Source organism: Mobula birostris, chromosome 5 (assembly GCF_030028105.1).
Source record: "Mobula birostris isolate sMobBir1 chromosome 5, sMobBir1.hap1, whole genome shotgun sequence".
Taxonomy (NCBI): domain Eukaryota; kingdom Metazoa; phylum Chordata; class Chondrichthyes; order Myliobatiformes; family Myliobatidae; genus Mobula; species Mobula birostris.
In genome coordinates this window covers 196434681-196723038 of record NC_092374.1, presented here as the reverse complement: position 1 = coordinate 196723038, position 288358 = coordinate 196434681, and the positions used below count along the sequence as shown (strand labels likewise).

Here is a 288358-nt window from a genome sequence, read left to right as displayed (position 1 = left end):
GGATATCTTTCCTCAGATTAGGGGACCAAAACTGCACACAGTACTCCAGGTGTGTTCTCACCAAGGCCTTGTACAACTGCAGTAGTATCTCCCTGCTCCTGTACTCGAATCCTCTTGCTATAAATGCCAGCATACCATTCGCCTTTTTCACCGCCTGCTGTACCTGCATGCCCACTTTCAATGACTGGTGAATAATGACACCCAGGTCTCGTTGCACCTCCCCTTTTCCTAATCGGCCACCATTCAGATAATAATCTGTTTTCCTATTTTTGCCACCAAAGTGGATAACTTCACATTTATCCACATTAAATTGCATCTGCCATGAATTTGTCCACTCACCCAACCTATCCAAGTCACCCTGCATCCTCTTAGCATCCTCCTCACAGCTAACACTGCCGCCCAGCTTCGTGCCATCCGCAAACTTGGAGATGCTGCATTTAATTCCCTCATCCAAGTCATTAAACAACAGCGCCTCTTTCACCGCAGCTGGTTGAAGAAGTTTGGTATGGGTCTCGAAATCCTAAGAACTTTCTATAGGGGCACAATTGAGAGCATTCTGCCTGGCTGCATCACTGCCAAGTATGGGAACTGCACTTCCCTCAATCGTAGGATTCTGCAGAGAGTGGTGTGGACAGCCCAGCACATCTGTGTATGTGAACTTCCCACTATCAGGACATTTACAAAGGCAGGTGTGTTAAAAGGGCCAGGAGGATCACTGGGGACCCAATTCACCGCAACCACAAACTGTTCCAGCTGCTACCATCTGGGAAACGGTACCACATCACAGAAGCCAAGACCAACAGGCTCCCAGCCAGCTTCTTCCACTAGGCCATCAGACTGCTTAATTCACGCTGACACAACTGTATTTCTATGTTAAATTGTCAAAATATTTATTATAGTTTACTACAAATTACACATTGCACATTGAACTGGAAACGTAACGTAAAGACTTTTACTCCTCACGTTTATGAAGGATGTAAGTAATAAAGTCAATTCAATTCAATTCAGAGAACGGAGAAAGTGGGTGATGGGAAGAAAAAAATTGGAAGAAAGGTGTGGACAGGGACATGTCAACCTCAACGTCCGGCTGCTCGAACCACTATTTATACAGAAACCACTATTTATCACTGTCACATGTACAGTGAAAGGATTTTGTTTGCCTGCCATCCAAACCAATCATTCCATGTGTTGGTGTCGTCCTTACACTGAGAATGTATGATGGAATGTGTTGAGAGAGCTTTCCTCTGTGTCCCTCCCTGGGACTGTGCGTGGAGAAACCATTGTGCTGTGTCCTTAGCCAAGGTGAATGTAGAAACCTTTCCTCTGTGTATGTACTCTGTGAGGGTGTGGAGAAAACTTTGCTCTGTGTACTGAGTCTGGGAGTGTGTGGAGAGACCTTTGTTCTGTGTAGCTACCCTCGGGGTGTATGGAGAGAGCTTTCCTCTGTGTACGTACCCTGGGAGTGTGTGGGGAAAGCTTTGCACTGTGTACTTGGCCTGGGGGTGTGCGATGGAGCAGTTCAAAGGAAGATGTTTTCTGTGTGGACCCTGTGCTGGGACTGTGTGTAACCAGTGACACAACATTTTGCTGGTTTCAAATGGCAGAGTTTCCGTGTTTGGAAGTTATTCTGCCGGCAGGGTGTGGCAGTAATCTGGGGAATTTGCCAAAACAATTTCTGATTCGGGACAGATTTCATTTCGTAACTGATATGTTTCTACTCACCTGAGATATGAAAGGATCCAGAGCTGGGGAGAGGGTTGGGTTGGTTGGACAGTAAGTCAGTCATAGTCCTCTTTGAATGATGGATTGTAGTAGAGGGGTTGAGCTTCATGCAATGCATCTGCCTCACCTAAACATTTCTGCGCAGTGCATCCAGAGCTGGATTTGAGTTTCTCCTTTCCTTCCATTGTTGAAGGAGAAAAAAAGGGAAGTGCAGAAGGTGGAAGAGGCCATGAGGAACTTTGAGAAGATGATTTGACCTGTTGAGTGCAGCAGGGACTGTGCCGGGGATTTTACCCACTCTCATGTGACTGCGTATACCTGAAGGATGGTGTGGCCCATCATCACATGGGACATGGCCTGAGGGTGTAAACTCATCTCTGGTCTGGGACGCGTTGGTGATGAAATTAAATGAAGTGTCTGCTCTCTCCCTCCCCCTCTGTTTGTCTTCTTTCTGTCTTTTTCTCTCCCTTTCTCTCCCCCTCTCCCCCAGCCCCCTTCTTTCTCGCTACTACCCCTTCTCCTCTCTCTCCCCCTCACTCTCCCCTTTTTCATTCTTTCTCCCCCTCTCCCTCTTTATCTCTCATTACTTCTTCATTGCTTTACTCTCTGATTTCCTCTTCCTGATTTCTCACTTCAAATTGTCAGCTTCGCTTCCTTGTTTTACCTCTAGTTCCCTTTCCCTCCTTTTACTTTCTGTCTTGTTTATTTGCCCAAGTTGTAAGTCAATTTACCCCACCTTTGCCCTCCCTCTCCTGATTCTTGATTTCCAATTCCCTTTCTATCTCCTCATTTACTGCGGCTATGCAGCCCTGCAGACACACCTGGTGTCTACTTCCCAACCAGCTCACCATAAACTGTCGGCAAACATGGGCCCTCCTGTTCGCTGCCTCACTCTCACTTCAAGATGGTGTCGAGGTTTTAAGTTTCTGGACTTCACCTGAATGATCTGCTGTAGAGGTTCATTGTGGCAAAGTAGTCAACCTATACTCGCTTGGGAGAAGTGGGAGAAGGGAAGAAACAGTTTTCAGTCACTAATGGGCGTGGGGAGGACGTCCAGTGGTTGCCATGTGGGGTGGGGGAGGAGCAGCTGATGAGCTGCCAATCTTTGTTCTAGTTGCTGGGGGTGGGGCTCGAGCCTGGTCCTGGAGCCCGTGGTGCAGTGTTTCTATCCACTGTGGTACTAAATCATCAGTCCTTTTATAGAAGGGTGGAATTGGATTTTAGCCCCCCTCCCTCTTCCTGAGCTTGTCCAGATGATATCCTGTGGCCTAACGCTGCAAATGTCCCTCAGCCACAATTTGTTCCTCTGGGAGTTTGGAGAAAAGCTTTTGTTGGCTGTCTCGCCTGCGCAGTAACAAGCCGCACTCCACTTCCAGCGTCGGCGCTTTCCCTGTGACCAAGCCCAGGCTTTGGGATCTGCATCGCTGATGAACATAAGACCGATGTTAACGTTCGTAGAAAGAGAGTGGACTTTATTCCTCACCAAGGTCTCTCCCTCACTTGTTCTTTTCCTCTTTCTGGCAAGATCATTGCCAAATAGCCCTCACTGTACCCTGGCTGCCTATACACCTCTCTCAAGGTGGAGGGTGGTGTGGATTTAAAAGATTTTTCTGCATGCCACAGGACAGTGAGAAGAGAAAAACTGAATATTTATTGATGGACTCCATGACGTCAATCTGTGATCTTCTCTTTAAGAACGGAGCAAGGCAAAAGAAAGGAAATTACAGGTCATTTGGCCTAACCTTAGTGGTGAGGAAAGTGTTGGCGTCCATTATTAACGATAAGGTTCCGGGGTACTTGGACACTAACAGTAAAATAAGCCACAATCAGCATGGTTTCTGTGAAGCAAAATCTTGCCTGACATATCTGTCAGAGTTCTTGGAGGAAGTAATAAGCAGGGTGGACAAAGGAGAGGAAGTGGATATCATTTACTTGGATTTTCAGAAGGCCACGATTCTGATAAGGTGACATACTTGAGGTTGCTTAACAAGGTAAAATCCTATGGCATCACAGGAAAGGTACTGGCATGGATAGGCGAATGGCGGACAGGCAGGACGCAGTGAGTGGGAATAAAAGGAGCCTTTACTGGTTGGCTGTCAGAGACTTGTGGTGTTCCTCAAGGGGTCAGTATTGTGACCACCAATTTTCACACAGTTTGTCAATGACATGGATAATGGAATTGATGGCTTTTGGCAAAGTTTGCAGATTATACAAGGATAGGTGGAGGGATAGGTAGTGCTGAGGAAGCAACGTGATTGCAGCAGGTCTTAGACAGATTGGAAGGATGGGCAGAACGTGGCAGATGGAATACTGTGTTGGGGAATGTATACGAATGCATTTTTTCTAAACATAGAAACATAGAAACATGGAAAACATACAGCACGATCCAGGCCCTTCGGCCCACAATGCTGTGCCGAAATTATATAGGGTTACCCACAGCCCTCTATTTTTCTAAGCTCCGTATATCTATCCAGGAGTCTCTTAAAAGACCCTATTGTATCCGCTTCCACCACCGTCACCGGCGGCCCATTCCACGCACTCACCACTCCCCGCATGAAAATACGTACCCCTGATATCTCTTCTATACCTACTTCAAAGCACCTTAAAACTGTTGCTAATCCAGGCAACATCCTTGTAAATCTCCTCTGCACAGTTTCTATGATTTCCACATCCTTTCTGTAGTGAGGCGACCAGAACCCAGCACAGTACTCCAAGTGGGGTCTGACCAGGGTCCTATATAGCTGCAACATTACCTCTCGGCTCTTAAACTCAATCCCACAGTTGATGAAGGCCAATGCACCGTATGCCTTCTTAACCACAGAGTCAACCTGCGCAGCAGCTTTGAGTGTCCTATGGACTCAGTCCCCACGATCCCTCTGATCCTCTACTAAGCCAATAGTCTTACCATTTATGCTATATTCTGCAATCACATTTGACCTACCAAAATGAACCGCCTCACACGTATCTGGGTTGAACTCCATCTGCCACTTCTCAGCCCAGTTTTGCATCTTATCGATGTCCCCTCTCCTGCAGAGTTACATCTGCCAGAAATGCATACAGCTGGGCGATATGGAAGACCGTGTAAGGAATCTGGAGCAGCAGCCGGATGACCTTCGACTCATAAGGGAGAATGAGGCAGTCATAGATGAGAGCTACAGGGAGGTAGTCACACCTAGGCTGCCGGAAGCAGGTCATTGGGTGACAGTCAGAGGGGGGAAAGCGAAGGTGAGTAGAGCACCCCTGTAGCCATTCCCCTGAATAATAAGTTTACCATCCTGGATACAGTTGGTGGGGACGACAGAGCAGGGGAGAGCCTCGGTGGCAGGGCCTCAAGCACTGATTCTGACCCTGTGATACAGAAGGGTGGGACGGAGAAGAGGAGAGCTGTTGTCATTGGGTACTCTATAGTCAGGGGAGCAGACAGGAGATTATGTGGATGTGAGGAGGACACCCACATGGTTTGTTGCCTCCCAGGAGCCAGGGTCCAGGATGTCTCTGACCGGGTGCATGATATCCTTGTACGAGAGGGAAAGCAACCAGAAGTTGTGATACATGTTGGCACCAACGACATAGGCAGGAAGAGGGATGAGGTCCTGAAGTGTGAGTTTCGGGAACTAGGCAGAAGGCTGAAGAACAGGACCTCAAGGGTGGCGTTCTCAGAGTTGCTGCCGGTGCTACGTGACAATGATGTTAAGCATTGGAGGAGATGGCGGTTGAATGCGTGGCTGAGGAATTGGTGCCGAGGGGAGGGTCTTAGATTTTTTGATCATTGGGATTTCTTCTGGGGAAGGTGGGACCTGGACAGATTGGATGTGTTGCACCTAAACTCAAGGGGGAGCAATATCCTTGCAGATAGGTTTGCTAGCATGGTTCGGGAGGGTTTAAACTCATTTGCAAGGGTGATGGACTCGGAGAGATAGAGCAGTGAAAGAAGTGCACGGAGTAAAGCCAGATCTAACCTATAGAGAGGCTTTGAGGAAAGAGAAGCAGAATAAAGGGTGTAAAGGTAGCAAGGTAGAAGGGCTAAAGTGCATGTACCTCAATGCAAGAAGCATCAGGAACAAAGGTGATGAACTGAGAGCTTGGATACATACATGGAATTATGATGTAGTGGCCATTACAGAGACTTGGCTAGCACCAGGGCAGGAATGGATTCTCAATATTCCTGGATTTCAGTGCATTAAAAGGGATAGAGAGGGTGGAGGAAGGGGAGGAAGGGTGGCATTATTGGTGAGGGATACTATTACAGCTACAGAAAGCGTGCATAATGTAGCAGGATCCTCTGTTGAGACAGTATGGATGGAAGTCAGGAACAGGAAGGGAGTAGTTACTCTATTGGGAGTATTCTATAGCCCCCCTGGTAGCAACAGAGATACCGAAGAGCAGATTGGGAGGCAGATTTTGGAAAGGTACAACAATAACAGGGTTGTCATCATGGGTGACTTTAACTTCCCTGATATTGATTGGCGTCTGATTAGTTCCAATGGTTTAGACGGGGCAGAGTTTGTTAAGTGTGTCCAGGACGGATTCCTATCCGAGTATGTTGACAGGCCGACGAGGGGGAACGCCATACTAAATCAAGTATTAGGTAACGAACCGGGTCAGTTTCAGATCTCTCAGTGGGTGAGCAACTGGGGAACAGTGACCACCGTTCCCTGGCCTTTAACATTATGAATGGTAGGGTGAAGGAACTATGGGTGACAAGAGAGGTGGAAAATCTAGTCAGGTGATAGAAGGTAGCATACATGAGGTTGAGGAAGCAAGGATCATATAGGCCTATTGAGGAATATAGGGTAGCAAGAAAGGAGCTTAAGAAGGGGCTGAGGAGAGCAATGGGGGCATGAGAAGGCCTTGGCGAGTAGGGTAAAGAAAAACCCCAAGGCATTCTTCAACTACGAGAAGAAAAAAAGGATGACAGGAGTGAAGGTAGGAATGATTAGAGATAAAGGTGGGAAGATGTGCTTGGAGGTTGTGGAAGTGGGCGAGGTCCTCAATGAATACTTCTCTTTGGTATTCACCAATCAGAGGGAACTTGATGATGATGAGGACAATATGAGTGAGGCTGATGTTCTGGAGCATGTTGATATTAAGGGAGAAGAGGTATTGGAGTTGTTAAAATACATTAGGACAGATAAATCCACGGGGCCTGATGGAATATTCCCCAGGCTGCTCAATGAGGCGAGGAAAGAGGTTGCTGAGCCTCTGGCTAGGATCTTTATGTCCTCGTTGTCCACGGGAATGATACCGGAGAATTGGAGGGAGGTGAATGTTGTCCCATTGTTCAAAAAAGGTGGTAGGGATAGTCTGGGTAATTATAGACCAGTGAGCCTTACTTCTGTGGTGGGAAAGCTGTTGGAAAAGATTCTTAAAGATAGGGTCTATGGGCATTTAGAGAAACGTGGTCTGATCAGGGACAGTCAGCATGGCTTTGTGAAGAGCAGATCGTGTCTAACAAGCTTGATAGAGTTCTTCGAGGAGATGACCAGACATATGGATGAGGGTAGTGCAGTGGATGTCATCTACATGGATTTTAGTAAGGCAATTGACAAGGTTTCGCACGGTAGGCTTATTCAGAAAGTCAGAAGGCATGGGATCCAGGGAAATTTGGCCAGGTGGATTCAGAATTGGCTTGCCTGCAGAAGGCAGAGGGTGGTGGTGGAGGGAGTACATTCGGATTGGAGGGTTGGGTCTAGTGGTGTCCCACAAGGATCAGTTCCGAACCTCTACTTTTCGTGATTTTTATTAACGACCTGGATGTGGGGGTAGAAGGGTGGGTTGGCAAGTTTGAAGACGACACAAAACTTGGTGGTGTTGTAGATAGTGTAGAGGATTGTCGAAGATTGCAGAGAGACATTGATAGAATGTAGAGGTGGGCTGAGAAGTGGCAGATGGAGTTCAACCCAAAGAAATGTGAGGTGGTACACTTTGGAAGGACAAACTCCAAGTCAGAGTACAAAGTAAATGGCAGGATACTTGGTAGTGTGGAGGAGCAGAGGGATCTCGGGGTACATGTCCACAGATCCCTGAAAGTTGCCTCACAGATAGATAGTGTAGTTAAGAAATCTTATGGGGTGTTAGCCTTCATAAGTCGAGGGATAGAGTTTAAAGTCGCGAGGTAATGATGCAGCTCTATAAAACTCTGGTTAGGCCACACTTGGAGTACTGTATCCATTTCTAGTCGCCTCACTATAGGAAGGATATGGAAGCATTGGGAAGGGTACAGAGGAGATTTACCAGGATGCAGACTGGTTTCGAAAGTATGCATTATGATCAGAGATTAAGGGAGCTAGGGCTTTGCTCTTTGGAGAGAAGGAGGATGAGAGGAGACATGATAGAAGTATATAAGATATTAAGTGGGATAGATAGAGTGGACAGCCAGCACCTCTTCCCCGGGGCACCACTGCTCAATACAAGAGTGCATGGCTTTAAGGTGAGGGGAGGGAAGTTCAAGGGGACATTAGAGGAAGGTTTTTTACTGAGAGAGTGGTTGGTGCGTGGAATGCACTGCCTGAGTCAGTGGTGGAGGCAGATACACTAGTGAAATTTAAGAGACTACTAGACAGGTATATGGAGGACTTTAAGGTGTGGCGTTTTATAGGAGGCAGGGTTTAAGGGTCGGCACAACATGGTGGACCGGAGGGCCTGTTCTATGTTCTATATAACCTCTGACATCCCTCTACACTAATCACAACACCCTCAACCTTTGCGTCATCAGCAAGTTTACCAACCCATTTGATCACTGACTCATCCAGGTCATTTATCAAAATCACGAATAGAAGGGGTCCCAGACCAGATCGCTGAGGCACACAACTTGTCACCGACCTCCATGCAGAATATGACCCGTCTACAACCACTCTTTCCGTTCTGTGGGCAAGCCAATTCTGGATCCACAAAGCAAGTTCCCCTTGGATCCCATGCCTCCGTACTTCCTCAATAACACTTGCATGGGGTACCTTATCAAATGCCTTGCTGAAATCCATGTACTCTGCATCTACTCCTCTACATTGATTAACATGTTTAGTCACATCCTCAAAAAATTTAATCAGGCTCGTAAGGCACGACTCGACTTTGACAAAGTCATGCTAACTATTGCTCATCATATTATGCCTCTCCAAATGTTCATAAATCCTGTCTCTCTGGATCTTCTCCATTAGCTTACCAACCACTAAAGTAAGACTCACTGGTCTATAATTTCCTGGTATATATCTACTCCCTTTCTTGAGTAAGGGAAAACATCCACAACCCTCCAATCCTCTGGAACATCGCCTGTCCCCATTGCTGATGCAAAGATCATTTCCAAAGGCTCAGCAATCTCCACCCTCGCCTCCCACAGTAGCCTTGGGTACATCTCGTCCGGTCCTGGTGACTTAAGCTCCAGCACATCCTCTTTCTTAATACCTAAATGCTCAAGCTTTTCAGTCCACTATAAGTCATCCCTACAATCGCTAAGATCCTTTTCCTAAGTGAATACTGAAGCAAAGTATTCATTCAGTACCTCTGCTATCTCCTCCAGTTCCATACACACTTTTCCACTGTCGTACTTGATTGGTCCTATAGTCTCACGTCTTATCCTGTTGCTCTTCACATTCTTGTAGACTGCCTTGGGGTTCCCTTAATCCTGCTCACCAAGGTCTTTTCATTCCCCTTCCTGCTCTCCTAATTTTATTCTTAAGCTCCTTCCTGCTGGCTTTGTAATCTTCGAGATTTCTATCATTACCTAGGGTTTCGAACCTTTCGTAAGCTTTTCTTTTCTTCTTGATTCGATTTTCAACAGCCTTTGTGCACCAAGGTTCCTGTACCCTACAATCCTTTCCCTGTCTTATTGGAACGTACCTATGCAGAACTGAACATTTGCCATATTTCTACCGTACATTTCCCTCAGAAATTTGTTCCCAATTTATATTTCCAAGTTCCTGCCTGATGGCCTCATGTTTCCTCTGTTACGAACTGTAACGTTTTAGAAATAAACCAGCAGCAAGAAATTTCACACTGAGTCGGGTTTTAATGTTAAAACCATTATCTTTACTAGTGTCTATTTATAATATCGTAATTTAACCAAGATAAACAAATGTTAACAGTGTTATGTGCATATGTGTGTATGCATAGCTCCCAAACTATGTTGAGCTAGGGAAAACAAAGCTTAGAGTCTTGAGATGGTAAAGTAGGAAAGTTCAGTTCATCCACGGAATGAATGATGGGAGAGAGATATTTGTAATCCAGGGTGAAACGTAGAGAAAATGTGGCGACGTCGAATTCCACAGGTAAACGAAAGTATCCTCATCAAAGATCTTGTCCGTCCTATCGTTCCAGATCCACATACGAGCTATCACCGAAAGTGACCTGTCACAGGGACATTGTCTTCAAGTGATTACCACACAACATACCCAGGCAAGGGTTAACACATAAATCTCCACAGGATATCGTGAAAAATTCGCTCCTTTGGATTATGCGAAGTGACAGACACACATTCTGGAGCCAAACTTGCCCCGGAAGTTCGTAATTCCAAATCTTACGAAGTCTGCGAGAAAAACTGATCTCTCTCACTTTCTCTCTCTTTCCTTCTTTCGACTCCCAGTCGCTCTCGCTGTCTCTGCTGCTGCTGCGACTGCCAAAAGTCTCTCTCTCCCTGTGGTTAAGCTCACATTCAGTAGCGGCAGCCCGTGACTATCGTCATAGTCCCGATTCACTTCGGCGCTCTTAAAGAAACAGTCCCAGTGAAAGAAGCTTGTGGATTCGTAACACTTTCCCCAAAAAGGAAAATTTTGATCTGAAAGAGCAAAATTTTAACTGCAAACTACACAATGTGACACAGTACATGCATGCTACTCATAAAACATATTGCAGAAGCGTTTACAAATACCAGCTTCTACTCCAGTATTAAAAATACATTGCAAGCTTAACATCTGGAAAGACAATCGGCAATTACATTATCTTTGCCTTTAATGTGAGTTATCACAAGATCATATTCTTGCCAGATCAGACTCTAGTTTAACAATCTTCTGTTTTTGTCTTTCATCTTTCTCAAAACACCGATGGATTATGGTCTGTATAAACCACAAGTGGTTTCTGAGCTGGGCAAATATAAACATCAAAATGCTGCTAAGCTAAAATAAGTGACAATAACTTTCTCTGTGGTGGAATAATTTCTTTGATGCTCATTGAATCTTGTTGAAAAGTAAGCTACAGGATGTTCAACTCCATCACAATCATCTTTTCGTGACAACACTGCCCCTGCAGTTCATTACTGGCATCCACAGCTATGGAGAATGGCTTTGTAAAATCAAGTGCTCTGAGCACAGGTCGATGACATAAAATGGTTTTTAACTGATCAAATGCCTCCTGACAAGGGTCTGCCCAAACAAACTTATCACCCTTCTTCAGGAGGTTAATCAAATGAAGAGCAATATCAGCAAAGTTCTTACAAAATTTTGGATAATATCCTCCACCCAACCCCAGAGACCCTCTAAGAGCCTCTTTACCAGTTGGAATGGGAACTTCAGAAATTGCCTGACCTTTTGCTTGAACAGGAGCCAACTGGCCTAGACCTACAACATAATCAGTGACATGGCCAAATTCACTCATAGCTAAGTTAACTGTAAGGTTGGCCCTCGAAAGCTTTTCAAACAACTCTTCCACTGCAGAGATATGTGCCTCCCATGTGTCATTCCCTGTGACTAAATCATCAATATAGGCAGCAGCGACGGCTTATCGGCTGAGTTGTGCTCGGCTCTGTTGGACTGGATGGGCCCAGACCTGCTGGATGTGTACAATGCTGTGCAGCTACCTGGCAGCATGTTGGAATCCGTAAGGAAAGGCATCATTACCGTCACCTACAAGCAGAAGGGGAAGGGGATGACATCCAGAATTGGAGAAACATTTCGCTCTTGAACTTGGACTATAAGATCCTGTCCCATAACATCGCCAACAGAGTCAAGTCTGGGTGATCCACGCAGACCAAACCTGCGCTGTACCTGGCTGGAAGATCTTTGACAGATTAGTGCTGCCGAGGGACACTATCACCTTTGTCCAGAACAGGGGGGTTGACGCCTACCTGGTCAGCATGGACCAGGAGAACTCCTTTGACAGGACATCACACACATACTTTATGGACGGACTCTCCAGAATGGAATTAGGGGAGAGAGTCAGGCATTGGATCCAACTGCTCTACACGGATATCAGTAGCGCAGTCGGTTCAATGGGTGGGAGTCAGCTAGCTTTCCCATCAAGTCTGGAGTCAGGCAAAGGTCGCTCACTCTCCCCTGTCTTGTTTGTGTGCTTCAGAGAACACTTTGCAGAATCCATCAGGAAGGAAAAGAGCACAAGAGGACTGACACTGTCGGGTAGTGAGAGACCCAAGTGAACACCTCCCTGTGCATGAACCGTCTTCTGCTCTGATCTGAGGTCAGTTTGCAGATCGATCAGCATCTGCGACCAGTTTGAGTTGGTATCGGGGCCTCGGTTAACTGCACGAAGAACGCGGCCCTGCTCTTCGGTAACTGACTCAACAGATCCAGTGTCCTCTTCACCATCAGGTCCGAATACGTGAAGGTGCTGGTGATCTGGTTCGCGGGGTCGAAGCCTGCAACAAAAATTGGCTGAAGCGGACCGGGAAGGTAAAACATCAGTTGAGACTGTGGGGTTGGCTCTCTATGTCGATAACTGAAAACAATCTGGTCATCAGGTGTGAGGTGCTCTCGGGGCTGCTGTACCTGGCGCAGGTGTGGCCCACGTCCCGCTCCTTCAGCTTGGGAATCACCCGAACCGTCTTTAGGTTCATCTGGGGATACAAGATGGAGCGGATCAGATGGACCACAGTGCACAAGTTCATGGACAACGGGAGCGAAAATGTCCCAATGTCGTCCTCACTTTGGTAATCACCTTTGTGCATGGCTGCATCAGGCTGTGAGTGGAACCTAAATATGTGCTCACCTAGTACCTGTACCACTACTTATCGATGTCCTGTCTGTCACTGGTGTTCCGAAAAATGGGTCTGGCGCCATTGCCGCACAGCGCCCCTGTCAGCTGGACAGTGCAGCATACCTGCCCTCCGTTGAAAAATTAGTCCACAACAAAACCTTTGACCACAAGGCCTTTAGGCGGTGTTCAGCCCGGAACTTTCTACAGACACTGCAGGAGGAGAACGCAATGGACACGGTGGGGTGGTTTCCCGAGCAGACTGTTCAAACCTTCTGACAGAACGCCTCATCGCAGACCTCGATAGCAGGCGTAACCAAAAGGCACCAAGACGCTGAGAGTATCAGATCATTTCTGCCTGCCCAGAGCGTTATCATCACAACCCGCTGCCCGCGGGACGGATGTAGTGGGAAAAAGACTGTCACCCATCTCTTTACACACTGTGGGTTTGCGAAAAGGGTCTGGCGGAATATGAAAGGGTCTGTGTCGCTGTTTGACAGAGGACTCTCTGATCTGCGGCTGTTCCCGGGGACGCACACGGAGACGAACATCAAGTGTTGCTGTCAGATCATCAACTCGGCGAAAGACGCTCTTTGGTCATCCGGAAACTTGTTGGTATCCCAGAATATCGATATTTCCGTGGAAGAATTCTGACAACTGGCACATTCCAGGCCACAGAAGTACGTGCCGAGGGTCGCACTGAAGCTCGGTGCAGCCATCGCGAGGGCTCGGTGGGGAAGGACCACGTTGTCGGGTTCTTCTCCTACTGGAGAGGGAGGGGTCGGCTGGGGGTGGAAGCCCCTCAATGATTGTAGTATTTAATATAAAACACAAAGTGTCACATGAATGACAGCAGTTCCAGAACAGTATGGGCAGCATTGACCATGTCTGTACGGAATGGAAAGGATTGGAGTGGTTTGACCTTGTAAATGATTTTTATTACGAATAAATCATCTTCTGTTCATGAAAAAATAAGCGGGAGACCGGGCCCCACAACACTCAGCCCCCACCCGTCGTGGAAGGAAGGAGCCGCTGCTGTGCAAGCCGCCTGATGATCAGTATGGGACTGGGCGGTAATTGGGGAAGCCTGCTCTATGGACCTGAAAGGGTTCACAGGACAAGCGGAGGAAAACGATTTCCACGCGTGGGCTCAGGCTCGAACAAAACCAGACCTTTTATTGGAGCCCGGCCGTATATAGGTGAAGTCAGTAAACGTCTTCACGTGAAGGGCAGTAGAAATCAGGACTTCGCCGAAACACTGAATATTTTCTACCCTGTGATGTATAATGTCCGGTCCTGTGCTTTCTCCTGCAGTCACATCTCGGTCATCGCCACCGGCACCTGTCTCCTCGCAACACAATATTCTGTCCCCATCTCCAGTTTCATGGTATTAACTTATTCAATAGTTACTGTAAGTTACAATTAACCACTGTTTTACATCCTAGTCTGACTCTCCTTGGTCCTTGAGCAAAAAAGTAACAGGAGGGAATCAGCGGGTCAGGCAGGATCTCCGGAGGGAAATCGACAGTCAACGTTTCTGGTCGAGATCCTTCATCTGAAACATTGACTGTCAGTCTCGCTTTTCAGGAATTGTCCCTTTCAATCCTGTCTTGCAATGAACCAGCCTCTTCTGTCTGTTTCTTTTATACTCCGACCTGTTTACCGTGTTTCTGATCCCACCCTGATGAAGAAATGGCTGCCATTCCTTCCCGTTGAACACTTGCAGCAATAGCATGTTCGTTCAACACACACAAAATGCTGGAGGAACTCAGCAGGCCAGGGAGCATCTGTAGAGACGAGTACAGTCGACATTTCGGGCCGAATCGCTACAGCAGGACCGTTCATCACTGAGAATGGCGCGTGTAGTGGACAGTCTCGGTACTGCAGGGGCTCAGCAGCTCCCCGAAAGCGACACCATTCGGAATCAGGAAGTACCGGGCGTTAACATGGCTTCGAAACGACAGGACGAGAGTTTAACCGAGGAGGCAATTTGTCCCATCTGCCTGGATTTCTTCACTGAACCTGTCACTCTGGATTGTGGACACAACTACTGTCGCTCCTGTATCACACAGTGTTGGGAAAGACAGAAGAGAAACTCCTGCCCGGAATGTAGGGAGGAGATTGCAGACCGCACCCTGAAGGTCAATCGGGCCTTGGCAAATCTGACTGAGAAAGCTCGAAAACTAAACCTGAATCCGAAAGAGAAGGAAAGTAAACTTTACTGCGAGGAACATGAGGAAGAGCTGAAGCTGTTTTGTGAGACGGACAAGACACTGATCTGCCTGATCTGTGCGACTGCGCGGGAACACAAGTCCCACAACTTCATGCCGGTTAAAGAAGCCGTTCAGGTCTACAAGGTAAAAACAAATCACTTTCGCTCGTCTGTTTCTGTTGTACCATGTATTGTGTCCAATCTATTCACTCTTTAATTCCCAGGATCGGGTTAGATCTTCCTTCGACTCTCACAAAAAACAAAGCAGACTTTGAGGAAATGGAGCAGCAACAAAAGGAGAAGATTTCCGGAGTTCGGGTGAGGCTTCTGAGTTGAATTTCTGATATTGTTGTGTAGATTTGTTCCCTTTAGTGTAGATTAGCTGAGTACTGCAGATGCGGTGACCTGGGCTCAATCTGACATCTCGTGCTGTCTGCGTGGAGTTTGCATGTTCTCTCTGTGATCACGACATTTTCACAAACATCTCAGAGATATGTTCTTTGAATGGTCAATTGGTACCAGTAATTAACTCTGTTAACCACTTCAAAGGTTGAACCTGTGATCCTCAGCAACATTCTGCGCGTTGCTGACAAAACTTATATATATATTACTTCTGAATTACTCTCACTGCAAACTGTAGTCTGAAATTTACTTTTAAGCACCGTACTTTCAAACATTTGAATTAATTTGCAATTTTTCTATCTTCTGAAGCACTCTGTGTCAAACATGCAGTTCTGGCATGTTTAAGTGGACAAAGGTTTATAGTCACGGCCAAAAGGGAGGGAGGAGGGGAGCATTCCAAGCCAGGCTGAAACACAGAGTCATAGAGGCTTAGAGACATTGAGAAGTACAATACAGGAACAGGCCATTTGGCCCATCTACTCCATAATGAGTCCATTTAAATTGTCTACTCCCATTGACCTGTACCTGGACCATAGCCCTACGTATCCCTACTATCTATCCAAACTCTCTTAAACATTGAGTCAAGCTCGCATGAAACACTTGTGCTGGCAGCTCATTCCACACTCTTGAGGAGAAGCCAAGGCTCAATTGCCTTTATTCAGGGGTCTGTGGGAGGAGCCACAGGGCCAATCAGCAGAGGAGTGTGTCCAGACAGGTAACCCAGTTACAACATAACTATATGGTTTACCACACCCAGTCAACATGTGGAAAGTTAAAATCACCTCCTACAACAGCCTTACATTCCTTGCAACAAATTTGTTCCTCTAAATCCCTCAAACTATTGGGTTGTTTTTAATATGTCCCCATTAGCATGGTCATATCTTTCTCATATCTCAGTTCCACCCATATCACCTCAATGGTCAAGTTCCCCAGTCTATCCTGATGGAGCACTGGTGTGATGTGTTCGCTGACTAGTAACACCACCCCTCCTTTAATCCCTCCCGCTCTGTCATGTCTAAAACAACGGAACTCGGGAATACCGAACTGCCAGTCCTGTCCCTCCTGCAACCGTCTCACAAAGTCATAATTCCTGGTGTTGATCTATGCCCTGAGCTCATCCACCTTTTCTACGATACTTCTTGCATCGAAATATACACAGCTCAAGACACTCATCACACAGTTCAATATTTTGATTTCTGACTTTGTCTGAGATCTTACCAGACATCTGCCTCCACAAACTTCCTACTAACTGTTCTGGCACTCTGGTTCCAATCTCCCTGCAACTTTAGTTTAAACCCCACCTTGCAGCATTAAAAGACCTTCCCGCTAGGATATTAGTCCCTCTCCAGTTCAAGTGCAAAGCACCCCTTCTGTACAGGTCTCACCTTCCCTGGAAGACAACCCATTGTCTAAAAATCTTATTCCCTCCCTCTTACACCAACACCTTAGCCATGTGTTAAACTGTATAATCTTATATTTCTGGCCTCACTAGCATGTGGCATGGGGTAGCAATCCTGAGATCACCACCCTGGAGGTCCTGCCTTTTAACTGAGTGCCTAACTCCCTGAACTCCCTTTGCAGAATCTTGACATTCAACCTACCCATGTCATTGGTACTGACATTAAAAACTTCTGGCTGTTCACCCTCTGACAAGAATGCTGGAGACTCCAGCTCAGATGTCCCAGGCCCTGGCACCCAGGTGGGAACTTACTATTTGGGAATCTCGTTCTCACCCACAGACCCTCCTGTTGGTTCCCCTAACTAACGAATCCCCTATCACCACAGTGTGCTTCTTGTCCTTGCTTCTCTCTGAGTCACAGAGCCGGACTCAGTCCGAGAGACCCAACTACTACTCTGCTAGGTCAACAGCCCCCCACTCCCGGCAGCATCCAAAGTGAAATACCTGTTGTTGATGGGGATGGCCACAGGGATACTCTGCACGGCTCCTTAAAACCTTTCCCCTTCCTGACTGTTAGCCATTTGCCTGTGTCCTGCACCTCGGGTGTAATTACCTCTCTATATGTCCTATCTATCACCTCTTCAGCCTCCCAAACGATCACAATTAGCAAACAGGCAACAGCCTATCCTGATACCTTTCAACTCATGTTGGGGACTTCAGTCAAGCTTGTTTGAAGAAGACTCTGCCTAATTATCATCAACATATCACTTACAGCCTCAGGGGTCTCAACACTCTTGCCCACTGTCACATTATGATTAGGAAAGCTTACCATTCCATGTCTAGACCGCATTTCGGGAAATCTGATCACTTGGCCATCCTCCTCCGACCTGCATCCAGGCAGAGGGTGAAGAGCAAGACTCCAGAGATGAGGACAACACTGAGGTAGTTGTGGGAGGCTGAGAAGCGGCTGCAGGTTTGCTAAAGTCGGTAGACTGGGCCGTGTTCAAAGAATCAACAGACAGTCTGAATGAATAAATCACGGCTATCACAGATTTTATAAAAACAGCTGTATATGAGTTGTCCCCACAAAGTAATTCAAAATTTTCCCTAACCAGAAACCTGGATGAACCGGATCAGTAACATTCTGGTCTGGTGAGTTACAAGCTTCAGTGGCTGAGATGGGAGAGACTGCACACACAACAACTGTTGCCCGGGTGCTTCACCAGTCGCAGCTTTATGGGAGAGTGGCAAAGTGAAAGCCACTGTGGGGGGAAAAACTCACATGAAATCTCCCCTTGAGTTTGCCAGAAGGCATGTGGGAGGCTCTGAAGTCAGCTGGAAGAAGGCTCTACGGTCAGATGAAATGAGAATTGAGCTCTTTGGCCATCAGACTGAGGTGTAAACCAAACACCGCCCATCATGAAAAACACACCATCACTACTGTGAAACATGGTGTTGGCTGCATCATGCTGTGGGGATGTTTCACTGCAGCAGGCCCTGGAAGGCTTGTGAAGGTAGAGGGTAAAATGAATGTAGCAAAATGCAAAGAAATCCAGGGGGAAATCCTGATGCAGTCTGCAAGAAAACTGCAACTTGGGAGAAGGTTTGTTTTCCAGTGAGAGAATGGCCAAAGCATAAGCCAATGCTACACAGGAATGGCTTAAAAACAACAAAGTTAATGTCCAGGATTGGCCAAGTCAGAGTCCAGACCTCAATCCAACTGAGAATTCACGGCTGGACTTGAAAAGGGCTGTTCATTCACGATCTTCATGCAATCTGACAGAGCTTGAGTAGTTTTGTAAAGAAGAATGGGGAAAAATTGCAGTGTCCAGATGTGCAAGGCTGATAGAGACCTATCCACACAGACTCGAGGCTGTAATTGCTGCCAAAGGTACATCTACTAAATACTAACTTGAAGGGGGTGAATACTTAGGGAATCAATGATTTTGTGTTCTATATTTATAATTAATTTAGATCACTTTGTACAGATCTGTTTTCACTTTGACACAAACTATTCCCACTGAACTGGACTTATGATCTAAGACTCTTCTTCTCATGTGTTCTGTATTTATTGTTTGTTTGTTTATTTATTATTATGGATTTTTTTCTTACTTCTTGTAATTTAGATCACTTTGTACAGATCTGTTTTCACATTGACACAAAAGAGTCTTTTTTCTGTTGCATAGTGTCAAAAACGCCCAGTTAAATCCACTGTGATTTAATGTTGAAAAACAATAAAACATGAAAACTTCCAAGGGGGATGAATACCTTTTATCGACACTGTACATCAGGAAGCTCTTCACAGCCTCCAGCTTGGACCCTCAAAACTAATCAATAAAATTCATGTCCTAGGTCTCAATGCCTCCTTGTGCAACTGGATCCTAAATTTTCAGACCCCAGATTGGTAAAAAACATCTCCACCATTTCCCTCAGCGCAGAAACACCAGAACGTTATGTGTCAGCCCCCTGCTCTACTCACATTATGAATGGGAGATGAAGTGCAACTCCAATGCCATAGTTAAGTTTGCTGATAACATCACAGTCATTGGCCAAATGAAGGGTGCTGACAAATCAGGATATTGCAGGGACATAGAAAGTATGGCTGAGTGGTGTCATAACAACAACCTCTCACTCAATGTCAGCAAGACCAAGGAGAAGATTATTGATTTCAGCAGGAAGAAACCAGAAGTACATAAGCCAGTCCTCATTGGCATATCAGAGGAGGAGAGGGTCAGCAACATTAAATTCCTTGGTGTTATAATTTTTCAGAGGATCTGTTCTGGGTCCAGCACATAAGTGTCATTACAAAGAAAGCACAGCAGCACCCCTACTTTCTTAGAAGTTTGTGACATCTAGAATTCTGACAAATTTCTATAGATGTGTAGTAGAGACTATATTGACAGGTTGCATCGTGGCCTGGATTGTAAATACCAATGTTCTTGTGCAGTAAAACCTGCCGGAAAAGTAGTGAATATGACTCAGTCTATCACGGGTAAATTCCCCCCCACCATTGAGCACATCAACTTGAAGCTTCGTTCCTTCATCATGGACCCAACCCATCCAGGCCATGCTCTCTTCTCACAGCTGCCATCAGGAACGAGGTACAGGAATTTCGGAACCAGCACCACCAGGTTCAGGAACAATTACGACTGAACTATCTGGCTCCTGAACTAGTGGGGATAACTTCACCCCATCACTGAACTGTTCCCACTGAACTGGACTTATGATCAAAGACTCTTCATCTCATGTTCTCTGTATTTATTGTTTGTTTGTTTGTCTATTTATTTATTATTATGGATTTTTTCTCTTACTTCTTGTACTTGGACATTTGTTGCTTTTTCTTTGCACATTGATATTTTCCGCCCCATTCGATACAGACCTTCATTGATTCAATTGTGTTTCTTGTATTTAGTGTGACTACCTGCAAGAATAGGAATCTCAGGGTTGCACATGGTGACACATCTGTACTTTGATAATAATTTTGCATTGAACTTTGAGCTTAAGATGGGGTATGTGACTCAGGTCGGAGTTAATGGGCATGTGAGGGAGAAATGGGTTTAGGACAACATTAGGAAATAAGATTAATGGGATTGTTCTGAGAACCAATATAAATTTGATGATTTGAATGCACACCTTCCATGTCAGAAGAAAATATATCAAATGAATATAGTAAATTAATCTTCACTTTTCACTTGACAGAAACAGTCACATGTCCTTCAGTCCCACGTCACATCACAGTTTGCTGAACTGCACCAGATTCTCACCGAGAAAGAGCAGCGCATACTCAGAGATCTCAGGGAAGAAGAGGAGAGGATTCTAAATCTAATGGAGAAAAATCTTCGAGAGATTCAAAAGAATTTAAATTCTGTTCAGGAGGAGATCTCAATGTTACAGGAACAGATGGATCAAAAAGAGAATATGATAGTTCTCAGGGTGAGAGATTATATTTCTTTTTGCTTTTGTAAAAGTAGACAAAATTGGGATCAGTATATTTGAAGTAACTGTGACACTTACAGTTGGTTGTAAACTGATTTAAGACAGATGGATGTTTCGGAAGTTCAGGACTGTCGTCCCAAAACTGGACTTCCGGAATATCAGTACAGGTACATCACAGGACAGTCTGCAATCTTCTTGTGAATAAGTTACTCTGAACATAACACTGAACTGGTGCTTGGTTCCTCAATTCCCATATCAAACATCCCTGAAACTCACATTAACATCCAGTTCTAGTCACGTGTTGTGAGTGTGTCTGGTGCCGTGGGTGTGAGGGTCTCTCTGTCAATCAGTGACAGTAAAGGATCAATTCCAGAATGTGACCCACACATCAGATTTATCATCAATAGGTAAATGCACTTTCCATTAGATTAGAGAATTAAGGGAATCCGACACTGTTTCTTTACATTTTCAGAAATACTCCTGGTCATTTACCAGGTGGTTCTGTGTTGTTCATACATGCGTGTGATTGTAGGAATGTGAATTTTCAACATCTTGTAATGATTTGGATGAAATTCAGGATGAGGACTGTAAGTCTTAGTCTGTTCAGATTTGTGCTTTATTTATTTCAGGAGGAAACTCGTCGGAAGAGGAGGTAGGATCTGCTCTTTGCTGAATCTCTGTATGGATTTGTAAACTAGTTCACCATTGCAGTTTATAACCGACAATTTTATATTTGCAGAATTAGTGACAACATCGAGCAATTATCAGTGACAGACGGTGTCATTCTGGTTGAAAGATTTGATCACCTCTCTTTATTGAACTCAGCGTTGAGAGAAACACTTGATGACATTAATCGAGGTAAAACTTACACTGATTCATTTGTCTTTGTTTATGAGACACAATTCATTATGATTGGAAGCAAAGATTGTCTATAACAATGGGCTGAAGGGGAACTGTAGTTTTATTCCAGCTTCAATCCTACCTGCTGGGAAACATCAGTGTCACAGGGTCAGCTGGAGATGTCTGACCCTTGAACACACCGACACAGGGGCACAATACAACCAATACATGGGACTGTTCAATGTCCTACGGTTTCAGGGTCCCATTCAGACTATACAGGACACGAGTGTGAATCCTGCCACATAATCTGGGGAATTAATATTCATTTAATGATATTACAGGGAATAAAGGGCAGGCACTGTAGTGTAGTGGTTAGTGCAAAGTTATTCCAGCTCTGGGTGTCAGATTTCAAGTTCAATTCCAGCGCCGTATGTAAGGATTTGTATGTTCTCCCCTTGACCGCATGGGTTTCCTCCAGGTGCTACAGTTTCCTTCCACAGTCCAAAGATGTAGCAGTTGGTAAGTTAGTTGGGCGTTGAAAATTGCCCTGTGATTAGACTAGTGTCAAATAGGTGGGTTGCTGGTCAGTGTGGCTCGCTGGGCTGGAAGGGCCTGTTCTGTACTGTATCTCTAAATAAGATAAAATAAAGCTTGTATCAGTGTGGTGTCCAGTATTGTCAGAAAGATACACACGAGACCCTCGTGAGCCGCTGACCCTGTCTGACCTGTCTGTGACTGCAGACTCAGGTCTGCCCCCTGCTAGACTCACGAGTCTCACTGTTGTTATCAAACCACCACATTGAATCATTATCAGTCTGAGCCCCGACACACCAACCAGTATTGACCACGGTCAAGATTTCACCAGCACCTCCTCTTTTGTAATGTGATACGTTCCAAAATGTAATTTCCTGAACTTATTATCCTGAATTCCTTGGATTTTGTGACCTTCTCCCTGGGAAATACAGATGAGAAATATTCATTTAAAACCACTTCCCTCCACAGTGGCTCCAAATTGTTCCTGAAGGAAACTGATTCTTTCCTGAGTTACTCTTACATTTAATATACATGTAGAACCCCTTAAAATTGTCCTTTACCTCAATGCCAGGGTGATCACGTGTTCACTTTCTGCCCTTAAATTTCCCTCGTCCGTACACTCCTCTGTCTCTGAAAATCCTCAGGTCAGAGAGCTGTGACCAGGCATTTCTCAGAGTTCAATCCTCCCTTGTTCAGTCTTTGTGACTGGAGCCTCCACCATGTATTTTCTCAGTTCCCTCAGTAACCTAGTCACACTGTGTCTGTACTGACCACAAGACCAAAATTAAACTAATTCCACCTGCCTGCCCACATTCCACATCCCTCCATTCCCTGCCTGTTCATCTGTCTGTTGAATCACCTCTTAAACATTGCTGTTGTATCCATTTCCTCAATACTCCTATTTATTTAACCTGGTGTTCAACAGACATGTTTCATGTCTCCAAATATCCCATTGTGAAGCACTTTGAGTTACATCGTTTGTACGAAAAGTGCTCTGTAAATTAATTCTTCTTATTATCATTGTACTTCTATTTTTCTCTCAGCTCAAGCTGGTAAAGCCTGAGGAATGGGCACAGCCAAGCACACTAATTTCTCACTTGCTAGGAACTTTCAGACTATTCTAGTGGTGTTTAGTATTGTGGTCTTCCTAAGATTTACAGAAATATTGCTGTGTAGGCCTAATTTTTTAGTGCTATGATGTGGTGACTTTGAGATGATACCAGTGGTAGACATTACTATTGGGACAATGTATTTATTATTATTATTATCATTAGTAATACTCCAAACCAAAAACAAGCAGTTGGAGGAGCTCAGCAGGTCAAGAAGAATCTGCAGAGACAAAGAGATGGTCAAAGTTTCAGGTGGAGACCCTGCATCAGAGCCCTGCCTCTCTGGTCTCTTGTGAGACCAAGTGAGACCTCACCAAGGTTTCAATAGCTGCAACAGGACTTGCCAACTTCCACGTTCAATGCCCTGACTGGTGAAGACAAGCTTGTCCTATACCTTCCTGACCACACTCTGCACTTGTGTTGCCACTTGAGAGAACTGTGCTCTTGGACCTTGATATCCCTCTGTCATCAACGTTCCTAGGGTCCTCCATCTGCTCTATAATTTTCCCTCTCATTTACCCTTCCAAAAGGCATCATCGCTCAGTGCTCCAGGTTAAACTCCATCAGCCATTTCTCCATCCAGATCTCCAACTGATCCTTGTATCCTTCAACAACCATCTTCACCATCCACAACTCCACCAAATTTGTGCCAATTCAAGTGTACAGGCCACATATATCATTCAGCAACAGAGTTACCAGCACTGAACTCTGTGAAATATCGCTGGTCAGACCTCCAGACAGAATAACAGTCCTCCACCATAGCCCTCTGTCTTCTGTGGCCAAGCCAATTATGAATCCAATCCACATTCCTCTTTTGTAATGTGAATACGTTCCAGGACATATCAACTCATTTGCCTTAATTCCCCATCTCCCATCCCCATCCCCATGTAAAATACATAAACAGACTCTCCCATCTCCTGTGACTCCAGATATCAACGACCACATTGATCCTGAATGGACTGAAACTCTGGATCAGGACTGAGAGTGGAATGTGGGTGATGGGGTGGTGGAGGTGGGTTTGTGGCAAAGGGGACAAAGATCTTCTGTTTCCATCTGCATTAACAGTTCATCCACACGCTTCTCACCACTGGCCCATCTGGTTCTGGTTCATTCTGCCATTCTTCTCTTTCCTAATGGTTCCCATTATCACCTCCTTCACTGATAAGATTCCTTCACACTCTCTCCTTGCTCCTTCTCCCTCTCATTTTAACCTCTGTATCTATCTCCACCACTGTCTCCCAACTCCGGCCGACACCCCATCCCTCCCCTACCTGGACAACCTGCCTGTCATCCCTCCTCAGTCCATAGTCACCTCAGACTCCTGTCTCATCACTCCCCTTCTCCTCTGTCGACCAGCCATCTCCCCTCTCCACTCTCAGTCCTGATGTAGGGGTTTGACCCGAAATGTCGACAGTCCCTTTTCTCCCACAGATGCTGCTCGACCCACTGAGTTCCTCCAGCAGATACTGTGAGGCCTGATAATTCAATATATTTAAGGTGGAGTTAGAGAAACTTTTGAAAGATTGAGAGATTGAGGTTTTGGAGATCCGGTACAGAAGATGAATTGATGCTGGTATCGATCTGTCACTGTCGCATTGACTGAATGGCCTGTTCCTGCGCTGTACTGTTCTATGTTCTCTGTTCAGAAGAATGAGAGGAGATTTCAGGGAAACACAAAATTCTTCCTGGGCTCAACTGTCAGGTGCAGGGAGGATGTGTCCCCTGTCTGAGGGGTCGAGGGTCAGGGGTCACTGTTTCAGAGGATGGTGTACCTTGGGAATTCTCTGCATCACAGGGCTGTAGGGTCTCAATCATTCATTTCATTTAAAGTCACGGAGTCATCGTCTTACAGCATAGAAACAGGACCTTCGGCTCATCATCTCAGTGTCGACCTACTTACACATCTATACGCATCCCATTAGTCGATATTAGGTCAGTCTCCTTCTGTGCCTTGTCTATTGAAGTGTCTGTCTTAGTGTCTATGAAACACAGTGATTGTATCTGATTCCAACACCTCCTCTGGCAGCAAGTTCCAACATCAACCACTCACTGTTCAAATAAACTCACCTTTAAACTCCTTCCTCCCACCTCAGACATGTGATCTCTTGTATTTGATCCCCCTCCTGTGGGAAGGAGATTTCAACCATCTGCTCGATCTATGCCCCTCACAGCCTCATATATTTCTGACAGATCACCCCTCAGCACATTAACCAGCATTTGGCCCATATCTTTTGAAACCTTCCCTGTCATCATTTCCCTGTCCCAGACCTCAGCTCCTCTGCTGTGCCAGTTCCACAGGGCCCTCAATTCCCCCGTGTTACAGAAGATGATCGACCTCATTCTCTACCACATTACAGAAGCAAATGTGCTGCAGGTCCAAAAATGCATAAAGGTAGATAAATCCCCATGTCCTGATCAAGGGTATCCCAGGACATTGTGGGGAGCTCAGGAAGAAATTGTTGGCCCCCACTTGGAGGTGTGTGTTCTGATCCGCATCTGACCGTGTAAGCTTCCATGGTTTAGACATTCCGACTCTCCGGAATATGGAGAGCTGGTGCAGCCCCTTTAAAAATTCAGACCCACTCTGCTAATTGGCACCAGGATTTTAATATTTAATGAGCACCTGAACTGAGGTTCTGTGCTCAGTCTGTGCAAACAGCATTATCAGTAATGGTCTTTGAACTGGGGTTTTAAATTTTCAGTTTCTAAGTCAAAATATATGGTTTTTATTTGGAAACATGGGTTGGAGAATATTCTCCTGGCTCTGTATGGATGTACGCTGTCTAGGGTTCCCGTGTTTTAATACTTGGGGTTATTGTTGGATGTGACCCTGACTTGGAGAACACATATAAAGTTTTCGAAGGATAAATGTAAGCAGATCATGAACCTTTTGCAATGTATGGCTGGGTATGACTGGGGAGCCTCTAGGGGTGTGCTTTTGACAATTTATCATGCTTTAATACCCTGTAGTGTCTGGGCAATAGTTATAGAAACATAGAAAACCTACAGCACAATACAGGCCCTTTGGCCACAATGCCGTGCCGAACATGTACTTACATTAGAAATCACCTGGGGTTACCCACAGCCCTCTATTTTTCTAAGCTCCATGTACCTATCCAGGAGTCTCTTAAAAGATCCTATCGTATCGCCCTCAACCACCGTCACCAACAGCCCATTCCGCGCACTCACCACTCTCTGCTTAAAAAAACTTACTCCTGATACCTCCTCTGTAACTGCTTCTAAGCATCTTAAAACTGTGCCCTCTAATGTTACTCATTTCAGCCCTGGGAAAAAGCCTCTGACTATCCACATTATCAATGCCTCTCATCATCTTATACACCTCTGTCAGGTCACCTCTCATCCTCTGTCACTCCAAGGAGAAAAAGTTGAGTTCACTCAACCTATTTTCATAAGCCATGCTCCCCAATCCAGGCAACATCCTTGTAAACCTGCCCTGCACCCTTTCTATCGTTTTCACATCCTTCCTGTAGTGAGGCGACCAGAACTGAGCACAGTACTCCAAGTGGGGTCTGACCAGGGTCCTATAAACTTTATACTTTACTTTATACTTTATTGTTGCCAAACAATTGATACTAGAACATACAATCATCACAGCAATATTTGATTCTGCGCTTCCCACTCCCTGGATTACAAATCGATAGTAAATATTAAAAACTTAAATTATAAATCAGAAATAGAAAATATAAAAATGGAAAGTAAGGTAGTGCAAAAAAACTGAGATGCAGGTCCGGGTATTTGGAGGGTACGGCCCAGATCCGGGTCAGGATCTGTTCAGCAGTCTTATCACAGTTGGAAAGAAATTGTTCCCAAATCTGGCTGTACGAGTCTTCAAGCTCCTGAGCCTTCTCCTGGAGGGAAGAGGAACGAAAAGTGTGTTAGCTGGGTAGGTCGTGTCTTTGATTATCCTGGCAGCACTGCTCCGACAGCGTGTGGTGTAAAGTGAGTCCAGGGACGGAAGATTGGTTTCTGTGATGTGCTGCGCCGTGTTCATGATCTTCTGCAGCTTCTTCCGGTCTTGGACAGGACAACTTCCATACCAGGTTGTGATGCACCCTAGAAGAATACTTTCTACAGTGCATGTATAAAAATTAGTGAGGGTTTTAGGGGACAGGCCAAATTTCTTTAGTTTTCTCAGGAAATAAAGACGTTGGTCGGCCTTCTTGGCAGTGGACTCTGATTGGTTGGACCAAGTCAGGTCATTTCTGATATTGACCCCGAGGAACTTAAAGCTTTTGACCTGTTCCACTTGCACACCACCGATGTAAATTGGGTTGTGCTTTCCACTACTCTTTCTGAAGTCAACAACCAATTCCTTCGTCTTGCCGATGTTGAGGGATAGGTTATTGTCTTCACACCATGCCACCTGGTTCTTAATTTCCTCTCTGTAGCTGCAACATTAACTCTCGGCTCCTAAACTAAATCCCACGAATGATGAAGGCCAATGCACCATATGCCTCCTTGACCACAGAGTCAACCTGCGTAGCAGCTTTGAATATCATATGGACTTGGACCCCAAGATCCCGCTGATCCTCCACACTGCCACGAGTCTTACCATTAATAATATATTCTGCCATCATATTTCACCTACCAAAATGAACCACCTCACACTTATCTGGGTTGAACTCTTATCTGCCATTCTCAGCTCTGTTTTGCATCCTATCGATGTCCCACTGTAACCTCTGACAGCCCTCCACACTATCCATAACACCCCAACCTTTGTGTCATCAACAAATTTACTAACCCATCCCTCCAATACCTCATCCAGGTCATTTATAAAAATCATGAAGAGTAAGGGTCCCAGAACAGATCCCTGAGGCACACCACTGGTCACCGAACTCCATGCAGAATTTGACTCATCTACAACCACTCTTTGCCTTCTGTGGGCAAGCCAGTTCTGGATCCACAAAGCAATGTCCCCTTGGATCCCATGCCTCCTTACTTTCTCAATAAGCCTTGCAGGGGGTACCTTATCAAATGCCTCGCTGAAATCCATATACACTACATCTACTGCTCTACCTTCATCAATGGGTTCAGTCACATTCTCAAAAATAATCAGTCAGGCTCACAAAGCACGACCTGCCTTTGACAAAGCCATGCTGACTATTCCTAAGCATATTATGCCTCTCCAATGTTCTTAAATCCTGCCTCTCAGGATCCTTTCCATCAACTTAACAAGCACTGAAGTAAGACTTACTGGTCTATAATTTCTTGGGCTATCTCTACTCCCTTTCTTGAATAAGGGAACAACATTTCCAACCCTCCAATCCTTCGGAACCTCTCCCATCCCCACTGATGATGCAAAAATCATCACCAGAGGCTCAGTAATCTCCTCCCTTGCCTCCCACCATAGCCTGGGGTACATCTCATCTGGACCCGGTGACTTATCCAACTTGATGCTTTCCAAAAGCTCCAGTACATCCTCTTTCTCAATATCTATATGCTCAAGGTCTTCAGTCTGCTGTAGGTCATCCCTACAATCACCAGGATTCTTTTCTGTAGTGAATACTGAAGCAATGCATTCATTAAGTGCCTCTGCTATCTCCTCCGGTTCCATACATTCCTTTCCACAGTCACACTTGATTGGTCCTATTCTCTCATGTCTTATCCTCTTGCTCTTCACATACTGGTAGAAGGCCTTGGAGTTTTCCTTAATCCTGTCCGCCAAGGCCTTCTCATGGCCACTTCTGACTCTCCTAATTTCATCCTTAAGCTCCTTCCTGCTAGATTTATAATCTTCTAGATCTCTATCATTACCTTGTTTTTTGAAACTTTCATAACCTCTTCTTTTCTTCTTGACTAGATTTACAACAGCCTTTGTACACCCAGGTTCTGTATCCTACCATCCTTTCCCTGTCTCATTGGAACATACCTACTCAGAACCCCACACAAATATCCCCTGAACATTTGCCACATTTCTGCCATACATTTCCCTGAGAACATCTGTTCCCAATTTATGCTTCCACTTTCCTGCCTGCTGGTCTCATATTTCCCCTTACTCCAATTAAACACTTTCCTAACTTGTCTGTTCCTATCCTATCCCTCTCCAATGCCATGGTAAAGGAGATAGAATTGAGTTCACTATTTCCAAAATGCTCTCCCACTGAGAGATCTGACACCTGACCAGGTTAATTTCCCAATACCAGATCAAGTACGGCCTCTCCTCTTGTAGGCTTATCTACATATTGTATCAAGAAACCTTCCTGAACACACCCCACAAACTCCACCCCATTTTAACCCCTTGCTCTAAGGAGATGCCAATCAATATTTGGGAAATTAAAATCTCCCACCATGACAACCCTGTTGATTCCCTTTACGATTTATATAATTTATATAAATTTACAACCCTATGTGATTTATAGGGAGGCAGCTCGTGCAGTTTTATGTTGGTGGGATGTCCTACAGGTCAAGGCACTTAGAATCTGTAGTGGAGCATTCCAGACCACACCAATAGATGCACTTGGGGTTGAACTAGGAGAGATGCCTCTTGACCAGCAGAGCAAAAATTTCAGCCTTGCCTAGTGGATTTTCGTAGTGAGGTGTGGGACGTCCCATTTGATGAATTTGGTTTTAATGGATTGCTGGGAATATACTAAGAGAGATGGTAAATGTTTTCGGTGGACAATTAGGGAATATGTTCGGGAGTATGGTCTTGTCTATTTGTGGATTAGCCCAACAGTGGCCTGGCCAGGAGTACAAATTTGGAAACTTCCAGACGTGGAAACAGATTTGTCATTACTGGGGGATGGACAGGGTCTTGTGGGTGGTGAAAGGGTACCTGGTCATTTACGGCAGCAGTATTTTTCCCTTTTGCCTATTTTCACAGATGGTTCTAAAGACCCAGTTAGTAATGGGTGGGCTCTGGAATAAATATACCCTGGTTTAATGTTGAGACAGGGAAAAGTCTGACAGGTGGATTACCTGTCAATACAGCAAAAGGTATGGCCATTATCATTAGTTTGCAATGGGTAGAACAAGTTAAACCAAAAAGAGTTGTGATCTGCTCAGATGCTGCCCCGGAAATGCAGAGTTTGGAAAGGAAGTGTTCAAGGAGACCTGATCTGTTGATGGTGTTTACAACTTCACTCTGGCAGCCTCTGCGACGACACTAGTGCCAAGCTGTATCATCGCTTGCCCTTCCTTTGGACTACATCAGTGACGTGGAGAGGGGGAACCCGCTGCATGGGCAACAGACAGTTCTTCAGATCTTCCCACCCAGGCTTGCACCCTGGAGAGCACACGGTCCACCAGAGACGCAAACCCATAATCCCCTAGGATTTAAAAATGCAAACAACAGGAATCCCCTAGGATTGACGTGCCCCAGCCACTGCAGCTAACACTGGGTGATCATGGCTCCAATACTCCTGCAGTTGGTCTTTACAAGTATTTCAGTGTGAGGCACCCGCTCACGCCAGGTAATTCCCAGGATGCGCTGGAGGCAGCTTATGTGGAAGCGCTCCAAGGACTTGATGTGACGGCTGTAGGTTACCCAGGCTTCACAGCTATAAAGCAGGGTGGTGACACAGACCGCTTGGTATACGGCAACCTTTGTGGAGGGACGAAGGCTCCTGTTCTGAAAGACTCTCTGCTGAAGTCTCCCAAAGGCAGCTGATGCCTGTTTAATGCGGCTCTGGATGTCATTGTCAATGCCACTATCCTCAGAGAGAATGCTCCCCAGATATTTGAAAGATGGCACTGCTGACAGCTTTTCATCACCAACAGTGAAGACAGGTCGAGTGGGTGGGACACTGGTACTCCATTGCCAAACCACTTCTGTCTTGGTGGCATTGACAGTCAGTCCCATCCTGCTGTACGCTCTCACCGCCACAGCAAGGACAGTCTGAAGATCCTCCGGAGTATGGGCCACAAGAGCACAGTCGTCTGCATACTGCAGCTCCAGGACTCACTCTCTACGGAGTTTGGTGGTTGCGTGGAGCCTCCTGATGTCAAAGAGGTTGCTATCTAATCTACTGACAGGGTGTGTGTGAAGCGTCTAGTGCAGTATTGCAGTAGTGCTTGTAGTTAGTGCATGCTGCATGCTGTAGGTCGCATAGTGCGATAGGATCTACATTCATTTGGAAAGGCAAGGACTAAACAGGGTCAGCCAGCCTGGCTTTCTGAATGGATGAAGAAAATAGATGATGGAAATGCAGTAGACACTGTCTACGTGGACTTTAGCGAGATATTTGACAAGGTACTTCATGGGAGAATATTCCAGAGAGTTGGATGACATGGGATACAGTACGATCTGGCCAATTGGATATAGAATTGCCTGGGATGTGGCCTGTGCCCAGTGGTGTTCTGCAGGGATGGGTGCTGGGTCCACTGTTTTTCATAATTCATACAAATGATTTGGAAGTGGGAGTAGGTGACTTCTTTCATAGATTTGCGGAGGACTCTAAAATTGTTGGACGTTGAGGACTGGAGGGCTTGGGTTATAAGGAGAGGCTGGATAGGCTGGGAATTTTACCTGGAGTTTCGGAGGCTGCTAGAGGAAGTGTAGAGGTGGGTGCTGTTAAATACTTTGAAAGACATTTGAACTGGTCTGTGGGTAGGAAAGTGTTAAAGGAATAATGAGCAAATGGGACTAGCTCACTGAAACAAGTTGGTCAGCACGAGTGAATTCGGCCGAAAAGCCTGCCTTACCTCCTCTTTAAATGCCTCCAGTATTCACTCACCCCATCCTCATCTGACTCCAGTGTTGCTCCACCCCTTCCTCACACCAGTTTCCACTGGCTGTCTCCCGTCTTTCTTTCCCTTCTTGTGTATAGAAGAGCAGATTATTATTTAAATGGTGAAAGATTGCAGCATGCTGTTGTGCAGAGGGACTTGGGAGTGCTTGTTCATGAATCACAAAAAGTTGGCTTGCAGATATAACAGGTTATTAAGAAGGGAAACAGAATGTTGGCCTTCATTGCTAGAGGGATTGAATTCAAGAGCAGGGAGGTCATGCTGCAACTATACAGGGTATTGGTGAGGCTGCACCTGGAGTACTGTGTGCAGCTCTGGTCTCCATACTTGAGGAAGGATATACTGGCTTTGGAGGCAGTGCAGAGGAGGTTCACCAGGTTGATTCCAGAGATGAAGGGGTTAACCTATGAGGAGAGATTGGGTCGCCTGGGACTGTACTCTCTGGAATTCAGAAGAATGAGAGGGGATCTAATAGAAACATACAAAATTTTGAAAGGGATAGATACGATAGAAGTAGGAAAGTTGTTTCCATTGGTAGGTGAGACTAGAACTAGGGGACATTGCCTCAAGATTCAGGGGAGAAGATTTAGGACGGAGATGAGGAAAACTGTTTTTCCCAGAGAGTGGTAAATCTGTGGAATTCTCTACCCAGGGAAGCAGTTGAGGCTTCTCCACTAAATATATTTAAGATACATTTAGATAGATTTTTACATAGTAGGGGAATTGAAGGTTATGGGGAAAAGGCAGGTAGTTTATGGACATATCAGCCATGATCTTATTGAATGGCGGGACAGGCTCGATGGGCCGAATGTTTCTTGCTTCCATTACTTATGTGAAACATGCACAGTCCATCTCCCTTCACACCTGCTGCTTAAACCACTGAGTTTCTTCAGATTTTGTGTGTTTTGAGCGAGAAAACTCCGCTCTCCATCCCAGCGTAAAAAACTCGGGAACGTTTTAGTTGTCCATCCGCTGTAAACCCATGGGAAAGGTTCCTGTCGGCCACTGGACTGCGCCTGAGGCCCAGCGGCCTCTCCCCCGGTCTCGGGGCCGCGCTGCCCGAGACTCCCCCCGATCCCCGGAGACTCTCTAATTCTCTGCTTCTCCCCCCAGTCTCTGTCACCCTGGATGTGGAAACGGCGCATCCGCTGCTCGAGGTGTCTGAGGATCGGAAGAGTGTGAGACGGACCGGGACCCGGAGGAATCTCCCTGACACCGGGAAGAGGTTCACAGACCGGGCTTGTGTGCTGGGATCGGAGGGATTCACATCGGGGAGACATTACTGGGAGGTGGAGGTGACGGGGAGTCGGCGTTGGGGTCTGGGAGTCACCGCAGAGTCTGTGGAGAGGAAGAGATGGGTCACACGGAGTCCGGAGACCGGATTCTGGATCATCGGGCGGAATGGTGACGAGATGAAGGTTTACACCTCCCCTGTGTCCCGTCTCCCTGCCGGTCCCATCCCCGGGAGGGTGGGAGTTTATCTCAGTTACGAGTCCGGGACAGTTTCATTTTACAACGCGGAGACAAAGTCCCATCTCCACACCTTCACTGGGAATAAATTCACGGAGAAACTTTATCCTTTATTCGCGACTGGGAATGAAAACGAGTGGCTGAGAATCTGCTCCGGTTCCGCTCCGGATCTGTAAACGGATCGGGTCCGGGACCGGCATCAGGAGTAAGTCAGTGTAAATATAAATGTGCGGAGAGTGAAATAAACACGATGTGAGAATTATCGATCCATTAATTTTAACTCGTTCACCGCAACCGTCAACGGAAGAGAAACACTGCGGATTCAGCAGCAGCCGCGGGCGGCGGGTCCTGAGCTCCCCGGCTCCCCGGCTCCCCCGGGTGCTAAAGTCCACCGGGACTGACAGGGTAACTGGGACAAGTGGTGGTGGTACTGACTGGAAGAGGGAGGTCAGCATGAATCTTGGAAAGACGGGACATGTAGCGGTGGTACAAAACGCCGGACTGTCAGGGTCCAGGACATCTCGAATCGAGTCGTCAGCATTCTCAAGTGAGAGGGTGAGCAGCCAGAAGCCGTGGTCCATGTCGGTACCAATGACATGGGTCGGGCGAGAGACAGCTTCTGCTCAGGGAGTTCTGTACTGAGTTAAAGGGCTGGACCTTCAGGGTTGTAATCTCAGAATTGCTCCCTGTGCCATGTGCTAGTGAGAACTGGGAAGATTATACAGTTTAACACGTCGCTGAGGATTTGGTGTAGGGAGGAGGGTATAAATTTTTGGATCATTGGTCTCTCTTCCAGGGGAGGTGGGACCTGTACCACAGAGACTGTCTGCACCTGAACTGGAAGGGGATTCATATGCTTGTGGGAAAGTTTGTTAATGCTGCATGGTGAGGTTTAAACTGGAGTTTCAGGGGGATGGGAACCAGAGTGCCAGAACAGTTAGTGGAGAAGTTGGTGAGACAGAGGTTAGTAAGACCTCAGAGCAAGTCAGGAATCAAAATGTTGAGCATGGTGTAACTAGTATCTGAGCTGTGTAAATATCAATAAAAGAAGTACCGTAGGAAAGGGGGATGAGCTCAGGACATGGATGAACACCTGGAATGATGATATTGTGGTGCTCTGGGAGGGGTGTGGTCGACTGCTGCTGTGAAATAAGAAAGGTCTGACCACATTAATGGGATTATATTACAGACCAGTCAATCATCCTGGGGATTTAGAGGAACAAATTTGTAAAGAGATCACAGACCGTAGCAACAAACATAAGATTGTTAAAGCAAATGATTTTAACTTTCTACATATTGACTGGGAATCCCACATATTGACTGGGTACCAGAGGATTGGAGGATAGCCAATGTTGTTCCACTCTTTAAAAAAGGCTCTAAACAGAAACCTGGAAATTATTGACGTCAGTTGTGGGAAAATTATTGGAAGGTATTCTAAGGGACCGGATATATAAATGTGGACAGACATGGACTGATTAAGGATGGTCAGCATAACTTTGTACATGGTTGATCATGTCTAACCAATCTTGTAGAGTTTTTCAATGAAGTTACCAGGAAAGGGGATGAAGGCAAGGCAGTGGATGTTGGCGACATGGACTTTAGCAAGGCATCTGACAAGGTCCTGCATGAGAAGTTCAGTTGCTTGGCATTAGACACTGGCTTTGTGGAAGAAGCCAGAGAGTGGTAGTAGTGGTGGCCTCTCTGACCTGTGGTGTGCTGCAGTGACTGGTGCTGGGTCCCTTGATGTTCATCGTCTATATCACTGATCTGGATGGTAATATAGTCACTGGGTCAAGAAATTTGTAGATGTTGCCAGGTCTGCCGGCATGTGGTCCATGCGAGCCTGATTTGAGCATTTGAGAGAAATTTGGATTGGTACATGGACGGTAGGTGTATGGTGGGCTCTGGTCCTTCTGCAGCTTGATTGGAGTTGGCAGTTTAAATGCATTTTTGCATGGGCTAGGTGGGCTGAAGGGCCTGTTTCTGTGCTGTACTTCTCTGTGACTCTGTCTATGGAGGAAGTAGATAGTTGACGTTTTGTCTCCAAGCCCTTCATCCGGACTGAAAGGAAGAGCGGAGACAGTCAGCAGAGAAAGGTGGGAGGAAGGGTGGAGTGAGAGCTGGCAGCTGATCCAGAGAGGGAGGGTTGGAGTGTGGAAATGTGTCAGAAATTGGGAGGTCAGAGGTGGGAGAGACAAAGATGATGAATTCTGGTAGGAGAGGGAAGTGGAGCCTGGAATAAAGGGAGGGAGGTGATCAGGATTGTGTGATTGATGGGCAAATGGAGAGGGTGGGGGAGGAGGGTAAAGATATAGGGTGATGGGGACAGGTGGATCAGGAGGAGAGAGAAAACTAAAAAAGAAAAGGGACAGAGGTGAAGCAACTACTGGAAGTCTGAGAATTCCATGTTCATGTCACTGGGGGTCCATGAGCCAGTACTCATCAGAGGATCCGATGTGGAGAGGGTCAGTAACTTTAAATTCTGGGCTGTCACTATCTCAGAGGACCTGTTCTGGACCCATCATATAAATATTATTACAAAGACTGCACGATAGCACCTTTACTTCTTCAGGAATCTGCGGAGGTTTGGCATCTCATTGAAAATCTTGGCAAACTTCTACAGATGTGAGGTTTGATGTGTGCTGACTGGCTGCATTATGGCCTGCTATGAGAACACCAAGTCTGCGAGAGGAAAGTCCTACAAAAGGTAGTGGATTTGGCCCAGAACATCACGAGTAAAACCCTCCCAACCATTGAGCACATCTACATGAAACGTTGCCGTAGAAAAGCAGCATCCACCATCAAAGCTCCTCACCACCCAGGCAATGCTCTTTTCTTGCTGCTGCCATCTGGTAGAAGGTACACATGCCTCAGGATTCACACCACCAGGTTCAAGAACAGTTACTACCCCTCAACTATCAGGCTCTTGAACAAAAGGGGATAACTACACTCATTTAAGGACTCTGTTATATTGTTATTTCATGCTCGTTATTTATTGCTATTTATTTATATTTGCACAGTTTGTTTACTGTTTATAGTTCCGGATGTTTACAGTTACTGTTCTATATGTTTGCTAAGAATACCCACAGAAAAGGAATCGCAGGGTGTATGTGGTGACATGTACGTACTCTGATAATAAATTTTAATTTGAATTTTGAACATTGAACCAGTTTGCAGGCTGCCCTGGTGGAGCATGAGGAGCTGTTCCTCTAATTTACAAGACAAATCGAGCCGGGATCCCAATCGGTTTCCACACGGAATCAGTTATTCTATCTGGAATCATTTTATCCCCAGGAAATGCAGGGAAAATAACAACTGGTCAGTCAGGATCCACAGAGAGAGAAATGGAGTTTCTATTCCATGTCGATGACATCTTCTGGAATTCATTCAAACGCTGCCTGACCCTCTGTGGCTTTCATGTATTTCCTGTTTATTTTTAGTTTATTGACCCTCTGATTGAAACAAACAAACAAGTAAAAAATGATCTTTCGTTACAGGAGAGGTACTGGCATTCATAGAGGAATGGGAGTCAGGGGGCAGTAAGTGGGAATGAAGGCGGCTTTTTCTGTTTGGTTGCCAGTGACTAGCGGCATTCCCCAGGGACCGCTACTTTTCACATTGTTTGTCAATGATTTACATAAAAACACATATAAACATAGAAAACCTACAGCACAACATAGGCCCTTCGGTCCACAAAGTTGTGCGGAATATGTCCTTACCTTAGAAATTACTAGGGTTACCTATAGTCCTCTATTTTTCTAAGCTCCATGTACCTATCCAAAAGTCTCTTAAAAGACCCTATCATATCCGCCTCCACCACTGTTGCTGGCAGCCCATTCCATGCACTCACCACTCTCTGAGTAAAAAGCTTACCCCTGACGTCTCCTCTGCACCTACTCCCCAGCACCTTAAACCTGTGTCCTCTTGTGGCAGCCATTTCAGCCCTGGGAAAAAGCCTCTGACTATCCACATGATCAATACCTCTCATCATCTTGTACACCTCTGTCAGGTCACCTCTCATCCTCCGTCGCCCCAAGGAGAAAAGGCTGAGTTCACTCAACCTGTTTTCATAAGGCATGTTCCGCAATCCAGGCAGCATCCTTGTAAATCGCCTCTGCACCCTTTCTATGGCTTCCACGTCCTTCCTGTAGTGAGGCGACCAGAACTGAGCACAGTACTCCAAGTGGGGTCTGACCAGGTTCCTGTGTAGCTGCAACATTACCTCTCGGCTCCTAAATTCAATTGCATGATTGATGAAGGCCAATACACCATATGCTTTCTTAACCACAGAGACAATCTGCGCCGCTGCTTTGAGCGTCCTCTGGACTCAGACCCCAAGATCCCTGTGATCCCCACACTGCCAAGAGTCTTACCATTAATACTATATTTAGATAATAGAGTTGATGACTTTTTGGCAAAATTTGCAGATGACACAAAGATACGTGGAGCAGTAGTGCTGAGGAAGCAATGCAATTGCAGCAGGACTTAGACAAATTGGAAGAATGGGCAAAAATGTGGCAGATGGAATACAGTGTTGAGAAATGCACGATAATGCATTTCGTAAAAGGAAAACTAGTGTGGACTACAATCTAAGTGAAGAGATGGTTCAAATATCAGATGTGCAGAGAGTTAAGAGTCACGTGCAACACTCCCAGAAGGTTAGTTCTGTGGCTGAGTATATGGTAAAGAAGGCAAATGCAATATTGGCATTTATTTCTAAGAAAATAGAATATAAAAGTAAAGAAGTAATGCTGAGCCTTTAAAAGACACTAATCAAGCCACACTTAGAGTATTGTCAACAATTTTGGGCCCCATAACTCAGAAAGGACGGGTTGTCATTGGAGAGAGTCCAGAGGAGGTTCACAAGGATGATTCTGGGAATGAAGGGGTTAACATATGAGGAGCGTTTAGCAGCTTTGGGTCTGTTCTCATTGGAATTTAGAAAAGTGCAGGAGGATCTCATTGAAACCTACCGAATATTGAAAGGTCTAGATAGGGTGAATGTAGAGAGGATGTTTCCTCTGGTGGGGGTATCCAGAACTAGAGGGACAAGCTTTGAGAACAAAGATGAGGAGGATTTCTTTTTTAGCCAGAGAGCGGTGAATCTAGAATCTTCTGCCGCAGGTGACGTGGAGGCCAAATCTGTGGGTAAATTTAAGGTGGAGGTTGATAGTTTCCTGATCTGTCAAGGTATCAAAGGATATGGCAAGAAGGCAGGTGTATGGGGTTGAGTGGGGTCCAGAATCAGCCATGACAGAATGGCAGAGCAGTCTCGATGGGCTGAGTGGCCTATTTCTACTCCTCTGTCTTATGGTCTATCTGACACAAGAGGTTCTGCGGATGCTGAAAATCCCGACTAACACAAGCAAAGTGCCGAAGGAACTCAGCGGGTCAGGCAGCATTAAAGGAGGGGAACAAACAGTTGATGTTTCGCGCCGAGAACCTCTATCGGGACAAGAAAGAAAGTAGCAGAAGTCAGAATTAGATGAGGGAGGGTAAGGAGCACAAAAGGCTTGTGATCTGTTAGGGCAAATGAGTGGGTGGGGAAGGGAGCATTAAGGAAGAAGCTGGGAGGTGATTGGTGGCAAAGGTAAAGAGGGGAAGAGAATCTGATGTTGAGGAGATGGACACCAGAATAAAGGGAAGGATGGGGGAAGAATGGATTTTCATTTGGTCAGGTTGTAACTACCCAGAGGGCGTGTTACGTATTTCTCCTCCGACCTGAGTGTGTCCTCGTCGTAGCAGTAGAGGAAGCCATGGACTGACATATCGGAATGGGAATGGGAAGTGGATATTAAATGGATGGCCACTGGAATCCCAGCTTTTGTGGCGGATGGAGAAAAGGTGCCCGATGATATGGTCTCCCATTCTATGCCGGATCTTACCGATGGATAAGGGAGTCGCAAAGAGAGCGATCCCAGTGGAAAGCTCAGGGAAAGATTCCTACAGAAAGTTGGAAAATTAGTCAGCTCCATCATGAGTACTAGCCTCCGTAGTATCCAAGACATCTTCAAGCAGCGGTGCCTCAGAAATGTGGCATCCATTATTAAAAATAACCATCAGCCAGGACACACCCTCTTCTCAGTTTTACAAGCCTGAATACCCACACTCAGCGATTCACGAACAGCTTCTTCCCCTCCGCCATACTTCCTGCGATTCATTGATTTATTTTTTTCTATATTTATCATGTATTGCACTGTACTGCTGCCGCTAATTTCCCGACCTGTTCCTGTGAAGTTAAACTTGATTCTGTTCCAGGTGAGTTGCAGTATTTGGTGTTTCGGTTTTTCCTGCAGTACCGGTTACCAGCAGCAGGTGGGGGATCTTCGCCATGAACTTGACCTTTGGGCCGCTCGCTATCCCCATCGTCTGGTTGAAAGTGGTACTGCCATGAACTGAACTTCCAAATATTTTTCTATTGGATTGGCCAAGTCCTGAATTAAGAGCATTAACAACGGATGACCGAGGTGGAGGGTCACCATTTCCTCTCTCACCCCTCGTCCATGTGATCCTCAAACTCACTGCTTTCCACGCATTCACTCACTCACTCTCGAGTCCTGTGAACCTCACTGGCAGCCAAAATACCCCCACCAAGGAGTGAGGTGTCAAAGGTCTTCACACACTGTGGATTTCTCTATACTCATCCTTCACTTAGTGTTATACCGTTAGACCATAAGATATAGGAGCAGAAGCAAGCCATTCAGCCCATCGACTCTGCTCCACCATTCAATTATGGGCTAATCCAATTCTTCCAGTCATCCCCACTCCCCTGCCTTTACCCCATACCCTTTGATGCTTTGGCTAATCAAGAACCTATCCATCTCTGCCTTAAATACACCCAATGACTTGGCCTCCACAGTTACTCGTGGCAACAAATTTCACAGATTTACCACCTTCTGACTAAAGTAATTTCGCCATATCTCAGTTCTAAAAGGACTTCGTTCAGTCCCGAATTCACACCCTCTTGGCTTAGAATCCTCTACCATGGGAAATGACTTTGCCATAGTTAATCTGTTCAGGCCTTTTAACATTCGGAATATTTCTATGAGATCCCCCCTCATTCTCCCGAACTTCAGGGAATCCAGCCCAAGAGCTACCAGACGTTCCTCATACGGTAACCCTTTCGTTCCTGGAATCATTCTCGTGAATCTTCTCTGAACCCTCTCCAATGTCAGTATATACTTTCTAAAACAAAGAGCCCAAAACTGCACACAATACGACAAAAGTGATCTCACAAGTGTCTCACCGTGCATCAACATCACATCTCTGCTGTTATAATCTATACCACTAGAAATGAATGCCAACATTGCATTCACCTTTTTCACAACCAACTTAACCGGGAGGCTAACCTTTTGGGTACCTTGCACAAGGACTCCCAAGTCCCTTTGCATCTGTGCATTTTGAATTCTCTCCCCATCTAAATAATAGTCTTCCCATTTATTTCTTCCACCAATGTGCATGACCATACACTTTCCAACATTGTATTTCATATGCCACTTCTTTGCCCATTACCCTAAACTATCTAAATCTCTCTGCAGGCTCTCTGTTTCCTCAACACTACTCGCTCCTCCACCTATCATTGTATCATCTGCAAATTTAGCCACAAATCCATTAATACCGTAGTCGAAATCATTGACATACATCGTAAAAAGCAGCAGTCCCAACACCGACCCCTGTGGAACTCCACTGGTAACCGGCCTCCAGCCAGAATAGGATCTCTTTATTCCCACTCTGTTTTCTAGCGACCAGCCAATGCTCCATCCACGCTAGTAACTTCCCTGTAATTCCATGGGCTCGTATCCTGCTAAGCAGCCTCATGTGCGGCACCTTGTCAAAGGCCTTCTGAAAATCCAAGTACACCTTGTGCCCCTGTATCTCCTTTGTCTAACCTGTTTAATTTCCTCAAAGAATTGCAGTGAGTTTGTCAGGCAGGATCTTCCTTTCAGGAAACCATGCTGGCTTTGGCCTATCTTGTCAAGTGCCTCCAGGTACTCCATAATTTCATCCCTAATGATCGATTCCACCAACTTCCCAACCACTTATGTCAGGCTAACAGGTCTATAGTTTCCTTTCTGCTGCCTCTCACCTTGCTTAAATAGTTGAGTAACATTTGCAAATTTCCAGTCATCCGGTGCAGTGCCAGAATCTATAGATTCATGAAAGATCATCATTAATGCCTCCATAATCTCTCCTGCTACTTCCTTCAGAACCCCGGGGTACATTCCATCAGGTCCAGGAGATTTATCCACCCTCAGACCATTAAGCTTCCTGAGCACCTTTTCTGCCATAATTTTCACTGCACAAACTTCACCTCCCCGACACTCTTGAATGTCCGGTATAGTGCAGACGTTTTCCACTGTGAAGACTGGTGCAAAATACACATTCAGTTCTTCTGTCGTCTCTGCATATCTCATTACAATATCTCCACCATCATTTTGTATTGGTCCTATATCTACCCTCGACTCTCTTTTACTCTCGATATACTTAAAAAAGCTTTTAGTATCTTCTTTGATATTAGTCGCCAGCTTCCTCTCATGTTACACCTTTTTCTTCCTAATGACCTTCCTAGTTTCCTTCTGCAAGTTTTTAGAAGCTCCCCAATCCTCTACCTTCACACTAGCTCTGGCTTCCTCGTATGCCCTCTCTTTTGCTTTTACTTTGGCTCTGACTTCACTTGTCAGCCACGGTAGTGTCCTTCTTCCCTTTGAACATTTCTTATTATTTGGAATATATCTGTCTTTCACCTCCCTCATTTTTTGTAGAAATTCCAGCCATTTCTCATCTTCTGTCCTTCCTGCTAGCGTCCATTCGCAGTCAAGCTTGGCCAGTTCCCCACTCGTGCCCTTGTAATTTCCTTTACTCCACCGAAATACCAACACATTAGAATTTAGTTTCTCCTTCTCAAATTTCACACTGAACTCAATCATATTGTGATCACTGTTCCCTAAGGGTTCCTTAACCTTAAGCTCTCTTATCACCTCCGGATAATTGCACAACGCCGAACCCAGCACAGCCGATCCCCTCGTGGGCTCAACAACAAACTGTTCTAAAAAGCCATCCCTTAGCCATTCTACAAATTCTCTCTCTTGAGGTCCAGTACTGGCCTGGTTTTCCAATCCACTTTCATGTCAAAATCCCCAAACATTATCATGACATTGCCCTTCTGACATGCCTTTTCTATCTCCTGCTGTAATTTGTAATCCAGATCCTGGCTGCTGTTTGGAGGCCTGTATACAATTGCCATTAGGGTCCCTTCACCCTTGCCATTTCTTAAATCAACCCATAGAGAATACACCTGCCAATCCTATGTCATCTCTGTCCAATGATTTAATATTATTTCTTACACACGGAGCCACATCACCCCCTCTGCCTACTAACCTATCTTTCCGATACACCGTATATCCTTGGACGTTCAGCTCCCAATGGCAGCCATCCTTTAGCCAACTTTCAGAGATGGCCACAACGTCATATTTGCCAATCTGTAGCTGAATTTCGAAATCATCCATTTATTCCTTGTGCTGCGTTCATTCAAATACAACACTTCCAGTACAGTATGTGTTGCTTTCTGTTTTACCTGCACCACACCTCTATTGGCCTGTAACTCATGCCACTGGCTGTGACTAAAATTGGATTCCTTTGGGTTCACGTGTAACCCATCCCTTTTGTACAGGTCATACCCCCCCCAGAAGAGGCCTCAATGATCCAGGAATCTGAAGCCCTGCCCACTGCATCAGACTCTCAGCCACACATTAATATGCCTGATCATGCTATTCTTGAACTCACTAGCACGTGGCACAGGCAGCAATCCTGAGATGACTATCTGAGAGGTCCTGTTTTTCAGCTTCCTACCTAACTACCTGAATTCTCTCTTCAGGACTTCATCCCTTATTCTACCTATGTCATTGGTACCAACGTGTACAAAGAGGTCTGGTCGTTCACCCTCTCCCTTCAGAATACTCTGCACCTGATCCGAGGCATCCTGTACCCTGGCACCTGGGAGGCAACACACCATGCGGGTATCTCTATCAGGCTGACAGAAACTCCTGTCTGTTCCCCTCACTATGGAATCCCCTATGACAACCGCATTCCTCATCTTCCTCTTTCCCTTCTTGTTCCAGTGCCTCATTCGGTCCATCCATCACTCACCCTCACTCACATGATCATGACGGATACATGTCACCTGAGCAAGGATTGGGTGACACACTTGGGTGGGAAGGAGAGCCCAATGCAGGGGTTACAGGAAGCTACTACGTAGTGAACAGAGTGCAGCAAAAGGAACAGTGGGCAAGTGTTGGAGGCATGAGGTCCGAGAAAGTGTGCACAGATGGTAAGGGACAGGGGAAATCCTGGAGGATAGGACGAGATTGATTTTTATTTAATTTATTTATTAATGCAGAATAGGCCCTTCCGTCTCTTCGCGCCACGCTGCCTAGCTATCCCCCAATTTAATTCTGGTCGAACCATGGAACAATTTACAGTGACCTATTAACTCGCCAACTAGTTTGTCTTTGGACTGAGGGAGGAAACCTGAGGTTCTATCAGGGAGAAGTCAGGAGATGGGGGGAAAATGGATCAGCCATGATGAAATGCCGAAGCAGACTCAATAGTCAAATGGCCTAATTCTGCTCCCATATCTTTATGGTCTTGTGGTCACTCGGAGGAAACCGACACAGTCGTGGGGAGGACCTACAAACTCATTACAGGCAGCAGCAGGAATTGAGCCTGGGTTGCTGACAGTGTAAAGTGTTGTGCTAACCACTGTGCCACCATGCCACCCGGACCAAGGTTGAGGGAGGTTCAGGTGAGTCTGGGTGTAAGTGAAGACAAGACTGAGATAAAGGTAAATGACTGAACTCGCATTGTGTGTGTGTGTGTGTGTGTGTGTGTCAGAGGCAGAGAGAGAATGTCTGAGACTACTCGGCTTTCCAGGTAGATGCAGATTCAGCACTGGTCCATTTTTCCATAATTATTTTAAAACTGATTGAAAGATGCTCAATGGGGCAAAATACTTCCCCACTGACATGTTAACCACTTTCCCAGTCACACTTACGATAAGGTGTCAAGTGTGCTCCAGTCAAGCTATCTACATATATCTTGACAAAACATTCAGGAACACATTTTACATATCATGCCCTGCCAAGTCCCTCAGCACGATGACTATCCCAGTCAATATTAAGGACGTTGAAATCGCCTCCTGTTGAAATTTTAATATTCCAATATGTATTCAATATTCCCATTCCAACAGGGATGTGAACCAGTATGATAGAGTTGAGGATGTGCCAGCAGGTTTACAAGTGGATGATGGGTGTAACATTAGTGTAAGGAAGGACAAGCGAATGATTGGGTACAAATGCAGACAGAGCAAAGAGTTAAATTGTACCACAGAGGCAAAATTCAAAGTGGCAAAGAAAGCAGGACTGATGATGCTGTATTAAAATGCATGTAGCACTCGGAATATGGTGGACAAACTAGTGGCGTAACTAGAGACTGGTCGGTGTGACATTCTGGGCGTCACTGTCCTGCTGTGGCTGAAGGAAGGCCATACTCGGGAGCTTAACATCACAGCGTATTCTTTCTTTTGAAAGGAGAGGCAGGAAGGCACAGGCAGTGGTGTGGCTCTATTGGTAAGAGATGGAATTACATCTTCAGAAAGAGGTGACATAGGGTCAGAGAACATTGAATCTTTGTGGGTGGTGTTAAGAAACTACAAGAGTAAAAAAAAAAATTGTGTGAATCATACATAGGCCTCCAAATAGTAGCCAAGACGTGGGGTTAAGGTTGCAAAGGGAGCTGGAAAAGGAATGTAATAAGGGAAATTGTCATTACCAATTGTAATGGGGGAATTCAATATGCAAGGAGATTGGGAAAATTAAATTGTTGTCAGATCTCAATAGAGGGAATTTGTTGAAAGCCAATGAGATGGCTTTTTAGAGCAGCTTGTGCTTGAGCCTACTTGGGGAAAGGCTATCTTAGATCAGGTGTTGTGTAATAACCCAGATCTTATGAGGGAGCTCAACATCAGGGAACCCTCAAGAGGCAGTGATCACAATATGATTGAATTCATACTGCAGTTTGGGAGGGAGAACCACAACTCACATGTATCACTATCACAATGGAATAAAGTGAATTACAGAGGCATGAGAGAGGAGCTTGCCCAGGTGGATTGGAGGAGGATAATGTTGGGGATGACAGTAGAGCAGGGGTAGCTGAAGTTTCTGGAAATAGTTCACAAGGCACAGGATTGAATCTTTTAAAATTCAACAAGAGGCAACTAGATAAGCCATAATGGAAAAGATGAAATATGTTAGACAAGCCAATAACATAAAGTAGCATACCAAAAGTTTCTTCAGTTAAAAAGAGTAAAAGGGAGGTGAGAATTGATATTGGACCACTGCAAAATGATGCTGGTGAGGGACTAATGGGGGACAAAGAAATGACAGATGAACTCAATGAGTACTTTACATTAGTCTTCACTGTGGAAGACACTACCAGGGTGCCAGAGCCCCGTGAGTGCCAGGGAGTCAGAATGAGAGCCATTGCTATTACAACGGAGAAAGTGCAAGGCAAACTCAAAGGTCTTAAGGTGGGGAAGTTACCTGGGCCAGATGGACTACATCTGAGGTTGCTGTTGGTCTGATCAGAGGGGATGACTAGACGGCCTACAGTGATGAGGTCCAGCACCTGGCCACGTGGTGTGCCGACAACAGTCTGGCCCTTAACACCCAGAAGACCAAGGAGATCATTGTGGACTTCAGGCATAGCAGGAGTCACGTTCACGTCCCCATCTACATCAACGGATCTGTAGTGGAGCATATTACAAGCTTCAAATTCCTTGGGCTCTACATTTCCGAGGATCTCACCTGGTCCCTGAACTCCTCCATCCTGATCAAAAAGGCGCAACAGGGAATGCAGGAGGAAGAAGCAGAATGTGGGATTGTAGCAGAGAGGGTCTAAGCAAGGCTGCAATGTCATTGAGGCGTAGCGAAGAGTCCGAAGGAGGATCAAGTTTCGGAAAGTTAGAGGCAAGGTTGGGAAACGTGAGGAGGAGGCAGTGGGTAATGTTTCTGTACCACAGCCTAGCTGTGTGTGTCTTTGTGAGTGTGGTGTGGTGAGCAGCCATTCTTTTGAGTGTGCCAGTGTTTAGAGTGGCTTTGGCTCATCAGGCATGGGTGAGGTTAAGTATTTGGTAAGTTTCTGTCCTGTCAGATCGTATTAAGGAAATGGAGCTGCAGCTAGATGACCCTTGACATATGAGAGAATGAGGAGGTGATAGATAGGAGGTACAGATAGGCAGTCAGCCCTACAAGAGCAGGGAGGTGAAGAGGACTGCATTATTGAGAGGAGATTTCATAGTTAGAGGAACAGTGATGAGATTCTGTGAGCGTGATAGAGACACCCAGATGATTTATTACTTCTCAGGTGCTAGGATCAGGGATGTCTCAGATCGGGTCCATGGCATTCTCAAAGGTGAGGGTGAGCAGTCAGAAGTCCTGGTAAATATTGGTAACAATGACCGGAGTAGATAACCTGAGGAGGTCCTCAGGAGGGATTTTAGGGAGGTAGGTAGAAAGCTGAAAACAGGTCCTCCAGGTTGTGATTTATGAATTGCTGCCTGTGCCATGTGTCAGTGGGGGTAAGAATAAGATGATATGACAGGCAGGTAATCTAATTTGGTAGTTGAGTGATGGTGTTGAGGATGAGGTTGCTAATTTACAACAGAGGTTATCTGTAGTGAGACTCCAAGCAAGAAGTGGCAGATGATAAGGCAAAATTGTTGTCAACAGCATGAGTTGCAATGTGAAAGGCAGACAAAATCAAAGAATGAATACAGTACAGGAGGTGTTAGATAGATAGATAGATAGACATACTTTATTGATCCCAAGGGAAATTGGGTTTCGTTACAGCTGCACCAACCAAGAATAGAGCATAAATATAGCAATACAAAAACCACAAACAATCAAACAATATGCAAACTATGCCAGATGGAAATAAGTCCAGGACCAGCCAATTGGCTCAGGGTGTCTGACCCTCCACAGGAGGAGCTGCAAAGTTCAATGGCCAAAGGCAAGAATAACCTCCCATAACACAGAGTGTTGTATCTCGGTGGAATATGGCCGGAGTCCAACAGCAAAAAGTTCAATATCGGGGCTACAAACATGTTCCTCAATTGTAATGACGAGGATTGCACCATCCGTTGTTAACCACAACAGCAAGCCCCCAACTCCTTTACGCTTACTGCTCTCAGTGCACGTCCGGTCAGCCCGAACGGTCTGGAAGCCCTCCATAGAAAAGTTTTGGTCGGGTATGTCCTCGTGCAGCCACGTTTCAGTAAAGTACATAACACTGCTCTCCCGAAATGTTCTCTGACTCCTGGCTAGCGCTTATATTTAGTTATATTTGAATGTGCAGTATATGCAATCAGGCAGATGAATGTGTAGCACAGTTATAGTTTGGCACATATGATGATGCAGGCATCACTGAACCTTCGCTGTAAGAAGATTATAGCTGAGAGCTCAATATCCAAGGATAAACATTGTATCAAAAGGACAGGCAGGAAGGCAGAGGGGGTGGCATTGCTCTCTGGTAAACAATAAAATCAAATCAATAGAAAAAGGTGGTTTTTGGTCAAAAGGTATTGAATTATCCTGGATCAGGCAAAGGAACTGCAAGAGTAAAAAGACCCTGATGGGAGTTCTAGAGCCAAAGAAAGTATTCACCCCCACATCCCTCCCTCACCCAGAAGTTTTAATGTTTTATTGTTTTTCAACATTGAATCAAATAGATTTAACTTGGCTTTTATTGACACTGATCAACTGAAAAAGACTATTTTGTGTCAAAGTGAAAACAGATCTCCACAGAGTGATCTAAATTAATTACAAATATTAAACACAAAATAATTGATTGCATAAGTATTCACCTCCTTCAAGTCAGTATTTGGTAGATGCACCTTTGGCAGCAATTACAGCCTTGCGTCTGTGTGGATAGGTCTCTATCAACTTTGCACATCTGGAAACTTCAAATTTTCCCCATTCTTCGGGGATCATGAGTGAACAGCCCTTTTCACATTTGAGCCATTGCTTTTCAATTGGATTGAGGTCTGGGCTCTGACTTGGCCACTCTAGGACATTAACATTTTTGTTTTAAAGCCATTCCTGTGTTGGTTTGTCTTTATGCTCGTGTTATTGTTTGCTGGCAAGCAAATCTTCTCCCAAGTTGCAGTTCTCTTGCAGACTATGTCAGGTTTTCCTCCAATATTTCTCTGTATTCTGCTGCATTCATTTTACCCTCTCCCTCCACAAGTCTTCCAGGGCCTGCTGCAACGAAGCATCCCAACAGCATGATGCAGCCATCACAATGTTTCATGGTGGGGATGGTGTGTTTGTGATGGCGTGTGGTATTTGGCTTATGTCAGACAGCAAATAGTCTGACAAATTTTGGTTTCATCAAACCATAGAAACTTCTTCCAGCTGACTTCAGAGTCTTCCACATGCCTTCTGGCAAACTCGACCCAAGATTTCATGTGAGTATTTTTCAACAGTGGCTTTCTCTTTGCCACTCTCCCATAAAGCTGTGACTGGTGAAGCATCCGTGCAGCAGGTGTATGTACTATTTCTCCCATCTCAGCCACTGAAGCTTGTAACTCCACCAGAGTCATCACAGGTCTCTTGGCAGCCTCTCTCACTCATCCCCTTCTGCACGGTCACTCAGATTTTGAGAACTGCCTGCTCTTGGCAGATTTACAGCTGTGCCATATTCTTTCCATTTCTTAATGATAGACTTTACTGTACTCCAAATGATGTTCAGTGACTTGGACATTTTCTAGTATCCATCTCCTGACGTGTTTTTTCAATAATTTTTTTGTGGAGTTGCTTAGAGCGTTCTTTTCTCTTCATGATGTAGTTTTTGTTCGGACACTGAATTACCAGAGTTGGTCCTTCCAGATACAGGTGTATTTTTTACTACAATCAATTGAACCACCTTGACTGTGCACAGGTCAGCTCCATTTAACTAATTTTGTGACCTCCAAGATAACTTTGGCTGCAGTGATGATTTTGTGTGTCATACTACAGGGAGTGAACACTTTATGCAATCAATTACTTTGTGTTTTACATTTATAATTCATTTTTATTTTATAATTTGTGTTTTATATTTGTAATTAATTTAGTTTACTTTGGAGAGGTTTGTTTTCATCCTGACATGACAGTCTTTTTCTGTTGATCTGCGTAAGGAAAAAGCCGAATTCTTCACAGTGGAAGACACAGCCTGTACGCTTGAAGTTCGAGAGTGTCAGTGGGCAGAAGTGTGTGAAGTTGCCATTATTAGTGAGAAGGTTCTTGGGGAAACTGAAAGGTTAGAAGGTAGATAAATCACCTGGACCAGATGGTGTACACACCACGGTTCTGAAAGAGGTGGCTGAAGAGTTTGTAGAGGCATTAGTAATGATCCTTCAAGAACCACTAGAATCTGGAATGGTTCCAAAACAATGTAAAATTACCAATGTCAGTTCACTCTTCATGAAGGGGGAGAGGCAGAAGAAAGACAATTATAGGCCAGTCGGTCTGACCTCAATGGTTGGGTAGATTGAATCAGCTATTCAGGATGTGGTTTCGGGGTACTTGGAGTCACATGATAAAATAGGCTTTAGTCAGCATGGTTTCCTCAAAGGAAAGTCTTGCCTGACAAATCTGATGGAATTCTTTGAAGAAATAACAAGCAAGATAAACAAAGGAGAATATTTGGATGTTGGTTACTTCTATTTTCAGAAGGCCTTTTACAAGTTTAGGCTGGACTATGAGTGGTCCACTCAACCTCCAAGTTCGAGGTAAGCTCAGGGCTAAAGACCCTGACGAGTCCAAAAACAATTGTTACAGAAATAGCAATAAAAAATCCTAATATCATGGGCAACCTTCATTGCTGCTCTAAACACCACCAGTGTAACGGACAGTGATAAGGCTGCTTATGGAAAGAAAATTCAAAAATCTGAGGTGCAAAGGGACTTGGTGGCTCTGGGCCTCAATTCACTGGAATTCAAAAGAATGAGGAGTGACCTCATTGAAAACTATTGAAAGTTGAAAGGCCTCGATAAAATGGATGTGGAGAGGATGTTGTAGGCCGCAGCTCCAGCTGTATGCTCCAGTCGGGTCCGTGTCTGATTTACACTCCGGGCCCTTGTCCCAGCTGTACTCTGCAGGCTGGGATCTGGGCTCTGGCTGCACACTTCAGACCAGGCCCTAACAACAGATGCACACTCCATGATGGGTCCAGGCTCCAGCTACATGCTCCAGTCTGGGATCCGGAGTACTCTGGGCTCCAGCTCCAGATACACTGGACACCACATCGAGGCTCCATGACCCTGCCCCAGCTGCATGCGGCAGCTCCCAAATTTGGTCAGGGCTCCACTTTTAGCTGCATGCTCTGGCTCTCCACCTTCTGATCTCCTTCATGCCTTTCATCACCAAGGAGCTGTACCAAAGTTTGTCCAGGTGACTTCTTCAGGAACCGTCGAGGATCACCGTGACCTCGTATCCCCAGTGTGATGAGGTTTGTGTGCGTCTGTGTGTATATCTTGAACAGCAGACGCAAAATACTGGAGGAACTCAGCAGGTCAGTCAGCATCCATGGAGAGGAATAAAGAGTCGATGTTTCAGCTGAGACCCTTCATCAGGATCTTTCTCCCTCCACAGATGCTGCCTGACTTATTCAGTTCTCAAGCATTTTGTGCTTGTTGCTCAAAAGTGAGATATGGTTATGTGTACATTGTTGATTCTGAAATCTGAGTCGACCATAAGACATAGGAGCGGAAAGACAGAGGGAAGAAGCTGGTCCTAAAATGTTGAGTGTGCATCTTCAGACTTCTGTGCCTCCTTCCTGATGGTCGTAATGAGAAGAGGTTTATTTTTGTCACTCGAACAGAGAGGTGGATTTAGGATGAGGGAGGGCAAGTGTAAGTTCAAGTTTAAGTGTTTTGTTATTCCAATTGTTCACGTATACATCCAAATGAAACAACATTCCTCCGACCAGGGTGCACAACATAGTATGTATAACTCACAGACAACACATAAGGTAACATTACCACAAATAAATTGATGAATTATAAGGTGTATTTGCATCGCAAGTTAAAAAAGTAAACAGTATAACGCTACTGGCGCTTCATTGAGCTGCCGGAGGTGGTGATAGAGGCAAATACGAGAGTGGCTCTTAGACTATTTTCAATGTCTGTGAATGTAACTCATTCTGCCGTGCCTCAGCTTTCCTCCTCTTCCTCTCTTCCCGCAGCACAACTGGATGGACGAGAAACTCAACTGGAACATGGAGTTTGTCCATCATCATGAAGACCCTGGAGAGACTTGTTCTGGAGCTGCTCCGGCGTCTGGTCAGGCCACACTTAGATCCCCTCCAGTTCGCCTACCAGCCCCGACTAGGAGCCGAGGATGCCATCGTCTACCTGCTGAACCGTGTCTACGCCCACCTGGACAAGCCAGCAAGCACTGTGAGGGTCATGTTTTTTGACTTCTCCAGTGCGTTCAACACCATCCGCCCTGCTCTGCTGGGGGAGAAGCTGACAGCAATGCAGGTGGATGCTTCCCTGATGTCATGGATTCTTGATTACCTGACTGGCAGACACCCAGTACGTGTGCCTGCAACACTGTGTGTCCGACGGAGTGATCAGCAGCACTGGGGCTCCACAGGGGACTGCCTTGTCTCCCTTTCTCTTCACCATTTACACCTCGGACTTCAACTACTGCACAGAGTCTTGTCATCTTCAGAAGTTTTCGGATGACTCTGCCATAGTTGGATGCATCAGCAAGGGAGATGAGGTTGAGTACAGGGCTACGGTAGGAAACGTTGTCACATGGTGTGAGCAGGATTATCTGCAACTTAATGTGAAAAAGACTAAGGAGCTGGTGGTAGACCTGAGGAGAGCTAAGGTACAGGTGACCCCTGTTTCCATCCAGGGGTTCAGTGTGGACATGGTGGAGGATTACAAATACTGGGGATGCGAATTGACAATAAACTGGACTGGTCTAAGAACACTGAGGCTGTCTACAAGGAGGGTCAGAGTCGTCTCTATTTCCTGAGAAGACTGAGGTCCTTTAACATCTGCTGGACGATGCTGAGGATGTTCTACGAGTCTGTGGTGGCCAATGCTATCATGTTTGCTGTTGTGTGCTGGGGCAGCAGGCTGAGAGTAGCAGACACCAACAGAATCAACAAACTCGTTCGTAAGGCCAGTGATGTTGTGGGGATGGAACTGGACTCTCTCACAGTGGTGTCTGAAAAGAGGATGCTGTCTAAATTGCATGCCATCTTGGTCAATGTCTCCCATCCACTACATAATGTACTGGGTGGGCACAGGAGTGCATTCAGCCAGAGACTCATTCCTCCGAGATGCAGCACAGAGCGTCATAGGAAGTCATTCCTGCCTGTGGCCATCAAACTTTACAACTCCTCCCTTGGAGGGTGAGAACCCCTGAGCCGATAGGCTGGTCCTGGATTTATTTCATAATTTACTGGCATAATTTACATATTACTATTTAACTATTTATTACTATTTTCTATTACTATTCTATTACTATTAATTATTTCTATGACTATTACTATTTACTACTTACTAATAGTAATATTAATATTACTAATTCTATTACTATTTATTATTTATGGTGCAACTGTAACGAAAACCAATTTCCCCCGGGATCAATAAAGTATGACTATGACGATGACTATGACTATGGCTATCCACACCGTCTGGTCCCTGCGTGCTGCTTACAACCTCACCAAGACCAGAGCTGACTGTGAGTCTGCATTTCCACCCCAACATCCCGCGCAGTTCGCCTGAGTTTCCCAGGCTGCACTTCCCATGCTTTCCAGAGCTGAGTGGTGGTTCACTCTCCCCTGGTTAGTGTGGATGATCGACTGGATCTCAGCTGACGGCTGTCCGGTGCAGCACAGAGGAAAGTCAGCACTGGGGGAGATGCTGTTCTTGAGAGAAATGTTGGACGGTGAACCCTGCTCCCCTCCCTCGTGTGGATCTCTGGGGTTTCACAGCCAAGTGGGTTATCAGTTTTAATATTGATATTGTTTTATGATTATTATTGTCACATCACAGGAAGCAGCATCTCCCCTGTGGTCTCTTGTCGATACTTCTCACTGTCTCAGTCAAGCAGCCCGTATAATCATATAATCAAAGACTCACCCAATCTGGACAATCTCCCTTCCCCCCTTCCCATCAGGCAGAAAATACAAAAGCCTGAAAACACACTGTTATTGACTATTGAACGAACTTCTTGTACTCTTGGTGCACAATCGACCTCATTACGATCTTGCACTTTATGGTTGACCTGCACTGCACTTTCTGTGTATCTGTTACACTTTATTCTGCATTGTTATTGTTTTACCTTGATCTACCTCAATGCACTGTGTAATGATCTGATCTGTATGAACACTCTGCAAGACGAGCTTTTCACTGTCTCTCGGTACTTGTGACAATAATACACCAAAACCAATAATAGACCAATACAAGTTGGGGGACCTCAGAGGAAACTCCTTCACTCAGAGGGTGGTGAGAGTGTGGAATGAGCTGCCAGTGGAAGTGGTGGATGTGGGTTTGATTGCAACTTTGAAGAGAAGTATACCATCTGGTTTCAGATGGGGAGAATGTTTCCTGCTCTCTGCCCTACCTGTACCCCATGCTTGTCTGAATGAGCCTCCCTCCCATTGACATCAAGGATCTCCTACCAGCTGGACCATGCTATCTCCTCACCACTACCACTGGACAGGAGGTGCAGGAGACTGATGTCCCAGACTGTGGTGCAGTGGTAGAGTCGTCCCTGTACCATGACTTACCTGAGAATTCTCAAGCTCACAGTTTCTCTACCAGTTGCACGCAGGTCACTTGAAATCCTCGGACAAAAGTACAGCTGACCTGGTGGGTCTGCTCACCTCCTCCATCCAGACACTGTCCTCCTGCAAGATGGTGCTGGTGCTGGTGGACAAGGACTGTCCATCAGCACAAAGAAAAAGCTTCTCGCTTTGTCATTACCAGAGTTGGATCTGGGGATGATATTGACCAGAAAGTTTTTTGGAAGTCAGGAATGAATGTCACAAATCCTGTGGTTACATTTATTTTATTCAATATTCATAACAAAAAATTAGGTTGATTGGGTGGTTAAATAAGTTTGTTGAATTGGCCTTTCTTAGTTGGTGAATTGAGTTCAAGAGCGCAAGGTAATCTTGCAGCTCTATAAAACCCTGGATGGACCACTCTTGGAATATTGTGCTCATTTTTGGTTGCCTCATTATAAAAAGGATGTGGAAGATTTAGAGAGGGTGCAGAGGAGATTTATCAGAATTCTGCTTGGATTACAGTGTATCTCTTGTGAGGATAGGTTTGCTTGGATTACAAAGTATCTCTTGTGAGGATAGGTTATGTGAGCTTGGAGCTTTGCACTTTGCAGCCAAGGTGGATGAGACGAGACTTAAGGGTTAGATCAGTCTTAAAATAAGTTAAAAATTGTATCAAAAGTGCAAGCAGGGAAACGGGGGTTGAAATGGCTCTTTTGCTAAAAAAAAATGAAATCAAATCTTGAGAAAGAGATGACATAAGATTGAAAAGATGTAGAATCGTTGTGGCTAGACTTAAGAAACTGCAAGTGTATTAAGACCCTGATGGAAGTTATATACAATAGCCAAGATGTGGGATATAAATCGAAATGGGAGATAGAAAAGGCATATAAAAACAAGACAATGTTACATCATCATGTGGGATTTCAATATGCAGGTAGACTGGAAAAATCAAGCTGGTGCTAGACGCCAAGAACTGAAAGTGGAGAATGCCTGTGAGATGGGTTTGTAGAACATCTTATGGTTGAGAGTAGTAGGAGAAAAGCAATTCTGGATTGGATGCTGTGTAGAACCAGATTTGATTGGGAAGGTTAAGGTAAAGGAACCCCTGGGAGTCCGTGATCATAATATGATAGAATTCACCCTGCAGTTTGAGAAGGTGAAGATAAAGTCAGATGTATCAGAAGTACAGTGGAGTAAAGGGAATTACTTGGATTTTCAGTATGCCTATCACAAGGTGCCACACATGAGACTACTTAACAAGATAAGAGACCGTGGTAGTAAAGGAAAGATACAAGCAAGGGGGCTCGTTCTGGTTGCCTGCCGGTGACAGCGGGTATTCCGGAGGAGTCGATATTGGGACCACTTCTTTTCACAGTGTATGTCAATGATTTGAATGATGGAATTGATAGCTTTGTGGCCGGATTTGCAGATGATATAAAGATCGGTGAAAGGGCAGGTAGTGTTGAGGAAGCAGGGAGTATACAGAAGGAGTTGGACCAATTGAGAGAATAGGCAAAGAAGTGGCAGATGGAACTGTATGGCCATACTCTTTGATCTTTTTTCTTAATGGCGAGAAGATTCCAAAATCAGAGGTACAAATGGTTTTGGGAATCCTTGTGCAGGATTCTCGAAAGATTAACTTACAGGTTGAGTCAGTGTTAAGGAAGGCAAATGCAATATTTGGTTATGCAATAATTGAGTTTGAGAGGACTAGAACATAAGAACAAGGATATAATGCTGAGGCTTAATAAAGTCAGACCACACTGAGAGTACTGTGAGCTGCTTTGGACCTCTTATCTGGCATTGGAGAGGATACAGATGAGGTTCAGGAGAATGATCTTGGGAATGGAAGGGTAAACGTATGAAAAGAGTTTTATGGCTCTGGGCTTGAACTCATTGGAATTCAGAAGAATAAGGGGGGATCTTATTGAAACCTATCCAATATTGAAAAGGCCCAGATAGAGTGGATCTGGAGCGGATGTTTCCTATAGTGGGTGAATCTAGAACCAGACGGCACAGCCTCAGAATAAAGGGACATCCAGTTAAAACAGAGATGAGAAGGAATTTCTTTGGCTAGAGGGTGGTTAATCTGTGGAATTCATTGCCACCGATGGCTATGGAGGCCAAGCCATTGGGTGTATTTAGAGTGGAGTTGATTGTTTCTTGATCAGGCATCAGAGGTTATGGGGACAATGCAGGAGAATTGGGTTGAGAGGGATAACAAATCGGCCATGATGGAATGGCAGAGCAGACTGGATGGACTGAATGGTCGAATTCTGTTCCTATGCCTTCTGGTATAAAAGGTCAGCACAACATCTTGGGCTGAAAGGCCTGTAATGTTCTGTACTGTTCTATGTTCTGAGAGTAAAACACATCAGCTGGTAACTAACTAGTGTAAACAACTCACTCTGCTGTAAGTAAGGAAAAGAGAGCAAAGAAAAGAACAAAGAACTTGCCTCATAGTGGACTTCTTCATCAAGTTCTGGTATTGTTGCACTGTTGTAACTATATGTTATAATTATGTGGTTTTGTTACTTTTTTTCAGTCTTGGTCTGTCCTGTGTTTTGTGATATCACACCGCAGGAAATATTGTATCATTTCTTAATGCATGCATTACTAAATGACAATAAAAGAGTACTGCATGCCTTCATAATCTAAAAAAAATGACAACTAGACCCAAATCCAGCATGAGACACAACACCAATCTAAAGCAGCCTCTCGTCTGCCACTACAAACACTCACTCGCTCCAGCATCAGGTTGTAACATCTACAAAATTCCGCGTTCACCTTGGCTACTCTGACCCGTGACTGTAACACCAGGAAGTACCGGCAGTGAGTGCAGGGTCTCCTTTTCTCCGACTGGAGATGCATCGCTATTCCATTGAAACTGGATCCAACTCCTGGATCTCCCTCCCCACCAACACCAGATTAAAGATTAGCTTTATCTGTCACATGTACATTGTAGCCTAGAGTGAAATGTGTTGTTTTGTGTCTACGACCAACACGATAGGAATATGTGCAGAAGTGTTTCCACGTTTCCAGTGCCAACATTGCATGGCCACAATTCAGTGATACGAAATGTAGATCAGAGAACAGTACAGCACAGGAACAGGCCCTTCGGCCCACAATGTTGTGCCAAATCAATTAAATTAGTAATCAAATGGCCAACTAAGTTATTCTTTTCTGCCTACACAATGTCCATACCCTTCCATTTTGCTCACATTCATGTAGACAGTACGTTTTGGGAAGGTGGGAGGAAACGGGAGCACCCGGATGAAACCCATGCGATCACTGGGAGAATGTATAAACGCCTCATAGACAGCGGTGGGAATTGAACCCTGAATGCTGAACATGGGCTCTGTAATAACATTAAATTAACTGCTACGTTACCATGCTATCCCCATCACGGAAACACTTTTGCCGGGACTGTCATAGTTCTGGATGGCAGCTCAATAACCCCCCTCCCACACCAGACCTCCACCACTGCTTTGGCAAGGAGATTTAGCGGGTGGGCTAAATCAAAGCAAAAATATAAAAAGGATGTACTTTTAAAAGATTGTTTTAGAAGATATCTTGTTCCATGTGTAAACACTAGAGATTCTGCAGATGGTGGAAATCCAGAGTAACACACACAAAATGCTGGAGGAACTCAGCAGATCAGGCAGCATCTATGGAAAAGAATATAAAGTCGATGTTTCAGGCCGAGACCAGTCCTTATGAAGGGACTCAGCCAGATTCATCGACTCGTTATTCCTTCCCATCGATATGCCTGACATGCTGAGTTCCTCTACCACTTTGTGTACATTCACACAGTGCTAGAGCAGGGGCTCCCAACCGTTTTTTAATACCATGGACCCCCAACCATTAACCGAGGGGTCAGTGGACACCAGGTTGGGAACTCCTGTCCTAGAGAAACAACTCTTGCACCTTGTGTGGTTGGATCACATGTCTTCTGAGGCAAGGAAGGAGAAACATTGAAGCCTCATTGAAACAGTTTCCAACTCAGGTTAAACCACGGGGTACATATAGCTCTGATCTTGTGTCAGAGGGAGAATATGGCAGCACACAGGAGATGAATGGAGGGTGGGAACATTACAGCTTTGAGGAGGGAGTGTGCAGCCTGGGTGTATTTTCTCTCAGTGAAGGAGAAGTGATTGAACTTTGCACAATTAAGGAAGGCCAGGTCAACAGAAACATGTAGAACCTGTTTCCCCTGAGAAAGGAGATACTGGAACTGGAAGCAGTTCTGGAATGGGAGTATTGGCCTGTCACAAGCAAATTAAAGGTCACAGTTGGCCAGTCCTTGGCCAAAGTCTGAAGTTGGAGAGATGCCAAGAGTCCGGGCCAAGGACTAAAGGCCCGGAGGCAACCTGTCTGGGTTTAGACTCCTGTCTTTGTGAGTGGGTGGGTAGCTGGGTGGAAAAGGGTTTTCTTTTGCTGTTGTTGTCTTGTTTTGTTACTGTTGTTGTTGCTTGTGACATTCTAACAGTGATTGTCATGGATGTTTCTCTTGTTATTGGAATACCCTGTTGGTCATTGGTGATGTAAAATTCTGCGAGTCCATTTCACTTGTTTAATGGTGAACCAGATGGTGGGGGAACTGCGGGGGCTCGGTTGTAGAGAGGTTTAGGGTGCAAGCCATGGGTTTACGTATTGCAGCAGTCCAGGAAGAGAGACGCAGCAGGCAGTGTACGCGGTATCCATACTGGATTGGGGGTTGGCCCTTCCCATCGGTGCTGCCATTCAGTATTCGATCAGTGGAAGGAAAAGCTGGACTGCGGGCCTGTGTATGTCTGCGAACGGCTGAGAACGAGATTGCCAGGTAAACCAGCATTTATTGCCCATCCCTAGTTGTCCTTGAGAAGGTGGTGATGAGCTGCCTTCTTGAACCGCTGCAGTTTCTGAGGTGCAGATACACCCACTGTGCTATTAGGGAAGGAATTCCATGATTTTAGCCCAATGACAAGGAAGGAACGGTGATATGTTCCCAGGTCAGGATGGTGAGTGATTTGGAAGGGATTTCCAAGTAGTGGTGTTCGCAGGTATCTGCTGTTCTCATCCTTCTCGATGGAAGTGGTCATGGGTCTGGAAGGTGCTGCCTTAGGAACTCTGGGGTGTTGTTGCAGTGCATCTTGTAGATAGTACACACTGCCTCAACTGTTCGTCGACGGTGGATGCTTGTGGAAGGGGTACCAGTCAAGTGGGCTGCCTTGTTCTGAATTGTGTCAAGCTCTTTGAGTGTTGATGGAGCTGCACTCATCCAGGCAAATGATGAGTATTCCATTACACTCCTGACCTGAGCCTTGCAGATGGTGGACAGGTTTTGGGGAGGCAGGAGGTGAGTTACACGCCGCAGGATTCCTAGCCTTTGACAGTGTTTATATGAGTAGAACAGTTCAGTTTCCTGTCAATGATAACCCCCAGGATGTTGATACTAGGGGATTCAGTGATGGTGATGCCACTGAATGTCAAGTGACAATGGTGAGAGCCTCCCTTGTTGGAGATGGTCATTGCTCGGCACTTGCTTGGCTCGAATGTTACTTGCCATTTGTCAGCCCAAGCCTGGATATTGTCCAGGTCCTGCTGCATTTGGGTATGAACTGCTTCACTGCTATATGTGTGATATGTGTCTTGTGCTGTGTGTGACGGTGGTACTGTGTTCTACATCTTGACCCCAGAGGAAGGCTGTTTCATTTGGCTGTGTTCATGGGTATTCGTGTATGGTTGAATGACAAATAAACTTGAACTTGAACTGAGATGCTGACTGCTGCCTGACCTGCTGAGCTCCTCCAGTACATTGTGTGGTGCCCAATGTTTCCAGCGTCTGCAGAATCTATTCTGTCTGAGTGCAGAATATAGTATTGTGCAGTGTAGGTAACAAACACAATACTTACTCCAGGACTGTGTGGAGAGAACTTTCCACTGTTTCTCTATCCTTAGACCATGTGGAAAGAGCTTTCCTCTGTGTACCTACCCAGGGAGTGTGTTGAGAGAGCTTCGTGCTGTGTACCTACCTTGCGAGTGTGGGATGGAGCAGTGGAGAGGGAGATGTTTTCTGTATCAACCCCACACTGGCATTGTGTGTAACCAGCGACACAGCACATTGCTGCTTTCAAGTGGCAGAGTTTCCATGTTTGGAAATTATTCTGCCAACAGGGAGTGGCAGGAATTTGGGGGATTTGTCAGAACATGTCAGCTTTAAATCTGGAACTGTCATGGTCCGGTCCGTGAAGTCTGCATTCCGGTTCACGGTCTGATCCGTGGACTCAGGACGTTGGGTCTTCCTGCTGTCTCTCGGTTGATTGAGTTAAGCATAGGCACCTGATTCCCATCTTGGGGCTTGGAATATAGGTAGCCTTGGGGTTGAGTGTGAGCTGCTGGTTTGTCTCGTCAGTTCCCCTGGGAGCAACTTGCTGGTGGGAGGCTAAAGTGGCCACTGGTCTTCTTTAGGCTGTGTTGGAGAACCATTGCTTCATGGAGCCTTGCTGTCGGTTGTCAGAGCTGTCTTTGTGGTATGGATTTGGCTGCTTCCTGGGCCAGCTGAATGGCAGCCAGCCACTCCGAGCTAGGTAGGGATCCGGCTGTTTCCGTAGCCAGCTGAGATTGCTGGCCGAACTGAGACAGGGAGCTTCCCAGGAGCAGAGATAGAACCGTCTGTTGTTCTTTGGTGTTTGCCTCTTCTTGTCCTCGCCTCCGTGGGGTAAGCCAGGCCGTTTTGCCGTTGCCCTGCGTGAGGATCTGTCTTGTCCTTGCCTCCATGGTGTAAGTCAGGCCGTTCTGCTGTTGCCCTTTTTGGGGAATCTGTCTTGTCTTGTCCTCGCCTCCGTGGGGTAATTCAGGCTGTTTCGCCATTGCCCTGCAGGGGGATCTGTCTTGTCTTGTCCTCGCCTCAGTTGGGTAAGTCCGGCCATTCTGCCGTTACCTGACAGACGGACCTGTCCCACCTTGGTGTGGAGATGAAGTTGAGTCACGGTTTGTCTAAGTATAAGTCCCGGCTCTATGTCTATGTACTGTCCTGTCTCATGTTGGTGTCGAGCTAAAGATGAGTCCCGGCTTTTCGAAAGATAAGTCTATGTTAATGTACAGTTCCCAGTCTGTCTTCGAGTTATCAGCCTCCGCAAGCTCAGGATCCCAGACCGCAGCCGGCAGCCAAGCTCAAGATCCCGAGCCTCGAGGTTCCCGCGGCCAAGCTCAAGAACCCGAGCCTCGAGGATCCCGCGGCCAAGCTCCAAGAACCCGAGCCTCGAGGGTCCCGCAGCCAAGCTCCGAGAACCCGAGCCTTGAGGATCCCACAGCCAAGCTCCAAGAACCCGAGCCTCGAGGATTCCGCAGACAAGCTCCAAGAACACTAGCCTTGAGGACCCCGCAGCCAAGCTCCAAGAACCCTAGCCTGAAGTCCCCAGCCTCCAAGCTCACGACCCAAGGCCCCAGCCTGTCTCCAAGCTCAAGCCTCTGGACCCCAGCCATGTCCTGTCCTGAAGCCATGTCATGTCCTTGCCTGGTTCTGGCGTCCGAGCCCAAGGCAAGACCCAGGTTCTGGGTCCTTGTCCAGTTTCGGGCTCGGAGTCCAAGCCTTGTCTCCTAGTCCATGGTTCCTAGTCCTGGCCCCGCTTTCCCTAGCCCAAGTCTGTGTTCTTGTCCCTGCTCCTTGTCTGTATACTGTTACATCCCTACTCCAGCCATGTCCTGTTTCTTGTACTTCAGTGTCTGTGTCTCGCACTTGGGTCCGTTCCTGGCACACGATTGTGACAGGAACTGATATATTTCCACTCACCCGAGATATGAAGGGATCCAGAGGAGAAAGGGGTTGAATTGTAAGTCACCCATGATCCTGTTTGAATGATGGAATGTGGAAGATGGGATCAGCCTCCTGCAGTCCCTCCTCCTCACATGAACGTATCTGTGCTGTGCATCCTGAGCTGGATTTGACTTTCTCCTTTCCTTCCACAGTTGAAGCAAAGCGAGACGGAACAACAGAAGGAGGAAGAGGCCATGAGGAACTGAGAAGATGCTCTGACCTGTTGAGTGCAGCAGGGAGCGTGCCGGGATTTTAACCGCTCTCCTGCGACTGCGTACACCTGTGGCAGTTTTTCCTACCGGATCTGTCTTGAGCTTAAACTCAAGGACAGGTTGGTGATGGTTACATGAAGTGCCTGCTGTCATGTAGTTGCCATGCGAGGTGGGGGAGTAGGAATTGGTTAGCTGCCAGTTGTCGGTGGTTCTGGATCTGTCTTGGAGTCATTAACTGACTGCCCTGTATTTCAGCGACTGACCAATGGACCACACTCCCCCTCCCCCATCCGTAAAACCATGGGCTGGAACTTCATGTCGTCACAATTGCAGGGTGCAAAATCTCAGTTGAAATGTGAACATACATCAACAGGCATTTACCGCACAGTTACAAGAACACCAAGTGGCCCAGGATGGCTCCTCCCTCTGTACAGTACATTATAGCCTCGCATGTGGCCAGGTGCATGGGTAGAGTCATAGATCAATACAGCAAAGATACCGGCCCTTTGGCCATCTAGTCCATGCCGGCCACGGTGCCCACCCAGCTAGTTCCAATTTCCTGCTTTCGGCCCATTATCCCTAAAAGCCCTGTCCCTCTATGTCCTGTACAATAACTTGTCAAATGATACTATTGCACCTGCTTCAACCACTTCCTCTGGCAGCTCCTTCCACACCCGACCATCCTCCCTGGGCAGAAAAAGTTTTCTTGTCAGGTCTCCTTTAAATCTTTCCCCTTACACCCCTGAGAAATAGACTTTTATTGTATACAATTCTTCTACATTCTGAACCATTTTATTGTATTTCTTTGTTTTTGTGTAGATGTCTGTACGAAAATGAATCTCAAAGTAGTATCTGGTAACATTTATGTACTTAGATAATAAATTTACTTTGACTTTGAGGACATTCATTCCCCTCGCTCCTAAAGTCGTCGCTATTGGCTAACGTGTAGCGAAAAATGCCTGAGCTACACACCAATCAGCACCCAATTGCCCAGAGTCCCCGTGCTCCCCTCAACGGTCCCACCACATTTTCCACTTTATTCCAGACTTCCAGCACGTGCTGGCTGGGCCTAGTACCGGAAGTGGACACCCAGCGGCCACCTGATCAGTGTTGAGTTCTCCTTCTCCAGCTGCGTGATCCACTCTCTTTTCCTTGACACTTCCTGTGGACCAGAAATGTGAGTGACCAGTGACATTCTCCATCCTCTTCCCTTTCAACGGCGTACGCTGGGTGTCAGGGATGGGGTAGCAGGAAGCACATTCTGATACAACCCTTCTCGTGTGGACTCTTCAGCCCACTGTCTGCATGCTAGCCACATGAAACAACTGCTGGGTTTGTGGGTATTGAATGTTGTCAGGAGATTTCTCCCAACTGCTTCTCAAGGACTTCACTACAGCACGTTCTTATAGAAACATGAAAAACCTACAGCACAATACAGGCCCTTCATCCCACAAATTTGTGCTGTACATGTCCCGACCTTAGAAATTACTAGGCTTACCTTTAGCCCTCATTTTTCTAAGCTTCATGTACCTACCCAAAAGTCTCTGAAAAGAGCCTATCGTATCCGCCTCCACCACCGTTGTCAGCAGCACATTCCACGCACTCACCACTCTCTGAGTAAAAAAACTTACCCCTGACATCTCCTCTGAACATACATCCCTGCACCTTAAACCTGTATCCTCTTGTGGCAACCATTTCAGACCTGGGAAAAAGTCTCTGACTATCCACACAATCAATGCCTCTCATCATCTTAAACACCTCTATCAGGTCAGCTCTCATCCTCTGTCGCTCCAAGGAGAAAAGACCGAGTTCACTCAACCTGTTTTTATAAGGCATGCTCCCCAATCCAGGCAACATCCTTGTAAATCTCCTCTTCACCCTTTCTATGGCTTCCACATCCTTCCTGTAGTGAGGCACCAGAACTGAGCACAGTACTCCAAGTGGGGTCTGACCAGGGTCCTATATAGCTGCAACATTATCTCTAGGCTCCTAAATTCAATTCCACGATTGATGAAGGCCAATACACTGTACGCCTTCTTAACAATAGAGTCAACCTGCGCAGCTGCTTTGAGCGTCCTATGGACTTGGACCCCAAGATCCCTCTGATCCTCCACAACGCCAAGAGTCTTACCATTAATACTATATTCTGCCATCATATTTGACCTACCAAAATGAACCATCTCACACTTATCTGGGTTGAACTCCATCTGCCACTTCTCAGCCGAGATTTGCATCCAATCAATGTCCCGCTGTAAACTCTGACAGCCCTCCACACTATCCACAACACCTCCAACCTTTGTGTCATCAGCAAACTTAGTAACCCATCCCTCCACTTCCTCATCCAGGTCATTTATAAAAATCACAAAGAGTAAGGGTTCCAGAACAGATCCCTGAGGCACTCCACTGGTGACCGACCTCCATGCAGAATATGACCTGTCTACAATGACTGTTTGCCTTCTGTGGGCAAGCTAGCTCTGGATCCACAAAGCAATGTCCCCTTGGATCCCATGCCTCCTTATCAAATGCCTTGCTGAAATCCATATACACTACATCTGCTGCTCTTCCTTCGACAATGCGTTTAGTCACATCCTCAAGAAATTCAATCAGGCTCGTGAGGCACAACCTGCCCTTGACAAAGCCATGTTGACTATTCCTAATCATATTATACCTCTCCAAATATTCATAAATCCTGCCTCTCAGCATCTCCTCCAACAACTTACCGACCACTGAGGTAAGACTCACTGGTCTATAATTTCCTGGGCTATCTCTACTCCCTTTCTTGAATAAAGGAACAACCTCCACAACCCTCCAATCCTCCGGAACCTCTCCCGTTCCCACTTATGATGCAAAGATCATCACCAGAGGCTCAGCAATCTCCTCCCTCGCCTCCCATGGTAGCCTGGGGTACATCTCATCAGGTCCCAGCAATTTATCCAACTTGATGATTTCCAAAAGCTCCAGCACATCCTCTTTCTTAATATCTACATGCTCAAGCTTTTCAGTCTGCTGCAAGTCATCACTACAATCACCAAGATCCTTTTCCATAGTGAATACTGAAGTACGGTATTCATCAAGTACCTCTGCTATTTCCTCCGGTTCCATACACAATTTCCCACTGTCACACTTGATAGGTCCTATTCTTTCACGTCTTATCCTCTTGCTCTCCACATACTTGTAGAATGCCTTGGGGGTTTTCTTTAATCCTGCCCACCAAGGCCTTCTCATGGCCCCTTCTGGCTCTCCTGATTTCCTTCTTAACCTCCTTAGCCTTATAATCTTCTTGACCTAGCTCTCTGAACCTTTTGTAAGCTTTTCTTTTCTTCTTGACTAGATTTATTACAACCTTTGTACACCACGGTTCCTGTACCCTACCATAAATTCCCCGTCTCATTGGAACGTACCAGTGCAAAACTCCACACGAATATCCCATGAACATTTGCCACATTTCTTCCGTCCTTTTCCCTGAGAACGTCTGTTTCCAATTTAAGCTTCCAGTTTCCTGCCTGATAGCCTCATAATTCCCCTTACTCAAATTAAGTGCTTTTCTAACTTGTCTGTTCCTCTCTCTCTCCAATGCTATAGTAAAGGAGATAGAATTATAATCACTATCTCCAAAATGCTCTCCTACTGAGAGATCTGACACCTGACCAGGTTCATTTCCCAATGCCAAATCAAGTACAGCCTCTCCTCTTGTCAGTTTATCTACATATTGTGTCAAGAAACCTTCTCGAACACACCTAACAAACTCCACCCCATCTAAACTCCTTGCTCTAGGGAGATTCCAATCGATAGTTGGGAAGTTAAAATCTCCAATCACAACAACTCCGTTATTATTACACCTTTCCAGGATCTGTTTCCCTATCTGCTCCTCGATATCCCTGTTACTATTGGGAGGCCTCTAAAAAACACCCAGTAAAGTTATTGACCCCTTCCTGTTCCTAACCTTCACCCACAGAGACACTGTGGACAATCCCTCCATGGCGTCCACCTTTTCTGCAGCCGTGACACTATCTCTGATCAACAGTGCCACGCCCCCACCTCTTTTTCATCCCTCCCTGTCCTTTCTAAAACATCTAAAACCCAGCACTTGAAGTAACCATTCCTGTCCCTGAGCCATCCAAGTCTCCGTAATGGCCACCACATCATATCTCCAAGTACTGATCCACGCTCTGAGCTCATCCACTTTGTTCACAACATGCCTTGTGTTAAAATAGACACATCTCAAACCTTCCGTCTGAGCGCGTCCCTTCTCTATCACCTGCCTATCCTCCCTCTCGCACTGTCTGCAAGCTTTCTCTATTTGTGAGCCAACCTCTTCTTCCCCAGCCTCTTCAGTTCGGTTCCCACCCCCCAACAATTCTAGTTTAAACTCTCCCCAGTAGCCTTAGCAAACCTCCCCGCCAGGTTATTGGTCCCCCCGGGATTCAAGTGCAGCCCGTCCTTTTTGTACAGGTCACACCTGCCCCAAAAGAGGTCCCAATGATCCAGAAATCTGAATCCCTGCCTTCTGCTCCAATCCCTCAGCACACATTTTTCATCCACCTCATTCCATTCCTATTCTCACTGTTGCGTGGCACAGGCGGTAATCCCAAGATTACTACCTTTGCAGTCCTGCTTCTCAACTTCCTTCCTGACTCCCTGTAGTCTGTTTTCAGGAACTCTTCCCTTTTCCTACCTATGTCAATGGTACCAATATGTACCACGACCTCTGGCTGTTCTCCCTCCCTCTGCAGGTTGCTCACTGAATCTCACTGGGAGCCAAAAGGCTCCCCACCAGGGAGTGAGGGGCCAAAGGTCTTCACACACTGTTCCCCTGTGTGGGTTTCTTTCTGCCACTCCTTCACTCAGTGTTCCAGAACCTCATTCACTCCATCTGTTACTCAGCCTCACTCACATGATCATTTGGGACATGTGTCACCTGAGCAAGGATTGTGTGATACACTTGGGTGGGAAGGAGAAGCCAATGCAGAGGTCACAAGAAGGTGACATATAGCAAACAGGGTGCAGCAAAGGGGGTGGTGGGAAGTGTTGGAGATATGAGACCTGAGAAAGGGTGCACAGAGGGTGAGGGGCGGGGAAATTCCTGAAGGAGAGGATGAGAGGGATTTTTATTTTATTTATTTATTGAGATAACACAGAATATGCCCTTTGTGCCACACCACCCTGCAATCCCCCAATTTAATCCTAGTCATATCATGGGACAATTTACGATGACCTATTAACTTGCCAACTGGTACGTCTTTGGACTGTGGGAGGAAACCTGAGGCCTTATTGGGAGGCAATAGCTGGGAATCAAGGGGGCTTATTTTGGTTGGCTGCCGATGACAAGGGGGGTTCCACAGGAGTCGATGTTGGGATCGCTACTTTTCAGATTATATGTCAATGACTTGAATGATAGAATTGATAGATTTGTAGCCAGGTTTGCAGATGATATGAGGATCGGTGAAGGGGCAGGTAGCTTGAGAAAGCATGAAGTATGCAGATGGATTTGGACAGATTGAGAGAAAGGGCAAAGAAGCGGCAGATGGAAGTGTATGGTCACACACTTTGATCGAGGAAATATAGACACCGACTATTTTATTAACAGGGAGGAAATTCCAAAACCAGCGGTACAAATAATTTTAGGAGTCCTTGTGCAGCATTCTCTCACGATTATCTTACGGGTTGAGTCAGTGTTAAGGAAGGCAAATGTAACATTAACATTGACTTTGAGAGGACTAGAATATAAGGGAAAGGATGTAATGCTGAGGCTTTATAAGGTCAGACCACATTTGGAGTATTGTGAGCAGTTTTGGACCCTTTATCTGGCATTGGAGAGGGTCCGGAGGAGGTTCACAAGAATGATTTTGGTAATGAAAGGGTTAATGTATGAGGAGTGTTTCATGGCTCTGGGCTTGTTCTCATTGGAATTCGGAGGAATGAGGGGGGATCTCATTGAAACCTATCCAATATTGAAAAGGCCCAGATAGAGTGCATCTGGAGTGGATGTTTCCAATAGTTGATGAGTCTAGGACCAGAGGCACAGTCTCAGAATAGAGGACGTCCATTTAGAATGGAGATGAGAAGCAATTTCTTTGGCTAGAGGATGATTAATCTGGAATTCACTGCCACAGATGGCTGTGGAGGTCAAGTCATTGGGTGTATTTAGTGTGGAGTTGATTGTTTCTTGATCAGGTTGTCAAAGGTTCTGGGAGAATGCAGGAGAATTGGGTTGAGATGGGTAATAAATTGGCCATGATGGAATGGCGGAGCAGACTCAATGGATTGAATGGTCGATTACTTTTCCTATGTCTTGTGGTATAAAAGGTCAGCACAACGTCATTGGCTGAAAGGACAAAGAGGCTTGCCTCGTGGTGGAATTTTATACTGAAAATAAGCATGAATTAGATAGATAAGGGAAATTCTTTTCAGAATGACAGTCAATGAGACAACAGAGACAGATAGTCTGTATTTTGCCTGTACTGTCATGACTCCGGTTTACAGACAAAGGAACTACAATAAAATTCTGAATCAGCTGTACTACAAATCACAGAAATGACTGCAGGACATTAAGGGCAGGGTTGTAGTGTAGCAGTTAGCGCCAGTGACCTGGGTTCATTTCTGCCTCTGCTGTGACAATCTTCTTCGTTGTCCATGTGACTGTACGGGTTTCCTCCGGATGCTCAGGTTTCCTCGCACATTCCAAAGATATAAGGGTCAGTTGGTCAATTGGGTGACGAGGGCTCGTTGGACCAGAAGGACCTGTTACTGTGCTCTATCTCTAAGTAAACATCAAAATGGCAATTAGAGCCGAATCCAATATGAGACACAAATCCGATCTAAAGCAGCCTCTTGTCCGCCACTCCAAACACTCACTCGCTCCACCATCAGGTTGTGACATCTTCAGAACTGTGCCTTCACCTCAGCTACTCTGACCTGTGACCGCAACGCCAAAAAGGTTCTGGCAGTGGGTACAGTGTCTCCTTTTTCCCTGATCTGGAGATGCATCACAATTACATTGTAAATGGATCCAAATCCTGGAACTCCCTCCACAACAACACCAGATTAAAGATTAGCTTTATCTGTCACATGTACATCGAAACATACAGAGTACGTACAACAATGCAAACACAAGGAAATCTGCAGATGCTGGAAATTCAAGCAACACACACCAAAGCTGCTGGTGAACGTAGCAGGCCAGGCAGCATCTATTGGAAGAGGTACAGTCGATGTTTCAGCCCAAGACCCTTCGTCAGGACTAACTGAGAGAAGAGCTAGTAAGAGATTTGAAAGTGGGAGGGGGATGGTATGTACAAACTCCTTATAGACAGTGGTGGGAATTGAACCCGATTGCTGAACACAGGCTCTGTAATAATGTAACACTAACTGCTACGTTACAATGCCATCCTCATCACGGAAACACTTTTGTCAGGACTGTAGTGCTCTGGATGGTAACTCAATAACCCCCCTCCCATACCATTCCCCGACCCTAACCTCATCAAAGAGATTTAGCGGGTGGGCTAATCAAAGCAAAAATTAAATGAATATAGATTTTTAAAAGATTGTATTACAAGATATCTTGTTCCATGTGTAAACACTAGAGATTCTGCAGATGGTGGAAATCCAGAGTAACACAATCAAAATGCTGGAGGAACTCAGCAGATCAGGCAGCATCCATGGAAAGGAATATAAAGTCAATGTTCCAGGCACAGACCAGTCCAGTTGAAGGATATCAGCCAGAAAATTTGTCTCTTTATTCCTTTCCATTGATACCTCCTGACCTGCTGGGTTCTTCTATCACTTTGTGTGGGTTCAGAAAATGCTTGAGCAGGGATTACCAAACATTTATTTATGCCATGGACCCCTACCATTAACTGACATGTTTGTAGACCCCGGGTTGGGAACCCCTGTCCCAGAGGAGCAACTCCAGCACGTTGTGTCTTCTGAGGCAAGGAAGTAGAAACATAGAGACCTCATTGGAACTGTTTATAACTCAGGTTAAACCACAGGGTACATGCAAATCTGATTTTGTGTCAGAGGGAGAACATGACAGCACACAGGAGATTAATGGAGGGTGGGAAAATTACAATTTTGAGGAGGAAGTGTGCAGCTTGGGTGTATTTTCTCTCAGTGAAGGAGAAGTGATTGAATTTTGCATAATTAAGGGAGGCCAGGTCAAGGGAAACAAGTAGAACCTGTTTCCCCTGAGAAAGGAGATTTTGGAACTGGAGGCAGTTCAGAAGAGATTTGCTCAACTCATTCCTGGAATGGGCTGTCGTCCTGCCACAGAAACCACTATTTATCACTGTCACATTTACAGTTATCACGAACCCCGTGACGGGAATAAAGAACCAGCAGAGATGGAAAACACTTTCGAGTCCAGTATTGCTATAAACTAATAATATTTGTTAGTAACTATGCAATACAGTAATATAAGTGTAGATAAATCAAACAGGTTAGCAATGATTATATATATAAGTAGATCAGTAAGTGTGTAAATATATATATGAAAAACCAAGCTTCTTTAAGTCTAGGAGCAAAAAGATACAGTCTTATGATGATGAATAAAATTCAGTCCAGTTCGGTTCATGGTATTGAGTTGAGTAGTGATGGAGAGAGAGAGAGAGAGAGAGGGAGAGATTTGACCCTTCAAGTGAGATGATGCCATCAATCTTCTCGTTGTCCTTCAAAATCCTTTAAGAGTCACCGACTGTGACTTTCACAAAAGGGATCAGTTTTCTGTGGTGGTGCTAGCCCCCAAGCGAGGGGGGGGGGAACACATGGACAAATCCCCACCAGTCACCCTTTTCACTGCAAGAGCGACAGATCGATCCGCCTGATCGATCCTCCAAAACCCACTTTTCCTGTGGGCACAATGCTCATTCAGTGTCCAGAACATGTGTCTGTGGTCTATCACCTGACCTCCTATTTTATCTTCTCGTACTGTCATTCAAATAACTCCTCCTTCCTCTCTCTGTGAAGAAATGCAAGCAGGCAAAAATCCTTGAAGAAAGTGTCAACAACCTGCCGAAAATCATACCATCGAGTGTTCATTAAATAACACCGTCTTCGGTCACCATAGCAACCTAAGAGCTGCTCGGTGCTGTCTTCAACTCCAACTCAGTAGAAATCCAAAGTTACTTCCAGTGCCTTAAAGTAACAGTCCAACCATTAGTCTTTGTCTCTCTCTCTCTCTCTCTCTTACAAAACAAAATGTCGGTGGTAAATAACTCTCTCTCTCTCTCTCTCTCTCTCTTTAAAAGCACAGTTCATAGGGGTCATTTAGGACCCTGTCACACAGTGAAAGGATTTTGTTTGCCTGCCATCTGAACCAATCTTTCCATCTGTTGGCGTTGTCTTTACACTGAGAATGTATGATGGAATGTGTTGAGAGAGCTTTCCTCTGTGCCCTTCCCTGGGAGTGTGTGGAGAGAGCTTTGCTCTATGTATGTGTACGGGGTCTTTTTTTTTCTTACGTTAAATTTAAAACGGCTTCTTTGTTATGTTAGATGCTGAGAAAGTCTCTCGCTGGACATTTGCTTGGGTTAATACAGATAGCAGGGTGCTATTAGCCAATGGGTATTCATGTTATCGTTTTTTCGGGTGATAATGCTGTCTCATGTGACTGAGAATGGGAGTTTTTGGCAGGGAGTCAGCGGAGAGATGGGGAGGACAGCGGGCGTGTGAAAGGCTCCGGTTGATCACTCTGGGTGGTCCCGAGGCATGAGTCGACAGGATCCTGGTGGTCATCAGAAATTTATTGAGCTCCTACGGTTGTGCACAAAGAACTTGGACTTTGATAAGTCCGGCCCCTTTTTTTTCCATTACTTCCTTTTCTGTACCGAATTTATATTACTTTCATAAACTTAGTAATATCTATAAAGTGTACTTGGTAAAACGTACTGTGTGTGCTGGCTGATGACTGATGTTTGGGATTGATTCAGGCGGCAGTGGTGCAGCAACCGACTCCGTGGGGAAGCGTTCAGGCAGGTGCTGGGCGGGATATCCCCTAGACATATACGAGCCAATATAACTGAGCGTTACAAGTGGGGTCTACCGTCCTGGGTTTGGATTTTCGGTAAAGCTGCAATAGTCGTCGCGTTAAGTAGTGCGAAGATGGATCAAGATAAGATTGTAAGTTGGTGTGAGTTAGAGAATGTACCGGTGAATCATGCGTGCTTGCTAAGTGGGGTGGATTTCTGCATTCCGGCAGATGTACTAGCGCGAGCGTTGAGTGTGATTAAAGGTATCGGGCAGGTAGAGCTTACAGCTAGAAGGTGTGGGAAAGAACTGGAGTCCAGCTGGATGTTGGTTCGGATGAGTGCCCATGTCATGACGTTGGAACTACCAGCAAAAGTCCACATCCAGGGGGAGGCACGGCCATGGTGTCTCCGTACCCTCCCGGAGGACGAAAGTGAGGAGGTGCCAGAGGAGGAGCTAGATGAGGCCCCAGGGGAGGTGCCAGTAGCCAGGGGAGGAGGGTTGGAGTGGGAAGGCTTGGCCAGGCCCCGTACCCCAGTTAGGGGTGAGACCTCTGAGTTAACCTGGGGGTGTGTGGAGAGACCTTTGTTCTGTGTACCTACACTGGGGGTGTATGGAGAGAGCTTTCCTCTGTGTACATACTCTGAGAGTGTGTGGGGAGAGCTCTCCAATGTGTACCTGGCCTGGGTGTGTGCAATGGAGCAGTTCAGAAGGAGATGTTTTTTGTGTGGACCCTGTGCTGGGATTGTGTGTAACCAGTGATACAGCACATTGCTGCTTTCAAATGGCAGAGTTTCTGTGTTTGGAAGTTATTCTGCCGACAGGGTGTGGCAGTAATTCGGGGAATTTGCCAAAACAATATCTGATTCTGGTCAGATTTAATTCCCTGACTGATATATTTCCACTCCCCTGAGATATGAAGGGATCCAGAGGTGGGGAGGTGCGGGCGGAGAGGGTTGGATAGTATGTCAGTCATGATCCTCTTTGAATGTTGGAATGGGGTAGAGGGGCTGAGCTTCCTGCAATGACTCTGCCTCCCCGAAACATTTCTGCGCAGCGCGTCCAGAACTGGATTTGAGTTTCTCCTTTCCTTCCACTGTTGAGGGAGAGCAAAATGGAATTTCAGAAGGAGGAAGAGGCCATGAGGAACTTTGAGAAGACCTGTTGAGTGCAGCAGAGATTTTAACCGCTCTCCTGAGACTGCGTATGTCTGAAGTATGGTGTTGCCTTTCTTCACACCAGACTTGGCCTGAGGGTGTAAACTCAGCTCTGGTCTGGGAAGGGTTACTGATGGGTTATGTGAAGTGCCTGCTCTCCTCCTCAGTCTCTGTTTGTTTTCTTTCTTTTTCTCTCTCCTCTCTCTCCCCTGTCTCTCCCCACCCCTCTCTCTCCGCACCCCACTCTCGCCCCAACCCCATCCCTCTCTCTCCCTTTCTCTATTATGACTTCTCCATTAATTTCCTCTCTTTCCTCTCTCTTTTCCTAACTTTCTGATTTTCCCCTTCAATCTTTCACCTTCGCTTTCTTATTGTTTTACCTTGGTGCCTCTTTCCCTCATTTTTCTTTCTGTCTCATTCATTTCCACAAGTTGCTGTCTGTTTGCCCTACCTTTTCCCTCCCTCTCCTAATTCTCAATTCCCTGTCCTCTTTTCATCTCCTTGTCAACTGAGGCCAAAAAGCCCTGCAGACACACCTGGTGTCTGTCTCCCAGCCAGACCACCGTAAACTGTCGGCAAACTTGGTCCCTCCTGTTCTCGCCCTCACTCTCACCTTGAGATGGTCTCGAGATTTCACGTTTCTGGACTTCACCTGAATGATCTGCTGCAGAGCTTCATTATGGCAAAGTAGTCAACCTACACTCATTTGGAAGAAACAATCTTCAGTCGCTAATGGACATGGGGAACACAGAGCTTCCAATGGTTGCCATGTGGGGTGGGGGAGGAGCAGTTGGCTAGCTGCCAATCTTTGTTCTAATTGCTGGGGATGGGGCTCGAGCCCGGTCCTGGAGCCCGTGGTGCAGTGTTTCTATCCACTGCGGCACTGAAACATCGGTCTTTTTACAGAGGGGTGGGATTGGATTTTAGCCCCCCTCTCTCCCCCTGAGTTTGTCCAGATGATGTCCTATAGACAATAGAAAATAGGTGCAGGAGTAGGCCTTTCAGCCCTTTGAGCCAGCACCACCATTCACTGTGATCATGGCTGATCATCCACAATCAGTATCCACTGCCTGCCTTATCCCCATAACCTTTTTTCCACTATCTTTAAGAGCTCTATCCATCTCTTTCTTGAAAGCATCCAGAGACTTGGCCTCCACAGCTTCTGGGGCAGAGCATTCCACATATCCACCACTCTCTGGGTGAAAAACTTCTGCTGATGCCCCACCTCCCCCTCGTACCCCATCTGTTATTTATTTATATGCGCACATTCTTTCTGTCACTCTCCTTTTCTCCCTCTGTCCCTCTCACTATACCCCTTGCCCATCCTCTGGGTTTCCCCCCTCCCCCTTTTCCTTCTCCCTGGGCCTCCTGTCCCATGATCCTCTTGTATCCCTTTTGCCAATCACCTGTCCAGCTCTTGGCTCCATCCTTCCCCCTCCTGTCTTCTCCTATCATTTTGGATCTCCCCCTCCCCCTCCCACTTTCAAATTTCTTACTAGCTCTTCCTTCAGTTAGTCCTGACGAAGAGTCTCGGCCCGAAACGTCGACTGTACCTCTTCCTAGAGATGCTGCCTGGCCTGCTGCGTTCACCAGCAACTTTGAAGCAAGTAATAACGACTGTTTTACACCCTAGTCTGACTCTCCTTACTCCTGGAGCAAGAAGTAAATAAATAACCGGTGGGACTCTGCGAATCAGGTAGGTCCCGTTGGAGAGAAATGGGCAGCGACGTTTCGGGTCGAGATCCTGCATGGACTGTCTATTTCGCTTTTCAGGAATTGCAGCTTTCCGTTCTGTCTTACATTGAACCAAGCTCTTCTCTGCGGCTTCATTTACATTCCGACCTGTTTAACGTGTTTCTGATCCCACCCTGGTGTGGAAACGGACGTGATACCTTCCCTTTGTTTGAATACTTGGTGCGACAAGACGTTAATTCCGGGAGACCGCGGCGCGTCTAGTGGAGAGGTGCGGTACTGCAGGGGTTCAGCAGCTTCCCGAAAACGAAAGGAGCCGGAATCAGGAAATATCTGGAGTTAACATGTCTTCGCAAGGACTGGTCGAGAGTTTAACCGAGGATGTAATTTGTCCCATCTGTCTGGATTTCTTCACTGAACCTGTCGCTCTGGAGTGTGGACACAACTTCTGTAGCTCTTGTGTCACACAGTATTGGGGAAGGCAGGGGAGAAACGCCTGCCCGGAATGTAGAGAGGAGATTGCAGACCCCACCCTCAAGGTCAATCGGGCTTTGGGAAATCTATCTGAGAAAGCTCGAAGACTAAACCTGAATCCGAAAGGGAAGGAAAGCAAAGTTTACTGCGAGGAACATGGGGAAGAACTGAAGCTGTTTTGTGAGACGGACAAGACACTGATCTGCCTGATCTGTGCGATTGCGAAGGAGCACAAGTCGCACAACTTCATGCCGGTTAAAGAAGCCGCTGAAATCTACAAGGTAAAAATAACCCGATTTATATCGTCTGTTTATGTCATGCCATGTTTTTGTCTAATCTATTCACTCTTTAATTCCCAGGATCGGATTAAAACTTCCATAGATTCTCTCATAAGAAATGTAGCAGGCATTGAGGAAATGGAGCAGGAACAGAAAGAGAAGATTTCTGGAATTCGGGTGAGGTTTCCTGAACAGAATTTCCGATATTTGCGCAGATTTGTTCCCTTTAGTGTGGAATAGCAGAGTGTGGCAGCTCCAGTGATCCGGGTTTGATCCTGACCTCTGGTGCTGTCTGCGTGGAGTTTGCATGTTCTCCTTGTGATCATGGGAGTTTCTGTGACATCCCAAGGATATATTTCAAAGGTTTCAAAGGTACATTTAATGTCAGAAAAAAATGTACACAATATATATCCTAAAATGTTTTTTTTCTTCGCAACCATCCACAAAAAACAGAGGAATGCCCCCAAAGAATGATTGACAGTTATATGTTAGAACCCCAAAGTCCCCCCAGCTCCCCTCCCTCCTGTGCGTAAGCGGCCAGCAAGCAACGATCCCCATCCCCCCACTAGCAAAAAAAAGCATCGGCACCCACCACCGAGCACTCAAGCGTGCAGCAAAGCAACAGCAAAGACACAGACCTGCAGTACTCCAAAGACTACGCGTTCACCCACCCAGCATTTGACATACAACAGGCTCTCTCTCTCCCTAATAAGGGAGAAAGAGATGTCTCCATTTCACAGCAAGAGGGGAGTCACAACAAACAACTGGCTGGTTTATAATGTTAAAAGTTCTTTGAGTCACATTTTCCGAGCTCTGTGCCAAAAGATCTCAGGTCTTTGGGCACAAAGCCTTAGATCTTCCATCTCCCACAACACACTGATCTCCTGTCCGGACACCAAACTTCAATTCGCCCATCTCCAGAGCCACAAGATCTTGGCCCTCCAAAGGTGAGCTGAGCTCTTAGGCCGTGCCCTTGGTGTGCTGAATAACGGCCAATCGTGAAAGCCCAAGAATGGGTCCCATTCCCGCAAAGAACCATTGGTTGAATGTTTAATTGGTTCCTGTAATTTGCCCTGTTTGCTACTTCAGAGATGAACATCGACGATGTTCTGCGGGCTGCTGACAAAATTTCGAAAACTTTTTCTTCTGGATTACTCTCAGTGCAAATGTCAGCCTGTAATTTGCCTTCAAGCAATATACTTTTGAACTGACGTAATGAATCAGTGATTTCACAATCTTCTGAAGAACTTGGCAGACTTAACTCTCAAACTTGTAGTTACAGCATATTTAGGTAGACAAAGTTCATTGCTATGCCCGGATGAGAGGGAGGAGGAGTGGAGCACTCCAATCCCAGCTGAAATGCATAGGAATGAAACTCACTCTATCTAGCTGCTTGTTGGCAAACATACAGTCGCTGATAAGCAAGACTGAGGACCAAAGTGTGAATTGCTGCAACAGAGGGAAATCAGAAATTGCTGTGTTCTGTGTTTCATGAAGACACAGCTTACTCTAGACATGCTGGATATGTCAGTAAGACTTCAGGCTTCTCAATTCACCAGGTGGACCAGACTGCTGACCAAAGCAAAAGTTGGGTATTGTGTTTCATGATAAATGCTTTGCGGAGTTCAAAGCAGTGGTCTGTCTTACTGACCTAATTGTTGGGGACTTCAGTCAGGCTTGCCTGAAGAAAACTGCCTAATTATCACCTAAAGCCCCAGGGGTTGCAACACTCTTAACCATAGTTGTAGACAGCCGTCGATCACGGGGTATCATGGGTTTGTGCCTCTGATGGACTGTGTACTCTCCAGGGTGCAAACCTGGGTGGGAAGATTTGAAGAACCACCTGCTGCACTGTTGCAGGTTACTCGTCTCCACATCACTGATGTCGTCCAAGAGAAGGACAAGTGCCGATACAGCTTGGCACCAGTGTCATCGCAGAGGTTGCCAGAGTGAAGTTGTAAACACTATCAAACTGCGTTAGGGACCCCGGCTCCAGATTTCTTCCTCGGGGTTTACTCCCAAAGCCTTTCACATGGGTGGGTATGGCTGCAAGGTAGCGGAGACTCTTGATCACTGTTACACTATGATTACAGAAGCCATGCCTATACTGCATTTTGGAAATCTAATCATTTGGCCGTACTCCTGCTACCTGCATCCAGGCAGAGACTAAAGAACAATACTCCAGAGATAAGGACAACACAGAGATGGTTGTGAGAAGCTGAGGAGCAGCTACAAGATTGCTTCGAGTTGGTAGACTAGGCCGATCTGAATGAATACTCTTTTGCTATCATGAACTTTATGAAAACAGTTGAACTTTATGAAAACTCCATTGCTATCACAAACTTTATTGAAACAGTTGTAGATGACTTGTCCCTATAAACTTATTCAGAGTTTCCCCTCTCCAGAAGCGCTCAGTGAACCAGATCAGTGACATTCAGGTCTGGTAACCAAGTTAAATAAAAGAGGTCCATGTACAATCTCCGGAAAACCATCTGATTTGAGAAGCTGCGACCGGACCAAAGTTGAATCACCGAACGATGTTTGACAGCTGCGGCAGGGCTTGAATGCGATCATCTCCTACAAAGTGAAACCAAGAGACATAGGTGACAAGAAAGCTTCGCTTCCAGATGAGCCCAATGATTTTACACTCACTTTGACCATTAAAACATGGAGGCACCTTCACAAACTCTCGCAGCCCCCACTGAACCTGTAATTTCAGTCTCTGAGGGCCGATATAACAGCATCCTTCAGGCGGGAGAATCCACAGAAAACATCTGGCCCAGACCATATACCTAGCTGAGTATGAAAGACATGTGCTTATCCAGGGGTCCCCAACGTTTTTTGCACTGCGGACCGGTTTAATATTGACAATATTCTTGCGGACTGGCCGACCCGGGGGCGGTGGGGGGGTGGGTAGGGTTGCCAACGGACAAGAGTAGCAGTCAAATACGTTGTGTTTACCTAGAAAGACTACAATGACCATGATGCCTTGCGCGGGCACCAGTGCGCATGCGTGACCTGCCCCTGCGTTTACCTGCCGATTTTTTTTCTGCAAATACTTTTCGGCGATTCTGTTCGGTGGGGGCGGGATGTTAATCACGACCGGAATATAGGTGATAAGTGGCTAATACACTCAATTTCGTTTCTAAAAGGGTTTATCTAACGAATTTAATATTAAACACACAGCGCATATTTACCTCGCATGAATATAGTGATGTCAATTATCAGGGGAGGACAGGGGAGCTTGAAGTAAGTATTGAACGAACTCCAGTAGAAGGGGCAGAAGCAGGTTCGATATTATCATTCAAAGAAAAATCCAATAGGTATATGGACAGGAAAGGAATGGAGGGCTGTGGGCTGAGTGCAGGTCGGTGGGACTAGGTAAGAGTAGTGTTTGGCACGGACCAGAAGGGCCGAGATCGCCTGTTTCCGTGCTGTAATTGTTATATGGTTATATAAGTAAGTCAATAGCATCATAACATTTTACGTAACCTTTGAATATTAAACACACAGCACATATGTTCCCCGTATGAACATATAAAATCATTACAACACACCAATATCGCTGAATCAGTGGGAGCCCTGGGCTTGGTTTCCTGCAGCCACACGGTCCTATCAAAGGGTGATGGGAGACAGCGATACTCAAAGGGGATTCCTTATGTCCAGTCTATTCCGCAATTTAGTTTTCATTGCATTCATTGCAGAAAACTCCGCTTCGCAGAAAAATGTTGGAAATGGAAGCAACGTTTTCAGTGTTTTCATGGCTATCTCAGGATATTTAGCCTTGACTTTGATCCGGAATGCCGGCAGAGATGTTATGTCAAACATACTTTTCAGCCCACCATCATTTGCAAGCTCGAGGAGTTGATCTCCTTCCCGCGCTGACATGGATGACGCGCGGGTAATGACCTCGCATACGTTCAAGATCAACAGTGGCTGTGACAAGGAATGAGGAAAGGTGCAGCTGACTCACATCGCCAAATCATATCGTTTCCTCGCGGGCCGGTATCGGTCTGCGGCCCGGTGGTTGGGTACCACTGTGCTAATCCACTGGCTAGAGTGTTCACTGATATCCTTAACCTCTCAGTTCGGTAATCTGACGTACCCACTTGCTTCAAACAGACTTAACCAGTACTCAAGAAGAACGTGGAAACTGCCTCAATGACTATTGTTCAGTAGCACTGACATCCACTATGACGAAGTGCTTTGAGAGGTTGGTGATGAAATATATCAACTCATGCCCGATAAGCAACTTGGGTTTTCTACAACAGGTCATCCTCAGATGTCCTTTCATTGGCTCTTCACTCAAACCTGGAATATATGGACAATGAAAATATATACATACAGATTCTCTTCATTGACTACAGCTCAACATTCAACATGATCACTCCCTTAACACTAATCAATAAGCTTCAAGTCCTTGGCCCCACTGTGCAACTGGATTTTTTGACTCCAGTCAGTTCGGAATGGCCAAAACAGCTCCAAAATTTCCTTTAGCACAGGGGCACCGCAACGTTGTGTGCTAGCAACCTTGCTCTACTCACATTATACTTGTGACTGTGAGGCTAAGCACAATTCCAATCCAATAGACAAGTTTGCTGATAGCGTCACTGTCATTGGCCAAATCAAGGATGGTAACAAATGAACATATAGAAGGGAGATTAAAAATATGCCTTAGTGGTGGCCTAACACAACCTCAAACTCAATGTCAGCAAAACCAAGCAGAAGTTTATTGAATTCAAGAGGAGGAAACTAGAGGTCCTTGAGCCAGTACTCATCAACGTATCAGAGGAGGAGAGGGTCAGTGACATTATATTTCTAGGTGTTACTATTTCAGCGGATCTGTCCTGGGCCCAGCCATTACAAAGAAATCACGGCACCATCTCTACTTTCTTCAAAGTTTGCAAACATTCATCATGACAACTACAACAGCGACATATTTCTACAGATGTGAGGTAGAGATTATATTGGTAGTATGTTATGTAAATACCAATGCTCTTGTACAGAAACTTTACAACAAAATTGTTGAAAGGCATGGACAGAGTGGATGTGGCAAAATTGTTTCCCATGGCGTGGGAGTCTAGTACGAGAGGGCATGAATTAAGGATTGAAGGGCGCCCGTTCAGAACAGAGATGCAAAGAAATTTTTTTTAACCAGAAGGTGGTGAATCTGTGGAAATTCTTGCCACGGGCAGCAGTGGAGGCCAGGTCATTGGGTATATTTAAGACAGAGATTGATAGGTATCTGAGTAGCCAGGGCATCAAGGGTTATGGTGAGAAGGCGGGGGAGTGGGACTAAATGGGAGAGTGGATCAGCTCATGATAAAATGGTGGAGCAGACTCGATGGGCCAAATGGCCGACTTCTGCTCCTTTGTCTTATGGTCTAAAATGGTTTATACAGCCCAGTCAGTTAAGCATTCTCCACCATTGAGCACATCTACCTGGAGCGTTGTCACAGGAAAACAGCATCCTTCTTCAAGGACCCAAAGCTTCCTGCCACCAGGATCAAGGTACAGGAACTTTATACACAGCACCATCAGGTTCAGGAACAATTATTACCCCTCAACCATCAGGCTCTGGAGCTGGAGGGGATAACTTCACTGAACTTTACTTGCACCATCACTGAACTGTTCCAATTGAACTGGACTCACTTTCAAGTATTCTGAATCTCATATTCTCTATTATTGCTTATTTTTGTTATTATTATTATTATTTTCTTTTTTCTCTTTTTGTCATTGCACTCTTTATTGCTTTTTTGCACACTGGTATTGTCCATCCTGTTGGGTCAAGTCTTCCATTGATTCAATTGTATATCTTGTATTTATTGTGATTCCCTGAAAGAAAAGGAATCTCAGGGTTGTACACGGTGACACATATGTACCTTAATAATAAATTTGCATTGAACTTGAACTTGCAATGGGGTATGTGAATCAGGTCGGAGTTAATGGCCACGTGAGGGAGAACAGGATCCAGAAAAACGTGAGGAAATGATATTGGTGGGGTTGCCCTGAGAGCCAATATAAATGATAAGCTGAACAGACACCTTCCATGTCAGAAGGAAATACATCAAAGGAATATAGTAAATCAATCTTCACCTCTCACTTGACAGAAACAGTCACACATCCTTCAGTCCCACGTCACATCACAGTTTGCAGAACTGCATCAGATTCTCACAGAGAAAGAGCAGCGCATACTTAGAGATCTCAGGAAGGAAGAGGAGAGGATTCTAAACCCAATGGAGAAAAATCTTCGAGAGATTCAAAAGAATTTAAATTCTGTCCGGGAGGAGATCTCAAGGTTACAGGAATGGATGGATCAGAAACAGAGTGTGATATTTCTCAAGGTGAGAGATTATATTTCAATTTGTCTTTTTTTAAGCGGACAAAATTGGGATCAATATGTTTGAAGTTGCTGCAACATTTACAAATGGTTGTAAACTGATTTAAGACAGACATATGTTTCGAAGTTCAGGACAAAGAGGGATGAATTTCAGAACATAACCCTCACATCAGATTTATCATCTACAGGTAAATTCACTTTCCCTTAGATTAGAGACTAAAGGGAATCTTACACTATTTATTTTTTCAGAGATGGCATTGCACAGGATTATATTCCTGTCCCCATCACAAGCTGGCCACTCGGTCCGTCTGTCCCTAACAATTTGCGTATCACACAAGCCTTCTCCCACTTGCTCACACAGTGCCCCAAACTCCACTGTCCCTTGTGTTTTTCCAGCTTCCCCATTACATTCAGTCTCTGCTGTTCCACCTCAACAGCTCCTGTGGCAGTGAGTTCCACATTCTCCTCAATACATTTGTTGTGGGATTTATTAACAACCATCTGATATGTCATCTTTTGACTTTTGGACTCCACGCAGCAGAAATATTCTCCTTTCCCACCCCATCAAATCCATTTGGAATGTTAAATTCCTCCATCAGATCCTCCCAGACATCATATCCAGATAACAATTCACAAACTGTCTAGTCTATTCAGATCTTGTGTTTTACTTATTTCAGGAGGAAGCTTCTTGGAAGAGAAGGTAGGACCTGTTCTTTTCGGAATCCCTGTACAGATTTTAAAACATTCAAAACTGCAGATTATAACTGACAGTTTTATATTTACAGGATTAGTGATGATAAGCAGATATTGTCAGTGACAGATGGTGCCCTTCCGGTTGAAAAATTCGATCACCTCTATTTGTTGAACACAGCGTTGAGGGAAGCACTTGATGACATTAATCGAGGTAAAACTTAGAGATTCATTTATCCTTGTTTATGAGACACAACTAATTACAAATAGAAGCAAAGACTGGCTGTAATAATCTGCTGAATGGGAACTGTAGTTTTATTCCGGCATCAATCCTACCTGCTGGGAAACATGACTATCTCATAGTCAGCTAGAGATGTCAGACTCCTGAACACACTGACACAGGGCACAATACATGGGACTGTTAGATTAAACACTGCATCGTGGTCCCATCCAGACTGTACAAATCCAACAAGACACTGGTGTGAATCCTACCACATAAACTGGGGAATTAATATTCACCTAATGACATTATCAGGAATAAAGGGCCAGCACGGTAATGTAGCAGTTAGTGAGAAGCTATTCCATCTCAGGGCGTCAGATTTCGGAGTTCGGTTCCAGCGCCGTATGTAAGGATTTTTAGGTTCTACCCGGACCAGATGGGTTTCGTTCAAGTGCTCCAGTTTCCTCCCACGGTCCAAAGATGTAGCAGTTGGTAAGTTGTGCATTGAAAATTGTCCTGTGATTAGACAATAGGTGGGTAGCTGGACAGTGCGGCTTGTGACTGCAGACTCCAGTCTGCCCCCTGCTGGACTAATGAGCCTCACTGTTGTTATCAAACTACCACATTGAAGCATTGAATATCCCACCTCCCCCTCGTACCCCATCCATTATTTATTTATATACACACCTTCGTTTTCTCTCTCTTTCTCTCCCTTTTCTCCCTCTGTCCCTCTGACTACCCCTGCCCATCCTCTGGGTTCCCCCCCCCTCCCTCTTTTCCTTCTCCCTGGGCCTCCTGTCCCATGATCCTCTCATATCCCTTTTGCCAATCAACTGTCCAGCTCTTGGCTCCATCCCTCCCCCTCCTGTCTTCTCCTATCATTTTGGATCTCCCCCTCCCCCTCCCACTTTCAAATCTCTTTCTAGCTCTTCCTTCAGTTACTCCTGATGAAGGGTCTCGGCCGAAACGTCGACTGTACCTCTTCCTAGAGATGCTGCCTGGCCTGCTGCGTCCACCAGCAACTTTGATGTGTGTTGCTTGAATTTCCAGCATCTGCAGAATTCCTCATGTTTACATTGAAGCATTGTAAGATTGAGCCCGGACACATCAACCAGCATTGACCTCGCCCAAGGTTTCACAAGCACCTCCTTTTCTTTTGGTCATGTGATATGTTCCAAGACATCATTTCCTGAACTTATTTTTCTCAATTCCTTGACCTTCTCTCTGGGAAATACAGGTGGGAAATATTCATTTAAACCACTCCCTTCCACAGCAGTTCATCCAGTGGATAACCAGGTTCTTACGCATGATGCTCTAACGCGTTACTCTTTCATTTAATGAACATGTAGAACCCTTTAAACTGCCTTTACCTCAATGCCAGAATGATCACGCGTAATGTCCTTGAATTTCCCGCTTCAGTGTACACTTCTGTCTCTCAGGTCAGGTCAGAGAGCTGTGACCAGGGGTTTCTCACAGAGAGGACAATCCACCCTTGTTTACTCTTTTGTGACCAGATCCTCCGTGATGTATTTTCTCAGTTCCTTCAGGAACTTAGTCCCACTGAGTCTGTGCTGACCATGAGAGAAAATTAAACTAATCCCACATGTTGTGTACCCTCAGTTCCCTGCATTTTCATGAACCTGTCGAAATGCCTTTTCAATGTTGCTGTTAATCCATTTCCTCAATACTCCTATTTATTTAACCTGGTGTTCAACTGACATGTTTCATGTTTGCACTTTATCCCATTGTGAAGCACTTTGAGTTACATCATTTGTGTGAAAAGTGCTCTGTAAATAATACTCATCAAATTGCTGGTGAACGCAGCAGGCCAGGCAGCATCTCTAGGAAGAGGTACAGTCGACATTTCGGGCTGAGACCCTTCGTCAGGACTAACTGAGAGAAGAGCTAGTAAGAGATTTGAAAGTGGTAAGGGGAGGGGGAGATCCAAAATGTTAGGAGAAGACAGGAGGGGGAGGGATGGAGCCAAGAGATGGACAGGTGATTTAGAAAAGGAATATGAGAGGATCATGGGACAGGAGGCCCAGGGAGAAAGAAAAGGGGGAGGGGAGAACCCAGAGGACAGGCAAGGGGTATAGTGAGAGGGACAGAGGGAGAAAAAGGAGAGAGAGAGAAAGAATGAGTGTATATAAATAAATAATGGATGGGGTATGAGGGGGAGGTGGGGCATTAGCAGAAGTTAGAGAAGTCAAGGTTCATGCCCTCAGGTTGGAGGCTACCCAGACGGAATATAAGGTGTTGTTCCTCCACCCTAAGTGTGGCTTCATCTTTACAGTAGAGGAGGCCATGGACAGACATGTCAGAATGGGAATGGGACGTGGAATTAAAATGTGTGGCCACTGGGAGATCCTGCTTTCTCTGGCGGACAGAGCGTAGGTGTTCAGAAAGCGATCTCCCAGTCTGTGTTGGGTCTCGCCACATCGGGAGCACCGGACGCAGTATATCACCACAGCCGACTCACAGGTGAAGTGTCGCCTCACCTGGAAGGACTGTCTGGGGCCCTGAATGGTAGCAAGGGAGAAAGTGTAAGGACATGTGTAGCTGCAGAATTCCTCGTGTTCGCGTCTATAAATAATACTATTATTATTGTATTTTCATTTTTTTCTCAGCTCAAGCTGGTAATACCTGAGGTACGGGCACAGCCAAGCACACTCATTTCTCAATTGCTCGGGACCTTGCTGCCTGAGTCTCCCCCTGATCCCCGGGGACTCTCTAATTCTCTGCTTCTCCCCACAGTCTCTGTCACCCTGGATGTGGCAACGGCGAATCCTTGGCTCGAGGTGTCTGAGGATCGGAAGAGTGTGAGGTGTACCGGGACACGGAGGAATCTCCCTGACACCGGGAAGAGGTTCACAAACCGGTTTTGTGTGCTGGGGTCGGAGGGATTCACATCGGGGAGACATTACTGGGAGGTGGAGGTGACGGGGAATGGGTGGTGGGATCTGGGAGTCGTCGCAGAATCTGTGGAGAGGAAGGAACGGGTCAGACTGAGTCCGGGGACCGGATTCTGGATCATCAGGCGGATTGATGACGCGATGAAGGTTCTCACCTCCCCTGAATCCCGTCTCCCTTCCGATCCCATCCCCGGGAGGGTGGGAGTTTATCTCAGTTACGAATCAGGGACAGTTTCATTTTACAACGCGGAGACCAAGTCCCATCTCCACACCTTCACTGGGAATAAATTCACGGGGAAACTTTATCCTTCATTAGCAATTGGATATAAAAATCAGTGGCTGAGAATCTGCTCCGGGTATGTAAACCGGTAGGGTCCGGGACCGGCATCAGGAGTGTAAATATAAATGTGCGGAGAGCGAAATAGACACGATGTGAGAATTATCGATCTATTAATATTAACTCGTTCACCGCATCCATCAACGAAATAGAAACATTACTCCCCGGCTCCCCCGGGTCCTAAAGTCCACTAGCATTAACAGGGTAATTAGGACAAGTGGTGGTGCTGCTGACTGGAAAATGGAGGTCAGGGTGAATCTTGGAAATACAGGACATAGTGATAAATCGGGTAAGCTATTGGCTAATCAATTGAAGTTTGCTTCGGTTAAAGGGCAAATTACTTAGATTCGCAAAACACGATGTTACTTGACAGTTGATCATGACGAGATGAACAAAACCTTTCAAGAATTTTATACCTCTTTATATCACTCTGATTTTCCTCATGATTTTAATATCATGCATGATTTTTTTAAGTAAACTGAATTTTCCGAAATTATCACCCGAAGATTGCTTATCATTAGAAACTCCTATTACAGAGGAAGAAATAACAACTGCAATCTCATCACTGAATTCTGGTAAAGCACCTGGTCTGGATGGGTTTACAGTGGAATTTTTTAAAAATCCTTTTCCTCCATTTTCTCTCCGTGGTTGTCTAGAATATTCAAAGAAGCAATCAGTTTAGGTAAATTACCACAATTGTTTTATGAAGCCTCTATTGCCTTAATTCTTAAAAACAACTAAGATCCTACTGATTGTGCATCATATAGACCCATATCTCTTTTGAATGTAGATTCAAAATTTTTTTCAAAAATTTTAGCAACTAGGTTAGAGAAGGTATTACCTCAAATTATATCTATGGACCAAGCTGGATTTATTAAAAATCGTTATTCATCTTTTAATATTAGGAGGTTAATGAATATTGTTTATACCCCTTCATATAATACTCCGGAATGTATTATCTCAGTTGATGCTGAGAGAGCCTTTGACAGAGTTGAATGGCCTTATTTATTTAGTGTGCTCGAGAAATTTAATTTTAGTTTGATATTTGTATCTTGGATTAAATTGTTAGATCATACCCCGGTAGCTTCGGTCTGTATGAATAATCAAAGATCTCCCTTTTTCCGTCTATTTTGTGGTATTAGGCAAGGATGTCCTCTTATCCTTTACTATTTAATACCGCCTTTGAACCTTTAGAAATTGCTATCCATGACTTGCCCAATATTTTTGGTATTGCCCGCGGAAATGAAATACATAAATTATCACTATATGCAGATGATTTGTTATTGTATATCTCTAATCTGGAGAAGTCAATTCCTGCTATTTTAGCTTTGTTGGCTCAATTTAGTAATTTTTCTGGCTAGAAATTAAACCTTAATAAGAGTGAATTATTTCTCCTAAATAAGCAGGTACCTATTTATGGATGGTTACTATTTAAATTGGTTACTGACTCTTTTATATATTTAGGGATTATAATTGCAAAAAAGTATAAAGATTTATTTAAAGCAAATTTTTTACCTTTAATTGATCAGATTAAACTTTTGTTTACTAATGGTCACCAATATCTTTGTCTTTGATTGGTCGGATTAATGCTATTAATGATTATTTTGCCTAAATTTCTATATGTATTTCAATCGGTTCCAATTTTTATCCACAAATCTTTTTTTGATAATGTTGACTCGAAAATTTCCTCATATATATGGCAGAACAAAAATCCTAGGCTAGGTAAAAGGTATTTGCAGAAACCTAAAAAAGGTCGGCGGGGCGGGGTAGCTCTCCTGAATTTTAGATTTTATTATTGGGCAATTAATATTCGATACTTAAAATTTTGGTTACGAGATTTGGATGCAACTTCAAGTCCACATTGGGTAAATCTTGAATGTAATTCGTTACAAGGGTCTTCTTTGGGTTCGGTTTTAGGAACCTGGCTTCCTTTTATTTCTTCTAAATTGTATAAACAAATGAATAATCCAATAGTTAAGCATACTTTACATACATGGTTTCAATTCTGAACATTTTTTGGGTTGAATCAATTTATCTATCATATCTAATTTCCTTTTTCAACCTTCCACTATGGATCAAGCTTACTTTGATTGGAAAATCAGAGGTATAGTACGATTTCATGATTTATTTTTGGATAATTGTTTTATGTCCTTTGATCAACTTTCTAATAAATATAATTTACCCAGATCTCACTTTTTTAGATACCTATGGGTTAGAAACTTTTTAATTACTGTTTCTCCTAATTTTCCACACTTATATCCAATGGATATTTTGGAAAAAAAAGTAGATTTAAATCTCTTTCAGAAAAGTGTTGTAGCAATTATTTATAATATAATTATGAATTTATGTCCTGATGTTTCTAATAAAATTAAAACTGATTGGGAAAGAGAACTTAAGATTATGATACCAATTGAAAAATGGGAAAAAATTCTTCAATTAGTTAATTCATCCTCTATATGTGCTAAACATGTGTTGATACAGTTTAAAGTAGTGCACAGGGCTCATATGTCCAAAGATAAATTATCTCATTATTATTCTTTATAAATCCTATATGTGATAGATGTCATTGCGAGATAGCTTCTTTAACTCACATGTTTTGGTCATGTCCTTTGTTGGGAAAATATTAGAAAGATATTTTTGATATTATTTCAACGGTTTTGAATACAGACTTACAATCTCACCCAATTACTGCTATTTTTGGATTACCAATGATAGATGCAAACTATTTAACCTCTTCAGCTCGTCGGATGATTGCATTTCTTACTTTAATGGCTAGAAGATCCATTTTGCTGAATTGGAAAGAGGTTAACCCTCCTACTATATTTTACTGGTTTTCACAAACTATGTTGTGTTTAAATTTGGAAAAAATTAGAAATGTGGTTTATGACCCTTCCATTAAATTTGAAAAAAAAACTTGGAGGCCATTTATTCCGCATTTTCATAAAATGTAATTTGACCATTTCCAAACTTATTTTACTTCTCTGTAGGGTTGGTTGAGAGGAACAGAGTCGTTGACACTAAGGTTTTCTTTTCTCCCATTTTTTACGATGTTAAAACAGCCCAGGTCTTTTTTTAGTTTAGTTGATTAATTCTGTTTAGATCAGCTTTTTTTTGAGGGGGTTATATTTTCTTCATTTTTTTTCTTTTTTCATGATTTTTGTCTAGATTTTTTTTTGTCCTGTATTATTCATTGGTATCCTATATGATTGGGAGTTTTGTCAATTAAGTACTATTTGGTTTTATAATTACTCATGTTAAATATAACAATGTATTCCCAATAATTTTGTATTATTATTATGCTATGTTTATATTCTATGAAACTAATAAAAAGACAGAAAAAGAAAGAAAGGAAATACAGGACATGTAGTGGTGGTAACACACAAAGCACCAGAGACTCCCTGCGTGTCAGGGAACATCTCAACAACGGGCATAAGACTTTCGATACTGTTGTGGGGGTTGACCTGGCAGAGGAAAGTCACCATGGTGGGGTCTCTGGCACAGCATCTGCCTCTGTGACTCAGAAGGGAAGCTGCAAGCAAAGGTGCGCTGTGTGATAGGGGATTCGTTAGTTAGGGGAATGGACAGGAGGTTCTGTGGGTGAGAATGAGATTCCCAGTTGGTATGTTGCCTCTCAGATGCCAAGGTGTAGGACATTTCCAATCCAGTGGTCAATATTCTCAATTGAGAGGCTGAACAGCCAGAGGTTAAGTCCATATAGGTACCAATGGTATGGGTAGGAAGAGTGACAGGTTCTGCACAGGGAGTTCTGGGAGTGGTGCTAAGTTAAAGTGCATAAGCTTCAGGGTTGTGATCTCAGGATTGCCACGTGTTAGTGAGGCTAGAACAAGGAAGATTATACAGGGTAACACGTGGAGAAGGAGTTGGTGTAGGGGTGAGGACATAATTTTTGTTTGGATCATTGGGTTCTCTTCCAGGGAGGTGGGACCTGTACAGCAGGGACTGTTTGCACCTGAACTGGAGGGAGCTCATATGCTTGTGGGAAAGTTTGTTAATGCCGCGTGCTGGGGTTTAAAATTGAGTTGCAGGGGGGTGGGAACCAGAGTGCCAGAACATATAGTGGAGAGGTTGTGGAGACAGATATTGGTAAGACATCAGACCAAGTCAGGAATCAAAAGGTTGTGCATGGTGTTACCAGTATCCTGAGCTGTGTATATGTCAATGCAAGAAGTATCGTAGGAAAGGGGATTAAGCTCAGGGCAGGGATCAAAACCTGGAATTATCATATTGCGTTGCTCCGAGAGGGGCGTGGTCAGCAACTGCTGAGAAATAAGAAAGGTTTGACCACATGAATGGTACTATATCACAGATCAGCCAACAGTCCCAGGGATTTAGAGGAACAAATTGCTAAAGAGATCACAGACTGTTGGAACACGTAGGAGGTTGTTATAGTCGGTGATTTTAACTTTCCACACATCGACTGGGAATCCCACATTTTAACTGGGTACTAGAGGATTGAAGGATAGCCAAAATTGTTCCACTGTTTAACAAAGGCTCCAAACAAAAACCAGGAAATTATTGGCCGGTGAGTCTGACGATAATTGTGGGAAAGTTATTGGAAGGTATTCTATGGAACCAAATATATATATTTGCACAGACATGGACTGATTAAGGATAGTCAGCATAACTTCGTGTGTGGTAGGTCATGTCTAACCAATCTTATAGAGTTTTTCAAGGAAGTTACCAGGACAGTGGATGAAGGCAAGGCAGTGGACGTTGACAATGTATTTGACAAGGTCCTACATGAGAGGTTGGTCAAAAAGTTTCAGATGCTTGGAATTCAAGATGAGGCAGTAAATTGCATTAGACTTTGGCTTTGTGGGAGAAGCCAGAGAGTGGTAGTAGATGGTGGCCTCTCTGACTGGAGAGCTGTGACTTGTGGTGTGCCACAGGGATTCTTGCAGTGTCCCTGGTTGTTTGTCATCTATATCAATAATCCAGATGATAACATGGTTCACTGGGTCAGCAAATTTGTGGCTGACACCAAGATTGGGGGGTGTAGCAGACAGCGAGAGGGATCTGCATCAGCTGGACAAATGTGCTGAAAATGGCAGATGGAATTTAATGCAGACAAGTGTGAGGATTTCAACTTCGGTAGGACCAACCGGGGTAGATCTTACACAGTGCATGCTTACACTGAGGATCAAATTGATCTATCAAGCTCCTATGGCTGCAGTTATAACTAACAATCAAAAATCTCCCTATTTCAGACTATACAGTGGTACCCGGCAGGGCTGTCCTCTTAGTCTTTTGTTATTTAACTTGGCTCTAGAACCTCTTGCTATTGCTCTTTGGAATTCCAATAGTATTCAGGGTATTAAGAAAGGGGATAAAATGCATAAGGTTTTGTTGTATGCAGATGACTTATTATTCTACATTTCAGATCCTAAGAAATCTATTCCTTCTGTTATCCATACTCTCCGAATTTAGTAGTTTTTCTGGATACGTTAAATTTATACAGAAGTGAGTTATTTCCCATTAATAATCATTTGGGTCAGTATGAGCAATTACATTTTAGTATTGCTAAAAATCAATTTACTTACCTTGGTATTAAAGTTACTAAGAATTTCAAAGATCTATGTAAATATAATTTTCTCCCATTAATTAATTATACCCAAGAAATACTTTCTAAATGGTCTCCTATGATGCTATCATTAATTGGGCGAATTAATGCTATTAAAATGATAGTTCCACCAAAATTCTTATATATATTTCAAGCAGTTCCTTCATTTGTTCCTAAATGTTTTTTTTGACAGAATAGACTCCAAAATTTTATCCTGTATTTGGAACAATAAAAATCCTAGATTGAGTAAACCTTTATTGCAGAAATTAAAAAAGGACAGTGGTATGGCTTTGCCAAATCTTAGACTGTACTACTGGACAATTAATATTCAATATGTTACCTGTTGGATTCATTATTCAGACATATATGACTGTCCTTTATAGGTAAATTTGGAGAAAAACTCGGTGAAGGGGTTTTCCTTGGCCTCTTTACTGGGAGCTCCTCTTCCTTTCCTGCTCTCTAAGATTGGTAGAGAAGACCTTAATCCTATTATTAAACATACATTAAGAATTTGGTTTCAGTTTCACAGATTTTTTGAATTAAATAATTTTGTCCTTTCTCGTGAAATATATCATAACTATTTTTTAAGCCATTAATTTTAGATTAGGCTTTTTTAATTTGGAAAACCAAAGGAATAATAACTTTTTTGGATTTGTTTATAGGGGATTATAGAGGATCTGTTCTAGACCCATCATATAAATATTATCACAAAGAAAGGACAATAGCACCTTTATTTCGTCAGGAATCTGCGGAGGTTTGGCATCTCATTGAAAACCTTGGCAAACTTCTAGAGACCTGAGGTGGAATGTGTGCTGACTGGCTGCATTATGGCCTGCTATGAGAACACCAAGTCTTTTACTTGAAAATTCTACAAAAGGTAGTGGATTTGGCCCAGAACATCATGGGTAAAACCCTCCCAACCATTGAGCACATCTACATGAAATGTTGTCATAGAAAAGCAGCATCCATCATCAAAGCTCCTCACCACCCAGGCAATTGCTCTTTTCTTGCTGCTGCCATCAGGTAGAAGGTACACATGCCTCAGGATTCACACCACCAGGTTCAAGAACAGTTACTACTCCTCACCTATCAGGCTCTTGAACAAAAGGGGATAGGTACACTCATTTAAGGACTCTGTTATATTGTTATTTCATGCTCGTTATTTATTGCTATTTATTTATATTTATTTATATTTGCAGTTTGTTTACTGTTTATGGTTCCGGATGTCTACAGTTACTGTTCTATAATTTGCTAAGTATACCCACAGAAAAGGAATAGCAGGGTGTATGTGGTGACCTGTATGTACTCTGATAATAAATTTTCCTTGAATTTTGAACATTGAACCAGTTTGCAGGCTGCCCTGGCAGAGCGTGAGGAGCTGTTCCTCTAATTTACGAGACAAATCGAGCCGGGATCCCAACCAGTTTCCACATGGAATCAGTTATTGTATTTTGGACCCACTTTAACCCCAGGAAATGCAGGGAAAATAACAGCTGTTCAGTCAGAATCCACAGAGAGAAATGGTGTTTGCGTTTTATGTCAGTGACATCTTCTGGAATTCACTCAAACGCTGCCTGACCCTCTGTGGTTTTCAAGTATTTTCTGTTCATTTTTGGTTTATCGACCCTCTGATTCAAACAAACAAACAAACAACAACAAAGTAGGGCTATGGGTAAGCCTAGTAATTTCTAAGGTAGGGGCATGTTCGGCACAACTTTGTGGGCTGAAGGGCCTGTATTGAGCTGTAGGTTTTCTATGGTTCTAAAATGATCTTTCATTACAGGAAAGATACTGGCATGCATAGAGGAATTGGCTGACAGGCAGGAGGCAGCAAGTGGGAATGAAGGGGGTCTTTTCTGGTTAGCTGCCAGTGACTAGTGGTGTTCCTCAGGGGTCAGCATTGGGACTGCAACATTTCATATTGTTTTTCAGTGATTTCGATATTGGCTTTGATGGCTTTGTGGGAAAGTTTTTGGATGATACGAAAATAGGTGGAGGAGTAGGTAGTTCTGAGAAAGCAATGTGATTGCAGCAGGACGAAGATAAATTGGAAGAATGGGTAAAAAAGTATCAGACGGAAAACATTGTTGGAAAATGTATAATAATACGTTTTGGCAAAAGGAAGAATAGTGCAGACTATTATCTAAATGGGGAGAAAATTCAAACATCAGAGGTACAGAGGGACTTGGGAGTCCTTGTGCAAGACAGCTAGAATGTTGCTTTACAGGCTGAGCCTGTGGTAAAGAATGCAAATTCAAAGTTGGCATTTATCTGAAAGGGAATAGAATATAAAAGCAAGGAGATAATGCTGAGGCTTTTTAGACACTTGTCAGGCTGCACTTCAGGAGGACACAGAGCGACCACTCTCCACTGAACATCGACGGCTCCTCCGTAGAGATTGTTAAGAGCACCGAATTTCTTGGTGTTCACCTGGCGGAGAATCTCACCTGGTCCCTCAACACCAGCTCCATGGCCAAGAAAGCCCAGCAGCATCTCTACTTTCTGTGAAGTCCGAAAAAAGTCCATCTTCCACCCCACCATCCTCACCACATTCTACAGAGGATGTATCGAGAGTATCCTGAGCGGCTAAATTATTGCCTGGTTTGGAAATTGCGCCGTCTCGGATCGCAAGACAGCGCAGCGGATAGTGAGGTCAGCCGAAGGGATCATCGGGGTCTCTCTTCTCACCATTACAGACATTTACACCAGAGACTGCATCCGCAAAGCTAACAGCAATGTGAAGGACCCCACACACCCGTCATACAAACTCTTCTCTCTCCTGCCATCTGGCAAAAGTTACCAAAGCATTCGGGCAGTCACGACCAGACTGTGTAACAGTCTCTTCCCCCAAGCCATCAGACTCCTCAATATCCAGTCTAATCTGACAGCAACCTACACACACACACCTGAACACCACTCCACTCCCTTTGCAATTTTTGCTAATTTCTTTCTCAATTCCTGCAAAAACATTGTTTACATTGTTTACATTTACATTTACATCGTTTATCATTATTTTGTAATTTGTCCTTTACTGTGCCTATTGTCTTGTTTATTAATTATTGTACTGTCTTGCACTGTTTTGTGCACTTTATGTAGTCATGTGTAGGCCAGAAGTCTAATGTAGTTTTGTGTTATTTCATGAGGCAACATGGTCCTGGAGGATCGTTATTTCATTTTTTACTGTGTACTATACCAGCAGTTACGGTTGAAATGACAATAAAGCGACTTGACTTGACTTGGAGTATCGTCAACAGGTTTGGACCCACATCTCAGAAACGATGTTTTGTCATTGGAGAGAGTCCAGAGCAGGTTCACGAAGATGATTCCGGGAATGAAAGGGTTAACATATGAGGAGCGTTCAGCAGCTCTGGGCTTGTACTCACTGGAATTCAGAAGAAGGTGTGGGAGGCAGGGGGAATCTCATTGAAATCTATCGAATGCTGTAAGGTCTGGATAGGGTGAATGCAGAGAGGATGTTTCCTATGGTGGGGTATCCAGAACTGGAAGGCACAGCCTCAAAATTGAGGGTGGCAACCTGTTAGAACAGAGGTAAGGAGGATTTTGTTTTGTAGCCAGAGAATAGTGAACCTGTGGAATCTTCTGCCACAGACTGCAATGGAAGCCAAGTCCATGGGTACAGTTGAAGCAGAAGTTGATAGTTTCCTGATCAGTCAGGACATCAAAGGATACAGGTGTATGGGGTTGAGTGGGATCCACAATCAGCCATGATGGAATGCCGGAACAGTCTTGATGGGCTGAAAAACTTGGTTCTGCTTCTATGTCTTTTAGTCTATCTGACACAAGAGATTATGCAGATGCTGGAAATCCTGAACAACACAAACAAAGTGCTGGCGGAACTCGGTGGATCAGGCAGCATTCATGGACGGGAATAACCAGTTGATATTTCATGCCGAGAACCTTCATCGGGACAAGAAAGAAAGCAGCAGAAGCCAGAATTAGATGGGGGAGGGTAAGGAGTACAAATGGCTTGTGATCGGTGAGGCCGGGTGACTGGCTGGAAGAGGGAGCATGAAGGAAGAAGCTGGGAGGTGACAGGTGGTAAAGGTAAAGAGCTGCAGATAATCTGATATTGAGGAGATGGACACCACAATAAAGGGAAGGATGAGGTTTCCAGAGGGAGGTGATAGACTGGTGTGAAGAACAGAAGGGGTGGCAGTGGAACCAGAATGGGGATTGCAAAAAGAGAGGCAGAAGGGAGATAAATTAATGGAAATTGGAAACATTGATGATCATGCATTAGCTTGTAGCAACCCAGATGGAATATTAGGCGTTTCTCCTCTGACCTGTGTGTGTCCTCATTGTAACAGTAGAGAAAGCCATAGACCAACATATCGGAATGGGAATCGGAAGTGGATTTGAAATGGGTGGCCACCGGGAAATCCTGCCTATTGTGGTGGATGGTGCAAAGTTGCCCAATGAAGTGGTCTCCTATTCTGTGCTGATGTATAAGGGAATCACTCGATCCCAGTGGAAAGCTGAGGAAAAGATTCCTACAGAGATCTACAGAAGGTAGATACTGGAAATCTTGAGCAGCACACACAAAATGCTGGAGGAACTCAGCATCCATGGAGATGAATAAAGAGTCTATGTTTCAGCTGAGATCCTTCAACAGGATCTTTTCCCCTCCATAGATGCTGCTTGACTTACAGAGTTCTCTAGCATTTTGTGCTTGTTGCTCAAAATAGTGAGGTCAGCTTTATGGCTTCATTGTCAGTTCGGAAATCTGATATGAACATAAGATATGAACAATTAAGATTTGAATAGATCAGCAGAAAACAGTTGATTAGACAATCAAGATTTGAATAGCTCAGACTCAGCAGAAAGCAGCTGATTGGGCAGTCGAGGTCAGGTGACCAAACATTTTGAAAAGCTAGAACAGATAAATAGAGGGATAGCTCAAGCGAAGCGGCCAGTGGAAAGCGGCCAGAGCGTGAGTGGGCCAGTAAAGGAGTGGAGCTTTGAGGCTTTGACTCGAAAGGCTTCGACGAGAACAGGTGGAGGGCAAGCTAGCTTGCAGTTAGTTTTTACAATGTCTCCTGAGACGGTGATGTGCCTCTCATGTGAGATGTGGCAGTCTTGGGGGAACTCCCCTCTCCCACAGAGTCACATCTGCCAGAAGTGCATACAGCTGGGCGATCTGGAAGACCGTGTAAGGAATCTGGAGCAGCAGCTGGATGACCTTCGACTCATAAGGGAGAATGAGGCAGTCATAGATGAGAGCTACAGGGAGGTAGTCACACCTAGGCTGTCGGAAGCAGGTCGTTGGGTGACAGTCAGAGGGGGGAAAGCGAAGGTGAGCAGACAGGTAGTGCAGAGCACCCCTGTAGCCATTCCCCTGAGTAATAAGTTTACCGTCCTGGATACTGCTGCTGGGGACGACCAAACAGGTGTGAGCCACGGTGGCAGGGCCTCCGGCACTGAGTCTGACCCTGTGGTGCAGAAGGGTGGGACGGAGAAGAGGAGAGCTGTCGTCATTGGAGACTCTATAGTCAGGGGAGCAGACAGGAGATTTTGTGGACGTGAGAAGGACACCCGCATGGTTTGTTGCCTCCTGGGTGCCAGGGTCCGGGATGTCTCTGACCGGGTGCACGACATCCTGCTACGAGAGGGAAAGCAACCAGAAGTCGTGATACGTGTTGGGACCAACGACATAGGCAGGAAGAGGGATGAGGTCCTGAAGTGTGAGTTTCGAGAACTAGTCAGAAGGCTGAAGAACAGGACCTCAAGGGTGGCGTTCTCAGGATTGCTGCCAGTGCTACGTGACAGTGATGGTAAGAATTGGAGGAGATAGCAGTTGAATGTGTGGCTGAGGAGTTGGTGCAGGGAGCAGGGTTTTAGATTTTTAGATCATTGGGATCTCTTCTGGGGAAGGTGGGACCTGTACAGATTAGATGGGTTGCACCTGAACTCGAGGGGGAGAAATATCCTTGCAGGTAGGTTTGCTAGCATGGTTCGGGAAGGTTTAAACTAATTTGCAAGGGGGATGGGATCAAGAGCGATAGAACAGTGAAAGAAGTGCATGGAGTAAAGCCAGATCTAACATACAGAGAGGCTTTGAGGAAAGAGAAGCAGAATAAATGGTGTAAAGACAGTAAGGTAGAAGAGCTGAAATGTGTGTACCTCAATGCAAGAAGCATCAGGAACAAAGGTGATGAACTGAGAGCTTGGATACATACATGGAATTATGATGTAGTGGCCATTACAGAGACTTGGCTGGCACTAGGGCAGGAATGGATTCTCAATATTCCTGGATTTCAGTGCTTTAAAAGGGATAGAGAGGGTGGAAAAAGGGGAGGAGGGGTGGCATTACTGGTCAGGGATACTATTACAGCTACAGAAAGGGTGGGTAATTTAGCAGGATCCTCTTTTGAGTCAATATGGGTGGAAGTCAGGAACAGGAAGGGAACAGTTACTCTACTGGGGGTATTCTATAGGTCCCCTGGTAGCAGCAGAGATACAGAGGAGTAGATTGGGAGGCAGATTTTGGAAAGGTGCAAAAACAACAGGGTTGTTATCATGGGTGACTTTAACTTCCCTAATATTGATTGGCACCTGATTAGTTCCAAAGGTTTAGATGGGGCAGAGTTTGTTAAATGTGTCCGGGATGGATTCCTGTCACAGTATGTGGACAGGCCGACCAGGGGGAATACCATACTAGATCTAGTACTAGGTAATGAACCGGGTCAGGTCACAGATCTCTCAGTGGGTGAGCATCTGGGGGACAGTGACCACCGCTCCCTGGCACTTAGCATTATCATGGAAAAGGATAGAATCAGAGAGGACAGGAAAATTTTTAATTGGGGAAAGTCAAATTATGAGGCTATAAGTCTAGAACTTGCGGGTGTGAATTGTGATGATGTTTTTGCGGGGAAGTGTACCATGGACATGTGGTCGATGTTTAGAGATCTCTTGCGGGATGTAAGGGATAAACTTATCCAGGTGAGAAAGATAAAGAATGGTAGGGTGAAGGAACCATAGGTGACAAGTGAGGTGGAAAATCTAGTCAGGTGGAAGAAGGCAGCATACATGAGGTTTAGGAAGCAAGGATCAGATGGGTCTATTCAGGAATATAGGGAAGCAAGAAATGAGCTTAGGAAGGGGTTGAGAAGAGCAAGAAGGGGACATGAGAAGGCCTTGGCGAGTAGGGTAAAGGAAAACCCCAAGGCATTCTTTAATTATGTGAAGAAAAAAACGATGACAGGAGTGAAGGTTGGACCGATTAGAGATAAAGGTGGGAAGATGTGCTTGGAGGCTGTGGAAGTGAGCGAGGTCCTCAATGAATACTTCTCTTCGGTATTCACCAATGAGAGGGAACTTGATGATGGTGAGGACAATATGAGTGAGGTTGATGTTTTGGAGCATGTTGATATTAAGGGAGAGGAGGAGTTGGAGTTGTTAAAATACATTAAGACAGATAAGACCCCGGGACCTGATGGAATATTCCCCAGGCTGCTCCACGAGGTGAGAGAAGAGATTGCTGAGCCTCTGGCTAGGATCTTTATGTCCTCGTTGTCCACGGGAATGGTACCGGAGGATTGGAGGGAGGCGAATGTTGTCCCCTTGTTCAAAAAAGGTCGTAGGGATAGTCCGGGTAATTATAGACCAGTGAGCCTTACGTCTGTGGTGGGAAAGCTGTTGGAAAAGATTCTTAGAGATAGGATCTGTAGATATTTAGAGAATCATGGTCTGATCAGGGATAGTCAGCATGGCTTTGTGTAGGGCAGATCGTGTATAACAAGCCTGGTAGACTTCTTTGAGGAGGTGACCAGGCATATAGTTGAGGGTAGTTCAGTGGATGTGATCTATATGGATTTTAGTAAGGCACTTGACAAGATTCCACACGGTAGGCTTATTCAGAAAGTTAGAAGGCATGGGATCCAGGGAAGTTTGGCCAGGTAGATTCAGAATTGGCTTGCCTGCAGAAGGCAGAGGGTGGTGGTGGAGGGAGTACATTCAGATTGGAGGATTGTGAGTAGTTGTGTCCCACAAGGATCTGTTCTGGGACCTCTACTTTTCGTGACTTTTATTAATGACCTGGATGTGGGGGTAGAAGTGTGGGTTGGCAAATTTGCAGATGACACAAAGGTTGGTGGTGTTGTAGCTAGTGTAGAGGATTGTCAAAGATTGCAGAGAGACATCGATAGGATGCAGAAGTGGGCTGAGAAGTGGCAGATGGAGTTCAACCCGAAGAAGTGTGAGGTTGTACACTTTGGAAGGACAAACTCCAAGGCAGAGTACAAAGTTAATGGCAGGATACTTGGTAGTGTGGAGGAGCAGAGGGATCTCGGGGTACATGTCCACAGATCCCTGAAAGTTGTCTCACAGGTGGATAGGATAGTTAAGAAAGCTATGGGGTGTTAGCTTTCATAAGTCGAGGGATAGAGTTTAAGAGTCGCGATGTAATGATGCAGATCTATAAAACTCTGGTTAGGCCACACTTGGAGTACTGTGTCCAGTTCTGGTCACCTCACTATAGGAAAGATGTGGAAGCATTGGAAAGGGTACAGAGGAGATTTACCAGGATGCTACCTGGTTTAGAAAGTATGCATTATGATCAGAGATTAAGGGAGCTAGTGCTTTACTCTTTGGATAGAAGGAGGATGAGAGGAGATGTGATAGAGGTGTACAAGATAATAAGAGGAATAGATAGAGTGGATAGCCAGCACCTCTTCCCCAGGGCACCACTGCTCAACACAAGAGGACATGGCTTTAAGGTAAGGGGTGGGAAGTTCAAGGGGGATATTAGAGGAAGGTTTTTTACTCAGAGAGTGGTTGGTGTGTGGAATGCACTGCCTGAGTCAGTGGCGGAGGCAGATACATTACTGAAGTTTAAGAGACTACTAGACTGGTATATGGAGGAATTTAAGGTGGGGCTTATATGGGAGACAGGGTTTGAGGATCGGCACAACATTGTGGGCCGAAGGGCATGTACTGTGCTGTGCTATTCTATATGGGAGCAGAAAGACAGAGGGGAAGAAGCTGTTCCTAAAATGTTGAGTGCACATCTTCACACTTCTGTGCCTCCTTCCTGATGGTCGTAGCGAGAAGAGGTTCATTGTTGTCACATGAACCGAGAGACGGTTTTACGATGGCGGGGGGGAGTGTAAGTTCAAGTTCAAGTTTATTGTCATTTCAATTGTACACGTGTACAGCCAAATGAAGCAATATCCTCCAGACCAGAGTGCACAACACAGTACGTATAACTCACACACAACACATAAAGTAATATTACCACAAGGAAATAAGTAAATTATAAGGTGCATTTACATCGAAAGTTAAAAAAGTAAACAGTATAACGCTACAGGTGCTTTACTGAGCTGCCAGAGGTGGTGGAAGAAGCAAATACAAGAGTGGCTCTTGGACTGTTTTCAATTGCAGCAGGACTGAGACCGATTGGAAGAATGGACAAAAAAGTGGCAGATGGAATACAGTGTTGGGAATTGCGTGATAATGCATTTTGGTGAAAGGAACAATAGTGTGGACTATTATTCAAATGGGGAGAAGTTTCAAACATCAGAGGTGCAGAGGTACTTAGGCGTCGTCATGCAGGTCTCCCAGAAGATTAATTGATAGGTTGAGTCTGTGGTAGAAATGGCAAATGCATTTATTTCAAGGGGAATAGAATATAAAAACAAGGAGATAATGTTGAGCCTTTACAAGACACTAGTCAGGCCGCACTTGGAGTACTGTCAACAGTTTTGTGCCCCATATCTCAGAGGGGATGTGTTGTTATTGGAGAGAGTCCAGACGAGGTTCTCAAGGATGCTTCTGGGAATGAAGGGGTTAACATTTGAGGAGCATTTGTCAGCTTTGGGCCTGTATTCGCTGGAATTTAGAAGAATGCAGGGGGATATCATTGATACCTATCGAATGTTGAAAGGACAAGAGAGGGTGGATGTGGAGACGCCATCCTCCTGCAAAAGGGTAACAGTGCTGGTGGACAAGGACTGTCCAGCTGGCTGTGCCATCGCCATCGCCTCAGACCACTGCTCTGTCCACCTGATGCTGAAGGTAAGCTGATCTCAACATCACCTCCCTGACACAGTCCTTGCACAGATGCTGCCTGACTCCCTGAGTTCCTCCAGCACCTTGTGAAGCAAAGCTGATAAGTTGCAGGGAAGTCAACATTCCTGAACCTGGAGATGCTGCCCATCTCAATTCCCATTTCAGTGATAATATTCCACCGCCCAGGATATGGCTTTTTCCCAGGACTGAAATGGCTACCACAAGAGGTCACAGGTTTAAGGTGCTTGAGAGTAGGTACAGAGGAGATGTCAGGGGTTAGTTTTTTATGCAGAGCGTGGTGAGTGCGTAGGATAGACTGCCGGTAATAGAGTTGGAGGCAGATACGATAGGGTCTTTTAAGAGACCTTTGGATAGGTACATAAACTAGAAGGCTATGGGTAACCATAGGTAATTTCTAAGTTAAGTACATGTTTGGCACAGCTTTGTGGGCCTAAGGGCCTGTATCGTGCTGCAGGTTTTCTATGTTTCTATGTTTCTAAGTTGATTGGCTGGTTCAATAAGTTTGTTGCATTGGCCTTTCTTAGGTGGTGGATTGAGTTCAGAAGCCGCAAGGTAATATTGCAGCTCTATAAAACTGTGGTGAGACCACTCTAAACAATATTGTGATCATTTCTGGTTTCCTGAATATAGGAAGTATGACAAAGACTTAGAGAGGGTGCAGAAGAGGTTTATGGGAATGCTGCCTGGATTAGAGAGTGTGTTTTATGAGGATAGACATATCAGAATGGGAATGCACTAAGCAAATCTTTCCCTCACCCCCCCCCCACCGCTTTCCGCAGGGATCGCTCCCTATGCGACTTCCTTGTCCATTCGTCCCCCTCCATCCTTCCCCACTGATCTCCCTCCAGGCACTTACCCTTGTAAGCGGAACAAGTGCTGCACGTGCCCTTACACTTCCTCCATTACCACCATTCAGGGCCCCAGACAGTCCTTCCAGGTGAAGCGACACTTCACCTGTGAGTCGACTGGGGTGATATACTGCGTCCGGTGCTCCCGATGTGGCCCTCTATATATTGGCGAGACCCGACGCAGACTGGGAGACCGTTTTGCTGAACACCTACTCTCTGTCTGCCAGAGAGAGCTGGATCTACCGGTGGCCACACATTTTAATTCCACGTCCCATTCCCATTCTGTTATGTCTATCTGCGGCCTCCTCTACTGTAAAGATGGAGCCACACTCAGGTTGGAGGAACAACACTTTATGTTCCGTCTGGGTAGCCTCCAACCTGATGGCATGAACATTGACTTCTCAGACTTCTGCTAATGCCCCACCTCCCCCTCGTACCCGATCCGTTATTTATTTATATACACACATTCTTTCTCACTCTCTCCTTTTTCTCCCTCTGTCCCTCTCACTATACCCCTTGCCCATCCCTCCCCCTTTTCTTTCTCCCTAGGCCTCCTGTCCCATGATCCTCTCATATACCTTCTGCCAATCAACTGTCCAGCTCTTGGCTCCATCCTTCCCCCTCCTGTCTTCTCCTATCATTTCGGATCTCCCCCTCCCCCTCCCACTTTCAAATCTCTTACTAGCTCTTCTTTCAGTTAGTCCTGACGAAGGGTCTCGGCCCAAAACGTCGACTGTACCTCTTCTTAGAGATGCTGCCTGGCCTGCTGCGTTCACCAGCAACTTTGCTGTGTGTTGCTTGAATTTCCAGCATCTGCAGAATTCCTCATGGTTGCAGGATATATACAGTATACTTCTCTCTCTCTCACTCACTCTCACTCTCACTCACGCTTTATACATGGTGAGACCTGGCAGTGTGATCAGTAGTCTTACAGCCTGGGGAAGAAGCTGTTTCCCATCCTTACAGTGCTTGTCCTAATGCTACGGTGCCTCCAGTCTGCTGGTTAATGGTATTGTTGGATGGATGGGAGGATCATTAACAATGCTAAAGGCCCGACATTTGCACTCAATCAGCAAGGGCCCCCACCACCAAGGACACATCCTCTTCCCATTGTTATCACCGGGAAGGAAGCCTAAAGGTTCACACTCAGCGATTCAGGAACAGCTTCTTCCCCTTTCCCATCCAATGCCTAAATGGACATTGAACCCATGAACACTACCTCACTACATTGTTCATTTCTGCTGTTTGCATTGCTTATTTTAGCTTTTATTTAATATCTATATTTATTTTTATTAAAATTCAGTCTTTATCTCTATATTTATGTATCATGTATTTCATTGTACTACTGCCATAAAATTAACAAATTTCATGACATATGCCAGTGATATTAAACCTGATTCTGATAACTATCGCTGATGAATGGAATAGAGACCCCGATGATACTCTCAGCAGTTCTCGCAGTCCTTTGTAGGGACTTCTGGACAGATTCCCAAACCAGAACGTGATGCACCTGGTTAGGACACTCAAATTTCAAGGTTCAAGTTCAGAGTACACATATTATCGAAGTGTATATACAGTATACAACTTTGAGATTTGTCTTCTTGCCGACGGCCACAAAACAAAGAAACATAACGGAACAGATTAAAGGAAAACTGCATAAGTAGGGCACCAAGGAATGCGGTAGAACAAAGGGATCTGGGAATACAGGTCCATAATTCATTGCAAGTGGTGGCACAGATAGAATAGGGTTGTTAAGAAAGCTTTTGGCACAGTGGCCTTCAGAAATCAAAGTACTGAGTGCAGGAGATGGGTTGACATATTGAAGAAGTGTAAGACATTGCCGAGGCCTAATTAGGACCATTGTGCGCACTTGTCAACAGGAAAAACGCAAATAATATTGAAAGAGTACAGAAAAAAGTGGCAAATGATGTTGCTTTCGCAAGCTTCCTTTTAGAAACTGCGAAAGCAGTGTGAGGACGAATAACCGGAGCAAATCTCCCACCTGCTGGCCGCACAGGGCAAAGCACCTTCTCCAATCTCCCAGAAGCACGTCCTCCTACGGCCTGGAACACATTAGTTGGGAACATTCCCTTTCGGGAACATTCTCTTACGGGAAGACGGCATGGACAAATTTGGAAGAGGTCAGATCAGACGGGTCATTAGGAGCTTGTCGTGGATTATGGGGGCGTGTCTGGGAAGGTGAAATGGTGATGGACAAAATGGGGGAGGGGTTCGGTGATTTGTTTGGCAAGGGTCTAGTGATTGGGAAAGGGGACGGAGAGTATCATTCGGGAAGTGTGCGCGTCACCAGGTGGATGACGGGTGCGTCTGGAAGATGAAGCTCAGTCCAGTTGAATGGAGGAGATGCCAGACACGTGATTGGACGGGGTTCGAAGTGATTGGGGCAGGAGTGGGGGATGGTGACAATCAGTAAAGTGAAAGAAGATCCCCACGTAGAGAAAAGTAGACAGTCGGGACTCTCCAACCACTTCAGAAGTGAGGTGGAGCTTCCACACCAATAACAAGGGAAGGCTTCCGCCTTCCAGTCTAAACCAGCCTCAATTACCTTGTGTTACTGTTTGTGTGGTAGAAGTGTGTCAGCGTCTGTCAAGCACATTCGTCACCCGCGGGCGTAGCTGTACAGGAGGGGTAGGTCGGTGGAGGACGTCACTGCGGGCGCTAAGCCCAATTTTCCGCATGCTTCAGTAAACGAACTGGATGTCCAAATGCGGATGTTTGCAAGGGTCGCCGGCGTTGTACGATTAATTTGTGGGTGACCTTGGGGGTCGGCCGGAGGTATTGCTGTTAAAAATTTTCCCAGTGGTCCTTGGGACCAGCTCCTCTGCAGGGAAGACTGCGGGAGACGGGAGTTGGAGGTGGACAAGGGCTTTATCCAGTATAATAAGTGAGCGTTCTGGAAGAATGGCTCAGAGGGATCTTCTGGAGGAATCCCTTCCTGCATTGCCATATAAAAACTGTACATGAGTCTGAGCGTGAAGATCACTCAGCCCATGACCCTGTCACAGCCTTGAGCCAAAGATGGTCACAAAGAATGAACTCCACAATGTAGTTTGATCGAATATGGCATCTGGACCCCTGGCTAATCTGCAGAAGCAAAATCAGAGCAGGGCCTCCGTTGATCAAGTTGTCCATGAATATTGCCTCCTAGCTGTCGACGCAAGCCACGGCAGTACGATATGGAGAACAAGCTGTTGCCCATGAAGTAAACTCCCGCTCTCCACGCAGCTGATGAATCCAAGAGATGGTCAAGACCGATACAGTTTGCCACCAATGGAGACCCAGGATTTGCCAGTCAATATTTAACTCAACAAAAAGACTGCAGCTTTGGATATTTTGCTCGGAGTTCACTCCAGAAGGCTTCCCCATGAGTGGTACGGTCGCAAGATAACAGAGGTTTTGAGATCAGTTTTCCTTTTCGGTGAGCTGCGAACAATGGCTGATGAGCCCATCTCCCTGAATGACGGGTTTTAAGGCGCCATAAACTCGCCTTTGCCCCATCTCCGGTCAGTAGAAACGGATCCGCCGGGCTTAGTACATAAGCCAAGGGTGAATACCCGGATCTAGACTTGTTTGTCAGGGGTTATTTAAGATGTGAAGCATTGAGGGCATTTAATAGTTAGCGGGAGCTTATCCACACCGCTCCACCACCTCTCCCACCCCCGGCTAAGACAGGCCGAAGGAACCAATAATCAGGTTTATAATCTCTGTAATATATGATGTGAAGTGTGTTGTTTTGCAGCAGGAGTACAATGCAAAGACATCAAATCAAAATAAATTATAAAACAAATGATGCGATAAAAAGGAATGATGAGGGAATCAGGGGAAACCCCTCCAGGGGCTGGAAACATCCCCTACACAAAGAAAGTGATTGTGGTGTTTGGAGCCCGAACATCTCAGCCACAGGACATCTCTGCGGGAACTCCTCAGGGCAGTGTTCTCGGCCCAAACATCCCCAGCTGCTTCATCAATGACCCTTTCATTCCCCTATTCACTGGTAGGAAATGACCAAGGAGAACATCAAGAAGTTCATTATCCCCAAAGGGGCTCAGACAGCAAGGCAGGGTCACAGACAACTGCGTAAACTGCAGACAGGGTGTAACACCTCATGCGCCTAGCAGGCGGCGCCGCCTCCTCCAAGAGCAATGATGTCATCTGTCTGGGAGAAGATCCTCACTCCTCATTACTGGGAGGAATCGCAATCGTATTTACGAGACACACCGGAGACTGATTGCAAGGCGTTTAAGGCTGGTGGCTGCGTCTACCAGTTGTTCAGTCTTTATACTCGCACTGTTTGTCAGAATCAACTGCTGGAGTTATTCGTTCTCTGTGGATTTACCTACCTGCGGCTGTACTGTGAAAAGTCTCGCCTGGGATCTCGCCTGTGGAAACATGCCTGTGTTCTGTGGAACGGCTTGCTGATTTTCTCCTGAAGGCTTGGTTCTTGTGAGACAGCTTATCTGAAGTATTTTTGTTGTATTCTCTGGAAACTCTTAAGTTGCCTATGTATTCTGGTTGGACACTGAACAAGTGAATGTGGCAAGACGATTGTGCTGAACGCCTCTGACTGTTGAAGTAACATTTCAAGACATTTGACCAATTCTGTCGCTGTCTCTGTCTGCAATTGTACTCAGACCCTCCTGCATCCCTTACAGAGTTGCAGCAACTACTGCAGTGAACACGGTGGATGTGAGGGAGGAGTAGGAGAGGTGTAAAGGCGGCAACCCAGCACTTCCTCGCCGAATCCTCCGCAATCAGCTTCCGTTCTCGGGTGCGCTCCATGAAACAGGATGAGTCCTACTTACATTTCTTCGAACAAAAGCCTCCCGGGGCGCGGGGCGGGGTGGGGGGGGGTGTTGTGTGATACACAGGCTTATGCAAGAGGAAATACTCTTGTATCCTCACAGACAGACCAACTGAGGATCTGTTGGTCCTTCTATAACGGTATATCTGACCGAAGGGCCACAGAGTGCACAGTCTTATCATCAATCACGCAGGTATTAGACAACAGCAACTGGGAGAGTCTGGACCAGACACTGACCCTGGAAAAGCTCCATCCGTTCCTTTGACTCGAATAAAACTCGCTGCAGTGACGGCTTACCGGTTGAGTTGTACTCGGCTCTGTTGGAATGGATGGGCCCAGACCTGCTGGATGTGTACAATGCTATGCTGCTAGCTGGCAGAATGTTGGAATCCATCATTACCGTCATCTACAAGCAGAAAGGGAAAGGGATGACATCAAGAATTGGAGATCCATTTCGCTCTTGAATGTACACTATAAGAACCTGTTCCATGACATCGCCAACAGAGTCAAGTCTGTTCTGGGACGGGTGATCCACCCATATCAAGCCTGCGCTGTACCTGGCAGGAAGATCTTTGACAGATTCTTGCTGCCGAGGGACACTATCACCTTCGTCCGGAACAGGGGGTTGACGCCTACCTGGTCAGCTTGGACCAGGAGAACTTCTTTGACCGGATATGACACACATACTTGATGGACGGACTCTCCAAAATGGGATTAGGGGAGGGAGTCAGGCAATGAATCCAACTGCTCTACACGGATATCAGTAGCGCAGTCAAGTCAACGAGTGGGAGGCAGCTTGTTTCCCATCGAGTCTGGAGTCAGGCAAGGTTGCTCACTCTCCCCTGTCTTGTTTCTGTGCTTCAGAGAACACACCGCGGAATCCATCAGGAAGGGAAAGAGCACAAGAGGACTGACACTGCCGGGTAGTGGAGAGACCCAAATGAACACCTCCCTGTGCACGAACCGTCTTCTGCTCAGATCTGAGGTCAGCATCTGCGACCAGTTTGAGTTGGTATCGGGGCCTCGGTTAACTGCACGAATAACGCGGCCCTGCTCTTCGGTAACTGGCTCAACCGATCCAGTGTCCTCTTCACCATCAGGTCCGATTACGTGAAGGTGTCAGAGACCTGCTTCGAATAGGTCGAAGCCTGCAACAAGAATTGGCTGTACCGGACTGGGGAGGTAAAACATAAACTGAGACTGTGGGATTGTCGCTCTATGTCGACATCTGGAAACAACCTGGTCATCTCAGGGCTGCTGTACCTGGCGCAGGTGTGACCCACGTCCCGCTCCTCCAGCTTGGGAATCACCCGAACCGTCTTCAGGTTCATCTGGGGATCCAAGATGGACCGGATCAGATGGATCACAGTGCACAAGTTCCTGAAAAACGGGAGTGAAAACGTCCCAATGTCGTCCTCACTCTGGTAATCACCTTTGTGCATGGCTGCATCAGGCTGTGAGTGGAACCTAAATATGTGCTCACCAAGTACCTGTACCACTACTTATCGATGTCCTGTCTGTCACCGGTGTTCCGAAAAATGGGTCTGGCGCCATTGCCGCACAGCGCCCCTGTCAGCTGGACGGTGCTGCATACCTGCCCTCCGTTGAAAAATTAGTCCACACCAACACCTTCGACCACAAGGCCATCAGGCAGTGGTCAGCACGGAACCTTCTACAGACACTGCAGGAGGAGAACTCAATGGACACGGTGGGGTGGTTTCCCGAGTAGATTGCTCAAACCTTCCGGCAGAACGCCTCATCGCCGGTCTCAACAATAGGCCTAACCAACAGGCACCAAGACGCTGAGAGGGTCAGATAATTTCTGCCTGCCCAGAACATTATCATCACAACCCGCTGCCCGCGGGACTGCTATAGTGGGGAAGAGACTTTCACCCATCTGTTTACACACTGTGGGTTTGCGTAAAGGGTCTGGCGGAATATGAAAGGGCCCGTGTCGCTGCGTGACAGAGGACTCTCTGATCTGCGGCTGTTCCCGGGGACGCACACGGAGACAAACGTAAAGTGTTGCTGACAGATCATCAACTCGGCGAAAGACGCTCTTTGGTCATCCGGAAACTTGTTGGTATCCCAGAATATCGATATTTCCGTGGACGAATTCTGACAACTGACACATTCCAGGCCACAGGAGTACGTGCCGAGGGTCGCACTGAAGCTCGGTGCAGCCATCGCGAGGGCTCGGTGGGGAAGGACCACGTTGTCGGGTTCTTCTCCTACTGGAGAGGGAGGGGTCGGGTGGGGGTGGAAGCCCCTCAATGGTTGTAGTATTTAATATAAAATACAAAGTGCCACATGAATGACAGCAGTTCCAGAACAGTATGGGAAGCATTGACCATGTCTGTACGGAATGGAAAGGCATGGAGTGGTTTGACCTTGTAAATGATCTTATCATGAATAAATCATCTTCTGCTAATTAAAAAAATAAACTGGAGACGAGGCCCTACATCAGTCAGCCCCCACCCGCCGTGAAAGAAGCCGCTGCTGTAGAAGCCGCCTGATTATCAGAGTGAGGCTGGGCGGTAATTGGGGAAGCTTGCTCTCTGGATCTGAAAGGGTTCACAGGACAAGCGGAGGAAAACGATTTCCACGCATCAGCACCGTCTCGATCAGACCGGACCCTTCATTGGAGCCGTGCCATACATTGGTGAACGCAGGAAATGTCTTCACATGAAGGGCAGTAGAAATCAGGACTTCACCGAAACACTGAATGTTTTCCACCCTGTGATGTATAATGTCCAGTCCTGTGCTTTCTCCTGCAGCCACATCTTGGTCATCGTCACCGGCATCTGTCTCCTCGCACACAATATTCCGTCCCCATCTCCAGTTTCATGGTATTAACTTATTTAATAGTTGCTGTAAGTTTACACTTCACCGCTGTTTAACACGCGAGTCTGACTCTCCTTGGTCTTCGAGCAAAAAATTACAAGGAGGGAATCATCGGGTCAGGCAGGATCTCCGGAGGGAAATCGACAGCCAACGTTTCGGGTTGAGATCCTTCATGTGAAACATTGACTATCTGTCTCGCTTTTCAGGAATTGTCCCTTTCAGTCCTGTCTTGCAATGAACCAGCCACTTCTCTCTGTTTCTTTAATACTCCGACCTGTTTACCCTGTTTCTGATCCCACCCTGATGAAGAAATGGCTGCCATTCCTTCCCGTTGAACACTTGCAGCAATATCATGTTCGTTCAACACACACAAAATGCTGGAGGAACTCAGCAGGCCAGGGAGCATCTGTAGAGACGAGTACAGTCGACATTTCGGGCCGAATCGCTACAGCAGGACCGTTCATCACTGAGAATGGCGCGTGTAGTGGACAGTCACGGTACTGCAGGGACTCAGCAGCTCCCCGAAAGCGAAAGCATTCTGAACCAGGAAGTACCGGGCGTTAACATGGCTTCGAAACGACAGGACGAGAGTTTAACCGAGGAGGTAATTTGTCCCATCTGCCTGGATTTCTTCACTGAACCTGTAATGCTGGAGTGTGGACACAACTTCTGCCGCTCCTGTATCACACAGTGTTGGGAAAGACAGGAGAGACACTCCTGCCCGGAATGTAGAGAGGAGATTGCAGACCGCACCCTAAAGGTCAATCGGGCCTTAGCAAATCTGACTGAGAAAGTTCGAAAACTAAACGTGAATCCGAAAGAGAAGGAAAGTAAACTTTACTGCGAGGAACATGAGGAAGAGCTGAAGCTGTTTTGTGAGACGGACAAGACACTGATCTGCGTGATCTGTGCGACTGCGCGGGAACACAAGTCCCACAACTTCATGCCGGTTAAAGAAGCCGTTCAAGTCTACAAGGTAAATACAAATCACTTTCGATCGTCTGTTTCTGTTGTACCATGTATTGTGTCCAATCTATTCACTCTTTAATTCCCAGGATCGGGTTAGATCTTCCTTGGACTCTCTCACAAAAAACAAAGCAGACTTTGAGGAAGTGGAACAGCAACAGAAGGAGAAGATTTCCGGAGTACGGGTGAGGCTTCTGAGTTGATTTTTTTATATTGTTGTGTAGATTTGTGCCCTTTAGTGTAGAATGGCTGAGTATTGCAGATCCAGTGATCTGGGCTCAATCTGACATGTGCTATCTGCGTGGAGTTTGCATGTTCTCCCTGTGATCACGACAGTTTCTGTTACATCTCAGAGACATGTTCTTTGAATTGTTAATCCGTTCCTGTAATTAACTCTGTTCACTACTTCAAAGATTGAACCGGTGATCCTCAGTGACGTCCTGTGGGCTGTTGACCAAACTTATAAATGTATTTCTTCCGAATTACTCTCGCTGCAAACTGTAGTATGAAAATTCCTTTCAAGCAACGTACTTTCAAATGTTTTAATTAATTTACAATTTTTCTATCTTCTGAAGCACTCCGTGTCAAACATGCAGTTCTGACACGTTTAAGTGGACGAAGGTTCGCAGTCATGGTCAAAAGAGAGGGAGGAGGGGAGCATTCCAAGCCAGGCTGAAACACAGGGACATAGAGGCTTAGAGACCTGGAGCAGTACAGCACAGAAACAGGACATTTGGCCCATCTAATCCATAATGGGTCCATTTAAACTGTCTACTCCCATTGACCTGTACCTGGACCATAACCCTACATATCACTACTATCTATGTATCTATCCAAACTCTCTTAAACATTGAGTCAAGCTCGCATGAAACACTTGTGCTGGCAGCTCATTCCACACTCTCACAACCCTCTGACTGATTAATTTTCCCCTCATTATCCCCGTAAACTTCTCAGCTTTCACCCTTAAACCATGACCTCCGGTTGTGATCCCACCCAACCTCAGTGGAAAAAGCCTCCTTGCATTTACCGTACCTATACCTCTCATAATTTAATATACTTCTATCAAATCCCCTCTGGATCTTCTACACTCTAAAGAATACAGTCCTAACTTATTCAGTATTTCCTGAGAACTCAGGTCCTCCAGACCCTGCAACATCCTTGTAAACTTTCTCTGTACTCTGTCAGCCTTGCTTACATCTTTCCTGTAGATAGGTGACCAAGACTGCACACAATACTCAAAATTAGGCCTCAACAATTTCAACATAACAACCCATTTCCTGAACTCAAATCATTGATTCATGAATGTGAATGTACCAACAGCTTTCTTTATGAACCTATCTACCTTTGACCGCTCTCAACGAATTATGGGCGTGTATTCCCAGATCCCTTTGTTCTACCACACCCCTCAGTGCCCTACCATTCACCATGTAGGACCTAGCCTGGTTGGTCCCACTGAAGTGCAAAACCTCGCACTTGTCTGCATTAGATTCCGTCTGCCATTTTTCAGCCCATTTCCCAGCCGATGCAGGTCCCTCTACAAGCCATGATAGTTGTCCTCACTGTCCACTACACTCCCAATCTTGGTGTCATCTGCAAATTTGCTGATCCAGTTAACGACATTATCAAAGGTTTACAAAGGATTCAAATGTGCATTTGATGTCAGAGAAATGTATGCAATATATATCCTGAAATCTTTTTTCTTCGCAACCATCCACAAAAACAGAGGAGTGCCCCAAAGAATGAATGACAGCTAAATGTTAGAACCCCAAAGTCCCCCTGAAACTCTCTCACTCCCGCGCATAAGTGGCAGCAAACAATGAGCCACCAGCAAAAATAGCATTGGCACCCACCACCGAGCACTCAAGCGTGCAGCAAAGCAACAGCAGACACAGATTTGCAGTACTCCAAAGACTACTTGTGTATTTGACATTGCACAGGCTCTCACTTTTCCTAATAAGTGAGACGGAGATGTCTCCATTTCACAGCAAGAGGGGAAACATGACAAACAACTCACTAGTTTATGATGTTAGAAGTCCGTTGCATCCCTGTCGCACACCACTGGTCACAGACCTCCAGTCAGAGAGAGGCAACACTCAACCACAACGTGATTGCGCATTGCACATTTAGTCTGAGACATAACGTAAAGATTTTTAATCCTCTTGTATGTGAAGGATATAAGAAATAAAGTCAATTTAATTTATTGCATTACTACCATGCTCGGGTTTCTCTCACAAGGGCAATGTTTCATCCAATTTACTACCTCATCCTGAATGCTGAGTGACTGAACCTTCTTGACCAACCTCCCATGTGGGACCTTGTCAAATGCCTTTCTAATGTCCATATCAACAACATGCACTGCCTGACCTTCAGCCACTTCTCTGACTAGTTCCTAGAAATACTCCATAAAATTTGTTATCCATGACCTACCAGGCATGAAGCCATGCTGACTGTCCTTTATTAGTCCATGTCAATCCAAATACTCTATCCGGTTCCTTAGAAAACGTTCCAATGGCTTCCCCTCAACTGATGTCAGACTCAACGGCCTATAATTTTCTGGTTTCTGTTCAGAGCCATTTATAAATATTTGGACAACATTGGCTGTCCTCTAATCCTCTGGTACCTCTTCTGGCACTAAGGCCCTCTGCTACGGCCCTGGCAATTCCTGCCCTTGCCTGCTATCAGGACCGAGGGAGCTCCTTGTCAGGCCCTGGGGATTTATCCACCTTGATTTGCCTCAGGGTAGCAAACAACTACTCCTCTGTAATCTGTACCGGGTCCATGAAGTTGATGCTGCTTTGCCTCACTGATATAGGCTCTGTATCCATCTCCTGAGTAAATACAGACACAAAGAATGCATCTAAGATCTCTCCCATTCATTTTGGCCCCACACATGGATTACCATTCTAGTCTTCCAGGGGATCAATTTTGTCCCAGATAATCCTTTTGATCTTAACATACCTGCAGAATCCCTTGGGGTTTTCCTTCACCTTGTCTGCTGGAGCAATTTCATCCCTTCCTTTTGCCTTCCTGATTTATTTTTTACAATGTTCTCTTGCATTTCTTGCACTCGATTAGCACCTCTGTTGTTCCCACTTGCTTATAGCTGCTTTGCTCCTTCTTTTTTCTCTTCTCCAGGGTCTGAATATCCCTCTTAAACCGAGGTTCTCTACACTTGTTACCTTTGCGTTTTATTCTGACAGGTGAAGACAAGCTTGGTACTCTCAAAGTTTTCCTTTTGAAGGCCTCCCACTTTCCAAATACAGCTTTGCTGGAAAACAGGCGGCCCCAATCCACACTTGCCTGATCATTCTGATACCATCAAAACTGGTCTTTTTCCAATTCTGAATCTGAACCTGCAGACCAGGCACATCTCTTTGCATATTTACTTTGAAATTAATGGCTTTGTGGTCACTTGATCCAAAGTGTTCCCCGACACAAACTTCTGTCACCTGCCCTGTCTGATTCCCTAACAGCAGATCTAGAATCGCACACTCTCTTGTCAGGACTTCTGCATACTAATGAAAGAAACCCACCTGAATACATTTGACAAACTCTGTCCCATCCAGTCTTTTTACAGTGTGGGATTCCCAGTCAATAGCTGGAAAGTTAAAATCACCTGTTACAACAAACTTATGCTTCTTGCAACAAATTTGTTCCTCTAAATTCCTCAGACTATTGGGTGGTCTTTACATATCCCCATTAGCATGATCATATCTTTCTAATATCTCAGTTCCACCCATAACAGCTCACTGGTCAAGTTCCCCAGTCTATCCAGACGGAGCACTGGTGTGATGTGTTTGCTGACTAGTAACACCACCCCTCCTTTAATCCCTCCCTCTCTGTCATATCCAAAACAACGGAACTCCGGAATACCCAACTACCAGTCCTGTCCCTCCTGCAACCGTCTCACTAATGGTGACAAAGTCATAATTCCTTGTGTTGATCCACGTCCTGAGCTCATCCACCTTTCCTACAATACTTCTTGCATCGAAATATACACAGCTCAAGACACTCATCACACAGTTCAAAATTTTGATTGCTGACTTTGTCTGAGATCTTACCAGACATCTGCCTCCACAAACTCCCTACTAACTGTTCTGGCACTCTGGTTCCAATCTCCCTGCAACTTTAGTTTAAACCCCACCTTGCAGCATTAAAAGACCTTCCCGCTAGGATATTAGTCCCTCTCCAGTTCAGGTGCAAACCACCCCTTCTGTACAGGTCCCACCTTCCCTGGAAAACAGCCCAATGTCTAAAAATCTTATACCCTCCCTCTGACACCAACTCCTTAGCCATGTGTTCAACTGTATAATCTTCCTATTTCTGCCCTCACTAGCATGTGGCATGGGTAACAATCCTGAGATCACCACCCTGGAGGTCCCACCCTTTAACTGAGCACCTGACTCCCTGATCTCCCTTTGCGGAATCTTGTCATTCATCCTACCCATGTCATTGGTACTGACATGAACAACTTCTGGCTGTTCACCCTCCCACTAGAATGCTGGGGACTCCAGCTGAGATGTCCCAGGCCCTGGCACCCGGGTGGGAACTTACTATTCGGGAATCTCGTTCTCTCCCACAGACCATCCTGTTGGTTCCCCTAACTAACAAATCCCCTATCACCACAGCGTGCTTCATGTCCCTCCTTCCCTTCTGAGTCACAGAGCCAGACTCCGTCCTAGAGACCCAACTACTACTCTGTTAGGTCAAATGTCCCCAACTCCTGGCAGCATCCAAAGTGATATACCTGTTGTTGATGGGGATGGCCACAGGAATACTCCGTACTGTCTCCTTAGAACCATCCCCCTTTCTGACAGTTAGCCATTTGCCTGTGTCCTGCACCTTGGGTGTAACTACCTCTCTACATGTCCAATCTATCACCTTTTCAGCCTCCCAAATGATCACAATTAGCAAACAGGCAACAGCCTATCCTGATACCTTTCAACTAATTGTTGGGGACTTCAATCAGGCTTGTTTGAAGAAGACTCTGCCTAATTATCACCAACATATCACCTACAGCCCCAGGGGTCTCAACGCTCTTGCGCACGGTCACATTATGATTAGGAAAGCTTACCATTCCACGTCTAGACTGCATTTCAGGAAATCTGATCACTTGGCCTCCCTGTCCAACCTGCATCCAGGCAGAGGGTGAAGAGCAAGACTCCAGAGATGAGGACAACACTGAGGTAGTTGTGGGAGGCTGAGGAGTGGCTGCAGGTTTGCTAAAGTCGGTAGACTGGGCCGTGTTGAAAGACTCAACAGACAGTCTGAATGAGTAAATCACGGCTATCACAGACTTTATAAAAACAGTTGTACACGAGTTGTCCCCACAAAATAGTTCAGAATTTTCCCTAACCAGAAACCTGGATGAATCAGATCAGTAACATTCTGGGCTGGTGAGTTACAAGCTTCAGTGGCTGAGATGGGAGAGACTGCACACACAGCAACTGTTGCCCGGGTGCTTCACCAGTCGCAGCTTTATGAGAGAGTGGCAAAGTGAAAGCCACTGTGGGGATAAAACTCACATGAAATCTCCCCTTGAGTTTGCCAGAAGGCATGTGGGAGACTCTGAAGTCAGCTGGAAGAAGATTCTATGGTCTGATGAAATGAAAATTGAGCTCTTTGGCCATCAGACTGAGGTGTAAACCAAAAACCACCCATCAGGAAAAACACCATCACTACTGTGTAACGTGGTGTTGGCTGCATCATGCTGTGGGGATGTTTCACTGCAGCAGGCCCTGGAAGGCTTGTGAAGGTAGAGGGTAAAATGAATGCAGCAAAATGCAAGGAAATCCAGGGGGAAATCCTGATGCAGTCTGTAAGAAATCTGCAACTTGGGAGAAGGTTTGTTTTCCAGTGAGAGAATGGCCAAAGCATATGTCAAAGCTACACAGGAATGGCTTAAAAACAACCAAGTTAATGTACAGGTTTGGCCAAATCCAAGTCCAGACCTCAATCCAACTGAGAATTCGTGGCTGGACTTGAAAAGGGCTGTTCACTCACGATCCTCATGCAAACCGTCCAGGCCATGCTCTGTTCTCGCAGCTGTCACCAGGAACTCAGTACAGGAACTTCAGAACCAGCACCACCAGGTTCAGGAACAGTTACTACCACTGAACCATCAGGCTCTTAAACTAGTGGGGATAATTTCACTCACCCCATCACTGAACTGTTCCCACTGAACTGGACTTCGGGTCAAAGACTCTTCAGCTCACGTTCTCTGTATTTATTGTTTGTTTGTTTGTTTATTTATTTAATATTATGGATTATTTTTCTTACTTCTTGTTCTTGGACATTTGTTGTTTTTTCTTTGCACATTGATATTGTCCGCCCCATTGGATACAGTCCTTCATTGATTCAATTGTGTTTCTTGTATTTAGTGTGACTACCTGCAAGAATAGGAATCTCAGGGTTGTATATGGTGACACATCTGTACCTTGATAATAAATTTGCATTGAATTTTGAGCTTCAGATGGGGTATGTGACTCAGGTCGGAGTTAATGGACACGTGAGGGAGAATGGGTTTAGGACAACATGAGGAAAGAGGATTAATGGGATTGTTCTGAGAACCAATATAGATATGATGATTGGAACGCACACGTTCCATGTCAGAAGGAAATACAACAAAGGAATATAGTAAATCAATCCACCTTTCACTTGACAGAAACAGTCACACGTCCTTCAGTCCCACGTCACATCACAGTTTGCTGAACTGCACCAGATTCTCACTGAGAAAGAGCAGCGCATTCTCAGAGATCTCAGGGAAGAAGAGGAGAGGATTGTAAATCCAATGGAGGAAAATCTTCGAGAGATTCAAAAGAATTTAAATTCTATTCAGGAGGAGATCTCAAGGTTAAAGGAACAGATGGTTCAAAAACAGAGTGTGATATTTCTCAAGGTGAGAGATTATATTTCTTTTTGCTTTTGTAAAAGTAATCAAAATTGGGATCAGTATATTTGAAGTAACTGTGGCATTTACAAATGTTTGTAAACTGTTTTAAGACAGAAAGATGTTTCAGAAGTTCAGGACTGTCGTCCCAAAACTGGACTTCCAGAATATCGGTACAGGTACATCACAGGACAGTCTGCAATCTTCTTGTGAATGAGTTACTCTGAACATAACACTGAACTGGTGCTTGGTTCCTCAATTCCCATATCAAACATCCCTGAAACTCACATTAACATCCAGTTCCAGTCACGTGTTGTGAGTGTGTCTGGTGCCGTGGGTGTGAGGGTCTCTCTGTCAATCAGTGACAGTAAAGGGTCAATTCCAGAATGTGACCCACACATCAGATTTATCATCAATAGGTAAATGCACTTTCCATTAGATTAGAGAATTAAGGGAATCCGACACTGTTTCTTTACATTTTCGGAAACACTCCTAGTCATTTTCCAAGTGGTTCTGTGTTGTTCGTACATGTGTGTGACTGTAGAAATGTGAATTTACAACATCTTATAATGATTTGGATGAAATTCAGGATGAGGACTGTAAGTCTGAGTCTGTTCAGATTTGTGTTTTATTTATTTCAGGAGGAAACTCGTCGGAAGAGGAGGTAGGATCTGCTCTTTGCTGAATCTCTGTATGGATTTGTAAACTAGTTCAACATTGCAGTTCATAACCAACAATTTTATATTTGCAGAATTAGTGATGATTTCAAGCAATTGACAGTGACAGACGGTGCCATTCTGGTTGAAAAATTCGATCACCTCTATTTATTGAACTCAGCATTGAGAGAAATACTTGATGACATCTATCGAGGTAAAACTTACACTGATTCATTTGTGTTTATGAGACACAATTAATTATAATTAGAAGCAAAGATTGTCTGTAACAATGGGCTGAAGGGGGACTGTAGTTTTATTCCAGCTTCAATCCTATCTGCTGGGAAACATCAGTGTCACATGGTCAGCTGGAGATGTCTGACCCCTGAACACACCGACACAGGGGCACAATACAACCAATACATATGACTGTTATATGTCCCACTGTATCCCAGTCCCACCCAGACTGTACAAACCCGACAGGACACGAGTGTGAACCCGATCATGTAATCTGGGGAATTAATAGTCATTTAATGACATTATAGGGAATAAAGGGCAGGCACTGTAGTGTAGTGGTTAGTGCAAAGTTATTCCAGCCCTGGGTGTCAGATTTCGAGTTCAATTCCAGCACCCTATGTAAGGATTTGTATGTTGTCTCCTTGACCGCATGGGTTTCCTCCGGGTGCTCCGGTTTCCTCCCACAGTCTAAGGATGTAGCAGTTGGTAAGTTAGTTGGGCATTGAAAGTTTTCCTGTGATTAGACTAGTGTTAAATAGGTGGGTTGCTGCTCAGTGTGGCTCATTGGGCTGGAAGGGCCTGTTCTGTACTGTATCTCTAAATAAAATAAATTAAAGCTTGTATCAGTGTGGCATCCAGTATTGTCAGAAAGATACACGAGACCCTCATGAACCACTGACCCTGTCTGACCTGTCTGTGACTGTAGACTCAGGTCTGCCCCCTGCTAGACTCACGAGTCTCACTGTTCTTATCAAACCACCACATTGATTCATTATCAGACTGAGCCCAGACACACCAACCAGTATTGACCTCTGTCAAGATTTCACCAGCACCTCTCTTTTGTATTACTCTTTTGTAATGTGATATGTTCCAAAATGTAATTTTCTGAACTTATCTTCCTGAACTCCTTGGATTCTGTGACCTTCTCCCTGGGAAATACAGATCAGAAATATTCATTTAAAACCACTTCCCTCCACAGTGGCTCCAGATTGTTCCTTAAGGAAACTGATTCTTTCCCGAGTTACTCTTTCATTTAATATACAGATAGAACCCCTTAAAACTGTCCTTTACCTCAATGCTGGGGTGACCACGTGTTCACTTTCTGCCCTTAAATTTCCCTCGTCTGTACACTCCTCTGTCTCTGAAACTCCTCAGGTCAGAGAGCTGTGACCAGGCATTTCCCAGAGTTCAATCTTCCCTTGTTCACTCTTTGTGACCGAAGCCTCCATGATGTATTTTCTCAGTTCCCTCAGTAACCTGGTCACACTGTGTCTGTGCTGACCATCAGACCAAATTAAACTAATTCCACCTGCCTGCCCACGTTCCACATCCCTCCATTCCCTGCCTGTTCATCTGTCTGTCAAATCGCTTCTTAAACATTTCTGCTGTATCCATTTCCTCAATACTCCTATTTATTTAACCTGGCATTCAACAGACATGTTTCATGTCTCCACTTTATCCCATTGTGAAGCACTTTGAGTTGCATCATTTGTATGAAAAGTGCTCTGTAAATTAATTCTTCTTATTATCATTGTACTTCTATTTTTCTCTCACTCAAGCTGGTAAAGCCTGAGGAACGGGCACAGCCAAGCACACTAATTTCTCACTTGCTAGGAACTTTCAGACTATTCTCGTGGTGCTTTGTATTGTGGCCTAATTTTTTAGTGCTATGATGTGGTGATTTTGGGGTGATACCAGTTATAGACATTACTATTGGGCAATGTATTTATTATTATTATTATTATGATTAATAATAATAATACTCCAAATCTGAAAACAAGCAGTTGGAGGAACTCAGCAGGTCAGGAAGAGTCTGCAGAGACAAAGAGATAGTCAAAGTTTCAGGTGGAGACCCTACATCAGAGTCCTGCCTCTCTGGTCTCTTGTGAGACCAAGTGAGACCTCACCAAGGTTTCAATGGCTGCAACAGGACTTGCCAACTTCCACGTTCAATGCCCTGACTGGTGAAGACAAGCTTGTCCTACACCTTCCTGACCACACTCTGCACTTGTGTTGCCCCTTGAGGGAACTGTGCTCTTGGACCTTGATATCCCTCTGTCATCAATGTTCCTAGGGTCCTCCATCTGCTCTATAATTTTCCCCTTCATTTACCCTTCCAAAAGGTATCCTCGCTCAGTGCTCCAGATTAAACTCCATCAGCCATTTCCTCATCCAGATCTCCAACTGATCTTTGTCCTACTGTATCCTTCAACAACCATCTTCACCATCCACATCTCCACCAAATTTGTGCCAATTCAAGTGTATAGGCCACATATATCACTCAACAACAGAGTTACCAGCACTGAACTCTGTGAAATACTGCTGGTCACAGACCTCCAGACAGAATAACAGTCCTCCACCACAGCCCTCTGTCTTCTGTGGCCAAGCCAATTGTGAATCCAATTCACATTCCTGTTTTGTAATGTGAATACGTTCCAGGACATAACAACTCATTTGCCTTAATTCCCCATCTCCCATCCCCATCCCCATGTAAAATACATAAACGGACTCTCCCATCTCCTGTGACTCCAGATATCAACGACCACATTGATCCTGAATGGGCTGAAACTCTGGATCAGGACTGAGAGTGGAATGTGGGTGATGGGGTGGTGGAGGTGGGTTTGTGGCAAAGGGGACAAAGATCTTCTCTTTCCATCTGCATTAACAGTTCATCCACACGCTTCTCACCACTGGCCCATCCAGTTCTGGTTCATTCTGCCATTCTTCTCTTTCCTAATGGTTCCCATTATCACCTCATTCACTGATAAGATTCCTTCACACTCTCTCCTTGCTCCATCTCCCTCTCATTTTATCCTCTGTATCTGTCTCCACCACTGTCTCCCAACTCCAGCACACACCCCATCCCTCTCCGACCTGGAACAACCTGCCTGTCATCCCTCCACAGTCCAGAGTCACCTCAGACTCCTGTCTCATCACTCCCCTTCTCCTCTGTATACCGGCCATCTCCCCTCTCCACTCTCAGTCCTGATGTAGGGGTTCGATCTGAAACGTCGACAGTCCCTTTTCCCACAGATACTGCTCAATCCACTGCGTTCCTCCAGCAGATACTGTGAGGCCTGATAATTTGATATATTTAAGGTGGAGTTAGAGAAACTTTTGAAAGATTGAGAGATTGAGGTTTTGGGGAACTGGTACAGAAGAGGAATTGATGCCAGTATCGATCAGTCACTGTCACATTGAATGAAGGGCCTGTTCCTGTGCTGTACTGTTCTATGTTCTCTGTTCAGAAGAATAAGAGGAGATTTCAGAGAAACACAAACTTCTTCCCGGGCTCAACCGGCGGGATGCATGGAGAATGTGTCCCCTGTCTGAGGGGTCGAGGGTCGGGGGTCACTGTCTCAGAGGATGGTGTACCTTGGGAATTCTCTGCACCGCAGGGCTGTGGGGTCTCAATCATTCAGTTCATTTAAAGTCACAGAGTCATCGTCTAACAGCACAGAAACAGGCCCTTCGGCCCATCACCTCAGTGTCGACCTACTCACACATCTATACGCATCCCATTGGTCGGCATTAGGTCAGTCTCTTTCTGTGCCTTGTCTATTGAAGTGTCTGTCTAAATGTCTATGAAACACAGTGATTGTATCTGATTCCAACACCTCCTCTGGCAGCAAGTTCCAACATCAAACACTCACTGTTCAAATAAACTCACCTTTAAACTCCTTCCTCCCACCTCAGACATGTGATCTCTTGTATTTGATCCCCCTCCTGTGGGAAGAAGATTTCAACCATCTGCACAATCTATGCCCCTCACAGCCTCATATATTTCTGACAGATCACCCCTCAGCCCATTTACCAGCATTTGGCCCATATCCTTCTAAACCTTCCCTGTCATCATTTCCCTGTCCCAAACCTCAACTCCTCTGCTGTGCCAGTTCCACAGGGCCCTCAATTCCCCTGTGTTACAGAAGATGATCAAACTCATTCTCTACCACATTGCAGAAGCAAATGTGCTGCAGGTCCAAAAATGCAGAAAGGTAGATAAATCCCCATGTCCTGATCAAGTGTGTCCCAGGACATTGTGGGAAGCTGAGGAAGAAATTGTTGGCCCCCATTTGGAGGTGTGTGTTCTGATCCGCATCTGACCATGTAAGCCTCCATGGTTTAGACATTCCGACTGTCCGGAATATGGAGAGCTGGTGCAGCCCCTTTAAAAATTCAGACCCACCCTGCTAATTGGCACCAGGATTTTAATATTTAATGAGCACCTGAACTGAGGTTCCATGCTCAGTCTGTGCAAACAGCATTATCAGTAATGCTCTTTGAACTGGGGTTTTAAATTTTCAGTTTCTATGTCAGAATATATGGTTTTTATTTGGAAACATGGGTTGGAGAATATTCACCTGGCTCTGTATGGATGTACGCTGCCTAGGGTTCCTGTGTTTTAATACTTGGGGTTATTGTTGGATGTGAGCCCGACTTGGAGAACACATATAAAGTTTTTGAAGGATAAATGTAAGCAGATCATGAACCTTTTGCAGTGTATGGCTGGGTATGACTGGGGAGCCTCTAGGGGTGTGCTTTTGACAATTTATCATGCTTTAATACAATCTAGTGTCTGGGCAATAGTTATAGAAACATAGAAAACCTACAGCACAATACAGGCCCTTTGGCCCACAATGCCATGCCGAACATGTACTTACATTAGAAATCACCTATGGTTACCCATGGCCCTCTATTTTTCTAAGCTCCATGTACTCATCCAGGAGTCTCTTAAAAGCCCCTATCATTTCTGCCTCCACCACCATCACAGGCAGCCCATTCCACGCACTCACCACTCTCATTTTCATTTTTAAAATCTTTTTATTGATATATAATCTTCTACAGCTATAAAATACAAAAGTTCAACAAATTAGTATATATATAATCAATAAAGCTGAAGAAAAAAAACTCATATATGTTATTTTTATATCAAAAAAAGAAGGCAAAAAGAGAACCCCAACTGACTAAAAAAAACCCACTAACTACAAAAGAAAAAAAATCATTAGGAACCAACTCCCGGAGCAATACATCTTTCAATCATCTATATAAAATAAGAGAAGAATAAACAACAACTGCCAAATCACATTTATATAACATAAAACTGGAAGGACTTTTATGTTATATTTTATTTTATTTTATGTTACGCCACTCTCTGCTTAAAACATCTTAGCCCTGACATCTCCTCTGTACCTACTTCTAAGCACCTTAAAACTGTGCCCTCTCCTGTTACTCATTTCAGCCCTGGGAAAAAGCCTCTGGCTATCCACATGATCAATGCCTCTCATCATCTTATACACCTCTATCAGGTCACCTCTCATCCTCCGTCACTCCAAGGAGAAAAGGTTGAGTTCACTCAACCTGTTTTCATAAGGCATGCTCCCCAATCCAGGCAACGTCCTTGTAAATCTGCCCTGCACCCTTTCTATGGTTTTCACATCCTTCCTGTAGTGAGGTGCCCAGAACTGAGCACAGTACTCCAAGCTGGGTCTGACCAGGGTCCTATATAGCTGCAACATTACCTCTCGGCTCCTAAACTCGATCCCACGGTTGATGAAGGCCAATGCACCATATGCCTTCTTGACCACAGAGTAAACCTGCGTGGCAGCTTTGAGTGTCTTACGGACTTGGACCCCAAGATCCCTCTGATCCTTCACACTGCCAAGAGTCTGACCATTAATAATATATTGTGCCATCTTACTTGACTGACCAAAATGAACCACCTCACACTTACCTGGGTTAAACTCCATCTGCCATTCTCAGCTCTGTTTTGCATCCTATAGATGTCCCAATGTCACCTCTGATAGCCCTCCACACTATCCACAACACCACCAACCTTTGTGTCATCAGCAAATTTACAAACCCATCCCTCCACAACCTCATCTTTGTAAAAATCACAAAGAGAAGGGGTCCCAGAACAGATCCCTGAAGCACACCACTGGTCACCGACCTCCATGCAGAATTTGACTCATCTACAACCACTCTTTGCCTTCTGTGAGCAAGCCAATTCTGGATCGACAAAGCAATGTCCCCTTGGATCCCATGCCTCCTTACTTTCTCAGTAAGCATTGCATGGGGTACTTTATCAAATGCTTTGCTGAAATCCATATACACTACATCTGCTGCTCTGGCTTCATCAATGGGTTTAGTCACATTCTCAAAAAAATTCAGTCAGGCTCGTAAGGCACGACCTGCCTTTGACAAAGCCATGCTGACTATTCCTAAGCATATTATGCCTCTCCAAATGTTCTTAAATCCTGCCTCTCAGGATCCTTTCCATCAACTTACCAAGCACTGAAGTAAGACTTACTAGTCTGTAATTTCTTGGGCGATCTCTACTCCCTTTCTTGAATAAGGGAACAACATTTCCAACCCTCCAATCCTCCGGAACCTCTCCCATCCCAACTGATGATGCAAAAATCATCGCCAGAGTCTCAGTAATCTCCTCCCTTGCCTCCCACCATAGCCTGGGGTACATCTCGTCTGGTCCCGGCGACTTATCCAACTTGATGCTTTCCAAAAGCTCCAGTACATCCTCTTTCTCAATATCTATATGCTCAAGCTCTTCGGTCTGCTGTAAGTCATCCCTACAATCACCAGGATTCTTTTCCGTAGTGAATACTGAAGCAATGCATTCATTAAGTGCCTCTGCTATCTCCTCCGGTTCCATACATTCCTTTCCATAGTCACACTTGATTGGTCCTATTCTGTCATGTCTTATCCTCTTGCTCTTCATATACTGGTAGAATGCCTTGGGGTTTTCCTTAATCCTGTCCGCCAAGGCCTTCTCATGGCCCCTTATGACTCTCCTAATTTCATCCTTAAGCTCCTTCCTGCTAGCCTTATGATCTTCTAAATCTCTATCATTACCTAGTTTTTTGAAACTTTCATAAGCTCTTCTTTTCTTCTTGACTAGATTTACAACAGCCTTTGTACACCACAGATCTTGTACCCTACTATCCTTTCTCTGTCTCATTGGAACGTAACTACTCAGAACCCCACACAAATATCCCCTGAACATTTGCCACATTTCTGCCGTACATTTCCCTGAGAACATCTGTTCCCAATTTATGCTTCCACGTTCCTGCCTGCTAGTCTCATATTTCCCCTTACTCCAAACAAACACTTTACTAACTTGTCTGTTCCTATCCTGTCCCTCTCCAATCCCTCTCCAATGCTATAGTAAAGGAGATAGAATCGTGATTACTATCTCCAAAATGCTTTCACTTTATACTTTATACTTTATTGTCGCCAAACAATTGGTACTAGAATGTACAAACATCACAGTGATATTTGATTCTGTGCTTCACACTCCCTGGATTACAAATATTAAATATTAAAAATAGTTAAAATTAGTAAATATTAAAAATTTAAATTATAAATCATAAATAGAAAATAGAAAAATGGGAAGTAAGGTAGTGCAAAAAAACCGAGAGGCAGGTCCAGATATTTGGAGAGTACGCCCCAGATCCGGGTCAGGATCCGTTCAGCAGTCTTATCACAGTTGGAAAGAAGCTGTTCCCAAATCTGGCCGTACGAGTCTTCAAGCTCCTGAACCTTCTCCCGGAGGGAAGAGGGACAAAAGGTCTGTTGGCTGGGTGGGTCGTGCCTCATTGATTATCCTGGCAGCACTGCTCCAACAGCGCGTGGTGTAAAGTGAGTCCATGGATGGAAGATTGGTTTGTGTGTTGTGCTGTGCCGTGTTCAAAATGCTCTCCCACTGAGAGTTCTGACCCCTGACCAGGTTAATTTCCCAATACCAGATCAAGTACAGCCTCTCCTCTTGTAGGCTTATCTACATATTGTATCAAGAAACCTTCCAGAACATACCTCACAAACTCCACCCCATTTTAAACCCTTGCTCTAGGGAGATGCCAATCAATATTTGGGAAATTAAAATCTCCCACCATGCCAACTCTGTTGATTCCCTATACGATTTATATTATTTATATAAGTTTACAACCCTATGTGATTTATAGGGAGGCAGCTCATTCAGTTTTATTTTGGTGGGATGTCCTACAGTCAAGGCACTTAGAATCTGTAGTGAAGCATTCCAGACCACACCAAGAGGCGCATTTGGGGTTGAACTGGGAGAGATGCCTCTTGACCAGCAGAATGAAAATTTGAGCCTTGCATAGGGGACTTTCGTAGTAATGTGTGGGACGTCCCATTTGGTGAATTTGGTTTTAATGGATTGCTGGGAATATACTAACAGAGATGGTAAATGTTTTAGGTGGACAATTAGGGAATAGGTTCGGGAGTATGGTCTTGTGGATTTGTGGATTAGCCCAACAGTGGCCTGGCCAGGAGTAAAATTTGGAAATTTTCAGATGTGGAAATAGATTTGTCATTACTGGGGGGATAGACAGGGTCCTGTGGGTGGTGAGAGTGTGCCTGGTCATTTACGGCAGCAGTATTTTTCCCTTTTGCCTATTTTCACAGATGGTTCTACTGACCCAGTTAGTAATGGGTGGGCTCTGGAATAAATATCGCTGGATTAATGTTGAGATAGGGAAAAGGCTAACAGGTGGATTACCTGTCAATACAGCAAAAGGTATGGCCATTATCATTAGTTTGCAATGGGTAGAACAAGCTAAACCAAAAGGAGTTGTGATCTGCTCAGATGCTGCCTTGGAAACACAGAGTTTGGAAAGGAAGCGTTCAAGGAGACCCGATCTATTGATGGAAGGTCCTACAATTTATATGTCCTGGAGAGAGTGGGAATAGTAGTGCAGTTGTGTTGGGTCCCAGCACATCTGGGTGTATTGGGTAATGAAAGGACAGATGTTACAGCAAAACAGGCACTTACTAAGTCAGAGGTAGGTATTATCATAAATATAGGAAAGTATTCAGCCATATCTTGTATTAGTTTGACAGGGATGAGTAAAGTCAGAATTTGTGGGATAGCAGTGGGACTGGGAGGTGATATTATAATTTGGTTGCATCAGTCCAGGGGAGGTTCCTGAAGTTGTCATAGCTGGGGTGGTAGTGGGGATAATCTCCCACTACTTATAAAGTGCTCCAAATGGCGTGCGTCTCTAACAGCCCCTCACAACCAAGTCCAACTCAAGGCCTTCACGTGTGACTTAGCTACTAGGCCCAGCGGAACTGTTTCCAATGCCAAAGGAAGGGGCAAAGGCGGACCACTGGCTCCTGAAAACCAGTTGCTTCAGGCAGGTGGGACCCGTCAGCATTGGACGGCCAAGAGAAGGAAATGCTGATTTTTAACCTCCACTGCCTTGCAGCTGTACCCACCTATGGGAGAGGCTTTGGGCGTAAATCCAGAATCAGGTCCCTAAGGCAGTTTGATGGTGTTTACAACTTCACTCTGGCAACCTCTGTGACGACACTGGTGCTGAGCTGTATCATCGCTTGCCCTTCCCTTGGACTACATCAGTGACGTGGAGAGGGGAAACCCACTGCATGGGCAACAGCCAGTTCTTCAGATCTTCCCACCCAGGCTTGCACCCTGAAGAGGACACAGTCCACCAGAGGCACAAACCCATGTTCCTCTGGGATTGACGGCTGCCTATGAGTTTGCCAAGGCGCCATTTGGGAAGGAATAAGAGGGAAGATGTGTGATTGGCGGGATTGAGGTTAGGAATTGAGTATGGGAATGAGTTGTATGATTTTTTTTAAGGTACCAGAGACAGTGGAACATGCGATCATGTTGTGCCACAGATATTCAGTATAACGTAGGAATCTGTTTCGGCAATTATTGGGTAGATCTGTGGTGCCCAGGCTGCAGGATATTCTGGCATCTGAAGCAGGGATTAATATGTCATGTAGGATCCTGGTGAAGTTTTTCATTAAAAGAGGTTTGTGGGGCAGGACCTGATCCCTGTGACAGCTCCTATCATACTCCAGTCCAGTAGGTGGCGGTAATGCACCTTCCTGATCGGTGCGAGCTGCCATTAGCACAAAAGTCAGTGGAAGAAGAAGGTTCGGTGCTCAGTTGTCAGCTGGACTCTGGATTCTCGTCTCAGTCTCGTATCGTGTATCGATTCTCGTCTCGGATACTCCAGCACCTGGGTCCTTACCGTCCTCGCCTCGGACTCTTGTCACAATATGTGTATCATCAGTAGGTACGGGTGAGAGGCCAGAAGACTGGAGGGTGACTATTGGTGAACATTTATTTAAGATCGACTGTCGGGGAAAGGCTGGGAAGTACAGACCGGAGAGCGTAACATCCATGGAATGATTAATGGAGGGATTCTGAGCGACAGGATCTCTTCTTCGGTTGTCCATCGAAATCCGATGACGACGTCCACTCCTTTAACGGTGAGATCTTTGATGACTATACAGTCCTATCCTGGACCCACAAGCTCTGTTGCAGGTGGGACATGTATATGTGATAGTGCTGGCAACCATGGCTGCATTTCTCCTGGCTCTCTTCTGCTGTCTTCTGGTTGTTCTTTCCATCTCCAGAATATGAACCCTGTCCCTACACAGCTGTCGCCAGGTGATACGGTCAGCAGCAACTTCCTCCAGGTCCTCGGGTCTGATCTTGCACTTCCTTAAAGTATTCTTCATCTGATCCTTATAGCGGTTCCTCGGCCCTCCAGCTGAGCATCGACCATGATGTAGCTGGCCGTATAACACTCTGCGGGGTAGCCGACATCCTTATCACGTGCCCCAGCCACTGCAGCTGACGCTGGGTGATCATGGCTCCAATACTCCTGCAGTTGGTCTTTACAAGTATTTCAGTGTGAGGCACCCGCTCACGCCAGGTAATTCCCAGGATGCGCTGGAGGCAGCTTATATGGAAGCACTCCAAGGACTTGATGTGACGGCTGTAGGTTACCCAGGCTTCACAGCTATAAATCAGGGTGGTGACACAGACCACTTGGTATACGGCGACCTTTGTGGAGGGACGAAGGCTCCTGTTCTGAAAGACTCTCTGCTGAAGTCTCCCAAAGGCAGCTGATGCCTGTTTAATGCGGCTCTGGATGTCATTGTCAATGCCGCTATCCTCAGAGAGAATGCTCCCCAGATATTTGAAAGTAGGCACTGCTGACAGCTTTCATCACCAACAGTGAAGGCAGGTCGAGTGGGTGGGACACTGGTACTCCACTGGCAAACCACTTCTGTCTTGGTGGCATTGACAGTCAGCCCCATCCGGCTGTACGCTCTCACCGCCACAGCAAGGACAGTCTGAAGATCCTCCGGAGTATGGGCCACAAGAGCTCAGTCGTCTGCATACTGCAGCTCCAGGACCCACTCTCTACAGAGTTTGGTGGTTGCGTGGAGCCTCCTGGTGTCAAAGAGGTTGCTATCTGATGGTGTAGTGCAATATTGCAGTAGTGCTTGTAGTTAATGCATGCTGCATGCTGTATGCCGCATAGTGCGATAGGATCTACATTCATTTGGAAAGGCAAGGACTAAACAGGGTCACCCAGCCTGGATTTCTGAATGGATGATGGAAATGCAGTAGACATTGTCTACATGGACTTTAGCGAGATATTTGGCAAGGTACTTCCTGGTAGAATATTCCAGAGAGTTGGATCACATGGGATACAGTAGGATCTGGCCAATTGGATACAGAATTGCCTGAGTTGTGGCCTGTGGCCAGTGGTGTACTGCAGGGATGGGCGCTGGGTCCACTGTTTTTCATCATTCATGGGAATGATTTGGAAGTGGGAGTACGTGACTTCTTTCATAGATTTGCGGAGGACTCTAAAATTGTTGGACATTGAGGACTGGAGGGCGTGGGTCATAAGGAGAGGCTGGATAGGCTGGGAATTTTCCCTGGAGTTTAGGAGTCTGCCAGAGGAAGTGTAGATGTGGGTGCAGTCAAATACTTTTAAAGAGATTTAAACTGGTCTGTGGGTTGGAAAGTGTTAAAAGAATAATGAGAAAATGGGACTAGCTCACTGAAACAAGTTGGTCAGCACGAGTGAATTTGGTCGAAATGCCTGCCTTACCTCCTCTTTAAATGCCTCCAGTATTCACTCACCCCATCCTCATCTGACTCCAGTGATGCTCCACTCCTTCCTCACACCAGTTCCCACTGGCTATCTCCCGTCTTTCTTTCCCTTCTTGAGTACAGAAGAGCAGATTATTATTTAGATGGTGAAAGATTGCTGCATGCTGTTGTGCAGAGGGACTTGGGAGTGCTTGCTCATGAATCGCAAAAAGTTTGCTTGCGGGTACAACAGGGTATTAAGAAGGGAAACAGAATGTTGGCCTTCATTGCTAGAGTGATTGAATTCAAGAGCAGGGAGGTCATGCTGCAACTGTACAGGGTATTGGTGAGGCTGCACCTGGAGTACTGTGTGCAGTTCTGGTCTCCATACTTGAGGAAGGATATACTGGCTTTGGAGGCAGTGCAGAGGAGGTTCACCAGGTTGATTCCAGAGATGAAGGGGTTAACCCATGAGGAGAGATTGAGTCGCCTGGGACTATACTCTCTGGAATTCAGAAGAATGAGAGGCGATCTTATAGAAACATACAAAATTTTGAAAGGGATAGATAAGACAGAAGTAGGAAAGTTGTTTCCATTGGTAGGTGAGACTAGAACTCCGGGCATTGCCTCAAGATTCAGGGGAGAAGATTTAGGACGGAGATGAGGAAAACTGTTTTTCCCAGAGAGTGGTGAATCTGTGGAATTCTCTACCCAGGGAAGCAGTTGAGGCTTCTTCACTAAATATATTTAAGATACAGTTAAGATTTTTACATAGTAGGGGAATTAAGGGTTATGGGGAAAAGGCAGGTAGTTTACGGACAGATCAGCCATGATCTTATTGAATGGCGGACAGGCTCGATGGGCCGAATGGCTTACTCCGGCTCCCACTTCTTATGTGAAACATCCACAGTCCATCTCCCTCCACATATGCTGCTTAAACCACTGAGTTCCTTCAGATTTTGTGTGTTTTGAGAGGGTCTCCATCCCAGAGGAAAATCCTCGGGAACATTTTAGTTGTCCATCCGCGTTAAAACCCCGGGAAAGGGTCCGGTCGGCCACTCGACTGTGCCTGAGGCCCAGCGGCCTCTCCTCCGGTCCGGTCCCGGGGCCGCGCTGCCCGAGTCTCCCTCCGATCCCCGGGGACTCTCTAATTCTCTGCTTCTCCCCCCAGTCTCTGTCACCCTGGATGTGGAAACGGCGCATCCGCTGCTCGAGGTGTCTGAGGATCGGAAGAGTGTGAGACCGACCGGGACCCGGAGGGATCTCCCTGACACCGGGAAGAGGTTCACACACTGGTTCTGTGTGCTGGGATCGGAGGGATTCACATCGGGGAGACATTACTGGGAGGTGGAGGTGACGGGGAATCGGCGCTGGAGTCTGGGAGTCGCCGCAGAGTCTGTGAAGAGGAAGGGAAAGTTCACACCGAGTCCGGAGACCGGATTCTGGATCATCGGGCGGTTTGATGACGAGATGGAGGTTTACACCTCCCCTGTGTCCCGTCTCCCTGCCGGTCCCATCCCCGGGAGGGTTGGAGTTTATCTCAGTTACCAGTCCGGGACAGTTTCATTTTACAACGCGGAGACCAAGTCCCATCTCCACACCTTCACTGGGAATAAATTCACGGAGAAACTTTATCCTTTCTTCTGGACTGTAAATACAAACGAGTGGCTGAGAATCTGCTCCGGTTCCGCTCCGGGTCTGTAAACGGGTCGGGTCCCGGGACCGGCGTCAGGAGTAAGTCAGTGTAAATATAAATGTGCGGAGAGTGAAATAAACACGATGTGAGAATTATCGATCCATTAATTTTAACTCGTTCACCGCATTAGCCGGGTGAGCAGCCAGAAGCCGTGGTCCATGTCGGTACCAATGACCTGGGTCGAGCGAGTGACAGCTTCTGCTCAGGGAGTTCTGTACCGAGTTAAAGGGCTGGACCTTCAGGGTTGTGATCTCAGAATTGCTCCCTGTGCCATGTGCTAGTGAGAACTGGGAAGATTATACAGTTTAACACGTGGCTGAGGATTTGGTGTAGGGAGGAGGGTATAAAAATTTTGGATCATTGTTCTCTCTTCCAGGGGAGGTGGGACCTGTACCACAGAGACTGTCTGCACCTGAACTGGAAGGGGATTCATATGCTTGTGGGAAAGTTTGTTAATGCTGCATGGTGAGGTTTAAACTGGAGTTTCAGGGGGATGGGAACCAGAGTGCAGGAACAGTTAGTGGAGAAGTTGTTGAGACAGATATTGGTAAGACCTCAGAGCAAGTCAGGAATCAAAATGTTGAGCATGGTGTAACTAGTATCTGAGCTGTGCAAATATCAATAAAAGAAGTACCGTAGGAAAGGGGGATGAGCTCAGGACATGGATCAACACCTGGAATGATATTGCGGTGCTCTGGGAGGGGCGTGGTCGTCTGCTGCTGTGAAATAAGAAAGGTCTGACCACGTTAATGGGATTATATTACAGACCACCCAACAGACCTGGGGTTTTAGAGAACAAATTTGTAAAGTGATCACAGACTGTAGCAATAGACAATAGGTGCAGGAGTAGGCCATTCAGCCCTTTGAGCCAGCACCTCCATTCACTGTGATCATGGCTGATCATCCACAATCAGTATAAAGTTCCTGCCTTATCCCCATAACCTTTGACTCTGCTATCTGTAAGAGCTCTATCCATCTCTTTCTTGAAAGCATCCAGAGACTTGGCCTCCACTGCCTTCTGGGGCAGAGCATTCCATATATCCACCACTCTCTGGGTGAAAAAGTTTTTCCTCAACTCCGTTCTAAATGGCCTATCCCTTATTCTTAAACTGTGGCCTCTGGTTCTGGACTCACCCATCAGCGGGAACATGCTTCCTGCCTCCAGCGTGTCCAATCCCTTAATAATATTATATGTTTCAATACGATCCCCTCTCAGCCTTCTAAATTCCAGAGTATACAAGCCCAGTCGCTCCAATCTTTCAACATATGACAGTCCCGCCTTCCCGGGAATTAACCTTGTGAACCTACGCTGCACTCCCTCAATAGCAGGAATGTCCTTCCTCAAATTTGGACAATCTTAAGATTGATTTAGTAGGTGATTTTAAGTTTCCACATATTGACTGGGAATCCCACATATTGACTGGGTACCAGAAGATTGGAGGAGAGCCAATGTTGTTCCACTCTTTAAAAGAGGCTCTAAACAAAAACCAGGAAATTATTGACGTCAGTTGTGGGAACGTTATTGGAAGGTATTCTAAGGGACTGGATATGTAAATGTGGACAAACATGGACTGATTAAGGATAGTCAGCATAACTTTGTACGTGGTTGATCATGTCTAACCAATCTTGTAGAGTTTTTCAATGAAGTTACCAGGAAAGAGGATGAAGGCAAGGCAGTGGATGTTGGCGACATGGACTTTAACCAGGCATCTGACAAGGTCCTGCCTGAGAGGTTGGTCAAGAAGGTTCAGTCGCTCAGCGTTCAAGGTGAGTTTGTAAATTGCGTTAGACATTGGCTTTGTGGGAGAAGCCAGGGAGTGGTAGTAGAGTGTTGCCTCTCTGACTGGAGACCTGTGACCTGTGGTGTGCTGCAGGGATTGGTGCTGGGTCCCTTGATATTCGTCATCTATATCAATGATCTGGATGATAATATGGTCAGTGGGTCAACATATTTGTGGATGTTGCCATGTCTGTTAGCAGGTGGTCCGTGCGAGCCCGATTTGAGCATTTCAGAGAAATTTGGATTGGTACATGGATGGTAGGTGTATGGTGGGCTCTGGTCCTTCTGCAGGTCAATTGGAGTCAGCAGTTTAAATGCATTTTTGCATGGGCTAGATGGGCTGAAGGGCCTCTGTGTTGTACTCCTCTGTGACTCTGTCTATGGAGGGAAGTAGTTGACGTTTTCTCTTGAGGCCCCTCATCTGGACTGAAAGGAAGAGCGGAGACAGTCAGCATAGAAAGGTGGGAGGAAGGGTGGAGTAAGAGTTGGCGGCTGATCCAGAGAGGGATGGGTGGAGTGTGGAAATGTGTCAGAAACTGAGAGGTGAGAGGTGGGAGAGACAAAGATGATGAAATCTGGTAGGAGAGGGAATTGGAGTGTGGAATAAAGGGAGGGAGGTGATCAGGAGTGTGTGAGTGGTGGGCAGATGGAGAGGGTGGGGGAGGAGAGTAAAGAGATAAGGCAATGGGAACTGGCAGACCAGGAGGAGAGAGAAAACAAAAAACAGAAAGAGACAGAGGTGGAATGGCTACTGGAACTCTGACAATTCCACGTTCATGTCACTGGAGGTCCATGAGCCAGTACTCATCGGAGGATCAGATGTGGAGAGGGTCAGTAACTTTAAATCCTGGGCTGTCACTATCTCAGAGGACCTGTTCTAGACCCATCATATAAATATTATTACAAAGACTGCACGGTAGCACCCTTACTTCTTCAGGAATCTGCGGAGGTTTGGCATCTCATTGAAAATCTTGGCAAACTTCTACAGATGTGAGGTTTGATGTGTGCTGACTGGCTGCATTATGGCCTGGTATGAGAACACCAAGTCTTTGAGAGGAAAATCCTACAAAAGGTAGTGGATTTGGCCCAGTACATCATGGGTATAACCTTCCCAACCATTGAGCGCATCTACATGAAATGTTGCCGTAGAAAAGCAGCATCCACCATCAAAGCTCCTCACCATCCAGGCAATGCTCTTTTCTTACTGCTGCCATCTGGTAGAAGGTACACATGCCTCAGGATTCACACCACCAGGTTCAAGAACAGTTACTACCCCTCAACTATCAGGCTCTTGAACAAAAGGGGATAGCTACACTCATTTAAGGACTCTGTCATATCGTTAGTTCATGCTCGTTATTTATTGCTATTTGTTTATATTTGCACAGTTTCCTTACTGTTTATAGTTCCAGATGTTTACAGTTACTGTTCTATATGTTTGCTAAGAATACCCACAGAAGAGGAATCGCAGGGTGTATGTGGTGACATGTATGTACTCTGATAATAAATTTTACTTTGAATTTTGAACATTGAACCAGTTTGCAGGCTGCCCTGGTGGAGCATGAGGAGCTGTTCCTCTAATTTACAAGACAAATCAAGCCGGGATCCCAATCGGTTTCCACATGGAATCAGTTATTCTATCTGGAATCATTTTATCCCCAGGAAATGCAGGGAAAATAACAACTGGTCAGTCAGGATCCACAGAGAGAGAAACGGAGTTTCTATTCCATGTCAATGACATCTTCTGGAATTTATTCAAATGCTGCCTGACCCTCTGTGGCTTTCATGTATTTCCTGTTTATTTTTAGTTTATTGACCCTCTGATTGAAACAAACAAACAAGTAAAAAATGATCTTTCGTTACAGGAGAGGTACTGGCATTCATAGAGGAATGGGAGTCAGGGGGCAGTAAGTGGGAATGAAGGCGGCTTTTTCTGTTTGGTTGCCAGTGACTAGCGGCATTCCCCAGGGACCGCTACTCTTCACATTGTTTGTCAATGATTTACATAAAAAAACATAGAAAACCTACAGCACAACACAGGTCTTTCGGCCCACAAAGTTCTGCGGAACATGTCCCTACCTTGGGAATTACTAGGGTTACCCATAGCTCTCTATTTTTCCAAGCTCCATGTACCTATCCAGGAGTCTTTTAAAAGACCCTATCATATCCACCTCCACCACATAGCCGGCAGCCCATTCCACTCACTCACCTCTCTCTGAGTAAAAAACTTAGGCCTGACATCTCGTCTGTACCTACTCCCCAGCAACTTAAACCTGTGTCCTCTTGTGGCAACCATTTCAGCGCTGGAAAAAGCCTTTGACTATCCACATGATCAATGCCTCTCATCATCTTATACACCTCTATCAGGTCACCTCTCATCCTCCATCACCCCAAGGAGAAAAGGCCGAGTTCATTCAACCTGCTTTCATAAGTCATGCTTCCCAATCCAGGCAACATCCTTGTAAATCTCCTCTGCACCCTTTCTATGGTTTCTACATTCTTCCTGTAGTGAGGCGACCAGAACTGAGCACAGTACTCCAAGTGGGGTCTGACCAGGGTCCTATATAGCTGCAACGTTACCTCTGGCTCTTAAACTCAAACCCACAATTAATGAAGGCCAATACACCGTATGCCTTCTTAACCACAGAGTCAACCTGCGTAGCAGCTTTGAGTGTCCTATGGACTCAGACCCCAAGATCCCTCTGATCCTCCACACTGCCAAGAGTCTTACCATTAATACTATATTTAGATAATAGAGTTGATGGCTTTTTGGCAAAATTTGCAGATGACAGGAAGATACATGGAGCGGTAGGTAGTGCTGAGGAAGCAATGCAATTGCAGCAGGACTTAGACAAATTGGAATAATGGGCAAAATAGTGGCAGATGGAATACAGTGTTGGGAAATGCACAATAATGCATTTTCGTAAAAGGAAAACTAGTGTGGACTACAATCTAAGTGAAGAGATGGTTCAAATATCAGATGTGCAGAGAGACTTAAGAGTCACGTGCAAGACTCCCAGAAGGTTAATTCTGCGGCTGAGTATATGGTAAAGAAGGCAAATGCAATGTCGGCATTTATTTCAAAGGAAATAGAATATAAAAGTAAAGAGGTAATGCTGAGCCTTTAAAGGACACTAATCAAGCCACACTTAGAGTATTGTCAGCAATTTTGGGCCCCATAACTCAGAAAGGACGGGTTGTCATTGGAGAGAGTCCAGAGGAGGTTCACAAGGATGATTCTGTGAATGAAGGGGTTAACATATGAGGAGCGTTTAGCAGCTTTGAGTCTGTTCTCACTGGAATTTAGAAGAGTACAGGAGGATCTTATTGAAACCTACTGAATGTTCAAAGGTCTAGATAGGGTGAATGTAGAGAGGATGTTTCCTCTGGTGGGGGTATCCAGAACTAGAGGGACAAGCTTTGAGAACAAAGATGAGGAGGATTTCTTTTTTAGGCAGAGAGCAGTAAATCTAGAATCTTCTGTGGCAGGCTACGTGGAGGCCAAATCTGTGGGTAAATTTAAGGTGGAGGTTGATAGTTTCCTGATCTGTCAAGGTATCAAAGGATATGGCAAGAAGGCAGGTGTATGGGGTTGAGTGGGGTCCAGAATCAGCCATGACAGAATGGCAGAGCAGTCTCGATGGGCTGAATGGCCTATTTCTACTCCCCTGTCTTATGGTCTATCTGACGCAAGAGATTCTGCAGATGCTGAAAATCCCGAGCAACTCAAGCAAAGTGCTGGAGGAACTCAGCGGGTCAGGCAGCATTAATGGAGGGGAATAAACAGTTGATGTTTCATGCCAAGAAGCTTTATCAGGACAAGAAAGAAAGTAGCAGAACCCCGAATTAGATGGGGGAGGGTAAGTAGTACAAAAGGCTTGTGATCGGTGAGGCCAGGTGAGTGGGTGGGGAAGGTAAAGAGGTGAAGAGAATCTGATGTTGAGAATAGTGGAGCCCAGAATAAAGGGAAGGATGGGGGTTCCAGAGGAAGGTGATAGACCGGTGTGGAGAACGGAAGCTGTGGCAGTGGAACTAGAATGGGGAGTGCAAAAAGAAAGGGGGAAGGGGGATAAATTACTGGAAATTGGAAGATTGGATTTTCATTTGGTCAGGTTGTAACTACCCAGAGGGCGTGTTATTGTTTCTCCTCCGACCTGAGTTTGTCCTCATCGTAGCAGTAGAGGAAGCCGTGGACTGACATATCGGAATGGGAATGGGAAGTGGAAATGAAATGGATGGCCACTGGAATCCCAGCTTTTGTGTTGGATGGATAAAAGGTGCCCGATGATATGGTCTCCCATTCTATGCCCGATCTCACCGATGGATAAGGGAGTCGCAAAGAGAGCGATCCCAGTGGAAAGCTGAGGGAAAGATTCCTCCAGAAAGTTGGAAAATTAGTCAGCTCCATCATGAGTACTAGCCTCCGTAGTATCCAAGACATCTTCAAGCAGCGGTGCCTCAGAAATGTGGCATCCATTATTAAAAATGACCATCAGCCAGGACACACCCTCTTCTCAGTTTTACAAGCCTGAATACCCACACTCAGCGATTCAGGAACAGCATTTTCCCCTCTGCCATACTTCCTGTGATTCATTGATTTATTTTTTTCTATATTTATCATGTATTGCATTGTACTGCTGCCGCTAATTTCCCGACCTGTTCCTGTGAAGTTAAACTTGATTCTGTTCCAGGTGAGTTGCAGTATTTGGTGTTTCGGTTCTTCCTGCAGTACCGGTTATCAGCAGCAGGTGGGGATCTTCGCCGTGAACTTGACCTTTGGGCCGCTCGCTATCCCCACCGTCTGGTTGAAAGCGGTACTGCCATGAACCGAACTTCCAAACATTTTTCAGTTGGATTGGCCGAGTCCTGAATTAAGAGCATTAACAACGGATGACCGAGGTGGAGGGTCACCATTTCCTCTCTCACCCCTCGTCCATGTGATCCTCAAACTCACTGCTTTCCACTCACTCACTCACTCGAGTCCTGTGAACCTCACTGGGAGCCGAAATGCCCCCCCACCCCCCACCCCCCGACTCCACCAAGCCACCAAGGAGTGAGGCGTCAAAGGTCTTCACACACTGTTCAACATTGTGGATTTCTCTCTGCCCATCCTTCACTTAGTGTTAGACCGTTAGACCATAAGATATAGGAGCAGAAGCAAGCCATTCAGCCCATCGACTCTGCTCCACCATTCAATTAGGGGCTGATCCAATTCTTCCAGTCATCCCCACTCCCCTGCCTTTACCCCATACCCTTTGATGCTTTGGCTAATCAAGAACCTATCCATCTCTGCCTTAAATACACCCAATGACTTGGCCTCCACAGCTACTCGTGGCAACAAATTCCACAGATTTACCACCCTCTGATGAAAGTAATTTCTCCACATCTCAGTTCTAAAAGGATGTTGTTCAATCCTGAAGTCATGCCCTCTTGTCCTAGAATCGCCTACCATGGGAAATAACTTTGCCATATTTAATCTGTTCAGGCCTTTTAACATTCAGAATACTTCTATGAGATCCCCCTCATTCTCCCAAAATCCAGGGAATCCAGCCCAAGTGCTACCAGACGTTCCTCATAGGGTAACCCTTTCGTTCCTGGAATCATTCTCGTGAATCTTCTCTGAACCCTCTCCAATGTCAGTATATCCTTTCTAAAACAAAGAGCCCAAAACTGCACACAATACGACAAGTGTGGTCTCACAAGTGTCTCACCGTGCATCAACATCACATCTCTGCTGTTATAATCTATACCACTAGAAATGAATGCCAATATTGCATTGGTCTTTTTCACAACCAACTTAACCTGGAGGCTAACCTTTTGGGTACCTTGCACAAGGACTCCCAAGTCCCTTTGCATCTTTGCATTTTGAATTCTCTCCCCATCTAAATAATAGTCTTCCCATTTATTTCTTCCACCAAAGTGCATGACCATACACTTTCCAACATTGTATTTCATTTGCCACTTCTTTGCCCATTACCCTAAACTATCTAAGTCTCTCTGCAGGCTCTCTGTTTCCTCAACACTACTCACTCCTCCACCTATCATTGTATCATCTGCAAATTTAGACACAAATCCATTAATACCGTAGTCGGAATAATTGACATACATCGTAAAAAGCAGCAGTCCCAACACTGACCCCTGTGGAACTCCACTGGTAACCGGCAGCCAGACAGAATAGGATCTCTTTATTCCCACTCTGTTTTCTCGCGACCAGCCAGTGCTCCATCCACACTAGTAACTTCCCTGTAATTCCATGGGGTCATATCTTGCTAAGCAGCCTCATGTGTGGCACCTTGTCAAAGGCCTTCTGAAAATCCAAGTACACCTTGTCTACTACATCTCCTTTGTCTACCCTGCTTGTAATTTCCTCAAAGAATTGCAGTAGGTTTGTCAGGCAGGATTTTCCTTTCAGGAAACCACGCTGGCTTTGGCCTTTCTTGTCATGTGCCTCCAGGTACTCTGTAATCTCATCCCTAACAATCAATTCCAACAACTTCCCAACCACTTATGTCAGGCTAACAGGTCTATAGTTTCCTTTCTGCTGCCTCTCACCCTTCTTAAATAGTTGAGTAACATTTGCAAATTTCCAGTCATCCGGTACAGTGCCAGAATCTATTGATTCTTGAAAGATCATCAATAATACCTCCATAATGTCTCCTGCTACTTCCTTCAGAACCCCAGGGTACATTCCATCAGGTCCAGGAGATTTATCCACCCTCAGACCATTAAGCTTCCTGAGCACCTTCTCAGTCGTAATTTTCACTGCACAAACTTCACTTCCCTGACACTCTTGATTGTCTGGTTTAGTGCAGACGTTTTCCACTGTGAAGACTGATGCAAAATACACATTCAGTTCTTCTGCCATCTCTGCATCTCTCATTACAATATCTCCAGTGTCATTTTGTATTGGTCCTATATCTACCCTCGACTCTCTTTTACTCTTCATATACTTAAAAAAGCTTTTAGTATCTTCTTTGATATTACTCGCCAGCTTCCTCACATGTTACACCTTTTCCTTCCTAATGACCTTCCTAGTTTCCTTCTGCAAGTTTTTAGAAGCTCCCCAATCCTCTACCTTCACACTAGCTCTGGCTTCCTCGTATGCCCTCTCTTTTGCTTTTACTTTGGCTCTGACTTCACTTGTCAGCCACGGTAGTGTCCTTCTTCCCTTTGAACATTTCTTATTATTTGGAATATATCTGTCTTTCACCTCCCTCACTTTTTGTAGAAATTCCAGCCATTGCTCGTCTTCTGTCCTTCCTGCTAGTGTCCATTCACAGTCAAGCTTAGCCAGTTCCCCACTCATGCCCTTGTAATTTCCTTTACTCCACCGAAATACCGACACATTAGAATTTAGTTTCTCCTTTTCAAATTTCACACTGAACTCGATCATATTGTGATCACCGTTCCCTAAGGGTTCCTTAACCTTAAGCTCTCTTCTCACCTCCGGATAATTGCACAACGCCGAACCCAGCACAGCCGATCCCCTCGTGGGCTCAACAACAAACTGTTCTAAAAAGCCATCCCTTAGCCATTCTACAAATTCTCTCTCTTGAGGTCCAGTACTGGCCTGGTTTTCCCAATCCATTTTCATGTCAAAATCCTCAAACATTATCATGACATTGCCCTTCTGACATGCCTTTTCTATCTCCTGCTGTAATTTGTAATCCAGATCCTGGCTGCTGTTTGGAGGCCTGTATACAACTGCCATTAGGGTCCTTTCACCCTTGCCATTTCTTAAATCAACCCATAGAGAATACACCTTCCAATCCTATGTCATCTCTGTCCAATGATTTAATATTATTTCTTATACACGGAGCCACATCAGCCCCTCTGCCTACTAACCTATCTTTCCGATACACCGTATATCCTTGGACGTTCAGCTCCCAATGGCAGCCATCCTTTAGCCAACTTTCAGAGATGGCCACAACGTCATATTTGCCAATCTGTAGCTGAATTTCAAAATCATCCATTTATTCCTTGTGCTGTGTTCATTCAAATACAACACTTTCAGTACAGTATGTGTTGCTTTCTGTTTTACCTGCACCACACCTCTATTGGCCTGTAACTCATGCCACTGGCTGTGACTAAAATTGGACTCCTTTGGGTTCACATGTAACCCATCCTTTTTGTACAGGTCATACCTCCCCCAGAAGAGGCCTCAATGATCCAGGAATCTGAAGCCCTGCCCCCTGCATCAGTCTCTCAGCCACACATTAATATGCCTGATCATGCTATTCTTGAACTCACTAGCACGTGGCACAGGCAGCAATCCTGAGATGACTATCTGAGAGGTCCTGTTTTTCAGCTTCCTACCTAACTACCTGAATTCTCTTTTCAGGACTTCATCCCTTATTCTACCTATGTCATTGGTACCAACGTGTACAAAGAGGTCTGGTCGTTCACCCTCTCCCTTCAGAATACTCTGCACCCGATCCGAGGCATCCCGTACCCTAGCACTTGGGAGGCAACACACCATGTGGGTATCTCTATCAGGCTGACAGAACCTCCTGACTGTTCCCCTCATTATGGAATCCCCTAGGAATACCGCATTCCTCATCTTCCTCTTTCCCTTCTCGTTCCAGTGCATCGTTTGGTCCATCTGTCACTCAGCCTCACTCACATGATCATTGGGGACACGTGTCACCTGAGCAAGGATTGTGTGACACACTTGGGTGGGAAGGGGAGCCCAATGCAGTGGTCACAGGAAACTACCACGTAGTGAACAGAGTGCAGCAAAAGGAGCAGTGGGCAAGTGTTGGAGGCATGAGTTCTGAGAAAGGGTGCACAGAGGGTAAGGGACAGGGGAATTCCTGGAGGAGAGGACGAGATTGATTTGTATTTAATTTATTTATTAACGCAGAATAGGCCCTTCCGGTTCTTCGCACCATGCTGTCCAGCTATCCTCTTGTCAAATCATGGAACAATTTACAGTGACCTATCAACTTGCCAACTAGTATGTTTTCAGAAACATAGAAAACCTGCAGCACAATACAGGCCCTTCGACCCACAAAGTTGTGCCGACTGTGTCCCTACCTTAGAAATGACTAGGCTTACCTATAGCCCTCTATTTTTCTAAGCTCCATGTACCTATCTAAAAGTCTCTTAAAAGTCCCTGTCATATCTGCCTCCACCACCGTTGTCGGCAGCCCATTCCACGCACTCACCACTCTCTGCATAAAAAACTTACCCCTAACATCTCCTCTGTACCTGCTCCCAGCACCTTAAACTTGTGTCCTCTTGTGGCAACCATTTCAGCCCTGGGAAAAGCCTCTGACTTTGCACATGATCAATGCCTCTCATCATCTTATTCACCTCTATCAGGTCACCTCTCATCCTTCATCGCTTCAAGGAGAAAAGCCTGAGTTCACTCAACCTGTTCTCATAAGGCATGCTCCCCAATCCAGGCAACATCCTTGTAAATCTCCTCTGCACCCTTTCTATGGCTTCCACATCCTTCCTGTAGTGAGGCGACCAGAATTGAGTACAGTACTCCAAGTGGGGTCTGACCAGGGTCCTATATTGCTGCAACATTACCTCTCGGCTCCTAAATTCAATTCCACGATTGATGAAGGCCAATACACCGTACGCCTTCTTAACCACAGAGACAACCTGCGCAACTGCTTTGAGTGTCCTATAGACTCGGACCCCAAGATCCCTCTGATCCTCCACACTGCCAAGAGTCTTACCTTTAATACTATATACTGCCATCATATTTGACCTACCAAAATTAACCACTTCACACTTATCTGGGTTGAACTCCATCTGCCACTTCTCAGCCCAGTTTTGCATCCTATCAATGTCCCACTGAAACCTCTGACAGCCCTCCACACTATCCACAATACCTCCAACCTTTGTGTCATCAGTAAACTTACTAACCTTTCCCTCCACTTCCTCATCCAGGTCTTTGGACTGAGTGAGGAGACCTGAGGTCTTATCGGGGAGAAGGCAGGAGATGGGTGGAAAATGGATCAGCCATGATGAAATGCCGAAGCAGACTCAGTGGGTCAAATGGACTAATTCTGCTCCCATATCTTTCTGGTCTTGTGGTCACTCAGAGGAAACTGACACAGTCGTGGGGAGAACCTACAAACTCATTACAGGCAGCAGCAGGAATTGAACCTGGGTCGCTGACAGTGTAAAGTGTTATGCCAACCACTGTGCCACCATGGCACCCGGACCAAGGTTGAGGGAGGATCAGGTGAGTCTGGGTGTAAGTGAAGACAAGACTGAGATAAAGGTAAATGCCTGAGCTCGCATGATGTGGTGACTGTGTGTGTGACTGTGTGTGTGTGTGTGTGTGTGTGTGTGTGTGTGTGTGTGTGTGTGTGTATCAGAGGCAGAGACAGAATGTCTGAGACTACTTGGCTTTCCAGGTACTGTAGATGCAGATTCAGCACTGGTCCACTTTTCCATAATTATTTTAAAACTGATTGAAAAATGCTCACTGGGGCAAAGTACTTTCCCACTGACATGTTAACCACTTTCCCAGTCACACTTACGATAAGGTGCCAAGTGTGCTCCAGTCAAGCTGTCCACATATATCTTGACAAAACATTCAGGAACACATTTTACATATCATGCCCTGACAAATCCCTCAGCACGATGACTATCAAGTCAATATTAAGGATGTTGAAATTGTCTCTTATTGCAATTTTAATATTCCAATTTGTATTCAATATTCCCATTCCAACAGGGATGTGAACCAGTATGATAGAGTTGAGGATGTGCCAGCAGGTTTACAAGTGGATGCTGGGTGTAACATTAGTGTAAGAAAGGACAAGCGAATGATTGGATACAAATGCAGACAGAGCAAAGAGTTAAATTGTACCACAGAGGCAAAATTCAAAGTGGCAAAGAAAGCAGGACTGATGGTGCTGTATTAAAATGCATGTAGCACTCGGAATATGGTGGACAAACTAGTGGCGTAACTAGAGACTGTCGGTGTGACATTGTGGGCATCACTGAGTCCTGCTGTGACTGAAAGAAGGCCATACTTGGGAGCTTAACATCACAGCGTATTCTTTCTTTTGAAAGGAGAGGCAGGAAGGCACAGGCAGTGGTGTGGCTCTATTGGTAAGAGATGGAATTACATCTTCAGAAAGTGGTGACATAGCGTCAGAGAACATTGAATCTTTGTGGGTGGTGTTAAGAAACTACAAGAGTAAAAACAACATTGTGTGAATATACATAGGCCTCCAAATAGTAGCCAAGATGTGGGGTTAAGATTGCAAAGGAAGCTGGAAAAGCAATGTAACAAGGGAAATTGTAATTACCAATTGTAAAGGGGGAATTCAATATGCAAGGAGATTAGGAAAATTAAGTTGTTGTCAGATCTGAATAGAGGGAATTTGTTGAATGCTTACGAGATGGCTTTTTACATAGAAACATAGAAAACCTACAGCACAATATAGGTCCTTCGGCCCACAGAGTTGTGTCGAACATGTCCCTACCTTAGAAATTACTAGGCTTATCCATAGCCCTCTATTTTTCTAAGCTCCATGTCTCCTAAAAGACCCTATTGTATCCACCTCCACCACCGTTGCCGGCAGCCCATTCCACGCACTCACCGCTCTCTACGTAAAAAACTTACCCCAGACATCTCCTCTGTACCTACTCCCAAGTACCTTAAACCTGTGCCCTCTTGTGGCAGCAATTTCAGTCCTGGGAAAAAGCATGGGTAGGTTTGCTAGCATGGTTCGGGAGGGTTTAAACTAATTTGCAAGGGGGATGGGACCCAGAGCGATAGAGCAGTGAAAGAAGTGCATGGAGTAAAGCCAGATCTAACATACAGAGAGGCTTTGAGGAAAGAGAAGCAGAATAAATGGTGTAAAGACAGTAAGGTAGAAGGGTGGAAATGTGTGTACCTCAATGCAAGAAGCAGCAGGAACAAAGGTGATGAACTGAGAGCTTGGATACATGCATGGAATTATGATGTAGTGGCCATTACAGAGACTTGGCTGGCACCAGGGCAGGAATGGATTCTCAATATTCCTGGATTTCAGTGCTTTAAAAGGGATAGAGGGGGCAGAAAAGGGGAGGAGGGGTGGCATTACTGGTCAGGGATACTATTACAGCTACAGAAAGGGTGGGTAATGTAGCAGGATCCTCTTTTGAGTCAATATGGGTGGAAGTCAGGAACAGGAAGAGAGCAGTTACTCTATTGGGGGTATTCTATGGGCCCCCTGGTAGCAGCAGAGATACAGAGGAGCAGATTGGGAGGCAGATTTTGGAAAGGTGCAAAAATAACAGGGTTGTTATCATGGGTGACTTTAACTTCCCTAATATTGATTGGCACCTGATTAGTTCCAAGGGTTTAGATGGGGCAGAGTTTGTTAAATGTGTCCAGGACAGATTCCTGTCACAGTATGTGGACAGGCCGACCAGGGGGAATGCCATACTAGATCTAGTATTAGGTAATGAACCGGGTCAGGTCACAGATCTCTCAGTGGGTGAGCATCTGGGGGACAGTGACCACCGCTCCCTGGCCTTTAGCATTATCATGGAAAAGGATAGAATCAGAGAGCACAGGAACATTTTTAATTGGGGAAAGGCAAATTATGAAGCTATAAGGCTAGAACTTGCGGGTGTGAATTGGGATGATGTTTTTGCAGGGAAATGTACTATGGACATGTGGTCGATGTTTAGAGATCCCTTGCAGGATGTTAGGGATAAATTTGTCCCGGTGAGGAAGATAAAGAATGGTAGGGTGAAGGAACCATGGGTGACAAGTGAGGTGGAAAATCTAGTCAGGTGGAAGAAGGCAGCATACATGAGGTGTAGGAAGCAAGGATCAGATGGGTCTATTGAGGAATATAGGGAAGCAAGACAGGAACTTAAGAAAGGGCTGAGAAGAGCAAGAATGGGGCATGAGAAGGCCTTGGCGGGTAGGGTAAAGGAAAACTCCAAGACATTCTTCAATTATGTGAAGAAAAAAAGGATGACAGGAGTGAAGGTTGGACTGATTAGAGATAAAGGTGGGAAGATGTGCCTGGAGGCTGTGGAAATGAGCGAGGTCCTCAATGAATACTTCTCTTCGGTATTCACCAGTGAGAGGGAACTTGATGATGGTGAGGACAATATGAGTGAGGTTGATGTTCTGGAGCAAGTTGATATTAAGGGAGAGGAGGTGTTGGAGTTGTTAAAATACATTAGGACAGATAAGTCCCCGGGGCCTGACGGAATATTCCCCAGGCTGCTCCACGAGGTGAGAGAAGAGATTGCTGAGCCTCTGGCTAGGATCTTTATGTCCTCGTTGTCCACGGGAATGGTACCGGAGGATTGGAGGGAGGGGAGTGTTGTCCTCTTGTTCAAAAAAGGTAGTAGGGATAGTCCGGGTAATTATAGACCAGTGAGCCTTACGTCTGTGGTGGGAAAGCTGTTGGAAAAGATTCTTAGAGATAAGATCTATAGGCATTTAGAGAATCATGGTCTGATCAGGGACAGTCAGCATGAATTTGTGAAGGGCAGATCGTGTCTAACAAGCCTGATAGAGTTCTTTGAGGAGGTGACCAGGCATATAGATGAGGGTAGTGCAGTGGATGTGATCTACATGGATTTTAGTAAGGCATTTGACAAGGTTCCACACGGTAGGCTTATTCAGAAAGTCAGAAGGCATGGGATCCAGGGAAGTTTGGCCAGGTGGATTCAGAATTGGCTTGCCTGCAGAAGGCAGAGGGTGGTGGTGGAGGGAGTACATTCAGATTGGAGGATTGTGACTAGTGGTGTCCCACAAGGATCTGTTCTGGGACCTCTACTTTTCGTGATTTTTATTAACGCCCTGGATGTGGGGGTACAAGGGTGGGATGGCAAGTTTGCAGACAACACAAAGGTTGGTGGTGTTGTGGATAGTGTAGAGGATTGTCAAAGATTGCAGAAAGACATTGATAGGATGCAGAAGTGGGCTGAGAAGTGGCAGGTGGAGTTCAACCCAGAGAAGTGTGAGGCGATACACTTTAGAAGGACAAACTCCAAGGCAGAGTACAAAGTAAATGGCAGGATACTTGGTAGTGTGGAGGAGCAGAGGGACCTGGGGGTACATGTCCACAGATCCCTGAAAGTTGCCTCACAGGTAGATAGGGTAGTTAAGAAAGCTTATGGTGTGTTAGCTTTCATAAGTCGAGGGATAGAGTTTAAGAGTCGCGATGTAATGATGCAGCTCTATAAAACTCTGGCTAGGCCACACTTGGAGTACTGTGTCCAGTTCTGGTCACCTCACTATAGGAAGGATGTGGAAGCATTGGAAAGGGTACAGAGGAGATTTATCAGGATGCTGCCTGGTTTAGAAAGTATGCATTATGATCAGAGATTAAGGGAGCTAGGGCTTTACTCTTTGGAGAGAAGGAGGATGAGAGGAGACATGATAGAGGTGTACAAGATAATAAGAGGAATAGATAGAGTGGATAGCCAGCTCCTCTTCCCCAGGGCACCACTGCTCAATACAAGAGGACATGGCTTTAAGGTAAGGGGTGGGAAGTTCAATGGGGATATTAGAGGAAGGTTTTTTACTCAGAGAGTGGTTGGTGCGTGGAATGCACTGCCTGAGTCAGTGGTGGAGGCAGATACACTAGTGAAGTTTAAGAGACTACTAGACAGGTATATGGAGGAATTTAAGGTGGGGGCTTATATGGGAGGCAGAGTTTGAGGATCGGCACAACATTGTGGGCCGAAGGGCCTGTACTGTGCTGTACTATTCTATGTTCTATAAAAAGCCTCTGACTATCCACATAATCAATGCCTCTCGTCATCTTATACACCTCTGTCAGGTCACCTCTCATCCTCCGTCACTCCAAGGAGAAAAGACCAAGTTCACTCAACCTGTTTTCAGAAGGCATGCTCCCCAATCCAGGCAACATTCTTGTAAATCTCCTCTGCACCCTTTCTATGGCTTCCACATCCTTCCTGTAGTGAGGCAACCAGAACTGAGCACAGTACTCCAAGTGTGGTCTGACCAGGGTCCTATATAGCTGCAACATTACCTCTCGGCTTCTTTTAGAGCAGCTTGTGCTTGAGCCTACTTGGGGAAAGGCTATCTTAGATCAGGTGTTGTGTAATAACCCAGATCTTATTCGGGAGCTTAACGTCAAGGAACCCTCAGGAGGCAGTGATCACAATATGATTGAATTCATACTGCAATTTGGGAGGGAGAACCATAACTCACATGTATCACTATCACAATGGAATAAAGGGAATTACAGAGGCATGAGAGGAGATGAGAGGAGCTTGCCCAGGTGGATTGGAGGAGGATACTGTCGGGGATGATAGTAGAGCAGAGGTAGCTGAAGTTTCTGGGAATAGTTCACAAGGCACAGGATTGAATCTTTTCAAATTCAACAAGAGATAAGCCATAACAGAAAAGATGAAATATGAGTTTAGAGAAGTTGATAACATAAAGTAGGGTACCAAAAGTTTCTTCAGTTATATAAAGAGTAAAAGGGAGGTGAGAGTTGTTATTGGACCACTGCAAAATGATGCTGGTGAGGGACTAATGGGGGACAAAGAAATGACAGATGAACTCAATGAGTACTTTACATTAGTCTTCACTGTGGAAGACACTACCAGGGTGCCAGAGCCCTGTGAACATCAGGGAGCCGGAATGAGCGCCATTGCTATTACAACGGAGAAAGTGCAAGGCAAACTCAAAGGTGGAGAAGCTACCTGGGCCAGATGGACTACATTCCAGAGTCCCACGTGAGGTTGCTGAAGATATAATGGTCATGATCATTTATTTCATGATCATTTGATTCTGGCATGGTCCCGGAAGACTGGAAGACTGCAAATGTCTCTCCACTCTTTCAGAAGGGAGGAAGACAAAATAAAGGTAATTATAGGTCAGTTAGCCTAACCTCTGTGGTTGGAAAAGTGTTGGAGACTGTTAACAAGAATGAGGTTTCGTGTGGTTGACGAGTGCATGGAGGAGGGGTGAGAGAGGAATGGGGGTGAGTGGTCTTTGCGGGAATGCAGGAGGAAGAAACAGAATCTGGGGTTGTAGCAGAGAGGGTATAAGTGAGGCTGCATATTAATTGCAGCGTAGGGATGAGTCCGAAGGAGGATCAAGTTTCGGAAAGTTAGAGGCAAGGTTGGGAAACATGAGGAGGAGGCAGTGGGTAATGTTTCTGTACCACAGCCTAGCTGTGTGTGTCTTTGTGAGTGTGGTGTGGTGAGCAGCCATTCTTTTGAGTGTGCCAGTGTTTAGAGTGGCTTTGGCTCATCAGGCATGGGTGAGGTTAAGTATTTGGTAAGTTTCTCTCCTGATAGATCATACAGGTCCACAATCCCTTATCCGAAATCCACGGGGCCAGTTGCATTTCGGAATTCAGAATTTTTCGGATTTCAGAAAATTTATCCTTATATTGATAATTAACCTGTCTCAGTGCGGGTGGACTTTAGGACCCGGGGGAGCTCTGGACCTATGCACATCCTCCTGTATATTTTAAATCATCTCTAGATTACTTATAATACCTAATACAATGTAAATACTATGTAAATAGTTGTTACACTGTATTGTTTAAAGAATAATGACAAGAAAAAAAGTCTGTACATGCTCACACAACGAGTGGTGGAGAGAGAATTTCCAGGTTTTCCCGATCCATGCTCGTATTGGCTTACTGGATTAAATGTAGAAGGTAAATACTCTAGGACATATACAAGTTCAAACTAAGCTAAATACTGTTCAGGTACCTGATGGGCCAGCAACAGGATTCTCAAATTATGAAGAAGCACTACGACAAGACGGTATTTTAAAAACTTATGCAGTGTTTTCCTATTTTTCATTAGTTTATGGTCATCACTGCCACTATAAAACTTCAGTAACTTGTCTTTCTGTTTCTATAAATCATATACAGTGGTAGTTCCGACACCATATTCTTCAGTAAGACGCTGCACAGACACACCACCATCAAGCTTCTGCAATAACTCCACTTTCTGCTTTATTGATAATGATAGATGCTTCCTTCTCTTTTTCTCATTGTTACCCATAGGGGTATCTGCAGCTCTTTTTGATGTTTTCACAGTGAAATTAAACACAATGTCAACAGTGAACACAAAATATCAGCGAACAGCAAATGCACGTGTAACCAGTACGAGCGCTGAGTCACAACTGATGTCTGGCGGCCTCTGCTAGTGCTGCCACGTCACACCTGAGTGACGTCAGCTGTTGACGCGCCGAACAAGCCTTGTTACGACACGATCCACACTCCACGAAAAAAAACATCAGTTTTCAGAGCTTTTCGGATTTCAGAATTTTGGATTGTAAGAGATTCTGGACCTGTATTAAGGAAATGGAGCTACAGCTCAATGACCTTCAACATATGGGAGAATGAGGAGGTGATAGATAGGAGGTACAGATAGGTAGGCGGCCCTACAAGACCAGAGAGGTGAAGAGGACTGCAGTATTGAGAGGAGATTCCATCGTTGGAGGAACAATGATGAGATTCTGTGGGTGTGATAGAGACACCCAGATGATATGTTGCTTTCCAGGTGCTAGGATCAGAGATGTCTCAGATCTGGTCCATGTCACTCTCAAGAGTAAGGGTGAGCGGTCAGAAGTCCTGATAAATATTGGTAATAATGACAGGGAAAGATAAGCTGAGGAGATCCTCAAGAGAGATTTTAAGGAGCTAGGTAGAAAGCTGAAAACAGGTCCTCCAGGATTGTCATTTCTGGATTGCTGCCTGTGCCACGTGCCAGTGGGGGTAAGAATAAGATGATAAGGCAGGCAGGTAATCTAATTTGGTAGATGAATGATGGTGCCGAGGATGAGGTTGCTAATTTACAAACAGAGGTTATCTGTAGTGAGACTCCAAGCAAGAAGAGGCAGACGATAAGGCAAAATTGTTGTCAACAGGACGAGTTGCAATGTGAAAGGCAGGTAAAATCAAAAAGAGTGGATACAGTACAGGATGTGATATATTTGAATGTGCAGTATATGAAATAAGGCAGATGAATGGGTAGCACAGTTATAGATTGGCATGTATGATATAGGCATCACTGAATTTTGGCTGAAAGAAGATTATAGCTGGGAGCTCAATGCCCAAGGATACACATTGTATCAAAAGGACAGGCAGGAAGGCGGAGGGGGTGACATTGCTCTCTGGTAAGCAATAAAATCAAATCAATAGAAAGAGGTGGTATATGGTCAGAAGGTATTGAATTATTCTGGATAGAGCGAAGGAACTGCAAGGATAAAAAGGCCCTAATGGGAATTCTAGAGCCAAAAAAGTATTCACCTCCCCACCCCCAGAAGTTTTCATGTTTTATTGCTTTTCAACATTGAATCACAGTAGATTTAACTCGGCTTTTTTTTGACACTGGTCAACTGAAAAAGACTATTTCGTGTCAAAGTGAAAACAGATCTCCACAGAGTGATCTAAATTAATTACAAATATTAAACACAAAATAATTGATTGCATAAGTATTCACCCTCCCCCTCCCCCCTTCAAGTCAGTGTTGAGAAGATGCACTTTTGGCAGCAGTTACAGCCTTGAGTCTGCGTGGATAGGTCTCTATCAACTTTGCATATCTGGACACTGTAATTTTTCCCCGTTCTTCTTTCCAAAACTGCTTAATCTCTGTCAGATTGCTCAGGGTTCATGAGTGAACAGCCCTTTTCACACTGAGCCATTGCTTTTCAATTGGATTGAGGTCTGGGCTCTGACGTCCACTCTAGGACATTAACATTGTTGTTTTAAAGCCATTCCTGTGTAAGTTTGGCTTTATGCTTGGGTCATTGCTTTCTGGCAAGCAAGTCTTCTCCCAAGTTGCAGTTCTCTTGCAGACTACATCAGGATTTCCTCCAATATTTCTCAGTAATCTGCTGCATTCATTTTACTTTCTCCCTCCATAAGTCTTCCAGGGCCTGCTGCAATGAAGAATCCCAACAGCATGATGCAGCCATCACAATGTTTCATGGTGGGGATGGTGCGTTTGTGATGAAGTGTGGTATTTAGCTTATGCCAAACAGCAAATAGTCTGATGAATTTTGATTTCATCAAACCATAGAAACTTCTCCCAGCTGACTTCAGAGTCTTCCACATGCCTTCTGGCAAACTCGACCCAAGATTTCATGTGAGTATTTTTCAGCAGTGGCTTTCTCTTTGCCACTCTCCCATAAAGCTGTGACTGGTGAAGAATCTGTGCAGCAGGTGTATGTACTGTTTCTCCCATCTCAGTCACTGAAGCTTGTAACTCCTCCAGAGTCGTCATAGGTCCCTTGGCAACCTCTCTCACTCGTCCCCTTCTGCACGGTCACTCAGTTTCTGAGGACTACCTGCTCTTGGCAGATTTACAGCTGTGCCATATTCCTTCCATTTCTTAATGATAGACTTAACTGTACTCCAAATGATGTTCAGTGGCTTGGAAAAGTTCTTGTATCCATCTCCTGACTTGTGTTTTTTCAATAATCTTTTCATGGAGTTGCTTAGAGTGTTCTTTTCTCTTCATGATGTAGTTTTTGTTCGGACACTGAATTACCAGAGTTGGTCCTTCCAGATACAGGTGTATTTTTTACTACAATCAATTGAACCACCTTGACTGTGCACGGGTCAGCTCCATTTAACTAATTTTGTGACCTCTAAGATACATTGACTGCACTAGTGTTGATTTGATGTGTCATATTAAAGGGAGTAAATACTTATATAATCAATTACTTTGCGTTTTATATTTGTAATTAATTTTTATTTTATAATTTGTGTTTTATATTTGTAATTAATTTTTAGTTCACTTTGGAGAGGTTGGTTTTCATTCTGACATGACAGTCTTTTTCTGTTGATCAGCGTAAGGAAAAAGCCGAATTCTTCACAGTGGAAGACACAGCCTGTATGCTTGAAGTTCGAGAGTGTCAGTGGGCAGAAGTGTGTGAAGTTGCCATTACTAGTGAGAAGGTTCTTGGGGAAACTGAAAGGTTAGAAGTTAGATAAGTCACCTGGACCAGATGGTGTACACACCACGGTTCTGAAAGAGGTGGCTGAAGAGTTTGTAGAGGCATTAGTAATGATCCTTCAAGAACCACTAGAATCTGGAATGGTTCCAAAACAATGTAAAATTACCAATGTCAGTTCACTCTTCATGAAGGGGGAGAGGCAGAAGAAAGACAATTATAGGCCAGTCGGTCTGACCTCGGTGGTTGGGTAGATTGAATCAGCTGTTCAGGATGTGGTTTCGGGGTATTTGGAGTCACATGATACAATAGACTGTAGTCAGCATGGTTTCCTCAAAGGAAAGTCTTGCCTGACAAATCTGATGGAATTCTTTGAAGAAATAAAAAACAAGATAAACAAAGGAGAATATTTGGATGTTGGGTACTTCTATTTTCAGAAGGCCTTTTACAAGTTTAGGCTGGACTATGAATGGTCCACTCGACCTCCAAGTTCAAGGTAAGCTCAGGGCTGAAGACCCTGACGAGTCCAAAAACAATTGTTACAGAAATAGCAATAAAAAATCCTAATATCATGGGCAACCTTCATTGCTGCTCTAAACACCAGCAGTGTAACGGACAGTGATAAAAACAAATTGAGAAGGTGCCACACCTGAAGCTGCTTAACAAGTTCAGAGCCCAGTATATTACAGGAAAGATACTAGCATGGGTAAAGCAGGGACTGATTGGAAGGAGGCAAAGAGTGGGAATAAAGGGAGAGTTTTCTAGTTGACTGCCGATGACTAGTGATCTGTGTTGGGAGCGCTTTTTTTTTACCTTGTCTGTCAGTGACTTGGATGATGAAATAAGTGGCTTTATTGCAAAGTTTTTGTGGATGATAGGTGGAGGGGCAGGTAATTTTGAGGGAGTAGAGGCACTACAGAAGGACTTAGCCATGTTTGGAGAATGGGCAAAGAAGTGGCATTTGGAATAGAGTGCAGGAAACTGTGTGGTCATGCACTCTGGTAGAAGAAATAAAAGGCAAGACTATTTTCAAAATGGAAAGAAAACTCAAAAATCTGAGGTGCAAAGGGACTTGGTGGCTCTGGGCCTCAATTCACTGGAATTCAAAAGAATGAGGAGTGACCTCATTGAAAACTATTGAAAGTTGAAAGGCCTCGATAAAGTGGATGTGGAGAGGATGTTGTAGGCCGCAGCTCCAGCTGTATGCTCCAGTCCGGGTCTGTGTCTATTCTACACTCCTGGCCCTCGTCCCAGCTGCACACTGCAGGCTGGGATCTGGGCTCTGGCTGCACACTTCAGACCAGGCCCTAACAACAGATGCACACTCTATTCTGGGTCCAGGTTCCAGCTGCATCCTTCAGTCTGGGATCCGGAGTACTACGGGACCCAGCTCCAGATGCACTTGATTCCACATCAAGGCCCCAGCTGCATACGGCAGCTCCCAAATTCGGTCAAGACTCCATTTTTAGCTGCATGTTCTGGCTCTCCACCTTCTGATCTCCTTCATGCTTTTCATCACCGAGGAGCTGTACCAAAGTTTGCCCAGGTGACTTCTTCAGGACCTGACGAGTATCACCGTGACCTCGTATCCCCAGTGTGATGAGGTTTGTGTGCATCTGTGTGTATATTTGCTCACCATAGAACTCACAAGTAGCCGGTAATCAGAATCAGGTTTATTACCACTGATGTCTGTCGTGAAATGTGTTGTTTTGTGGCAGCAATACAAAGCTAGACATAAAAATTACTATAAGTGTAAGGCTCGTTGCATCTAGTGCAATGATCTCGGGGGCGGTGTCCCCTCCTCGACCAAACTTTAGCTCTCTTGTTTGGATGGATGCTGCATGTTGTGTCCCCTGTGTAACATCAGTACCCTGAAATAGCATTCAGTCCACAGTGTGCGGTTAAACGACTAAGATTTTATATTTAAGTATGGGGTTAGTAGAGAAACAAAAGAAAAGGAAAACAAATAAAAGGTGCCAATAATCTCATCAACATGTCCAGTGCACAAACGTTGGAGCTCACAGATTCCCTTCCGCTGATCCTCCTTTGCTCGTCATCGACCCCTGGGCTCCCGCCCCGAGCCCAATCCCAGCGGATCCGGCAACCGTCTCCTCAAGCCACCTCTTCTCTCTTCATCCTCCTCGCGCCTTCTCCCCCAGGCCCGCACAAACTAACAGCTTTCACACAGACAGAAAGAATAACATCTATCCCAATTGGTTAGCAAATGAATACAAGTCCCGTTATCACTAATTATAACCCAATCATGCTGCAATAGAGAACCACTGTCTCAGCAGTTAACAGTACAGAGAAGCCATTTTATTCACCTTAGTAGTAACATAAAAGAAGAAACCCTTACATAAGTTACAAAAAGAAACATATAAAAATGTTGGAGGAACTCAGCAGGTCAGTCAGCATCCATTGAGATGAATAAAGAGTCGATGTTTCAGCTGAGACCCTTCATCAGGATCTTTTCCCTCCATGGATGCTGCTTGACTTACTGAGTTCTCTAGCATTTTGTGCTTCTTGCTCAAAAGTGAGATATGGTTCATGTGTACATTGTTGGTTCTGAAATCTGATATGACCATAAGATACAGGAGCAGAAAGACAGAGGGGAAGAAACTGTTCCTAACATGTTGAATGTGCGTCTTCAGAGTTCTGTGCCTCCTTCCTGATGGTCGTAATGAGAAGAGGTTTATTTTTGTCACACGAACAGAGAGGCGGATTTAGGATGAGGGAGGGCAAGTGTAAGTTCAAGTTTAAGTGTTTTGTCATTCCAATTGTACACGTATACATCCAAATGAAACAACATTCCTCTGACCAGGGTGCACAACATAGTATGTATAACTCACAGACAACATATAAAGTAATATTACCTCAAATAAATTGATGAATTATAAGGTGTATTTGCATCGCAAGTTAAAAAAGTAAACAGTATAACGCTACTGGCGCTTCATTGAGCTGCCGGAGGTGGTGATAGAGGCAAATACGAGAATGGCTCTTGGACTGTTTTCAATGTCTGTGAATGTAACTCATTCTGCCGTGCCTCAGTTTTCCTCCTCTTCCTCTCTTCCCGCAGTACAACTGGATGGACGAGAAACTCAACCACAACGTGGAGTTAGTCCATTATCCACACCGTCCGGTCCCTGCGAGCCGACTACAACCTCACCAAGACCAGAGCTGACTGTGAGTCTGCATTTCCACACCGCTGCCCCGCACTGTTCACTTGAATTTCCCTGGCTGCACTTCGCACGCTTTCCAGAGCTGAGTGGTGGTTCACTCTCCCCTGGTTAGTGTGGATGTTCACCCGGATCCCAGCTGACGGCTGTCCGGTGTAGCACAGAGGAAAGTCAGCGCTGGGGGAGATGTTGTCCTTGAGAGGAAATGTTGGACGGTGAAACTTGATCCCCTCGCTTGTGTGGATCCCTGGGGTTTCACAGCCAAGTGGGTTATCAGCAACACGCACAACACACTGGAGGAACTCAGCAGGTCAGACAGCATCCGTGGAAATGAACAGTCAACATTTCGGGCTGAGACCCTTCGTCTTGCACTTTATTGTTGACCTGCACTGCACTTTCTGTGTAGCTGTTAGACTTTATTCTGCATTGTTATTGTTTTACCTTGATCTACCTCAATGCACTGTGTAATGATCTGATCTGTATGAACACTCTGCAAGACTAGCTTTTCGCTGTCTCTCGGTACTTGTGGCAATAATACACCAAAACCAATAATAGATCAATACAAGTTGGGGGACCTGAGGGGAACTCCTTCACTCAGAGGGTGGTGAGAGTGTGGAACGAGCTGCCAGTGGAAGTGGTGGATGCGGGTTTGATTGTAACATTGAGGAGAAGTTTGGAGAAGTATACAGTCTGGTTTTAGATGGGGAAACTGTTTCCTGCTCTCTGCCCTACCTGTACCCCATGCTTGTCTGAATGAGCCTCCCTCCCTTTGACATCAAGGATCTCCTACCAGCTGGGCCATGCTATCTCCTCACAGCTACCACTGGACAGGAGGTGCAGGAGACTGACGTCCCAGACTGTGGTGCAGTGATGGAGTCGTCCCTGTACCATGACTTATCTGAGAATTCTCCGGCTCACAGTCTCTCTACCAGTTGCACACAGGTCACTTGAAATACTTGGACAAAAGTACAGCCAACCCGATGTGCCTGCTCACCTCCTCCGTCCAGACACTGTCCTCCTGCAAGATGCTGCTAGTGCTGGTGGGCAAGGACTGTCCATCAGCACAAAGGAAAAGCTTCTCGCCTTGTCATTACCAGAGTTGGATCTGGGGATGATATTGTGCAGGTTTTTTGGAAGTCAGGAATGAATGTCACAAATCTTATGATTACATCCATTTTATTAGATATTCATAACAAAGAATTAGGTTGATTGGGTGGTTAAAATAAGTTTGTTGCATTGGCCTTTGTTAGTTGGTGGATTGAGTTCAAGAGGCCCAAGGTAATATAGCAGCTCTATAAAACCCTGGTTAGACCACCCGTGGAATATGGTGCTCATTTTTGGTTGCCTCATTTTAAAAAGGATGTGGAAGATTTGGAGAGGGTGCAGAGGAGATTTTTCAGAATGCTGCTTGGATTAGAGAGCAAGTCTTGTGAGGATAGGTTATGTAAGCATGGAGCTTTGCACTTTGCAGCCAAGGTGGATGAGTTGAGACTTAACGGTTAGATCGATCTTAAAGTAGGTTAAAAATTGTATCGAAAGGGCAGGCAAGGGAACAGGGGGGTATAAGTGGCTCTGTTGCTAAAAAAAATGAAATCAAATCTTGAGAAAGATGATATAAGATTGAAAAGATGTAGAATCGTTGTGGCTAGAGTTAAGAAACTGCTAGGGTATTAAGACCCTGATGGAAATTATATACAGTAGCCAAGATATGGGACATAAATTGAAATGAGAGATAGAAAAGGCACATAAAAACAGGACAATGTTACAATCATCATGTGAGATTTCAATATGCAGGTAGACTGGAAAAATCATGTTGGTGCTGGATGCCAAGAACTGAAAGTGGAGAATGCCTATGAGATGGGTTTTTAGAACAGCTTGCGGTTGAGAGTAGGAGGAGAAAGGCAGTTCTGGATTGGGTGTTGTGTCATGAACCAGATTTGATTGGGGAGGTTAAGGTAAAGGAACCCTTGGGAGGAAGTGATCATAATATGATAGAATTCACCCTGCAGTTTGAGAAGGTGAAGATAAAGTCAGATGTATCAGAAGTACAGTGGAGTAAAGGGAATTACTTGGATTTTCAGTATGCCTATCACAAGGTGCCACACATGAGACTGCTTAACAGGATAAGAGCCCGTGGTAGTAAAGGAAAGATACAAGCAAGGGGGCTCGTTCTGGTTGCCTGCCGGTGACAAAGGATGTTCCGCAGGAGTCGATGTTGGGACCACTTCTTTTCACAGTGTATGTCAATGATTTGAGTGATGGAATTGATAGCTTTGTGGTTGGGTTTGCAGATGATACAAAGATCGGAGAAGGGGCAGGTAATGTTGAGGAAACAGGGAGTATACAGAAGGATTTGGACTGATTGAGAGAATAGGCAAAGAAGTGGCAGATAGAACTGTATGGCCATACTCTTTGATTGAGGAAATAAAGGCATAGACTATTTTCTTAATGGGGAGAAGATTCCAAAATCAGAGGTACAAATGGTTTTGGGAATCCTTGTGCAGGATTCTCGAAAGATTAACTTACAGGTTGAGTCAGTGTTAAGGAAGACAAATGCAATATTTGGTTATGCAATAATTGAGTTAGAGAGGACTAGAACATAAGAACAAGGATATGATGCTAAGGCTTAATAAGGTCAGACCACACTGAGAGTACTGTGAGCTGCTTTGGGTCTCTTATCTGGCATTGGAGAGGATACAGAGGAGGTTCACGAGAATGATTTTGGGAATGGAAGGGTAAACGTATGAGGAGAGTTTCATGGCTCTGGGCTTGTACTCATTGGAATTCAGAAGAATGAGGGGGGATCTCATTGAAACCTATCCAATATTGAAAAGGCCCAGATAGAGTGGATCTGGAGCGGATGTTTCCTATAGTGGGTGAGTCTAGAACCAGAGGGCACAGCCTCAGAATAAAGGGACATCCAGTTAGAACAGAGATGAGAAGGAATTTCTTTGGCTAGAGGGTGATTAATCTGTGGAATTCATTGCCACCGAAGGCTATGGAGGCCAAGTCATTGGGTGTATTCAGAGTGGAGTTGATTGTTTCCTGGTCAGGGTGTCAAAGGTTATGGGGACAATGCAGGAGAATTGGGTTGAGAGGGATAACAAATCGGCCATGATGGAACAGCAGAGCAGACTCGATGGACTGAATGGTCGAATTCTGTTCCTATGCCTTGTGGTATAAAAGGTCAGCACAACATCTTGGGCTGAAAGGCCTGTAATGTGCTGTACTGTTCTATGTTCTGAGAGTAAAACACAACAGCAGGTAACTAACTAAGTGTAAACAACTCACTCTGCTGTAAGTATGGAAAAGAGAGCAAAGAAAAGAACAAAGAACTTGCCTCGTAGTGGAACTTTACACTGAAAACTAGTGTGAACTAGATAGATAAGGGAATTCTTTGCATAATGACAGTCAATGAGACAACAGCCAGATAGGCTGTGCTTTACTTGTGCTGTCATGACACCAGCTTCCAGACAAAGGAACTACAATAAAATACTGAACCGACCACACTGTGAATTACTGAAAATCCACTGAATACTTACAGACAAACAGGTGATTAGAGAAACATAAGCAAGCATTAAAAAAAGGTTAAACTACAAAAAATGACTGCAGGACATTTAGTGGAGCGTGGTAATGTACTGGTTAGCGTAACACTATTACAGCGCCCGTGACCTGGGTTTGTACGTTGCCCCTGTGACTGTACGGGTTTCCTCCGGATGCTCCGGTTTCCTCGCACATTCCAGAGATGTACGGGTCAGTTGGTCGATTGGGTGACGAGGGCTCGTTAGACCAGAAGGACCTGTTACTGTGCGCTATCTCTAAATAAATATCAGAATGTCAATTAGACCCTAATCCAACAGGAGAAGCAGCCTCTCGTCCGCCACTCCAAACACTCACTCGCTCCAGCATCAGGTTGTAACATCTACAAAATTCCGCGTTCACCTTGGCTACTCTGACCCGTGACTGTAACACCAGGAAGTACCGGCAGTGAGTGCAGGGTCTCCTTTTCCCCGACTGGAGATGCATCGCTATTCCATTGAAACTGGATCCAACTCCTGGAACTCCCTCCCCACCAACACCAGATTAAAGATTAGCTTTATCTGTCACAGGTACATTGTAACCTAGAGTGAAATGCGTTGTTTTGTGTCTACGACCAACATGGTTGGAATACGTGCACAAGTGTCTCTGCGTTTCCAGTGCCAGCATTGCATGGCCACAACTCACTGACACGAAATGTAGATCAGGGAACAGTACAGCACAGGAACAGGCCCTTCGGCCCACAATGTTGTGCCAAAACAATTAAATTAGTAATCAATTTACCAGCTAAGTTAATCTTTTCTGCCTACACAATGTCCATACCCTTCCATTTTGCTCACATTCATGTAGGCAGTACGTTTTGGGAAGGTGGAAGGAAACGGGAGCACCCAGATGAAACCCACACGACCACTGGGACAATGTATAAACTCCTCATGGACAACGGTGGGAATTGAACGCCAATTGCTGAACATGGGCTCTGTAATAACATAACACTAACTGCTACGTTACCATGCCATCCCCATCAAGGAAACACTTTTGCCAGGACTGTCGTGGCTCTGGATGGCAGCTGAATAACCTCCTCCCACAGACCCCCACCACCGCTTTGGCAAGGAGATTTAGTGGGCTAAATCACAGCAAATATATAAAAAGGATGTACTTTTAGAAGATTGTATTAGAAGATATCTTGTTCCATGTGTAAACACTAGAGATTCTGCAGATGGCAGAAATCCAGAGTAACACACACAAAATGCTGGAGGAACTCAGCAGATCAGGCAGCATCTATGGAAAGGAATATAAAGTCGATGTTTCAGGCCGAGACCAGTCCTGATGAAGGGTCTCAGCCAGATTCATCGACTCTTTATTCCTTTCCATCGATACCGCCTGATCTGCTGAATTCCTTTACCACTTGTGTACATTCACACAGTGCTAGAGCAGGGGTTACCAACGTTTTTTAATACCATGGACCCCGACCATTAACCGAGGGGTCAGTGGACACCAGGTTGGGAAACCCTGTCCTAGAGAAATAACTCCTGCACCTTGTGTGGTTGGATCACATGTCTTCTGAGGCAAGGAAAGAGAAACATCGAAGCCTCATTGGAACTGTTTCCAACTCAGGTTAAACCACAGGGTACATATAGCTCTGATCTTGTGTCGGAGGGAGAATATGGCAGCACACAGGAGATGAATGGAGGGCGGGAACATTACAGCTTTGAGGAGGGAGTGTGCAGCCTGGGTGTATTTTCTCTCAGTGAAGGAGAAGTGATTGAAGTTTACACAATTAAGGGAGGCCAGGTCAACAGAAACATGTAGAACCTGTTTCCCATGAGAAAGGAGTTACTGGAACTGGAAGCAGTTCTGGAATGGGAGTGTTGGCCTGTCACAAGCAAATTAAAGGTCGTGGTCAACCAGACCTAGGCCAAAGTCTGAAGTTGGAGAGATGCCAAGACTCAAGGCCAAGGACTATAGGCCCGGAGGCAACCTGCCTGGGTTTAAGACTCCTGTCTTTGTGAGTGGGTGGGTAGCTGGGTAGAAAAGGGTTTTCTTTTGCTGTTGTTGTCTTGTTTTGTTACTGTTGTTGTTGCTTGTGACATTCTAACAGTGATTGTCATGGATGTTTCTCTTGTTATCGGAATACCCTGTTGGTCATTGGTGATGTAAAATACTGCAAGTACATTTCACTTGTTTAATGGTGAACCAGATGGTGGGGGAACTGTGGGGGCTCGGTTGTAGAGAGGTTTAGGGTGCAAGCCGTGGGTTTACGTATTGAAGCAGTCCAGGAAGGGAAATGCCACAGGCAGTGTAGCACGGCTTCCATACTGGATTAGGGATTGGCCCTTCCCATCGGTGCTGCCATTCAGTATTCGATCATTGGAAGGACAAGCTGGACTGCGGGCGTGTGTATGTCTGTGAACTGCTTAGAATGAGAATGCCAGATAAACCAGCATTTATTGCCCGTCCCTAGTTGCCCTTGAGAAGGTGGTGATGAGCTGCCTTCTTGAACCGCTGCAGTTTCTGAGGTGCAGGTACACCCACTGTGCTGTTAGAGAAGGAATTCCATGATTTTAGACCAATGACAAGGAAGGAACGGTGATATGTTCCCAGGTCAGGATGGGGAGTGACTTGGAGGGGATTTCCAAGTAGTGGTGTTCCCAAGTACCTGCTGTTATCATCCTTCTCGATGGAAGTGGTCATGGGTCTGGAAGGTGCTGCCTTAGGAACTTTGATGTGATGTTGCAGTGCATCTTGTAGATAGTACACACTGCCTCAACTGTTCGTCGATGGTGGAGGGATTGGATGCTTGTGGAAGGGGTACCAGTCAAGTGGGCTGCCTTGTATTGAATTGTATCAAGCTTCCTGAGTGTTGATGGAGCTGCACTCATCCAGGCAAACGATGAGTATTCCATTACACTCCTGACCTGAGCCTTGTAGATGATGACAGGTTTTGGGGAGGCAGGAGGTGAGTTACACGCCACAGGATTCCTAGCCTTTGACAGTGTTTATATCACAAGATCACAAGACAAAGGAGCAGAAGTAGGACATTCGGCCCATCAAGTCTGCTCTGCCACTCCACCATGAGCTAAACTATTCTCCCATCTAGTTCCAATTTCCGGCTTTTTCCCATATCTCTTGATACCCTGACCAACTAGATACCTATCCTCCTTAAACACCCTCAATGATCGGGCCTCCACAGCTGTATGTGGCAACGAATTCCATAGGTCCAAGACCCTCTGGCTAAAAAAAATTCTCCTCATCTCTGCTTTAAATGGGTACCTTCTAATTTTAAGACTGTGGCCTCTTGTCATGGACTCACCCACCAAGGGAAACAGACTTTCCACATTTACTGTCCAACCCTTTCAACATTCAAAATGTGTCTATGAGATCCCCTCTCATTCTTCTATACTCTAATGAATACAGTCCAAGAGCCGACAGACGTTCCTCCTATGTTAGCCCCTGCATTCCAGGAAGCATCCTCGTAAATCTTCTCTGAACTCTCTCCAACATCAGAACATCCCTTCTAAGATAGGGGGCCCAAAATTGCACACAGTATTCCAGATGAGGTCTCACCAGTGCCCCATAGAGCCTCATCAACACTTCCTTACTCTTATACACTATTCCTCCTGAAATGAATGCCAACATAGCATTCGCTTTCCTTACTGCCGATCCAACCTGGTGGTTAACCTTTAGGGTATCCTGCACGAGGACCCCCAAGTCCCTTTGCACTTCCGATTTTTGAATTTTCTCCCCATCTGAATAATAATTTGCCCGATTATTTCTTTTTCCAAAATGTACAACCATACATTTCTCAACATTGTATCTCATGTGCCATTTCTTTGCCCACTCTCCTAAACTGACCAAGTTTCTCTGCAACCTTTCCGTTTCTTCAACACTTCCTACTCCTCCACCTATCCTGGTGTCATCCGCAAACTTAGCCACAAAACCATTTAATCCATAATCTAAATCATCGATATACATTGTAAAAAGAAGCGGCCCCAACACTGACCCCTGCGGAACACCACTAGTAACCGGCAACCAATCAGAATAGGATCCCTTTATCCCCACCCTTTGCTTTCTGCCTGTCAGCCAATGCTCCACCCATTTCAATATCTTTCCTGTAATTCCATGGGCTCTCATCTTATTAAGCAGCCTCATATGCGGCACCTTATCGAAGGCCTTTTGAACATCCAAATACACAACATCCACAGCCTCTTCCTTGTCAATCATATTCGAGATTACCTCAAAAAATTCCAATAGCTTGGTGAGGCAGGATCTTCCCTTCATGAAACCATGCTGGCTTGGACCTATCTTGTCATGCACCTTGAGGTATTTCGTAAGATCGTCCTTGAGGATCGACTCCAATAACTTTCTAACTACTGATGTCAGACTAATAGGTCTGTAACTTTGTTTTTGCTGCCTCCCTCCTTTCTTAAACAGCAGAACTACATTTGCGACCTTCCAGTCCTCCGGAACCATGCCAGAGTCTAATGATTCTTGGAAGATCATTTCCAATGCCTCCACAATCTCCAAAGCCACCTCCTTCAGAACCCATGGGTGCACCTCATCCGGTCTGGGAGACTCATCTATTCTTAGTCGATTTAGCTTCCCAAGCACTTTCTCTCTAGTACTCTTGACTGTACCTAATAAAAAGTAGAACAGTTCAGTTTCCTGTCTATAATAACCCCCAGTAGGGGATTCAGTGATGGTGATGCCACTGAATGTCAAGTGACAATGGTGAGAGCCTCTCTTATTGGAGATGGTCATTGCTCGGCACTTGCTTGGCTTGAATGTTCCTTGCCATTTGTCAGCCCAAGCCTGGATATTGTCCAGGTCCTGTTGCATTTGGGTATGAACTGCTTCACTGCTATATGTGTGATATGTGTCTTGTGCTGTGTGTGACTGTGGTACTGTGTTCTGCATCTTGACCCCAGAGGAAGGCTGTTTCATTTGGCTGTGTTCATGGGTATTCGTGTATGGTTGAGTGACAATTAAACTTGAACTTGAACTGAGATGCTGACTGCTGCCTGACCTGCTGAGCTCCTCCAGTACATTGTGTGGTGCCCAATGTTTCCAGCGTCTGCAGAATCTATTCTGTCTGAGTGCAGAATATAGTATTGTGCAGTGTAGGTAACAAACACAGTACTTACTCTGGGAGTGTGTGGAGAGAACTTTCCACTGTTTCTCTATCCTTAGACTATGTGGAGAGAGCTTTCCTCTGTGTACCTACCCAGGGAGTGTGTGAAGAGAGCTTTGTGCTGTGTACCTACCTTGCGAGTGTAGGATGGAGCAGTGCAGAGGGAGATGTTTTCTGTATCGACCCTGCACTGGGATTGTGTGTAACCAGTGACACAGCACATTGCTGCTTTCAAATGGCAGAGTTTCCACATTTGGAAATTATTCTGCCAACAGGGAGTGGCAGGAATTTGGGGAATTTGCCAAAACATGTCAGTTTTAAATCTGGAACTGATATATTTCCACTCACCCGAGATATGAAGGGATCCAGAGGAGAAAGGGGTTGAATTGTAAGTCACCCATGATCCTGTTTGAATGATGGAATGTGGAAGATGGGATCAGCCTCCTGCAGTCCCTCCTCCTCACATGAACGTATCTGTGCTGTGCATCCTGAGCTGGATTAGACTTTCTCCTTTCCTTCCACAGTTGAAGCAAAGCGAGACGGAACAACAGAAGTGGGAAGAGGCCATGAGGAACTGAGAAGATGCTCTGACCTGTTGAGTGCAGCAGGGAGCGTGCCGGGATTTTAACCGCTCTCCTGCGACTGCGTACACCTGAAGGATGGTTAGCTGCCAGTTGTCTGGAGTTCTGGATCAAACCCGGGTCTGGAGCCGTGATGCAGCGTCTCTACCCACTGCGCCACTGAAACACCAGGCATTTTTCAGCGGGGTTGGCCTTGGATTTCAGCCCCCCTCCGTCTCCCCCTTCAGAATATCCAGATGATGGCTTGTGGTCCAAGGCTGTGAACATCCCCCAGCCGCCATCTGTTCCCCTGGGAGTTTACAGAAAATCTTTTGCAGGTTCTCTCGCCTCGCACTGACAAGCCGGACTCCACTTCCAGTGCCGGCGTTCTCCCTGTGACCAAATCCAGGTTTAGGGATCTGCACTGCTGGTGACCAATAGACCGATGTTAGCATTTGAAGAAAGAGAGTGGACCTCATTCCTCACCCACTTGTTCCTCTCACCTTTCTGGCAAGATCATTGCTCAAACACCCTCACTGTAACCCAGCTCCCTCTACACCTGTCTCAAGGTGAAGGCTGATGGGGTTTGAAAAGGATTTGCTTTCTGCAACAGTGCAGTGTCAACAAGAAAAACAACTGAAGATTTATTGATGGATTCCCTCACGTCAATCTGCCTTGGAGTCATTAACTGACTGCCCAGTATTTCAGCAGGTTACAGCCATGTCAGTTTGTGACAATCTCCATGTTGCTCTGGTTGTTTAGGATCTCAATTCAGTTATTCCCATCTTGTTTCTCCCCATCACCAACCCCCAATCCTGTTTCTCCCCACCCATTATCCTGCTTATTTGCTCCTTCCCAGTATTCATTCACACTCCTTCCATAGTGAGTAGACACACCAGCCATTACATAAGAACATAATCAATAGCAGCAGGAGGCAGCCATTTGGCCTGTCAAGCCTGCTCCGCCATTCAATAAGATCATGGCTGATCTTACCCCACCCCACCCCACCCCTCTCCTCCTTCTCCCAATTTAGAGCTGCCATGAGCTTAAATAGACATTTATTGTTCTGTTCCAAGAATGTTGGCTTGTTTGGGGTTTTCAATCTGCGACCAAGTGATGCTATAAACTTGAGTGCTTTCAATTGTCCTGCTGCTGTGATTTTTAAATTTAACTTGCAGAATTATCAACTGATAACATTTGTTGCAAAAATAGGTTTGACTGGGAATGTTGATAATGCTAATCTCTGCCGTTTCAACAACTTGAATCACTTTGCCTCTTGAAATAACAAGCGATTGAAATACAATTTGGAATTCCCTTAACATAAACAAAGTAAAAACAATTCTCTTTGAAGGGATTGTGTTTATGTGAAATAATGAAGAGTGAGGTGGGGTGGGGTAGCGCAGGGGAGAGGGAATTCAAAGGTCTGAGGAAATGGGTGTACTTTTCTTCTCTGAGGACTGTCACCTTGTCATGGCTGCCTGTGCATCAGCCTCCCCACATCAAACAAAATCATACACAGACCTCTCCATTATGGGAATTAACCCCTTGGGAGAACAGCATACTCTACTCGAGTGATTGCACTGCGACTATTTTTTAGCTAAGTGACGTAGGGCTTGTCCTGGCAAACCTACAGTCCCTGTACTGCCCAGTCTCTGGCTGTCCACTCTATCTATGCCTCTTATCATCTTGTACACCTCTATCAAGTGACTTCTCATCATCCTTCTCTCCAAAGAGAAAAGCCATAGTTCACTCAACCCATCCTCATAAGAAATGCTCCCTTTCCAGACAGCCTCCTGGTAAGTCTTGTCTGCACCCTCTCAGAAGCTTCCATGTCCTTCCGGTAATCAGGTAACCAGACCTAAGCACAATAGTCCATGTGCTGCCTAACCAGAGTTTCAGAGAGCTGCAACATTAACAGCGGCTGTTGAGATCAATCCTCCGACTAATGAAGGACAACACATCATGCTCCTTCTAAGCTATCAACATGCATGACAGCTTTGAGAGATCTATGGACCTCTGCATCCTCTCTAAAGCCTCAACATGCATCCTATAACAAGGTGATCAGAATGGACATGAAACAGGTTCCCTCCTCACAAATGCTGTTTGGGCTGCTGAGTATTTTTAGCCCTTTGTTTGAGGCAGAAATGTTATTCTTGCAGAAATGTTCTAAGTGATCTCATGGCTTTGAGAGGCAGGGGGTGGGGAGGGGAGGGAGAAATGGTGTTCAGTGATTAGAGCACAGAGATCTAAAAGTGCTGGCAAAAGAACAATGGGGAGATTTTGTTACTTTGTTTTTAATTTACCAGTTCCTGGAATTTGAGAATGGTGTTGTAGAGATCGGTGAATCTGATCTACCAGAGAAAGGGATGAGACTTGAGCGAGGGAAATGAATGTAGTCCAAGTCAAAGTAAATTTATTATCTAAGTACATAAATGTTACCAGATACTACTTTGAGATTCATTTTCGTACAGACATTTACACAAAAACAAAGAAATACAATAAAATGGTTCAGAATGTAGAAGAATTGTATACAATAAAAGTCTATTTCTCAGGGGTGTAAGGGGAAAGATTTAAAAGAGACCTGACAAGAAAACTTTTTCTGCCCAGGGAGGATGGTCGGGTGTGGAAGGAGCTGCCAGGGGAAGTGGTTGAAGCAGGTGCAATAGTATCATTTGACAAGTTATTGTACAGGACATAGAGGGACAGGGCTTTTAGGGATAATGGGCCGAAAGCAGGAAATTGGAACTAGCTGGGTGGGCACCGTGGCCGGCATGGACTAGATGGCCAAAGGGCCTGTATCTTTGCTGTATTGATCTATGACTCTACCCATGCACCTGGCCACATGCGAGGCTATAATGTACTGTACAGGAGGAGGAGCCATCCTGGGCCACTTGGTGTTCTTGTAACTGTGCGGTAAATGCCTGTTGATGTATGTTCACATTTCAACTGAGATTTTGCACCCTGCAATTGTGACGACATGAAGTTCCAGCCCATGGTTTTATGAGTGGGGGGGGGGGAGTGGGGTCCATTGGTCAGCCGCTGTCAATGGGCGGGCTCCTAAAGTCATCGTAATTGGCCAAAGTGTTGCGAAAAATGCCTCAGCACCCAATTATCCCAGAGTCCCCGTGCTCCCCTCGACGGTCCCACCACATTTTCCACTTTATTCCAGACTTCCAGCACGTGCTGGGTGAGCCTAGTACTGGAAATGGGCGTCCAGCAGCCGTCTGATCAGTGTTGAGTTCTCCTTCTCCAGCTGCGCGATCCACTGTCTTTTCCTTGACACTTCCTGTGGACCAGAAATGTGAGTGACCAGTGACATTCTCCATCCTGTTCCCTTTCAACGGCGTACGCTGGGTGTCAGGGATGGGGTAGCAGGAAGCACATTCTGATACAACCCTTGTCGTGTGGACTCTTCAGCCCACTGTCTGCATGCTAGCCACATGAAACAGCTGCTGGGTTTGTGGGTATTGAATGTTGTCGGGAGATTTCTCCCAACTGCTGCTCAAGGACTTCACTACAGCACGTTCTTGGGTCATACAAATTCAAGAGAGGCCATTCATCCCCTCTATATGTGGTTTTCCATCAAAACATGGCTAATCCAGTTGAAATCTCTACTCTGCATTCTTGACTTTTGCCGAGTAATCTTTCATGCCCCCGCCCACTTATCAACAATGTACCTCTGTATTAGAAATATTGAAGGTCTCTCCTTCCAGCCCCCTTTGCAGAGAGGTTTCAAAAACTCAAATCTCAGGAAAAACATCTCATTAACCTCATTTATTCTGCTCTATATTTTCACAAGAGAATCATTTCTCCACATTAACTTTGTCAATATCCCCCCACCCACCCACCCCAGCTCTTAAATGCTTCAATTGAGTCCGTCTCTGTCCCTTATCTGTATTTCTCAGGATTCCTGTCTCTTCCTCTGTTTCCATCTCTTGCTCTCTCCTTCCATCTCTCTCCCTCTATCTTGCCATTTCTCTCCTGCCACCTCCCCATCTCCCCTATCTCTCTCTCATCACTTTCTCCCTCTCCTCTCCCTCACAAACGTACTCACATCCAATCTTTGCACATCCAACAAACCCGCACATTCCCAATGTCATTTTGGTACAGCTTCCTTTCTTGAAGGAAAAGAAATACTCAATGTTCCTGTTGTATTCTCCTCTGCGCCTGATCGCCTGGAATTTGCTGTGCAAAGCTCCACCACCAGCCTTGAGGACAAGGGCAGTGGGCACATGGGAACACCACCACTCACAGGCTCCCCTCCGATTCACAGCCGTCCTGACTTCGAAACCCCGGATCAGTCCTCCGGTGTTGTCCTAGAACTACCACACAACATGCCGTGGCAGGACATGCATTAGTGTTTCAAGCACAGCAGTTACCACCACCTGCTCAAGAGGCAGTGCAGGGATGGGCACGAAATGTCCAAACTCATCCAAAAAATAAAGCAGGAACCTCGCACTGGATGCTGAAAGCAGGAACAAAGACCCAGCTCAAACCAGATGACTTCAGCCTGGGTGTTGATGCAGAATCGGGTTGACTTCACGCAGCTCTTGACCCTATGACCATAAGGCATAGAGCAGAATTAGGCCATTCAACCCGAGTCCACTCTGTCATTCAATCTTGGCTGATTTATTTTCCCTCCTCAACCCATTCTTCTGCCTTCTTGTAACCTCTGACACCCTTACTAATCAAGAACCAATCAACTTCAGCTTTAAATGTCCTCAATGACTTGGCTTCTGCATCCGTGTGTGGCAATGAATTCCACAGATTCACCTCCTTCTGGCTCAAGAAATTCCTCCTCATCTCTGTGCTTAACCTCCCAACCTTTTTAATGCCATGGGCCCCTACCATTACCGGAGAAGACCATGAACCCCAGGTTGGGAGCCCCTGTTCTGAAGGGACATCCTTCTAGTCTGAGGCTCTGCCCTGTGGTCTGAGACTCTCACACTATAGGAAACATCCTTTCCATTTCCAATCTATCTAGGTCTTTCAATATTCAATAGATTTCAATGTGATTTCCCCCTCCCCCCACTATTCTTCTGAACTCCAGTGAGTATAGGCCTAATGCCATCAAACATTCCTCATACATTAACTCTGGTCCAGCCAGAGTTGGTGTGAAGCACCCTCTGCTATTGGATGGATCTTTAAGGTTGGCACAATATTATGGACCAAAAGGCCTGTTCTCTGGGCTCCCTGCACAGCCCTACTGCTCAAGAATGATCAACATTGGACACAGTGGAGGCGTTCAGTACCTTGGTCAGCAGCTGGTTCTGCTGCTTCAGTAAGGCCACAGCCTGCTGGTGGGATCGGTTGCTCTCCCTCCTCAGTGGGCGCTGACTGCAGGAGATCTCAGTGAAGTCAGGAGGCTGCAACATCTGGAGCGAGAAATGTCTGTTCAGCCCAGAAAAAAACAGCTTAACCTCCAAACTGTAGCGTCATAGAATCACCAAGCTCTGAAGCAGGCCCTTGGGGTCAGCTATTTGTACCAATTTAGCTTTACCCTACACTGCCGTCAACGCCTTAAATTCCCTCCATCACCTACATATCTGGGGCAATCTATTGTTCCCAGCAACATGCCCGTGTTTGGACCGTGGGAGGAAACTGGAGCACCCGGACAAAACCCATGCAAGTCACATCGAGAAAGTGCAGACTCCACACTGATTATGCCTGGCTTATCAGTGCTGTGAGCTGTCACCTTCACCATCCGGGAAGATGGGAAGAGTCACCTCCACCCCAACCAATAATGTTCTTCCCAGAGGGATAAATTAGTGCTTTGGTGTGTGGAACACTTCAAGGTAAATTAATAGTTTCCTGCTGCTTTCTAAATGATTGTGATGGATTAATCAGAATCTGATTTAGTTTCACTACATACATGACATTTTATTTGTGGTTTTTAGGTAACAGTCCAATGCAAAGACATTAAATTTTCCAACGACATATGGGTTCAGATTAGTGAGTTGTGGGCAAGCAATGTTAGCTCTGGAAGTGTGGCGATATTTGTTGGCTGTCTCAGTACACCCTCAGACTGTGCTGGTCAGTGAAGCAAATGGCACATTTCACTGTGTTTCAATGTACATATGGCAAATAAAGCTAATCTATCTTCCTTCCAAAAATCAAATAAATAAATAAATATTGCTTTTCTAAAATGGATAACACGGTAGCATTCTTGGATGTGGGGATTGTTCCGAGATCTGACGTCAGAACGGAAGAATCTTTAGTCCGTTGAGCACAGAAAAAGACCTTTCTGGCCCCAGCCAACCTATTTTTCTGCCTTGTGCCATTGACCCCCACATGGACCATGGCCCTCCATCCCCCTCTCATCCAAGTACTTATCCAACCTTCTCTTAAATGCTGCAAATGGTGCGCCACCACTTCAGCTGGCAGCACGTCCACACTCTCACCAGTCTCACAGTGAAGAAGTTCCCCTTCAGGTTCCCCTTAAATATTTCACCTTTCACCCTTAACCCACAACTTCAAGTTCTAGTCCTGCCCAACCTCAGTGGAGAAAGCCTGCTTGCATTTACCCTATCTATACACCTCATGATTTTGTATACCTCAAACAAATCTCCCCTCGTTCTCAATGTGCTCTATGGTAAGGAGTGGGAAAAGGGCTGAGGTGTCGGGTAGTGGGGAGCAGGTCAGAAGAGTCAGCAAGAGGGCAACAGCAGGAGGATGGGCAGGAATGAGAGAGGGAAGGAGTGAGTGTGACAACAAGGGGCTGGCTTGGAGACGGAGGATGTTATCTATCAGGAGCTGGAACCTGCCTCGTTGTAGCCCTAGGGAAACAACAGCCAGTCCCCCTGGCCCACTGTCTGAAACTCTGCCACATATCTCCGTATTTCAGTCACTCCTTCCTCTTCTGTTTATCAACACAGAGTCAACACTGGTGGCACAGTTAGCGAGATGCTGTTGCAGCTTGGGGCATCAGAGTTTGGAGTCCAATTTCGACGTCCCCTGTAAGAAAGTTTGTACTTTCTTCCCATGTGCATGTTGGTTTCCTCCAAGTGCTCTGTTTTCCTCCCATAGCCCAAACACATGGTGATTAGTAGGTTAATTGGCCATTGTAAATTGTCCTGTGACTAGGCAAGGGTTAAATAGGTGGGTTGCAGGCCGGTGCAGCTTGTTATACTGGAAAGCCCTGTTCCACACTGAAGTTGTAAATAGATCACTAAATGTGCTTTAGTGCTCCATGGCTCTAAACGCAGAATGTTTTTACAGTGGAGAAACTGACCAGTTCTGCACAGGAAATGAAGCTGCGGAGGCAGACGTTGGCATGTTGGATTTTGTCCAGAAGGAGGCTGGCACGGTCTGGGAAATACTTAAGCGTGTATTCCTGGAGGAAGTGGGTAGGAAAGCAGAGAAAGAAAATAATACAAAAATCAGAATCCATATTCACATTTCCCAACTTCCAATCCTTTCTCCTCTCACATTCCAAAAATGTAACGCTATTACAATGCCAATGATCTGAGTTTAATTCCACTGCCATCTGAAAGGAGTGTGTACATTCTCCCCATGACTATGTGGACTTCCTCTGGGTGCTCTGGTTTCCTCCCACATTCCAAAGATGTACAGGTTAGTAGGCTAATTGGTCACATGGATGATGCAGGCTCGTTGGGCCTGTTACTGTATTGTATCTCCAAGTAATAAAAACAAATCTGACAAATAACCAATGTACAATGGAAGACAAACTATGCAAGTGAAAGTAATTCTGAGAACATCAGTTGGCGTAAATTGTAAATCTGTGCAGAGTTTACACGATGCCATCTGTTACCCAACAGAAACAGCAGCCTCAGCTTTGGGATTTTCCATGACTTCAACATGTTTGAGAAAGGGACTTCCAGACATGCACTATTCTCTCTGTGATGGGGTGGGTAAAGCCGTCCCCTCCCAGCGCCAGAAATTGAAGTTCGATCCTGGTCTCCACTCTTCTCTGTGAGGAGTTTGCACATTCTCCCTATGGCTGTGTGGGCCTCCCTTGGGTGCTCTGGTTTTCTCATAAACATGCAGGTTAATTGGCCTCTGAATTGCCCCTAGTCTGTAAGGGAACGTTAGTTTCAACTTGATCATGGACAAGGATAGATCTGGTCCTAGGGTTGAGGTTCTTAACTGGAAGAAGGCCAAATTTGAAGAAATGAGAAAAGATCTAAAAAGCGTGGATTGGGACAGGTTGTTCTCTGGCATGGATGTGATTGGTAGGTGGGAAGCCTTCAAAGCAGAAATTTTGACAGTGCAGAATTTGTATGTTCCTGTCAGGATTAAAGGCAAGGTGAATAGGAATAAGGAACCTTGGTTCTCAAGGGATATTGCAACTCTGATAAAGAAGAAGACGGAGTTGTATGACATGTATAGGAAACAGGGAGTAAATAAGGTGCTTGAGGAGTATAAGAAGTGCAAGAAAATGCTTAAGAAAGAAATCAGGAGGGCTAAAAGAAGACATGAGGTTGCCTTGGCAGTCAAAGTGAAGGATAATCCAAAGAGCTTTTACAGGTATATTAAGAGCAAAAGGATTGTAAGGGATAAAATTGGTCCTCTTGAAGATCAGAGTGGTCGGCTATGTGCGGAACCAAAGGAAATGGGGGAGATCTTAAATAGGTTTTTTGCGTCTGTATTTACTAAGGAAACTGGCATGAAGTCTATGGAATTGAGGGAATCAAGTAGTGAGATCATGGAAACTGTACAGATCGAAAAGGAGGAGGTCCTTGCTGTCTTGAGGAAAATTAAAGTGGATAAATCCCCGGGACCTGACGATCCCTCGGACCTTGAAGGAGACTAGTGTTGAAATTGCAGGGGCCCTGGCTGAAATATTTAAAATGTCGCCGTCTACAGGTGAGGTGCCGGAGGATTGGAGGGTGGCTCTTGTTGTTCCGTTGTTTAAAAAAGGATCGAAAAGTAATCCAGGAAATTATAGGCCAGTAAGTTTAGCATCGGTAGTAGGTAAGTTATTGGAGGGAGTACTAAGAGACAGAATCTACAAGCATTTGGATAGACCGGGACTTATTAGGGAGAGTCAACATGGCTTTATGCGTGGTAGGTCATGTTTGACCAATCTATTGGAGTTTTTCGAGGAGGTTACCAGGAAAGTGGATGAAGGGAAGGCAGTGGATATTGTCTACATGGATTTCAGTAAGGCCTTTGACAAGGTCCTGCATGGGAGGTTAGTTAGGAAAATTCAATAACTAGGTATACATGGAGAGGTGGTAAATTGGATTAGACATTGGCTCGATGGAAGAAGCCAGAGAGTGGTGGTAGAGAATTGCTTCTCTGAGTGGAGGCCTGTGACTAGTGGTGTGCCACAGGGATCAGTGCTGGGTCCATTGTTATTTGTCATCTACATCAATGATCTGGATGATAATGTGGTAAATTGGATCAGCAAGTTTGCTGATGATACAAAGATTGGAGGTGTAGTAGACAGTGAGGAAGGTTTTCAGAGTCTGCAGAGGGACTTGGACCAGCTGGAAAAATGGGCTGAAAAATGATAGATGTAGTTTAATACAGACAAGTCTGAGGTATTGCACATTGGAAAGACAAACCAACGTAGAATATACAGGGTTAATGGTAAGGCACTGAGGAGTGCAGTGGAACAGAGGGATCTGGAAATACAGGTACAAAATTCCCTAAAAGTGGCGTCACAGGTAGATAGGGTCGTAAAGAGAGGTTTTGGTACATTGGCCTTTATTAATCAAAGTATTGATTATAAGAGCTGGAATGTTATGATGAGGTTGTATAAGGCATTGGTGAGGCCGAATCTGGAGTATTGTGTTCAGTTTTGGTCACCAAATTACAGGAAGGATATAAATAAGGTTGAAAGAGTGCAGAGAAGGTTTACAAGGATGTTGCCGGGACTTGAGAAACTCAGTTACAGAGAAAGGTTGACTAGGTTAGGACTTCATTCCTTGGAGCGTAGAAGAATGAGGGGAGATTTGATAGAGGTATATAAAATTATGATGGGTATAGATAGAGTGAATGCAAGCAAGCTTTTTCCACTGAGGCAAGGGGAGAAAAAAACCAGAGGACATGGGTTAAAGGTGAGGGGGGAAAAGTTTAAAGGGAACATTAGGGGGTCTTCTTCACACAGAGTGGTGGGAGTACGGAATGAGCTGCCAGACGAGGTGGTAAATGCGGGCAAACAACAGGAATTCTGCAGATGCTGGAAATTCAAGCAACACACATCAAAGTTGCTGGTGAACGCAGCAGGCCAGGCAGCATCTGTAGGAAGAGGTGCAGTCGACGTTTCAGGCCGAGACCTGACAAAGGGTCTCGGCCTGAAACGTCGACTGCACCTCTTCCTACAGATGCTGCCTGGCCTGCTGCGTTCACCAGCAACTTTGATGTGTGTTGGTAAATGCGGGTTCTTTTTTAACATTTAAGAATAAATTGGACAGATACATGGATGGGAGGTGTATGGAGGGATATGTTCTGTGTGCAGGTCAGTAGGACTAGGCAGAAAATGGTTCGGCACAGCCAAGAAGGGCCAAAAGGCCTGTTTCTGTGCTGTAGTTTCTATGGTTCTATGGAAAGATAGAAACAGGGGGAAATGATGGGAATGTGGGGAGGGATTGATCCCCGATATTCAGCATGGTCTCGCTGAACTGGAGGGTTGCTTTCTGCATGTGAATATGTGAATCTCTGCCATAATCTACCTCTCACCCAGCTCATTCCGATGTCCGTTAAAATGCTTCAGTTTTAAAGACAGAGACACAAGAAACTGCAGATGCTGGAAACCGAGAGCAACACACACAACACTTGGGGGAACTCAGTGGGTCAGGCAGCATCTGTGGAGGGAAATGGGCACTGGATGTTTTGGGTTGAAACCCTCATCCGAACCGGGAAAAGAGGCAATACAAAGATGTGGGCAAAGCTGGCAGCAGTGGATGGATCCAAGTGATGAGAAGAGTTAGGCTGATGGAAGAGGGGAAGAGTGGCAATAGTGACAGAGGCTGAGAGTTGGTAGGTGGAAGGGAAAGAGGCTTGTAATGGTGTAATCTAAAAGGAGAAGACAATGGGGAAAGAGGTGAGGAAAGTGAGAGGACGCTTACTGGAAGTGAGAGAAATTGAAGACAGATTGCCATTGAAGACAACTAAGGTTGGAATATGAGGTGCTGCTGCTCTAACCTGCCTCTAGCATTAACTTGGCAGTAGAGGAGGCTGCGGACAGACATGAAGGTGTGGGAATGGGAAGGGGATTTAAAATGGCTGGCTACCAGGAAATCCTGTCTGTTATGACAGATGGAGTGAAAAAGCTCAATGAAGCAAATCCCCCAATCTGTGTTGGGTCTCACTGGATTTTCTCAGTTGCACAGACCCACATTCAAACTGAGCCACAGTGTCTCAACGGCCATATAAAGCCATAGAGTTATCGACGCAGAGAGTCACACACAGGCATAGAGTACTGAAACAGGTCCTTCAGCTCATCTCTCGCATGCTGACCCCAACATTGGAGAAATCCCCTTTGCTTCCTGGTGAACCTTTGGGATTCTTTGCCCCAGTGAGAACTGGAGGCAAAATCACTGATGGGACAGAAGGCTGTGACAGGAGGACGGAGGTCCTGGGGGAGACAGACAGGAGTTGAGATGGTCATGTGATATTGATGGGTCATGGGGCTAAATGTTCAACACTAGACCCTGGGCCCAAGCAATCACAAATAAAGCAAACCAAACACAATACTTCATTTAAGTTCTACGAGTCTGTGGTGGCCAGTGCTATCATGCTTGCTGTTGTGTGCTGGGGCAGCAGGCTGAGGGTAGCAGACACCAACAGAATCAACAAACTCATTCGTAAGGCCAGTGATGTCGTGGGGATGGAACTGGACTCTCTCACAGTGGTGTCTGAAAAGAGGATGCTGTCTAAGTTGCATGCCATCTTGGACAATATTTCCCATCCACTACATAACGTACTAGGTGGGCACAGGAGTACATTCAGCCAGAGACTCATTCCTCCGAGGTGCAGCACAGAGCGTCATAGGAAGTCATTCCTGCCTGTGGCCATCAAACTTTACAACTCCTCCCTTGGAGGGTCAGACACCCTGAGCCAATAGGCTGGTCCTGGACTTATTTCATAATTTACTGGCATAATTTACATATTACTATTTAACTATTTATGGTTCTATTACTATTTATTATTTATGGTGCAACTGTAACGAAAACCAATTTCCCTCGGGATCAATAAAGTATGACTATGACTATGAAGTTTAGAAGATTTTGTATGTTACCAAAGATTCTGGCAAATTTCTACAGATGTATGGTGGAGAGCATTCTAACTGCTTGCTTCACATCCTAGTATAGAGGCACCAATGCTCAGGATCGGAAAAAGCTGCAGAGAGTTGTAAACTCAGCCAGCTCCATTACAGGCGCAAGCCTCCCCTCCATGGGTGACATCTTCAACAGGCGGTGCCTGAGGAAGGCAGCATCTGTCACTAAGAATCCTCATCATTCAGGACATTCCATCTTCCCATTAATACCATCAGAGAGCAGGTACAGGAGCCTAAAGACCCAGACTCATCATTTTAGGAACAGCTCCTTCCTCTCTGCCATCAGATTTCTGAATGGTTCATGAGCTTATGAACATTATTTCAAAGGTTCAAAGTTATTATTTTATTCTCAAAGTATGTATGCAGAAAACAACTCTGAGATACTTCTTCTCCAGATAGCCATGAAACAAAGAAGACCATGGAAGTCAGTTCAAAGAGAAACAGCAAACCCAACCCCTTCTGCACTAATAAAGAACAGCAACTTCCTCTCCGCCCCCTGCAGAAAAGGCAACAAGAACATTAGCCCTCAAATCCCCCTCTCCTCACACAAACATAAGACCATGAGATATCAGAGCAGAAGTAGACATTTGGCCCATCGAGTCTGCTCTGCCATTCAATCATTGGCTGATCTAATTCTTCCAGTCAACCCCACACCCCTGCCTTCTTCCCATACCCTTTGATGCCCTGGCTAATCAAGAACCTAACGATCTCTGCCTTAAATGCACCCAATGACTTGGCCTCCACAGCCGCTCGTGGCAACAAATTCCACAGATTTATCACCCTCTGACTAATGTAATTTCTCTGCATCTCTGTTCTAAAAGGACGTCCTTCAATCCTGAAGTTATGCCTTCTTGTTCTAGAATCCCCTACCATGGGAAATAACTTTGTCATATCCAATTTGTTCAGGACTTTTAGCATTGGGAATGTTTCTACAAGATCCCCCCCTCATTCTCCTAAACTCCAGGGAATACAGCCCAAAAGGTGCCAGACACATCTTATACGGTAACCCTTTCATTCCTGGAATCATTCTCGTGAAACTTCTCTAAACCCTCTCCAATGTCAGTATATCCTTTCTAAAATAAGGAACCCAAAACTGCACACAATACTCAAAAGTGTGGTCTCACGGGTGCCTTATAGAGCCTCAACATCACATCCTTGCTCTTATATTCTATACCACTAGAAACGAATGCCAACATTGCATTCACCTTCTTTACCACTGACTCAAGCTGGAGGTTAACCTTTAGGGTATCCTGCACAAGGACTCCCAAGTCCCTTTGCATCTTTGCATTTTGAATTCTCTCTCCAACTAAATAATAGTCTGCCCGTTTATTTCTTGCACCAAAGTGCATGACAATACACTTTCCAACATTGCATTTCATTTGCCAGTTCTTAGCCCATTCCCCTAAACCAGGAGTCCCCAACCTTTCTTACACCGTGGACCGGTTTAATATTGACAATATTCTTGCGGAGACCGACCGGGGGTGGGGGGAGTGTTCAAGTAGCGTTAAACTCACCTCAACATGTCTCTTACAGTCTTACAGTTAGGGTTGCCAACTTTCTCACTCCCAAATAAGGGACAAAACTAGCAGTCAAATATGGGACACTTTACCCCGAGAAAGACCACAATGACCATGAAGCCTTGCGCGGGCACCTGTGTGTGCATGCGTGTACGTGCCGATTTGTTTTCCACAAACCGGTTTTGCCATCATCTTCCCAACTATACTGTATGTACATTATTCCTACTTTATATAGGCTGTGTATTTAAGGGGCAAAAGTAGCAGTCAAATATGGGACACTTCTGTTTAACCCAAGAAAGACTACCATGACCATGAAGCATTGCACGGGCACCTATGTGCGCATGCATGATGTGCGCATATGTGACGTGTGCATGTGCGTACGTGCCGATTTTTTTCCCACTAATCGGTTTTGCCTTAATCTTCCCGACTACACTGTACATACATTATTTCTACTTTACATAGGCTGTGTATTTATTATATCATTCCTGCTTTTACTATATGTTAGTGTTATTTTAGGTTTTATGCGTTATTTGGTATGATTTGGTAGGTTACTTTTTGGGTCTGGGAACGTGCAAAAATTTTTCCCATATAAATTAACGGTAGTTGCTTCTTCACTTTACGCCATTTCGGCATGAAAGGTTTCATAGGAAAGCTCTACCTTAGCAGGGGAAATACAGGACAAGGGCGGTCCTGTATGGGACAAACCGATTTAGCCCAATATACGGGATGTCCCGGCAAATACGGGACAGTTGGCAACCCCATGTTCAAGTTCAACTGTGCGTGACAGGGAATGAGGAAAGGTGCAGCTGACTCATATCGTTAACTCGTGGCCCGGTAGCATATGCTTTGCAGCCTGGTACCAGTCTGCGGCCCGGTGGTTGGGGACCACTGCCCTAAACTATCTAAGTCTCTTTGCAGGTTCTCTGTCTCCTCAACACTACCTGCTCTTCCACCTATCTTTATATCATCGGCAAATTTAACCACAAATCCACTAATCCCATAGTCCAAATCATTGACATACATTGTAAAAAGCAGCGGTCCCAACACCGACCCCTGTGGAACTCCACTAGTAACTGGCAGCCAGCCAGAATAGGATCCCTTTACTCCCACTCTCTGTTTTCTACCGACCAGCCAATGCTCTACCCATGCTAGTAACTTCCCTGTAGTTCCATGGGCTCTTATCTTGCTAAGCAGCCTCATATGTGGCACCTTGTCAAAGGCCTTCTGAAAATCCAAGTACACCACATCTACTGCATCTCCTTTGTCTACCCTGCTTGTAATTTTCTCAAAAAAATTGCAGTAGGTTAGCCAGGCAGGACTTTCCTTTCAGGAAAACATGCTGGCTTTGACCTCTCTTGTCATGTGCCTCCAGGTACTCCGTAATCTCATCCATAACTATCGATTCCAACAACTTCCCAACCACTGATGTCAGGGTAACAGGTCTATAGTTTCCTTTCTGCTGCCTCCAACCCTTCTTAAATAGCAAAGTAACATTTGCAATTTTCCAGCCATCCGGTAAGATGCCAGAATCTATAGATTCTTGAAAGATCATCATTAATTCCTCCACAATCTCTCCAGCTATTTCCTTCAGAACCCGAGGGTGCATTCCATCAGGTCCAGGAGGTTTAACCACCCTCAGACCATTAAGCTTCCTGAGCACCTTCTCAGTCGTAATTTTCACTGCTCATACTTCACTTCCCTGACACTCTTGACTGTCTGGTATACTGCAGGTGTCTTCCACTGTGAAAACTGATGCAAAATACGCATTCAGTTCCTCTGCCATCTCTGCATCTCTCATTACAATATCCTCAACATCATTTTCTATTGGTCCTGTATCTATCCGCAACTCCTTTTTACCCTTTATATATTTAAAAAATCTTTTAGTATCTTCTTTGATATTAGTTGCCAGCTTTTCATATTTCATCTAACAAAAAAGCACTGCCAGAACATCTGCCCTGAATCCTCCTCCCCACACAAAAAACAGCATTACAAGAACATCGACCCCCAAATCCACTTCCACCCACATGAAAATCTGATAAAAATGCAACAAGAATGTTGACCCTCAAATAACCCAGATAAAAAAAACAATGAGAAAGAATGGGTAAAAACAGTGAATATAAAAACCATAACCCTGAAAAGGTCCACAGTCCAAATCCATAAACATAGAACATTGGAACAAAATAGAGAACACTATTGCCACCATTTATGAATTATTTTGATGTATTACTCTGTACTGCTGCTACAAAAAAAAAAGACAAATTCTACGACAGTGATAATCAACCTGATTCTGATTTTGTCTCTTGCCCTTCTCCCCTGGTCATAAGTTGCCTGCAGATAGACACCACATCCTAGTACTCTGGTTGGGCACTCACCTCATCTCCTGAACTCCTGCTGCCGTGGTCCTGCCTGTGGCATAGGCTGCGAATCTCCCGGTGGTACCAGTCCCGCGCCCGTTCCACCATCTCCAACCCGTACCAGAGCACGTCGCGCTGCTGTTCGAGTTCCTTCATCTGCTTCAGCTGAAAGACACATTGGACACAAGTGCAGGGCAACCACAGTGCCAATCTGAACTAATCCCAAATGGATGCACGAGCACATGTGTCTGGCCATTTTCGTGTGGACAGACTTCTCCGTCCCTGAGTAGACCTTCCTTTCCCTAGCTACTCTCTATTAGTAATGTGTATGTGAAATGCCTTCGGATTCATAAGTGAGGACATCTTCAAAAGGCGATGCCTCAAGAAGGCGGCGGCATCCATCATTAGGGACCCTCACCATCCAGGACATGCCCTCTTCTCATTGTTACCATCAGGGGGAGATACAAGATTAGATTAGATTGAAGATCCAGGCAATGTTATAGGAGCAGCTTCCAATTTCTGAATGGTCCATGAACCCATGAAGACAACCTCACTATTCCTCATTTGTACTATTTCTGCAACCTATTTATCACACTGTATCACTGTCACAGAAAAACAAGTACCGCAACACACATCAGTGACAATAATCCTGATTTTGATTAGTCTACTGCCAAGGACATTTCATGACCTCGTTTATCCCCCCAAAACAGAAGGAACATCGGTCCACTGGGGCATGAGAGATTCCCGGGAAGGAGCAGGAAAGCAGAGTTTTTTTAATTAACATATACATGGTCAAGGGGCTGAATGGCCTCTCCTGAGACTGGCTGTCATAAACTAGCTCAGTGTTGCTGGTGCAAAGGAGGACTAAGAACTTGCTCTCGTTATGAATATTGTGATTTTCATCAACAATGAACAAAGAACATAGTACAGTACATAGGCCACACTCAGGTTGGAGTTTCAACATGTCAGTCCATGGCCTCCTCTACTGCCACGGTGGAGCCAGACTCAGGTACACAACACCTTATATTCCGTCTGGGTAGCCTCCAACCTGATGGCATGAGTATCGACTTCTCTAACTTCCGCTAATGCCCCCGTCTCCTTCACCATTCCCCAATAGCGTTTCCCTCTCTCAGCTTATCTCTTTACCTGTCCATCATCTCCCTTCCCCTTCTTCCGTGGTCTTCCACCCTCTCCCATCAGATTCCCCTTCTTCAGTCAATTATCTACTTCTAGTCAACTTCCCAGTTCTTTACTTCACCTCTCCTCCCTGCTGGTTTCACCTGTCACCTACCACCCGGTACTTCCTCCTCCCCCCACCCCCCACCCCCACCTTCTTACTCTGACTTTTTTTCCCCCTCAGTCTTGTGAAGGGTCTTGGCCCAAAACGCGGACTGTTTACTCTTTTCCATAGATGCTGCCTGGGCTGCTGAGTTCCTCCAGCATTTGTGTGTGTTGCTTGGATTTCCAGCATCTGCAGTTTGTGACGGTGCAGCACATTACAGGACCTTTGGCCTACAATGCTGTGCCAACCTTTTAATCTTCTCCACAATCTATAACCCTTCCCTCCTACATAGCCCTCCATTTTTCTATCATACAACCTCCTCACAGTGGTGGGAATTGAACCTGGATCACTGGCATGGTGAAGCTACCGTGCTGCCTCCTGAGTTCATTTCCATGGGACCCTAAATAGCATAAACTTAATTACAAAATTCCACAGCAGAGACATTTCAGCTCTCAGATTCCTGTTACTGGTAGAACCCGTCTATCTGCCCTGTCATTTCACAGCTCCATTGCAATGTCTCAGATGTCTTTCTTACACAGAGCATATATTCTCACAAAGGAAATCATTGATGAGGACAGTCACTGGTGAGCCCCTGCCACCCCTCTATCAAAGGCCAATATCAAGCACCACCCCACCCAAGTTTCAGTTGACAGGAGTTATTGTGACAATGGCTATTGTTGGAGCTTTTACACCATTGGCTGTGAATGGAGATTGTATACACAATGGAGACTGAGACTAATGAAGCTTAATGTGGAGCATTAGAAACTGGGTTAGTCACAATTCATAGTCGTTAACAAAAATTGCAACCGACCTCTACCTCCATTCAGTGTGTCCCTCTCCTGAAAATTCACACCCAACCTGTTCATCTACAGACCACTTGCCACAGATATTTGATAGACTTCTAAAATTCTATTATCCTCAAATTGCTTACTGGGGACCATTTTAAAAAGTCTCAATTTCAGGGTACACTCTGAGTGTCATAGAGTACTACAGTACAGAATCAGGCCCTTTGGCTGATCTAGTCTGTGCTGACCTGACCTTTTCTCATCTCATCAACCCACACCTGGACCATCTCCTTCTATACCTCTCGCATCCATGTATTGATCCAAACTTCTCTTAAATGTTACAATAGGTCCCACACCTACCACTTCCACTAGCAGTTCATTTCACACTTGTATCACCCTCAGAATGAAGACGTTCTCCCTCACGTTACCCAGAAATATTTCGCTTTTTGCCCTAAACCTGTGACCTCTGATTCTAGTCTCATCCATCCTCAGTGGAAAAAGCGTACCTCATAATTTTGTATAGCTGTGTAAGATCTCCCCCTCCCCCCACCCCCATTCTCCTGGGGCAGTGAATAAAGTCCTAATGTATTTAATCTTTCCCTTAATTCAGGGCCTCATAGCCGACCAATGTTCTCGTAAATTTTCTCTGCACTCTTTCAAACTTAATTAGACCTTTCGAGTAGGTAGGTGACCAAAACTGCACAGAAATTCCCAAATTCTGAGTCACCAACAATAACATCGCAACTCCAGTACTCTATGCCCTGATTTATCAAAGTCAAAGTGCCAGAAGTTCTCTTTAGCAGCCTATTTACCTGTGGGACAACTTTTAAGGAACTTTTGATCTCCACTCTTAGGTCCCTTTGTTCAAACACAAATGCAATGCCTCATACCTAAATGTATTAAATTCCATCTGCCATCTTTTCAGCCCAGATCCCTAGCAGGTCAAGATCCCACTGAAAGTTTTGATAGCCTTCCTTGCTGTCCACTACACCCCCAATCTCAGTATCATCTGCAAATCTGTTTTTCCAGTTTACCACGCTAGCATCCAAATCATTAATACAGATGATCAATAACAATGGACCCAGCATCAATCTCTGTGGCACACCACTGGTCACAGGCCTCCAGTGAGCGACATCTATCTATTACCACTCTCCAGCTTCCCCTGCTAAGCTAACATTGGGCGCAATTGATTATTTCATCCTGAATGCCAAGCAACTCCAGTCTTACGATCCTGTTTAAACTAAAAGGGGTAACTGCATCCTGAATTTTCCATGGGACAAGTGAGAGAATTTGATAACTCTCTCCCAGCCCACCAATCACTTACTGGCCCCAGTCTCCTCACTCCCCTCTCTATATCAGCCATTTCCACTCTCCACTCTCAGACCTAAAGCAAGGTCCAGATGACCTGAAGTGTCAACAGTTCCTTCCCCTTTCCCCCTGCCAGACCACCCTTCAGATGCATCTCAGCCCACAGAGTTCAGCATCTGCAGTCTGCAGTCTCGTCCACGTGTGCAATTTCAAGCGGGGAGGATATGGTTTAATTTGGCATTGTGTTCAGTGCAGATATTGTGGGCTGAAGGGCCTGTTTCCATATAACCATATAACAATTACAGCACGGAAACAGGCCATCTCAGCCCTTCGAGTAAATACAAAGTAAATGGCAGGATACTTGGTAGTGTGGAGGAGCAGAGGGATCTCGGGGTACATGTCCACAGATCCCTGAAAGTTGCCTCACAGGTAGATAGGGTAGTTAAGAAAGCTTATGGGGTGTTAGCTTTTGTAAGTCGAGGCATAGAGTTTAAGAATCGCGATGTAATGATGCAGCTCTATAAAACTCTGGTTAGGCCACACTTGGAGTACTGTGTCTAGTTCTGGTCGCCTCACTATAGGAAGGATGTGAAAGCATTGGAAAGGGTACAGAGGAGCTTTACCAGAATGTTGCTTGGTTTAGAGAGTATGGATTATGGTCAGAGATTAAGGGAGCTAGGGCTTTACTCTTTGGAGAGGAGGATGACAGGAGACATGATAGAGGTGTACAAGATATAAGAGGAATGATAGAGTGGATAGCCAGCGCCTCTTCCCCAAGGCACCACTGCTCGATACAAGAGGACATGGCTTTAAGGTAAGGGGTGGGAAGTTCAATGGGGATATTAAAGGAAGGTTTGTTCACTCAGAGAGTGGTTGGTGCGTGGAATGCACTGCCTGATTCAGTGTGGGAGGCAGATACACTAGTGAAGTTTAAGAGACTACTAGACAGGTATATAGAGGAATTTAAGGTGTAGGGTTATATGGGAGGCAGGGTTTGAGGGTCAGCACAACATTGTGGGCCAAAGGGCCTGTAATGTGCTGTACTATTCTATGTTCTAGTCTGTGCTGAACCTTACTCTCACCTAGTCCCACCGACCTGCACTCAGCCCATAACCCTCCATTCCCTTCCTGTCCATATATCTATCCAATTTTTCTTTAAATGACAATATTGAACCTGCCTCTTTCTATATCAGACTCTTACATAATGTAAATTCTGTCCTATATTTATTCTTCTGTAATCTGTTCGAAGAAAAAGCATTTCAGGATGTATATTATACACATTTCTCTGACATTAAATGTACTTTTGAAACCTTTGAACAGGCAAGTCTGCATGAAATTGAGACTGTTATATTAGGTATACTGTATTGAGTATTCTTAAAGCAGAGGTTGATAGGTTCTTGATTAGTCAGGGCATCAAAGGTTACAGGCAGAAGACAGAAGAATGGGGTTGAAAGGAAAAATAAATCAGCCATGATAGAATGGTGGAGCAGACTTGATGGGTTGAATGGCAGAATTTGGCTCCAATGTCTTATGCCCGTATATTGTCTATAAGATTAATGTGTCTGTTACCCACACACAAAGAACAGTCAGATGGGGAACAGGAACAGGCCCTTTGGCCCACCATGTCTGTACCGATATGATCCCAAATTGAAACTAATCTCTTGTGCCTGCAGATGACACCTATCCCTCTGTTCCCTACATGCTTTCGGGTCGATCTGACAGCCTCCTAAGTATCTCTACTGTATCTGCTTGTCCAGCACCCCTGACAGCCCATTCCAGATACACACCACCCTCTGCATAAAATAAAACTTGTCCTGCACATCTCCATTAAACGTTCCACTCTCACCTTCAGTGCATATCCTCCAATACTTGCCAGGGGGAAACAAAAAGATTCTGACTGTCTACTTTAGCTATTCCTCTTATACTTTAAAGATTAAGATTAGCATTATATGTCACATGGGCATTGAGACAGGCAGTGAAATGTAATGTTTGTGTCACAGACCAACACAGTCGAGGATGTGCTGGGGGCAGCCCTCCATTGTCGTCATGCTTCTGGGGCCAACATAGCATGCCTACGACTCATTAACTTTTAGAAATGTGGGAGGAAACCAGAGCCCCAGGAGGAAACAGCGTGGTAGCAGGAAAAACGTAGGAACTCCTTGCAGACATCGGCGGGATTGAACTCTCATCGTCAGATTACTGGCGCTTTAAAGCGTTACGCCACTGTGATAGATCGATTTGGAATCGGTTTGTTATTGCCACAAGCACCGATGTACAGTGACGTTTTTCTCATATGTTTATACCGATCTGATCGCCGAGGGAGAACACGGTAAATCAGTAACAACGTGGAATAAAGCGCGACAGGTCTGATAAACGTGGGACTTCACTCCCCATTATGCAGCAGAACAGCCAGTGCGTCCGGGAACACCGCCTCACGGGATCTTGCTGTGCGCAGGCTCAGCTGTTGCATTTCGTTAATTACAACGGCGACCATGCTACACTTGAGGGAGGGGAATGAAGTGCAGAGGGAACAGAAGTTTTCACTCCCGCCCTCTTTGCATCGCTTTGGAGTCATGGCGGCGGGAAGTCGGCACCGGAGTTCAGACAGGAGTAAAACTCTGCGAGCAGCTTCACAGGAGGGCGCTTCCCGTTTCAATGGGAGACTGTGCCTCTGTGTTCCGGGAGGCGTCCTGTGTCCGGGGGGGGGGGGGGGGAGGAGGGAGTTTGGATGTGTCCCTCGGGGTTATTACGGCCGCAGTAATAAAAGTTATGAACGAACTCACCCACAAGTAGAAGTTTCTGGTATCTGCTCTGCTCTGCAGAGGGATAATAATAAGGGTGTAGGCAGGTATCACGGGCATGGCGATATGAAGTGTTGGAGGTGGGTGGGTTTCCCGTCTTCTCCACCCCACCCAAGCTATTCCGTCACCCTCTGGGTCAGAGGAGAGAGGTGAGTGGTCGTGTCGGGCGCACGTTACACAAGTTCCAACGCTAAATCGGACAGAGATCCCGCACAAAAAGTGAGCTTCACGCAGTCTATCTCGTTCCGTCCCGCCTCTCGAGTTGAGCCCCACCTGTTGGGGAGATAAAATTGGCTCCAGAGTACTAGTCGCAGAGCAAACAAACAGGCCTCTTTTAAAAAAACACACTTTTCATTTTCCACAATCGACTTTGCTGACTGCGGCAAATATTTAACTCTTTCATGACACAACTTCGTAATGTTCCCTACCAGCTTTACGTACCCGGTTAGGAGCGGTAAGGAAGGTTATGGTCCAAATGCCGTTCGATGGAACGAGGCAGAATAACAGCTCGGCACGCATCGGATGGGCCGAATGGCCCATTTCTGCGCTGCAGAGCTCCATGACGTTAGTCTGCTGAATCAGCGTGAGATGAGAAAGTGCTGAGTAGTTGCATTTGTGGAAACGTGGCTCCAGGACAACATCCCATGCACCATCAATTTTCAGGCCATGCCACTCAGGGACGTGCTATTTTTTTTCTTATTACTATATGTGATGTGAGTTGAATGTGACGGTGTTTTGCAACTTGGCCCCAGAGGAACGCCAATACATTTGTATGGTTGAATGACAATTGAACTTCAACTTGAAGCCGCACTTGGTCACCTTGAACTTCAACTTGAAGCCGCAGGTTTATTTTGGTCACCCTGCTCCGGGAGTGATGCCATTAAGCTAGACGGAGTGTAGAAGAAAGATTTACAAGGACTTTGCAATGACTTAGGGGACTAAGTTACAGAGAGAGATTGGTCAGGCTGGGACTTTATTTTTTGGAGTGTAGGAGATGGAGGGGTGATCATATGAAGATGTATATCATGTATAGATAAGGTGAATGTACAGTCTTTTTTTCCCCCAGTTATGAGGAGTTAAGAATGAGAGGGCATACATTTAAGGTGAGAGGGGAAGAGATTTAACAGGAACATTTTCACTCAGAGGTCTGACCTGCCAGTGGAAGTGGTTAAGGTAAGTACATTTCCAGCATTTGAATGACACTTGGACAGGTACATGGACAGGAAAGCTTGAGAGGGATACGGCACAAATGCAGGCAGGTGGGACTAGCTTGAACAGGCATCTTGGTCAGCATGGATGGACCAGTTGGGCCGAAGGGCCTGTGTTTCCGTGCTGTGTAACTCCATGGTTGTGCAGGAGCCGGGGACTCCTCTGTACTGACCCCACCCCAGTATTTGTCTCTCAGGCAGTGTTGAGTGTGGCGTTTAGTGTAACACTTTATAGTGCCAGTGACCTGGGTTCAATTCCACTGCTGACCGTAAGGAGTTTGTCCATTCTGCCCCGTCACCACGTGGGTTTCCTCCGGGTGCTTTGGTTTCCCCCCATATCCCGAAGACGGGTGGGTTAGAAGGTTGATTGGTCACCTGGATGTATTTGGGTAGTGCGGGCTTGTTGTCAAAAGAAAACAAATAAAATAATGTCGCCATTACCCCAGAAGCTTGACACAAACACAGAATCTGCGAAAAACAATCAGCAGTTTGGGCAGCAGGTGTGGAAGGGGAAACGGAGTTCCAGATCAAAGACTCTTTTGTCAGAACTAAAGCAGAAAAGGATTAAAAAAAACTCAGATAAACTGATAATCTGGTATTGCAACAGTTGGGACAAGCCAATTTCCACACTATTGGATGATGCTCTGTTGATACCACCAAATAAAATGCTTTTATGTCATTTTAAAAAGTGTGTTACACCGAAGAATGATAAATTTTCCAGGGAGCCCTTCAGTTCTCAGAACCCAGAGTTCCTGTTCCAGTGGATCTTTGTGTTTAACGAAGGTGTCAGGGTAGTGTAGTGGTTAAGCAATACAGATCCAGTGACCTGTGTTCAATTCCACCACCCTCTACATGGAGTTTGTAAATTCTCCCCGTGACCACATGGCTTTCATCCATGTGCTCCAGTTTCCTCTCACAGTCCAAAGATGCACAGTTAGGGTTAGTCTTATTAAGTTGTGGGCATGCTATGTGGGCACCAGAAGTGTGGACTGTTGATGAAAAATGACATGTTTCACTGTTTTGATGTGTCATTATGCATGTGACAAATAAAGTTACTTTTCAAATGAAAAGAGTGTAGGAAATACAAGTCTGTAAGACATAGTAACAGATCTGGGCCATTCAGCCCATCGAGTCTGCTCTGTCATTTGATTTTGGCTGATTTATTTTTCCCCCAGACCCATTCCCCTACCTTCTCCCCATAAACTTTGATGCCTTGATCAACCTCCACTTTAAATTTACTCAATGACTTGGCCTCCACTACCATCTGTGGCAACGAATTCCACAGATTCACCACTCCCTGGCTGGATCACTCTTGACAGATGAGCAGTTCAGGCTGGTGGCAGGAGCCACATTTGTCTGCCTCCTCATTCATGCATCCCTTATCCATGTTGGAGTGACAATTATAAAGCCTTTCTTGAGATAAAAACCCCAGCTTCTGATTCCGGGCACTCTCCACTATGTGGTATGACTTTATTTCAATGCTGTATGTACAAGCACTCCGGAGCCAGCTCAAATGAAGAAAGTCTCCTGCCATTCTGATCACACCCTCTTCTCTTTGGGCAGTTGATAGAGCAGTGGTTCTCGACTTTTTTTATGCCATGGACCAATATCATTAAGCAAGAGGTCCGTGGATCCCAGGTCAGGAACCCCTGAGATGGAGTCATAGGCCACTAAAGCACAGAAATGGGCCCTTTGGCCCACCTAACCAAGGCCAAATTGTTATTCTGCCTTTTCCCATCGACAGGTACCTGGACAATAGCCCTCTGTACCCCTCCCTTCTGTGTACTTACCCAAACTTCACTTAAACGTTGCAATCAAACCCATGTCCACTATTTCATCACAAATTCCTTATTAGGAATTTGCTCGTCCTTCTGGCGACCACGTGGGTTTCCTCCAGGTGACAGGTTAGTAAGTGTTAGCAAATTGGTATGCTTGCTGGCGGAAGAATCGTGGCGACACTCTGACATATTTCACTGTACGTTTCAGTATTTCAATATACATGTAATAAATAAAGCTGATCTTTAAAATATTTTATCTTTAATCCCATTTTATTCTTCCTACTTTTCCAGTAATCCCTCCAGATTGCACCGCTCACTCACACACTGGGGGAAGTTTACAGTAACCTACCGACCTGCACGACTTTGGGACATGGGAGGAAACTGGACACCAAGAAGGATACCCACGTGGTCATGGGGAGGACGTGCAAACTCCGAGCAGAAAGGTGTGAGGCGGCAGCACTACTAGCTGTGTCATCTTCAGTCTGCTTTACATCCAATGTGGGCACGACTCGGGTCCCCTCCCCGTGCACCACAGTGCCGTCCGACAGTGACGAACAACTGTCTATTCCCTAGTAGGCCTGGCACAGAAAAGAGTGTAGGTAAAGAAGAACTGGTTCTCTTGAGGGCTATCCCAGCGGAGATGGGAGAGGGGATCATATCGAATAACAAACAGTATGGGCTTGACGGGTCGAATTGCCTACTTCTGCTACTGTTGTTTTTGCGTTCTTCAGTAATTTTGAAAGATTGGCATCCTGTCACAGGATGCTTCCTGCATGATTATTCACCTCAATTCCACAAACGTGATAAATTGATTTTCATCCACGTCATTGCTTCATTTTGAAAAGACTCGGCGGATCATACTGGGCAAGGACAGTGGCGTGGCTGATAGGGCAGTGGCCTCGGGGCGCTGGAGACCCAGGTTTGATCCTAACCTCGGGCTCTGTCTGTGTTTTCTTGTTCTCTCTGTGATCACAACACGAGGGTTTCCTCTGTGGGTGCTCCACTTTCCTCCCGGACCTAAAAACACATTCTTCCGCACTGCTGTCAGATTTCTAAACCAATCGCCCCTGTCACATCACCTTCCCGCGGTTGCTGCCGTGTTTCCAACCCTTAATTCTACCTCTTCCCATGATTATTACTTTAATTTCTTTTTGTGTCTCATTGTATTAATGCTGGTCACTGGTTTAATTGCTATATTTATCATTACCCCTCTCTCTCCTCCCTCCGCACTCTTGCAGTGCAACCCATTCCTGTCACAACTAAGGATCGTTTTTAATAAAGGATTTTTTTGGCAGTTAGTATGTGGACGGTATTTTTTTCTCAATGTCACCTCATGGGTATGCTTTGTCCTTGAATTGTTCACCCTTTATGTCTAATTGTTGTCTTTGCACCAGCTCTGGTTTTTCACTTTGTTTTGCAGGTGTCTCATTTGGGATCATTGGGAATTGTTAAACTCTTTGAATTTATCACTTTTATTCAACTTGGGATCATTTAATTAGCAAGGTATTGTCAACGTCCGGAATTACTACGTATTTCTGGGGGCGGGGGGGGAGCATGCCGACCCCTCTTTGTTGGGTCGTTGTGATGCCTTGTCGGGTGAAACTGAGATTGAGTTCTTCTGTGCATCATTAATGATTTCTGTTCGTCAAGTGTCCGCACAGTTTCCCTGAGTTCTTGCTAATTTCTATAATAAAATTTTAGTTTAGTTTGAATTGCCGATGTCTCTGTGCTCCCTGCACTCTGAGTTTGCTAGTGACCCTCATAATTCCCGACCAAGACAACCCACCCCTTGAAGCTCTCGGGGGCTAGACTCCCCTGAAAAGAGGGTCGGACGCGTGTACCAGTTTACCAATCCAAATAATTTATATAAATACAGAATAAATAGACGGAACCCTTGACCAGAGTGATAGGGTCATTGCAATTGGATGAACATGCTATGACATGTCAAAGATCAAAGTTGAGAGGTAACAGTTCTCTGCTCGGTACAGAGGGATTTTTTTTCGGAGGAACAGTGGTCCCATATTTGGTACAGCTCCCCCCACTGCCATAGGACCAAGTCCAGCATGTTGGATAATTATCGTACTGTAATAGGGAACACGGTCACGGTCAGGTGATCTGGAAAGTTTGAGGGGCGGATTGGGACAGCCTCTTGACTCCTCCTGCTTTTTCTGTAACGGGGCGGACAAGTTGCGGGCTAGATGATAGTCGAGCCTTCGTAACAGGGCTCTGAACCGCCCTGGCTTCGGGTCTCGATCAGTCGTTTGATCAGCGATGCCTTCTCCCTTTCCAGCACAGCGATCCGCTCACTCTTCACGGACAGCTCCTGTTGGGATTTATTTTAACCAAAATAAACTTTATTCATATTATAAAATGATTTACAAAAATAAATCATGCATTGCCTTCTCAACCTTGCATTCATAGAAAATACATTAAGTAGTGTTCAATTACAATAGACAATAGGTGCAGGAGTAGGCCATTCGGCCCTTCGAGCCAGCACCGCCATTCACTGTGATCATGGCTGATCATCCACTATCAGTATCCAGTTCCTGCCTTATCCCCATAACCTTTGATTCCACTATCTTTAAGAGCTCTATCCATCTCTTTCTTGAAAGCATCCAGAGACTTGGCCTCCACTTACATTGTTTAAACCATTAACACTGTTGCCATTCATGAGGCCTCCTAGGGTGTTTCACTACTACAATAACTTTTTGGCAGACGGAAAAGTTTCGGGCCAGCCAACGAGCATCTATCACCAAGTTGATCATCTCTCAGTAGCATTTGATGCTGGTGTTACTGTGCGTCCCTAGGAACAGCATAGATCAGACAGCTACTGGGCACGAACCGTGACATGGCCCCTTCTATCTTTCTCCAAACCTCTTCGCTGGCCCACAGTCCGCAAAGAGGTGAGCAACCCTCCCTTTCCCACTGCAATCGGATCTGACTAGGAGGGCCCTTCTCACCGCCAGCCTGGCAAGGTTTTGATGCCTATTGGTGAGATCTGGTAATGAGGCATTCTGCCAGGTGGTCTGGACAGTCTGCTCAGGGAACAGACAAACATCAAAATCAGCCAGGAAGTTGGAGGATAATAGAGCAACGTTCGAACCCTCTGCCCCCCTAACACCCGCGATGTCCTTCACTGTAAACAGTCAGGCCCAACACATGTTCAAGGGGTAACAGTTAATCTTCTCCCTGGGCATTTTTCAACCTTCAGGATAGAATGCAGAACACCAAATGATAAAGCACAGGAACAGGCCCTTCGGCACATGACATTGTGCTAAACTAGCTAAACCAGTGATTAAACAGGTAATCCCTGTCTGCCCCCAACTAGACTAATGGAAAATGGGAAATGAGAGAATGGCGTGGTCTTTGGTTATGCTGGTTGCTTTACTGAGGAAGTGAGAATTATTGACAGAGTCCATGGAGGGGAGTCTGATATCCATGACGTGATGAGTTGCTTCTACAATTCTCCAGTGTCTTGCATTCACAGGCAGAGCAGTTGTCTCTTCTGTCTGCCGCAATCAGGAAGAGTCTTAGGACCCACACCACCAGGTTCAGGAACAGTTATTACCCCCCAGGCATCAGGCTCTTGAACCAGAGGGGATAATTTCACTGACGCCAACACTGAACTGATTCCATAAGCTAAGGACTCACTTTGGAGGACTCTACAACTTGTGAACTCGATATTTGTTGCTTGTTTGTTTATTTATTGTTGTTGTAATTATTATTGTATTTGCACAGTTTGCTGTCTTTTGCATATCAGTTGTTTGTCCGTCTATGTTGTGTGCGTCTTTTCATTGATTATATTCTGTTTATTGACTGTGAATGCCCAGAAGAAAATGAATCTCAGGTAACGTACATGAACTTTGAAAATAAATTTACATTGAACTTTGAAGCCTTTAGATAGGTCTCTGTTTCTTGGCCTCACTGGAGCCAATGTTGCGGTTGCTTTTCCTTGCTGAATAGTCAGTCCACTTTGGCCAGCCCTTCACTTGCTTCCGCCACTGCCGAATCCCCCTCCCAGCGCAAAGCCGAGGACTGTCTGTAAACGCTTCATACCTTGGTGAGCAGATGGTTCTGGTCTTGCAGCAGATTGACTGGCTGCCGGTGGAAGCCAATTGCCTTCGCAGCAGGAACAAACCCATTAACAGGATGCTGGGTGTGTGGTGGCTGCAAAAAGGATGGGGGAGGAAAGGATAGGTGTTAGAAGCTGGTTCTCTTGAGGGCCATCCTAGGGGTGACGGGAGAGGGGGTGTTCTGCACCCTGAGGGCTTCTCCAGCATTCACATTCACGCCATCACTGGCAAAGCTGGCACTTACTGCCCTCCCCTGAATGCATGTACTGCACTTCAGATGGAGGTTAGAAGTGGCTGCATTGTTGGGTTTGAAGTCACATCCAGAATGGGTAAGGACTGTGGGTCAGACTTGGCTACATGATCCGGAAGAGCAGGGAAGAGCATCGAGTCTGTGGTGGCCAGTACTGTCATGTTTGCTGTTGAGAGCTGGGGCAGCAGGCTGAGGGTAGCAGACACCAACAGAATCAACAAACTCATATCGTAAGGCCAGTGATGTTGTGGGGATGGAACTGGACTCTCTGACGGTGGTGTCTGAAAAGAGGATGCTGTCTAAGTTGCATGCCATCTTGGACAATGTCTCCCATCAACTACATAATGTACTGGTTGGGCACAGGAGTACATTCAGCCAGAGACTCATTTCACCGAGATGCAACACAGAGCGTCATAGGAAGTCATTTCTGCCTGTGGCCATCAAACTTTACAACTGCTCCCTTGGAGGGTCAGATACCCCGAGCCAATAGGCTGGTCCTGGACTTATTTCCTGGCATAATTTACATATTATTATTTAATTATTTATAGTCTTATATTGCTATATCTATACTCTATTCTTGGTTGGTGCAACTGTAACGAAACCCAATTTCCATCAGGATCAATAAAGTATGACTATGACTATGACTATGGAGTGAGAGTTTACAATTTTCTAAACACAATCTAGTGGAACAGAACTCTGACCAGTCCACAGTCGGACGGCATGAACACCGAATTCTCCAGCTTCTGGTAACCTGCACCCCTCCCCCCTTTCTGCTCTTTTCTCTCTCTTCCTGATCTACTTAGTTCTCCCTACACCCACTCCAGTGCCCCCTCCCCTTCACCCTAAGGGCAAGAACCTTAAGTGTGTGGATGAGCAGAAGGACCTTGGGTCCAAGTTCAAAGCTCCCTGGAAGTGGCTACGCAGGTTGGTAGGATGGTTAAGAAGGCAAATGGCATCCTTGCCTTTGTTAGTTGAGGTGTTGTTCAGAAGTTAGGAAGTTATGCTTTATAACTCTATAAAACTCTAGTTCGGCCACTTCTAGAGTAATGCGTACAGTTCCGGTTGCTCCATTACAGGACGGATGTTGAGACTTTAGAAAGGGTGCAAAAGAGATTTAGCAGGATACCCCCTGGATTAGAGAGGACGTGTTATACTGAGAGGTTGGACAAACTTCAGTTGTTTTATCTGGAGTTGCAGAGCCTGAGGGAAGCTCTTTTAGAGGTTCGTAAGATTATAGAGGCATATATTGAGTAGACAGGCAGTATCTTTTTTCCCCAGGGTCAAAATTCATACAGCGGGTGTGCAGTTAAAGTAAGAGGGTGCAATTTCAAAGGAGATGCAAGGGGCAAGGTTTTTACAGAGGGCGTGGTGGGTGCCTGGAATACACTGCCTGGGGTGGTGGGGGAGGCAAAATATATTATGGTCCATTAAGAGGTGTTTAGATAGGCACATGAATGTGAGGAATGTTTCTTTGCAACCCCCCACCCACTGCATCTCCACAGCTACTGCTCCTATCTGCCCTCCCCATGGTGACGTGATCCAATGCTCCACCTTTGTTTTCTATAAAATAAATGCCACATTCCGGGGTAACCTGGATTGACCGTTTCCCTCCCTCCATCCCCCCTCACCCTTGCCCAACTCAACCCGAGGCTGCAGGATTTGACTCCCCATTTACCCCCGCCCCCCCCAACAACCCACCCCATTCGCTGCAAACCTTTCCCGTGCAGGACATGAGGTCACTGAGGCAGCAGTTCACTTCCTGGATCTTGGCCAACAGGAGGCAGGCTCGGTTCGGCTGAGGGTCAGCGGGGCAGTCCTGGAAGGAAAGGAAAGGAAAGCTGGTGTAGTGGTTAGCGTAACACATCATATTGCCAGCAACCTGCAAAAGGGGTTGATTTCCCTGTTATCAATTGTGTGGATGCCAGGCCTCGAACACAGTGTGGTTACGGCCATTGACGCAAACAAGCATTCCCGCAGTGTCCTAAAACACATCATAGGCCAGCATAGTAACATAGCAGTTAGTGTAACACTATTACTATGCCAAGGATCTGAGTTTAATTCCCACCACTATCTGTTTGGCCCATGGATGTGTGGATTTCCCCCAGGTGCTCTGGTTTCCTCCACATTCCAAAGACGTACAGGTTAGTAGGTTAATTGGTCACATGGGTGTATTAGGGCGGCAAGGGGTCGCTGGGTTGGAAAGGTCTGTTAGCATACCGCATCTCTAAAATAAGGTCAATGATACGATTTTACCATCAGGAAGACATTGCTGACAGCCCTCAGCCCACCTAGCCTGAAGCTCACCGCGTTCCCCAATCCCCGCCGGGCTTGCTCCTGCCGCCGCCTAACACCGTGGATCTGCTGCAGGTACCAGCCGCGAACCCGCTCCACCATCTCCAGGCCGTGCGCGAGTGCGTCGCGTTCCTTCTCCAGTTCCTTCATCCGCTTCAGCTGGAAGGGAAAGGGGACAGCAGACAGTGCTTCTGCGTGGCGACCCCGCTAACACTTTATGCACTAGAGGCTCTGCAGGTGCTGCAAGTATTCCAGCAACACAAAATGCTGGAGGAACTCAGTAGGTCAAACAGCATCTATGGAGAGGAGCAAACAGTCAATGTTTTGAGCCAAAATCCTTTATCGGGTCTGGAAGAGAATGGGGTGTAGGACAAAATGAGAATTTTACCCGCTTACCACCTCCCTCTGGTGCCCCTCATTCTTCCCTTTTCCCCGTGGTCCTCTGCCCTCTCCTATTAGACTGCTTCTCCTCAGCCCTTTACCTCTACCACCTATCAACTTCCAGCTTCTTTCTTCATCCCCCCACTCCTCCAGTCACACATCTTCCCCTCAACTGGTCTCACCTAGCTCCTGTCAGCTGGTACTCTTTCCCCCTTCCCCATTTTCATATTCTGGCTTTTGTCCCTTTTTTTTTCCAGTCCTGATGAAGGGTCTTGGCCTGAAACATCAGCTATTTATGTCTCTTTGCAGATGCTGCCTGATCTGCTGAGTTCCTCCAGCATTTTGTATGTTTGTAACATTTCATTTACTCAGTCAATCTAATCTGTCAACGTCTCCCATGGTTTCACACATGTGGAGACTGAGATGAGAAGCAACTTCTTCTTGAGATTTCTCAACCCAGGAGATACTTGAAGGAATATCATTAAATATATATTTATGATGAGGCAAGTTATAAGACCTCCAAGAGGACCACAAACTTGTCGTAGGATTTGGAGGCTTGTGTGTCTCAATGACCTGGAGGGCTATGTTGGCTGGAGTCAGTGTCTTGTGCTTTTGGCTCTTGGTGGGTTCACTCATGCTAAACAGGTCAAAGGGTAGACCAAGAGTGGTCCACCAGTCCTCCAGGATCTAACCACCCTGACTGGTTAAAAAAGAATTGTGACAGAAACAGCAATGAAGAATCCTTCTATACAGACAGAGATGGAGGACATTCATTGCTATGCTAAAACCAACAGCGTAACAAGCAGTAAGTAAGTAATGAGAGGCACGGTGACACAGCTACTAGAGTTGCTGGAGACCTGGGTTCGATTGCGACCACTGCTGCTGTCTGTGTGCAATTTATACATCCTCCTTATGCCTTCATGGGTTTCCTCCCACATGCCAAAGATGTGCGGGTAGGTAGGTTAATTAGTCTGTAAATTGCCCTTTGTGGGCACGCGGCCAAGTGGTTAAGGCATTGGACTAGCTACTTGAAGGTTGTGAGTTCGAGCCCCAGCCGAGGGAACGTGCTGTGTCCTTGAGCAAGGCACTTAATCACACATTGCTCTGCGAGGACTCTGGTGCCAAGCTGTATGGGTCCTAATGCCCTTCCCTTGGGCAACATTGGTGTCGTGGAGAGGGGAGACTTGCAGCATGGGCAACTGCTGGTCTTCCTTACAACCCTTCCCAGGCCTGCGCCCTGGAGAGTGAAGACTTTCCAGGCGCAGATCCATGGTCTCGCAAGACTAATGGATGCCTTTAAATTGCCCTTAGTGTGTAGGAGAGGAAGGGGATGGGAAGGTGCGAAGAATTAAAATGGAATTAGTGTACTGGATGATCGGTGTAGACTTGGTGGGTCGAAGAGCCTTTTTCCTGTTCATACATCTCTGTCAAATGTTCCATCTGTAGACCACTTCAAGACTTCTCAAAACATTAATAACCAATGTACTTTTATGAGTAGCCATATTTGTGATGTTGAAAAACGGACAGCGAAATCCCACAGGGAACATTTACTTGATAATTTAATTCAAGGTGTGATAAATTTTGGCCAAGGATCTGGGAAGACGCCCCTTCCTCTTCTGAACAATGGGTCCAAGAATCTTTGATGTTCACCTGAGAGAGTGAGTAATTAGTGAATTGGTTTATTATTGTCGCATGTACCAAGGTACAGCGAAAAAAAATTTGCATGCCATTCTTACAGATAATTTCACCATAAGATCCTGCAGTTGCTGGAAATCCACACACAAAACACTGCAGGAATTCAGCAGGTCAGGCAGTATCTATGGAGAGAAATAAACAGCCGACATTTTGAGCTGAGACTGTTCATCAGTGATCATTTCATCTCATCAACACATTGAGGTAGAGAAAAGGGATAACAATAACAGAATGCATAATAAAGTGTTACACTTACAGAGAAAGTGCAGAGCAGGCAGACAATAGGTTGAAGGTAGTGAAGAGGTAGATTTGTGACATCTATCTACACTGGATTCCTGCCTAGTGGGAGGGGTGCACGAAGAGAGAATGTCTGGAGAGGGAAGAGTCTTTGATAATGTTGGCAGCTTTACTGAAGCAGTAGGAAGAGTGGACAGAGTCCATGGAGGGGAGGTTGGTTTCTGTGACGTGCTGAGTCGTGACAACAGCTCTCTGCAATTTCTTGTGGTCACAGGAGAGCAGTTGCTGTACCAAGCCGGTAAACTGGATTAGGATAAAGACACGAGGTTCTGGTAACACACACAAACTGTTGGAGTAACTCAGCAGGGCAGGAAGCACCTCTAAGGGGAATAAGCAGTTGATGTTTCGGGCAGAAACCCTTCATCAGGACTGGAAAGCAAAGCGGAAAAAGCCAGAATGATAGGATGACTTCCATGTCTAAGCACAGGGCAATCGTCTACCACTGTGTCCTGCAGTGGATCCATCACCCAGATCTGCTTTCTATGGCATTTGAGTCCCAGAGAGACACCGCATGGAAACAGCGGTAGAATCTGGGGAGAGCTGATGGGATGCTGGAGTGAGAAGGATGTAACTGATATAAATGGGTGACTGATGGTCAGAACATTCTCTGTGGGCTGAAGGGCCTGTTCTCTACCCCATGACTCTGAGACGATATCAGCTTTCACTTGTCTAAACCACATTAGGAATGTTCCAATCGTAATCTCTCTTTTTAATAGCAGACACTTCAACAAAGAAAGGCTTGCCATTAATTAGAGGGTTTAATTATCCTTATTGATCCATTTTCTTTGGGAAATGGGTACCACTGGCAAGGCTTGCACCCTTAGTTGTCATTGGTCTATCCTTCCCTTTTCTCATTACCCTCTTAGGGGAGTAGGTACAGGAGCCTGAAGATAGACACTAAAACTAACAGCAACTTCCCCTCTGCCATCTGATTCCTGAACAGTTTATCAGCTTATGAATACTACCTCACTTTCGACAATAGAACACTACAGCACAATATAGGTCCTTTGGCCCCAAAATGTTGTCTTGAACTTTTAACCTGCTCTAAAATCAGTTTTAGCACCTCCCTCTTACATAGCCCTCCATTTTTCTACCATCCACATATCTATTTAAGTTTCTTAAACTCCCCCAATGTACCTGCCACTACCGCCACCCAGCAGCGTGTTCCAGGCATGTAAACAAAAACTAACTCTGACATAACTCCACCACATACTTTCCTCCAATCACCTTAAAATGGTATTAGCCACTTTTGCCCTGAGAAGCTGGCAGAAACTCTAGCTTCTCACTGTATATATTAATTCTGATCATTTAGAATGCTGCCGACTGGCACATTCTCGGCTGCAGGAGTACGTGCTGAGGGACGCACTGAAACTTGGTGCAGCCATCGCAAGGGGCCGGTGGGGAAGGACCACAGTATAGGGTTCTTCACCCGTGGGAGTGGGAGGGGTCGGGGGGCGGGGAGTATACCCCTCAACAATGATATGCTAAGCTGAACTACTGGAGTGCCACGTGGGTGGCTATAAATACGGATATTTACTGAGTATAATGGAAACGTATGTAAAGGATGAAAAGTTATTGAATGGTTTATTGTATATATTTATTTTTGAATAAAGTATATTTTGAAATTTTAAAAAAAATTATGACTTGGTTCTTCGTGCGGTTGACCCTGGCCCCCGACGCAAGCTCGAACTGTTCGCAGGTGCCAATCAACCTGCGAACTGACCTCGGATCAGAGCAGAAGACGGTGACGTCGTCCATGTACAGGAAGGTTTTCACTTGGGTCCCTCCACTGCCTGGCAGCGTCACCCCTCTTATGCCCTCATCCCTCCTGATGGCCTCGGCAAAGGGTTCTATGCAGCAGACAAACAAGACAGGGGAGAGGGGACAGCCCTGCCTGACTCCAGACCTGATGGGGAAGCTGTCTGTTTCCCACCCGTTGACCTGGACTGCACTACGGATGTCTGTGTAGAGCAGTCTAATCCAATTCCGGATTCCCTCCCCAAATCCCATTTTGGAGAGCACGTCCGCCATGTACGTGTGCGATATCCTGTCGACGGCTTTCTCCTGGTCCAAGCTGACCAGGCAGGCGTCCACCCTCCTGTCCTGCCCGTAAGCGATGGTGTCCCTCAGCAGCGCGAGGCTGTATGAGATCTTCCTGCCCGGTACAGCACAGGTTTGGTCTGGGTGGATCACCTGTCCCAGAGCAGACTTGACCCTGTTGGCGATAGCCTTGGACAGGATCTTGTAATCCACATTCAGGAGAGAGATGGGTCTCCAATTTCTAATGTCCTCCCTTTCCCCCTTCTGAAGAGCGAAGCCATGCTCTTCGGCAACTGGCCCGACCGATCCAGCATCCCCTTCACCATCAGGTCTGACCACGTGAAGGTGTTGGGGATCTGGTTCAGAGGGGCTGAGGCGTGCAACAAGAACTGGCAGGAGCGGACTGCCAAGGTGAAACAGAAACTGGGACTGTGGGGAGGGCGCTCCCTGTCGATAACGGGCAAGAACCTGGTCATCAGGTGTGAGGTGCTCTCAGGGCTGCTGTACTTGGCGCAGGTCTGGCCCGTCCCCCGCTCCTACAGCTCGGAAATCACCCGGGCTGTCTTCAGATTCGTCTGGGGATCCAAGATGGAGCGGATGAGACGGACCGCCATGCACAAGTCCCTGGACAACGGGGGCAAGAACGTCCCCAATGTCGCCCTCACCCTGATGGCCAGCTTCGTATGTGGCTGCATCAGGTTGTGTGTAGAGCCCAGGTATGTGGGCACCAAGTACCACTATGTGCCCAGGTTCTACTTGTCGCCCTGGCTACGAAGGATGGGTCTGGCCCCACTCCCGCGCAACGCCCCAGTCAGCTGGTCGTTGCCGGCATACCTGTCCCACGTAGCAAAGTTCTTCCAGGAGAACGCCTTTGACCACAAGCCCATCAGGCAGTAGTCGGCACGAAGTGTCCTGCAGGCACTGCAGGAGAAGGACGTGATGGACACAGTGGGGTGGTTCCCTGAGCAGACTGTCCAGTTCATCTGGCAAAATGCCTCATCGCCAGATCTCACCAACAGGCACCAAGACCTCGCCTGGCTGGCGGTGAGAGGGGCCCTCCCAGTCAGAGCCCTCCTGTACGCCCGGAATGTCGTCCCCGCACCCCACTGCCCACGGGAGGACTGCAGTGAGGAGGAGTCTGTGACCCACCTCTTTGCACACTGCCAGTTCGCAAAGAGGGTGTGGAGGAGGATGGACGGGCTAGTGTCACGTTTTATCCCCAGCAGCTGCGTAACAGAGGACTCTCTGATCTACGGGCTGTTCCCGGGGGCGCACACGGAGACCAACATCCGGTGCTGCTGGCAGATCATCAACTCGGTGAAAGACGCTCTTTGGTCGGCCCGAAACTTGATGATCTGCCAGCACATGGAGATGTCCGTGGGAGAATGCTGCCGACTGGCACATTCTCGGCTGCAGGAGTACGTGCTGAGGGACGCACTGAAACTTGGTGCAGCCACCGCAAGGACCCGGTGGGGAAGGACCACAGTATAGGTTTTCTCCACCCGTGGGAGTGGGAGGGGTTGGTGGGCGAGGAATATACCCCTCAACAATGATGTGGTAAGGTGAACAACTGGAGTGCCACGTGGGTGGCTATAAATACGGATATGTACTGAGTATAATGGAAACGTATGTAAAGGATGAAAAGGTATTGAATGTTTATTGTATATATTTATTTTTGGAAAAAAAAATTTTATGACTTGGTACTGCTGCTTCAAAACAACAAAGTTCATGCCATGTAAACTAGTGAGATGAATTCTGATTCTGATATCAATGATCAATGGGAGAGAGTTCCAGTGATTAAACCCAGCGGGGGGAGGAATGGCAATATGTTTCTAAGTGTGCGCCGTGCAGGGGAACCGGGGGGGGGGGGGGGGCGGTTCCTCCATCCCCTTGGCCTTCTCGGCGGTACAGATCGCGGGGGTTGGAAGGCGCCGTCAGAGCAGCCCAGCCCATTTTGTCGAGGGAGCACTGTTTGTCAGCAGTGGTAGGGAGCATGAACGTTTATTCAGACTGGACCGCTTTGTCCTGGGTGGAGCAGAATTTCCTGATCGTCGCTGGAGATGCGTTTACCAGGACAAGTCCAATCTAACCAGCAGAGGGCAGGAGCGCGGCGCTGCCACATCCAGACGCCGTGATGGTTTCAATAAAACCTACGACCTCGGAGCTTGCAAATTCAATTGATGGAAAAGGCAATGCTCCGTTTTGAACGCCCCCAACTCCTCTTATTTATCCCTTTTCCTCCCTATGACCCATACGGCATTACAGCACTGGCCCACCCTTTCCTTCCACCTCAACTCCTCTTATCCCCCTTCCTCCCTCAACTAATCCTTCACCCTCAGTCACCCCTCGCACCTTCAGCCCCCACCAACCTCGCCCTCCCCTTCACTCCTCTGTTCCAGTTCCCCCCCTCCCGCTTCAAATCTCCCCGTCCCTTCGGTCAAATACAACCCCAGACAGGGAGAAGCACCGAGGGAGTGCTGCAAGATTGGGGGGGGGGTGAAGTGGTGTGGGTCTGTGCTTTAGGCAAGACGCTTCCACTTAAATGGAATTAGGAAGTCATATTTTCATACAACAGGAGGAACGGCCCTTCGACCCACTGGGTCTGTGCTGACCATCAAACACCCTTTTGCACTAATCCTATGTTAATCCCATTGTGGAAGAAGGAAAGGAGAGAGTTGGAGAGGGGAAGAATGGCCCACAGGGATTACCCAGAGGAGATGTACCCCAGGCTACTGTGGGAGGTGAGGGAGGAGATTGCTGAGCCTCTGGCGATGATCAATGGGGATGGGAGAGGTTCCAGAGGTTTGGAGGGTTGCAGATGTTGTTCCATTATTCAAGAAAGGGAGCAGATATAGCCCAGGAAATTACTTACCCGTCCCTCCAGAAATTACCAGAGAGTCATACTTCAGTGGTTGGTAAATTGATGGAGAAGATCCTGAGAGGCAGGATTTAAAAACATTTGGAGAGGTATAATATGATTAGGAATAGTCAGCATGGCTTTGTCAAGGGCAGGTCGTGCCTTAGGAGCCTGATTGAATTTTTTGAGGATGTGACTAAACACGTTGATGAAGGTAGAGCAATAGATGTAGTGTATATGGATTTCATCAAGGCATTTGACAAGATACCCCATGCAAGGCTTTTTGAGAAAGTAAGGAGGCATGGGATCCAAGGGGACATTGCTTTGTGGGTCAAGAACTGGCTTGTCCACAGAAGGCAAAGAGTGATTGTAGACGGGTCATATTCGACATGGAGGTCGGTCACCAGTGGTGTGCCTCAGGGATCTGTTCTGGGACCCCTACTCCATGATTTTTATCAATGACCTGGATGAGGAAGTGGAGGGATGGGTTAGTAAATTTGCTGATGACACAAAGATTGGAGGTGTTGTGGATAGTGTGGAGGGCTGTCAGAGGTTACAGTGGGACATTGATAGGATGCAAAACTGGGCGGAGAATTGGCAGATAGAGTTCAACCCAGATAAGTTCATTTTGGTAGGTCAAATATGATGGCAGAATATAGCATTAATGGTAATACTCTTGGCAGTGTGGAGGATCAGAGGGATCCTGGGGTCTGAGTCCATAGGACACTCAAAGCTGCTACGCAGGTTGACTCTGTGGTTAAGAAGGCATACGGTGTATTGGCCTTCATTAATTGTGGGTTTGAGTTTAAGAGCCAGAAGTAATGTTGCAGCTATATAGGACCCTGGTCAGACACCACTTGGAGTACTGTGCTCAGTTCTGGTCACCTCACTACAGGAAGGATGTGGAAACCATAGTAAGGGTGTGGAGGAGATTTACAAGGATGGTGCCTGAATTGGGAAGTATGCCTTAAGAGAATAGGTTGAGTGAACTCGGCCTTTTCTCCTTGGAGCGACGGAGAATGAGAGGTGACCTGGTAGAGGTGTACAAGATGATGAGAGGTATTGATCGTGTGGATAGTCAGAGGCTTTTTCCCCAGGGCTGAAATGGCTAACACGAGAGGGCTCAGTTTTAAGGTGCTTGGGAGTAGGTACTAGGAGATGTCAGGGGTAAGCTTTTTTAAGAGAGTGGTGAGTGTGTGGAATGGGTTCTCGGCGGTGGTGGTGGAGAGTCTTTTAACAGACTCCTGGACAGGTACATGGAGCTCAGAAAAACAGAGTGCTATGGGTAACCCTTGGTAATTTCTCAGGTAAGGACATGTTCGGCACAGCATTGTGGGCTGAAGGGCCTGTATTGTGCTGTAGGTTTTTTATGTTTCAAATAGAGGAGGGAAAAGGAGACGACCAGTGCTTCAAGGGAGCAGCCAACATGGTACTGTGGGGTTAGCACAATGCAGTTACATCTCGAGGGTCGGAATTCAGAGTTCAATCCTGATGTCATCTGCAAGGAGTCTGTATGTCCCCCCCCCCCCAACACCCCAGAATGCATGGGGTTTTCTCTTGGTGCTTTAGTTTCCTCTCACAGTCCACAGCCCTGCTAGTCAGTAGGTAAGTTGGTCATTGTAAATTGTCCCATGATTAGGCTAGTGTTAAATCAGGAGTTACTGTAGGTTAATTGGTCATTGTAAATTGTCCGTGATTAGGCTAGTGTTGGAAATCAAGAGTTACTGGGCGGCAGAGCTCAAAAGGCCCATTCTGTGCAGTATTTCAAAAAATAGCAAATAATTAATAACCCTGGTCATTCTCTCTCCCATCGAGCAGTAGATACAAAAGTCTGAGTGCGTGTACAGTACTGTACCTCCAGGCTCAAGGACAGCTTCTATCAGACCCTTGGATGGGCCTCGTATACAATAAAGATGAACTTTTGATCTCTCAGTCTACCTTGCAATTTATTCATCTACCTCCATGCACTTTCTCTGTAAATGCAACCACTTTTCTTCTCACCTATCCATCACTTCCCCTCCTCTTTCCCCTTCTCCCATGATCCACTCACCTCTCCAATCATAGTCTCTCATCACCAGTCCTTTGCCTCTCCACCTATCCGCTCCCAGCTTTGTAATTTATTTTCCCCTCAACCCCCCCCACCCCACCCTCCTTCCCCCTCATCTCACCTATCCCCTCTCAGCTTTGTAATTTATTTTCCTCTCAACCCCCTGTCCCACTCTCCTTCCCCCTCGTCTCACCTATCACCTGCCAGATTGTTCTCCTCCTCCTTCCCCCCACCCCAACTTCTTTTTCTGACTTCTATCCCCTTCCTTTCCAGTCCTGATGAAGGATCTTGGTTTGATATTTTGACTGTTTATTCATTTCCGTGGATGTTGCCTGACCTGCTGAGTTCCTCCAGCATTTTGTGCGTGTTACTCTAGTTTTCCAGCATCTGCAGAATCTCTTTTTGCTTATGATTTTTACTTTCATTTTGTACTACCTCATCATACTTATGTTTGGAATCATCTGTCTGGCTGGCATGGAAAGAAATGTTTTTCCAGGATAACTTGGTACATGCGACAATGACAAAATAATGACCATTTACATTCCTCCTCGTTTCCAGCTCCCAGTCTAGGATGAAGGATCGCCAAGTGCCTTTGTGCCCACAGGAAGCTAGTTCCATCTCTGGGACCTTCCCCCAGCACCCTGGGACCACCCAGTCTCACTCACCACATCGTAATCGATGCCACTGGTTACCGTGTGCCGCCGCGGCTCGTTCCGGCACCGGGAGCTCTGTCGCTGGGTGGCTTGAGCAACGGAGCCGGTGATGCTCTGTGAGCGACTGATTCCTGGTCCTTCACTGCGGTCTGGCCGAGAGATAAACCACCGGGGTTAGGACGTAGAATATAGAACAATACAGTACAGGAACAGGCCCTTCAGCCCACAAGTTTGTGTCAAGCTAGTTAATAATCATAAACCATTCCTGTCCTGATTAAAGGTCTTGGCCCAAAATATCAACTGTTTACTGTTTTCCATAGATGCTGCCTGGCCTGCTGAGTATAGAACATAGAACATAGAACATAGAATAGTACAGCACATTACAGGCCCTTTGGCCCACATTGTTGTGCCGACCCTCAAACCCTACCTCCCATATAAGCCCCCACCTTAAATTCCTCCATCTACTCTGTCTACTAGTCTCTTAAACTTCACTAGTGTATCTGCCTCCACCACTGACTCAGGCAGTGCATTCCATGCACCACTCTCTGAGTAAAAAACCTTCCTCTAATATCCCCCTTGAACTTCCCAACCCTTACCTTAAATCCATGTCCTCTTGTATTGAGCAGTGGTGCCCTGGGGAAGAGGCGCTGGCTGTCCACCCTATCTATTCCTCTTAATATCTTGGATACCTCTATCATGTCTCCTCTCATCCTCCTTCTCTTCAAAGAGTAAAGCCCTAGCTCCCTTAATCTCTGATCATAATCCATACTCTCTAAACCAGGCAGCATCCTGGTAAATCTCCTCTGTATCTCCAGCATTTCATGTATGCCACTAATTAATAATCATATTCCCAACCAAAATAAGCACAACTATTGTTGACAGACTCTCAGATGGCAGAAAGGATGGATACAGGATTGAGGTTGATTGGCTGATTAAGTGGTGTTGCGAGAAGAACTGTGCACAAAACATCACCACAACCAAGGAATTGATTGTGGACTTCAGGAAGGGGAAGTCGAGAGGACACACACTAGAACTCATTTCACAGTGGGAAAGGGTGAGCAGCTTGAAGTTCCTGGGCATCAACATCTCAGAAGATCTACCTTGCACCTAAAATGTTGATGCAATCATGAAGAAGGCAGCACACTAACAGTCGTACTTCACTGGGAGTTGGAAGAGATTTGGTATGACTCCAGCAAATTTCTACAAATGTACAATAGAGAGCATTCTAACTGGTTTCATCAGCACCTGGAGTAAAAGCACCAATGCCCAGGATTGAAAGATGCTGCAGGGAATGTAGATTTAGTCATTTCCATCATGGGCACATCATCCCCTGTCATCGAGGACATCTTCAAGATGTGGTTCCTCAAAATTAAGGACACTCACTACCTAGGACATGCCCCCTTGTCATTACTAACATCAGTGAGGAGATACAGGAGCCTGAAGACACACACTCAATGATTAATGAACAGATTCTTCACCTCTACCAATGGATTTCTGAATGGTCCATGAAACCATCTCACTATTTCTCTTTTGCATTTATTTATATTTGTAATTCATAGTAATTTTTATGTCTTTGCACTGTACTAATGACACAAAACAACAAATTTCATAATGGACGTTGCAGTTAATAAGCCTGCCTGATTCTGACTATCCCATCAGGGACCATGTAGGTTAGATATAGAGTAAAGCTCACTATACATAGTCTCTTCAAATACTCCCACGGCAGGGACTGAGTAACATTTTCATTGAATTCTTCCTTCAATCCTTATCCACTGCACTCTATACATTAATGAGCTGGATGAAGGACTAATGACAGACATCACTCACGGGGAAATCTAAGATTATGTACATTGGTAGGGAGGATAAAGTTGTGGGATGCTTTCTAAATCGGGAGCAAATTCAGAAATTGGAGGAGCAAAGGTACTTGGAAGACCTGGTGCAGGATTTTCTGAAGGCTAACTTGCAGGTTAAGTTGGTGGTAAAGAAGGAAATGTACTGTAATCATTCATTTTGAGAAGATTAATAAACAAGGGCACTAGCCTCATCAGCATCCACGACATCTTCAAGGAGAGGTGTCCTGACAGCTGTGGCAGGGTTTGAATGTCATAATCTCCCACAAAGATAAATCTTGAGGCATAGGGGACAGTAGAGCTTCACTTCCAGATGAGCTCAACGCCTCCCATGCTCACTTTGACCACCAGAACAGGGAGGAACCATCGTGCACCCCTATGTCTCCCAATGATCTTTTGGTCTCAGTATCTGAAAATGACGTGTGGGCTGCCTTCAAGAAAATGAATCCAAGATAAGCATCTGGTCCAGACTGAGTACTGGCCAAGTACTGAAGACCTGTGCCGACCAACTAGCTGGCGTACTCAAGGATATCTTTAACCTCTCACTTTGCCAGTGTGTGGTATACACTTGCTTCAAGCCAGCTTCAATCATACTGGTGCCTAAAAAGAGCGTGGTAACCTGTTTGAATAACTTTCACCTAGTGGCACTTACATGCACACTGATGAAGTGTTTTGAGAGGCTGTGGTTGAAGCATATCAGCTCCTGTCTGAATTGTGACTTGGATCCGCTACAATTCATTTACCAAAGCAACAGGTCTACAGCAAATGCTATTTCGTTGGCTCTTCACACAACACTTGAACGTCTGGACAGCAACGGTGCATATATCAGGATGTTTTTTTTAAAATTTGACACCAGCATTTGACACCATCATCCCCTCAAAATTAATAAAACTCCAAAACTTGAGCCTCAATATCTCCTTGTGCAATTGGATCCTGGATTTCCTCACTTGTAGACCCCAGTCAGCTCTGATTGGCAAAAACATCTCCCCCTCCATCAGCACAGGAGCACTGCAGGAATGTGTATTTAGCCCCCTGATCTACTCACTTTAACACCTATGACTGTGTGGCTCAGTACAGCTCCAACACCACTGCTGTGGGCTGTATCAAAGGTGGTGATGAGTCAGCATACAGGAGGGAGATTGAATACTTGGCTGAGTACTGTAATTCCAGTGTGTCACTATCTCAGAGGACCCGTCCTGGAACCATCATATAAATATTATTGTGAAGAAAGCACAACAGCACCTCGACTTCCTCAGGAGTCTGCGGAGATTCAGCTTGTCATCGAAACTTTTGTAAACTTCCATAGATGTGAGGTGGAAAGTGCTACTGGTTGCATTACAACCTGGTATAAGAACACCAATGCCTTTGAGTGGAAAGTCCTACAAAATCTAGTGGCTTCAGCCCAGTACCTCACGGGTAAAACCCTCCCAACCATTGAGCACATCTTCATGACACATTGCCATAGAAAAGCAGCATCCGTCATCAAAGATCCTCACCACCCAGGTAATGATCTCTTCTTGCTGCTGCCATCAGGTAGAAGGTACACGTGTCTCAGGACTCACACCACCAGGTCCAAGAACAGTTGCTACCCTTCAACCATTAGGTTCTTGAACAAAAGGGGATAACCATACCCATTTAACAACCCTATTATCTTATTTCATGCTCATAATCTATTGCTATTTGTTTATTATCTGCATTTGCACAGTTACTGTTCTATAGTTTTGCTAAGTATGCCCATAGGAAAAAGAATCTCATGGTTGCATGTGGTGACATATATGTACTCCAATAATAAATTTCACCTTGAACTTTGAAAAAGGCGGCATCCATCATTAAAGTCCCCCATCATGCCTCCTTCTCATGGTTACTAACAGGGAGGAGTACAAGAGCCTGAAGCCCCACACTCAGCATCTCAGAAATAGCTTCTTCCTCTCTGCTATCAGATTTCTGAATAGATATTGAATCCATGAAAACTATCTCACTACTTCTTTTTCTCATTTTGCACTACTTAATTAAAACATATATACACACACACATACACACACTTCTTACTGTAATTTGTGATTGGTCAGGCCATGAGGAGATACAGGGAGAAGGCAGGAGATTGGAGCTGAGAAGAAAATTGGATCAGCCATGATGAAATGGTGGAGCAGACTCGATGGGCCAAATGACCTAATTCTGCTGCTATATTTTATGGTTTTATGGTCTAATTTACAGCATTTATTATTATGCATTGCAATGTACTGCTGCCACATAACAAGAAAATCTCTCAACATATGCTGTATTGTTGAACCTGGTTCTGATTCTGAAAAGCAAGGATGGCTCGCTGAGATTTTATAAAGTGTCGGTCCTATAATATCGTGACAAATTTTGGGACCAATATCTTGGAGTCAGTCCAGAGGAGGTTCACAAGTATTATCCTGGGACTGAAAAGGTTTACATGTGAGGAGCATTTGATGACTCTGGCCCTGTAAGGTTAGGTGGGGGGGGTGAGGAATCTCATCAAAACCTACCATGTATTGAAAGGCCTGGAAAGAGTGGGTGTGGGGAGGATGTTTCCATTAGGTGGAGTGTCTGGGATTTGGAGGCTCAACCTCAGAGTAGATGGTTGTACAGAGTAGGACAGAACATCCACGGGCAGTGTTCCCTCCAAGATGCGAGGGTGCAGGGCAGCGCAGTGAATGAAAAGCTCCCACGCACATAGCCTTTGTAGCCACGCAGCTAGAACTGGATGTAGCTAAAAAAAAGTTTAGGAAGTAAAAGATTTTCCTTGTTGTGCTGCATTTCGTTATAACCTTCAACGAATAAAATAAATTCAAAATTATGTAATTTTTCAATTTTCATTCTAGATATCCAGAGTGTGTATATAACAAAAACAAAACGTTTAAAGTGCGGCGCAGTTTACAGGCCGTGGTTGGTCCGTGGTTGAAAACAATTTGTTGTTCACAAGGAGACGTGCAGGTTACTTGGCACAGCAACTGCGGCGATCCGTTTATTCTCAGGGAGTCAGTGTGTACTATTTATTAATTAGGTGTGAGCTGTATATTGAGTTCGAGGGTGTGTACAGAGGTGGTTCAGATTGCTTTCATTAATTGCGGTGTTTAAGGCGTTATATCCCTCGAGCTGCCGCTCGGGGTCCTCCTGTGCTGGGAAGCGGGGCGGGGGTGGTGTTGTGGTGGATCTGACGTCCTGCTCTCGGCTCCCTCTAATTAACTGTTTGACAATAGCCGGATAACAAACAGTGCCGGGCGAGTAGACCCAGGGCAGATGGTTGAACGCGGGCTGATACGGGAAGACTGCAGTCTCCACCGGCCACCCTGTCCCCAGCGGCCAGCAGCTGGGAGTCGACCATCAAACAAATGGTGAAAAGGGCAAGGGCAACTTTTGTCACACGGCTCCACACCCAATCACTCAGCTATTAACCCTTCAGTCACCCCAATTGTCAGCAAACAATTGATCCAATTACCTCAGAGATAACGGACAATTTAATCGAATGCTCCTGAGCATCCAACGAATGGTTAACCCTTCAATCAAATATAGTCAACAAACACGGTGAACAAAGCATCTTTGTTTTGTCACACCGCTCCATACCCATCCAGTTTACAATTAACCCATCAATCACCCCAACGGAATCAACAATTCAATTGCCTTGCAACACGCACAAAATGCTGGAGGAAGTCAGCAGGCCATGCGGCATCTATGGAAAGAAGTACAGTCGTTGTTTCGGGCCGAGACACTTCAGCAGGACTGAAGGTCCTTGCAGGGTCTCAGCCCTCTACATCGACTGTACTCCCTTCCATTGATGCTGCCTGGCCTACTGAGTTCCTCCAGCATTTTGTGTGTTGCTTGGATTTCCAGCAGCTGCAGATTCTCTCTTATTTGTAATTCAATTACCTCAACAAAGCTAGTGGACAATTAACCATTTAATTCCACTGACACAACCTCTTCTACTTAAACAACAGGAATTGATGCTGGAAATTCAAGCAACACACATCAAAGTTGCTGGTGAACACAGCAGGCCAGGCAGCATCTCTAGGAAGAGGTACAGTGACGTTTCAGGCCGAGACCCTTCGTCAGGACTAACTGAAGGAAGAGTTAGTAAGAGACCCTTGTCTTTCTCCCTGGACCTCCTGTCCCATGATCCTCTCATATCCCCTTTGCCAATCACCTGTCCAGCTCTTGGCTCCATCCCTCCTCCTCCTGTCTTCTCCTATCATTTTGGATCTCCCCCTCTCCCTCCCACTTTCAAATCTATTACTAACTCTTCCTTCAGTTGGTCCTGACGAAGGGTCTTGGCCTGAAACGTCAACTGTATCTCTTCCTAGAGATGCTGCCTCTTCTACTTACCTGCCTTTCACCTCCCTCTGGTGCACCCCTCCCCCCACTTCTCCTTCTGCTTTGGCCCATGGGAGACCATTCCCTATAGTGATGGTCCTATCATCTTATCAGGACCATTCTGATAGTCCTCTCCTATCAGAGATTCCTTCTTCATCATTCCTCTACCTTTTCCACCTATCACCTGCAGCTTGTTCATTTTTCTCTCCCCCACCTTCTTATTCACCCCTTCTTTTCTAGTCCTGATGAAGTGCCTTGGTTTGAAATGTCGACTGCTCCTTACTTAGAATCATTATCACTAGCATGTGATGTGAAATTTGTTAACTTAGCAGCAGCAGTTCACTGCAATACATAATTTAGCAGAGAAAAAAATAATAAATAAAATAAATATAATAGACAAGTAAATCAATTATGTATATTGAATAGATTTTTTAACATGTGCAAAAACAGAAATATTGTATATTTTAAAAAGTGAGGTAGTGTCTAAAGCTTCAATGTCCATTTAGTAATCAGATGGCAGAGGGGAAGAAGCTGTAATCACTGAGTGTGTGCCTTCAGGCTTCTGTACTTGCTACCTGATGGTAACAGTGAGAAAAGGGCATGCCCTGGGTACTGGAGGTCCTTAATAATGGATACTGCCTTTCTGAAACACTGCTCCCTAAAGGTGTCCTGGGTACTTTCTAGGCTAGTGCCCAAGATGGAGCTGAATAGATTTACAACCCTCTGCAGCTTCTTTTGGTCCTGTGCAGTAGCCCCTCCATACCAGACAGTGATGCAGCCTGTCAGAATGTTATCCACAGTACAACTATAGAAGTTTTTAAGTGTATTTGTTGACATGCCAAATCTCTTCAAACTCCTAATAAAGTACAGCCGCTGTCTTGCCTTCTTTATGACAACATCGATATGTTGGGACCAGTTTAGATCCTCAGAGATCTCGACACTAAGGAAGTTGAAGCTGCTCACTCTCTTCACTTCTGATCCCTCTTTGAGGATTGGTAGGTGTTCCTTTGTCCTACTCTTCCTGAAGTGCACAATCAGCTCTTTGGTCTTACTGACACTGAGTGCCAGGTTGTTGCTGCGGCACCACTCCACCAGTTGGCATATCTCACTCCTGTATGCCCTCTTGTCACCACCTGAGATTCTACCAACAATGGTTGGTAGAATGGTTACCCCTTCAAGTTTCCAACAGAACTGCTGAACAGTTCACCTTTCACAGGCAGCATTACCTCAGCATCACCTGTGAATAATTAGTCCTAATCTTACTCTAACCTAGTGACTGACATATTTATCCTTACAGCTATTGAACAAATGACTTCAATTGCTCTGATGTGGACAATGAAATACTAAACATAAGAGATGCTAAATATCCTGAGCAACATACATAAACTGCTGGATGAAACCAGCAGGTCAAGCATCACGGAGAGGAATTAACAGTTGATGTTTTGGGCTGAGACCCTTCATCAGGCCTGGAAAGGAAGAAGGCAGAAGCCAGAATATGAAGGTGAAGAGAGGGAGGGGAGTACAAGCAGGCAGATGATAGGTAAGACCGGATGACTGGGAAGGTGGGTCAGTGGGTGGGTGGAAGAGGGGAATGAAGTAAGAAGCTGGGAGGGAATTCATAGAAGACCTAAAGGGCTAAAGAAGGAATTTAATGGGAGATGAGAGTGTGCCATGGAATAAACGAAAGGAGGAGGGAAACCAGAGGGTGGTGAAGAGGAGAGAAGGCATGAGAGGGTTACCAGAATGTGGAATGGAAAAAAAAGACCAGGAGGGGGGAGAAATGATTGGAAGTTGGAGAAATACCATCAGTTTGAAGGCTACCCAGATGGAATATGAAGTGTTGCTCCTCCCACATGAGAGTGGAATTACCGTGGCATTGGAGGAGGCCACGGATAGACAAGTTGGAAAGGGGATGTGAACCGATAGCCACTGGAAAATCCCGCCTTTTGTGATGCATGGAGCAAAGGTGCTTGATGAAGTGCTTCCCTAATCTCCCCAATGTAGAGGTGGCCGCACTGGGAGTGCCAGAGACAGTAGATGACCCTGAAAGACTTGCAGGTGAAGCATTGCCTCACCTGGAAGGACAGTTTAGGGCCCTGAATGGTGGCAAGGAGGTGAATGAGCATTTGCAGGGGTAAGTGCCAGGAATGGAATCAAGTGGGGAGAGAGACAAACGGACAAGAGCGTCAAGTAGAGAGCGATCCCTGCAAAGCGGCGAACAAGATGCCCTTGGAAATCTGACATTCTAACTAACACAACCCTTCAATTACCGTGATGCAGCCTTTGAAATATTAACCCTTCTGTTACCATAACATAATCACTGGACAATTCCCCTTTCCGTTGGAGCACTGAGATGATGGAAGGGTTAATATTTCCTTGAGGTGGTGACAAGATAAACAGAGTTCCAAAGCCAGTGGCAGCATCAATGTGGGACAGGTTAGATGAGATGACGGTTGACCTGGATACATTTCTCTGATGATCGGACAATTTCATGATCAGCCTTGCTGAGGAAGTTATCAGGAGAACTGATGTAGGAAAGGCAGTGGATGTTGTCTACACGACCATTAGCAAGGCTTTTGACAAGGTTCCACATGGTAGGTTGGTCCAGTAGGCTCAGAAGTTTGGTATTGAAGATGAGGTAGCAAATTGGATTAGACATTGGCTTCACAGGAGAAACCAGAGAGTGGTAGATGATGGGAGGCTTGCAATTAGTGGTGTGCCACACAGGGGTCAGTGCTAAGTCTGTTGTTGGTCATCATCTATGTCATCCAGATTGATGATAAAGTGTTAAATTGAATCAGCAAATTTGCTGATGACACTATGATTGGAGGTGTTGGTAGTGAACAGCAGGGAAGGCTATCTCAGCTTGCAGCAGAATCTGTTCCAGCCGGGAAAACTGGGCCTGAAAAGTGGTAGATGGAGTTTGATGCTGACAAGTGTGAGGTGTCTGGGAGGACAAAGCAGGGTAGGACTTATATGACGAGTGGTCGGGCACTGAGGGGTGCGGTAGCACAAAGGGATCTGGGGACACAGGTCCATAATTCATGAAAATAGCATTGCAGGTAGATAGGGTTTTGAAGAAAGCTTTTGGTAGAGTGGCTTTCATAAATCGAAGTACTGTGAATTCTGGTTAATTGGGACACATCAGGACCAGAACATTTTGGGCCAATTAAGCGGTGGCTCCTGTTAGTTGAAGATCCATGGAAACAATTAAAAAGGTATAAAGAAGACAAACTAATTTTAAGAGTACAAATTGTGTATTTAAATGAAATACAGAACAAATTAGAACATGGCCAATAGTAGTACAGTACTACAAAACTGCATTGGTTCCTAATTCTTATCAACAGAGGAACTCATCCAGTGTACACTGCCATATTCTTTTGATTGACTGTAAATGAACAAAATTAGGGCGGACACCTTGTGCACATAAAACTGCTTGCTTATGAAGATTGCATCCTCCAAATCTTCATTTTCATTGTAATTTTCAAGATGATGTTTGATACCTTTAAATTCTGCGTAGCCCCTTCTAACTTGCTGACATAGTGAAATCATTTTATTTTTACCCCCAGCTGTTTCTGGCACCTTCAAGCCTGAAAGCTTAAAACTGCATTTGAGCAAAAAAAAAATTCTGAATTGTCCTACTGCTTATTTCTCGCCAACTATCAGTGACAAAATCATTGCTTTATGAACACACACACACCAAACTGACACTATTTAAAAATGGTTCTCTCCAAGCACAGTGTCATGTTCAATGGCCGTAAAAATGGATGCTGGTTAGAAACTGGCAGTGCGCACGGCCTCTCCGGTGATGATATCCGTAATCTGTCAAGTAGGATGCCGTGCACAATTCTGATTTGATGGAGGCAGACGTGAGAGCATGGACGAACATCTGGTGAAACTTCTGAAATGCCTGTTTCGCTGCCGCTGCTACTGTGTGATCCAGAATCTCCGGAGGGGAAGGCCCCGAATCCTCGGCTTTGCCTGTTGCTCGGCGGCCTGGGCAGGGTCGAAGTGCTCGGCAGAGATGGTGCTTAGTGCTCGGTGTCAGAGGGCTGGTCAGAGGCTCGAAGTTTTTGGACGGACTCAGAGTCGGACTGTGGTCGGGTGCTTCCAGGAGGCTGCATCGGCAAGTTTGCGGCGCTGGAAGCTCATGGTAGGGAGAGTTTTCTCCCTTCTACCGTCTGCGTGAGATGATGGGCTATCGGGACTTTGAAACTTTTTTTTACTGTGCCCATGGTCTGCTCTTATCAAATTACAGTATTGCTTTGCACTGTTGTAACTATATGTCATAATTATGTGGTTTTTGTCAGTTTTAGTCTTGGTCTGTCTTGTGTTTCTGTGATATCATACCTGAGGAACATTGTATCATTTTTTAATGCATGCATTTCTAAATGACAATAAAACGAGAACTGAGTGTCCTCATAATCTAATCTAACCTAACTATTTGGCAACTTATTCCTGTCCAAATTAAGTAGCATAGTGGCCAAAATAAATAAAGAGAATCCTGGCTATTTTCTTAATTAGCTTTTGTTCCTTAGGAGTTGTCTCAAATAAGTGCCTGCCCCGATTAACTGATGGCCCGGTTAACTGGTACCAACTGTATTGAGTACAGAATTTGGAATGTTATGTTAATGCTGTACAAGATGTAGGTGAGGCCTAATTTGGAGTTTTGTGTGTAGTTCTGCTCAATTACGTAGAGGAAAGATATCATCGATAAGATTGAAAGAATGCAGAGTAAATGAAGGCCAGCTAGCCAAAAGCCTTTTCCATCACCACGTCCGCCGGCTTTCAGGGAGCCGTGTCCTGACCCAGTGGGAAGAATGGCCTGCTTCCCTGCTATGTCACTCCATGACCAACAGTGTGCCCACTGCCTAAACTCAGGTGATACCAGGCAACACCTCATCAGCGATGGGATAACAAGAAATGGGCGAGGCTGTGGCACAAGGCTTTTACAGCCCCCGCCACCGTCTCTAGGCAATTTGAACGTTACTCCTATGACCGTGTGGATTTGCTCCAGTTTCATCCCACATTCCAAGGATGTACGGATTAGTAGGCTAATTGTTCCCATAGGTGTTAATTGGGCCAGATGTGCTTATTGGACAGAAGAGCCTGTTGCCAAGTTGTGTCTTTAAGTAAATAAATATAGATAAAATAGATAGATAAATTAATAAACATAGATAAATAATAGATATAGGACAGTGCAAAAGTCTTAGGTACTTATATAGAGGTAGGATGTCTAAGACTTTTGCATAGTACTGTATTTGTCAATGCAGCGCGCAGCGTGAGTTTATAAGTCTGGCAGGAGCAATAGATTTTGGGAATGGCGAAGGTAGAGCACTGCCAGAGGGGTGTGGGGCAGGTGGCAGAGAACGAGTGTCAGAGTCAGGGGCAATGGCACGAATATAGACACATCTAGCCCTGAGACACCAGGCAAGGTCATTTGATTCCAAACAATTGGTTTATTGATCATTACAGAATGTCTCTCGTGTGCTTCCCACTCCCTCCCCTCTCCCTTCCTCTTATTTTCCCAACCATGGTCACCCCTCTCCCTGCCCCCTTCCGACTCTCAGCCCATGACAGAAACCCACATCAGAATCAGGTTTATCACTCACATAGGTCATGACAGTTGTTTTTTTTTAATTTGTGCAGCAGTGCAGAGCAAAACATAAAATTACTACAGTACTGTGCAAAAGTCTTATGCACCCAGCTCACACTCTCTATTAAATATATACTTAAATATAATATATATGTGTATGTGTGTGTGTGTGTGTGTGTGTGTGTGTATGTATGTCTATGTATATGCCTGAGCACTTTTGCATAGTACCATATATACAAAGATAAATAAATAAATGGATAGATAAATAGATACTGTAGATAAATAAACGGATAGAGAAATGGAAAGCAACATCCATATCAGGGACTTCCCACCACACATGTTATGCTCTCTTCTCACTGCTGCCAACAGGAAGAAGGTACAGGAACCTCAGGACTCTCAACACCAGGTTCAGAAACGGTTATTTTCCCTCAACCATCAGATTCTTGAACCGTATGGAATAACTACATTTAAGTTCACTTGCCCCATCACTGAACTGGTCCTACAACCAATGGACTCACTTTCAAGGGCTCTTCATCTTACGTTCATGATATTTATTGTTTATTTGTTATTATTTTTTTCTCTTTCTTTTTGTATTTTCGCAGTTTGTTTTCTTTTGCACATTGGTGTTTGTGCACGGCCTTTTATTGTTTCTATTGTGTTTCTTGTATTTACTGTGCATGGCCACCGGAAGATGTATCTCAGGGTTGTATATGGCGACCTTTGAACGTTGAACTTTGAGAAAGAAAGAAACCAATCCACAAATTAAGAAAAACTCTGCTTCTCCGTATTTTGACACCTACATCCCTCATATTCAGAGCTAATTGGTGGCTAAAGCACTCACTCATGCGTGTAATCCCTCCACAGTCAATAGGCTTTTCGCTTTTGCCGATGGGAGTTCAGTGTGGGGGTGGGGGGGAGGGGAAATGAATAATTAACCAATTAATTGCCTATCCAAGAGTCTCTTAAATAGCCCCATTGCATCAGACTACCACTAAGCCATGGTGTGCTGCAGACACTTAACATTCTTCGGGTAAAAAGAAAACACAACCTCTGACATCTCCCCTAAACTCTCCTCCACTGACTTTAACAGTACAGCCTCGGGTATTGGCCATTACCACTTGGGGGGAGAAAAATTTCGCCCTCTGCTATTGGCCAATACTGTCCCGGGGGAGAAAAGCACAATCTATACCTCTTATTATCTTATTCACTTCTATCAATGTACAATCTGTGTGGATGGTATATAAAACAAAGTTTTTCCACTGGATCCTGGTACATGTGACAATAAGTAATTACCAAATTTAACTAGATTAGGGATCTTTGGCCTAAAATATTAACATTGTCTGTTGATGCTGCTTGACCTATGTTTGTCTTGGTACTTTCATGGAGACATGTGACTTGGAAACAGGCCCTTCGGCCCATCGAGTCTGCACTGACCATCAGAATCAGTAGTAGTTTTATTACTGACATATGCAGTGAAATTTGTACATAAAATATATAAAAAGTTGCAATAATAATATACATTATTTTGGTGTGTATGAGCGTGTGTGTGTGTTTGTAGTGCGAAAAGGGAGCAACTCTGCACAAAACATCGACCACTCTTTTCCATAGATGCTGCCTGGCCTGCTGAGTTCCAGCATTTTGTGTGCATTGCAAAATAGTGAAGTAGCGTTCATGAAATCTGATGGCAGAGGGGAGGCTGCTGCTCCTAAAACATTGATAGTAATGAGATTCCTTAATGATGGATGCTGCCTTCCTGAGGCGTCACCCTTTGAAGACGTCCTCAATATTGGGAGGGGCTGCGCCCGTGCTGGAGCTATCTGAGTCCACAACCTTCTGCAGCTTCTTGCAATCCTGTGCGTTGGTGCCTCCCTACCAGACAGCCACGGAGCAGAATCAGTGACAAGTCAGAATGTTCTCTGTGGACGTTTGCTGGGATCTTTGGTGGCATACCAAACCTCCTCAAACTCCGGGCGGAATATGATGTGTCTTCTTCATTCATCAGTGTTGAGCCCAGGACAGATATTTTCTGAGATGCTGATGCCCAGGAACTCGAAGCTGCTCACCCTTTCCATTGCTGACCCCTTGGTGAGGACTGCTGTGCATTCCCCTGACTTCCAAAGTGCAGTAGTGACCCACTACCTCATCCTGGGGGTGGGGGGAATAGAGGACAGTGTGTGACCCATTGCCAATTCTGGTCCCAGGGAAGGGTGGGGGAGGGAGATAAAAGGTAAAGAGGGATCCATTGCCCAAATTAGTCCATGGGTTGGGACATAAAGGACGATGTGGGCCGCACTGCCCTGCCAGGATCTGGGGTGGTGGGGGTGGTCAATGTGGGACACACAGCCCCTATGTAGCTGGAACAGAACAGGCTTTCTGTCCAGGAAAGATATCAAAGAAAGTTTTGGAAGAAGAGGGAAAGGGGACAGTCGAAGGACAATATCACTGATCACCAAAGGCTTGGCTGGAAATGGTCTGCACATGTGGGTTACCTTTCCTGACCTCAGGCAGTCACATGGGAACTGCCTGCCTAACAGGAAAGGCACTTGCAAATTATGCAAAGCAAGATCCCACCAGCAGCGATGACCATTAATATGGCCATTTGAGTTCACATCTCACCGGGCACTGGGGTCGGGGAGGCCGGTATTTAATTACAATCGTGGACTATCACTCACAGCGGAGGTTACAGAAGACCACGATAACAGCCCACAATAAATCCCCGCTCGTCTCAGAGCCATAGCCAATTCACCCGGTCTCATTACTGATCCCGGTTACGATGGAACGCACTGCGAACAATGGCGTAGCAACACTCGGTTACCTTGGAAGACAGCACCATCGACACTCAGAGAGCACGGTGACCTCATGACCTCGTCATGAAAAGTGTGAGGCTCCTTTAAGGAGAAGAATCAGGTTTATTATCGCTGACAGAGGCCGTGATATTTTTTATAGTTTGTGGCAGCCGTGCTTTGCGATGTAAAAAAAAAGTTGCAGTAAGAAATATATAAAAGAAAGTAGTGTAATTGGTGCAAAAATAGTGCAAAATCGTGAGGTGGTTTTCATGGGTCAGAAGTCTGAGGGCAGAGGGGAAAGCTGAAAACAGTGTTGCTTAGTGAAGTACCCCTGAACAACCAGGCTCCTGAGCTGACCTGGATAACTTCCTTTATCTCAACAATGAGCTGATTTCACAACCTACGGTCTCACTTCCGAGGGCACTACAACTCGTGCTCTCAGTACTACGTACTGCTTAAATTAAAGGCATCCGTTAGTCTTGCGAGACCATGGATCTGCACCTGGAAAGTCTTCACTCTCCAGGGCGCAGGCCTGGGCAAGGTTGTATGGAAGACCAGCAGTTGCCCATGCTGCAAGTCTCCCCTCTCCACGACACCGATGTTGTCCAAGGGAAGGGCATTAGTACCCATGCAGCTTGGCACCAATGTCGTTGCAGAGCAATGTGTGGTTAAGTGCCTTGCTCAAGGACACAACACGCTGCCTCGGCTGGGTCTCGAACTCACGACTTTCACGGTAGCATAGTGGTTAGCGCAGAACGCTTTACAGCACCAGCAAGTCGGGTCCAATTCCGGCCGCTGCCTGCAAGGAGTTTGTACCTTCTCCCCGTGGCTGCGTGGGTTTCCTCCGGGTGGTCCAGTTGGTCATCGTAAATTGACCTGTGGTTAGGCTGGGATTAAATCGGGGGTTTCTGGGGGGTGTGGCTCAGAGGGCCAGAAGGGCCTAGTCCGAACTGCATCTCAATAAATAAAATTTATTATTAATTTGCTTTTCCTGTTTGTATTTGCATAATTTGTTGTCTTTTGCACATTGGCTGCTTGTCTGTCTCTGTCTGGGTGTAGTGTTCCATTGTACTTCTTTGTTCTATTGTGAGTGTCCGGCATCAATTGAATCTCCGGGTAGTATCTGGTGATATACATGTAGTTTGATATTAAATTTAGTTTGAACTTTGAACTGTGACTGTAGACTTCGGCTGAGTTAGTCTCAAGCTGGTAGTGTTCCCTTCAGAGCAGCACATAAAGAGTCGCCACAAAATACACACATCATTATTACTGGCTCCCAGCCCAGACGTTAAAATAACACCATTATACAGGGTCGCCTTCAGCGGAACAGAAACCAAGCAATCAATACAAGTCAAAATCCTGCAATCCTCTCCCTCTCCTCGTCAGCACTGAGGGAATGCTCTTACTGGGAGGACAGCGTTTGCTCGAGAAGGTCAGTGGGTCAGTCTCCTTCCCAAGTCACTGACTGTTGGAGAACGTGGTGACATCCCTGATCTGCAAATGCTGATGTACTGACCCGGGAATGAACAACGCCACTACATACAAAGACTCTGCTTGTGTAGGCCAGAGGGCACAAAGAATGTAAAGAGCTTTGCACTATACAGTTATATATATATTTACATATATTATGAAGAATGCTTGTATTTTGAAATTTATACAATGCCCCTCAGCTCATAGTGAGAACTGGAATGAGTTATTAATGGTCATTGCTGCTTCTGGGATCTTAATTTGCATAATTTGCACCAGTCTTTCCTATTTGGCAGGCAGCTCCCATAGGACTGCAGGAGGTTGGGAAAAGATATTCTAAGTGTAGATCCTTTCCAGCCAAGTCCTTAGCTGTCTGGGACCAGGTGGGGGCAGTGGGTTACACTCTATCCTTTCCCCCTCTGGGATAGGGTGGGTCAGTGGGTCACACACTGTCCTCTCCCCCTCTGGGACTGGGTGTGTCAGTGGGCCGCACTCTGTCCTTTCCCCCTCTGGGATAGGGTGGGTCAGTGGGCCACACTCTGTCCTCCCCCTCTGGGACTGGGTGGATCAGTGGGTAACACACTGTCCTCTCCCCCTCTCGGATAGGGTGGGTCAGTGGGTAACACACTGTCCTTTCCCCCTCTGGGACTGGGTGGGTCAGTAGGTCACACTCTGTCCTCTCCTCATCTTCTCTTTCTCCACCCTGGGACGCTATGTTGAAAGGCAGCCAAGAAGCGTGTGGTGGAAACGTTCTCAGGCTAGCTCTCAGCATCTTGCACAATAGAGGCTCTGTTGAGTTTCAATCCAGGTTTCTGTTGGCATGGATCCACTAGAGGAAACTGTCTTGGCTTTGATAAAACCCAAAAGTAAAGGAAGATTATAATCTTGGGAATATGAAACAATAATCACTTCCCATGCTTTCAGAGCATGCACTTTCAGCAGCTCTCAAGCACCAACTTTAGTAATGACGAGATTGCTAGATGCCACTCCTTCCCTGACACATAACACAGCAAAGAAAAACTAAATGGGTTATATCTTTTCTCAGTGGTAAATAATTTTTACTACTCTTCCAGAACATTAAAATAAACAGATTGACGCACATAAAATACTGAAGGAGCTCAGTAAGTCATGGAGCAAATACAGAGGGGAATAAACAATCGATATCTCGGGCCGTGACCCTTCATCGGGATTGGAGAGGAAGGGGGCAAGAAGCCAGAATAAGGTGGGGGCGGGGAGGGGGAAGGGCGGAAGTGAAAGGAGTAGAAACTGACAGGTGATAGGTGCTAGTTAATCTGACACTGATTTGACCCTCTAGCTTCATGATATCCCTCCAAGAGTTATCTAAGAAATTTCATAAGCAAAAGAGTGTCTGCAGATGCTAGCAGTCCACACACACACACACACACACACACACACACACACACACACACACATAAAATGCTGCAGGAATGCAGCCAATCAGGCAGCAAGTACAGAGAGGAATAAAAAGTTGATGTTTTGGGCTGAGACTCTTCACCAGAACTGGAAAAGAAAGGGGGAGAAGTTAGAACAAGGAGATGAGGGGAGTGGAAGGAGTACGAGCTGGCAGGTGATGGGGGGGTGGGTGGAATCAGGTGAAGGGGAAAGTGGATGGATGGGGAAGAAGTACAAGCTGGCTTTCCAGCATCTGCAGAATCTCTTGTGCAAAAGAAACACATTGGGTTACCATAGAGTCATACAATAATACAGTAGGAATCAGGCCCTTCAGCCCCACTCGTCCATTCTGACCATGGTGCCCACCCAAGCTAGTTCCAATTGCCTGTTTTAGGCTCATATTCCACTAAACCATTCCCATTCTTGTACTTAACCAAGCACCTTTTAACTGTTGTCATTGTACCTGCCTCAACCACTTCCTCTGACACGTCGTTCCATATGCACACCACCCTCTGTACGAAGAAGTTGTCGCTCAGGTCTTTTAAAATCCTTCCCCTCTCACATTTAGCCTATGCCCTCAAGATTTGGTTCCCCATCTCTGGGGAAAAAAATTGTGCATGTTCACCCTATCCATGCTCCTCATAATTTTAAAACACAGGAACATAGAACAGTACAGTACTTTCAGCCCATGGTGTTACGCTGACCCTTTATCTACTCTAAGATCACACCTGTCACTCCTGGTAGGGTGTTCCACACTCCCACCACTCTCTGAGTAAAGGACTTAGCTCTGATATCCACCCTGACATACCTTCCTCCAATCACCTTAAAAATTTACCTCCTTATATTAGCCATTTCCACTCTACTGGGACTCTTATCATCTTGTACATCTCTATCACATTCATCCTTCTCTACTCCAAAGAGAAAAGCATTAGCTCACTCAACCTGTCTTCACAAGAGATGTCCTCTGGTCTGGGCATCACACTGATGAATCTCCTCTGCACACTTTCTAAGGATTCCACATCCTTCCTATAGTGAGGTGACCGGAACTGAACACAATACTCCAAGAGTGATGTAACCAGAGTTTTATGGAACTGCAACATCACCTCAAGGCTAATTAGTCCCCCGAATAATGAAGGACAACACACTATCCCTCTTCTTAAACACCCTATCTACAATTTTAGACACCTCTACAAGATCACGCTACTGTCTGCTAACTTCTAAGGAAGCAAATCCTTTCCTTCCCAACTGCTCCCTATAACTCAGGGCCCTCAAGTCCTGGAAATATTTGTCTAAATCTGCTGTGGTCCGTTTCCAGCTTAATGACATCTTTCCTATAATGTGGTGACCAAAACCGTGCACAATATCATTATCACTTTGTCATTATCTCATTACTGTTTCAGACCATAAGAGCAGAATTAAGCCATTCGGCCCATCGAGTCTGCTCTACCATCCGATCTTGGCTGAATTATTATTCCTCTTAACTCCATCCTCCTGCCTTCTCCACATAACCTTTGATGTTTTACTAAGTAAGTAACTATCCACCTCCACTGTAAATACACCCAATGACTTGGCCTCCATAGCCACCAGTGGCAATGAATTCCACAGATTCACCACCCTCTGGCTAAAGAACTTCCTCCTCATCTCTGTTCCTAAGGGACATCCCTCTATTCTGAAGCAGTGCCCTCTGGTCTGAGACTCCCCTGATATCCTCTGCTTGTTGACTCTATTTAGGCTTTTCAGTATTCGGTAGGCTACAGTGAGATTTCCCCCCTCACTCTTCTAAACTCCAGCGAGTACAGGCCCAGAGCCATCAAACAGTTCTCGCACACAAATGCTGGAGGAGCTCAGCAGGTCAGGCAGCACTTATGGAGGAGAGTAAACAGTCGGCGTTTCAGGCCGAGACCCCATCATCAGCACCCTTTTTCCTCGTATGATAACTCTTTCATTCCTGGGATCACTCTTGTAAATTGCCTCTGAAATCTCTCCAATGCCAGCACATCCTTTCCCAGATTCATGCCGTGTCGTGTGATGCAGGCGATCGTGACCATTCTCGGCAAATTTTTCTACAGAAGTGGTTTGCCATCGCCTTCTTCTGGGCAGTGTCTTTACAAGATGGGTGACTGCCTGGCATCAGTGGTCGCATCACTGGGATTTGTGATATGCAGCAGCTGCTCATACGACTATCCACTACTTGCTCCCGTGGCTTCATGTGACCCTGACTGGTGGTGGGGGGGGGACAGGTTAGGCAGGGGCTACACCTTTCCCAAAGGTGACCCGCAGGCTAGCAGAGGAAACGAGTGCTTTGCATCTCCTTTGGTCGAGATGTATCTGCATTCCGCCACCCAAAACTGCTCACAATACTTTCTGGCTGCTTCACAACTCCCTCTATGTTCTCTGGCTCTGACTGTATTTTAAGAAGAGCTACCTTTGCCATATTGGATGCAGCACCAGGAATAAAGCAGCTTGTATAGACCAATGGGCCAAACGCTCACCCTCCCCCTGCCAACCCATTTCTGATGCCATGTGTTTTCTTTTAAATCAGTCGGCCGAATCTCGCCTGCTTCCCTGCATTAATGTTTCAATGTGACCTCTTAAATCACAAGATTACCGCTACAAATCCTGCTGCACCACCATCAGCACCCATTACAATCAGCTCTGACAGATCCCCAGTAATCCCCCCGCCACATATCAATATTCCAGGTCATGGAGAATCTCCAGCTATACCCAATTTACAATGGCTGGATTAGAATCCTGTGCCTTCAATCCAGCAATTAACTTATGTTATTCCTGTATGAGATACGTCGGATTAGTGATGACGCCAGGCTTAACTCGACAAATCCTTCTGGAGTCTCTCATCACTTGTAAGTTGGATTTCCACTGCTCTGTTAACACTCAGCCATGGAGAGGGTGAGCACATTGAACAACGATTTTTGTTGTCAGTCTTTGTTATTTATAGTTTTACATCAATTCTGTTGTTCCTTAAAAATTATTTTTCCTGTAAATGCCTGCAAGATAATGAACCTCAAGGTGACATATACATACTTTGATAAATTTATTTTCAACTTCGAAGTGTGAGCAGCTTCAAGTTCCTGGTGTCAGCATCTCGGGGGATCTATCCTGGACTCAACATATTATGAAGCTACACTTAATTAGGAGCTTGAGGAGATTTGATATGCCACCAAAGACTCTAGCAAGTTCCTACAGATGTACCGTGGAGATGGTACGGAGGGGCCAATACACGGGATCGGAAAAAGCTGCAGAGAGTTGTAACCACAGCCAGTTCCATTATGCGCACAAGCCTCCCGAGCTTCGAGGACATCTTCAAAAAGCAATACCTCAAAAAGGTGGCATCCATCATTAAAGACCTTCACCACACATCTCATTGCTACCCTCAAGGAGGAGGAACAGCAGCCTAAGGACACACGCTCAACAATTTAGGAACAGCTTGCTCCTCTCTGCCATTATATTTCTGAACGGTCCATGAACACTACCTCATAAATATGGTCTCTTTTTGCACTTTAGAAGCAGATAGGATGGGCTGAATGGCCTAATTCTACTCCTATCCCTTATGGTCTTATGGAAACTTGACGCAATTTTTATGCATTGCACTATCCTCTCTACAAACCAGAAAATTTCATGACAAAAATCAGTGATAATAAACCTGATTCTGCTTCTCCCGAAGCATTTCATGCTCCTCGGCTCTCTCTTATGTGGGCAGACAGATTCACCTTCAGAGCCACAATGAGCGGATCACCTTGCATTTTCCCCCCTGTGATGTCACTTGAAGGACAATTCAGGGCACTGGGGAGAACTCCCCCCATCCCCACCCACCCCAGCCCAGCCCGATCTTGGCAAGGTAAACACAGAAGCACAGGGATGGTGCTGAGGAGATTTATCAGGATGCTGCCTGGGTCAGACAGCATGTCTTATGAGGCTAGGCTGAGCAATCTTTTGGAGAGAAGAAGGGTGACAGGTGACTTGATAAAAGAGTCCAAAAAAATAAGATGCACAGATAGATTGACAACACATAAACAGAAGAGAATCTCCAGATACCGGAAATCAAAAGCAACACACACCAAATGCTGGAGGAACTCAGCAGATCAGGCAGTATCACAGAAATGAATGAACGGTTGACATTTGTGGCCAAGACTTTTCATCAGAACTCTAGAGTGGATGACCATTTCCAAGGTGGAAATGATTAATACGAGGGAGCATACTTTTAAGGTGATTGGAGGGAATTACAGGTGGGATGTCAGAAAAACATTTTTTTAAAAATATATGCTGTGGTGAATACATGGAATGCCCTTACCACGTGGTGTTAGAGGTAGGTACATTAGAGACATCTGCTCGATGCCACTTTCAGCTTGAAGCTGCCTGCCCGAAGCTCCTACCACTTGAAAAGATACACAATAAAAGAAAATTGGAGGGCTATGTGGGAGGGAATGGTTAGATTGACCTCAAAGTAGGTTAGAAGGTCAGCACAAGATTGTGGGCTGAAGGGTCTGTACTGTGCTATAATGTTTCTATGTTACTGGTTTAAGTTCTTTTTCTGCATCCTAACCAACTCAGTTAAAATAAGATATCTGGTAATTAATAGTGTCACTGCACCTCGGGGCAATTTACTGTCCAAACCCACAACGGAGAACGCACTGCAAAATGTGAAATGGCTTTAAAGAGCTTTGGGTGTATTGAATCATTTGTATTGGGCAAACACGCTAGTGTTTCTTTTTACAATGTACCAGTTGGAGACAAGTTAACCGAAGGGGGCCAGATCAGATAGGGCTGGGCAAGGCCTTCCCTTTCCTGCCCAGTTCGAGATGATTAGCTTTGTGCAAGTCCCTGTAGTTTGCATCAACAAAGATAATGATTCACTTTATTTGTCAAATCTACTTTGACTTATACAGTGAAATGTGTCATTTGTGTCCAATCAAAACAGCGAGTATTGCACTGGGATTCTATTTTGAATTCTATTTAGCACTAATTCTAATACTTTGGAATGTGGGCGACAACTGGAGCAGTCAGAGGAAATGGTGCAGTCAATGGGAGAACATACAAACTCCTTATGGACAACGGTAGGCATCGAATGCTGATCACTGGAGCTGCAAGACAGCTGCAGTAACCGCTACTCTACCGTGCTGTCAGTAACATCTAATAATGGTGTCCCTACAGCTGAAAATTCCTCATCGGCAACATTTCTGCAACTCCCCCCCTCCCGTGCCAGCCATAGGGGAGAAAAAAAACTGGGTTCGGACCCAGTTTGCATTGGCCATTGTCCAGCCAGGTTTCAGTATTATTCTGAGCAAACGTTAAAAGCTGATCGCCACATCATAAACACCAGAGGTTCCGCAGATGCTGGAAATCATCTCTCTCTTGTCCCCTCCTCCTTCCCTTTCTCCCAAGGTCCTCTCTCATTTCCTATCAGATTCCTTCCTCGTTAGCCTTTTATCTCTCCCACCTTCTCATTTCATCCCCTCTCCCTCCCCCTCCTGCTTTCCCGTTTCCAACGGATACAGCACGGTAATAGGCCCTTTCAGCCTAATGAGCTCACACAGCCCGATTTCACCCATGTGACCAATTAATCTACTAACCCGTATGTCTTTGGAGGAAACTAGAGCACCTGGAGGAAACCCACACTATCACAGGGGAAAACTCTTTACCGACAGCAGTGGGAACCGAATCCAGTTCACTGCCACTGTATTCGCCTTATGCCAATCACCTGGTCCTCTATCACTTGACAGCTTTTAATTCTCTTCCTCCCCCACCTCCTTATGCTGTCTTCTGCCCTTTTCCTTTCCAGTCCTGATGACGAGCCGCAGCCTGAGATGTCGCCTGTTTACTCTCCTCCATGGATGCTGCCCGAATTGCTGAGTTCCTCCAGAATTGTGTGTGTGTGTGTGTGTGTTGACCAAAGCAATTTGCTGTTCTCCATGATTCCATAAATGAAGGGGTTAACATACAAGGAGCGTTTGGCAGCTTTGGGCCTGTACTCACTGGAATTTAGAAGAATGCAGCGGGATCTCATTGAAACTTATCAAATGTGGGAAGGATTAGATAGGGTGATGTTCCCTGTGGTGGGGGTATCGAGACCTAGAAGGAACAGCCTCAAAAATCTGAAGGGCAACCCTTTAGAACAAAGGTAAGGAGGAATTTTTTTAAGCCAGAGAATAGAAAATCTGTGGAATGTTCTGCCACAGACTGTGGTGGAGGCAAAGTCAGTGCATATATTTAAGGCAGAATTTGATCATTTCTTGATCAGTCAGGGCATGAAAGGATATGACGAGAAGGCAGGTGTATGGGGTTGAGTGGGATCCGGGATCAGCCATGATGGAGTGGCAGAGTAGACTTCATGGGCTGAATGGCATAATTCTGCTCCCCAGGTCCTATGGTCCTATATTTTAAGTTGCTGGATACCATGATTCCACATTAGTTTACACTAAGGTTACTTTGACTGAAACAGATGCAACTCCAGTACCTATAGGAAGAGGTACAGTTGACGTTTCAGGTTGAGACCCTTCGTCAGGACTAACAGAAAAAAAGAGATAGTAAGAGATTTGAAAGTGGGAGGGAGCGGGGGAAGCATTGACTGTACTTCTTCCTATAGATGCTGTCTGGCCTGCTGTGTTCCACCAATATTTTGTGTGTGTTGCTTGAATTTCCAGCATCTGCAGATTTTCTCATGTTTGCAACTCCAGTACCTGTGTGTTTTTTTTTCTTTATTTTCATTCCAATTGAAATGGATTCTGAAAATATCCAGCCCAATTTCAACAACAGTTACATAGAATTAAAACTAGTGAATGAAGGGTCCTGATAAAGTGTCTCAGCCCAAAATGTCGACTGTTTATTGTCCTCCATAAGCTACTGCCAGGTCAGGTGAGTCCCTGCTGTGTTCTTTATGTGTAAAACTAGGGAACGTGGGTTCAAGCTGAGAGGAGAAATATTTGAAATCTTTAAGGGTGGATGTAGAATGGCCCATCACCAGGGACCCCCACCACCCAGGCCACGCTCTCTTTTCACTGCTGCCATCAGGAAGAAGGTACAGGAACCTCAGGACCTACACCACCAGGTTCAGGAACAGTTACTACCCCTCGACCAGCAGGTTCTTGAACCAGAGGGACAACTTCACTTGCCCTATCACTGGACTGTTCCCGCAAACTGTGGACTCACTTTCAATGACTCATCTAATTTCTCGATATTTATTGCTTGTCTATTTAATATTTCTTTTCTTTTTTGTATTTGCAGTTTGTTGTCTTTTGTACTCTGATTGAACGCCCAAGTTGGTGTGGCCTTTCATTGATTCTAATATGGCTATTATTTTATAGATTTATTGAGTATGCCCACAAGGCAATGAATCTCAGGGCTGTATATGGTGACATATATGCACTTTGATAATAAATTCACTTTGAGCTGCCAGAGAGGTGGTTAAGCAAGAAATGCAAGAACACTGAAAAGTCTCTTGGATAAGTACATGGAAAGGTTTAGAGAGATCAGATTTCTAAACTCTCCATGAACCCATGAACAGTACTTCACTGTTTTTTTCTCTTTTTGCACTATTTATAATATATATTCTTATTGTAATTTACTATAATTTATGTAATGGACTGTATCGCTGCCGTGAAACAAAAAACTTCACGACACATGTCAATGTTATAAACCTCATTGCGATTCGGATGTGGGTCAAACACAGGCAACTGGGACTAACTTTACAATACATTTATAACTTTACGTGAACATTTATGTTAATTTAATTGATGTTTGTCATGTCTGCAATGTCTTTTTTTTTGGCCGCGTCTTTGGACTGAACTGCGGCCGCAAAACAACACGTTTCACATCGTATAAATCAGTGGTAATAAATCCGATTCAGATTCTAATGTGCTGTACTGCTGCAAAAAAAAGGCTAGTTTTCACCCAGTGCATACATGCCTATGACAGCCGTAAACATGAAACCTGATACTGTCTGACCCGCTGAGTTGCCCCAGCACCGTGTGTGTTGCTCCAGATTCCAACATCTGTCGTCGCGAGTGCTCTCCATGTTTACTGCTCCTGGCTCCCTGTTGTAAAAGCTTCACGTATCCAGCGCCGCTGGTAAACAACACGAACACGTGCTCTGACTTGCTCTGGCGAACTGCATCTCATATACAGACCCCCCTCCCCACCACCACCATCCCAATCCCCTAGCTCCCACCCCTCTCTTTATCCCTCTCGCTCCGCAGAATACAACACAGCTGCTGTTTGTAAGAACTGGACTGTTTCCAAAATGTTCTCGGCAGCCGCTGTGTGCGTGTACACACTCGAACAAAGCACGTCAACTTTTTTTTCCCCTGGGTCGCTGATTGAGAACGGTTGACATTTAGCGTCTCGGCGACGGGGGGTGGGTTGTGGTGTCTCCGTAGCTTAAATCAGTCAGTGGCAATCAGGAAAGAGGCTTCCGACCGAGAGATAGAGACAGGAGGGGGTAAAGAAAAGGGATAGACACAAAGAGTGAACGGAGAGATAAACAGAGCAATAGACTAAGTTTCGACAAGAAATAATGGGCACAAGGATGAACTGGTGGATGTTATGAAAATGATGACGCGCCTATTTCTGTAAAGTTACTTCAGTTATTTTGACAACAGCAAATGACCTGTTATGTGTAAAATGAAAATACTGTATAAATAAAAATGACCTAATAAAATCCCTAAGGAACAGGCCATGGCTGACGCTAGAATATAATTGATAATCGCATTCATTCTGTCCTACGATCCTAGTTCTGTCGCCTACATAAAATAAAATTAAATAAAATATTATTTATATAAAATATATTATTAATAAATTGGCAGCCACATAATGTGCTAAACTCTTGCCGCTGCGAATTTTTATTCAGTTACATCTTAGAGTGAGATATACAGTGTTATTGTCAGCGTCAAACTTCACGGGGAAAAGGCAGAAAAATGGGGTTGAGAGGGAAAATAAATCAGCCGTGATAGAATGGATGGGCCGACTGGCCCGATTCTGCTACTGTGTTTTATGATTTTATGGTTAATAATCTGGCACTTACGCACCTTGTCCCTCCTGCCTAAACATTGGTTATAATTTTGTCGTGTAATTCTATCCACGGTCTGTTTCGTCCTGCGGCGAACCTCAAGCTGTTTAATAAAATTACAGGACAAACATTCATTGACTCATTGCGGGTTATTGCCGCTCCAGTTTGGTTGGATTGCAATTTAACAAAAACGATATTAATCTTATTTTAATTAAATCTATTAACACTATTAATAACCAGAGAGTCACGGTCCGGTTGAAGTTCTTGCTCTCTATTACAATAACTCTTATTAAAGACGGGTATTAATAAAAGGCTAACGCTCTCTCTGTTGGCTGATTAATTTCTGACGTGCCCATTTAATCGCTGTTTGCCCCACGCCTGCTGGCTCGCGGCTGGTTATTAAGAAAATGTATTAATAATCACACACACACACGGCCCACCGTCTCGGGGCTGTTGATAAATTACCAAGCTGACGCTTACCCACGCTGTGCACAGCTGCGGTTTCGGGGCTGTTCTTTTATTTTGAAAAAGTGAAAGTATTGAACAGGTTCGAAAAACCTGGCACTCACTCACCCAGTGCGCGGTTCCCGCTGTCTGTTGTCGGGGCATTACTCCCCTGTGTCCCGGGTTCTCGGTGCGCGAAGCCGGTCGGAGGGGAGGATTTTGCTTGGTGTTGCTGCTCTCCAGAATGTGATGTCCCCTCCGGCTCGGTCTCCTGCTCCAGCGCCGTCCTGATTCCGGCCAGCAAGCGGGGAAAAGTGAGGCGACCCCCGGGATCGGCTACCCGGCGCAGGCAGGGAATGAGCCCGGGCGGGAGAGCTGGCTCCCGGCTACTCTCGTCCGGCCAGCCCCTCTCGATGTCGCGCAGTTCGACCGTACCCCCGCTCTGTTGCTCCAAGATGTCGAATAGAGTCCGCAGACTGAAGAGGAAAGTCCGGGGCGGAGACCGGGGCTGCTGCCGCCTCTTGTCCCGGGGAAGGTGCTCCACCAGTCGGCTCAGCTCCGGAGATGCCATCCGCCCTGGTTCACGGTACACAAGGGTCCCGGACTCGGCCAGCGCATAATCCCGAGATGGACCCCGGTGAGAGACGGTCGAACTGTGTGTTCTGCCGAGCTTCGGGGCTCATTAAAGCAGAAACTCACCAACGCGAACCGCAGCCCGATTCACTCCGCCCCGCCCACGGCCGCGCTGAAGGAGCGCCGCACTGTCGCCGCTGCAAGAAGTCAAATTCATTCAAAACGGTTCAACCCTCGACCTCCACTGTGAGTTGGAGGGAGAAACTTAATACGTTATCCGGCTATTCTAAAACCCCAATGATTCGGCGTCCGACTAACATGAAGCTTGGAACTGAATTGGTTTATCATTGTAACGTGTACCGAGGTACAGTAAAAAGCTCGTCTTGCATTATTACACACTGCACTGAGGTAGAACAAGATAAAACAATAACATAATGCAGAATTAAGTTTAACAGCTACAGGGAAAGTACTGGTTCACCACGCTGTGGCCAAAGAAATTCTCCCTCTCTTCTACGCAGCAGGCCAGGCAGCATCTCTAGGAAGAGGTACAGTCGACGTTTTGGGCCGAAGGACTCGTCCTAGAGATGCTGCCTGGCCGGCTGCGTTCACCAGCAACTTCTATGAGTGTTGCTTGAAATTCCAGCATCTGCAGATTTCCTCGTACTTGCATTTCCTCTCTTCTAAATGAATGCTCTTCTATTCTGATACAATGTCCTCTGGTCCTTGACCCCCCAGTTGTAGGAAACGTAACTCTCCTCGAGATAGGCCTTTCAATATTTGATAGGTTTCACTGAGACTACCCTCCCCCCCAATTCTTCTGAACTCCAGCAGAACAGGTCCGGAGACTTCAAACGTTCCCTATAGGTTAACCCTTTCAGTCCCAGAATCATTCTTGTGAACCTTCGCTGGACTCTCTCCAGTGCCAGCACATCCTTTCATAGATATGGAGCCCAAAACTGCTCACAGTACAAACGTGACCTGACCAGTGCCCAATAAATCCTCGACATTACATCCTTGCTTTTATATTCTTTCACAGTAAATCTACTATAATTGCTTACATGTTCTAGTCCTCTCAAAATGAATGCCAGCATTACATTTGCCTTCCTCACAACTGACTCAGCCTGCAAGTTAACCTTCAGGAAATCCTGTACTATGACTCCCAAGTCCCCTTGCACCTCAGATTTCTGAATCCGCTCTGTATGTAGAAAATAGTCTACACCTTTATTCCTTCTACCAAAGTGCATGACTGTACACTTCCCTAGATTGCCCATTCCCCTAATCTGTCCACGTCATTCTGCAGGCTCCCAGCTTCCTCAACACTGCCTGCCCCCTCACCTGTCTTTAACCAAAACTTTACACAATAAACAAGTTGGAGGTATCTAAAAGGAATAATATCCAATAACCCCAGAAATTGGCCAAATTGATCCAATCACGATTATGTGGGTTATCAGAATGTTAATGTATTCATCTGTCAGTCAATACTTCTCTTGGGAGCAGTGGATTGGTGACATGAGAAGAGCTGCCAGCACCAGAGATGAGGGTCTGAATCTGCCTCCCAGTGCTGTCTGGGTGCAGAGACGAGGGTCTGAATCTGCCTCCCAGTGCTGTCTGGGTGCAGAGACGAGGATCTGAACCTGCCCCCCCAGTGCTGTCTGGGTGGAGAGACAAAGGCCCGAACCTGCCCTCCAGTGCTGTCTGGGTGCAGAGATGAGGGTCCGAATCTGCCCCCAGTGCTGTCTGGGTGCAGAGATGAGAGTCTGAATCTGCCCTTCAGTGCTGTCTGGGTGCAGAGACAAAGTTCTGAAACTGCCCCCCAGTGCTGTCTAGGTGGGCTTCAGACCCTTTTCCTCTGACTGCACCTGCTTCCTCTGGAAACTTCAACGTCATGCATTTGTTCAAAAACTGTCTCTTTATGGCAGCGTGCTTGTGCAGACATAAAGTTAACAAGATTACACAAGAGCATAAGAAATAGGATCAGGAGTCGGCCATCCAGCCTGTCGAGCCTGCTCCACCATTCCATAAGATCATGGCTGATCTGGCCATGGACTCATCTCCACCCACCTGCCTTTTCCCCATAACCCTTAATTCCCCTACTATGCAAAAATCTTTCCAATCTTGTCTTAAATGTGTTTACTGAGGTAGCCTCTACTGCTTCATTGGACAGAGAATTCCACAGATACACCACTTTCTGGGAAAAACAGTTTCTCCTCATCTCCGTCATAAATCTACTCCCCTAAATCTTGAATCCATGTCCCCTAGTTCTAGTCTCACCTACCAGAGGAACTGATAGAGGCAGCACAGTAGCAAAGTGCTTAATACAATGCCTCAGTGCCAGCAATCTGCAACTGGGTTTGAATTCCTATTACTGTTTGCATGTTCTTCCCACGATAGCTTGGGTTTTCTCAGAGTTATTCAGTTTGATACACATTCTAAAGACACAAGGGTTAGCAAGTTGTGGACATGCTATTTTGAAACATAGAAACACTTGTGGGCTGCCATCAGTGTAATGCTCAGACTACACTGGCTTTTGATGTAAATAGCACATTTCACTGTTTGGTTCTATGTTTCGATGTACATGGGACGATCAAAGATAATCTTTGACCTTTAGATTCAGAGGAGTGGAACTTGAGATATGGCATCAATAGCAGAAAACATTTCCCCATTATGGAGGTATCAAAACTAGGGGGCATGGATTTAGGGTGAGGGGTAAGAGGTCTTGGAATTAAGTTCAAGAGTCGACAGGTAATGTTAGACCACACTTGGAATATTGTAAACAACAGGAATTCTGCAGATGCTGGAAATTCAAGCAACACACATCAAAGTTGCTGATGAATGCAGCAGGCCAGGCAGCATCTCTAGGAAGAGGTACAGTCGACATTTCAGGCCGAGACCCTTCATCAGGACTAACTGAAGGAAGAGTTAGTAAGAGGTGACCCTCTCTGCCATGAGGAGGTACTTGGTGTCCCTATCCCAGACCCTTCCACACCTTCGGGACACTTTCTTCGCCATCTGTAATGGTCCTACCCGTTATTTCATCCTCCGTCAGATTCACACCTGCAATCACCGTTTTTTTGACTTTGTCATGTTAGGCAAGGATCGCAAGATCCTACATCTACGGACTCCAGAGCCTGCCGGCCCTGAAACTAGTAGGCATGAACTTCAGATTGCCTCTGCCATCGATCTCGCCGGCTCCAACACCTCAGGGCATATTCAGAACCCGGACTCCAGCAACGACCACGGACACCTTCACAGCAATTGCGCAACCACCAACTGCAATTCCAGCCTTGAACTCCAGGCCGGGTCTTTATGTGCTGCTATTGTGACTCCCGTCTCCCCTTCCCCCACCACCACTCTGCAACCCCGTCTCCCTCAGATCCCACTGTCAGCTCCTGGGCCCTCAGAGGCTCCATCTTCCTCTCACCCCAACCCTCCCCTCTCCATTGACACCCGCAGCCTCCCCCCTCCCCCCTCTGATCCCAGCTCTCATCCGTGCCGGGTCTTTACCATCCCCTCCGACATTCAACTGTCAGAGGCAGAACGCTCTGTCCTCAGTAAGGGCCTCACCTCTGTCCCCCTTCGCCCACACCTCAGCGAGTTCCGCGTTTGCCATGATGCGGAACTCTTCTTCTGCCATCTCCATCTCCGAGCCTACTTCTTCAGCAAGGACTCTTCCACCCCCACCGATGACCCCTTCTCCCATCTTCAACCCTCCCCTTCTTCATGGACACCCTGCTCTGGTCTTCTGCCTGCTCTGGATCTCTTTATTGCAAACCTCTTACTAACTCTTCCTTCAGTTAGTCCTGACGAAGGGTCTCGGCCTGAAACGTCGACTGTACCTCTTCCTAGAGATGCTGCCTGGCCTGCTGCGTTCACCAGCAACTTTGATGTGTGTTGCTTGGAATATTGTGTTCAGTCCTAGCTGCCTCATTATAGGAAGAATGTGGAAACTTCACTTAATACAAACGTGAGATGCTGCATTTTGGAAGGACAAATCAAAGTAGGACATACACAGTAAATGGTAGGGCACTGAGGAGTGCGGAGGAACAAAGGGATCTGGGAGTTCAGACATATAATTCCCTGAAAGTGGCGTCACAGGTAGACAGGGTTGTAAAGAAGGCTCTTGGCATCCTGGCATTCATAAATCAAAAAGTTGAGTATAGGAGTTGGGGGTGGTGTTGGTGTTGGTTGTTTCAAGGGCGAATAAACAGAGGTTGGAGATAAATTTCTTTCCACCATGTGCGTCAAATCAAATCAGAATTAAGTCACACAGGAAATGATACAAAGACCAGCTTATAGTACAATGCAAGAATCTTAGGCACCCTAGCTATATGTGCCCAAGACTTTTGCACAGCACTGTATGTTCTAAGTGTATATTTGGGTGTGTGGAGTCTAAGGAACAATGCTTTCACACAGAGGATGGTTGGAATTTTGAAAACACTGCCTGAGGGGACAGTGGTTGCAGAGATTCTCATGGCACAACAGAAATATCTGGGTGGGAACTTGAATCACACCGTCACGTAGAAACCCACAGAATTGTTGGAGGTGGATTGGGCACGTGATGAGAAGACAGGCCAACTCCATCATCAAGACAGCACTTCCTTGGATCCGTGAAGGGTGGAGGAAACACGGGAGACCAAACACACCCTGGTGCCGTAGACGCAGAAATGAGGACCCTGAACCACAACAGAGAAAATGGCCAAGGACATGGAGGACCTTCATTGCTTCCCTAAGCACCAGCAGCATAACAGGCAGAGCCTTAGGAACTGACAGACTAAGGGCCGGTGGAGCATTTGGGGCTCCTACACTGGGGATGGGTTTCTGTGCTGTGTGGCTCTATGAGAAGCTAATCTGCATCTCCAGCAGAAATAATCCAGGACAACACCCCTAGTGCCTTATTGAGAGAATATTGTACTGATGGAAACACCAGTACCTTATATGATTTCCATTTAGATGGATATAAAGGATTCCACTGATACTGCGAGTGTGTTGAATTACTACCTGGGTCGTCTCCGGTCCCAGAGGGGAAGAGGACAGTGTGTGGCCTGGTGCCAGAAAGGGAGAAAACAGTGTGTGACTCCTCCCCCACCCAGTCCCAAAAGAAAACGGGACAGAGTCAGATACACATTCTCCCCTGGGTTATGTGCGCTAATGCCAGCTGTGTGATGTCTGAGCTGACTGGTGTGTTCAATATTTACTCAGCAAGCCTGTCAAATGTGTCAGCCACTTGCAAAATCAATGGTTCACATTTAGTCATGGAGAAAAAAGACAGTGAGGTTAAGCATGACCTAGGGCCTCATCTTCAAACAACAAACAGATTCCTGTTCTGCTTCATGTTTAACCTCTTGGTTATCATCTGAAATAGAGCATCAAAGTGAGATACCAACAACTGCAAAGATGCAACTTAATTTTAAGCCACACCTTAAGAAACATGTCCTAGGTGTCTAAGGTGTGACCACAAAACATACGACCTCAAAGAGGTCCACAGCCTTGTTGTGGTTTGGAGGTTCGCGTGCCTCAATGACCCAGAGCCCAGAGAGCTGGAGTCAGGACTTCATGCTTTGGCTCTTGGTTGGGTCACCCATGCCAGAGTGGTCCACTGGTCCTCCAGGTTTGGGGCTCAGCTCAGGGCTAACAACTCCAACTGGTCAAACTACCTCGTTACAGAAACAGCAATGAAGAATCCTTCTACATCTGAGTGGCTCAGGATAGGCAGAGAGGGAGGACCTTCATTGCACCAGCAGGTGTAACGGGCAGTGAGTGCAAAACAAATATGTTTCATTGTCATTGTGTTCAGCTCAGAGTTAGGAGCTAGAGTAGGCCACTCGGCCCTTCGAGACTCCTCTACCATTCAGAGAGGTCATGAGTAATCCAACAGTAACCTTCTTTCTGCGTGTCCGCCTATCCGTGATCACCTTTCACCTCCCTCTAAACAAAAATTAAAGACACTGCTTCCACCAGCCTTTCAGGAGGAGAGATCAAAGACACACAACTCCCTGAGAGATAAAATATTTTCCCTCATCTCTGTCTAAATGTTTTGAACAGCGCCTCTGATTTCCAGATTTCCCAATGAGAGAAAACATCATCTCCACACCGATTCCTCCAACTTTCCTCAGAATTCTTTACATTTCTGTAAGGATGTGGAAGCTTGGAAGTGGCTTACCAGGATTGGAAAGCACAAGCTATAAGGAGAGGTTGGACAAATGGGGCTGTTTTCTCTGAACCGCTGGAGGCTGAGGGGAGACCTGATAGACGTTCATAAGATTTTGAGAGGCATAGATAGAATAGACACCCAAATCCAATCCATGGATGAAATGTCAAGTAATTGAGAACATGAATGTCATGATGCACACTGGCAATGTTGGAACCCAAGTGCAGAGGAAGACAGACTCTGGAAGTGGTGGTGACCAGGGTTTTCTCATAAAATCAGTGGCTCAGCCAAGCGACACCGTGGGATGTAACATTCTCAAAACTAGGAAACTAGGACCCCACGATTAGTGCCAATCAGGCATCCGCCTAAATAATACAAGTAACACAGAATCCCCAAGCCTATCAAAATAACCTAAGCAAGCTCAAAGGAAAGTCGCAAACACGAGGAATTCTGCAGATGCTGGAATTTCAAGCAACACACATCAAAGTTGCTGGTGAACGCAGCAGGCCAGGCAGCATCTCTAGGAAGAGGTACAGTCAACGTTTTGGGCCCAGACCCTTCGTCAGGACTAACTGAAAGAAGAGCCAGTAAGAGATTTGGAATTGGGAGGGGGAGATCCGAAATGATAGGAGAAGACAGGAGTGGGAGGGATGGAGCCAAGAGCTGGACAGTTGATTGGCAAAAGGGATATGAGAGGATCTTGGGACAGGAGGCTTAGGGAGAAAGAAAAGGCGGGGGGAGAAACCCAGAGGATGGGTGATATACTGCATCCGGTGCTCCCGCTGTGGCCTCCTGTACATTGGTGAGACCCGACGCAGACTGGGAGACCGTTTCGCTGAACACCTATGCTCTGACCGCCAGAGAAAGCAGGATCTCCCAGTGGCCACACATTTTAATTCCATGTCCCACTCCCATTCTGATATATCTATCCACGGCCTCCTCTACTGTAAAGACGAAGCCACACTCAGGTTGGAGGAACAACACCTTATATTCTGTCTGGGTAGCCTCCAACCTGATGGCATGAACATTAACTTCTCAAACTTCCGCTAATGCCCCACCTCCCCCTTGTACCCCATCCGTTATTTATTTATATACACACATTATTTTTCTCTCTCTCCTTTTTCTCTCTCTGTCCCTCTCACTATACCCCCTGCCCATCCTCTGGGCTTTCCCCCCTCCCCCTTTTCCTTCTCCCTGGGCCTCCTGTCCCATGATCCTCCCGTATCCCTTTTGCCAATCACCTGTCCAGCTCTTGGCTCCATCCCTCCCCCTCCTGTCTTCTCCTATCATTTTGGATCTCCCCCTCCCCCTCCCACTTTCAAATCTCTTACTAGCTCTTCCTTCAGTTAGTCCTGATGAAGGGTTTCAGCCCGAAACGTCGACTGTACCTCTTCCTAGAGATGCTGCCTGGCCTGCTGGGTTCACCAGCAACTTCTATGTCAAATGGAAAGTACTAGAGACCACATTACAGGGAGCGGGTAGCTCGAGAAATACAAAAGGAATTCTAAATGATTAATGGCTCTCATTAATTAACCATTATCTAATTCAGGTGCTCTAAAAACTTTGGAGCCAAACACAGGCCCAAAGAGCTCATTACAATGAATTTAAAGTGGGGGGGGGGGGGTTTGAAGGAGACGTAAGGGGCAAGTTTTTTGTTACACAGAGTGGAGGGTGCCTGGAACCTGGAGCAGACCTGATAGTAGCTGTCAGATGGACTTGCATCTTCAGTGAAGAAGTGTTTTGAGAGACTGGTTGAAGCACATCAGCTCCTGTCTGAATGGTGACTTGGATCCGCTCCAATTTGCCTACGTAGCAACAGGTCTACAGCAGATGCCATCTCACTGGCTCTTCACACAACCCTGGAACAGCCGGACAGCAAAGATGCAAACATCAGGATGCTCTTTATCAATTACAGCTTAGAATTCAATACCACTTTCTCTTCAAAACTAATCAGTAAACTCCAAGATCTGGGCCTCAATACCCCCTTGTGCAATTGCATTCTAGATTTCCTCACTTGCAGACCCCAATCAGTCCAGATTGGCAAAAACATCTCCTCCACCATCTCCATCAGCCCAGGAGCACCACAGGGATGTGTACTTAGCCCCCGATCTACTTGCTTTACACCTATGACTATGTGGCTACGTACAGCTCCAACGTCATATACTGTTGCTAACGACACCACTGTTGTGGGCTGTATCAAAGGTGGTGATGAATCAGTGCGCAGGAGGGAGACTGAAAGCTTGGCTGGGTGGTGTAGCGTCTCACTCATTGTCAACAAGATCAAGGAACTGATTGTGGACTTCAGGAGAGGGAAACCAGGGGTCCAAAAGCCGGTAATCGTCAGATTTCAGAGGTGGAGAGAGTCAGTAACTTTAAATTCCAGGGTGTCACTATCTCAGAGGACCTGTCCTGGACCCAGCATAAAAATATTATTGGGAAGAAAGCATGACAGCACCTCTACTTTCTCAGGAATCTGCAGGGGATCAGCATGTCATCAGAAACCTTAGCAAACTTCCATAGGTGTTTGGTGGAGAGTGTGCTGACTGGCTGCATTATGGTCTGGTACGGGAACACCAATGTCTTTTGAGTGGTTTCGGCCCCATACATCATGAGTAGCGCCCTACCTACCATTGAGCACATCTACATGAAAGTTGCTGTAGGAGAGCAGCATCCCTTATCAAAGATCCTCACCACCCAGCCCATGCTCTTGCCTCACGGCTGCCATCAGGTAGAAGCTACAAGAGCCCCAGGACTCGCACCACCAGGTTCAAGAACATTTACTACCCTTCTGTCATCAGGGTCGTGAACAAAAATGGATAACTGCACCCTCTTAAGGACTCTTTTATCTTGTGATTTCAAGCTCATTATTTATTGTTACTTATTCATATCTGCACTTGCACAGTTTGTCATCTATTGGTCCCGTTTACAGTTACTGTTCTATAGATTTGCTAAGTATGCCTGCAGGAAAAAGAATCTCAGGGTTGTATGTGGTGACAAGTATGATAATAAATTTTACTTTGACTTTGGCCATGGCTAAAGAAATTCTTCCTCATCTCTTTTCTACAGGAACATCCTTCAATTCTGAGGCTGTGCCCCCTGGTCCTTGACTTGTCCAATGTAGGAAACATCCTCTCCACATCCAGTCTATCTAGGCTTTTTAGAATTTGATAGGTTTCAATGAGATTCACCCCCCCCCCAACCGATTCTTCTAAACTCCAGTAAATCAGGCCCAGAGCTAGCAAAGGCTCCACATACGTTAACTCTTTCGTTCCTGGGATCATTCTTGTGAATCTCTTCTGGATTCTTTTCAATGCCAGCATATCCTTTCTTAGGCATGGGCCCATAACTGCTCACAATACTCCAAGTGTGGTCTGGCAAATATCTTCTAAAGCTGCAGCATTACATCCTTGCTTTTCATGCGAGGGCAGAAAATTTATTTTAGTATTGTGTTTGATGCAGAAACACTGGGCCGAATGATGTGTGTGTGTTCCTGTCCTGTACATTTCTGTGTTCAATCAAATTCCTTTTCATTTTTCTGACAGATCCAGCCTGCCTAACTCTTACTTATGAGAGAAACTTTCTATGTCAGCCACCTCTTCCATAACTCTTTCCTGAACTGCTCCAAGCGCATTAACTTTAAATAAGACGCCAATATTCAACACAGCTCTGATTTCATCAGCGTTCCTATATAATTAAGCCACAATCTCCCTACCTTTACATTTAGTTCCCACAGCAACAGAACCTGACACTGAGATACAAAGGGTGTTATTAAAGTTCCCGAAGGCACCATCAAGACTTTAAGGAGTGGCAGAAGGTGTAGAGGGAGAGAGGCGTTTGGTTTACAGAAGCAACTCCCGAGATTGCAACCTCAGTCTGTGCTGACACAGTCATCAAACAGACAACAAGGAACAAGGCTGAATAGACTGAGAACAGAAAAGCCTCTGGGCAAGAGGGGGTAACAGAGACCGAGAGGGATAAAGCCTCTTTGGATATTTAACAAACAGATTTATGATTCATGATTATGAGGACACGCAGTCCCCTTTTATTGTCATTTAGTAATGCATGCATTAAGAAATGATAAAAATGTTTTTCCAGAATGATATCACAAAAAACGCATGACAAACCGACTTAAAAACTAACAAAAACCACATAATTATAACATATAGTTACAACAGTGCAAAGCAATACCGTAATTTAATAAGAACAGACCATGGCACAGTAAAAGTCTCAGAGTCTCTCAAAGTCCCATCACCTCACGCAGACGGTAAGCTTCCAAGCACCACCAACTTGCCGATGCAGCATCCCGGAAGCATCCGAGCACAGTCCGACTCTGAGTCCATCCGAAAAACTCCGAGCCTCCAACCACCTCCTGACACTGATGCACCGAGCACCATCTCTGCCGAATGTTTTGACCCTGGCCCTGGCAACAGGTGATACGCAAAGCCAAGGATTTGGGGTCTACGTCTCCGGAGATTCTCGATCGCACAGTAGCAGCGGCAGCGAAGCAGGCATTTCAGAAGTTACTCCAGATGTTCCTCTGTGCTTCTCACAGCTGTCCCCATCAAATCTGGATTGATGCACAGCCCCTAGTTACACATACGATATCATTTGGAATGGCCGCACGCGCTGCATCGCGCCGCGCCGCCTTCTTCTCCTCTCTCCTCCTAATGATAAGTGAATTTAAGAAGCAAAATTGAAGTATCTAAATAATTGATTGAATCATATAACCGCGCAGCACAGAAACCCATCTGATCCAGGCCAAGTATTTGTTCTGCCTCATCCCATCAACCTGCACCTGCACCATTGCCCTCCATCCATGTACTTATCCAAATTTTTCTTAAATGTAGCAACCAAACCCATATCCACCACTTCAAGTTTAATTGTCATTCAACCATGCACGACACACATTCTGCTCATCCCACCCTCTCTCACATATCACAAGGAAATACATAGATGAGAATTCAAACATAGCTTTGCTGAATGAAAGTGGTTAAGAGGCTCCGCTTTTACCCAAGTTCTCAACTTCAGGTGGTTGTCACTAATTACCCAGTCTGTGTGTATGCTTGCGGCTAACAGGTGGGAACTTGACCGGCCCACGGTTAAATACTGACTGTCCATATTATACTGTAAATTGTCTGTGTGTGTGTGTGAGACTCCACATGTGCATGCTTGCATCTGTGTGCACGTGTCTGTCTGCACATGTGTACAGAGTACTTAAAATCAGAAAAGGCTGGAAACACTCAGCAAGTCAGGCAGCATCTGCAGGGATAAAAAAACAATTAATATTTCAGGTCAAAGCCCCTCCATCAGAATTGGGAAAGAGAGAAACAAGGCACAATAATGTACTAATAAACCCAATTGTTTTCTCTCTTTTTCACAGTTTTGATGAAAATAATTTTCATTTAAATTATTTGCTGCTTGTGGAATCAATGTCTCACCAACCGAAATGAAATAAAATGAGGAAGGATGAAGTGCCAAGGAAGGGACAAGAAACAAGACCTGAATTTTCTCCTGTATGCCTTGTCAGCTGAAATCAAAGACCCAATGAGCGCACGGACTGTTGGAGTTGGGAATTATGACGCAGTTCCCTTAAAAAATGTGAGGAGGGAGCACTCTGCAAACTTTTGGTCTCCTTGTTACATGAAAGATGTTATTAAATTAGAAATAATACAGAGAAAAATTACCAGGATGTTGCCTGGGCTTGGTGTTTAAATTACAGGGAGAGTTTGCACAGAGGGGACTTTATTCTCTGGAACGTAGGAGATTGAGGGGAGACCCGATTGAGGTAGAAGAATTATGAGGGGCACAGATAGGGTGGTCTTTTTCACATGGAGAATATTGAAAACAAGAGGCTATAGGTTTAAGATTAAAGGTGAGACCTTTAAATAGGACGTCGGGGCAGTTTCCTCACACAAAGAGTATTTGCAATGAGTTGCCAGAAAGCATGGTTGAGGCGGGGACATTAGTAACATTTAAAAGCTCCCTAGATAAGTACGTGGATAGGAAAGGTTAACAGGCTCACTGGGCAGTACAGTCGGGATGGATGAGTTAGGCCGAAGGGCCTGTTACCTGCTATATGACTCTTCAATCGCTGGGGACAGCTGGAGGTTCTGCACTGCAGCACAGCCTTGTCTGTCACTGGCCACGTCAATAGGCAGCACAACATTGCCACCTGGTGGCCAGAATGTGTTACAACCCAGGCTAAAATTACGGCTCAAATTGGTCTTGACGACATACTATGAGCCATATGACAATGTCCTACTTCTGTACAGTACTGTACAAACGTCTTAAGCACACACACACACTGTATATGTACAGTACTGTGCGAAAGCCTTAGGCACATGTGTGTGTATATATATACATGCAGCTAGGGAGTTTTTGGGTGTATCTGCACTGTATACCCGCAGTTTTGATGCCCTGAATAATCAGGAATCTATCAACTTCCGCTTTAAATACAGTCAATGAGTTGGCCTCCACAGCTTTCTGTGGTAATGAATTCCGCAGAAATTCCTCTTCATCTCTGTTCTAAAAAGACGCCCTTCTGTTCTGCAGCTGTGCCCTCTGATCCTAGACTCACCGACAATAGGAAACATCATCTCCACATCCACTCTATCTGGTCTTTCAATATTTGCTAGGTTTCAATAAGAACCCCTCCTACCCCCTCCCATTCTTCCAAACTCCGCTGAGTACAGGCCCAGAGCCATCAAGCACTCCTCATACATTAACCCTTTCAATCCCAGGACCATTCTTGGAAACCTCCTCTCCAATGCCAGCACAACCTTTCTTAGATAAGGGACCCAAAACTGCTCTCAGTACTCCAAGTGGGGTCCAGCCTATGCCTTATGATTTCATCCTGGTCTGGCAGCTTATCTAGACTAAATCCTTGATACTCTTTTAACTCATCCAAATTATTTCTTCGAAAATGTATGTATAATTTATGTTCTGTGTGGTATCTGTCCTACGTGACTGTGAAGCAGCTGTAAACAAGTTTTTCATTGAGAGTACCCCTGTGGCTGTCCTGCTTAACAATAAGTACTCCTGTTTGAGTAATGTTGGGGGCGATGGCCTACTGGGGGAAACAATAGTGGCCGTGCCTTTGGCACAGAGTCTGGCCCTGTGGCTCAGAAGGGTAGGGAAAGGAAGAGGATGGCAGCAGTGATAGGGGACTCTATAGATAGGGGGTCAGACAGGTGATTCTGTGGATGAAACAAAGAAACACGAATGGTAGTTTGCCTCCCAGGTGCCAGGCTCCGGGATGTTTCTGATCGCATCCATGATATCCTGCAGTGGGAAGGAGAACATCCAGAGGTCGTGGTACATATTGGTAGCAATGATATCGGTAGAAAAAGAGAGAAGGTCCTGAAAGCAGACTACAGGGAGTCAGGAAGGAAGTTGAGAAGCAGGACCACAAAGGTAGTAATCTCGGGATTATTACAACACTCACAACACATTGGAGGAACTCAGCAGGTCGGGCAGCACCCATGGAAATGATCAGTCAACGTTTCGGGACGGAACCCTTCGTCAGGACTGTAGAGGGAAGGGGCAGAGGCCCTATAAAGAAGGTGGGGGGAGGGTGAGAAGGAGAAGGCTGGTAGGTTCCAGGTGAAAAACCAGTAAGGGGAAAGATAAAAGGGTGGGAAGGGGAGGCAGGGAGGGGATAGGCAGGAGAGGTGAAGAAGGAATAGGGGAAAACACAATGGGTAGTAGGAGGCGGAACCAAGAGGGAGGTGATAGGCAGCTGGGGGAGGGGGCAGAGTGACATAGGAATAGGGGAAGGGAGGGGGAGGGAATTCCCAGAAGTTGGAGAATTCTATGTTCATACCAAGGGACTGGAGACTACCTAGACGGTATATGAGGTGTTACTCCTCCAACCTGAGTTTAGCCTCATCATGGCAGTAGAGGAGGTCATGTATGGACATATCTGAATGGGAGTGGGAAGCAGAGTTGAAGTGGGTGGCTACTGGGACATCCTGTCTGTTGTGGCGGACGGAGAGGAGGTGCTCGACGAAGCGGTCCCCCAATCTGCGTTGGGTTTCACCGATGTAGAGGAGGCCGCACCGGGAGCACCGGATGCAATAGGTGACCCCAACAGACTCACAAGTGAAGTGTTGCCTCACTTGGAAGGACTGTTTGGGGCCCTGAATGTGGCAAGAGAGGAGGTGTAGGGACAGGTGTAGCACTTGCGCTTACAGGGATAAGTGCCGGGTGGGAGATCCGTGGAGAGGGACATGTGGACCAGGGAGTTGCGGAGGGACCGATCCCTGCGGAAGGCGGCGAGGGGTGGAGAGGAAAAGATGTGCTTAGTGGTGGGGTCCTGTTGAAGGTGGCGGAAGTTGTGGAGGATAATGTGCTGGATCCGGAGGCTGGTGGGATGGTAGGTGAGGACAAGGGGAACTCTGTCCCTGTTGTGGTGGCCAGAGGATGGGGTGAGGGCCGAAGTGCGGGAAATGGAGGAGATGCGGGTGAGGGCACCATTGATGACAGAAGAAGGGAAACCACGATCGTGCTTGTGCCACGTGACAGTGAGTATAGAAACATAGAAAATAGGTGCAGGAGTAGGCCATTCAGCCCTTCGAGCCTGCACCGTCATTCAGTATGATCATGGCTGATCATCCAACTCAGAACCCTGTACCAGCCTTCCCTCCATACCTCCTGATCCCCATAGCCACAAGGGCCATATCTAACTCTCTCTTAAATATAGCCAATGAACTGGCCTCAACTGTTTCCTGTGGCAGAGAATTCCACAGATTCACCACTCTCTGTGTGAAGAATTTTTTCTTCATCTCGTGCCTAAATGGCTTCCCCTTTATCCTCAAACTGTGACGCCTCATTCTGGACTTCCCCAACATCAGGAACAATCTTCCTACATCTAGCCTGTCCAATCCCTTTAGAATTTTATACGTTTCAATAAGATCCCCCCTCAATCTTCTAAATTCCAACGAGTATAAGCCTAGTCGATCCAGTCTTTCATCATATGAAAGTCCTGCCATCCCAGGAATCAATCTGGTGAACCTTCTTTGTACTCCCTCTATGGCAAGACTGTCTTTCCTCAGATTAGAGGACCAAAACCGCACACAATACTCCAGGTGTGGTCTCACCAAGGCCTTGTACAACTGCAGTAGTACCTCCCTGCTCCTGTATTCGAATCCTCTTGCTATGAATGCCAGCATACCATTCGCCTTTTTCACCGCCTGCTGTACCTGCATGCCCACTTTCAATGACTGGTGTATAATGACACCCAGGTCTCGTTGCACCTCCCCTTTTCCTAATCTGCCACCACTCAGATAATAATCTGTTTTCCTGTTCTTGCCACCAAAGTGGATAACTTCACATTTATCCACATTAAATTTCATCTGCCATGAATTTGCCCACTCACCCAACCTATACAAGTCACTCTGCATCCTCTTAGCATCCTCCTCACAGCTAACACTGCCGCCCAGCTTCGTGTCATCCGCAAACTTGGAGATGCTGCATTTAATTCCCTCATCCAAGTTATTAATATATATTGTAAACAACTGGAGTCCCAGCACTGAGCCTTGTGGAACCCCACTAGTCACCGCCTGCCATTCTGAAAAGGTCCCGTTTATTCCCACTCTTTGCTTCCTGTCTGCTAACCAATTCTCCACCCACACCAATACCTTACCCCCAATACCGTGTGCTTTAAGTTTGCCACTAATCTCCTGTGTGGGACCTTGTCAAAAGCCTTTGGAAAATCCAAATATACCACATCCACTGGTTCTCCCCTATCCACTCTACTAGTTACATCCTCAAAAAATTCTATGAGATTTGTCAGACATGATTTTCCTTTCACAAATCCATGCTGACTCTGTCCGATGATTTCACCACTTTCCAAATGTGCTGTTATCACATCCTTGATAACTGACTCTAGCATTTTCCCCACCACCGATGTCAGGCTAACCGGTCTATAATTCCCCATTTTCTCTCTCTCTCCTTTTTTTAAAAAGTGGGGTTACATTAGCCACCCTCCAATCCTCAGGAACTAATCCAGAATCTAAAGAGTTTTGAAAAATTATCACTGATGCATCCACTATTTCTTGGGCTACTTCCTTAAGCACTCTGGGATGCAGACCAGATGGCCCTGGGGATTTATTTGCCTTTAATCCCTTTAATTTACCTAACCCCACTTCCCGACTAACATGTATTTCTCTCAGTTCCTCCATCTCACTAGACACTTGGTCCCCTACTATTTCCAGAAGATTATTTATGTCCTCCTTAGTGAAGACAGAACCAAAGTAGTTATTCAATTGGTCTGCCATGTCCTTGTTCCCCATGATCAATTCACCTGTTTCTGACTGTCAGGGACCTACATTTGTCTTAACCAATCTTTTTCTTTTCACATATCTATAAAAGCTTTTATAGTCAGTTTTTATGTTCCCTGCCAGCTTTCTCTCATAATCTTTTTCCCCTTTCCTAATTAAGCCCTTTGTCCTCCTCTACTGGACTCTGAATTTCTCCCAGTCCTCAGGTATGCCACTTTTTCTGGCTAATTTGTATGTTTCTTCTTTGGAATTGATACTATCCCTAATTTCCCTTGTCAGCCACAGGTGCACTACCCTCCCTGGTTTATTCTTTGGCCAAACTGGGATGAACAATTGTTGTATTTCATCCATGCGATCTTTAAATGCTTGCCATTGCATATCCACCGTCAACCCTTAAGTGTCATTTGCCATAGGAATGGAATGAGGTGGAGGATAAATGCGTGGCTGAGGGATTGGAGCAGGGGGCAGGGATTCAGCTTTCTAGATCATTGGGACCTCTTTTGGGGCAGGTGTGATCTGTATAAGAAGGACGGGTTGCATTTGAATCCCAGGAGGACCAATATCTTGGCAGGAGGTTTGCTAAGGCTATTGGGGAAAGTTTAAACTAGAATTGTTGAGGGGTGGGAAGCGAACTGGAAGAGAAGGAAGAAGAGGCGGTTGGCTCACAAATAGAGAAAGCTTGTAGACAGTGCGAGAGGGAAGATAGGCAGGTGATAGAGGAGGGACACGCTCAAACCAATGGTTTGAGATGTATCCATTTTACTGCGAGGAGTGTTATGAACAAAGTGGATGAGCTTAGAGCGTGGATCAGTACTTGGAGATATGACGTGATGGCCATCACAGAGACTTGGATGGCTCAAGGGCTGGAATGGCTACTTCAAGTGCCAGGCTTTAGATGTTTTGGAAGGGACAGGGATGGAGGCAAAAGAGGTGGGGGCATGCCACAGTTGATCAGAGAGAGTGTTACAGCTGCAAAAAAGGAGGAAGTCATAGAGGGGCTGTCTTCGGAGTCTCTGTGGGTGGAAGTTAGGAACAGGAAGGTGTCAATAACTGTACTGTATGCTTTTTTATAGACCACCCTATAGTAACAGGGACATCGAGGAGCAGATAGGGAGACAGATTCTGGGAAGGTGTAATTTAACAGGGTTGTTGTGGTGAGGGATTTTAATTTTCCAAATATCGATTGGCATCTCCCTAGAGCAAGGGGTGGAGTTTGTTAGGTGTGTTCAGGAAGGTTTCTTGACACAATAAGTAGATATGCCTACAAGAGGAGAGGCGGTTTTTGATCTGGTATTGGGAAATGAACCTGGTCAGATGTCAGATCTCTCAGTGGGAGAGCATTTTGGAGATAGTGATCACAATTCTATCTCCTTTACCATAGCATTAGAGAAGGGTAGGAACAGACAGTGTTTAATTGGAGTAAGGGGAAATATGAGGCTAGCAGGCAAGAACTTGGAAGCATAAATTGGGAACAGATGTTCTCAGGAAAATGTACGGCAGAAATGTGGCAAATGTTCAGGGGATATTTGCGTGGGGTTCTGACTAGGTATGTTCCAATGAGACAGGGAAAGGACGGTAGGGTACAAGATCTGTGGTGTACAAAGGCTGTTGTAAATCTAGTCAAGAAGAAAAGAAGAGCTTACAAAAGGTTCAAAAAACCAGGTAATGATAGAGATCTGGAAGATTATAAGCCTAGCAGAAAGGAGTTTAAGAATGAAATTAGCAGAGTCAGAAGAGGCCATGAGAAGGCTGTGGTAGACAGGATTTAAAAAAAAACCCAAGGCATTCTACTAGTATGTGAAGAACAAGAGGATAAGACGTGAGAGAATAGGATGAATCAAGTGTGACAGTGGAAATGTGTGTATGGAACTGGAGGAGATTGCAGAGGTACTTAATGAATACTTCCCATCAGTATTCACTATGGAAAAGGATCTTGGTGATTGTATGGATGACCTACAGCAGACTGAAAAGCTTGAGCATATAGATATTGAGAAAGAAGATGTGCTGGAGCTTTTGGAAAGCATCAAGTTGAATAATTCGCCAGGACCGGATGAGATGTACCCCAGGCTTCTGTGGGAGGTGAGGGAGGAGATTGCTGAGCCTCTGGCAATTACCTTTGTATCACCAATGGGGACGGCAGAGATTCCGAAGGATTGGAGGGTTGCGGATGTTGTTCCCTTATTCAAGAAAGGGAGTAGAGATAACTCAGGAAATTATAGACTGTGAGCGTTACTTCAGTGATTGGTAAGTTGATGGAGAAGATCCTGAGAGGCAGGATTTATGAACATTTGGAGAGGCATAATATGATTAGGAATAGTCAGAATGCTTTGTCAAAGGCAGGTCGTGCCTTACGAGCCTGACTGAATTTTTTGAGGATGTGACTAAACACATTGATGAAGGTAGAGTAGTAGATGTAGTGTATATGGATTTCATCAAGGCATTTGACAAGATACCCCATGCAATGCTTATTGAGAAAGAAAGGAAGCATGGGATCCAAGGGGACATTGCTTTGTGGATGCAGAATTGACTTGCTCAGAGAAGCCAAAGAGTGGTTGTAGATGGGTCATATTCTGCATGGAGGTCGATGACCAGTGGTGTGCCTCAGGAATCTGTTCTGGGACCCCTCCTCTTCGTGATTTTTATAAATGACCTGGATGAGGAACTGGAGGAATGGGTTACTAAATTTGCGGATGACACAGAGGTTTGGGGTGTTGTGGATAGTGTGGAGGGCTGTCAGAGTTTGCAGCAGGACTTCCATAGGATGCAAAACTGGGCTGAGAAGTGGCAGATGGAGTTCAACCCAGATAACTGTGAAGTGCAAACAACAGGAATTCTGCAGATGCTGGAAATTCAAGCAACACACATCAAAGTTGCTGGTGAACGCAGCAGGCCAGGCAGCATCTGTAGGAAGAGGTGCAGTCGATGTTTCAGGCCGAGACCCTTCGTCAGGACCTGTGAAGTGGTTCATTTTGGTAGGTCAAATACGATAGCAGAATATAGTATTAATGGTAAGACTCTTGGTAGTGTGGAGGATCAGAGGGATCTTGGGGTACAAGTCCATAGGACACTCAAAGCTGCTGTGTAGGTTGATCCTGTGGTTAAGAAGACATATGGCATATTGGCCTTCATCAATCAAGGGATTGAGTTTAGGAGCCAAGTGTCATGGCCCCTTCTGGCTATCCCCCAACTTGCTAGTTACCTCAGGAATTGGGCCTCAATCTTCTCGTTGAATTTCCAATCATTCCCAGGTTCCATTAACTACACACACCTGCTTTCCATCAGAAAATGCAGGATAAAAAAAACCCTGTGATCACAACAAGCAGCTGTGAGCTGCAGAGCAGGAGTTGGCTTGACTGGAAGCTGGCTGTGTTTTGCTTGATGTGTGAGTGTGTTTTGGAACCTGTTGAGGGAAAGAGAGTGGGGAAGGAATGGAAATTGCTGGGAGGGGGTTGTGTGGGTCTGGTAATGGTGGACAAGATAAGAGGTGGGGTTGAGGGAAAGAAAGTGGAGAAGGAGAGGGATAGAGACTTGGGACCAGAAGTAGGTAGCTGGGGAGAGGTGGATTATTGTGAAGGGAGAAATAAAGGGAATGAGGAGGTAGTGAGGGGTTGGATGAATAAAAACCAAGACAAAGGGAATAAAAGAATAAGAAATGATAGTGGAGAAAGCTCTGAAAGTGAGGAAGATGAACAAGCTCAGAGAGGAGGTGTTGTCATAATTAGGTTTAATGAGAAGGCTCAGGGACATAAGAAAATTAACCCGTTTGTGCTAACAACAACTCTGACAAATAAGGTAGGGGAAATAGTATTTGCAAAACTCCTTAATGATGGCAACTTATTGGTAAGATGTGTGAATGAGGAACAACTTGAGAAAGCACTCAAGCTAAAAGAGATAGGAAAATGCAAGGTGGAATACACTGGGAGGGTGGGAGCACAAAACAGTGGTTGTAAAGGAGTGATCACGGGGATACCAATGAGTATAAATATGGAGAAGATAAAGAGGAATATCAAAGGAGGGAAAGTAATGAATGTTCAAAGACTGAAAACAAAGGAGGGAATGAAAAAGGAAAGTGAATCTGTATTGATTGAATTTGAAGAAGAAAAAGTGCCAAGGAAGGTGTTCCTGGGTTTCATGAGTTACCCAGTAAGGGTGTATGTGCCAAAGCCATTGAGGTGCTATAATTGTCAAAGGTTTGGACACGTGGCTAAAAACTGTAAAAGGCAGAGGAGATGTGCTAGATGTGGGGGTGACCATGAATATGGAAAGTGCGGAACAGGAGTTCAACCAAAATGCTGCAATTGTGGAGGAGCTCATAATGTGGCATATAGTGGGTGTGAGGTTGTCAGATGGGAGACTAAAATTCAAGAAATAAGAGTGAAAAGAAAGATCACTTATGCAGAAGCTGTAAGAATGTCAAGAGAACAAAATAATGCTCCTAATGAACAGGGAGCAATAGGGATACGAGAGATGCAACAAAGAACAAATGACAGGATTTATGTAGACAAAAAGGCTCTAGTAACATTCATTGCAGGAGTGATTAATAGTACTGCTGAGGTAAAGTCAAAAAGTGACAAAATTCAGCTGGTGGTAAAAGCAGCAGTAAACCATTTAGGGTTAGTAGGACTGACATGGGAGGAAGTGAGGGAGAACCTCAGTAATCAGTCAAGCCAGGAAGTGTCATGTGTTGGTTAATACTAATTATGGTGATTCTTTTACAATGGAATGCAAGGAGCTTACTGGCCAATAGCCAGGAATTCAAGCACTTTATTAAAGAAATGGTTGTAAAACCAGATGCAGTGTGTATTCAGGAAACTTGGTTAAAACCAACTTTAGACTTTGTGGTATATGGGTATACAATGATAAGGAAAGATAGAAATCTAGGGGGAGGAGGGGGTTGTGCTATGTTAATCAAGCAAGGTATACCATATAGGGTACTGGAAAAAGGAGATGATCAGGAATACATAGTGGTGGAAATGTGGAAGAGAGGGGAGGGAGTGGTTATAATTACTACAATCCATGTAAAAGGTTGGATTTGGACAGCCTATTAAAGATACAAGGACAAAACAGACATAAAGTAGTGTGGTGTGCAGATTTCAATGCTCATAGCACAATATGGGGGGGATCAGATTACAGATCCAAATGGGAAGGTAATTGAAGATTTGATGGAAGAAAGGGATTTGGTGTGTATGAATGATGGTAGCGGCACAAGGATAGATATAACAACAGGAACTGAGTCAGTGTTAGATATTACGTTAGTGTCTAATACCTTGGCTGGCATTAGTAACTGGGGAGTTTGGACTGCTTCAACAGTAGGCAGTGATCACTACCCAGTTTTGTGTTCAGTGGGTGAAAGAGTTGAAGTAAGACCAGGTGGCAGAACCCCAAAGTGTGTGTTTGAAAAAGCTGATTGGGGTAAGTTCCAGAAGTTGAGTGAAGAAGGGTTGACAAAGATTGATATTTCTGGAAATGTAGATGAATTAAACAGTCAGGTGACTTCAGCAATTATGGCAGCAGAAGGATCTATACCTAGGAGTAAAACTAGGATGAATAGAAAACTGGTACCATGGTGGACAGAGGAATGTTGTCAGGCTGTAAAAAACAGAAATAGAGCATTCAGGCTAGTTAAAAGAACCCATAATATGCAGCATTTGGTTCAATATAAGAAAGCACAGGCAGTGGTGAGAACTATATGTCAAGCTAAAAGGGCAAGTTGGAGGAGTTTTTGCGACAAGGTAGGAAGAACAACACCTGTGGCAGAGATATGGGGAATGATTAAGAGGATGGGAGGAGATAGAAGGGAATGGGAATATCCAGTAATGATATCTGAGGAGGAAACTGCAGTCTCCAGTAGGGATAAGGCTGAGGTCATGGCCAAGTCATTTGTACTGATACACAGTTCAGAAAATTTGTCTGGAGAAGGGAAAGAATAATGAGCCAACACCCAGGTGTGTTAAGCAGGAGGGAAGGAACAGATGATATAATTGATCCATTTACATTAGCAGAAATGGTGAGAGCAATAAAGAGATTGAGACCAACCTCCCCAGGGAAAGATCTGATATGCTCTGTGATGCTAAAAAATCTAGGAGAAGGAGTGCTCTTGAAGTTGCTGCATTTTTATAACAGTGTGGGAGGAGGGAAGATTACCAAGTGCATGGAAAGAAGCAGTAGTAATTCCAATAAGGAAGCCTGGCAAGGATCTGTCAAAACCCACTAGCTACAGACCAATTGCATTAACATCAAGTATATGTAAGATAATGGAAAGGATGATAACAAAGGTTATCATATGAGCTTGAGAAAAGGGGAATGCTGGCAAGTTATCAGAGTGGTTTTAGAAAGGGAATGAATTCCATGGACTCAGTGATAATGTTAGAGACTGAAATAAGGAAGGCCCAGGCAAATAGAGAGTCAGTAGTGGCAGTGTTCTTTGACATTGAAAAAGCCTATGATATGATGTGGAAGGAAGGATTATTAATTAAACTGCACAAGATGGGGGTTGGTGGGAGAGTTTTTAATTGGATTAAAGATTTTTTGTTTGGTAGAAAAATTCAAGTTTGAATTGGATCAGAATTATCAAAACAGTACATAGTGGAAAATGGCACACCTCAAGGTAGTGTGATTAGCCTGTTACTTTTCATGATTATGATCAATGATGTCTTCACAAAGGTACCAGTGGATATAGGTAGGTCACTGTTTACGGATGATGGGGCCTTGTGGAAAAGAGGCAGGAACATGGACCATATAATCAGGAAACTACAAGAAGCAATTGATGAAGTGGTGGAGTGGGGTTATGATTGGGGATGTAGATTTTCAGTAGACAAAACTCAAACTGTATTTTTTTTTAACCAGGAAAAGGGTTGAGGTAGGGAAGAAGTTAAGGATGTATAGGGTTGAATTAGAAAGGGTTGCATCATTTAAATTTCTGGGAGTTATATTTGATTCATGATTAACATGGGCAGACCATATCAGGAAAGTTGAGGAGAAATGTAAAAAAGTAATAAATGTGATGAGATGTTTGACTGGTAGGGAATGGGAAGCAAGTTGTTCAGCTTTGAAGAGAATGTATGTGGCTTTAGTAAGATCTGTATTGGATTATGGAAATATAGTATATGGATCAGCAGCTAGGTCTCTTATAAAGAAACTGGATGTGATTCAGGCTCAGGCCTTGAGAGTGCAGTGGGGCTTTTAAAACGTCACCAGTGTCAGCCCTACAGGTAGAAATGGGAATAATGCCTTTGGAACTAAGAAGGATGCAACTGATGGCAAACTACTGGGCTAACTTGTAGGGGCACAATGATTCTCACCCTACTAAAGGAGTGTTGCAGGAGTGCTGGGAAAATGGGAGGTTTCAGAGGGATACCTTTAGTCGGGCAGGGAATGATATCGCGAAAGAATGTGGAGTATTTGATCTGAAGATAAGTCCTTCAGTAGTTTATCCGGTTGTAGCTCCATGGAAGCTTGTATGGCCTGACATACACTGGCATTTGTTAGAGGTAAAAAGGAAAGAAAGATATAAAACAGATTTGGTAAATGCATTTAACTGTCATGTGATGGAAAAGTATAGTGATTATACTCACATTTATACGGATGGTGCGAAGGAACCTGAAACAGGAGTGACAGGGTTTGGGGTGGTAATATCAGCAAAAGAAATTGGAATCAGCAAAAGAAAAGAGAAGAAAGAACTTTTGGAATCAGCAGAAGAACTTTTGGAATCAGCAGAAGAACATCTAATAAGTTAGGGGTGTTTACAGTGGAGATGCTGGCAGTGTTGGTTGCGTTGCAATGGGTGCAGAAAGCCAGACAAGCCAAAGCATTGATATGTTCAGATTCATCCTCTCTTCTAGCAAGTTTAAGGTCTTTTCACACAAACAGTTGGCAAGATGTACTTTATGAAGTCCTTCAGTTAGTTACAAGAATTGCAAATCGGGGAGGTCAGGTAAAATTTCTATGGGTTCCAGCACATGTAGGGGTGAAGGGGAATGAGAGGGTGGATGAGTTGGCAAAGAGGGCGTTAAAGAAAGAAAATGTGGAAATGCACATTAGTATCAGTAAAGCAGAGGTTAAGTGTGTAATCTGGGAAAAAGTCAACCGAATGTGGCAAGAAAGATGGGACAGGGAGGGGAAAGGGAGGCATTTATATCAAATACAAAAGAGTGTTGCAGTTACTAGGGTAGGTAATGGAAACAGAAGAGAGGAAATTGTGTGGACTAGGTTAAGGCTGGGGCATTGTGCATTAAACAAAACATTGAAAATGATAGGGAAACACCAGACAGGATTGTGTGAGGAATGTCAGGAAGAGGAGTCAGTAGAACATGTAGTTCTGAGTTGCAGGAAGTATGGGATACAGAGAGAGATGATGAGAAATAAATTAAGGGAGTTGGGGATGCAGGAATTCACATTAAAAGGGTTGCTGGGCATGGGTGAGAGAGCACAAGTCTGGGTATTTTTAGTGTTTTTAAGGGGTACAGGGGGTTCTTTTTAGAATATGATGAATAAACAGGAATAGGATACTAGGATGGTCAAAGATGGGAGGGTGGTGTGTGTGTGACCATTAAGCTGGATGCCGAGAGAGACTCACTCTCTCTTAGTGTTTAGAGTAGGGAAGATGTGTTGTGTAGTTAGATTTTCATGGATACCTGGGCATGCTGGGGTGGAGGGAAATGAAATCGTGGATGGCATTGCGAAGTCTTCCTTACAGAGCAGGCAAGTAGAAATTAGAGTTCCCCTAGGCAGAGCAGAATTATTAAAAAGGTATAGAGGAGAAGTGGTAGGAGGATTGGAAAAATGAATTAAGGGGCAGGCATTATTTTTCTAGTCACCCACTAGTTAAAAAGGTCTCAGACTGTTACCTTAAATTGTAGAGATTATGGTGAAATTTACAAGACTTAAGTTGGGGCATTGGCAGCTGCGCAGGTTGACTCTGTGGTTAAGAAGGCATACGGTGTATTCGCCTTCATCAATCGTGGAATTGAATTTAGGAGCCGAGAGGTAATGTTGCAGCTATATCGGACCCTCATCAGACCCCACTCGGAGTACTGTGCTCAGTTCTGGTCGCCTCACTACAGGAAGGATGTGGAAACCATAGAAAGGGTGCAGAGGAGATTTACAAGGATGTTGCCTGAATCGGGGAGCATGCCTTATGAGAATAGGTTGAGCGAACTCAGCCTTTTCTCCTTGGAGCGACGGAGGATGAGAGGTGACCTGATAGAGGTGTGTAAGATGGTGAGAGGCATTGATCATGTGTGGTTAGTCAGAGGCTTTTTCCCGGGGCTGGAATGGCTAGCACGAGAAGGTATAGTTTTAAGGTGTTTGGAAGTAGGTACAGAGGAGATGTCAGGGGTAAGTCCCCCCCCCCCCCGCGCAGAGTGGTGAGTGCGTGGAATGGGCTGCCGGCGACGGTGGTGGAGGTGGATATGATTGGGTCGTTTAAGAGACTCCTGGACAGGTACATGGAACTCAGGAAAAATAGAGGGCTATGGGTAAACCTAGGTAATTTCTAAGGTAAGGACATGTTCGGCATAGCTTTCTGGGCCGAGGGGTCTGTATTGTGCTGTAGGTTTTCTATGTTTCGATTGCAGCTGGACTTTCACTGCACCTTTGCACATGACAATAAAATCGATTTGGCTTGGACTACCGTTGGATACGTTGGAACACCGAGGTAACTTAAACCGGCTGTTCTATGTTCTACTGGAAGTCCGGTCACCCATTATCATGATTAGTGGGGATACCAATATTCTCGAGAAACTATCGAAATAGCGCCGCCAGCATGTGAGCGAGTGGCTCTGAACAGAGCCCCGGTTGTATTTTTAATGGCGTTCGTTGACGGTGTGGATCTCACTCGCTCCTGTTCTTGGTGAACGCTTCCATTCCTTCCGGTTCCCAAAGCTGGGAGAATCGGACGGCATTCTGAATCCCCCGAGATGAAATGGTATGACTTTTTATGAAACAGCGCACACGGGAAACCTCTGAAGCGATGCTCTCGAAGATGTGGCAATAGACAGACTGCTGGAGGATGCATGTTATCGAACCGCTGACGTTCCTCCAGCATGTTGTTGCTCCAGCTTCCATCAGCTGCAGTCTCCTATCTCAAGGACCCAGTTATCGAGTTTTGTTTTTAAATAAAATAAACTTTATACCTATGATTTATAAGAATAAGACGTGCAACCCCTTTTAATTTCTTACATTCACAAGCATTAATTTCTGTAAACCAACAGGCTTGTGGTCTGAGGTGGGTCGGTAGGGGTGAGGTAAACTACTGCAAGAATGGACAGGAGTTGATAATATTTGGGGGATAAATAAGAGGTTGTTGAATATGATGGACTTGTTTCAGCCCTTTATAAAGAAAGCTTCCTCGCTTTCCTGCTCCTCTTGCAGGTTTCCAGACGGCCACTTTCTTTGACCCACTTTTTAGTTGCCGGTTTTGGGATGGCGAAGCTGAGTCCCCGAGCCGACGGTGAAACTTATAGAGAGCTGTATGCAAATTAGGGATAGGAACTGATCAGTTTCTATTGGTCAGCTAGCGACAAGCCCACTTTGTTTTCGATACATGAGATGGGAACTGGATGTTTTCTTCTCTGCAGGCAAAAAATGACAGTAACAATATTCGCCTAAGGCAAGGTTACTCAGAGGACGCAAGAGTATACATTCTAACAAGAAGTGCCCATCACGTTCTATATCTGCACCGAATCATCTAACCTCAGATCCTAAATTGCTGTGTGTGTGTGTTGCAGTATGTAGTGCTGCTACTTCACACTTTCTGAGGCTGAGTTTGATCCTGGCCACCGGTGCTGTCTGTGAAATTTGCCAGTTTTCCCCCGTGTTTCCTCACGCACCTTGACTGGTTGGAAAGTTAATCGCTTGCTGACTGACTCCAGCGTACGTCGATAGAAACATAGAAAATAGGTGCAGGAGTAGGCCATTCGGCCCTTCGAGCCTGCACCGCCATTTATTATGATCATGGCTGATCATCCAACTCAGAACCCTGCACCAGCCTTCCCTCCATACCCCCTGATCCCCGTAGCCACAAGGGCCATATCTAACTCCCTCTTAAATATAGCCAATGAACTGGCCTCAACTGCTTCCTGTGGCAGAGAATTCCACATATTCACCACTCTGTGTGAAGTTTTTCCTAATCTCGGTCCTAAAGGGCTTCCTCTCTATCCTCAAACTGTGACCCCTTGTTCTGGACTTCCCCAACATCGGGAACAATCTTCCTGCATCTAGCCTGTCCAATCCCTTTAGGATTTTATACATTTCAGTCAGATCTTCTAAATTCCAACGAGTACAAGCCCAGTTCATCCAGTCTTTCTTCATATGAAAGTCCTGCCATCCCAGGAATCAATCTGGTGAACCTTCTTTGTACTCCCTCTATGGCAAGGATGTCTTTCCTCAGATTAGGGGACCAAAACTGCACACAATACTCCAGGTGTGGTCTCACCAAGGCCTTGTACAACTGCAGTAGTACCTCCCTGCTCCTGTACTTGAATCCTCTCGCTATAAATGCTAGCATACCATTCGCCTTTTTCACTGCCTGCTGTACCTGCATGCCCACTTTCAATGACTGGTGTATAATGACACCCAGGTCTCGTTGCACCTCCCCTTTTCCTAATCGGCCACCATTCAGATAATCTGTTTTCCTATTTTTGCCACCAAAGTGGATAACTTCACATTTATCCACATTAAATTGCATCTGCCATGAATTTGCCCACTCACCCAACCTATCCAAGTCACCCTGCATCCTCTTAGCATCCTCCTCACAGCTAACACTGCCACCCAGATTCGTGTCATCCGCAAACTTGGAGATGCTGCATTTAATTCCCTCATCCAAGTCATTAATATATATTGTAAACAACTGGGGTCCCAGCACTGAGCCTTGCGGTACCCCACTAGTTACTGCCTGCCATTCTGAAAAGGTCCCGTTTATTCCTACTCTTTGCTTCCTGTCTGCTAACCAATTCTCTATCCACATCAATACCTTACCCCCAATACTGTGTGCTTTAAGTTTGCACACTAATCTCCTGTGTGGGACCTTGTCAAAAGCCTTTTGAAAATCCAAATATACCACATCCACTGGTTCTCCCCTATCCACTCTAATAGTTACATCCTCAAAAAATTCTATGAGATTCGTCAGACATGATTTTCCTTTCACCAATCCATGCTGACTTTGTCTGATGATTTCACCGCTTTCCAAATGTGCTGTTTGATCTTTGATAACTGACTCCAGCAGTTTCTCCACCAGTGATGTTAGGCTAACTGGTCTATAATTCCCCGGTTTCTCTCTCCTTCCTTTTTTAAAAAGTGGGGTTATATTAGCCACCCTCCAATCCTCAGGAACTAGTCCAGAATCTAACAAGTTTTGAAAAATTATCACTAATGCATCCACTACTTCTTGGGGTACTTCCTTAAGCACTCTGGGATTCAGACCATCTGGCCCTGGGGATTTATCTGCCTTTAATCCCTTCAATTTACCCAACACCACTTCTGTACTAACATGTATTTCGCTCAGTTCCTCCATCTCACTGGACCCTCTGTCCCCTACTATTTCTGGAAGATTATTTATGTCCTCCTTAGTGAAGACAGAACCAAAGTAATTATTCAATTGGTCTGCCATGTCCTTGCTCCCCATAATCAATTCACCTGTTTCTGTCTGTAGGGGACCTACATTTGTCTTTACCAGTCTTTTCCTTTTCACATATCTATAAAAGCTTTTACAGTCAGTTTTTATGTTCCCTGCCAGTTTTCTGTCATCTTTTTTTCCCCTTCCTAATTAAGCCCTTTGCCCTCCTCTGCTGAACTCTGAATTTCTCCCAGTCCTCAGGTGAGCCACTTTTTCTGGCTAATTTGTATGCTGCTTCTTTGGAATTGATACTATCCCTAATTTCTCTTGTCAGCCATGGGTGCACTACCTTCCTTGATTTATTCTTTTGCCAAACTGGGATGAACAATAGTAGAAGAATCAGTTTGATAGGCATCAGTAACAAAATATGTCACAGCTAAATTAGTGAGGAACAAAAACAACAGGAATTCTGCAGATGCTGGAAATTCAAGCAACACACATCAAAGTTGCTGGTGAACGCAGCAGGCCAGGCAGCATCTCTAGGAAAGATACAGTCGACGTTTCAGGCCGAGACCCTTCATCAGGACTGACGAAGGGTCTCAGCCTGAAACGTCGACTGTACCTCTTCCTGTAAACTAGTGAAGAACTGGATTAATCTGGAAATCAGCACGGACTCGATGTAGCCCTAAATCTTTTATAAAGTTTTCTTTCTCTTCTTGGATGCAGCTTCGTCTGCTGATCGAGGAATTTTGTATCTTGATTTCTGTCGACTTCAGACACTGATAATGTCGCAGATTCACCCTAGACCTTGGTGATGGTGAATTTCAGGGACCCTTGTGGTCAGACCTGAGTTGCTCAAACACGGGACATCAGCTTGGTTCTGATAGCAGTGTGACAGGAATTACAGGACGAGTAATATTTACAAATGAATGCCTTAGAAAGTTTCACATAAATGTTTGGTGTTCCAACACACCTAAACAAATATACGCCTCTAAAATTTGTATCTAGATAATCTTAATGTTTCGTTTTCAAAACGTTTTTATTACAAAAAGATGATTACTGGCATATTCTCAGTGTCACTGTACGTTCAAATAAAATTGCTGGTCTCGCAGCGCCAGAAAGAGTTTAATCCTGGCGTTGGATGCTGCCTACGTTCTCCCCAAGCACCCTGGTTTCCTTCTGTGGGTTGGTCGCTGTAAATTATCCCTGGTATGTCTGTGAGTGCGAAAATAAGATCATAAGACACAGGAGCAGAATTAGGACATTCTGCATACAGTCTACCCCGCCATTCCATCAGGGCTGATCTCGGATCCCAATCAACCCCATACTCCTGCCTTCTCGTCATGTCCTTTGATAGCCTGACTGATCAGGGCACTATCAACTTCCGCCTTAAATATACCACGGACTTCACCTCCACTGCAGTCTGTGGCAGAGCGTTCTACAGATTTACTAGCCCCTGGCTTTAAAAAAAATTCCTCCTTATCTCGGTTCTAAAAAGTCACCCCTCAATTTTGAGGCTGTGCCCTCTAGTTCTGGATATCCCCACCATAGGAAACATCCTCTCCACATCCACCCTATCTAGTCCTTTCAACATTTGGTAGGTTTCTTTTAAATATTTTTTAGTTTAGATTCTACATAGAAGAATAGAGTACAAGAAAGTATACATAAAAGGTCAAAAAACTACCAATTACATTATATCTATTTATAACAATCTCATTACCCCGTACTCGTGTAAGTTAATCAATAGTTATAAAGAAATATGCTAATTTATTACAAAAAAATTAGTCTAACCCCTACCAAGACAGAAGCTGTTTATTAAGGAGAAAGAAAAGGTAAAATACCTTCTCAGATAATAAAAATTAATATTAGCCAACATCTAAATTTAAACAACGAATTTAAGGTTTTGAAAGTTTTGAAAATAATTCAGAAAAGGTCCCCACAATGTTTGAAAGTCATGATGAGATTCAGAAATTGAACAACAAATTTTCTCTAAATCTAAGCATGACATAACATCGCATGACCATTGAGCATGAGTAGGAGGTAAAACATCTTTCCATGTAAACAAAAGTGTCCTCCTAGCTATAAGAGAGCTAAAGGCCAAAATATGTAAATCAGATGTCCTCAGCTTGATATCTTGTCCTGCAACAATACTGAATAGGGCTGTCAGAGGACTAGGCTTAAAATTGACTTTGAAAAGTAAAGAAAAAGTTTGAAAAGCTTCCTTCCAATATTTTTCAAGACTCCAACAAGTCCAAAACATGAACTAATGAAGCTTCTCCATTTTTGTATCTGTCACAGTAGGGAGATGTATCTGAATAAAAACGAGACGAGTCAGCTTACCTTTACTCATATGAGCTCTATGTACCACCTTAAATTGTATGAAGGAATGGCAAGCACATAGCAATGAAGTATTAACCTGTTTAAAAATTTCATTCCAAATTTCCTCAGATATTGATATCTGTAAATCTTGTTCCCAGAGATTCTTAATTTTGTCTGAAGGAACATTTTTCGTCTCCAGTAACATGCCGTAAATATTAGATATTGAACCATTATGAAAAGGTGTCAAATTAAAACTTACGTCTAGTAAGTTCTTATTTGAGCTTATTGGAAATGTGCATAATTGAGATCTGTAATTTGTAGATATCTGAAAAAGTGAGTTTTGGGTAAGCTATTTTTAGCTGACAATTGCTTAAATGACAAAAGATTTCCTCCAACAAACAGATCCCAAAAACATTTAATACCCAACCTGTCCCATTCTTTAAAAACTAAATCAGGCATGGAGGGTTTAAAAAAAAATTAGAACAAATGGGATTTGAAAGGGAAAATCTCAATAAACCAAAATGTTTTCTAAATTGTATCCAGGTCCTCAGAGTATGTTTAACTATTAAATTATCAGTTAGTTTACTTGCAAATAAAGGAAGTGAGGATCCAAGAAGAGAAATAATAGAAAATTTATTAACAGAGTTAGCTTCTAAAGGACCCATACCAGACAGTCTACACGATTAATATAATATAGCCAAAATGTAAGATATCGTATATTAACTACCCAGTAATAAAAGCTAAAATTAGGTAAGGCTAAACTTCCAGCCTTTTTAGATTCAAGATTCAAGATTCAAAAAACTTTATTGTCATTCTAACCGTACATCAGCTCTGCAGGGCAGAATGAGACAGTGTTTCTCAGGGGCAGTGCAAACATAACATAACAAATGCAACACTAAATAATAAACATAACAATAAATAGTAAAACACAACAGCCACAAGTCAGTTAAAATCAGTTATAAGTGTCCAGTGCAAGTTAAAAGTGTCCAAAGCAGAGTCAGGTGGAGAAGCTATTTAGCATTCTGACTGCCTATGGGAGGAAGCTGTTTAGTAGCCTTGTGGTTTTAGTTTTGATGCTCCTGTAACGTTTGCCTGATGGCAGAAGAACAAATAGTTCATGGAGAGGGTGTGAGGGGTCTTTAATGATGTACCATGTCTTCTGGAGGCATCGACTCTGAAAGAGGTCTTGCACAGAAGGTATGGAGACCCCAATAACCTTCTCTGCTCCCCTAACCACCCTCTGCAAGGCTTTTTTGTCGACAGCACTGCAGCTGGAGTACCAAGTTGTGATGCAAAAGGTCAGCACACTCTCAACCACGCCTCTGTAGAATGTAGTTAAGATGTTAGTGGGGAGTGATGCTTGTTTAAGCTTCCTCAGAAAGTGCAATCTCTGCTGGGCCCGTTTCACAATCCCAGTGGTGTTCCTGGAGGACCAGGTGAGATTGTCCGAGATCTGCACCCCAAGGAACTTGATGTTTTCCACTCTTTCCACTGTGGAGAACCGTCTGAAATCGACGATCATCTCCTTGGTTTTGGTGACATTAAGCATCAAGTTGTTATCCCTGCACCAGCTCTCCAGGTGTTTGACCTCCTCCCTGTACATTGTTTCATCATTTTTGCTGATGAGCCCCACCACTGTGGTATCATCTGCAAATTTAATGATCAGGTTCTCCTTGAATCTGGCTGCACAGTCATGTGTTAGCAGTGTAAACAGCAATGGGCTAAGCACACAGCCTTGTGGGGATCCAGTGCTCAGTGTGATGGGAGTCAGAGATGTTCCTGCCAACACGGACTGACTGTGGTCTCTCTGTCAAGAAATCCAGAATCCAGCGACACATGGCAGTGCTAAGGCCAAGCAGTGACAGTTTCCCCACTAGTCTCTGTGGGATGATGGTATTTTTGAAGATGAACTTTAATTAAATGAGGATATTTATTTTTCCATATATAGGAGGATAAAATAGAATGAAGAGAGTCAAAAAAGGATGTGGGAATAAAAACAGGTAAAGCCTGAAAAAGATATATAAATTTAGGTAGAATATTCATTTTAATAGAATTAATTCATCCAATCAACAATATTGAAAGAGGTGACCAATTAATGATATCCTTTTTTACATGGTTCAATAAAGTAAAAAAAAGTTTTCTTTAAACAGGTGTTTGTAATTCTTAGTGACTGTTACACCCAAATAAGTAAATTGATTCCTTACAAATTTAAAAGGGAGATTGGTATTAACTGATACCAAATTACTTGACGGAAGTAATCCACTCTTATGTAGGTTGAATTTATATCCTGAACACTGACTAAAACGGGAGAGTAAGGAAAGTATGCAAGGTAAGCAGGTCTCAACATTAGAGATAAAAAGCAATATATCATCAGCGTAAAGCAAGATATTGGTAGGTTTCAATGAGATCGCCCACACTCTGCTAAATTCCAGTGAGTACAGGTCCAAAGCTGCCAAACACTCCTCATATGTTAACCCCTTCATTTCTGGAATCATCCTCGTGAACCTCTTCTGGACTCTCTCCAATGACAACACACCCTTTCTGAGATATGGGAGCCAAAACTGTTGAAAATACTGCAAGTGTCTTATAAAGCTTCAGCATTATCTCCTTGCTTTTACATTTTGTCCTTCTTGAAATAAATGCCAACACTGCATGTGCCTTCTTTACCACAGACTCGACCAACCGCGAGTCTTGCACAAGGACCCTGCATCTCATTTAGATAATAGTCTCGACTATTGTTCCTTTTACCCAAGTGCATTATTGTACATTCCCCAACACTGTGTTCCATCTGCCACTTTTTACCCTTTCTTCCAATTGGTCTCAGTCCTGTTGTCAATCACATTGTTTCCTCAGTACTTCCTACCCCTCCACCTACCTTCATATCATCCTCAAACTTTGTCACAAAGCCAGCGATTCCATTATCTAAATCATTGACAAACAATGTGAAAAGTTGTCCCAATGCGGACCTGGATGAACACCACTAGTCACTGGCAGCCAACCAGAAATGTCTGTTTTTTTTCCCTCTCGCTGCCTCCTGCCTGTCAGCCATTTCGCTATCCATGCCAGTGTCTTTCCTGTAACACCATATGACTTTATCTTCTTAAGCAGCCTCATGTGTGGCACCTCATCAAATGCCTTTTGAAAATCCAAGTAAATGACATCCACTGCCTCTCCTTTGTCCATCCTGCTTGTTACTTCCTCGAAGAACTCAAACAAGTTTGTCAGGCAAGATCTCCCTTCACTGAAGCCATCCTGACTTTGACTTAATTCATCCATCATTAATCTCCAAGTGCCTCGAAACCTCATCCTTAATGATGGACTCCAACACTTTCCCAACCACTGAGGTTATGGCTAACTGGCCTATAATTTCCTTTCTTTTCCCTCCTTCCCCTCTTAAGGAGTGGAGTGACAATTTTCCATTCCTCCGGAACCATGCCAGAATTAAGCGATTCTTGAAAGATTATGACCAACGAATCTGTTATCTCTTCATGTAGGGCGTGTTGATGGGAATGGCGATATAATATATATAAGTGGATATTTGATTGTCTATACAGATTTGGCGGGCTGTAGGCCTTGTTCAACAATGCATGACAATGACAAATCGACAGACACGTGGATTATACTGTAATTTAATTAACCAAAATATGGACCATGCGCTAAAGCAGAGTGGGTTCTGTCCCTGTGGCATTTAAGGGCTTGGCTATGAGTCTGGAGACACTCCCGAAACAATGCTGGGTAAGATTTTACATCAGTCTGGCCCTGCTACAGTCTTAAACAGAGAGCATCCAGATTATTTAATAAAATGCATGTAGATTTCCAGAGCTGAAGCCAAGATCTTTGCCTCTCAGTCATTGACAGGCCTGACAATTCGACAATACTGCTACAGTATTGATCAGAATCAGTTTATGATCACTGGCATAAGTCATGAAATTTGTTGTTTGCAGCAGCAATACAATGCATTCCATAAAAATGACCTTGAATCACAATAAATATAAAAACTAAACAAGCAGTTCAAAAAGAAAACATAAAGTGAGGTAGTCTTCATGGTTCTTTCGAAAATACGATGGATAAGGGGAAGCATTGTTGAGTGTGGGTCTTCAGGCTCCTGTAACTCCTCCTATGGCAGCATGTCCTGGATCAGGGTCCTAAAGTGTCCTAAATTATTCTTGATTGCCTGACTGGCAGACACCACAGTACATGTGCTTGCGACACTGTGTGTCTGACAGAGTGATCAGCAGCATTGAGGCTCCACAGGGGACTGTCTTGTCTCCCTTTCTCTTCACCATTTACACCTCGGACTTCAACTACTGCACAGAGTCTTGTCATCTTCAGAAGTTTTCTGATGACTCTGCCATAGTTGGATGCATCAGCAAGGGAGATGAGGTTGAGTACAGGGCTACTGTAGGAAACTTTGTCACATGGTGTGAGCAGAATTATCTGCAGCCTAATGTGAAAAAGACTAAGGAGCTGGTGGTTGACCTGAGGAGAGCTAAGGTACTGGTGACCCTTGTTTCCATCCAGGGGGTCAGTGTGGACATGGTGGAGGATTACAAATACCTGGGGATATGAATTGACAATAAACTGGACTGGTCAAAGAACACTGAGGCTGTCTACAAGAAGGGTCAGAGCCGTCTCTATTTCCTGAGGAGACTGAGGTCCTTTAACATCTGCCGGACAATGCTGAAGATGTTCTACGAGTCTGTGGTGGTCAGTGTTATCATGTTTGCTGTTGTGTGCTGGGGCAGCAGGCTGAGGGTGGCAGACACCAACAGAATCAACAAACTCATTTGTAAGGTCAGTGATGTTGTGGGGATGGAACTGGACTCTCTGATGGTGGTGTCTGAAAAGAGGATGCTGTCTAAGTTGCATGCCGTCTTGGTCAATGTCTCCCATTCACTACATAATGTACTGGGTGGGCACAGGAGTACATTCAGCCACAAACTCATTCCACCGAGATGCAACACCGAGTGTCGTAGGAAGTCATTCCTGTCTGTGGCCATCAAACTTTACAACTCCTCTCTTGGAGGGTCAGACATCCTGAGCCAATAGGCTGGTCCTGGACTTATTTCATAATTTACATATTACTATTTAACTATTTATGATTCTATTACTATTTATTATTTATTGTGCAACTGTAACGAAAACCAATTTCCCCCGGGATCAATAAAGTATGACTATGACTATATCTGATATTCTTAGTTTATATCGTAACTGCCGTTCTTGGCTCAGTCTTTTAGCTACGCAGCTACATGCTCAAGATCCGACACACATTTGCCTTACCTGCAACCGATCTTGCCGTGCCCAGCTCACCTTCAAACTCATATCTAAACAATTGCAATTTCTTCTGAAATTGTTTCAGTCTTTTCGATCTTAAACCTTGCTTTGTTGTTTTGCTTTCGTGGTTTGCCCTTTTGTTAATTAGGTACATGGCTCTAAAAAGAGCCTTTTAATGGTGGGAATACCTGCTTTGAGATTCAACCGCCGAAACCATAAAGCGTTCGCCCCTGACGTTTCAGCGCGTAGACCACATCCAGGGCCGTGACAGTCCTGCGCTTGGCATGTTCTGTGTAGGTGACTGAATCCCTGATGACGTTCTCCAAGAAAACTTTCAGTACACCTCGCATTTCCTCGTAAATGAGGCCAGAGATGCGTTTAATGCCACCTCTCCGAGCCAGGCGGCGGATAGCCGGCTTCGTGATCCCCTGAATATTATCTCGGAGGACTTTACGGTGCCGCTTGGCACCTCCTTTCCCCAGACCCTTTCCTCCTTTACCTCTGCCAGTCATCATCAAGTCTGAAGCTTCGAACTACCCAGCTGCAGGACGAGAAATGGCCGATTAATAGCGCTGCCGGGGATTGACTTTCGTAGTCTGGAGGCGGACCTGGTGGGGAACCCATCCAGCGGGCGGAGTCACGATATTGCGCGTAACCGCGGACGTGAAACATGTCCCCGTTTCAGGAGTTGATGGGTTAAAAAAAAAGTGGAGGGTACTCCTCCCTTCAACTTTTTATTCTGACTTCTGCCCCATTCCTTTCCAATCCCGATGAAGGGTCCCAGCCCGAAACGTCGACTGTTTATTCCCCTCTGCAGATGCTGCCTCGCAACGCTCCCTTTTTTTAACAGCTAGCAAGAAATGTTTACGCGGCCTGAAAACTGAGGTGCTGTAAACAAAGAGGAAACCTTGTGAAGAATCATTTTAAATCTCCTTTTTTGAAATAAAATACGTACTATAAATATTTAGAACGAAAATCGAAAAGTCAAATACTTTTGTTTTTATTTATTAATTGAAGGGTACAGTATAATGAAACACGGTACAACAAACACGTTTCCTTAACTTTTTCTTGTCTGATTATTACAAATCCATTGTCTATAAACACCGTCCAGATGAATTTCACATCCCAATGAAATAAATGTCTTAATCCTCATTGGATCACTTAAATAGATGCACCGTAGAAAGCATTCTTCTAGGGGGCATCACAACCTGGTATGGAAGCTGTCCTGTCCAAGACCGAAAGAAGCTGCAGAAGATCGTGAACACAGCCCAGCACATCACACAAACCAATCTTCCATCCTTGGACTCACTTTACACCGCACGCTGTCGGAGCAGTGCTGCCAGGATAATCAAGGACACGACCCACCCAGTCAACACACTTTTTGTCCCTCTTCCCTCCGGGAGAAGGTTCAGGAGCTTGAGGACTCGTACGGCCAGATTTGGGAACAGCTTCTTTCCAACTGCTGAACGGATCCTGACCCGCATCTGGGCCGTACCCTCCAAATTTCCGGACCTGCCTCTCGGTTTTTCTTTTGCACTACATTATTGCTTATTTTTCTATTTTCTATTTATGATTTATAATTTAAATTTTTAATATTTACTATCGATTTGTAATCCAGGGAGCGGGAAGCGCAGAATCAAATGTCGCTGTGATGATTGTATGTTCTAGTATCAATTGTTGGGCGACAATAAATTATAAAGTATAAATGTCCCACTTCCAGTCTGCTTTTGCATTTACATTTGATTGAATTCATAAAACTGAATTTACTACACTGTCAGCACTAGAAATTTGAAATTTTCCAACCTTATCAACAAGAATTGACAGTTCTTCAAATTCTTTATTTCTAAGCATGTAGTTCAACATATCAGTGAACGTCTTATTTGACCAGCCTTAACTTTTTCAGGAATGACAAATTTGAAATCACAATATTGCTGTGATACTTTTTGAGGCAATGCTTTTGTTGTATATAACGGAAATTTCCTGCTGCATAGCAACAAAGTCTTGTGAAAGGGAGCATTTCAGTTACGGCATGGCCAGGCACCCGCGCAGCTTAGGAGGAACAGCAGGTGCCTGGCCTGCTGAGTTCCTTCAACATTTAATGCACCCTTAGTGATATATTTGATAAAATTTAAATGGTGCAGGAAAATGATAAATAACTTATCCTGCTTCAAATTTCTTACATTCCAAAGGGGCTATTTTGCCCCTCTTCTCAAACAACTGGCATTAAGCATCTTTCGGACATCTTACTAAATATTGAAGCCTTCTCAAGCATTCTTCATTAATTTATAGAGCCATAGAGAGCCAAGGAGTTAGAGAGCACAGGGACAGGGCTCTCGGTCCAAGTCACTCACACTGACCAAGATGACTAGCTATGCTAATCCTATTCACCTGCATTTGGGCCATATCCCTCTAAGTCTTTCCAAATGTATTTTAAACATTATACCTGCATCTACAGATTCCCATGGCTGTTCATTTCCTGTACCTGCCCGCCCTGTGTGAAAAAGGTGCCCCTCGGGAACTTCTAAATGTTTCTCCTCTCACCTTATATCTATGCACTCTAGTTTTTGAACGCCTACCCTGAGATAAAGACTGGAACCATCTAGCTTTGCCTCTTAGTCATTAACTGATTTGATAATTCAGTATTATAATTATTATGCTGCAGCATTGACTGAATCTGAATCAGGTTTATCTCCACTGCCCCCATGACTTATTGTACCTCCATAAGATCACCTCTTCCTTGTCAATACCAGAGGTTTTGTTCAACAAGTACATTATGGATGTCAGCAAAGGCTGAAGATTGAAGAATCAAGTTTGTGGCAGCGCCAGAGCATAGATGGGCACTCAAGTGGGGAGACTGAGTAAAAAAACCTAATGGTGGTAGGGGAAAAGTAGAGCAGCTGGACAGATACCACTCTCTATAACTGCAAACACAACTCCCGAACACTGGACAGATACCACTCTCTATAACTGCAAACACAACTCCCAAACACTGGACAGATACCACTCTCTATAACCACAAACACAACTCCCGAACACTGGACAGATACCACTCTCTATAACTGCAAACACAACTCCCAAACACTGGACAGATACCACTCTCTATAACCACAAACACAACTCTCAAACACTGGACAGATACCACTCTCTATAACCACAAACACAACTCTCAAACACTGGACAGATACCACTCTCTATAACCACAAACACAACTCCCAAACACTGGACAGATACCACTCTCTATAACCACAAACACAACTCTCAAACACTGGACAGATACCACTCTCTATAACTGCAAACACAACTCTCAAACACTGGACAGATACCACTCTCTATAACCACAAACACAACTCCCAAACACTGGACAGATACCACTCTCTATAACCACAAACACAACTCTCAAACACTGGACAGATACCACTCTCTATAACTGCAAACACAACTCTCAAACACTGGACAGATACCACTCTCTATAACCACAAACACAACTCCCAAACACTGGACAGATACCACTCTCTGTAACCGCAAACATAACTCCCAAACACTGGACAGATACCACTCTCTATAACCGCAAACACAACTCCCAAACACTGGACAGATACCACTCTATAACCGCAAACACAACTCTCAAACACTGGACAGATACCACTCTCTATAACGGCAAACACAACTCCCAAACACTGTGCTACCAGTTTAGGATTAAAGAGAGTTCCTCAGGACTGGAATGGGAGGAGAAGGATCTAGTTGTCACTGGCCATGTGTGAACCTATTAAACAAAGAAAAGGCAGCTCTGCTGAACAAACATGTATCTAGGGTGAAAGTTTGAAACAAAGGCAATAACCTATTGATTGGTACCTGAGCCACAGACATATTACCATTAAATCAATAAAGAATTGAGCACGTGGTTATATGGACAGCTGCCACAGGAAAGAAGCATCCATCATCAAAGACTCTAACATCTCGCTACTGCCATCAGGCAGCAGGTACGGAAGCCTTAGGTCCCACACCACCGGGTTCAGGAACAATTATCATGCTACAGCCATCAGACCCCTGAACCGACACCAACACAGCATGCCCAGAACTTATTAACCCTAACCAGCATGTATTTTTGGAATCTGGGTGGACACTGGGGCACACAGAGGATCCCAGGCGCAAACAGGGACAGTGAACAAGCTCCTTATAGACAGTAGCAGGAGTTGAACCCTGACCACAGGCACCAGAAAGCACTATGCTTTCTACTATGTTATTCCAGTTTAAGATGGTGAACATCAGAGACTAGTTATCGGTGTCAAGCAAAACAAAGAAAACAAGTCAGTACTTTTGTAATAATGCTTTTCCTGGCAAACATTGATTGCAAACAACAGCCTATAACTTCCTTTTCAAAGTTGAGTTGAGTTTTGGAACTGCCTGTACCACCTGGCATTTTTGCAGTGAAGTCTCGAAGGCTGCAGCACAGCAGCGGGACCGGAAAGAGAGGAAAGAGCCGATGTTTGGGGGCGATCCAGTGTGGGAAAGCCAAGGTGAGGAGACCAGAGGTGAGACAGAGTCGAGGCAGAGCCCAGGCCTGAGAGCAAGGAAAGAACCGAGGTTTGATCAGTTTAAGTGCTGGGCTACCAGCCGGAGACCATACTGAAGCGGTAGGGTCCCAGAGTGAGGAACGAACCGAGGTGTGGCTGACTCACGGACCGGACCAGACCAGACTGAAAAAGGTCAGGGTGTTGGGACTGGAGGCAGGGGAAGGGCTGGTTCTGCTTGCTGCCGCACGACATTTACTTGGCTCTATGCTGAACCAAGGCTGCAGTGACGCACGGCTTCTCGTGTGTGGGCTCACTTTTCTAAAACTTCAGTTCTGAGTGTTGTTTGCTTACTTTTATTGTTTCCCACGTTCTGTGTTTTCCCCCTTCTCTCTGCATGTTGGGTGATCGACAGTCTTTTTAAAAATGGGTTCTATTGGGGTTCTTTGTTCTGTGGCTGCCCATAAGGAGATGAATTTCGAGGTTGTATAATGTATACATTCTCTGATAATAAATGTACTTGAACTGTGGGAAGGGGTACAAGAGAGGAAGCCATTTCTGCATTGTATAACTCTGTTTAAGAAAAAGGGGAAAAGAAAGTGGGTTCTATGGACTCATTAGTGGGCAGCGTCCATCCCAGGGGATTACGGGTTTGTGCCTCTGGTGGACTGTGTCCTCTCCAGGGTGCAAGTCTGTGTGGGAAGATCTGAAGAACCGGCTGTTGGCCATGTAGCGAGTTTCCCCTCTCCACGTCACTGATGTAGTCCAAGGGAAGGACAAGCGACGATACAGCTTGGCACCAGTGTCGTCGCAGAGGTTGTCAGAGTGAAGTTGTAAACAACATCAAACTGCCTTAGGGACCCGGTTCTGGATTTCTTCCTCGGGTTTACTCCTGAAGCCTCTCCCATGGGTGGGTATGGCCGCAACGCAGCGGAGGTTTGAAATAACAGTTTTTCTTTTCCCAGGTGGCTGCCATCCACAGCTGACGAGCCCCACCTGCTTGCAGCAACTGGTTTTGAGGCACCAGTGGTCCACCTTTGCCCTTTCCTTCATCAGTAGAAACAGTTCCGCTGGGCCTAGTAGCTAAGCCACATGTGAAGGCCAAGAGTTGGACTTGGTTGAAAGAGGCTGTTAGAGTCACACACCATTTGGAGCATGTTTTAGGTAGTGGGAGCTTCTCTCCACTACCACCCCAGCTATGACAACCTGAGGAACCATGGACCAGTTACCCTGCCACCGATGGTAGGGAAATGCTGCCCTCTGCTACTAAGGAAGTGGTAAGAGGCATAGAGGAAATAATGACAAGTTTGGGCAGAGTGAATGGAAAAGGAAAGCTAATTTTTCAGGGTGTGTCTAGCAGAAGTGTGTACCAGATGATGTGGTGCTTTGGAATCTCCAAAAGTCTCAGCCAAGTTAAAGTCAAACTCAAGTTTATTATCATATGCACAGGTGCAGTGGAAAACTTACTTGCAGCATCGTCACTGCCGCCTCTGAACAATTCAGTAAAAATGTTCAGAATGGATTACCTCTAACAGTCATTTCTGCAGATGTTGGAAATCTCCACTAACATACTCAAAATGCTGGAGGAACATCAGATCAGACAGCATCTATAGAGGAGGATAAACAGTCAGCCTTCAAGATGATTCCTTATCAGGACTGGAAAGGAAGGGGACAGAAGCCACAAAAAGAAGGGGCTAGGGGAAGAGGAGTGCAAACTGGTCGGTAATAAACGGGGTTAGATTGGGTCCTGCACTAACACCTTAGGAGTCGCCATAGACTCAAAATGTCACTGTAAATGTGGAGACTGGGTGAAACAGATCACCAATAAGTATGGACAAATTTCACATTTGCTGCGATGCTGTATTATATGCACACCTCGTCGAACATTCCCATATTAAATGTATTTTGTTGTTCTTGCAGAAGGCCTCAGGCTTCGCTTTTCTTCTTAGCCTTTGAGATGAGTCAAATTTCTTTATGTTTTGCAACACAAATTAATTTATTTGAACAAGATTGTTTCTAGAGGCGAGGTTTTAAAATCGAATTTGGTTATTAAATAACGGTATTTTTCCTCGCCATTTTAAAGTTCTCCGTGTTCTCTTTACGGTTACAAATAGAAATACGATACCGGCAGCTATTTGTGCATCCGAGCACGGATTAGCCAATTGGAATTGTGAACATAACACCCTTCATTTGCATAACACGGCGCATATCAGACAGATGATTAATATTTAATATTGGAATAACCGTGCTTAAATACTTTGGCCAGATCGAAGAGATTAATTCCTTTCGGGTGCAAAACTAGTCGAACTGATCGGGTTTTTGAGTCAGGCAAGCCTGAGGAGGAATTACAGTATTTGCAATGCCGACCGCTGATGCTGTTCCCGCAAATGGCAGGGCTGTGAGTTCCAAGAGCATTTTGTCAAAGAAGGGCTCCAAGAAACACAAGAAGAGCAGGAAGGAGAGCTACACCATCTACATCTATAAAGTGCTGAAGCAGGTCCACCCGGACACGAGCCTTTCGTCCAAGGCCATGAGTATCCTCAACTCGTCCGTCGCCGATATCTTCGAGCGAGGCTTCCTTCCGGGTGCAATACACCCGCCGCCAGACCATCTCCTCCCGGGACATCCAGAGTGCCGTCCGCTTCCTGCTACCCGGGGGACTGGCCAAACACGCCGTCTCGGAAGGAACAAAAACGGCCACCAAACACACGAGCTCCAAGTAGATTCTCCCCGAAAAAGATTAAACCACCAAACGGCTCTTCTGCGAGCCATCCAATCAAAGTTAAAATGAGATCATAACTGATCAGCAAAATACTTGTAGGCGTCGAATTAGAGGTGCATTAGATATAATGAAAACGAAAAAAACCAAGGCTGCAATTCTTAAAATAAATACTGGAAGCACTAATGTCTGACAGCGTTTTGAAAGAAAGTAAACCTTTCAGTTCGAAGACCCTCGTCTCAGTTTGGTATCAAAATAACCTATAGAAAGTAAATTTTGTCCTATTATTTCAAGTATTCAAATGTAAGGTGCAGCCATGCCTTGGCGTTCACTTGTGAAGCTCCATTTACATTCTGTACTTAGAATCTATATTTAAATTCCACGAGTTTTGAATATAAAAGGAACCATCCAAATTAATTTTTTTATTGGACATTCAAAAGAAAATAGTAAGATCTCATCATCTCCAAGTCTCAATTTATTTCTAATAACCAATATCAAATTATGTTTGACCTCAATATCAATTCGCATTTTTAACAGACGTCAATAATAATCACGGGATGTGATCTCGGACACATCAACAAAATTCATACAAACTTCTGTGTTCCCAATTGCAATAAAATTTGTTCAACAATGTTGGGTTACTATTTACACATAAAATTCCTACGGAATTCCATCCCCCAAACCAAGGCTGACCAAATATTAATGTACAATTTTAAGGAAATTTGTCCAAATCTATATAACTAGTTTCTGAGAATATTCCTTTGTTTTGTCTATGAAAACGCTTATAAACTAAATACAAGGCCAGGCACCCTGACCCTTCGATAATGAGAAAGAGTAATGGAACATCTTCTATTTGAGATGCTTTGACGACTCCTGTGTGCTTCCTGTTGCCCTGGTCCTCCCAGTGTATGCCAAAAACCTAGTGGGGGTCTTTGTGGCAGCAAATATCAAATACTGTACATCATTTACACATCTTGCTGTAGGCATGATATTATCTTGCCAACGTTACATTGAACCTCTCTTAAAAACTTATGTTAAAAAACCATCCTTTATTTTCTTGCAGTTCTTTGGCAGATTTAAAGCATCTGCTCTGTAACCATCGCATAAGTGTAATCGTAAAGACGACACATCAGTACCTCTATTTTCTTAGAAGTTTGCGTAGACTTGGCACATAACTGAAAACCTTGACAAACTTCTGTCAAAGAAGTTAACTAACGGGTTGTATCAATGCCCAGGAATGGAAAAGGCTACGGAACGTAGTGAATACAGCCGAGTCCATCACAGGCACAGACCTTCTCACCATTGAGTACATTTACACAGAGCGCCGCCACAAGAAAGTAGCATCTTTCAACAAAAGACCCCACCACCACCACCACCACCACCATCCAGTTCATGTTCTCTTCTCGCTACTGCCTCGCAGGAGGTACAGAAGTCCGAGGTCCCACACCACCAGGTCCAGCAACAATTACTACTCTACAACCATTAGGCTCCTGACCAGCGTGGATAACATCACTCACCACAGCTCTGAACTGATTCTACAACCTACAGATTCTCATTCAAGAACCCTTTACAAATCATGTTCTCGGTGTTGTTTTTATTTGCACAGTGGTTGTCAGTCTTTATGGATAGAGTTTCATAAATGTCTACAGTATTTCTCATTTACCGTAAATGTCTTCAAGAAAATGAATCTCAAGGTATGGTAACATAGACATACTTCAATAATTAATTTAATTAGAACCTTGATAAAGCTTGCATGCTCCAGACTATGCGCAAAATGTTTTGGTTTGAAAAACTAACACGTCATTTGAAACAAAGGAAAATGCTGTTTCTTTCATTGGAATTCCAGAGGGCAATTTTAAAAAAACTTCCATAATGTTAAATTTTAAGTCTGAGACTGCATGCTTTGGTTACCGTGCTTATTAAGGAAAAGGATTAGACTTTGGTCTCAACCTAGTTCACTGAAGAAACAGAATTATCGAAGCAAAACACGCGAAATGCTGGAGGAAGTCATCAAGTCTGACAGCATCTATGGACAGTTGATTTTCTGGGCAGTTTATCCCTTTCAAAAGATGCTGCCTGACCTGCTGAGTTCCTCCAGCATTTTGAGAGTGTTAAAATGACGACACGGAACAGAATATGCACGAGTACGAAAATACAATGTGAAAAGCATTATAAAGTGGCTGGGTCTATAGTCAAGCAGGTGAGGGGGGCTAATTAGACAATAAGACATAGGAGCGGAATTGGGCCATTCAGCCCATCGAGTCCGCTCCGCCATTTCATGGCTGATCCCGCATCCCATTCAACCCCATAAAACATAGCAGTGGTTCATCAGATTGATTAGATCTCATGTTTAGGATAGTTGGATCTCTCCCTAAGGCGAAAATTCCGCAGATAAAACACGAGGCAAAACTAATCTTTATAAGGATATTGCAAATGAAATAGTGAATTAGATGAAATATTTCTATTGTATCTAATCTAAATGTTAGAGCATCATAGTTGAGTAACAAGTATATGCACTGGGAAGTTTACTGGGGATTTGAAGCCGAACTGGTTGTTCGAGCAGACACATGGCGCGGTTTTGCTGCTTTTGCTAATGTTTGGTGGCTCTTAAAAGAGCCGTTTAATGTAAAGAGCCATTTCTTGCCCTTCGAGGTGACAGTCTGCGGCTGCCTCTAGTAGCGCCGGGATCCGAGTTGGCGTTGGCGCCCCACCGGCCGCCGGGTCCGCCCGCGATTCACTTTGCCTTTGGCAGATTTGTACCGGCGATAGACCTGTGCCGTCCTAGCCCTGCCTGCTTTAGGCTTGAGTCGGGCACGGGCCTTGGCTTTGGCGCGGGGCCGGCCGCCCGTTTTGGGCCGGCGCTTGAGGGGACGAGCGGTGGTCTTCCGTGGCTTAGTCTGGCGCCTTGGGCTCCTCTTCTTGTTCCGCGTCCTCTTGGAAGGGGCAGGAGTGCGCCAAGCCGCCTTCCTGCGGCTCGTCTCTTTCTTCTCCTGCTTGGGAGCCACCACCCGGTTCAGCTTGAAGGAACCGGCGGCGCCGAGGCCGCTGGTCTTCACCAGCGAGCCCTTCTGCACCAGCTGGCGTACCGTCAGGTTGACGCGAGCGTTGTTGCGGTTCACATCGTAACCCTTGGCCGACAGCGCTTTCTTCAGGGCTGCCAGCGAGATGCCGCGCCTCTCCTTGGTAGCTGCCGCCAAATTGAGGACGTGGTCGGTGATGGTGGGGCCATTCTGCGGCTTCTTGGACCGCGGCGGCGCCTTTGGCTGAACCTGCTGCCGCGACGGTTGCTGCTGCTTCTTCTTTTTCTTCACCGCCCCATCCTTGTCCGGTGCCACCCGACCTTGCGGCGGGGTGGAGCCGCCACCGCCGTCCTTTTCACCGGAATCGCTGCCGTCTACCGTCTTCTGGTTTTCCGCCATACCGGAGCCCACCAGAAGCCGCTCTGCTGCCACCGCCTTCTCTCTCTCTCTCTCGGCGAGACCCGGCGCCGACAGCCGTATTTATAAGGCCGAGGCGGACGGGGAAGAGCAAACCCGGGTCCTCCCTCTTCCCTCCCAACCCGATCCCGTCGATAATCCTGTGCTTTTCTGTCATGCTAACTTCCCCTATCCCCGTCAAATCCGCACGCCCCGGCTCCCCAAAGCCATCCATTCCTGATCCGCCAGCTGCAGTTTCTCCGACGCCAGTAACTTTTTGCACCAGCAGTCCCCCGATCGAAGCGCATTTCAGGCGGACGATGAAAAACCTGCATTCTGCTCCTTCTCCTGTTGAAAACGGCCGAAACTTCATCGGCTTCTCGGGGATGAAAGTATTCCTCCTACGCCGGCCAGTTGAAGGTAAAATTTCCAGAAAAAAAAGACTCATTTTACAGTTCGTATTTCGCTTGAATTCTTTCGTGATTGTGACTACGATAGCACAAATTGTACACCAATTGGAATGCTTAACTTCGATGAGATTAAGCCAATGAGATCTCTTAGCTTGATAAATGTCCGCGGTATTTTTAAAAAGCGGTATTTTTTAAATTACTAGTTCCTGCTTTTCTGAAAAAAGTAATAAAAATATTCTAAATTATTATGTTGTTTAGAACAGTCTTTCTAAATACGACGGAGCATGGCTTAGCTGAATGACTTGAATCTTTTACCATTATCATTTTAACATTCAGCTATTCTTTACGCAAATCTTCTAATAAATAGATAATTTACAGTTATTTTAATACAGATTTCTGACTTGCTTATTTTCGGTACTGTAGTGGAAACGTTTGTCTCCACAGATGAACAGATGCATTCTCCCTTCGTCTGCAGCTAAAATCGTGTCGTCAAGATTCGTCGAGCATGTTCAACGGTCGTGATTATTTCATTTGGCCAGGTAAGTTTTTTTTTGTTATTATTTTAGTTCAATCTGCATAACTATAATCGAGAAACCGTGATAACATGGATTATAAATTATTATAAATGCCAACTGATTTGAGCGGGTTTCCGTCTGTTTTCCCGGTTTCCGCACATCAAGCTTCGAAGTATTTAATCTCGCGTCCTTCATTCGCCCGTGTACTGTGGAGAAGAATCTTAACGTATTCTTACAGAGGGAACCCTGAGAAGTGATGCACAGTTAATTGAATTTAGCAGCAACGAGATTAAATTGAGGGGGTGGGGAGGAGGTTAGATTATTCCTACATAGCAAAATGTGCAGTAAACGAGGTGTTGTGCAATATTTCTCCAGCTTTTTCAGCAACAATACGAGTATAAACGTATATCCACTGACAAGCGTTGGCCAAGAACCTACAATGATGTCCAAGTGGCTCGAATATTTTGGGTGTCTTTTTAATTATAGCACGATAATCCTGAACTGGATTGATTGAAATCTATACTTCTAGAACAGGATTCAAAAACTTTTATGTATTTACCTGGCCATGTTATCGTTCTTCTATACTGTTTTGCCAACAATTGCCATATGCCTTAAGGCGCTTTGTTAATTTCATGGAACGTTAAAGTATGCAAAATGTTAATGGTCTGGTTTATATTTCTAACGTGCAAAATCTGAAATGTAGTTACTTTCTTTGTCAATAAAGCTTTTGTGAATGCAATTAAGAGTGGAAGATGCAAGTGTTATTAAAGTCAAAACAATCTATATCTTAAAACGACTGTTCTTTTTGATACACTTGTCCCATAAGAGAATGCATGTTTCTCGAAAACAATTAAAAACAAACAATCTTCTGCAGTTTCTTTTAGGACACAGAACATAGAACAGTACGGTACAGGATCAGGCCCTTAGTCCCACAATGTTGTGGCAGACCAATTTAATTAGTAATCAAATGGCTAACTAAACCAATCTCTTCTGCCTACACAATATCTTGACTATACCTCTTCCCACACTGACTCCTGTAAAAGTTCCATTCCAGTTTCTCAGTTCCATCACCTCTGCTGCGTCTGTTCCCAGGATGAGGCTTTCCTTTCCAGGACATCAGAAGTGTCTTCTTCAAAGGATGGGGTTTCCATTCCTCCACCATTGATGCTGCCCTCACCTACGTTGCATCAATGTTCACCCCATCTTTCCGCCACCTTAACATTGACAGAGTTCCTCCTATCCTTAACTACCACTCCATGAGCCTCTGGTTAAAAAATCCCTCCCCTCCCTTCTTCTTCTTCTTCTATTCCTCATTTTGGCCTCTTAGCTCTTCATGCCTGCTTATCATTCCCCCGGATCCCCTGTGCTGTAGTGATCTATAACTCCATAACTCTAAAATGCTATTATTAGAGTGAATACATAGGTAGGTGTCAGATGCCAGAAGATATGTGCAGAGTATCACAAAACAGCAAGAGCTCATCTTTCCAATAACTCTAAAGTTCATTTCACAGAATGGATAACTAACTATCAGAACTCTGGATAACAGTCACAGTTCATGGCAACAGTATGAAGTAAAGACTTTGGTCAGTTTGCTCAGAATAAAACTTGCAATTATGTATCTTATTTATTTATTTATGTGGAGATACACGGAACCGGCCCTTCCAACCCACCAAGCTGTACCGCTCAGCAAACCACCAGTTTAACCCTAGCCTAAACACAAGACAATTTACAATCACCAATTAACCTACTAACCAGTATGTCTTTAGACTGTGGGAGGAAACCAGAGCATCTGGAGGAAAATCACGCACACATGGGGAAAACATACAAGCTTTCTTACAGAAGACATTGGAATTGAACTCTGAACTCTGATTCCGAGCTGTCACAGCGCTGCGTTAACCTCTACGCTACCCTGGTGCCCAAATCGCAACAGCTAGAAACAAAAATTCAGAACAAAATAAGGGTCATAGAGTACTACAGCACAGAAACAGGACCTTTGGCCCATTTAGTCAGTTCCAAACCATTAATTGCTTGTCCCGTCAACCTGCACCCAGACCACAGCACTCCATCCCCTTCCCATCCACGTACCTATCCAAATTTCTCTTAAATGTAGAAACTTCACCCTCCCCTTCTGCTGGCAGCTCATTCCACACTCAAACTACCCTCTGAGTGAAGAAGATCCCCCGCAGATTCCCCTTAAGCATTTCACGCTTTACTAATTGTGACTTGGAGAAGAGTAAATTCATGAAAGCAAACTATAGTTATTGGGGAAATATTGTTTTCAACTAATGGAATTGAATTCCTTTGAATAAGGGAAATGGTCAGTATTTTATGATGGACTTCCATAGGTCATTCAGAAGACATGTCAGGAAAACTGAAGGGGACTGAATTTTTTAAAATTCTGGTGGTGATATGAATTGGGTAATTGGCTCAGGGACAAGATGCTGCCCACACTGGAATGGAGATAGTGTTAGAGTTCCTCAGGAATGGGTAAGAGTATCTCTGCTTCTCCTGGTATACATTAATGACTTTGACTTGTGCATGCGGATGGCAATTTTGAATAGTGTGGATGACCGTGAGGAGAAGAGATATTAGATTACAATAGATCCAAGCGGACTAGTGGGCAATTGACAAGTGAAATTTAACACGCAGATTTTCAAAAGAGTACCCAGTTGTAATGAGTTCTTCGGACTTGAGCAGGGAGCCAGAGAATGTTGGGCTCCAAAGTTTTTAGAGCACCTGAAGTGGTTCATTGTTGTTTAACAAGCGTTGATAGTTGCTTAGAGTTCCTTATGGTTTTTTCCTCTCGAGTGAATCACCCTTTGTAATTTGGTCTGCTGGTGATTATAGTTTGAGCTTGCTTTGAATTTATTTTGATATGTTTGGGGTTTCCATGGTAGTTGTATTATTTAAGCAGAAGCCTGATTAGTGCTGATCGCGGGGGTCCTAGTTTTGTGAGAATGGTACATATTGCGACGTCACTCCGACAAAACCACCAATGTTCTGTTGGAATTTTTATAAACAAAACCTTGGTCACCATCTTTCCCCTGCACTTGGGTTCTGACATTGCTAGTGCACATTGTGATACCTAGTAATAAGGATAAAAATATCAAGGACACAATCAGAAGCAGTTTTGTTGTCACTGACATGTATTGTGAAATTTGTTGTAAAGATAATGAAGTGGTGTTACTTGGTTCATGGACTATTCAGACATCTGGTGGTGATGGTGGAGGAGAAGCTGTTCCTAAAATGTTTACATTCCTGAGACACATCAGCGTTAAAAGTGCACACATTTCTGAAAGTGGTTGTTCAAGCTGCAGTTGAATACAGGGCTTTGTATCTGAAAGCAAAGTTACTAAAGCAGGAGAGCAATATCAACCATCTATAATTTACTGAGTCACTGTGTGGACCAATACATCAAATTCTGCCAATCACTACACAGGAAGAATTTAAAGGTCTTAGAAAAGATAGGACTTAGAAATCTGCAGCACATTAAAGGCCCTTCAGCCCACAATGTGGTGTCGACCATGTAACCTTCTCTAGAAACTGCCTGGAATTTCCCTAATGCATAGCCCCTCTATTTTTCTAAGCTCCATGTACCTATCTAAGGGTCTCTTAAAAGATCCTGTTGTATTCGCCTCTACCACCATTGCTGGCAGTGCATTCCACGCACCCACCACTCTCTGTGTGAAAAACATGCCTCTGACATTCCCATTGTATCTACTTCCAAGCATCTTAAAACTATGCCCCCTCGCGTTGGCCCCATTTCAACCCTGGGAAAAAGCCTGACATAGGGAGTAAGTTAATTGTTCATTGTGAATAGTCCTGTGATTAGATTAGGGTTAGTCGGGACTGCTGAGGGCAGAATGACCGAAGGGCTGGGAGGACCAACTCCAACACCTTACCCCAACATCTCCCCCGTACCTACTTCCAAGAGCCTTAAAACTGTGCCCCCTCATGTTAGCCGTTTCAGCCCTGGGAAAAAGCCTCTGACTATCCACACCATCAATGCCTCTCATCATCTTATACATCTCTATCAGGTCACCTCTCACCCTCCGTCACTCCAAGGAGAAAAGGCCGAGTTCACTCAACCTATTCTCACAAGGCACACTTGTGAGAATGTCCTTGCAAAGTCCTTGTAAATCTCCTTGTAAATCTCCTCTGCAAAGATTCA

General features: G+C 45.3%; 4 protein-coding genes, 1 long non-coding RNA gene and 3 pseudogenes across 8 annotated transcripts; 5 read left to right on the top strand and 3 right to left on the bottom strand.

Annotated features, from left to right (window-relative positions):
- Positions 1–14582: 14582 nt before the first annotated feature.
- Positions 14583–35490, top strand: LOC140198217 (E3 ubiquitin-protein ligase TRIM39-like; annotated as a pseudogene).
- Positions 35491–75254: 39764 nt separating this feature from the next.
- LOC140198453 (nuclear factor 7, brain-like) lies at positions 75255–86196 on the top strand. The gene is made up of 6 exons (XM_072259537.1): positions 75255–75665; positions 75744–75839; positions 81773–82006; positions 82680–82702; positions 82788–82906; positions 85667–86196. Exons 1-6 carry the CDS (start codon positions 75255–75257, stop codon positions 86194–86196), a joined length of 1413 nt encoding a protein of 470 aa, XP_072115638.1.
- Positions 86197–110852: 24656 nt separating this feature from the next.
- On the top strand, positions 110853–135957 carry LOC140198215 (E3 ubiquitin-protein ligase TRIM39-like; annotated as a pseudogene).
- Positions 135958–144376: 8419 nt separating this feature from the next.
- On the top strand, positions 144377–167948 carry LOC140197427 (uncharacterized). Its single transcript, XR_011885954.1, has 3 exons — positions 144377–144624; positions 157376–157482; positions 166665–167948. It is a non-coding gene; the product is annotated as an uncharacterized lncRNA (long non-coding RNA).
- A 1152-nt stretch (positions 167949–169100) lies between these two features.
- On the bottom strand, positions 169101–193754 carry LOC140198212 (suppressor APC domain-containing protein 2-like). 2 transcript variants are annotated; one of them, XM_072259252.1, is made up of 6 exons: positions 192766–193754; positions 188977–189267; positions 182837–182983; positions 173932–174033; positions 171953–172075; positions 169101–169986 (listed from the first exon to the last, which is right to left on the bottom strand). In XM_072259252.1, the coding sequence occupies exons 2-6, from the start codon at positions 189052–189054 to the stop codon at positions 169894–169896; spliced, it is 543 nt and encodes a 180-aa protein (XP_072115353.1). In that variant the 5' UTR covers positions 189055–189267; positions 192766–193754; the 3' UTR covers positions 169101–169893. The 2 variants fall into 2 exon arrangements, with proteins under 2 accessions (XP_072115353.1, XP_072115354.1); XM_072259253.1 differs by lacking the exon at positions 173932–174033.
- A 66-nt stretch (positions 193755–193820) lies between these two features.
- LOC140198214 (suppressor APC domain-containing protein 2-like) lies at positions 193821–236525 on the bottom strand. Its single transcript, XM_072259256.1, has 7 exons — positions 236080–236525; positions 235599–236045; positions 208575–208711; positions 198608–198754; positions 198018–198119; positions 196037–196147; positions 193821–194303 (listed from the first exon to the last, which is right to left on the bottom strand). The coding sequence occupies exons 1-7, from the start codon at positions 236150–236152 to the stop codon at positions 194175–194177; spliced, it is 1146 nt and encodes a 381-aa protein (XP_072115357.1). The 5' UTR covers positions 236153–236525; the 3' UTR covers positions 193821–194174.
- A 9820-nt stretch (positions 236526–246345) lies between these two features.
- LOC140198213 (histone H4-like) lies at positions 246346–273128 on the bottom strand. Of its 3 annotated transcripts, none has more exons than XR_011886142.1 (2): positions 248260–248310; positions 246346–246854 (listed from the first exon to the last, which is right to left on the bottom strand). XR_011886142.1 is itself a non-coding variant. In XM_072259255.1 (2 exons), the coding sequence occupies exon 1, from the start codon at positions 273126–273128 to the stop codon at positions 272817–272819; it is 312 nt and encodes a 103-aa protein (XP_072115356.1). In that variant the 3' UTR covers positions 246346–246854; positions 272805–272816. The 3 variants fall into 3 exon arrangements, 2 of the variants coding, with proteins under 2 accessions (XP_072115356.1, XP_072115355.1); XM_072259255.1 differs by lacking the exon at positions 248260–248310 and adding an exon at positions 272805–273128; XM_072259254.1 differs by lacking the exons at positions 246346–246854; positions 248260–248310 and adding exons at positions 266126–266238; positions 272805–273128.
- Positions 273129–279486: 6358 nt separating this feature from the next.
- Positions 279487–279850, top strand: LOC140198451 (histone H2B 7-like; annotated as a pseudogene).
- Positions 279851–288358: the final 8508 nt, after the last annotated feature.

Coding starts and splice junctions, on each gene's coding strand:
- LOC140198453 (XM_072259537.1), top strand. CDS start 75,255: ATGTCTTCGCAAGGACTGGTCGAGAGTTTAACCGAGGATGTAATTTGT. Junction 75,666..75,743: donor AAGCCGCTGAAATCTACAAG/GTAAAAATAACC, acceptor TTTAATTCCCAG/GATCGGATTAAAACTTCCAT. Junction 82,907..85,666: donor ACTTGATGACATTAATCGAG/GTAAAACTTAGA, acceptor TTCTCCCCACAG/TCTCTGTCACCCTGGATGTG.
- LOC140198212 (XM_072259252.1), bottom strand. CDS start 189,054: ATGCCCGTGATACCTGCCTACACCCTTATTATTATCCCTCTGCAGAGC. Junction 174,034..182,836: donor GCAGGAGTTCAGGAGATGAG/GTGAGTGCCCAA, acceptor CACTTCCTCCAG/GAATACACGCTTAAGTATTT. Junction 172,076..173,931: donor TCATTTCCTGTGCAGAACTG/GTCAGTTTCTCC, acceptor TTCTCGCTCCAG/ATGTTGCAGCCTCCTGACTT.
- LOC140198214 (XM_072259256.1), bottom strand. CDS start 236,152: ATGAGCCCCGAAGCTCGGCAGAACACACAGTTCGACCGTCTCTCACCG. Junction 208,712..235,598: donor CAGCGGGAACCGCGCACTGG/GTGAGTGAGTGC, acceptor TCTCTCGGCCAG/ACCGCAGTGAAGGACCAGGA. Junction 198,755..208,574: donor GTGGCATCGATTACGATGTG/GTGAGTGAGACT, acceptor TTTCCCTTCCAG/CTGAAGCGGATGAAGGAACT.
- LOC140198213 (XM_072259255.1), bottom strand. CDS start 273,128: ATGACTGGCAGAGGTAAAGGAGGAAAGGGTCTGGGGAAAGGAGGTGCC.